Source organism: Lynx canadensis, chromosome C2 (genome assembly GCF_007474595.2).
Source record: "Lynx canadensis isolate LIC74 chromosome C2, mLynCan4.pri.v2, whole genome shotgun sequence".
NCBI lineage: Eukaryota > Metazoa > Chordata > Mammalia > Carnivora > Felidae > Lynx > Lynx canadensis.
The window spans coordinates 112,217,258-112,505,615 of record NC_044311.2 but is presented as its reverse complement, the minus strand read 5'-3'; the positions used below and the strand labels follow the sequence as shown (position 1 = coordinate 112,505,615).

Below are 288,358 nucleotides of genomic sequence, written 5' to 3'. Positions count from 1 at the left end.
ATAAATAAAAAAATAAAAAAATAAACCAGAAAAAGAAAGCATTTATTTGAATACAATGAGATGAATAGCACATTAGAAAAAGCCCGAGTTTTTGGAGTCAAACAGAGATGAGGTCAAACCCAGACTCTGCTACTAGTTAACTGTGCGACTGTAGGTGGGTGACTTGACCTCTCTGTTTTTCACTTTCATAAGAAGGAATAAAACACCTGCTTGGCAAGATTGTTGTGAAGAATTTTTACCCATCAATTTCATCAACGTTTCAAGCATTTATAAATCCTACTATCATATAAAACAAATATTGAAATAAATAAAACTCTCTTGCATCTAGTTATGCTATAGTTCATCAACATCTCAAAAGTGTGGCACCAGAATTAAACAAAAATATGATAAAATGTTAGGCGATAAGCTACTCAAGTCCTTGATTGCCTTTATTACCGTGCAGCACTGGCCAGCTAGCCTCTTCTGGGAGGTGCTAGGTAAGTGTGTGTTGGATGGCTAGACCCTGTGAACATGAGTCAGTAAATAGTAAGAGCAGGACTGGTTATCTTCAGTGATCTGGTTACTAGAATTGCTTATTGAAAACTGAACAGCAGCCATGAGGATTCAGAAAATGCTCATCTCTAGTATCCTTCACTGTGGCAAAAAGAAGGTCTTGGTTGGAACCCAGTGGGACAAATGAAATTGCCAATGCCAACTCCTATCAGTGGATCTGGAAGCTAATCAAAGATGGGCTGATCACTCAGAAGCCTGTAACTGCCCATTCCCATGCTCAGTGCTGAAGAAACACCTTGCCCTGCTGTAAAGGCAAGTATAATGGGCACGAGTATGCAAAGGGCACTCTCAAATGCCTGAGAATGCAGCCTGGGTGAGAATTCAGAGCTGGCTGCTTAGAAGATATGGTGAATATAAGACTCCCCACCACAGGTATCACAGCCTGTACCTGAAAGAGAAGGGGAATGTGTTTAAAAACAAGCTTTCTTTTTTTTTTTTTTTCTTTTTCTTTTTAATGTTTATTTATTTATTTGGAGAAAGAGATAGAGAGTGAGCAGAGGAGGGGCATAGAGAGAAGGTGACAGAATCCCAAGCAGGTTCCACTCTGTCAGTGCAGAGCCCAATGCGTGACTTGAAGCCATGAACTGTGAGATCATGACCCAAGTCAAAATGAAGAGTCAGACGCTTAACCGACGAAGCCATCCAGGTGCCCCAAAACAAGCTGATTCTTAAGGGACACATCCACAAGCTGAAGGCTGACCAGGCTGAGGCTCATAGGAAGCACCTAAGTGCTGTGAGGAACAGCTCCAGGTAAAGAGATCAAGACTGAAACCAAGAACTGAAGCTCCCCCTGTTTTGTCTGTACATGTGGCCTCAGCAATTCTGTAGCTCCATCATTATCCAATAAAATAAGCCATTATCTGTCTGAGGGGTCAAAAGTGAACTGCATTTGTTTTTCTGCCAACTCTTTAATTCAACCAATTAAAAAATCTAAGTCTTTCAATAAGCTCTCCCTCTTTCTGTTTATGGATTATTAAATTACTGAACTAAAACATAGGATTTCACATTCATCTTTAGTTACAGTTTATCATATTAACTTTAGCCAATTTGATTTTACCTGTTGAGTTCTGTTGGCCCCTAATCTGTCATTATGCATGCTAAGTGATTAAAGTGTCAAACTCTATTCACCAAAAATGTTGACTTAAGAAAAATAAAAGGAAAAGAAGATAGGATGGAGTATAATGCCTTGTAATATGTCACCAGAGCCTTATGCTAAGCGGTTCCCAATCCAATAAACAGCATCTCTGATTTTCAGATGCTGATGGGGGTAATTATATCATCATCTAGTGCAAATTCTTGTATCCTTCCACCAAGACATAAATGCCTTTGGTTGTATTTTGGCATTTCTCTCCATTATTCTTTAAATATTACCAATAGTGCTTTTCTTAAGTTACTTCCAGAAATCATTATTTCACCCAAAGAGTAAAATTCACTTAGACTTGGACATGTGCCCTGATTTAAATTATTTAGGTACTCTTTTATTCCCTCCTACACTATTTAGACTTCCCTCCTACTTCTTATGTCCCTACTATGCTGCTTGTATTTCTCTATTAACATTTGAGATTTGTTGGTGTTAGCTTTAAATATATATATATATACATGTATATGTATATATATTCCTAACCCTCAACACACACGAAAATTTATATTTCCTGATACTTTTTTACATTTTCACTCCCGTCATGTATTTGTCTTCCATCTTTTTGTATCTGGCCTTTAAACATTTGACCATTTACTTACTGTTTCATAGTGAATGAATAGCTATTGGCAACCTGCGATGTCCTGGTCTTTCCTAGATGATGGCCAAGTCATGACCCAAGCGACTACTTTCAAGGAGCTCATACATTAATAGAGAAGACATACAAGTAAGCAAGCAGTTGCAAAGACGTGGAAAGAATTACTATAACCAAGGTGCGCAAAGCGGGGGGTGCTAAACCCAAACTGTAAAAGCCAGAAAACATGTTTTGGAGGATATGACAGCCATGCTAAGTCTGGAAGTAGAGGCTGCAGGATATGTGCGCAGGCACAAGGATTTCTGTAGATACCATCCCTTTCTTTCTCACCGGACTCATGTGTGAATCTTAGCGTCAAGGCTTACTATTGAGCTATTTCAAGAAATCACCTCACTCATTTACTCTTTCACCCATGAACACTTCTTAAAGACCCACTCAGTGTCTGGGATTGTTAAATATTGTCTTTTCTTTCAAAGACCTATGACGGAATTCCCTGCTTTCTCCCTCCCATGTGATTTTTGGGAACTTTTGAAATCTGCTTTTCCAAAGTGCAAAGTATTCATTCGGCTCTGTCCATTGTTCCTTTCTTGACAAGCAACAACTTTAAACTTTTAGGTTCCTTTTTACTTTCAAATTGTTCAGTCACTATAATTCACTGAGTGCTTTCTATGGGCCACGGCACTTTATTATATGCTCTGGGAGATACAAAGATGACTGAAATGTAGGCTCTCTCCTCATGAGACTGAAAACGAATAGGGACAACATGTGCACAAAGGACACAATAAATGCTCCACTAAAGATATTTTATTTCTAAGATAAAAATTTCTTGATTAGCCTTGCTTCTTTCTTAATCATCAGGAAGATGATAAGGTGAACTAACAGGACAGAAAGTGTGAATTAGGTTTAAAAGAACTTTAAGAGGAGTTATCTAATTAAAAAAAAAGTGTCTTTGTATTTCCAGCACATTCCAGGGGAAAGGGCACATAGACCAGTCTGATCACTTTCTATAATTCAAAAGTCAATTCATTAGGTTACCCAAATTTAATGATGGTATAATCAAATTATATTTAAAAATACATATAGGAACTACAGTGTTACCCATGGACTTTCACTTCTACATTATATATTGTAATTTTGGAATACTTTATAATGATCATACACTACATTTATAATTAGAAAACAAATGATATGTTCATAAATATGTATGTGGAGCTTCCATTAGGGAAAAGCATTGTGTTAATTCTCTAGAAAGGTTTTATTAGGTTACTTTTAAAAATGAAAATATAGAGAGAGATTATAGAAGCTTGAGAAAATATGAAAAATAGAAAAAAGAAAAAAATCACCTGTAAAGCTCCCATATTCACACAACTGTTACTGATGTTGATGTTGTATTTCTTTCCTCCCTTTTTTTCTATATATTGGCAAGTTTGTTTTTAAGTGATCAGATGGTAATGTTTTTTAATAATGTTTAACCCACAAGAGCAGGAACATTTTGTTCATACATACCAGTTCTGTGTTTTGGAATGGTAGCATTATGGAATGTTTACATGAAAAGATGTTATAGATAACCTAGAAATTATCCAACTCTCATATTATGTCCGTGTAAATAAGATCTTTATCTTCCAAATTTACTGTTTTGGAAATGGGGTCATATTAAAGTAATAGCCCAGATTTTATTGTCACTTTTCCCCATCTGTTCACACAGGACCCTAATCTCCTGAAGTTTCCCCAAATTCTTTTGGGATTTCTGGCAATATGTTACACATACTATGAGCACCACCAGTTGACCATGTGGTTAGCTGTCATTTTCTTTCCTCTTCCCCAGCTCTAACCTTTGCAGGCCAGATGTTGCTGAGCGCCCTGGCACTGCTACATTCCCAGGCTGCTGCCATGGAGGGTCTGGAAGCCCTGACAGGCCAGAGCAGTGCAGGGGTGTGGAGAAGCAGCGTGGAAGGCCCCCTTCCCCTCTCCTAGTAGAGGGCTCCTCAGCAGTGCCATAAGTGTTCCATGTCTTGGCACCTTAGCTATTCAAAATGTGGCAGACTTTGCTACTCAGTAGCATTTGGCAGGCTTTTTAGAAATGCAGAATCTCAGGGTGTCTGGGTGGCTCAGACAGTTGAGCATCCAACTCTCATTTTCTGCTCAGGTCATGATCCCAGAGTCGTGGGATTGAGCTCCATGTCGGGCTCCTAAGATTCTCTCTCCCTCTGCTTTCTCCCCTCCTTGTGTATACTCTCTCCCTGAAAGACAGACAGACAGACAGAAAGAAAGAAAGAAAGAGAGAGAGAGAGAGAGAGAGAAAGAAAGAAAGAAAAGTAGAAAGAAAGAAAAAGGAAGGAAGGGAAGGAAGAAGGAAGGAAAGGAAGGAAGGAAGGAATGGAGAAAAGAAATGCAGAATCTCAGGCTCCAAAATCAGAATGCGCATTTTAACAAGAATCCCAGGTGATTCATATTCAAATAACAGTTTGAGAAGCACCTAAAGTACTTCTCTGGGATTAAAGGCATGAATTCAAGTGGCGACAAAGGCAATGTTGGGTCAGGGAACAAAAGTGACAAATGATAGGACTTTTTATAATGATTCCTTCCCTTTAATGACCTTATCTTTGTGATTGGGCCAAACTTGGAATGCTTGGGTCCTTCTCTTAGGAAGACCTCTCCCTTGGGAGATGCTCTCACTCCTTACTGCCTCATAGAGTTTTGATGACCTGTCACGTCTATTTCAGTTCAACTAAACATGGCTTAGGCTCAAACTAAGAATCCAGCAGACCATGAGAAATTTTACAGGGCTGCACATATAAAATATATTTTTATTTAGTAAATGTTGACTTAGTACCTATTATTTACAAAATACTTCATTATGGGCTGTGGGAATACCAAAATAAGTAAAACAGTCTCTGCCCTCCAAGGAGGCAAATAAAGAAGGTGTGTGATGAGACAGGTAGGGACTTTTGAGGACAGTTTGAGGAAGGAGCCAAAAGGTTGCTAAACGAAGCAGTCTTCTGAAGTTTGGAGAAACCACTGTATATCTTGTCCCTACAGCCTCTGTGTGCCTGTTCTCCAGGTGGACGCCCTGCTTCCATTTCCATTTCTCTACATTTTACCCACCCTCCAAGGCCAATTTCAAATGTCAATTTATGAATAAAATCTGCCCCAATCCTCTCAGCTAAATGTGCTTTTGACACTTTAGAACTCCCATCATATCCTGCCATTAGATCAGTTGTGTGTGTTGAGACCTTACGGGGTGGGGGATATGTCATCTATTAGGCAAGGAATGTATTTTAGTCAGTCTTCCTAGATTCCCCACAGGACCTAGCATGATGCGCCATAAATAGTTTTTGAAGAAAGAAGAAAATGAAATGTAATGCAGCTACTCTGTTAATGTTTCCCTGTTCAGGAAATGTATTAACTTTCACATATTCAGAGTGAATGTGAGGGAGAAAACTGAATGCTGCTGGGTTAGGAGGATTAGGGTTCCTGCCCCCCACCCCCATTTTTCTTAGGTCAGACTGGTGTTTTCATGCAAAAACAACATCCTCATTGGTAGATTAGTAGCTGTTAATCTCAGCTGGATGGAATTTCATCTAGTTTTCAGCTGGATGGAAGTGGGCTGGCTATATGTCTGTTGGTATTTAAGAAGTCTCCTACCTTAATGGGTAGCCCTTTTTATGCCTGGTTTTCTCTAAAGCTGAGATGGGATCCCAGGCTCAAAAACTCCTCTCTGAGGCCTGTAGGGTTGCTGTTAATTATCTAGCATCTTATGAGCTGAATGTCAGTGATGCTTATTTAACTATGGTTAGTATGAGTTTTTGAGGCTCTGGGAGGGAGGTTTTAGCTCTGGTTGGGGTGATGACATATCCTCTATATCTTTAGTAATGGTAGCTATTGCATGTTTGTGGGTTGATACTAGATGAGACAGTAACTTAGAGACTAGGGTTTTGCCGCACTGAGGCCCAATGATTCAGAGCTGCTATTACAAACTATGGGAGGTGATAGGGAGAATCACAGTGCTTTCTTGTGGCTTCCCAATGCTATATGAGCATCAACTATGTGGAAAAACGAAATAAGCACTTTTTCACCCATATAGTCTTAGAGAGTTAATGTAGATATATTAGGATTGATGAACTAGATTGACATTTAAAATGTCAATTTATGCTGGACTTCTGCCAGCATTTCTACATGTTTAACTGGAAATAAATGCCAGCACGTCAGGTTCACAAATCTGACCCCTAAAAAGGCCATAATGGCCAAATTAGGCACCAGCACGTTAGAATCTGGGTGGCTTCTCCTTGAGGTAGCCTGGGTTCAGAAAGACAGCCTGGGCCTTCTGAAAATCAAAGGACAAACTACGGAAAGAACAAAGAAGGCCTCCTTTGAACCACACGGAAATAATGAAGTGAGCTTGTGTAGGATTTTTCAGTCTTGAAATTCAGTTTCTCTCACCACCATTCTGCCCCCATTCTCACCCCTGTTCCAGTCCTATTACTACGATGAAGAGACGGAAGCACCTCTTTATCTCCCCTTCTTTGAAGACCAAATTGAGGTGAAGAAAGAACATGCAAAGCAGTTCATAACCTATCTAAGAGAGCATCGGAGTAAAATCTGCCTTCCGGTGATTAAGGTGACTGTGTGACTTTGTTACTTTGTTAGGATCAACTCCGCGGGTCCAGAGAGCTAAATGATTAGTTGCTACCTAACTTGTAAGGTTACTCATGTTCTTAGATGGGATCATAGCAACGGACTTTGAGGGCAAGCATGTGTCTTATTTGTAATCTCTTCATATTTTGTGAGTAAATCTTAGCCACCAAAAGCTTGTTTGGTTTTTCTTTCTTTTTTTTTTTCTTTCGGTTTTTATTTATTTAAGTAATCTCTACAGCCAACGTGGGGCTCAAACTCATGACCCTGAGAACAAGAGTCTCATGTTCTTCCCACTGAGCCAGGCAGGGGCCCCTTGTTCGTTTGTTCGTTTGTTTGTTTGTTTGTTTGTTTGTTTGTTTGTTTGTTTTAATGGACCAACAGCATCAGCAGCACATAGGAACTTAATAAAACTGAAAATTTATGGACCCAAACGGGACAAACTGATTCAGATTCTCTAGGGGTGGGGCCCAAGGAATGGTATCTTAACAAGCTTTCCAGGTGATTCTAATGCTCTGCATAGTTTGAGAAGCACTCCTCTAATGACTTCTTCCTAAATGTGTTAGTATCTTATGTTAGATCTTTAGTCTAATTCAGATGCACGCTCAGGTATCTAATATGGCTATATTCAATGTAGTAAAACAAATTCTTTTTCACTGGAACATACACTCCAAAAGGATCATCTAAACCTTAACTGGGGGTATTATGTGTAGAAACAGTCCTACTAATCTGACAGGTTCTTTTAACTCCAGCTTTATAAAGAGAACTAAATGTCTAGTAGTAATAGAACTGAACCACCATCATGGAATCCCAAAGCCCATGTAAATGTACTGGTAGTAGTCAAGCTTTGTAATAAATTAAAATTACATGGGGGGCTTTTAAAAATCTCGATACCCAGTTACACCCCATACAAATTAAGCCAGAATTTCTGCATTTGAGAGCCAGACATGAGTATTTAAGATTTGCTGCTGATTCCATTGTGCCACAAAGTTTGGAAACTACTAGCCTATGTAAACCTAGTCATAATGGAATCCAGGGTGTAGAGTGTAATAAAGTTTCTGAGGTGGAAAAGTGACTTCCTTGTTCCTCTTCAACAGAGGCCTGACATTGATAACTGGGGAACTGGCATTCAAGCTATAGAGTCTGCTCTGCAGTTGGAAAACACATTAAACAAGCTCCTACAAGACCTGATGAACTTGGCTTCTCAAAATAGTGAAACTGATGTAAGTAGTTAACTCTGAAAGCAAGGTTATCTTTCACTTCTGTGAAGACTTCTAAGAAATGGGTCCAAAAAAAATAGATCGTCCCATATGTGCTTATTTTCCTCAAGCACATACATGAACTCATTTCTGGGAGTAGGTTGGTGTGGGAAGAGTAGGTGTACCGGCAAGGAGGAGTGCAACTGAACACAAGATGGAGAAGACTTTCTGGGAATGATACACTCTAGATAATGTTGCTGGCTTGTAAATGTCTTAGACCAAAAGTGCTTACGTTTTAATGGATAACAGAATCACCTGGAGGATTTACTAAAACAAACTGCTGGGCCCTATTCCTCCCCCCCCCCCCCAGAGTTTTTAATTCAATTTGTTTTATGTAGTATCCAAGAATTTGCATTTCTAACAAGTTTCCAGGTGATGTTGCTGGTCAGGGGCTACACTTTGAGAACCTATCCTTGAATGTCCCTGAAAAACTGAATATTAATGATGACCCCTTATCCTATAGACTTTTCTGAAGTCTTCTTGGTTGATGGTGAACACTCTACCTTGTAGTGGTAACTTTGTTGCCAACTCCCTAGCTTCTCAGAGTCAGTGGGAAAAAAAAAAAGTCCTAATACAAAAGTTATCAACCTTAGAAGATACTGGACTCACTGACAAGTTCTGAAAAGCTACAAATGACTGGGTGTTATGCTAGACCACTTAAATCTAAAACTTTAGGAATGGGGCCTGGGTGCCTACTCAAAACCTCCATGTGATTCAGATAAACAGGGTAGAAAACCATTGCAGTAGGAGCTCATTACTTAAATTAATCTGTACTTCTGAGGAGATGCTCTAACTCATATTCATTAAAAGTGGATATTTGTACTCACCTAGTGGTCTTGAATGTCTTCAACCAGTGCTCTTTAGATTTCAATATGCATATGAATAGCCTAGTTCCTTCTTAAAATCTGATTTCCTAGGTCTGGGTGAGGCTTGAGATTCTGCATTTCTGGCAAACTCCCAGGACTGTTGGTCCACGCACTATAAGTTGGGTAGCAAGATCTTAGATCATCTCCCATTGCAGACAAAGGTCTTCAATTAGTCCTTCCCGGTTTTATTTTTGTAGCTCCTAAACTTCCTGAAAAAGTTCCTGGCTAAACAGAAAAGGAACATAAACTATCTGGAATACCAACGTAGCTATCAGAAGGAATTAGACAGGCTGACTGAGAAGGAGGTCACACCTGAAAAACCTGGTGAAGCATCAGGTAAAGAGGCTTAACATCTGAAGGCGACAGTGAATGTTCCACTGTAATAGGTTTCAAAGGCAGCTACTTAAGAATCTTGATCTCTATTTGACAGAAGACTGCTTTCCTTTTTATCTAGTATCCCATCTTCATTGTTACACATGGAAATAAATTGGTTTTGCATTATAATTATGTGTTAAATTGCTATTGGAGTACAAGAAGGGTTATTTCCATCAATGTGAGTTTGGCGAAAGCTTCCTGGAACAGTGGGTATGTTCCCACTGAAAAAAAGCCTTCCCTCATAGTTCAAACACCCAGATGCACAGTCAGGATTTGATAAATTCAACCAGTCCAAGTGGATATAATAGAAAGTAGTAATTTCCTTAGGTCTTACTATAGCTCCCCTCCCCTTTAGCTTGGATACCTATTTTAAGTCTAGAAAATAGGAGGGTTTTCTCCTAATTGAATGCAAAGCTAACAAGAGCTCTTGATCTAGAAATGGTGACTCCCACCTGAAAGTGTACAGGGGATAGGCAGCTGCAACCAAAGTGTCCTTTCACAGCTGAAGGTAGGCGTAGCGAATAGGAGGGTACACAGGCAATGAAGGCACTGAAGACTAGGGGGAATGCCCTTACCCTCTCCACTGTGGGCCAGCTGGCAGCTACCAGCATAATTGCTTAGGAGGAAATAATGAGTATGGAAGCTTGGGTCAGACCCAAGGGCCTCACGTAACTCGTATACAACCTGGGAAGAAAGGTCGCTCTATAGGATTACGTTGTGACTCCAAAACTTATTAGCTCCAAGGCCTTGAATAAAATTTTTACTTCAATCATAGACTCACTTTAGTTGTCTATGGAGTGGGGTTAATAGTATTTAGTTTATAGTTAATAAGAGGATTAAGTAAATTAATATGTAAAATATGTAGAACAGTACCTACTCAGATTATGTATTCTGTTTGTAAAATAACATACATTCTTTTTAAATTTTTTTTAAGGTTTATGTATTTTTGAGAGTGAGAGAGAGACAGAGTGTGAGTGGGGAGGGGCAGAGAGAGAGGGAGACACAGAATCCGAAGCAGGCTCCAGGCTCTGAGATGTCAGCACAGAGCCTGACACGGGGCTCATACCCACAAACTGCGAGATCATGACCTGAGCTGAAGTCAGATGCTTAACTGACTGAGCCACCCAGGCACCCCAAAATAGTGTAAATTCTTAAACTTGAGGAAAGTCAATACATGACAGAAGCAATTACAAGAAAACAGGTCACTGAAAGTGAGGTAAAATCTTGGGGGGAAAAAAAGGAATATTTTTTTGAAGCAAGAATAAGTGATAAGGGCCAGTTAGATATCTTAGGGTAAAAAGAAATCAAGTTAACAAATGGACTGAATATTCAAACACAGCTAATCAAGCAAGTGATTTAAAGGTAAGCTAAGAAATTCTCAGCCAAAGGAACAATGAAATGGTACTTGAGATGTTAAGACATGTAGTTCGAACAAAAGATCTAATTAGAGTTCTGGGAGGAAAGAGAAAGTGAGGAAAAAGATCCATTGTAGTGAAATTTTACAGCATCAAGAATAAAAAAGCTCCCCATAAAAGAGTATAAAGAATGAAAACTGACATATTAATAACAGCTTTCTCATCAATATTAGATGAAAAGAGACAATTGAAAAATGTCTTCAATGGGGCGCCTGGGTGGTGCAGTCGGTTAAGCGTCCGACTTCAGCCAGGTCACGATCTCGCGGTCCGTGAGTTCGAGCCCCGCGTCGGGCTCTGGGCTGATGGCTCGGAGCCTGGAGCCTGTTTCCGATTCTGTGTCTCTCTCTCTGCCCCTCCCCGTTCATGCTCTGTCTCTCTCTGTCTCAAAAATAAATAAACGTTGAAAAAAAAATTAAAAAAAAAAAAAAGAAAAATGTCTTCAATATGCTAATGAGGAAAAATAAGAGTTGAGTCTGACCCATTCATACATAAAAATATCGGGTACACAGAAGTTTCTAACCTAAAGAGGACCTTCACTGCGAATGATATCATTGTTTCAATGGCAAAATAGAAAGGCGTGCAGGTCCAATGTAATCTAGGTGATACTAACTAATCTTTCATAGTACTTTATGCTTTAGTAATTCCAGTGAGGAAGGGCATGTCCCTTGGCAATCATCAACCACATAATGGACTTCTTTACCTACCTTCTCACACCTCTTCTATAACTTCCTCTTTTTGAGAACCACTGCCATGATTAACTTATCACCACTGGAGAATTACTAGTTCACAAAGTATTCTTGAATAAATTCCTTCTTTTATAATTCTAACTATGTCAAATTTTATCCCTAATAATGATAGACATTCACATTAAAATCAGGAATAAGACAAGACTGCTTTAACTTCAACACTACTTTGTATATTACTAGAGGTTCTGGAGCAGGGTTTCTCAATCTCAGCACTGTTGACATTTTGAGCCAAATGACTCTGTTGTGGGGAGGGTCCTACCCATTGCAAAATGTCTAGCAGCATCCTTGGCCTTCACTTACCAGATAGCTGTGACAATCAGAACTGTTTCCAGACATTGCTAAATGTCTGAGGGGCAAAGTCTCTCTGCTTGAGAACCACTATTCCGAACAATGCAATAGAAAAACTAAAGGAAAAGAAGCTATATCTGCTTAAAAAGACTTAGTTAATGTGATATGATTATAACTAGAACTGAAAAACTATTATAACTTACAAGAAAGTTTAATAATGTTGCTGGATATAGGAAAAATATCTACAAGCCAATCTTTCCCATGATCAGTAAACAGGGAGACATTAAAAATGTATTTCTTGCTTATAATATCCACAAATACATAAAGTAGCTAGGTCTAGGAATAATCCTTAAAAAGTAACTTGAAGACTATATGAAATAAAAATGCTTCCTGAAAGAGATAAAAGCTTTGTATAATGGAAAGAGGAGAGAAAGATTAAATTTGTGACACCTTCCAAATCAATGTATAGGACTAAAGCAATTTGGATCATAATCCCAACAGTATTTTGAGGGTTCAGACAATTTTGTACTAAGAAATAAGCATCACAGAGAAAAACATGAGAACATACATAAAACTTGCTTAACATCATTGAGAAATACAAAGACCAGAAAGAGATACTAACTTACTACCTACTCATCAGAGTGGCTAAAATTAAAATAACTGTCAACACCCATGTGCTGGCAAGATGATAAAACAATTGAAACTCTCAACATTGTTGGTGAGAACAAGTGGTGCAACTGCTTTGGAAAACAGTAGGATATTTCCTTGTAAAACTAAGCATACATGTACCCCATGAATTTTTGGAGAACACAATTTATTCCAAAACAAATGATATTATTGACTAAAATTGGGCACAGCAAGTTATAGAGAAAAGATAGGAGGAAGAAGTTAACTCAAGTTAACTCGATGCTCATAATAGGAATCAATAGATATTGTCTGAATAAAGAGGGTTCTAAGGGTATTATATAAAAGGCTAATTATAAAGGCAGGCACTAGAATAAAAATATATTAAGAATTATAATTTTTAACATAATAGCCTCCATATTGAAAATTTATATAAATAAAATGTTCATATGTATATTTTATTTTGTTCCCCTTAAGTTAGCTCTTGTTTTAGCCCTAGTTCAAATGTTCACCCAGAATCTTTTTGCTGAAGTTTCCCTGATCATCTTTTGAATGAATGAATTTTGTTCTTTGGGAGATGCTTCAGTAAGACCTAATGTAGACAGTATTCCCCAAGTCCTTGAATTTGCAGAAATCGTTGCCTATAGCTTTGACACTTGAAGGACAGCTTGAATGGATTTAAAATTGTTGGTTCAAACTTCCTTTCCTTAGGTATCTGATAGGTATTGTTTCATTTCTGTTAGAATGGACTATAGCTGTGCAAACGTGGCTTTCTTTCACTTGGAAATAAGAGGTGCCTGGGGCACCTGGGTGGCTCTGTCAGTTGAGCAACCGACTTCAGCTCAGGCCATGATCTCAGGTTCATGAATTTGAGCCCTGCAGCGGGCTCTGTGCTGACAGCTCAGAAGCTGGAGCCTCTTTTGGATTCTGTGTTTCCCTATCTCTCTACCCCTTCCCCACTTATGCTCTCTCTCTCTCTCTCTCTCTCAAAAATAAATACACATTAAAATTTTTTTTTAAAGAATTAAAAAAGAAATGAGAGGCAACTGGGTGGCTCAGTTGGTTAAGCATCTGACTCTTGGTTTTGGCTCAGGTCATGATCTTGTGGCTTTGTGGGCTCTGTGCTGGCAGTATGGAGCCTGCTTGAGGTTCTCTCTCTCTCTCTTTCTCTCTCTCCCCCTTTCTCTCTCTTTTCCCCTCCTCCTACTCACCCTGCCTCTGTCTCTCTCAAAATAAATAAACTTTGAAAAATGATACAGTGGTTTTACCAGATGTCCAAAGTTTGCTACTAGTGTTAGTAAGATACATCTAATGTTTGTATGATATATGTTAGTAGGAAGTCTTGGTAGTGGTCATTGTGGGACAGTTTTCTTAGATCTTCAACGTGCCTTTTAATATACAAACACAAGTTTTATTTCAGAACATTTTATAATTTTTGTTTCACTCTCTTCTTTTGGTTTTTCTCCAACGAAACAACTCCTGTTAATCTCATTTTTAATCTTTTTGTCTAATCTTTTATAACTTTCACTTTCTCTTTTTAAAAATCTTTTTCCTCCAAAAACAATAAGATACCTAGTAACAAACCTAACTAAAGAAGTAAAAGGTCTTTACTTTTAAAACTATATAGCACTTATGGAAGAAATTGAAGAGGACACAAAGAACTGGAAAAGCATTCCATGCTCCTGGGTTGGAAGAACAAACTGTTAAATGTCTGTACTGCCCATCGCAATTCATGCAATCCTTATCAAAATAAAACCAGCATTTTTTCACAGAGCTAGAAAAAAAAATACTAAAATTTGTATAGAACCACAAAAGACCCCAAGTAGCCACAGAAATCCTGAAAAAGGAAAAATAAAATTGGAGGCATCATGATTCCAGACTTCAAGCTAGATTACAAAGCTATAGTCATCAAGACAGTAAGGTACTGGCACAAAAACAGACACATAGATCAATGGAACAGAATAGAAAACCCAGAAATAGACCCACAACTGTATGGTCAACTACTCTTTGACAAAGCGGGAAAGAATATCCAATGGAAAAAAGTCTCGTCAACAAATGGTGTTAGGAAAACTGGACGGCAACAAGCAGAAAAATTAAACTGGGCCACGTTCTTATACCATACACAAAACAAATTCAAAATGGATGAAAGACCTAAATGTGAAACAGGAAACCATCAATATCCTAGAGGAGAACATAGGCAGCAACCTCTTTGACCTCGGCCACGGCAACTTCTTACTAGATACATCTCTGGAGGCAAGAGAAACAAAAGCAAACATGAACTATTGGGACTTCATCAAGATAAAAGTCTTCTGCACAGCGAAGGAAACAATCAACCAAACTAAAATCAGCCTATGGAATGGGAAAAGATATTTGCAAATGACAAATCTGATAAAGGCTTAGTATCCAAAATCTATAAAGAACTTATCAAACTGAACACCCCAAAACCAAATAAGCCAGTTAGTAAATGGGCAGAAGACATGAATAGACATTTTTACAAAGAAGACATCCAGATGGCCAACTGACACATGAAATGATACTCAACATTGCTCATCATCAGGGAAATACAAACCAAAACCACAATAAGATACCACCTCCCACCTGTTAGAATGGCTAAAATTAACAACACAAGAAACAACAGGTGTTGGAGAGGATGCAGAAATCCCTCTCGCACTGTTGGTGGGAATGCAAACTTGTGCAGTCACTCTGGAGAACAGTATGAAGGTTCCTCAAGAAACTAAAAATATAAATACCCTATGACCTAGCAATGGCACTATCAGGAATTTACCCGAAGGTTACAAAAATACAGATTCGAAGAGGTATATGCACCCCAATGTTTATAGCAGCTTTATAAACAATAGCCAACCTATGGAGAGAGCCCAAATGCCCATCCACTGATGAATGGATAAAGAAGATGTGGTATATTTACATACAGTCGAATATTACTCAGCCACCAAAAAGAATGAAATCTTGACATTTTCAATGATGTGGATGGAGCTAGAATATATTATGCTAAGCGAAATAAGTCAATCAGAGAAAGAAATACCATATGATTTCATTCATTTGTGGAATTTAAGAAACAAAACAGATGAACATATGAGAAGGGGGAGGAAAAAGAGGGAAACAAACCACAAAAGACTCTTAATGATATCTCTATCATCAAACTGAAAACTGATGGAGATGGGTGGGAGACAGGCTAGATGGGTGATGGGTATTATGGAGGGCATTTTTTGTGATGAGCAGTGTGTGTTGTATGTTAGTGATGGATTACTGAATTCTACTCCTGAAACCAATACTGCACGGTGTGTTAAGTAACTAAAATGTAAGTAAAAAAATATTTTTGCTTATTTCTCTTTCACTTTCTTCACTTCCCCCATGTGTATATATTCTCTGTTTTGTGTTACACTTTATATAGTATCTATTTCCTCTTATGTTCCTTATAATTTGGTCTTTATTTATAAAATTATTTTGGGGGCACCTGGGTGGCTAAGTCAGTTAAGTGTCCGACTTTGGCTCAGGTCATGATTTCACCATTCGTGGGTTCTATTGCCCCCGTCGGATTCCGGGCTGACAGCCTGGAATCTGCTCTGGATTCTTTGTCTCCCTCATTCTCTGCCCCTCCCCCACTTGCACTCTGTCTCTCAAAAATAAATAAACATTAAAATTTTTTTCAAAGTGACTTTGCCTGTGTCTTCTACTTCTTTCCTAAATTTTACTAATCATTTCACATACTTCATTGACTTACCATCACCTTCTCTTTGTTGATTCTGTCTTCCCTGACTTCTTGTATTTATTTATTTTTTATCATCTTCTTTCCTGGTTGCAATTACATCATAATTTTTTCTCCCTTTATTCATGTTGGGGTGTTGTGTTGAAGTATTTCTCAGCTTTGGAGCAATATTTTTCTAATGAGTGTTTATAGTCTGCACAGAAGTTTTGTATTTATTTTTAGTTCTTTTTTGTTCTTTTGTTTTCCTAGAGTAGCTTTCTTTGCATCTAGTTCTAGCTGCACAATTACTTTGCTAATCATATTTGAATGAGTTGGATTTTCTCAGTTAGAAAGGAGGATCTTTTGAAGTAAGGGAAGGAGTAGCTTTCCCAGTTTCTCAGCTAAATAGCTCCTTCCTCTATTACTATGGTAAATGCCTCTTCTGGGACCACGCCTCACTTAAATTTCAGATCCTAACTTGGTTCAAAAAGGCTCCTATCATCAGCCGCAAACTTCTATGGTACCTTCACCACCTCTGGTGAAGAAGTCACTTTCACCAGGGAATCCTGCTTCTAACTGCAACTTTCTAACTCCCCTTTCTTTAAGAAGTGCTATTTTCTTGAATCTGCCACCTCTGTGTGAATCCTCACCCAAACACATTCTAAACTTACTGTCTACAGTTCTCCCATCACACCCGCCCTCTTTGATCACAGCAGTTGTCATCGATGAGGGGCCCCATCCTTTTGAGAGCAAATATTTACTATTGATGTCTAACATCTGGCACTTCTAAAAAACTCTTCTGCACACCTGTTCTCAGAAACACGGCGCTGTTGTGGTTTCCTGAACTAAACCTACTGACTTCAAATGATAAAGATACATAAAGGAAGAAAGTGGAAGACAGAGAATCCAGTACTAGTATATATCAAAAGCACACATACTAAAATGTCTGCTTCCCAAATGTGAGCAATAACTCCTGAGCACAAAAACCATGTCCTTTTTCTGCTAAAGATGGTTCAGGAATAGGACTGGGCTAGTAGAAGGCCCTTCTGGAACTATTAGGTACATAGATGCAAAAAGGCAAGCCTTCATCAAGACAAATTAGGTTGGAGGAAGGCAGCTGATTTTGTGACTACCGAAAAGAGAGTCACTTAGCCTAGACTGCTATTCTGGCACCTTCTCACCTACAGGAAACTGGAAAATAGATGACCCAGAAATTTCCAACTCAAACAACAATGACAAATACGAAAGAAAAAAGAAGGTGGGGAGAGAGCCGAAGAGGCATGGCATCTACATAGATGCTTTTAGAGAAAAAGAAGGGGAAATAAAACACAATTTATTCACATATGAAGAATATTTTTACGTGGGCAGTTGAAAACTATGAATTAACTTTTTAATGTTAGCTATTCTAGTGGGTATACAGTGTATCCTATTGTAGCTTATTATTACTGAAGTATAATTGACATGTGATGTTATATTAGTTTCAGATGTACCACACTGATTCAACAATTCTATATGTTACTCATGCTCACCACGATAAGAGTAGTCACTGTCTGTACCATATCACATTATCACAAAATTATTGACTATATTCCCCATGCTGCACCCCCATCTCTGTGACTTATTTATTCCACAACTGAGAATTTAAACCTCACAATCCCCTCCATCCTATGGTAGTTTTAACTTGCATTTCCCTGATGACCGTGAAAAGCAAATGCTTAAAGCTGTTAGAAACGAATATCGGAGAATAAATTTACTGTCTGCCTTGGTTCTCTGTAGAAGCAGAACTGAGCCTGATAAAGAGAAATAATACCATTGCAATCTATTTGATGGGCAAAACGCAGACACTGAAGATCCTCCAGTATCCTGTTTGTTAGCATTAAAGGTATGGCTACTGGGGTCATTGACTAGAGGTTTGCCGATGCTCACAGATATTACTGTTACTATTCTCATTGCATTTACCTTAAGCCTGAATGATACAAGAGTAATTATGACTTTGTGAATAATTTTCTTGTGCCTCTTTTTAATTGCTAGCAATGTGCTATTACTAGCAGAAAAGAAATTTTTTAAAAACACTATAGACAATTTTTTAAACATCAGAAAACAAAACTGCTAGATTTTGCACCTCTTCAGTCATACTAAATATATCAATTAAACAAGTATTTATTAAGCATCTTCTATTTTTCATGGACTTAACTTAGATCCTGGGAATACAAAATTAAATGGGCCCTAGCTATTGAGACATGCACAATCCAAAGAGAATACACTTATAATGTAAATAATGAGAATTCAGTTTGGTAAAAGCATGAATAAAAGCCTGTAGGAGGCACAGAAGAACATAGAGAAAGAGCGACCATTTGTGCTAGAATAGAAGGGACGTGGCTACAAAAGCTTCTGATCTGTACTTGGACAGATGACTCAGAGTTCAACAGAAGGAGGGAAGGAGGAACAGAGCATTTCAGGCCAAGTCAATGGAACAGGGTCAGATCACAGTGTCTGTTATGGCGTGTTAATATGCTTGGGCTTTGTTCTTCAGGGGATGGGAAAGCAATGAGGAGTTTAGAGGTAGATGTGATGTAATCAGATTTGCAATTTAAAACAATGACCTTGTAGCATAGTAGCTAATGGTGTTGTTCTTGACATTCCTGTCTGTGTCTATCACGTGACAAAACAAATAAGTAATTATGTTGGTGTTTTTGAGAACTGGGATTTCTTGTCTGGAATAAAGGAGAAATAAATGTAGGATTAATGAGGTTAAGTAAAAATCCTATAGATGCTTAATTATGAATATCAGAATGAGCTCATGATATATTTACCTTTTAAAAAAAGTCCTGTCTAATGAAAAGACCTGGAAATAAGTAGCAATGAGCACTCTGACACCCTCAGTATGGTCTCTAAATATGATTTGTCACTAGACAGAGCTAAGGCTCCTTTGAGAAATGGCTGCTTGTCCTTCTGAGTCAGGATATATACTAATAATCCTGAAACATGTTATCATATTAGAAAGCAAGGTTGTCAAAAAGAATTCAGAACCAACTTGAAGAGGCCTCCTTTCAGTAAGGATAGCCAATTTCATGAGAAAAATAACCACAATGGACTGACCCATACCAAATATGCTTAAATTTATTGGTAAAATATTAAATAATAAATACTTAATAACAATGGGTAATTGTTAAATAATTATAATATACTAATTATAATAAATAACACTAAAAAAAAGTGGTCACCTTTGGAGGATAATAGCTAATTCATACTCAAACTCTGAAAACTGGTAACAAGGATTTAATTTATTTTTCCTATATGAACTACTTTGGAATAACCTAATAGTTAATAAGGGGAATTTATCTTTGTACAAAATAATACAGTGTGCATAATACTTTTTTTGCCAAATTAAAAAAAAATAAATTAAATTAAATGGTAAAAAAAAGCCAAAAAACAAAAAACAAACAAAAAAACAACAACAACAAAACTAAACAAGGGATGCGTGAGTGGTTCAGTCATTTAAGTGTCTGACTTCAGTTGAGGTCATGATCTCACGGTTTATGGGTTGGAGCCCTGCCTCAGGCTCTGTGCTGACAGCTCAGAGCGTGGAGCCTGCTTCAGATTCTGTGTCTCCTTCTCTCTCTGCCCCTCCCTTGCTTGCATTCTGTCTCTCAGAAATAAACACTAAAAAAAAATTAAAAACAAACAAACAAACAAAAAAACCTAGGTAATGGGGTGCCTGGGTAGCTCAGTTCGTTAAGCATCCGACTCGATTTCAGCTCAACTCATGATTTCACGGTTCATGAGTTGGAGCCCTGCATTGGGCTCTGTGCTGACAGTGCGGAGCCTGCTTGGGATTCTCTCTATCCCTCTCTCTCTCTCTCAAAATAAATAAATAAATATTAAAGAAAATAACTAGGCAATGATCACCCATGGCTGCTATTAGCAGAAAAATAAAGCCAGTCAGGCATTTTGTATCTCCTGATGAAATTATACACTACTACTCATGAAGTAACTTTAAAAAGAAAAAAAAAAAAGAGTTAAACTATATCATAACCAGTCTCAAGATTTAACTACCCTCTATAGGATATGCAGGAGAGAAGAATCTATTGAACAACCCAACAGGAATGCACTCAAAAAATCCAGAATATGGGAAACTACAGGACAAATGTCCCAGGTTTGTCAACAAATAAATAACATGGAAAAAAGAAATCTTAATTGAAACAATGATCCTAATTGAAACAAATTTTTAAAATGTGAATATTTGATGATATTAAGACATTACCAATTTTTTTCAATGTGATGATTATATTATCATTATGTATAAAATAAGAATCATCGGTCTGAAATATTTATTAATGGAATGATATGAAATATTTATTAATGAAATGATAAAATTATGAAGGGGAGTAGAGAATGGGATAAAGATGAAATGAACTTGATTAGTAATAAAACTGGGTGATGGGGTCCTTGGGAATTTATTCGCTGTTCTGTGTATGTTTCAATAATAGCTTTTTAAAACATTATTGCTTTTAAAGGGTAATTTTATTTCCCTAATATCTGGATTGGGGGGAGGCCAATTTACTGTAACCTCTGAACGCTGATGTTAGCACCCTACATTTATTGACAACATCTCCATCTTTCTGTCACAGAGCTCATTGGAATAGTCATTGCAACAATGTTCAGGTCATTGTGCTTGCAGAGTTGTCAGAGTTTGGAAATTAGTCATTAGCCCTTTTCAAGTTGCTACAATTATCACTGCAAGGATTCTGGTTTCTTATTTTAAGTTAGTTAACCTACAGTGTAGTCTTGGCTTCAGTAGAACCCAGTGAGTCATCTCTTACATATGACACCAAGGGCTCATCTCAGCAAGTACTCTCCTTAATGCTCGTTACCCATTTAACCCATCCCCACCCTCACACCTCCCCTCCAGCAACCCTCAGTTTGTTCTCTGTATTTAAGAGTCTCTTGTGGTTTGCCTCCTTCTCTGTTTTTATCTTATTTTTCCTTCCCTTCCCCAATGTTCATCTGTTGAGTTTCTCAAATTCTACATATGAGTGAAATCATGATATCTGTCTTTCTCTGACTAACTTATTTTGCTTAGCATAATACACTCTAGGTCCATCCTCATTGTTGCAAATGGCAAGATTTCATTCTTTTTCAGCTCTGAGTAGTATTCCTTAAGTAAAGCACAGTGCAGATTGCCACCAGTAAATGGGCTACTGGATTATTTAACTATCAGAGTAGTTGTGTTCTGCCTAGTTTCTGTAAAAAGATAAACAGGTTTCTAAAGAAGCGCTAGAAAAACATCTCAAACACAGATTTCCCTGATATCTCCAGCTTTTACATCAAATTGTGAGAGGCTCTCACATACCATTTGTGTCAAGATGGCTTCCTGCGTAGCCCATGCGGCTCCTATCTCTGGCTCTAAACAGCTCTATCTTGTGCCTGAATACTAGTGCATAACAGATATTACCGAAGATTTGGGGATGATGAAATGGAATTACAGCAAAGCCCAAAAAGCCACCAATTTACAAAAGAGTAACAGCTATCTCAGCTGTCCTGCCACCTCTAGCAGATTCCCTTCGGGGCTAACCAGGGTATTGTGGGGCCAGGCCTGTCTGTTCCAGGATTCCTCCAACATCTGAGTATTTGGATCTCCAAGACTCACTCAGGAAGAAACTAAACATTGTCGTTTCTGTAATATACAAAGTCATAAACTCTTCGTTGTCTGAACCTGACCTAGAAGACCAAAATCTGTTCACGTATTTTCCTAAACAGATGTGCAACTGTCTCTCTAATAGGAGTTCTGCCTCCCTCCCAAGCTAGTAAGCTGAAGCTATTGCTTACCTCCCGGATAACAGGTGCTTGATCTCGTGAACTGTGAGATCATGACCTGAGCCGAGATCAAGAGTCAGCTGCTTAACCCACGGAGCCACCCAGATGCCCCTCCTTACACAGTATTTCTGTTTCAACCAGAGTAGGCACTGTGACTTGTTTTATACAATGATGTAATAAAATAAGATTGTGCCAACTATGCCCATTGAAAGAGAACCAGTAGGTATAAACAAACACGTCCACAGTAAATATACCCAGAAACTAAGTTGCTTTTTACTATTTTCTTTGTGTTATAGGATGCTTATTGACTTAAAATACTGTCAGAGAGATAAACTTCCGTGCTGTGACTGATTTTTAGTCTTTGTTATGGTAAGTTAATGTACTGCAAAACTAAAAGTATAAACATACATAGAAAAGCCACTTAAATGTGCGACTTACCAATAAGCATAAAATGTTAGAAGAAGCATGGGGGGGGGGGGCGCCTGGGTGGCTCAGTCGGTAAAGCGTCCGACTTCGGCTCAGGTCATGATCTCGCGGTTCATGAGTTCAAGTCCCGCGTCGGGCTCTGTGCTGACAGCTCAGAGCCTGGAGCCTGTTTCAGATTCTGTGTCTCCCTCTCTCTCTCTGACCCTCCCCCATTCATGCTCTGTCTCTCTCTGTCTCAAAAATAAATAAACGTTAAAAAAAATTTTAAAAAAAAAAAAGAAGAAGCATGAGGTGGTTTAAAAGCCATCTGGGGGGATAGGGTAATAATAATTACAGCCAACATCTCCTGAGTACATATGACGTACACTTGTAAATGTTTCATATTAATGCACTTAATTTGCCTTACCTCATCCAAAGTGTTTTTTACATTTAATCCAAGGAACAACTATTTCATGGAGCTACTGTTATTAGTCCCAACTACAATGAGGAACTCGAGAGGGTCAAGTAACTCACCCAAATCCATCTGGCTCCAGAGCCCCCATTCTTAACCACCATCCCCTAACTGCCTCTCAGTGGTAATCAATCTGTTATGAAGATCTTCTTGGTCTCTTGTTCTCTAGGGCTATATAGTTTTTGTTCTGTTTTGTTTTGTTTTAGAGAAACAGGGAGAAAGAGCAAGTGGGGAAGGGACAGAGGGAGAAGGAGAGAGATAATCTCTAGCAGGCTCCACACCCAGCACAGAACCCAACACAGGGCTCGATCTCACAAGCATGAGATCATGATCTGAGCCAAAATCAAGACTGAGCCACCCAGGCTCCCCCGTATGGTCTTTTATCCAGACTGTAGCCATATGTCTGCTTCTTTCTTTTTCTCTTTGCAGTTTCTCCATATTGTTGGCTCACAGTCACCTGAGTCCTCTCAACTTGATGTGTCCTTCATTGGAAAGCCAGTAAAAACTGACCAAGTTCTAATTCCAAAGTACTAGGAAAAAGATTTTGCTTAGCCTGAGAAGTCAGGAATCCCTTGCCCTTGGGGACAAACAGCTGCTAAGCTACAGAAGAAAGGCAAGGTCACATATCATAAAAATGGCTACCAGGGTTCACAGAAAGTAGTTTTCAGAGAAGTGTATGGGTTAGAAAAAAAAAAATCTTGTATTTTTAGACTGGTGTATGTGTTCACTGTATTGATATTCTTATTCTTTGCATGTACAGGTCCGTTTGGATTAAGATCATAGGAATATTTGCAGACAGTTTACTCTTCCAGAACAAAACCTGTTTGTATTACCTAACAAATGCAGAATTTGCATAGACTTGAGATAGAAATCTGCATTCGTTTTCTGTGATGCCACCACAACAAACTCCCTTCAACTGGGGTTCTTAAAACAACAGAAAGTGATTCTCTCACAAATCTGTAGGCCAAAGATCCAAATTCAAAGTGTCATCAGGGTTGGTCTTTCTGGAAGCTCTGAGGCAGAAATCATTTTATGCCTCTTCCTTAGCTTCTGGTGGCTGCCTGCAATTCTTGGCATTCCTTGGCTTGTAGATGTGTCACTCTAATCTCTACCCCCATCTTCACATTCCTTCTTCCCTGTATTTCTCTTCTTCTATCTCTTAGAATTTTCACTGGATTTAGAGTCCATCCTAATCCAGTGTGATATCATCTCAATCTTTATCCTAATTACATCTGTAAAGACACTTATTCCAAATAGGTTTATATTTTGAGGTTCTGGGTGGACATGAGTTTGGGTGTGCACTATCTGACCCACTCCAGCATCCATAATGCCTCTTTGTGGCTAAGACCCTAGGAGCCGCATTTGTCCCCTCCAAATTGACTTGTTTTACCTTTACCAAACAATATGTGGTGAGCACTGTTTTAAGTATATCACAAATAATAACTCATTTTATAGTTGGTATGTATTGGTACTGTTTTTCTTCTGAGTTATCTCTCCCATGAGTGATAGGCAGACAGCCCGGCCCTCAGCAGCTGGTCCAGTGCTCTGTGCATGGTCACCTTGATAACGACTGACATGAGATCCAGCTGCAGCTGCCTGACACTGAAAGTCCATGTGTTCTCTCTCTTAAAAGTAAAATATCATCTAGAGAGAGCTAAGTAAAAAGGAACCTGACAGATAAGATTTAAGATTCCTTATGTAAATATCTCCATGGAAAATAAACAGCAGGACAGCGCCCTAAGGAAAGAAAGAAAGGGATCATAATGAAGATGTATGAGCAGCCATGGCAGGAAACAGAACTGGCTGTCCCATGCCATAAAGTCACTGTTCCCCACATTTCAGTAACGAGGAGCTCTCTTGGAACATGTGCCCCACCAGGTTTTTCTAGATGGCCATTTTTTTTTTCTCATCTCCTCTACCCAGACCCAGAGAGCCAACTCCTAACTGAGGTGCTCAGTTGGACTGAATACTTTTTAATATTTGTTCCTTGTTTTAAAATACCATGAAGATCTATAACATAGTAATCTGGGAGCCAAATAAGAATATAGTAAATTAAACGTTATTTCCTTTTAGTGGAATTACCAATATAAGAGTTTATGTAAGACTGGAGCTACCAATTTACCTAGAAGTGATTTTTATCAGCCCTGGGGGTTCACTGCCATGTCTTTGTTGTGTTTATGTCCTTCATACAGCACAGGTGAGCTGAAATCTCTATTCCGCAGGCACTCCATAAAATAGAGTGCTTTGTGATTTGCTAGAAGGATCGACTGCCAACAGATGACAAAGGTAAATTTCTTAGAACAATGAATGGATAAAAACGACACATGTGATAGAATCAAGTACTTACACATGGTAAGAATATTGCCCACAACGGGAAGAACAGAAAACTGGAATCAATTAGAATGCCCTCTGTTGCAAAAACAAAGAAATGGAAAACTGCAACAATCCAGTGCATGCAGGACTACTAAGGAGGCCCACATCCTTCAGTAATAAAGGTTTGGGTCACCCTACCAGGTAAAGAATCATGACCAGATTAGGTGTTTGCTGAAGGCAAAGGGAACACAGAATAGGTAGTAGAAGGAGGTAGTTATAAATACCAGCCTGGCCAGTCAGAAACAGAGACTATAATGGTCATGAGTATTTATTCCTTATTATTAAAGAGCATTAATATGGAGCACTTCCTCCTTATTGTTTATCATGAATACAGCTGTATACATATCTGTGTGTATCTTTGTTTCTTCCCCTATCTTATTCCCCTATAATGTAACATAAGCTGTATTAACTTTGTATCACCATTTTCAATTGATGTATATAAATGTTAATTTGACATAATAATATTTAAGTTGCAGGATATCAGAGTAAAGACTAAACATCACTCAAGTACTATACCTCCTCTTGTGGGGAAAAGATTAGTGCATTTTTGGTTGTATGCAGGATAGTTTTACCACATTAAGCAGAATTATGACATTGTTATTGCCTTTATTTTGAGATTAAGTATAAGTTAAGGAGATGTGTATAGGTGCCAAGTTCAAAAGGGGTGGATTTGTGATGGTTACTTTTATGTGTCCACTTGACTGAGTCATGCAGTACCCATACATTCAGCTAACATTTTTTTCTGAGTGTATCTGTGAGGGTGTTTATTGATTGGATTATCATTTGAATTGGTGGACTCAGTAAGGTTGATCGCCCTCCCCTAGGTGGGTGGGCATCGTTCAATCCATTGAAGGCCTGAATAAAATAAAAAAAACATGGGGAATCGAAACTTTGCCCCATCTGCCCAACTGCATGAACCAGACATTGATCTTCAGCCCTCAAAGGGACTTATGCCACCAGTTCCGTGGAATTCAGACCTTTGGACTTGAACTGAACTACACCACCAGTTTTCCTGGGTCTCCAGTTTGCAGACAGCAGATTGTGGAACATCTCAGACTCCATAGTCAAGTGAGATTAATTCCTCATAATAAACTTTATCACATATATTGGTTCTGTTTTCCTGGAGAGCCCTGACTAATACAAAGTATCCCTTTCTCCTACTTAATACTCCGTATAGATACTTCATATAATATCTGGTCATATAAATTGGCATAGTCTGTCAACTCCAGATTGGAATAAAATCTGTTCATACATAAAATCAGTTACTTACCTTTTGGATTGGAGCAATAATAACAAAAAACATAATGGCTATTTTTTGTTTCAAATAATACCAAAGCAAGAGAAGTTATAGTTGAATAGACACATGCATACCATATTGACAGCATTTTAAATATATTCTACCTTTTTGAAAATAACTTTGGTGTCATGTATTTTTGCAATATTTCCAATTATTTTTTTTTAACGTTTATTTATTTTTGAGACAGAGAGAGACAGAGCATGAACGGGGGAGGGTCAGAGAGAGGGAGACACAGAATCTGAAACAGGCTCCAGGCTCTGAGCTGTCAGCACAGGGGCCCAATGCAGGGCTCGAACTCACGGACCACGAGATTGTGACCTGAGCCGAAGTCGGCGCTCAACCGACTGAGGCACCCAGGCGCCCCTCCAATTATTTTATTTGGCTTTAGAAAACACCTTTTTGTTGGAATTAACCAGACATTTGCTAATGGGGCATGTTTTTTGTTCCGAGATAGTATCAGTTAGTTGGTAGATAATTTATCTCACCATTTTATAAAAATCGAGCAATTTAGTTTTGAAAACTATCAGCAGATCTAATCCTGATAGAGTCTTATTAAATTTTACTCATGAACTTTTCAACTTCTAATTCTCTTATTTAAAATTTACAAAAATGGGGCACCTGGGTGGCTCAGTCGTTTGAGCAACCGACTTCGGCTCAGGTCATAATCTCACGGTTTGTGAGTTCGAGCCCCGCGTTGGGCTCTGTGCTGACAGCTCAGAGCCTGAAGCCTGCTTCGGATTCTGTGTCTCCCTCTCTCTATGCCCCTCCCCCACTTATGCTCTGTCTCTCTCTCTCTGTCAAAAGTAAATAAACATTAAAAAAAAAGTTTAAAAAAATAAAATAAAATAAAATAAACTTTACAAAAAATGATTTCAAGAAAAAAAGGCCAAATCTTACTTAACGTATCTCTACAGTACTAACTGAATTAGAAACCCAGTAGAAATTAAATATAAGATTTCATGATATTATATGACTGGTTCTTTTTTTCAAATTAGCCATGGTGCAAGAAGAAAGAATTTGCTTCCATTTTTTGCCATTAACTGCATTATCTGCCTACCCTTGATTATATTCAGGCCCTTGAGAGCAAACTGCAATTCTGGCTGAAAATAGGAAAAAGAGAAGTAGAAATTTGTAGGTTAGGACTGGCCATTCTAAAATTTCTCTGTGTTTCCCTTTTAGCAAAATATTTTCTTAAAAGATACTCATATACTTGCTTCCTCCGAGAACTTAAATTTGTTAATGATGCTGTATCTTGGGTTGGGTGAAAGCCTCCCTAAAAGGATAGAAAAGGACCACATAGAACAAAAGTCCCAGTGAAAAGCCTATCTTTGTCAATGATTTTAGCAAGGCTTGTTACCTTTCTAGGATCAGAGTTCTTACCTATAAAATAAGGAGGGGATCTGGCTCATCCATTCTGTACACCTTTCCTACCATGACACACATAGTAGATGATCATCTCATGATCTCATTTGAGGGAAAAAAAATGGCTTAGCTCACAGACATATCCAACTGAAAACTGACTATGTCCACATAAAAAAAATGGTTTTATTAAGAATGTTTATATATGGGAATGCAAGCTGGTGCAGCCACTCTGGAAAACAGTATGGAGGTTCCTCAAAAAACTAAAAATAGAACTACCCTACGACCCAGCAATTGCACTACTAGGCATTTATCCAAGGGATACAGGTGTGCTGTTTCAAAGGGACACATGCACCCCCATGTTTATAGCAGCACCATCAACAAATAGCCAAAGTATGGAAAGAACCCAAATGTCCATCGATGGATGAATGGATAAAGATGTGTGTGTATACACACACACACACACACACACACACACACACACACACACGAGTATTATTCGGCAATCAAAAATAATGAAATCTTGCCATTTGCAACTACGTGGATGGAACTGGAGGGTATTATGCTAAGTGAAATTAGTCAGTCAGGGAAAGACAAAAATCATATGACTTCACCCATATGAGGACTTTAAGAGACAAAACAGGGGCGCCTGGGTGGCGCAGTCGGTTAAGCGTCCGACTTCAGCCAGGTCACGATCTCGCGGTCCGTGAGTTCGAGCCCCGCGTCAGGCTCTGGGCTGATGGCTCAGAGCCTGGAGCCTGCTTCCGATTCTGTGTCTCCCTCTCTCTCTGCCCCTCCCCCGTTCATGCTCTGTCTCTCTCTGTCCCAAAAATAAATAAACGTTGAAAAAAAAAAAATTAAGAGACAAAACAGATGAACATAAGGAAAGGGAAACAAAAATGATATAAAAACAGGGAGGGGGACAAAACAGAAGAGACTCATAAATATGAGAACAAACTGATGGTTACTGGAAGGGTTGTGGGAGGGGGGATGGGCTAAATGGGTAAGGGGCACTAAGGAATCTACTCCTGAAATCATTGTTGCACTATATGCTAATTTGGAAGTAAATTTAAAAAAATAAAAAATAAAAGTAAAGGTAAAAATTAAAAAAAAAGAAACTAAAACTGAAAACAAGAATGTTTATATAGCAGGTATTATTATTATTTAAAAAATCAAGATTTTATATATTTTTTAAAAATGTGGAAAATCAAAAACACTTTCAGAGACTTACAGCAAAGAGCAAGCAGATTTATTTATTTATTTATTTATTTATTTATTTATTTATTTATTCATTCATTCATTCATTTATTTAATATCTGTTGTTTTGTTTTTTTTTTAACATAGCATGAGGGGCCATAATATCGTCCACTCAGAGTCAAATAAGATGTCAGAAAATGAGCTTTACTTGCATCTAGTAGAGTATCTAGTACAGTAGCCCATCCTTACCCACACTTTTGCTTTCCCCAGTTTCTGTTACCTGTGGTCAACCAGACTCCTGAGGCGGACGATGCTCCTGATGTGTGGTAAGACCAATTGGACCTTAACGCTGGGTCACCATTCCTACATCGTCATTCACCTCACTTCATCTCATCACCTAGGCATTTTATAATCTCCCGTTAATACAAGAAGAGGGGTGAGTAAAATATTTTTAGAAAGAGAGAGACCGCATTCATGTAGGTTTTATTACAGTATATTGTTACAATTGTTCTATTTTATTATTAGTTATTGTTCTTCTCTTACTGTGCCAAATTTATAAACTAAACTTAATCATAGGTATGGATGTAAAAGAAAAAAATGAGCATATATAGGATTTGGTACTACTCCCAGTTTCACACATTCACTGGGAGCCTTGGGACATATCCTTTGTGGATAAGGGGCCGGGGGGCAGCTACCCAATTATGGTTTATGTGGGCCTGTTTTGACATGACATTCCTGAAAGTATTTACGAGCTTATAGGGTAAAGTAATTGCCATTTATCTCACAAGGAAAAATAGAAATAATTCTTAAATTTTTCTTTAAAAAAATAAATTTTGATATGTTTAAGTCCTTTACTCCAAGGTAAACTAAACTGAACTGATTTCTTTATGCCAAGATATAAAAAAATCTTCTGATGTGGCTTTCTAAAAGGGTAATAGTGCAAACAGTTTGTTCTCCTTGAAGCAGTGTTTCCTGGGACAGTGGTTTAAAAAAAGCTTGTGTGCTTGGGTGATGCGAATCTGAGATTTGGAGTTGGAGACCTGGGATATAGTCCTAATTCTGCAGCTCACTGTGTGACCTTAGCTAAGCAGGACACCAGATCTCTGAAGTCTCAGCTTCATTTTATGATAATCATGAATAATCAGCTATACGTCTCAGAAATACAGTAGATACAAAAAAAGCTAGTGACTTTTTTTATAATCTATTATTTTTTTTTTCAATTTTTTTTTTTCAACGTTTATTTATTTTGGGGACAGAGAGAGACAGAGCATGAACGGGGGAGGGGCAGAGAGAGAGGGAGACACAGAATCGGAAACAGGCTCCAGGCTCTGAGCCATCAGCCCAGAGCCTGACGCGGGGCTCGAACTCCCGGACCGCGAGATCGTGACCTGGCTGAAGTCGAACGCTTAACCGACTGCGCCACCCAGGCGTCCCATATAATCTATTATTTTTTTAATTTACATACAAGTTAGCATACAGTGCAACAATGATTTTAGGAGTAGGTTCCTTAATGCCCCTTACCCATTTAGCCTATCCCCCCTCCCACAACCCCTCCAGTAACCCTCAGTTTGTTCTCCATATTTATGAGTCTCTTATGTTTTGTCCCCCTCCCTGTTTTTACATTATTTTTGCTTCCCTTCCCTTATGTTCATCTGTTTTGTCTCTTAAATTCCTCATATGAGTGAAGTCATATTTGTCTTTCCCTGACTGATTTCACTTAGCATAATACCCTCTAGTTCCATTGGAAAGATTTCATTATTTTTGATTGCCGAGTAATACTCCATTGTGTGTGTGTGTATGTGTGTGTGTGTGTGTGTGTGTGTGTGTATGCCACATCTTCTTTATCCATTCATCCATCGATGGACATTTGAGCTCTTTTTTATACTTTGGCTATTGTCAATAGTGCTGTTATAAACACTGGGGTGCATGTGCCCCTTCGGAACAACACACCTGTATCCCTCAGATAAATACCTAGTGGTGCAATTGCACCAGCAGTGCAAAAGAGATCCTCTCTCTCCACATCCTTGCCAACGTCTTTTGTTGCCTGAGTTGTTAATGTTAGTCATTCTGACAGGTGTGAGGTGGTAACTCATTGTGGTTTTGATTTGTATTTCCCTGATGATGAGTGATGTTGAGCATTTTTTCATGTGTCTGTTGGCCATCTGGATGTCTTCTTTGGAGAAGTGTCTCTTCATGTCTTTTGCCCATTTCTTCACTGGATTATTTGTTTTTAGGTGTTGAGTTTGATAAGTTATTTATAGATTTTGCATACTAACCCTTTATCTGATACGTCATTTGCAAATATCTTCTCCCATTCTGTCGGTTGCCTTTTGGTTTTGCTAATTGTTTCGTTCGCTGTGCAAAAGGTTTTTATTTTGATGAGGTCCCAGTAGTTCATTTTTGCTTTTGTTTCCCTTGCCTCCGGAGACGTGTTGAGTAAGAAGTTGCTGCGGTCAAGATCAAAGAGGTTTTTGCCTGCTTTCTCCTCGAGGATTGTGATGGCTTCCTGTCTTACATTTAGGTCTTTCATCCATTTTGAGTTTATTTTTGTGTATGGTGTAAGAAAGTGGTCCAGGTTCATTTTTCTGCATGTCGTTGTCCAGTTTTCCCAGCACCATTTGCTGAGGAGACTGTCTTATTCCATTGGATATTCTTGCCTGCTTTGTCAAACATTAGTTGGCCATACATTTGTGGGTCCTTTTCTGGGTTCTCTATTCTGTTCCATTGATCTGAGTGTCTGTTTTTTTGCCAGTACCATACTGTCTTGATGATTACAGTTTTGTAATACAGTTTCAAGTCTGGGATTGTGATGCGTCCAACGTTGGTTTTCTTTTTCAAGATTTCTTGGGCTATTTGGGATCTTTTCAGGTTCCTTACAAATTTGAGGATTGTTTGTTCTACCTCTGTGAAGAATGCTGGTGTTATTTTGATGGGGGTTGCGCTAGTGACTTTTTTTTTTTAAGAAATGTCATTTCATCACAGAAATACAATAATAACAATTCTCTTTTTTTTTAAGGTCAAGAGTCTTTTTTTTAATGTTTATTTACTTATTTTGAGAGAGGGAGAGAGGAGAGCATGACTAGGGCAAGGGGCAGAGAGAGAATCGCAAGCAACCTCCATGCCCAGTATGCAGCCTGATGCAGGGCTTGATTGTGAGATTACAAAATCATGACCTGAGCCCCTATCAAGAGTTGAATGCTTAACCAACTGAGCCAGCCAGGCACCATGGTAATAGTAATTCTTAATTCTAACAATGCATTCTTGATTTAATGAATAAAGAAGGTTCATTTTTAACGAGCATTTAAGTAAATTTTTGAACACGGAAAGTATTCATTTTCCTCTGAAATTTTTATTTTATACCTTTGTTCAGCAAACTATAATACAAAGGTAAATGCTTTTCAGCTTTGTTCAATTCACACAGGAGCTAGTAACTTCTTAATGACAAATATATTGTTATTGGATGGTAAAATGCTATTTAGACAATTCCCTATTATTTTGCACCTCGAGAGCAGATGCTTATTCTTAACATAGGTAAAACCAACCTTCAGGCCACACCTGAAATTTCTTCCTACTGATTGGAATCATGGGAAATTTCTCAGAAGGGAAAATTTAATGTTATTTAATGAGAACCTATTAAGCAGTTACTGTAGACTTGGAAAGATTCAAGATACGAATAAGACATTATTTTAGCCTTCAAATTTCTCATAATCTGAGTGCCACAACTTACCCTGGAGTCTAAAATTCTTCAGTACCTAATGCAAAAAAAAAACATTAATAACTTCTTTCCTACTCCCTATTTTTAAAACCTAATCCTGATTTAGATACATAAGATGAAGATAATAGCTAAATAACAACAAAGATGGGCATTTACAGCAACATTCTCTATCATTTATAACCTCCTTTAGGAAATGGGATGCTCATACTTGTATTTTTAGTGTTTTTTGGGGGGGGGGAGGTGGGGAATGCTTATACTTTTAAGTCTTCAGTATTGTCTTAAGTGCTCGCAGATGCTATAAACATCTTTATAATGACAAGGAAAGAGTGACACAGGAAAACAAGTAAGGAAGAAAAGTAAAAAAATGTTTACTATTTTTATTCATTTTTTTCAATACTAGAAAGCTTATAAAAATGGATTTTATTTTTAGTTTGATTAAGAGTTAGCAATACCTCATCCTTAAAATATTTACTCACAGAAAAATTTCTTAGCAGACAGGGGAGAAATAAGGAAAACTTGTTGAACTTTTCCAATATTATAAAGTGCATCATGATATTAGCTACTCAAAGATATCAAATCAAGGAAGAGGCTGGAAAGACCAGCAAGATACGTGTGAACTCCAAGTTGGCAGTGGCATTAAAACTGCACTATTTCTAGCAACATATAACAAGAACCGTGAAAGAGTCATAGCTTTTGACCCAGTGATTCCACTATTAGGAATTTATCTTTAAAAAAAAGTAAAAGCTATGTATACATACTTTTGTAAAACAGTAGCATTTATAATAGCAAAGCCCTGGAAATGCTCAGTTGTGCAGCAGCATGCAATGGGTGCCTGAACAATGACAAATGATATGAGGGAATCTATGCAACTATTAACAATACAAATACACGACTGGAGAAAAGTGAATGCAAAACTATCTTAGTACAAACAAACATAAGGTAATTATGGCACAATAAAGTCAATGCATGCATAAATATAACTGAAGAAGCTACCTACAGATATAAATAATTCTTTAATATAAAAGTATACTTTTACGTTTAACAGTGTAGGGAGATATGAGTTACTAACCATAAAACTCCTCTATTTAGGGTTTTCCACCCTGGGCTGCACCTGCCCGCTCCCCTCTGTTACCGCCAGCTCCCGAGCTGAGCTTCCCCGGCCAGTGGCTCTATGGGCTTCAGGAACTCCACAGTGGCCCGCAGGAACAGCTAAAGATGCTAATGGAAGAATCGATAAAGGTAGAGGACAAGAGGAGAAACTGTGGACGATTATATGTAGGTCTAATATCTGAAGCTGTCAATATGGTATCCAATCAAACACTGCACAGAAAAATTAAAAGAAAATAGCATGCCTCCGGGCGCCTGGGTGTCTCAGTCGGTTAAGCGTGCAACTTCAGCTCAGGTCATGATCTCACAGTCTGTGAGCTCGAGCCCCATGTCGGGCTCCGTGCTGACAACTCGGAGCCTGGAGCCCGCTTCAGATTCTGTGTCTGCCTGTCTCTCTGCCCCTCCCCTGCTCATGCTCTGTCTCTGTCTGAAAAATAAATTTAAAAAACTCAAAAAAAAAATTAAAAAAAAAAAAAGAAAATACCATGCCTCAATAATCAAAACCTTGTTCATTAAGATTGGGAAGGAATTTCACTCTGTGGACACCGTAGCATGCACATCTAAACAGTTGACTAGTCTGCCTCCCCTCCCCACCCAAATTCTTAAGTCTGTAGTTGAAACCATAGGGACATGTTGAATGTTGTGGTGCTAGAAAGGAATTGGGTAAACGATACACGGATTTATTTGTCAGAGAATTTCTTTTGTTAGGAACTGTGTATACATTACAATATTTAAAAATAAGCCACTGAAATTTGCATGCCCTCTGCACATTTCTGATTAATTTTCTATAGTTTCTTTAGTTGAAAGTATTACATCACCAGCAATCCTTCATAGCCATTGATTCTCCCATTCTCCTTTGTGTGATCACAGCATCTCATCAAGTTAATCCTATACTATTTTCAAGGACCTGTGGATGGGGTATCTAGAAAGTTCTTAATTTGATGATGACCATGTATAGCCATTTAGTACGGCAATGTAGATTACTCAATTTACCAGTGTATTTCAATAATTAAAACATTTTTATTCCTCTCTAAAAAAAACTCATCTGTTTAAAGTGTACAATACAATGGTTTTTAGTTTATTTATAGAGTACTTTATATATATATATATATATATATATAATCACTGAGCTTTTCCTATTTTTCTTTTAAGATGAGGCAAGAGATCAGTAGATCTAATTGCCTGGGACCAATAAAAAAAAAGGAGTCACACTCTAATTTGTTAAGAACAATATTTCATATCATTGCCATTCCATCCATGCAATGAACATAATTTCTGCCTAGTATCCAAATAGATGTCCAGTCCATCCCACAAGATTTTTAAAAAATTCAAATCCAGGTGCATGTGGGTGATTCAGTCTGTTAGGTGTCCAAATCTTGATCTCCATGCAGGTCATGATCTCACGGTTTGTGGGTTCAAACCCCACACTGAGTTCTGCACTGACAGCACAGAGCCTGCTTGGGATTCTGTCTCCCTCCCTCTGCCCCTTCCCCATTTACTCTCTTTCTATCTCTCAAAATAAATAAATAAACTTAAAAAAAATCAAATCCAGATGGTTGCCAGAGAGAAGTGGGTGGGCAGATTGGAAAACGGATGAAGGGGAATAGGAGATATAGGCTTCTAGTTATGGAATAAAAGGTATATCATAAAGGGGATATAGCCAGTGATATTGTAATAGCATAGTATGGTGACAGATGGTAGTTACATTTGTGAGTATAATATAGAAACTTGTTGAATGACTATGTTGTACACCTGAAACTAATATATCATTACATGTCAAATATATAATTAAAAAGAAAAAAGAACACTGCTAACCTAAAAAAAACAAAATTCAAATTCATTGCTGGCAGTAATTTACCTCTTTATTTCCCAGCTCACATAAGGTTTGTATTCTCTCCCAACCGGGCCTACCAGTTCAAATACACCATGTCTGCTATCAATTTGGGGGCCCAGTGCTTTGGTAAGAAGAAGGGAATAACATCATGTATATATATATGTTATATGTATATGTTGGGTTTATTCTCAAAAATAAATGTGCAATAATGGTAAACACACAACCTTTGGATCTAGACTTTGGATTTGAATCCCAGCTCTGCTATTTGTTAACTACTCGGAAGCTCACTTGGCTAATAGTACTCACTTTCAGGGTGGTAACCGGCATGATGGATCTAAAGCACTTAGCATTATAGGTGGAATGTTGATGAGGCTCACTCACTGCTGTAATTATTATAATTATTAATCCTATTATGTTAGCTTAGACCAATATACATGCAAGTCTTGTTTCTCAGACCACACCAATGCTGAGAAAACCAATTACGGGGATGAGTTATTCCCAAGGAATCATTTCAATGCCCCATTTTCTGAGGACCTTCCTTGCACCACCACTCAGGCTGTTTGACATTCTACAAAGGAGGGGAGCCCCACCACCTCCTCCTGCACATGCATGCGTACATGCACATCCTTGGAGCTGATCTCCATCTACAGACACTAATCTTCCCCTACCACTGACAACCTGCCCCAACAAAGTTCCATCCTCATCCCAAGCATATGGTTCTGCTTTTCATAAAACATAGCTTTTGGGAAATTCTAAAAGCTGATATTGTTCCTTGGGGGAATACCCAGGCACACAAGTCTGTGACTATAGAATAAAGTTAAACTTCTGCCTTGGCAGGAGCCCTATCAATATTTTTTTCTGGAAATTTCCACACACACACCTGCTTATGCTTGCATTTACCCGGACATTTTTGAGATGTTTCCAAAGTGCTGCCTAAGGCATTTTGGCTATAGATCCATAGTTTTCCTAGAATGGAGTCCAGGGACTGAATTGTCTGAAAAGGTCAGAGTTCTAAGAGTGGAAAGAGAGTAGGGTGCCTGGACTTGAGAGAAGCAGGTGGCAGAAAAGAATTTGCAAGTGGGAGGGGCTGCCCAGTTGTCTCATGGGGGACCTGCATGATCAAGCAATTGTGAGATTCCTAACTGTGAAGTTTGGTGTAGAATCCATTGTTCAACTTGGACAGAGAACATTTGACAGTGAGATCAAGGTCAGAGGCCCATCTCAAATTTCCACTAGGCCCCAGGATTCCTTATGGAACCCTGAAATAGAAAAGGGGTCCCACCCACTCACTCCATGAATAAAATTAGATTTTCTGTCAGACAAAAATTGGATTTTCTTCTAAACTTGATGGATGTGTGGGAGAACACATTGATTTAACTTAGAAAAAATGTTTAAAAGTTACATTTCTTTCACTTTGAATGAATGGAGTAAATCATGGTTACTTTCCTATTTCAGCTACATTTAACTTTCAAGGCTCTAGCAACTATCTTAGGCTAATTATTGAGAAGTTCTGGTAACTTCTGCTACCTTGAAAAGTTACATTCTAAAGGGATGATCTGGAAAGCAAAGACAGATTTATATACAATGGATTATCTTTTTACATTTGTATTTAAAATTTTTTTAATGTTTATTTATTTTTGAAGGAGAGAGAGAGAGACAGAGTATGAGTGGGGGGGTAGGGGCAGAGAGAGAGGGAGACACAGAATCTGATGCAGGCTCCAGGCCCCCAGCTGTCAGCACAGAGCCTAACACGGGGCTTGAACTCACGGACCAAGAGATCATGACCTGTGCTGAAGTCAGATGCTTAATGAACTGAGCCACCCAGGAGCCCCTAAATTTTTTTTATGTTTATTTATTTTGAGAGAGAGAGAGAATAAGAGAGCGAGCAGGGGAGGAACAGAGAGAAAGGGGCGGGGGGGGGGGGGACACAGAATCTGAAGCAGGCTCCAGGCTCTGAGCTGTCAGCACAGAGTCCTATGCAGGGCTCAAACCCATGAATGGTGAGATCTTGACCTGAGCCAAAGTCGGACGCTAAACTAACTGAGCCACCCAGGCAATTTGTGAATTCTGAAAAAAACTACAAGAGGCGACATAAACATAGTGCAGAAAACAAGACCTTTGGAGGCAGAAAAACAAGCTGTGAGACCATGGACAATTTGCTTACTTCCTCTCAGGCTCAGCATTTTGATCTATAAAATAATGATATTGAGAATATTTTCCATCTGGTTATGGTGAAAAAGAAAATGAATGCACACTTAAAAGCACAAGTCCTTAAATAAATGCTCATTTATCCTCTACTCTAACCACAATTGGCTTCTTTATGATTGCCTTTATTTTTAAATAAGTTTATTGACATATACAGAAAAGTACACCACAAGCATAGAGCTTGATGAATTATAACAGCAGGAACACATGCATAAAATCACCATGAGATTAAGAAATAGAACACAACTAGGGTCAGGGAAGCTTCTCCTGTCCAATCCCAGTTGTTATTTCCTCTACCTCCTCCCATAATATAACCACTACCTTACCTCGAATGCTATCATTTAGTTTCTCATTTGTTTGTCTTAGATTTTATTGTGATAAGGACACAACATGAGATATATCCTCTTAAATTTTAAGTGGACATTGTTGGCTATAGATACAATGCTGTAGTGGATTTCTGGAACCTACATATCTTGCTTAACTGACACATTTTGCCTATTGATTAAACAAACCATCACTTAGCTTGGTCTGATTTTTAATGTAATAGATATTGAACCATAGAGTATGTATCAGCATTCTTTCACTTACATTGATAAAATTCATTCATAGTTTGCATTAAATGGAAGTTTTTTCCTGTTCATTGCTACAGGGTTTTTCCATTGTTTGAATATACCACATCATATCCATTCTTATTCTGGTGAGCGTTTGTGTTGTTTCCAGGTTGAGGTCATTGTGAATAGTGTTGTGGTAATTTGTATTGACGGGCATGCATTTCTGTTGGGAGTACATAAGGGTGAAATTGTTGGGCCATAGGGTATCTATATGAACAGCATCTGAATATGTGAATATCCTGCCAGTTTTCCAAAAAGACTGTGACAATTTTCTACCTCAAAAGCAGTATGAGATTTCCCATTGTTCTACATCTCTGCACTTGGTATTGACAGCTGCTTCTTTTTTAATTTAGGCATTCTGTGTGGGACAGATTGTTATCTTGCTGTGGACACTTCCCTGACAGCTACTGAAGCTGAACACCTTTTCACACATTTGCTGACCATTTGGCTATCCTCTTTTGTGAAGTGCTTGTTTAAAAGTCTTTGTGGGCATTTTTGTATTGGGTTGTCTTTCTACCCATAAATTTGTTTAGTAGTTCTTTATATACAGTCTTTTAGCCTATTTGCAGTATTAATGGTGTCTCTGATGAAAACAAGTTTTAAAGCCTAATGTATGTCAGTCTCATCCTTTCTAGTCAATGCTTTCATCATGCTAAAGAAATTGTTTCCTACCCCAAAAACTATGCAGATATTTTCCTATGCTTTCTTTTAGAAGTGTTATTATTTTTGTGACTTTCATGTTGGTCTAAAGCTACCTGGAAACTGTTTTTCTTTTTGTGATGTGAAACAGAGATTAAGATTCACTTTTTTCCTACATACATATATCCAATTGAGTCAGCACCATATATTTGTGAAAAAATATTCTTTCTCACTGCTCTGCAGAGCCACTTTTCTTACCAATCTATTGGCCGTGTGTGTGTCTGGATTCTCTAAGTCTGTTCCAGTTGTCAACTGCCTATTCTTAACTATCCTAATATTATAGTAAGTATTATAAGTGTTCCACTTATTTTCCTTTTCTTCAGGATTATCTTACCTCTTCTTGGCCCTTGCACTGCCATATGCATTTTAGCCTGCCAATTTTTTCACAAAACGTCTTGGGCTTTCATTGGAATTGCATTAAATCTATAGGTTAGTTTAGGCAGTATTTTACATATTTAGTATGTTGAGTCTCCAAACCATGAATACTGTGTTTCTTCCATTTATTTGTATCTTCTTTATTATCAATATTGTTTTGTAGTTTTATATAGAGAGATTATAGCTTTCATTATTTTTAGCTAGATTTTACTATTATGATGCTTTTGGAAATTTTAACTTCTCAAGTTTTTATTTGTTCTCAGTATTAAGAAACATAGATTTGGTTTATACTACCCAAAGTAATCTACACATTTAAGGCAATCCCTATCAAAATACTACCAATATTTTTCACAGAGCCAGAAAAAAACAATCCTAAAATGTGTATGGAACCAGAAAAGACCCAAATAGCTGAAGTAACCTTGAGAAGCAAAGCTTGTAGGCATCATAATTCCAGACTGCAAGTTATATTACAAAGCTGTGGTGATTAAGACAGTATGGGACTGGCACAAAAATAGAGAAGTAGATCAATAGAACAGAATAGAAAACCCAGAAATGAACCCACAACTACAAAGCCAATTAATTTTTGACAAAGCAAGAAAGAATATCCAATGGAAAAAAGACAAATGGTGTTGGGAAAGCTGGATAGTAACATGCAGAAGAATGAAACTGGACTATTTTCTTACGTCATACACAAAAATAAATTCAAAATGGGTGAAGGACCTAACATGAGAGGGGAAACAAAACCTCTTTGACATCTGCTGTAACAACTTCTTACTAGACACATTTCCTGAGACAAGGGAAACAAAAGCAAAAATAAACTATTGAGACTTCATCGAAATAAAAAGCTCCTGCATAGCAAAGGAAACAATCAATGAAACTAAAAGGCAACCTTCGGAATGGGAGAAGATATTTTCAAATGACATACCTGATAAAGAATTAGTATCCAAAATATACAAAGAACTTCTAAAATTCAACACCCAAAAAACAAATTATCCAGTTTAAAAATAGGCAGAAGACATGAAGACATTTTTTCCAAAGAAGACATCCAGATGGCTAACAGACGCATGAAAAGATGCTCAACATAACTCATCATCAGGGAAATACGAATCAAAACTGCAATGAAGGGCACCTGGCTGGCTCAATTGGTGGAGCGTACAACTCTTGATCTCAGAATTAGGAGTTTGAGCCCCATGTTGGATGTAGAAATCACTCAAAAATAAAATCTTAAAAAATAAACCCTACAGTGAATTATACATCACCTCACACCTGTCAGAATGGCTAAAAATTAACAACACAGGAAACAGTAGGTGTTGGCGAGGATGCAGAGAAAGAGGAACCTTCTTACACTGTTAGTGGGAATGCGAACAGGTGCAGAACTCGAAAACAGTATGGAGCTTCCTCAAAAAGCTAAAAATAGAACTACCCTACGACCCAGCAGTTGCATTACCAGGTATTTACCCAAAGAATACAAAAATACTGATTCAAAGTGATATATGCACCCCCAATGTTTATAGCAGCATTATCAACAATGGCCAAATTGTGGAAAGAGCCCAAATGTCCATAAACTGATGAATGGATAAAGAAGAGGTGGTATATATATATCCATTATACACACACACACACACACACACATAAACACACAATATATATAATATATGTAGATATGTAATGGAATGTTAGTGATCGAAAAGAATGAAGTCTTGCCATTTGCAACAACATGGATGGAGCTAGAGGGTAGTATGCTAAGCAAAATAGGTCAGTCAGAGAAAATAAATGCCATATGATACCACTCATATGTGGAAATTAAGAAACAAAACAAATGATCATAGGGGAAAAAAAGAGACAGGAAAACCAAGAAACAGACTCTTAATTATAGAGAACAAACCAAAGGTTACCAGAGGGGAGGTGGGTGGGGGCATGGGTTAAATAGGTGCTGGGGATTAAAGAGTGTACGTTTTGTGATGAGCACCAGGTGTTGTATTTAAGTGTTGAATCACTAAATTGTACACTGAAACTAATAATACACTGTGTATTAACTAACTGGAATTTTTTTTTAAGTTTATTTATTTTTGAGAGACAGAGAGACAGAACATGAGTGGGGGAGGGGAAGAGAGAGAGGGAGACACAGAATCCGAAGCAGCCTCCAGGCTCTGAGCTGTCAGCACAGAGCCCGACGTGGGGCTCGAACTCACAAACCGCGAGATCACGACCTGAGCCGAAGCCGGACTCTTAATCGACTGAGCCACCCAGGCGCCCCTTAACTAACTGGAATTTAAATAAAAGCTAAAAACAAACCAAAAAAAGAAATAGTAATTTGGGTATATTGGCCAGTATCCAGTAATCTTACTGCACTTATTGCACTCATTAATTTTAACAGTTCTCCTGTAGATTGTGGGTTTCTTTACATACACTACCATTTATTTATCTCTTCCATTCCAATGCTTATTACTTTTTTCTTGATATGCTGTATAAGCTAGTACCTCAAGAATAATGTTTAACAGAAGTAATGGTAGCAGGGATTCTTATTTTATTTATGAACTTAGGGAAGATGTTTCAATATTTTACCATTAAGCATGATATTTGCTATAAGTTTCTTTAGAGATAATTTTTATCACATAAAGTACATTTCCTTCTATTACTAGCTTATAAAGAATTTTTATGAATAACATCGAATTTAATATCTTGCATTGTTTGTCTCTATTAAAATGATTATATGATCTCCCTTCTCTATTTGGTTAATGTAGTGAAATCCATGAGTAGATTTTCTTTGTTGAACTAAACTTGAGTTCCTGGAATACAACTGTACCTACTCATGATGTATTGTCCTTTTATGCATCTTTTTGCTAATATTTTAATTAAGATTTTTGCAACTAGGACCATAAGCAAGATTATCCTTTATTATTTTTGTAAGTCCTACTCAGTTTTGATATTAAAGTTCTACTGATCTTATAAAGTGAATCGCGAAGAGTTACCTCTTTTTTACTCTCCAGAAGAGTTTAAATGGTCTTATTTCTTCCTTATTGGGAAGAATTTCCTACTAAAGTCCTGTGGGCCTAGAATTTTATATTTTTCAGGAAGGATTTTAATCACAGATTCAAAGATCTCACTTTTAAATTTTTTTAATGTTTATTATTTTTGAGAGAGAGGTAGAGAGACTGAGAGCAGAGAGAGAGGGAGATAGAGAATCTGAAGCAGGTTTAGGCTCTGAGCTGTCCGCACAGAGCTCAATGCAGGGCTCAAACTTGCAAACCATGAGATCATGACTCGAGCTGAAGCCAGATGTTTAACCAACTGAGCCACCCAGGCGCCCCTCAAAGATCTAATTTTTTTAAATAGACATAGGATTATTTGTACTCTCTATCTCTTATTGTTTCCATTGCAATCAGTTTTGGTTTTCTAGAAATTAATCTATTTTATTTAAGTTTTCAAATGTATTGGCTTAAAGTTGTATAAAATATCCTTTTATAATGTTTCTAATATTCATAGAATCTGTAGTGATGTCTTCTTTTTCATTGCTGATATTACCTATGCCTTCTTTGTTTTTTCTAGATCAGTCTTATCAGGACTCCATCAATGTATTAATTCTTTTCAAAGAACAACCTTTGAGTTAATTGATCACTTCTATAAATTTGCAGCTTTCTTTTTAACTTAAATTTTAGTTTTTTTATGTTAGAGAGAGAGAGCAAGCAGGAGAGAGGGACAGAGGGAGAGGGAGAGAGAGAAAGAGAGAGAGAGAATCTTAAGCACGCTGAGCACAGAACCTGATGTGGGGCTTAATCCCACGACCCTGGGATCATGACCTGAGCCAAAATAAAGAGTTGAACGCTCAATTGACTGAGCCACCCAGGTGCCCCTAATTTGCAGTTCTTTTCATAACCCCTTGAAATTAGAAATTTTGTTATCTGGGTATGTAAATAATTAATTTAGAGTCAGTTTAATATTTGCACTTAAGGCTATAAATTTCCTCTTTAAGCATGATTTTTGTTTGGTTAGCAAGTCTGGATATTCTGCATATTCACTATCAATTCACTTTAAATATTTGCTAATTTTTATTGTCTTTTTTTAGCCTTATTCATCATTTAGAACTATTCTGCTTAATTTCCAAACATTTGGAAATTTTCTACTTTATTTATATGTCTTTTAAGTCTCTTTTTTTTCTAAACTGACTTTATTGAATTATAATGTAAGTACTATTAAATTATACTTATTTATATAGTTCAGTATATCTTGACCAATGTATGCACCTGTGTAACGTCCAACAAATTCAAGAACAAATTCATGTCCCATAAAGTTTCCTCCTGCTCTTCAGTAGTCAATTTTCCCACATCCCTGACCTACGAAACCACTATTGTGCTTTCTCTATAGATTACGATTTTCCTATTGTATAACTTCATATAAATGGAATCATAGAGAATGTAATCTTCTATTGTCTGACTTATTTTGTCAACGTAGTGGTTTTGTGGCATGCATTGGTAGTTTGTTCCCATTCACTGCTGAGAAGTATTTCATTGTATGAATACTACAGTTTATGAACCCATTCACCTGTTGATGGCATTTGCATTTTTTCTGGTTTGGGGCTGTTTTGAGTAAAGCTGATGTAAGTATTGGGGCACCTGGTTGAGACTGACTTTGGCTCAGGTCATGATCTCACTGTTCTTGAGTTGAAGCCCCTCATCAAGCTCACTGCCATCAGCGTAGGGCCCACCTCAGATCCTCAGTCCCCCTCTCTCTGCCCCTCCCCACTTATGCTCTCTCAAAAATAAATAAAACATTTTTTTTAAAAAGCTGTTACAAGTATTTTTGAATATGTATGCACATATGTCCTCCTGTCTTTCCTAATGTGAAATTGCTGGGTAAAATGGTACTTGATAAGTAACTACCAAACCATGTTCTGAATGAGTTGTACCATTTTATATTCCCACTTTATGAGTTTCCGTTACTCTACATCCTCACCAACCCTTTGTATTGTCAACCGTTTTACTTTTAGTTGTTATAGGTTTGTAGTGGTATCTCATTATGCTTCTAATTTATATTTCTTCTGATGACTAATGATGGTAAGCATTTTGTATGTACTTGTTTGTCATTTCTAGATCTATATTTGTTCAAATTTTGGGCTTATATTTTATTATTTGTTTTGATACTTAGGGAAAGAGCAAGAACAAGCATGGGATGGGCAGAGAGAGAGAGAGAGAGAGAGAGAGAGAGAAATCTTAAGCAGGCTCCATGCCCAGTGTGGAGCCTGACACAGGGCTCCATGTTACAACTGTGAGATCATGACCTGAGCCAAAATCCAGAGGTGGACGCTTAACCAACTGAGCCACCCAGGTGCCCCTGTGCTTGTATTTTAAAACTGGGTTTTTGTTCTCTCTTATTATTCAGTTGCAGATATACTTTTTATATTGTCTTACTTTCTTTTTTTTTTTTTTTAATTTTTTTTTTCAACGTTTATTTATTTTTGGGACAGAGAGAGACAGAGCATGAACGGGGGAGGGGCAGAGAGAGAGGGAGACACAGAATCGGAAACAGGCTCCAGGCTCCGAGCCATCAGCCCAGAGCCTGACGCGGGGCTCGAACTCCCGGACCGCGAGATCGTGACCTGGCTGAAGTCGGACGCTTAACCGACTGCGCCACCCAGGCGCCCCACATTGTCTTACTTTCTTAATGGGGTATTTTAAAGAGCAGAAATTTTTTATTTTTATCAAGCCCAACTCATTCATTCATATATGTATACATATATGTATATACATATACATATATACATATATATATGTATATACATATATATACATATATACGTATATATATGAGTAGCACTTTTTGTTTTTTTGTGTGTGTGTGTCCCATTTTAGGGAATTTTGCCTACCAATGGTCACAAAGGATTTACGTGTTTTATGGGAGATTTGTATATTTTTTTCCTTTATATTTAGGTATATAGTCCATTCTGAGTTAATTTTTGTCTATGGAGTGAGGTAACTGTTGAGGCTTTTTTTTTTAACCCTAATTATTTTTTGCTTATTGATCTCTTGATTAATTGAACTGTCATCATAGAATGACCCCATTTCAATCTTTTGGAATTTATTGACACTTTATTTGGGGCTCACCATATAATCAATTTTGGCAAATGTTCTATGTGTATCTAGAAAGAATGTACATGCAACAGTTGCTGATTACAATGATTTATATATATGTGAATTAGGTAAATTTTGTTAATTGTGCTGTTCAGATCTATTGAAGGTCTACTGATCTTTCTCCTCATCTTCCCCCTCTCCCTCCTCCTCTTCCTCCCCCTTCCTCTTTTGGCTTGCTCCATCAGTTATTCAGAGATTTGTGTTAAAATTTTCCCACCGTGATTGCCTATTTCTTCTCTTGTGGTTTTGTATGTATGGTTTTGCTTTATATATTTCAAAAGTTTCTTGTTAAGTCATTTGAATTTAGAATACTATATTTTCCTGATGAATTAAACTTTTTATCATTTGAAATGTCCTATTCATCCCTAAGTAAATTTTTTTAACCTACATTATCTGATATTAGTGTTTCAGCCCTGTATTGTTTTGTGTCTGTATGGTTTACACATTCTGTCCTTTTACTTTAATCTTTGTGCATTCTTATATTTAAGATGTATCTCTTGCAAGCAAAACATAATATTTTTATTATCAAGTCTAATAATTATTGTCTTTTAATTAGAATATTAGCCTGTTTACATTTGACACAATTACTTATGTTTAGAAGTTCAAATTTAATGTTTGATTTTCTTGCTGTTTTTCTGCCACTCCCTCTCTTTTCCTCCCTCTTGTCTGCAGTGATTTGAATTAGGCTTTTATTTATTATATATTTCACCTGGATTGCTTGCTAATTATACATTTTCACTATTCTTTTAGCTTTTACTCTGGAAAATGCTACATGCATTCTTGACTTGTTAAAGTCTGACAAAAAGTAATATTTAAATTACTTCCCGGGGGTGCCTGGATGGCTCAGTTGGTTAAGGCTTCAACTCTTGATTTCGGCTCAGGTCATGATCTCACAGTTCATTAGATCGAGCCCCTCCTAGGGCTTAGGACAGACAGTGAGAAGCCTGCTTGGGATTCTCTCTCTACCCCTCCCTCACTCATGCTTTCTCTCTCGAAATTAATAAATAAATATTTTTAAAAAACTATAAATTACTTCGCAAGCCACACGAGGCTCATGGAACAGTTTAACACCATTTACCCTTTCCCTACATTTTGTGCTATTGTTGTCATGGATTTTACTTCTGTATAGAACTCAAACACTTCCAGATATTATTATTATTCTATACATTACACATTCGTTTAGATTTACCCATGTATTTATCTTTTCTGTTGTTCTTTATTTCTTCCAATTTCATTATGCTTTCTGTCTGGAATAATTTACCTTCTGACTAAAGAACTCCCATTAGTATTTCCTTAGTATAAATTGGTGAATAATTCTCTGTCTTTTTATTTGAAAATATCTTTATTTTGCTTTCACTTTAAAAAGACATTTTCTGTGGTTATCAAATTCTAGTATAGTTAGTTTCCTCTAGCTCTGATAGAAGATGTCATTTTATGTTTGTGGCCTACCTTCTTTTTTTGAGAATTCAAAATCTGTCTAATTGCTGCTATTTTGAAGATCAGATATCTTTTTCCTCTGGATTGTATTAATATTTTGCCTTTGTCTGTGTTCTTTTGAACACTTTTACTATGATACACCCATATTTGTTTTATCTGTACTTAATTTAAATGGTGTTTATAAGTTCCTGAATTTGTGGCTTGACATTTTGTAAAGTCCTGTCATTTTGATTTTCAAATTTTCTGTCTGCTTCATTTTCTCATCTGTTTATTCTTTTTTCTTTTTGGTAGATTTCAATGACATACATGTTAAATATTTCACCATTCCCATAGATCTTGTATGTTTCCTCTTTTTTGTGTGTGTATTTTCCATTTTCTTTTCTCTCTGTGCTTTGTAGTAGATATTTTCTCCCAGTCTGTGTTCCAATTTACTAATGCTCTCTTTTAATTATACCTAATCTGCTTCAATCAATTTATAGATTTTAGTTCAATCAATTTATAGATTCTATAAATTTATAGAATTTATATTTGAAGAATTTTAATATTTTCCTGTTTTATGCTGAAATTTTATCCAATACTTGGATTTCCAGTGAGTATGTTTCTATAATATGGTTTTCTCTTGTTTTTCTGTCACATGGTCTCATCTCCTGATAAACATAGTAATTGTTTATTTGCAGCCACACAAGACAATACATGTGATAAATTATACAGATATTTTAAGACTCTAGACAATACCTTCTTCCAGAGAGAATTTATTTTTGTTTGGCAGTTGGATAAGAGACAGATTAATTTTCATTCCATCAAAGATTTAGTTGATTTAATTCCAGCTTCATTATTTTTGAGGTAATGTCTGTCCCTTCTGGAGTTACAAGCTAGAACTGGAGTGTTTGCCTGGGCCTTTCCTCCTTGGTCCTTAAGTCCCTTTTTTTCTTACCAACACTGTAAGACTGTTGGAAACTCTGCTCAGCATCTCAGCCTCTTGCTTTCTGCTTACACATAGACAAATGTCTACAGAGCTGAATTGGGCTCACTTCTCTGTACTTTCATTCTGTCTTAGCCTAAGTTCCCTAGAAAAAAATGGGAGGTATAACTCTGAGACACCAAAGTAAAGGGAAAAGAAAGTTGGGCAGAAAAGAAGGAAGGGCAAATACAAACTAGTGCAATATCGCAGATGACCACAGCTTCACAAAGAGACGCAGCTCACTGCTTGGATGCAGCCTGTCTTGGAATAGTCTGTTGGAGAAAGGAAGAGGAATTTATTCAGGGGCTTCCTCCACTGAATGACTTCTTTCATTGGTCAAAATTTACCCCACAAGGCATTAACTTCTCTGCATTTCCAAGTTTTTCAACTGCCCTGTTCAGACCTACTGTGGAAACAAAATTCTATAGCCTGCAGCATGTTGCTTCATCCAATTCCTGAACTAGTGACAGAAATCAGATACTTGCTGGGTACAGTGGGGCCTCCTGCCATAGCTGCAGCAGCTCAGACCACATCAAGCACAAAGGTTTCCATGCTGGAGATTGGCCTCACCTGGGCAGAGGCTGAGGCAGTCTGTGGGTCTATGGATGAAGTGGTGGTGACCTTAGATCCACAGTAAGTTTGAGGACCTGGAAGACAGTTAGGCCCTAGAAGATTTGGGAAGGTTCCTCAGGTTGTCCAATGCACTTTCTCCCAGGAAGCGTGACCTACCTTGTGGCTTCAGAATTCCCCATTGCCTTCAGATTGATGGCTTTATATATTGTCCAGCATGTCATATTCTCAAGGGAAGGTTTGGTCTGTAACCAGCTACTCCATGTTACTGGAAAAGAAAAGAAAACAAAACAAAACACTATCTCTTCAAGATCTTATTATAGTGATATAAAATGTTTACCCCAAATATAGTTAAATAAATTAGTTGACACTAGACTTACAGTAAAATTAGTGGGACACCAAGATGTCAGGTCCTCACTTGTAGATATAAATCACCTCTCGCTTATAAATTGACTTCTCTGACAAGTTCAGTCAATATTTTCAATGTCAAACTGCCCTTGATTTTCTCAGATTAATCCACTGACTATATCACTCATCTAATGGAAATTCCCATCTTGACTTAAGCACTAATCATGGGTGGGGCCATAAAAGAAGGGCACAAAATTTGCCAGTTACATCATTCCCAAAGCGGAAGGTTCACAATTGGTTTAATCCTGATTACTTCAAGAATTCTCTCTCCTTCCTCTTTCCAGCTATAAACCTACCTCTGGTCTAACCTAGTCTGTGATTCAACTCCTTGTGACCTATTGTAAGAATTTCAGACTCTCCCTATGTTGTTCTGCAACATTGCTGACCTAGGTGAACCCTGAAGTTTTAGGCCAAAGATACTAGTTCTTAGTGAAACCTCCTTATGGAAGCTTACTACTCTATCAGTTCTGTATTTTTATGTAATATGAAACACAAAGCATCAATGGAAGGAACTTTATTAGGAGTTCTAAAGAAGAGACCTATCTTCCACTTGCTATCTTCTCAGAACATCTGTGATGCCTCTCTTATAAAAATCACCTTTTAGAGAATGGTAATAGGTGCATGCTGATTGATAAAGATCATGGAGATCCAGAGATGCTTCACTAGCTTTCTCCAAGATAACAATAAGTTCCCACAGAGATTGTAGAGTCGTAACCTTTCTTTACTTCCTCCCAATCTGTCATTTGTCACCACCATACGTCATCCTTGCCACTGTAATTTGAATATGTGTGGTGACTGGGAAATGTTGACTTTTCCAAAGGGAAGAAGACCTTTCATCAGTAAAGGGAATATGCATCACTGTGCTTCCCTGCTAGAACCTAATCTATAGTCCCTATCTCAACATCAAGAAATACTTTATCACAAAATATTTATCACAAAATACTTTATCAGAATCTCATTTATATGATATGTATGTCTACAAAACATATATGCATGTGTGAAGATATATATTAAAATGGTAACTGATTATATCAGGATCATGGAATTATAGGAGCAATCTACTTTCTATGCACTTATTAATATTGTCATAATTTTATATAGTGGGCATACAGTTTTATTCTAAAAAAATTAATTTAAAAAACCTGTTAGGGGCTCCCGGGTGGCTCAGTCGGTTAAGCATCTCACTATGGATCTTGGTTCACGTCACAATCTCATACTTGTGAGATCCAGCCCCACCTTGGACTCCACGCTGGGCAAGGAGCCTGCTTAGGATTCTCTCTCTCTTTCTCTCTCTCTCTCACTCTCTCTCTCTCTCTCTCCCCCTGTCCCTCTCCTGCTCAGACTCATGCTCTCTCTCTCTCTCTCAAAAAAAAAAAAAGAATAAAAGAAATTTAAAATTAAAAAATTAAATGTTTAGGGGCGCCTGGGTGGCGCAGTCGGTTAAGCGTCCGACTTCAGCCAGGTCACGATCTCACGGTCCGTGAGTTCGAGCCCCGCGTCAGGCTCTGGGCTGATGGCTCGGAGCCTGGAGCCTGTTTCCCATTCTGTGTCTCCCTCTCTCTCTGCCCCTCCCCCGTTCATGCTCTGTCTCTGTCTGTCCCAAAAATAAATAAAAACGTTGAAAAAAAAAATTTAAAAAATTAAATGTTTAAAGAAATACAAAATAAAAACTGTCAGATGGTGGGCTCTTCTAGGTACAATATTTGTGTTGGGCCCTTCTGGGTAATTAAATCAGTTAATAAACATGAAATGCACAGAACAGAACTTGGTACATAGTCTGCTCTAAATAAATGTTAGTTATTGTGTTTACTACATAGGAAATTAAATTCATCTTTTTTGCAAACTGCAAATTTTAAATATCTATATTTGGGGTCTTAAAGAGAACATACAGATCTACCAAGGAACCAAAAGATCTACTAAGGAGGTATGCCTCTTTTTTTTTTTTTTTAAAGTGAAGTATGATTGAAACAGAAAAAAAAGATCTATGATAACCATTAGGCAGAGGAATAGAAGAGACTGAAAGTCAGCAACTCTATGAGTGCCACCACTACTTAGCTAAGGTTACAATCTGCACAGACAAGAATGAAAAAATATCTAGAGAAGAAGATTCTGAGGAAAGGAAGAATGGAAGAATGGAAAGATGGCAGAAATGGAAAGGACAGGAAAAAGTTGGAAAGGATGTAAAATTAATTGGAGGAAAGAGAAAAGGAGAAGATAAAATGAAAGTGACTAATGGGAGAGTGGCATTTTCAAAGACCAATCAATGTTATTTACATTTGCCAGGTGTTCTGCTAAGTGTTTTATAAGGAATGTCTCATTTAATTATTAGAACAGTCTTCAGAAATTGGTATTTGATTGTCCCTATTTAACACATGAGAAAACTAAGGTTTTCAGGGTGTGAGTAATTTTTCCCCAGATCGTGTGTTGATAAGATTATGTCCAAAAAGCCCAGTCGTCTTGGAGCCTCATTTTGCTCTGATTTGTCCTTTTAGGGATATGACATCAGATCTTCCTGGAGTATCAAATAAAAAGCCAAAATATCTTCCCCTTGTTTGATGTCCTCTATATTGTCATTATTTCCTATCAACCTGTGAAACCAAGGAGGTTTAATAAGGTTGAGAACAACTTAATATGAAGAGAAATGCTGAGCCCTAACATTAATACCATGTCCATATTTTCTAAACTAAAAATGAAATCATTAACTTTAAGACACTATATTTGCAAATGTATTATATATAAAATTTTACTAAGGTATAAAGAGAAAAATCACAAAGCACTTTTTTTTTTAAAGCACCAAATTAAATAAATCTGTTTGGCCCCAGAATTTTAATACTGTGACTATAATACCTGGCATCTGTGTCATCCCTCATTTAATAAGAAAATGTTTCACAAAAAAAAAAAAAAAAAAAGCTAAATGGGAAAAGTAGCTACTGTGAAGTTTTTACTTTTTGTAATATTTGGCTAAAAGAGTTCTCGGTCGGTAGTCACAGAGTATGGGTCATTAGGTTCCTGCTCGGTCAACTGTGCAATCTTTGCCACAGCCCCTAACTTCTCTGAGCCTTAGTTTTCTGGTCTATAAAATGAAGCCTTAGGTAATATGTTTGCAAAGATCCTATAACTGTGTAGCATATAAAAAATAAGGCAGGGAATTCTCCCGTGATAAGAATTGGGTCATAGGAACTTTAAAATAAATATTTTAAGGTTTCTAATAACACTTTGCTAGAAAAAAAAAAAATCACATGTTAAATCATGATTGTTGACTTTTACTTGGTACCATAAATGATAAGAGACATAGTAATGGTAGGTGATTATACTGAACAAAAGAAACAAAATAGGGGTGCCTGACTGGCTCAGTTGGTAGAGCATGTGACTCTTGATCTCAGGTTCATGTGTTGAAGCCCCACACTGGGTGTAGAGCTTTCATAAAAAAAAAAAATAGCCATCCATAAATGCCAAGTTGGTGAATGCTATTCATCTTTATTATTTTGTAATATTTTGTATAATATATGCGAGAGCCAACAATTTGGTCAAAATGGGATAATCAAAAGAGACTTTCATGCATTCTTTTGATCTGCATGGTAGCAATTACTGGGGTGACATTTAAAGTATTTTGAGGAGTCAGGAGGGTGTGAAGGAAATAGAGGAAATGGTTGGTTATTCAAGAGCTCTTAGAAACCATCCTTCAGTTAAGGTCAAATAACACCAATACATTACTATGTGAAGATCCAATAACTTGCTACCTAAGATACTTTTTCCTAACTTAAAGATTTAGAAATCTGGAAAAGTGAAGAAGTTGAGAAAACAATTTTAATTAAAAATTTAAATAGCTATATTTTCAAATCAGTTAGTGAATATTCATCTTCAAGTAACAGAACACACTGCTGAAAGACGCTTAAAAAATAGGGTTTTGTTACTTTACAACCAAAAACTCTGGAGGAAAATATTTCCAGATTTGCTAGAGCAACTCCACAATTTCATCAGGTGGCAGGACTCTGTCTGCCATACCTGCTATATTGACTTGATAACCGCCACGCTTGCAAGATGGCACTCCCACGCCAGGTACCATGTGTAAATATGACAATATTTGGGGCCCCCAAATGGGCTCCCATGTGTTGCTTTTTGTTGGAGAGGAAGACCCTTTCTCAGAAAACCCTTTCTTATATTTTCCGCTGCCCAGAACTGGTGTCCCTGCCACAGGTGCATGCAAAGGGTCTAACGAAGCAGTGCCTGCTATTTCCATTTCATAAAAGCCATGCTTTGCCAACATGGAAAAGGGGGGACACAGCCAACGCACGCACTTTTACATGTTGGTCTATGTCCTTCCAAACATTTCTTCTTTGCAGAATTTTTATCTGTACTGTTTAAATCATACCATGTGTCAGGTTTGGCGGCCCACCTTTATACTTTATATTTTACCGTAAGAATTTGTCCCACGGTAATATAGTCTTTGGAAATTTTATTTTACATGATGACATAATATTCCATGCAAAGAAACATTCATTATTTACTTAATTTGTCATAAGCAGTATTTCTTTCATTTACAGAATACTTACTGGATATTACCCACTATATACCGGAGGCTTTACATAAGTGCCTCTAATCTTTACAACATTCCTGCAATGTAGCTATTACCATTCCAAATTTGCAAATGAGGACACCGCTTACCAGCAGCTTACTGATATTCCTGCTGGTAAACTGCAGAAAAGGGAACTTGAGCTCAGGCCCAAACCAGCCAACACAATGATATTTATTCAACATTGTTGGCGGGAGAGAAAAGAAATTGAAGTCCAAATGAATGGGCCAATTCATAAATATAAATTAGGTAAGTTTACTATTGAGCAAAACCAAACAAACCAAACTAAACCAAACAAAAACCTGAATTCATGCTGGCAGCCAGCAAGTGGCTACAAAGCTATAATGGATATTAGGCTCTGTTAATATGGACTTGAAGTTACAATTCGTTGTCCTACTTTTCATAAACCATCAGTAGTTATTCAGTTTGCATCAGTAGTTCCATCAAGTGAACTCTGACATCCTGTTTTTCATAATTCTTGAGCAGGCTTATTCTCATTTTGTTCTTCATGATTCTTTATCAGTACTTCCTACAGTTGCCCCTGACAGTGTAACCAGCATATACAATTAGTCACATTCCTCGGTAAGGTTGGATTAAGTTCAGTTCCTCAAAGCACCAGCAATAAGAAGCTCCTGATTTAACTCCCATATGGCAAAATAATCCCATTAGCCAAAAGAACATTCTATAAACCATATAAACTACACACATGGTATTTGCTACAAATATGCTTTTGTCCATATCCTCAAACAAGTGACCATTAGTCTTTGTGTTCTGAAGATATTAAGAAAGCCATATAGTATCTATAGGTGTCAGCAGTTAAATTGAATACATGAATAAAAACAAACAAACAAAATAATAGGGGGGAGTAAAGCAAGGAAAGAAGGAATAAAAAAAATGAATATATAGGGCAGGAGAAGGGAAAAATGGACAGAGCTATAATTACTGTCAATTCTGCTGTGATAGGATAAATGCTAGGGCAGACTGAAAAAGAGCACAGAGCAAATGTTTCTGGCCAGCTGAAAGGACTAGCAGAGACTAAGCCAAACTCAACTGCTGTCACTGAGGGTTACCTTCTCTGAGGACATACCCTCCTCCCATCCTCCTCCAGAGACTGGGCTCTTGATTACAACAAACTCCCTCCCAGTTCCAGGCGTTTTTGGGCCTAGCCTTCTTTGTTTTCGTAACCAGGACACGCCCCAAAGTGTTTTCCCAAACACCACCTCTTTTCAATGACACGTCTTCACATCTTACTTCCCCGCTCCCTCTGCCCTTCCTGCCTAATGATGTAGGTGGTTCCAGGAGAACAGTGACTGAAACAGGTTTCCTCTGGACTTGACACAGCAGAGCCAGATAGGAAACGATGCTGGCAGCTTTCCCTGTGAGGCCAAACACTTACTAAAACATGTTGACGGTATGGCAGATGGGAAATCAGTCCTTTAGAGAGCAGGGAACACTCAGAGCCTCCCTGCTTCACCCTCTGCCCCAGTTATCAGGGCTGCTCTAGGGCCAATAAACCAGAAAGTTCCCAGTCTGTCTGGCCAGACCAAGATAATTTGTGAGAGTAGGCTTCATTGTGGTTCTTTGCCCCACCCTGATACAAGCCTCTGGAAAGAGAAGGGAATTCATAAATTTGTTTCAGTTTAATCTTAGTGACTAACCAAGAAAAAAATGCTGTCCCTACCTTTTCTCCATTCTAGATTGCTAAAATTCCCACTGGTACCTTATTAATAATCCAGTGCTACAAGTCTGGGTTTTATTTGAGACCAGAGAAAAATGGTGAGTAAACAAAGGTGTGAAAAATAAATCTTATTGGGATATACTATATGTATATATTAAGATTATATTATATAATTATATATAATATGTATCATGTAACATTGTATATATATATCATATATAATCATACACTATATACTTTTATATATGAAAAATAAATCTTATTGGAATATATTATGAGTACATTTTATAATTATGTATTATATAAGATTCATAAGTAAATTTTACAAGTTTATAAAAAGAAAAAGAATAGACCGGATAAATACAGATCTGGTTTTCATTCGAAGCACAGTAACATAGGACCATTTGGCTAACTTTTCAAACATCACTCAAATTGTTCATCACTAAAATGAAGGTGATGAATCTACTTCAGAGGGATGTTAAGAATTATGAGAGAGGATGTTTATGGAGTGTAAGGCATAGAATGATAGAAATATTAGTTCCCTTTCCTCTCTCTTTAACCCATCAGCCCAAGAGAACACAGATTTTTTTTTAAGTTTTTCAATCAATCACCAAATGCACTGAAGTATTAAAACATTATGACTTTCAAAGAACTTCCAATCTAGGTGGGGATATAATCTTAAGTCACAATAAGGGAACAATAGAAGTTCACAATTTAATCAAGTAATCAATTGTGTAACATGTGGTTCCAATTACTGAACAGTAGTTGTCAAGAAAAAATGAAATGAAAATGGACTAAAGTTTTCTTTCATGTAGCCCTTCCCTCTTCTAGCATCTTCTACACATTCTGTGGAGTAACAAATAAGTCTGAGTTAAAGTTAATTATATAAAAATATTAATTTTTATTTTTCTATATAAAAATAGACTGACAGATATACTTGATGACACTTTTAGGGGCACATCAGACAAAGTTCTATTAATCCTCTGAGGATTTGCCCAAAATCTCTTCCAAAAACAGAAAAAATCCTCTTAAGAGTCCATGTTAAAATTAACCTCTCCTTCTGACCCTCTTATAATCTGCTTTACTGCCACTTTGTGCCTATCATGATGATTATAAAATAAAAACATTTTATATAGGTAAATTCTCCCATGCTTATTTGTATTCAATAAAAGAATCCATCAAAAATGGATGAAATAAGTAAGAATCCCCAAGCTCCCTTCTACTCCCTTTCACCAAAAAAGCAGACACTCTACCAAATACCAAAAATTATATATAAAAACATGCAAATCCCCCTTTGGAACTGTTCCTGGGATCAAAACTCTGTGGGGAAAAATATACATCTTTTAGACTTTTCATCTTCGTCTTTTACCTTTAAAGCAATTGATAAAAAACATTTGCATTTGTAAAAGGACTTTAATATGATTCATGCATCATCTTTCTTCTTGGCCTTCTAATACAAACCCAGGATGTTATTTACCATGTCTATAGAATCAACTCTTCCATATATCTCTGGCCAATTCTTTTGCCACACAAAGATGCTCTTGCTCTCAAGAATCAGACAAAGTAATAAGTGTGGGAGAAAGACAAAAAGTATTATCTGGACAAGAACCAAATAAACTCAGTCAAAATTAAAGAAAAGAATAAAGTAACTCGCATGTACTCTGCCTACTATGTGCCAGACACTGTTCAAAACATCTTATAATTAACTCATTTAATTCTCCTAACAGTCCTATGGAGTAAATATAAATGTCCCCATCTTAAAGCCTGAGGGCAAGGCAAACAAAAATCAAATTAATTGAGATGTTCCAGCTAAAGGATACATTTCTTCATATAAATACCTATCCACTTATTTACCTATCTGAGACTAAGAAGTAGGACGAACAAAAAATTGAAGAGGAGATGCTTTTAGAGTCCTTTTATGAAGCCTCCATTACCCTGACACCAAAACCAGAGAATGACACAACACAAAAAAGGAAGTATCAGGTTAATATCCCTAATGAACATAAATGCAACAACTCCCAAGAAAATATTAGCTAATCAAAATCAATAATACATTAAAGGGATCATACAGCCTAATCAACTGGAATTTACTCCAAGGATACAAGGATGGGTCTGCATATGCAAATCAATCAATGAGATAACACATTAACGAAATGAAGCATCATATGATCATTTCAATAGATGCAGAAAAAGCATTTGGCAAAATTCAACATCCATTTATGATAAAAACTCTCAACAAGATGGGTATAAAGGGAACATACCTCAGTCTGGTAAAGGCTAGGGCCATCTGGGTGGCTCAGTTGGTTAAGCGTCCAACTTCAGCTCAGGTCATGATCTCATGGTTCATGGGTTCAAGCCCTGCCTCAGGCTCTGTGCTGACAGCTCAGAGCCTGGAGCCTGATTTGGATTCTGTGTCTCCCTCTCTCTCTGTCCCCCCCCACCACCACCACTTGCACTCTGTCTCTCTCTCAAAATAAATAAACATTAAAAAATTAATGGGGTGCCTGGGTGGCTCAGTCGGTTAAGCGTCCGACTTTGGCTCAGGTCATGATCTCGTGGTCCGTGAGTTCAAGCCCCATGTCAGGCTCTGTGCTGACAGCTCAGACCCTGGACCCTGTTTCAGATTCTGCGTCTCCCTCTCTCTCTGACCCTCCCCCGTTCATGCTCTGTCTCTCTCTGTCTCAAAAATAAATAAACGTTAAAAAAAAAAATTAAAAAAAAATTAATTAAAATATACGATAAAGGCAATATATGACAAACCCATACCAAACATCATACTCAACAGTGAAAAGTTGAAAGCTTTTCCTGTAAGATCAGGAACAACACAGGGATGACCACTGTCTCCATTTTTATTCAACATAGCACAGGCATACCTCAGAGATATTGCAGATTTGGTTCCAGACCACCACAATAAAATCAATACCACAAAAAAGTGATTCAAATAAATTTTTTGGTTTCCCAGTGCATATGAAATTTACATTTACACCATAATCTATTAAGTGTGCAATAGCATTATGTCTAATAAAACAACAAAATACCCAAATTAAAAAATGATGTAGGGGTACCTTGGCTCACTTGGTTAAGTGTCCGACTTTGGCTCAGGTCATGATCTCACGGTTCATGAGTTCGATTCCTACTTCAGGCTCCACAGCTGGTAACATGGAACTTGCTTGGGATTCTTTCTCTCCCCCACTTTCTCTGACTCTCCCCCGCTCACACTATCTCTATCTCTCTCAAAATAAATAAATAAATTTAGAAAAATACTTTATTGCTAAAAATGCTAGCCATCATCTGAGTTTTCAGTGAGCCATAATCACTGATCACAGATCACCATAGCAAATGTAATATTAATAATGAAAAGTTTGAAATACTGTGAGAATTACCAAAATGTTACACAGAGACATGAAGTGAGCAAATACTGATGGAAAAAAATGGCTCTCATAGACCTGTTAAACATAGGGTTGCCACAAACATTCAATTTGTATAAAACAGAATATCTGCAAGATGCAATAAAGTGAAACACAATAAAAACAAGATGTGCCTATAGTTGAAATCCTAGCCACAGCAATTGGGTGAGGGAAAAAAAAAAGCATCCAAATTGGAAAGGGAGAGTAAAACTGTCTCTATTTGCAGATGACAAGAGGCTATCTCTGGAAAACTCTGAAGACTATCAAAAAGCTATTAGAACTGATCAGTGAATTCAAGTAAAATTGCAGAATATAAAATCAATCTACAGAAATCTGCATTTCTATACACTAATAATAAACTATCAGAAAGAGAAATTAAAAGGAAAACAATCTCAAGGGGCACCTGGGTGGCTCAGTTGGTTAAGCGTCCAACTTCATGATCTCGCTGTTTGTGGGTTCCAGCCTCTTGTCAGGCTCTGTCCTGACACCTCAGAGCCTGGAACCGGCTTTTGATTCTGTGTCTCCCTCTCTCTCTCTGCCCTTCCCCTGCTCGCACTTTGTCTCTGTCTTTCTCTCTCAAAAATAAATAAATATTAAAAAAAATTTTTAAAGAGGAAAACAATCTCATTTACAATTGCTATCAAAAAATAAAATAACTAGAAATAAATTTAACTGAGGAGTTGAAAGACCTGTACACTGAAGACTATAAGACACTGATAGAAGAAATCGAAGAAGGCACAAATAAATGGAAAGATATTCTGTGCTCATGAATTGGAAGAATTAACATTGTTAAAATGTCCATACTACCCCCCCAAAATCTACAGTTTCGATGCAATGCCTATTAAAATTTCAGTGGTATTTTTTGCAGAACTAGAAAAAATAATTCTAACATTTGTATGGAACCACAAAAGACTGAATAGCTACAGCACTCTTGAGTAATAAGAATAAACCTGGAGGTATCACAATCTCAGGTTTCAAAGTATACTACCAAGCCATAGTAATAAAAAATAGTATGGTGTTGGCATAAAAACAGACGCATAGATCAATGGAATAAAATAGACAACCCAGAAATAAACCCACACGTATAAGGACGATTAGTTTATGACAAAGGAGGCAAGAATATACAATGGGGAAAGGACCGTCTCTTCATTAAATGGTGTTAGGAAAACTGGAGAACCACATGCAAAAGAATGAAACTAGACCACTATTTTACACCATACACAAAAATTAACTCAAAAATGGATTAAAGATTTGAATGCAAGACTTGAAGCCATAAGATTCCTAGCAGAAAACATAGGTGGTAAATAAACTGCTTGACATTGGTCTTGGCAATATTTTTTGGATCTGACTCCACAGGCAAGGGAAACAAAAGCAAAAATAAACAAATAGAGCGACATCAAACTAAAAAGCTTCTGTACAGTGAAGGAAACTATCAACAAAATGAAAAAGCAATCTACCGAATGGGAGAAGATATTTGCAAATTGTATATCCAATAAGGGATTAATATCCAAACTGTATAAAACAACTCATACAAGTCAACAATAAAAAGTCCTTCCCCACAAAAAAAATCCCCAAATACTCTAAAAAAAAAATAGGCAGAAGATCTGAATAGTCATTTTTCTAAAGAAGACATATAGATGTAGGGGTGCCTGGTGGTTCAGTTGGTTAAGTGTCCGGTTCTTGGTTTTGGTTCAGGTCATGATCTCACGGTTTGTGAGTTCAAGCCCCATGTTGGGCTCCATGCTGCCAGTGCAGAGCCTGCTTGGGATTCTCTCTCTCCCTTTCTCTCAGCCCCTCCCCTGCTCATGCTTTCTATCTCCAAATGAATAAACAAACAAATGAAAAGAAGACATACAGATACCTAACGGGCACATTGAAAAGATATTCAATATCACTAAGTATCAGGGAAATGAAATCAAAACCACAATGAGATATCACCTCATACCTGTTAGAATGACTGTTACCAAACAGACAAGCAATAACAAGTGTTGGCAAGGATGTGGAGAAAAGGGAACCCTTATACACTGTTGGTGGGAATGTAAATTGGTGCAATCCACTATGGAAAACAATATGGAGGTTCCTCAAGAAATTAAAAAACTACCATAGCTACCCACTTTTCAGTATTCCACTTTTGGGAATTTAGTTGAAGAATGTGAAAACACTAACTCAAAAAGACACATGCACCCCTATGTTCATCACAGCATTGTTTGTAACAGCCAAGATATGGAAATATGGAAACAAACTGAGTGTCCATTCATGAATAGATAAAGAACATGTGATCTATCTATATTTGATTAAAGACATATAAACGTGTGTGTGTGTGTGTCTGTGTGTGTGTATACACACTACTCAGCCATAAAAAAAAAAAAAGGAAAATTTGCCATTTTCAGCAATGTGGATGGACCTACAGGGTATTATGCTAAATGAAATAAGTCAGATGGAGAAAGAATAATACCATATATTCACTTACATATGGAATCTAAAATACAAAACAAACAAAACTTATGGAGAACAGATTGGTAGTTATCAGAGGGGCAGGGGGTTAGGAAGTGGGTGGAACAGGTGTTGGGACTCAACTGTATGGTGATGGATGGTAATGGTAGTGATCACTTTGGGGTGTATACAGATTATAACGATGTACACCTGAAACTTACATAATGCTATATACCACTTTTACCTCAATTTAAAAAAAAAGTAGGTCCACATTCTACGTAAACCAGAGCTGGGAATAGGGCAGACTAGGCAAAATATGCAGATATCTTTGCTTTTCAGATGGAGGATGACAGACTACGCCTACAAAATTATGTGCAAATGATTTAATTAGAGTGGTGGGATTTCCACAGAATGTTGTGAGTAACCCTGGTGATGAGAAATTATCTAAAGCACTTCAGCAAATACTTTCCAGAAGGGAAACCAGAAAATCCATTGAGATGCAGGTAGAAAATACTAGAATATATTCATTCTCTTTCTATGTAGTTTTAATTTAAAATAAAATACAAAATTAAATATTCACGTTGACACTTGCCCTTGTGATTATCTACCAGTCATTTGCCATATACAGTATGAAAGAGAGCCTAAGGGATGAGTGGAGGGTAGACAATTTGACTGACATTGGCATCCTTCCTGATTGGTTTGCCACACGTGGCAGACCGTGCCTAGTTGAGTGTATTTACGTATTCTAGCTCTATTTTCAACCTAACTAACTCTCACAAAATGAATAGGTGATTAAAAAAAACATATTCTGGCAACGAACTGAAGGCGCTACTAGTGCACAAACGAACAACCAGAAAACCGCAGAGCTTCACTCCTATTCCTACCACAAGCTCTTGTCAGACATATTACAAATCAGCAGGAATATTATTGAAATATCAGTTTATTTACTTTTTAGAGTTTATTTGTGTTTATTTTTTAAAAACTTCTTAATTGTTTCACTTATATTGTTTTTTTTTTTAATTCCAGTGTAGTTAACATACAGTGTTATATGACTTATCGGTGTACATTATAGTGATACAACAATTCTTTAAAAAAATTTTTTTAATGTTTATTTATTTTGAGAGAGAGCAAGTGGGGGAGGGGCAAAGTGAGAGGGAGACAGAGAATCAGAATTCCAAGCAGCCTCTGCACTGTCAGTGCAGAGCCCGAGGGGGTGCTCAAACTTACGAACGATGAGATCATGACAGCCAAAATCAAGAGTCAGAGGCTTAACTGATTGAGCCATCCGGGTGCCCAACGAATCAACAATTCTATACATTACTCATTGCTCACCATGATAAGTGTACTCTTTAATCTCCATCACCTGTGTCATGCACCTCCTTCCATCCACCTCCCTCTGATAACATCAGTTTGTTCATTATAGTTAGAGTCTTTCTTGGTTTGTCTCTTTTTTTTCCCCTTTGTTCATTTGTTTCTTAAATTCCACATATGAATGAGATCATATGGCATTTCTCTTTCTCTGACAAACTTACTTCACTTAGAATTATACTCTTAAGCTCCATCCATGTTGTTGCAAATGGCAAGATTTCATTTTTATGGCTGAATAATATTCCATTATATATATTATATATATATTATGTATTCATCTATCCATGGACCCTTGGGCTGCTTCCATAATTTTGCTATTATAAATAATGCTGCAATAAACAATTTATACGCATTATTATGATGTATGGTTAATATAAAAAACAAAACACTACCATTGTAAAAATATTTAATTTTTATTTCATTTTATTGCAAGATTGAAAAAATAGCCACAAATTCTATTCATCCCTTTGCAATGTGACTATGGCAGCTACTCATAAGAAGAGGTAAGGTTTATTCTTCTGTGCCTTGAATCTGGACATGACCATGTGGACAAAGAGATAGTGGGAAAAATTACACAAGCAAAGGCTTCAAAAGTAGTTGTACACTGGGGCTTGTTCCCTTGCTGCTCTTAGGGACCCTCCAGCTACTGGCACATAAATAAGCCTGTGGTAGCCTGCTGGGTGATGATATGTGGCCCAGTATCCAGATGAAAGCCAACTAACCCACCAGATATGTGAGGCCACTGACTGCCAGCTGAACAGGAAAGCATAATTAAGGTTACCTGAGAGCAACAGAAGAATGAGTCCAAAATGTCAACCTACAGGATCAAGAACTAATAAATAAATAAATAAATAAATATAAATAAATATTGTTTTAAGCAACTAAGATTTGGAGTGGCTAGTTCCACAGTAAAAACTGATATAGAAATTAGTACCTAAAAGTGGGTTATTGTTGTAAAAAAAAAAAACCCAAAACACCCAAAACATGTGGCCTTGGGTCCCTAAATTGGGCAGAGACTGAAAAAAAAAAAAATTAAGAATCCAGTAGCAAAAATGAGGAAAAGTGTGAGTAAACTATTAGTGGTTGCTGAAAAAAAAAGGCGAGGAAATTGCTAGAGCTGGCCGGAAAAAAATGGCAACATGTATCATGTAGTTAAAAGCAATTGGCAAAGGGTTGCTCGTAGTAACTTAGAAGATTAAATAGATATATTTTTTCCTAATGAATTTATAGACCTTGCAAGATGACTTCCTGGCAAAATGTTGAAAGTGTTGATTGGTTTTATTTAGCTGCCTAGAAAGAAAGAAAAGAGCTAAGGGAAGAATCTGGAGGGAATTTATGGAAAATAAAACTGCTTCTCATCTCTAATCCCTTTAGCCAGTAAAAATCTTTCAAGTGAAGGCAGTCTGAGACTGAAGATCATATCAAGATGTGGCTATTAAAACTTTATTAAGATATTTCAAAGAATTAAGGCGGTATCTAGTAGACCCACTCAGCTTAAAAAAAGGAGCTGAGTCTAAGGATTATAAGAATGTTATCCCACAACAGACACATCCACAAAATTCTATCTCAAAAAAGTTGTGGGTGTGGCTTTTCTTGAACCAACTACTCTCAAGTCAGATTCATAGCAAAACCACAAACTTTTGAGAATTGTATTGATGAAAGGACCGCACACTTGGGATGAAAATTTGAGATCGCTCAGATTACAAAATAGCCTCAGGAACCCTTGCTTTTTACCAGCAGGAAGCAATCAGAGAAAGCTATTTGGCTGTAAACATGGATTTTTCCTTATAGAAAAGGAACAATGTCCCAGAAGATAGAGTCAAAAACTCAGAAGGTAGGAGCTAAGAGCCTAGGAGAACAATGGAGCAGGGGGATAAAACTAGACCTAATCAAGAAATATTTCTTGCCCCTAGAATGGGGAGACTTGGCAACAGATGTCCAGTTGGATTTCAGAATCATTATGGACCAGTGGCTGCTATGTATTTCACATCCTTCCCCTTTTTGATGTCAGTGTGTACTGTAATGATCCTGTCTCTGCTTTGTCTTTGTATATTATTGGGTATATTGGGGACAGATAATGGGTTAATTAGTCTTTTTTAGTTTATAGTAGAGGAGCCCATCTGAGGATTCTCACCTGATCTGCTTTAGATCACAAGACCGATAAAAGCATGACCATAATTAGATGAGATTTTGGGAGTCCAACATGCGGAAGGAATGATCATTATTGTGTCCAAAGGATAGACCGTGCTAGGTTGCAAGGTAGCTATAATCCTTGATTGCTTCTTTCATCAAGCTATGTCTATTTCTGCCTTGAATCTAAACTGGTCTTGTGACTTATTTCACCGTTAGTATGCACCAAAAGTGATGTCATACCAATTCCAGGCCTAGGACATCTTTGCTCTCTCTGTTCATGTCGGCCACTGCCATGATGAGAGGTATGTGGCCCAGTCACCCTTGTCCCTCCAGCCAACAGCCAAAAGAGGCAGAAGCAGAGCTGCTTGAGTTTTTAGTTGCTCAGAGACACCTGAGTGAGCTAAAAATGAGCCTGTTGAGAAAAGCATCCAATTGATCCCAGCCCAAATTTTTGACCTAAGAATTATGAAATAAACAAATGGTTGCTATTTCAAGCACACAAATTAGAGTCAGAAGAGGTTGTCATGTAGCCGTAAATAAGTGATACAGACACCCAAATGCGACACAACAATTTATTATTATCCCATCCTTTCTCCTCTTTTCTTTAATTCTCTCTCTGCCATAAATCAAGCATCCATATAGCAGTGGGTCTGTTTGGGACACTGTAGTCTGTTCCAGTAGTCTGTTTGCCTGTGTCTGCATCAGTTCAACACTATGTTATTCAATGTAGCTTGACATCTGATGACGCAAGTGTCCCTCAACACATCCTTTTCTTCTTCTGGAGAGTATTGGCTATTCTTGGCCTTTTGTTCAACTCTGTACATTTTGAATGAGTTTATCAAGAACAATAGGGAAAAAAAAAGACACTCTTATGGGATTTTTCTTTGAAATTCTATTAAGTCTATAGGTAAATTGGGAAGAATTGACATATTTTTAATATTGACCCTTCCTATCCATAAACAGCTCTTCATTATTTAAGTGTTCTTTGGTCTCTTTTAATATATGTTTATAATTTCCTACAGAAATATTAGTTATATTTCTTTAGATTTATTCATAAGTCTTTTATATTTTTGTTAATAGAAAATAATATAAGAATATAAATTAGACTTATAAATAATCTTAATCATATTTAGATAGTTTTAATAAATAAATATAAATCAGATTTTTAAAAAATTTCCTGGGGCTCCTGGGTGGCCCAGTCAGTTAAGCGGCTGACTTCAGCTCAGGTCATGATCTCATGGTCCATGAGTTCAAGCCCTGCGTCAGACTCTGTGCTGACAGCTCAGAGCCTGAAGTCTGCTTCAGATTCTGTGTCTCCCTCTCTCTCTGCCCCTCCCCTGCTCTCGTTCTCTCTCTCTCTCTCTCTCTCAAAAATAAACATTAAAAATTTTTAAAAAATTAAAAATAAAAATTTGACTGCATCAAAGTGCAAATGACTTATTAATTGTAATGATTTTTGTATATATGAATATTTTTTATTTAGACAATAATCTAGACAAGATAGCTCTCTCTCTACCCCTTATGCTTGGATGAGTTCAAAGCAACAGCTGCAAATACAAGAAGAAACAGAGAGAAGAAAAAGAAACAAAGCCAAAAATGCCCCCTTCTTCCACTAAAGATTGAAAGTTTGAAGCAGACTGAAAGGGGAAAGGAATAGCTACTTAGATAAGAGTTTGTAGTTTTAATCTTACACTTGCAGGAATGGGGGTAAAATATTATTAGATCAGACCAAACTTTTATTTCCTAAGAGCAACTGCATGATCTCTGGTACAGTGGGACATTTGTTTATCTCAAATGTCCCAATGAATGAAAACAATTTAAGCTTCATTAAAAAAATTATAACATATTTAATGGTTCTCTGAGATGGCAAGGAAACTAAGATACTCACAAACTCAACACCAATATAAAAGCGGGAAGTGGAAGACAGTATGGAGGGTCCTCAAAAAATTAAAATAGAATGACCATATGATCCAGTAGTTCCTCTACTGGGTATTTACCCAAAGAACACAAAAACACTAATTCAGAAATATATATGCACCTGTATGTTTATTGCAGCATTATTTACAATAGGAAAATTATAGAAACAACCCAAGTGTCTGTCCATTGATAGAGGAATGGATAAAGAAGAGCTGGTATAGGGGTGCCTGGGTGGCTCAGTCGGTTGGGCATCTGACTTCCGCTCAATCTTCCTTCTCACAGCTTGTGAGTCCGAGCCCCTCATCGGGCTCTGTGCTGATGGCTCAGAGCCTGGAGCCTGCTTCGGATTCTGTGTCTCCTCTCTCTGCCCCTCCCCCACTCATGCTCTGTCTCTGTCTCTGTCTCTGTCTCTCTCAAAAATAAATAAACGTTAAAAAAACTTAAAAAGAAGAGGTGGCATATATGTGTATGTATATATGTATACATATACATTGGACTATTATTCACTCATAAAAAAGAATGAAATCTTGCCATTTGCAACAACGTGGATGGATCTAGAGAGTATAATTCTAAGTGAAATAGGTCAGTCAGAGGGGCACCTGGGTGGCTCAGCCAGTTAAGCATCCAACCCTGGCTCAGGTCATGATCTCACAGTTTGTGAGTTCAAGCCCATGTCGGGTTCTATGCTGACAGCTTGGAGCCTGGAGCCTGCTTCAGATTCTGTGTCTCCCCCTCTCTCTGCTCTTCCCATGCTCATGCTGTCTCTCCCTGTTTCTCAATAATAAATAAACATTAAAAAAAATAGTTCAGAGACAAATACTGTAAGATTTCATTCATGTGGAATTTAAGAAACAAAACAAAGAAGAGACCAACCCAAAAACAGACTCTGAACTATAGAGAACAAACTGGTGGTTACCAGAGGGGAGGTGGAAGCGGGGGTGCGTAAAATAGGTGAAGGAGATTAAGAATACACTTATCATGATGAACACTGAGTAATGTATACAATTGTTGAATCACTATATTGTACGCCTGTACCTAATATGGGACTGTATGTTAACTACACATGAATTAAAATTAAAAAATAAATAAATAAAATGGGAAACCTAAGAGGTAAGCAAGAGCCAAAGCCAACATTTGCCTGAGGGCATCTCAAGTTCCCTGGTGGCTCTGAGTTTCTGATTTCCTGACCACCCAATTCTGGTGACAGAAGATAAGGCTCAGAGACCACCAAAGATGAGAGTCTAGTAGGACTACCCCTTCCATACCTAGAACCTTGGTAAGCAAAAAATGCCCCCCAGAGATGTCCTCATCTTAATTCCCTGAACCTGTATGTTGTTACATGGCAATGGGGGACTAAGATTGCAGATGGAATGAGAGTTGCCAATCAGCCAAGTGTAAATTAAGTGGATTATTTTGGAATATCCAGTGGATATAATGTAATCACAATGACCTTTTAAATATGGAATAAGGAAGATGGTCAGAGTCACAGAAAGATTTGAAGATTCTATGGTGTTAACTTTGAAGATGGAGGAAAAGACCAGAGGCCAAGGAATATATGCAGCCTCTAAATGCTGGAAAAGACAAGAAAGTGGATTCTCCCATTCAGCCTCTAGAAGCAATGCCACCCTGCTGACACTTTGATTTTAGCCCAGCGAAACTCATTTTAGACCTCTCACATCCAGAACTAATAAGACAATACATCTGTGCTGTCTTTAGCCACAAAGTCCATGATAATTTGTCACAACAGCAATAGAACAGTAATACAGACCCCCAAAGGGGTAATATACTTCCAGAACATTTTCAGTACAGGATTGTTAGGGAAGGCTATGGCTATAGAGATAATATAATAATTTCTATAATAAATGTTAAATGAATGTTAAAATGAAACACAGAAGCACACTCAACCCACTCAGGAGTTCAACAGAAGCTCTTGCTTATTGAATTGGATTTAATGAAATAAAAGGATTTCTGCCCCTGCAAAGGCAGGGCAAGGTTCATTAACAATTACATTTACTGGCAAAGGAAGAGCTGAGTCACTATGAGCCTGAAACATGAAAATGATTTAAGTCTGCATGAATTCTGCAGAATTCAAATACCATAAATAGAAATAAATGCCCTTGTCTGCAATCGGTTCCTTCCTTGTCTTTCATATGGTTTTATCTTTTGCCCCAAATGGATTTTTGTAAGTGAAGTAAATAATTCAAACTTCATGATATTCAAAACATGAATCATGAGGGTTATTTGGGAAACATTTTACATGTAGGAAATGCAACAGACCCTTAGGTTCACAGAGTAAGAACCCACTAATCCTTCTGTCTCTTGTTCTAAAGTGTTACTGCTTCCTTGTGTGAGGGGTATTCTCATCTTCTTTTAACTCGATGGGCATTTGATATTACAGCGGTGATCTTATAATTTTATATTTTCCTTTCAGAGCTAATGTCTTGTGTTTGAGAACACTTTTGCTAACGAAAATATTTTGTGGTGGTGATGTAGTGACCTCAGAAGACAAATTAGAAGGCAAAGACAAATTAGTTGGCCAAATGGTAACCAGGTTTAAAAGGACTGAATGTTGGGGAGAAAGGAGTTGAAGATAAGGGTGTAATCAGGAGAACATAACATTGGCTTTACCCAGTGATATGAAACAGCAAATTGTATTCCCTTCTAATGCCCGTACCCTTAACCTCTTCCCCTTGCTATGTACTCAGGAACTAGTACTGAGCACTGGCAGCCTTATATCCTCCCCACAGCTACTCAGGGTAGAATCTGTATATCTATATTTTCCATACAGACATCCCATCAAAACTCAGCTGTTATGATTTTCTCATTCCTCTGCTTCCACTTTTAGCTATTCTTATTAGGTAGTAGCTCATAAAGTAATACATATGTGATATTACATGTAAATGATTCTGGTATTGTTCTTTCTCCCTAGAAGCCAATAATGACTCAGACTGCTCTGTTTCTTTCCTCCAATACCCATCTATCCCCCCAGGGAGTGTCTCCTCCATCACTGCCAAGTCAGTTCCTGGAATTGGTTTTGAAAGGTGGCAATGAAGGGAGAACTGAGAGGTGAGAGGAGAAAGGAGAGAGGTTAAGTTAATCCTCAAAATAAAGAAATAAGAGAATTTTGGAAATGTAGGAGGAAGGAAAGGTGCTGGTGTAGTGTAGGTATAAGATAATCAGGGACAAGGGGGAAAAGGTAAGAAAGATGCTGGAGGTGGGAATGTGTTAAAGAAGCAACTTCAGGGGCACCGGGGTGGCTCAGTCGGTTAAGCGGCCGACTTCGGCTCAGGTCATGATCTCGCGGTCTGTGAATTCGAGCCCCGCGTCAGGCTCTGTGCTGACAGCTCAGAGCCTGGAGCCTGTTTCAGATTCTGTGTCTCCCTCTCTCTGACCCTCCCCCGTTCATGCTCTGTCTCTCTCTGTCTCAAAAATAAATAAACGTTAAAAAAAATTAAAAAAAAAAAGAAGCAACTTCAATGCATTTATAAAACCACAAAATTTAGATTGTAATCCTGTTTTTATAACTAATAGATATTTGGTCTGGGCTTGTATGAGTAAGACGTTATACATGGACTGGACCATAGGGATCAGAGGTTAAAAGGGTTGGACATGAGCTCATTCTGGTTTGCCCAGGATTTCTCCAATTTTAGCACTAAAATGTTCACATCCTGGAAACTTCTTCACTCTTTGTCAAACTGGGATATTTGGTTACTCTAAGTCATTAGTGACCAATAATGGCTTCACATGTTCTGTTTCCTGAGAGAATAGTAAACTGGTTTTTCCCGAGAGTAGTTGCTGAAGATGAAGAGACAACTATGATGACACTTACCAAGAAAAGGGTAAGGAAGAAGGAAAAAAGGGAGGGGAAAAAGAAAGCTGAAAGGAAGTGTGTGTGTGCATGTGTGTGTAAGAGAGTGTGTGTATGTGTGAGAATGTGTGTGTGCGAGAGAATGTGAAAGAGAATGTGGGTGAGAGATTGTGTGTTAAAGAGAATGTGTGTGTGTGAGAGAGAGAATGTGTTGTGAGTGTGAGAGAAAGAGAATGTAGGTGAGAGACAGTGTGTTAAAGAGAATGCGTGTGTGTGTGTGTGTGTGTGTGTAGAGAGAGAATGTGTGTGTATGAGAGAATGTGCATGTGAGAGAGAGAATGTGTGTGAGAGAGGTAGTGTGTGAGAGAGCTGGTGTATGTGAAAGAGGTGTGTGTGTGAGTGTGCATGTGAGAGAGAATGTGTGTGAGAGAAAATGTGTGTGTGTGTGTGTGTGTGTGTGTGCGCATGCGTGTGTGTTTATAAGGGAGGACCTGAAGCAATCTTGACCTAATGCAGTAGTTTGCAGCCAGGGGTGATTCCATCCTCCAGGGTTTATCTGGCAATGTCTGGAGATGGTTTTGGTTGCATCGTTGACATCTACTATGAGTAGTGGATGGAATCTAGTGAGTAGATGGTGAACATGCCGCTAAAAAACCTGCACATTGGACAACCCTCCACAAGAAAAATTCTCCAGCCTCACATGTCAATAGTGATCAGAAAAACATAGAGGAGGAGGGTTGGGGGTGCAGCTTTCCTGTCTGGTTTTCCAGTGTCTAAAATGGTAGTGCTAGTATATAAATAGAGTGCTACAAGAATATGAGCAAAAAGCAGGAAACAGGTGTCAATGTCTTTTATTCAGATGCCCAGGTTTAGGATAAAATGCTTGACTGTGAAAATAACAATGCTTTTCTCCAAGGTTTTCTGATGTTAGGAAAAGGGGGAGTATCCCACTTTGCTCAGAATCTATAAAACGTAATGTCAAATTGTAATTAAATCGGTAATTAGGAGAGGTGAAGTTGATCTTATGAGTGTTAGAACCAGCTCATTCATTCCCTCAACAAGCGTAATATTCTTTCACACCAGGATTCTTGAAGAAACTGGAGACCCAAAGATGAATATGATACAACTAGGAGACAAAAAAATGTATATAATTATTTAAGATGAGCATCATGCCATGGGAACACAAGAAGAGGGGCTTCTGCTGGAAGAAAATATCTCAGAAGAGGTAAAATTTCACCTGGGCCTTGAAAAATAAGTAGTAAGTAGGAGTAAATAATCCACCAGAGAAGGCAAGAAAAGGACAGTCCAGACCAAGGCAACGGCAAGTGCAAATCATGGGGCTTTAAAGAGTTATGTAGTAGGTCTTTGAACACTCACCTTTGCAACAAGTAGACTTGTGGAAAAAAGAAAGAAGAGACTGGCTATCTGAAGTTAAGGAAAAGACTACAATGATATCTACAACCCATTCTCTCAAGTCAAACAGCATATACATTGTCCCCACACCCATGATTATTCTCTCCTCTCAGGATCAGCCCACATGTCCCTCCCTCTTTGTTCAAAACCTCTCCTTCAAGGTCCCTCTATACACCCCTCAGGCCAAAGAGATGCTTTTGTCCCTGCACTATGCACAGTTTATACCATTTAATACTCATTTACCCCTTTGTTGTAGTGACTGCATTTCCTTAGTATAAATCTTATAATTACCCATCTATGTCATGAACTTGTAAACATTTTTTTTTTAAGTTTATTTATTTTGAGACAGAGAGCATATGAGCGGGGGGGGGGGGGGGGGGGGGAGAGAGAGGGAGAGAGAGAATCCCAAGCAGGCTCTGCGCTGTCAGCGTAGGGCCCTAAGCAGGGCTCGAACTCACATACCATGAGATCATGACCTGAGAGAGTCGGATATTCAACCAGCTGAGCCACCCAGGTGTCCCAACATTGTGAACTTTTTAAAGAGATGGACCAAATCCATATGGCTTGGTTCCCCCAAGGATTAGATTACCACAGTCCTTGGCAATCATATATACAGAATAAATGTTGGTGAAATAATATTATTAAAATAAAATACTATTGGATGTGAACAAAACTGAAAAGAAAACTTAAGTATGAAACATTTAATTTAGTGCTCTGCTAAAGGTTATTTTTCAGGGGAGAAAGAAAGCATTCTTCTAAACTTATGATTAGTAAATATTATGTATTTCATACATGGCCCATCTTGGTCACTCAATAAATATTTTTCTAATAAATAAAACATCAAATAAGATGTTCAAAATTGAGTTGATGTTACTGGTTAAATTTCTTCTAATGGGTCATGTTGCTTTTTACATCAGCATTCTATCCCTGTGCTTCGGCTTTCAATGCATAAAAGAAATAATCAATTGCCCTGATACACTCTCACATGCCCCCAAAAGTATGACTATGTTTGTACAGAGCTCCATTCTTTTGAGATAGGCAGATGGAGTTCACACTGGCTGACACAGTACCGCATTCAATGGAAGCTTTGTAGTGGGCAGAGGTGGGTGGGGTGTGAGAGTCAGTCCTCTTTGAGAAAAACGAGCCAATATATTGGACTTAACTTGGGCTTTTTGGTCCTGGCTAAGCCTTCAATAGGTTTAACCAGAATTATCAATAGACAAGAATTTTAGAATCATGAAAACTTCAAGCTAGAAGGAAGCTCACAATATCATTTTGTCTAATCCCCTGAGTCCTAGACATAATGTTGCATCATTCTTGTTTTATTTATTTACATATTTATTTACTGATGAAGCACTTAGAGTTCAAATTACTTTCCCAAAGTCACTTGCAAAAAATGAGCTTTACTAGCAGTCCCTGGGTGGCTCAGTAGGTTAAGGATCTGACTCTTGATCTCGGCTCACGTTGTGGTTTTAGGGTCATGAGTTCAGGCCCTGAGTTGGGCCCTGCATTGGACTCTGTGCTGGTCGTGAAGCCTATTTAAGAAAAAGAAACAAAAAATGAAAGAGAGCTTTACTAAAGAATATGAAAATTTCCCAACTAGCCACTCTATTTGAAGTTAAGACTGATACATTATTTACACTTTTAATACTTACCATATTAGAAAACTGAGAAAAATTTAAATATTTGCATTTATTTATTTACTCATTTAAAACAACAAAAATAAGCCCGCTGCATGTTATCATAATGTAAAACTACGAAAAATAATTATCCTTTCCAAAACAAACAAACAAAAGGCCATGATACGAGCAACATTGTTTTATATATTTGCAAATCTCTTTAATATTTAGCTTAACAGGCAGCTAGATTCTCATCTTTCCATGCATTCAATCTGTTGCTGTATATTGTTTTGGTTGAAATAAATGAAGAAACTCCAGCCTCATACAGATGAGTAATTGAGAATGAAAGAGGCATTTTAATATGCTTTTCAGTTAATTGAGGATATTATTCTCTACTACTACACCAAAACTTGATATTGTCAAACTCTGAGAGGAGAGTTCACTTTTCTAAGCGTCAGGGCTGTTGTGAGAATTACATCAGATGATGTTTTAAAGAGCTTAGGACAGGGGCGCCTGGGTGGCTCAGTTGGTTAAGTGGCCGACTTCGGCTCAGGTCATGATCTCGCGGGTCTGTGAGTTCGAGCCCCACGTCGGGCTCTGTGCTGACAGCTCAGAGCCTGGAGCCTGTTTCTGATTCTGTGTCTCCCTCTCTCTGATCTTCCCCTGTTCATGCTCTGTCTCTCCCTGTCTCAAAAATAAATAAAATGTTAAAAAAAAAAAAAAAAAGAGCTTAGGACATATGTCTGCTACATATGTATGTGTGTCTCTGGTTGTGTATATATATATATATCATATGGCTTATAAGGTAGAACTTAAATAATTAAATCATTCCCACAAAGGAATTTCTATCATCTCATATATATTTGGAGCTAACTGGAACTTACAAAAGGGAGGTGGTTTCTTGTGCATCTACAAATAACATACACACACACATACAAACATACATGTGTTTACACACACACATGCATATAAGGGGTTACTGAAATACAAGATGGGGACAAAAAGACCCCAAAATATGCATTACAACACATATGGATTCAATTGATCATTTTAGGTTCCATATTGTACCTATTCTTTATTTTTCTTTCCTGGTCCAGAATTCTTGTTCAGACTTGCTTGTTCTTTTACGAGTTATTTTATATACATATAAAAGAACCAAACTGCAAAATACAGGGAATGCTCTCTTTTCAGAACCAGCCCTTAAGTACTGGTTAAATGCCAAAACTTACATGTTCTTAGCATTAATATGGAAGTGCATGTTATATATATATATATATATATATATATGCACTTATATACATTTATAAATAAATATATGTATAAAATTTATATATTTATAAAGACACACACAGACATCCCAGTTATAAAAGGTGGTCTCTTTGCTTTGAACTGAGATACGTTGGTTAAAACACTTTGGTTGTTAAACTTTACCTGCTTTCACAATACAAAGATTATCTGGGCCTCCAGTGGGTAGGATGATCAGATAACTGGTCACAGGCCAAAACTGGATGGCTAGGGAATGACTGTTTATTGTAGCTACTGGCTCAGAGAAGAGTGCCTGGCGTGTAACTATAAGAGCAAAGGCATCTTGTTCCAGGAGCCAGCTAGTACGGAGCACGTCAGGAATTTGGAGTCAGGCCTGGCTGACCCCAAAGCCATGACCCTTTTACTCTTACTCCTCACTGTTTCTGGAAAGCGGGAGGCAGTGTGTGAGTGGTGCCTTCTTACATGTCATCCTGCCCCCATTCTTGATCTCACAAATTATAGAATCTGAAACCTATTCATTCCCCTTCACACTACAATAATGAGCACTGAATTTGCTGCTTGACCACAACTACAGAAGGGAGGTAGGGCTAAAAAGAAATCCTCCTCCAAAAGGAATTTCCATCATCTCCTATACATTTGGAACTAACTGGAGCTTAGAAAGGCAGGTGTCTTCTCGTACATCTACAAATAACCTTGACCCTGGTAAACAATTTTCTGAAAGTGATTCTTCTGGTGTCCATCCCACAGTGAGTGGTTTTGTTTGGTCAAGTGTTGGTTTCTGGGTAGTTAGTTTAGGATGGGATGAACGGTTTTATAGTTAAGGGGGTTGGGGGTGGACACCACTGCCTTCCTCTCTCCTCAGGCCCATCAGACCAGTGGGAAGGGGTGAGCTTGCTGGTTGCTGGCAGCACTTTTCAGTCTGTATGGACTGTAGAAGGGGCTTTGAGTCAATCCATGATTCCCCAGTCCTGACCTCCCCTCTGCCAAACTCTGCCCAACTAACACATTAACCCCTTTCCCAGGGGTTTTCCTTGGTTTTTTTTTCCCCTTTGATTTACCCAAGGGCTAGGCTTGCTCTTAGGGTGGGAAAGACTTTAAACAATTTGCATTTGAAAAGAGGAAGTGGAAAGAAGAAAAGAAAAACCAGGAGAGGCAAAGCCAGCTGTTTCCTATGAAGCTTTGACAGCTGCACAGCTGTTCACTGTCCTTTTGCCCCGGTGGAAACTGGTTTCCACCCTAGCCCTCTCTGCTGCTTTTGTGTCTCCCTGGCCTATCCAGATAGCTGTAACCTTGTCCCGTCATTTCTCTTAGAAGGTTAAGATTCTGAGCTGCATTATGTGAGCTCTGGGACAAGTGGGTCAGTTCTTCACTGTTACTCCGCGGCTATCGTTTTCCTACAATAACAATAACCATCTATGGCACTGTAGAAATACTACCTCCTCATTCCATCCTCACAGTTACCCAGTGAGGAAGAGTGTATTATTACCTTCACGTTACAGATGAAGAAAGTGGCACTTAGCCATGTGTCCAAGTCATCTGACTCTAAGGCCTGTTCTCTAGACCGAGGATTCCAAAGTGTCTTCCTGTCAGTTGCATGCTTGTTAAGAACAGACGTCCAGGCAGCCAACTCAGAGATCTTGACTGAGCAAATGTGGAGTGGGGCCCCAATCTATTTTTAAGACACGTCTGTGGTGAAGGCTGGATTTAAATCTTCCCGGTGCTGCTCTACATCTTTATAGACGCTGCTTGGCACAGCCCAGGCGCATTTCTTAGCTCTGATTAATCACTCCTTCCTCTGGGTTCTCAGAGCACCCTGTTCTCACTGCTAGTACAACAGGAAACAAACACACTGTGTTAAAATTAGCTGGTGCTGTGTCCGTCTCGCTGACGAGTTGGGAAGTTACTTGATTTCCAGGATCCTGTTTCTCTTTCACTTCCTCTTCCTGGATTGCTCTATCCATTGATCTTTACACAGCTTGGTTCTCCTTACTATTTGGGCCTCCACTTAAAAGTTCCCTCCTCAGAGAAACCTTTTCTGAGGACCTGCCGAATTAATTAAGAAGCCCATCACTCATTCACTGTCATGTCACCCGATTTCATGATGTAGCAAAAAGTACAGGGCTTCCCACAGTAGGTGCTCAGTTAGAACCCAATTACCCAAAGGCAGATTAAGCACATTCTTAGGGCACCAGAAAAACAGAGGTACCAAACATTTTTTTAAACAGGTTGGCATATAGTTTTTCATTTTTTTTAACTTTTATTTATTTTTGAGAGACAGAGTGAGAGTAGGGGGGAGGGGCAGAGACTGAGGGAGACACAGAATCCGAAGCAGGCTCCAGGCTCTGCGTTGTCAGCACAGAGCCCAACATGGGGCTTGAACTCATGAACTGTGAGATCGTGACTTGGGCTAAAGTCAGACACTTAACCGACTGAGCCACCTGGGTGTCCCCCACCTTTAAAAAAATTTTTTTTTTTAACCATGGAAGGCATGTGAAAATAAAATTAGGATCTTGATGGCCTCCCTTCCACTTACATTATGACCAAGTATTATTTTTATATAGAGTTATATATTGATAATGGGCTTCAAAACATTTGGGGGCTTTGAGTCTCTAAAGCTTTTAATCTGGAATCTATGTTAATATGTCTATTAACATCTTTGCTTTCTAAAAACATTTTGAAAACCAATTGGGCAGGTATTATTACCTAGTTCCATCTTGAAGTGGTAAAAATAAATAAATAAAAAGCACAATAAAGAGGAGACGGAGTCAGATTTCACAGGCTAAGGGCTGAGCAAGACTTCTCCCCCCACCCCCATTGCACACACCAATCACAGGTCCAGCTTGGTCATCTGTGCTTCTGACCTACTGGCTATAGACTGGATGTTCCAATGACCCCCTCTTTGGGTTCCATTAATTAGATAGAGCAGCTCATGGAACTCAGAGAAACATTTTACTTAGTAGATTACAAGCTTGTTCCAAAGGATATAATTCAGGAACAGACAGACAGAAGAGATATGATGAGGGAGCATGAAGCAAACTGGGAGCAAAGTGCAGGCAGGCTAACAGCAACCCCCCCACCCCACTCAAGCTGGGACATGTATAATATTTCTTGGACACTCCAGGTTACCAAGAACAGGAAAGGACAAAAAAAAAACAAATGGTTAAACTGATAAGAGTCTCCACCAGTTTACCAGAAAAAGGCAATCCCATCATGGCCAAAAATCCAGGAACTCCCTACAGTCTTAATGTTAATGCTTTACTAGAGGGAACAACCTTAGCTTGACATTAGCTAGGCCTCCAGTAAGTCTTTAGCTTGTGAAAGTCTCTTTGGAAACTCCCTCTCGCCCAACTCCATAAAACAGTCACTCCCACACTTACAGTGCAGCTCTTCCTGCCCACGGTTCCTGTCCCCATGCTTTAATAAAATCACCTTTTTGCACCAAAGACATCTCCAAGAATTCATCCTTGACCGTGGGCTCCAGAACCCACAAACTCCCCATCACCCCAAAACTTCATCAAATACATAGAGCAGAGTATGGGAGAAGAGTGTGGAGCTTCCAAGTCCAAATATACTCCCCTTCCAAATCTCCTTCACCAACCTGGAAGGTCTCTCACAACCCCATCCTTTGGGGATTTATGGAGGCTTCCTCACATAGGCACGATTGATTAAATCATTGGCCATTGGTGACTGAACTCAATTTCCAGCCCCTCCCCACTCCTCAGAGGTCTGAAAATTCCAACCCTCTAATCACGTGGTTGGTTCCCCTGGCAACCAGCCCCCTCCTCAGGTTCAGTCCTAAAGCTACCTCATTAATATAACAAAAGACACCTTTGTCTCTCTCAACACTTAGGAAATTCCAAGGGTTTTAGGACCTCAGTTCCAGAAACGGGACTTAGACCCAATATATACAAGTATTCCCACTTTTTGAATGTTTGAGTTAGGGCACTTCATTTTTGCCAAAGAGCTATGTACCTGAGTAGCTGTTTTTGCCAACAGAACACAATCTGAAGAGGACTTTCACTTTCATAAAAGTGAAAATAGCGTATAGTGTTTGTTTTGCATGGAGCCATTACAGAGGCAGCATATGCTGAACAGTGAGAGGGGCACCTCCGGTTCCTTCCCCAGGAACCACATTCAGCATCTCAGCATGAAGCCACCACAGCTCTGAATAGTGTCTGTGAACATCTGTGCTTTCTCGAAATTTATTTTGTGCACCTGCTAACATGATATGTCCTAAGGTATCTGAAAAGCCTAAGAGAGGTTATTTTTGGGGTTTGGGGACAGTCAAAAAATTTTTCCATATAAATTTCGGCTTATAAAAGCTTTCATAGGAGAGTTCTACCTTCGGATAGTAGGGGAAACCTGCATTTCTTATAAATTACAATACTACACCAGTCAGCGAGGGCCCAAATGCCAAGGCATCCACAATATAGAAAATAAGAAAATATGAGTTATGTACTTTAGTCCTATAAACTCTATAAAGGTGACTGAAACAGAGCTGCAGACTTGTGGAAACCACTGCCTTCTAACTGGAAGAGGGTCTGTTAGAAGCGGAAACACTTGGTCTTTTCATTGACTCAGACATTATAATTAAAGTTTGACTCGACTGACATTCTTCCCTAGACTTGGGGACGACACATCACCTTTTCCCGCTCTGTCCAGTTTTTAAGAAAGGTTTCTTACAAATGTGTTGTCCTTTATTGATATTCTCAATAAACATTGGCAAGGATGTGGCTTGGAATGAAACTACTTCTTTTTCAGATATAAAGACAGACATAGGTCCTGTAAAATCTACAGAGAGAAGCAGTGTGAGGAGAGAAAAGCATGTCACTGTGATCTCTGAGGAGCTGTCCCTCTCCAGAACCTAAAGTGGGCCAGAAAACTGTTTCAACTCATCCTGATTCAAAAGGAGGATGAGATGCAGGGGGCAGAAGAGAAAAGGAAGTGAGGAGCCTAAGAAGACCATAAGGGTATTAAGGGGATGTGTTCCAAAAAGGACGCTTAGCAGAAATCAGAGACGGCTCTCTCTTCCACACAAGGGAAGAACATTTATTAAATAATTTTGTGCTGCAGCCTCTATTAATTGCTTGCTAACATATTTTCCCACCTATCTCTTGATTCAGTTTTTGTAAAAGCAGATGAATCGATTTATCAATATACAGTGAGTTTAGTTCAGTGCTTATAAATTTTGGTATCGCAGAATTACAGCTATTTTAGGATTCAGAAAATTAATCTTTTGCCTATGCAGGAATTCCAGAAAGGAGTTAGTTAATGCAGGCAACCTATTCGATTACTAGACACCCTCTAGTGTTAACTGTAATTGGCTGGGTAGGTACGTAGCATGTTAATGAAATGGGTTGATCCAAAAGATAAAGTTGAGGATATGCAGAGAATAAAAATGAACCCAAAAATGTGTCTAACGGAATCTCCTACCTGAAAAGCAGGTCAGAATATCTTCATTCAAAATCCATTCTCAAAGCCAGTATTGTGATAACACCAATAGAGAGGCTGTAGTTACTTTCTGCTGGGAGCCTGGGTGGTCAAGGTTCTGTGCTGCTAGTTGCATAGGCAGGGTGCTTTCTGGGCAGTAAGAAGGAAAAATGTGACTGGCTTTAACACTGAGTATATTTTAATATATTACATGGATATAATAAATGACATACTATATGATGACTCCAGGGTCAAATAATTTAGTAGCTCATCCAGCTCATCAGGGATCCAGGCCCTTTCTGTCTTCTTGCTCCGCCTGCCTCAGATGTTAGCCTTGACCTCAAATGTGTTCTCTACGACTTCGAGATGGATGCCCCATCTCCAGCCATCACCTCTTCACACACAGATGTCTCACACCTGGAACAGGGAAAGAGAGCACTTACTTCCCTCCTGTATCTTTTGAAGAGATGAAGGCTTTTCCAAAGGCCTTTCTCTCCTATCTCATTGGCAAGAATTGGGTCCCACATGCTCATTGCCAATCTAAATAATGACAAAGGCCATGGTTACCATGCTTGGCTCAGACCAATCCTGCTTTACATCCTTGTGGCTGGGCAGAAGCCCAGCCTCCCTTAAAGTTTATGGCCCACTGGTTCCTGAAAATACTTGGGTTTCAATTGACAAGGGGAAAGAAGAAAATGGATGTACAACAGACCACCCCATAAAGAAGGCAGTATATTTGGAGACAGAGAAGGGATTGTAGCATCCTCAAAAAAAAAAAAAAAAAAAAAAAAAAAGGAACTCCTTATTATTCACAAGTTCTTTCAAATACTGACATCAATGTTTTTGCCGTTTCCACTTGGGCTTGGATATTTTTTCTGGATAGAAGTAAAATAAGTCTAATCTCTTTTGTTGTGCCAACTGCCCAAGGATGGTATTGAAATACAGTTCTCATGTAACTCCTAAGCCTTTTCCTCCCCCAGCTAAATTCCTCCAGTCTCCTCAGCCATTCCTCATGGTTTCTAAATCCTTCACTGTGTCTTCTCACTGCACATCCCTCATTTCTCCCCCAAAAGAAACTGAACTTTTAAGATCTAGCTTTGGAAAGCCCTTAGATACTCCGTGATCTCTCTTTTCTGTTCCCTCACTCTCCACCTCAAAGCTAACATTTATGGAACCCTATATGCCAGCCAGTGGGCCAAAGGGGTTACCTAGAATCTCACCAAATCATCGTCGGAACCCTATGGGACCGTTCTAATTCTAGCTTAATTTCATAAGTGACAAAATTGAGGCACAGAAAAATTAAGTAATTTGCTTACGCCACACAGTGTATAAATGGTGAGGCCAGGATTCAAAATCAGATGATCAGACTTTGGAGTCTTGTCTCATAAGCACCACACTCTACAGACTTATCTGCTCTTATCTGTATTCCCAGAACGCTCCTTGTCCGGTGCCTGACACATAGTAAACACAAATACTTGGTGAGTGAATGAGTGATTCGTGGTTCTTCTCTTGTATATAACAACACCATCTATTAATTTCTTCCTGAAAATACAATTCCCCACATTGAAAACACTACAAGTGTTTTTGACCAGAAAAACTAAATGGTATATGTGGGAAGTCAAATAATGCCTGCCAAAAGATGTATACATCCTAATCCCATAAATCTGGGAAAATGCTACTTTAAATGGCAAAAGAAATTTTACAGACATGATTAAGTTAAGGGTCTTCACATGGGGAGATTATCCAGGTGGGCCCAATGTCACAAGGTCCCTAGAAGAGGGAGGCAGAAGGGTCAGAGTCAGAACAGGAGATGGGTTGAGAGAGGCAGGGGTCACAGTCAAAGACATGTGAGGATCCTACCCTGCAAGCCTTGAAAATGGTGGAAGAGCTGTAAGCCAAGGAGCGTGAGTGGCCTCTAGAAGCTGGAAAAGGCAGGGAAACAAATTGTGCCCGCCGCCCCCCCACCCCCCGCCCCTCCTCTGGAAGGAACCCAGCCTTGCTCATGTTGATTTCAGACTTGTGATCTCCAGCTGTAAATATTTATCCCTCCTCCATCTCAAGAAGGTAACTAAGTTTTGGTGTTTGGTTGGCCCAGTGACTTTTCTGTTACAGGGTAAGAAACAAGTTAACAGATCTCTAGAACATTTCTGCTGGTGCTGCTTTTGTTTTCAAAAGACTGACAGGCAGAGATGTGGAATCCAATGTTGTCTTTTGTTCCAGTGGGGTGAAGGGTGGGCAGGCAGGCTGCTCTACGGAAAAGAAGCCTAAAACAAGTTCGGGAGATTTGCTCAAGACTGAGAAGTAAAAAAACGAGCTGTGGGTCCTTAGGATATTATTCCAAGAGAGCCGCTCCAGGTGATGGGGGTGACAGGGCGGCTCAGGGAATGCAGGTCTGGAGTAAGTGAAATAAACACTATGCAAGAGGGAAACACAAAGGAAATCAAGATGAATTACTAAAATAGAACTCCAGGAAAGCAAACATTTTTGTCTGTTTCCCCACTGGCAAACTACTCCTAGCACCTGCAACAGTTCCTGGCAGATAGCAAGCAGTGTGCATTTAATGACTGAATGTGGAGTGTGCTAATGACATGAAGGATGGAAGTTCAGGTGAGATGGAGAGAAAGAAGGACAGATCAAAGATAATTCTAAGGGTTTAAAAGTGGAAAGGTGGGAGAAAAGCCTTATCAGTAATAAAAATGAGTAAGTGAAAAGAAAAAGCTGGTCAGGGTAGAAGATTTAAAATTTGGCTTTGGATTTGTTGACTCTGCTTTTTGTGCAATACTTTGCATACAGCAGGTGCTGATAAATACATGTGGAACTGAATGCTCAGTGAGCAGCAGGACGTACAAAGACTGAGAATTAAGAAAGTAGAGCTCGCAAGAGAAGACTCCCAAGTCCCTCTATGGAAATGGTGAGTGAATCCTTGAGAGATCTCAGATACAGAATAAGCGGGGGGGGGGGGGGGGGGGGGGGGGGGGGGTGGGGGGGGTGGAGGAGCTGAACAGCAAGGGATATGCACATTTTCTGAAATCATGTACAAATGAACTTATTACTCACCTCAGTTAAAGAAAACTTAGGGACAACCTCCAGGTATTTAGTATTGGAGTTTTATTGTTTTCGAGCGTACGGATTAACATTTTGTATGACAGATTCTCAGCGGCAGGACTCTTAACTCTAAAGGGCCCAGGAAAATTCAACTGTATTCAGCTTTTTAATCTATAGCCAGTAAAAAAGTTTTATCAATTATACAAAATTTTGTGGATCCAGAGTCTAGGACTTAGTTGACTTGGTTAAAATGCATTTATTTATCACTGATAAGCACAGAGACATACAGTTAAGTCCTGCCTATTCCCATCTCTCTCTTTAAGCAAAAACAAAATTGTTTCTCTTTAGTCCCTTAGGCAGAGATTCAGAACCCCTCAATTTTATGCGATAATACTAAATGATGATAGAGATTAAAGTTATTTGTATTTGTTAATTATTTGTTATTTGTTTTTTGTATTTACCACTTTTGAAGCACTGAAGAGAGCTGCTCAGATGGTCAGGATATCACCATGTGGTTAATATACTTGTAATAGTTAACAGTCATGTGCAGATTTGGAAAAACTGCTGCCAATATGGCACCTGAGTGCAAAAAAGTAAATTTGGAAGCTTACCAGAAGATTCAGTAAAAACGAAAATTGTAAACATTGTAAAATGAAAACTGATTCTTAGTCTAACCCATTAGGGAACAGTGGTCAGTTTCAATCCTTCATTTTACTTCTACTTCAGATGTTCATGGCGGTTCCTATCTCTACAGCTCTTTATTATTGATATCAGTTCTCTTGTATTCATAATGTCCTATAGTGTAATAAACGGTTCTGATGTGGAATAGAAATGAAGAATTGAAGTGTTGCATTTGCATGCTCCTGGGGAGCTGCCGCACATGTTTCCCTTGTGATGACCCTGATGCCATTATGGTTAGTGCTTCTGCTAACTAATTACATTAAAATGGGATCTATCCCAAAGTGAGCTCAGGTGTGAAAGTGAGCAGACTCAGCCAGGAGGAATGATGACTGGGGTCCTGAAGAAATATTTCCATAATCTACAGTCTGCACATCCCTGGAGAAGACATTCTGGTTTGGGGGAACAGGAACTGGAACAATGGGAACTGGAAATGTTGGCCATACCATTGCAGCCACCATCTTGATACCCGCATACAAAAAGCCAACTAAGGTTTCCCAGGATTCCCATTCAACTGACCAGGTTCTAAGTGTTTTTGTGAAACGTCATACTCGCATAACTGTCATTAATTCTCTCACATCCTTCATCTCTTGACTAGAAAGGCACTATGTCATGGGTATGAAAAGAGAGCCTTGGAGTTTAACCTGGGTGCAAATTCTAGGTGTGACACGTACAAGTTCTGGCCCTTGGGCCAATTAGGTAATTTCACTGAGTCTTCAATTCATCATCTGGAAAATGGGGATAATGATATTCAGCTCACAGGGCTGCTGTGTGTGGTAAACAATATAACCTATAAAATCACCTAGCATCTGGCAGGAGTACAATTAATATGAGCTCACATTTGAGTATATCGAGTGGCCTCCACCTTGCCTTCTTTTCCTCCATTTCACACTTGGTGCCTCTTTGTCTATCTCCAGGTGTAATGACAGGAAGTTGGGAGAGGTTCCTAGGTGGTTCCATAGGCAGTGGTTCCTAGTGGACTCTCCAGAAGCAACTTTGTATCCCAGCAGTATCTCTCTGCTTAACAAGTCACTGTCTTATAATATCCTTTGGTGATGTGGCCATCCCCTGTAAGTCTGGGAGTAGATGAGCTTCTTTAACGCTGAGGTTAAGAATAACAGAAACCAAAATAACTGTCACTATCAAGATTTTGATGAAAATGGCACACAATCACCCCTGTATATCAAAGCTTTTGTCATTACTTCTCAGAAAAACCACTGCGCCCCGCCCCAGGCTCCCCAAGAAGTAAAGCTCAATTTGTTGTCTCTAAGAGACTGCATGCAAAAATTCCTAAATTGTAAAATGTTTTGAAAATTCTCGCTTTTTTCAGTTAAAAATAGTGAAAATCAAACATTCCGAACTGTATAATTTAGAAAAGTCCTCCATGAATGTACCCTCTAGATGCAGCTGACATTCACAGCTTGTGTGTATTCCTCCAGATACTGTGTGTACTAACATCCGCTGTATTATAACTATCATTATTTCTATTTAAAAAAATATTAAACAACATCAGAATCCTACTGGGCAATCTGTTTTGTAATATGATGTTTAAATTTAATGGTATCGTGGACATTATTCCAAGTCATTAGATAGAAGACTAGTTCATTCTTTTAGTGACAACATAAAATTCTATGGTATACGTGTACCCTACAATTCCAGTCCCTTACTAAAGGCTATTTGAGTCATTCCAGGGTCTCCATTTATAAGCAATATCTAATAGGCAATTCTTTTTTTTTTAATTTTTTTTAACATTTTATTTATTTTTGAGATAGAGACAGAGCATGAACAGGGGAGGGGCAGAGAGAGAGGGAGACAGAGAATCGGAAGCAGGCTCCAGGCTCTGAGCCATCAGCCCAGAGCCCAATGCGGGGCTCGAACTCACGGACCGTGAGATTGTGACCTGAGCTGAAGTCGGACGCTTAACCGACTGAGCCACCCAGGCGCCCCTAATAGGCAATTCTTATACACAACTTTATATAACTGTGCAAGGATATCTGTAACAAAAGTTTCTCTTGGTGGGATTTCTGTATTAGAGTATATAAATGTTTAAAATTACAAGTGTTTATGCTAAAATATCCTCCAAAAAGGGGTCACCGATTTGTACTCCCACCAATAGCACAGGAAAATGCCTGTATCTCCACCCTGTTTTAATATTCATAATTTTTACCAATAAGTGCAAATTATACCTAAGTTTAAATTCAAACAGTGAAGTCAAGACTCCCCAAAATTTACTAGAATGTAAGCTGCATAGGAACAGGAATTCGTATGTTTCCTTTACTGCTCTACACCTGCTTAGCTTAGTGCCTGGCGCATAGGAGACACATTTTGTTTAATGAATATGTTTTATTTTTCCCTTCAGAGTGCTGCTTGTCCTTGTAGTTGCCTATTTTTCTATTAAATTCTTGGGTTTTTTTCCCCCATGAGTTCTTGGTAAAATAAGAAAATTAACCATTCTCTATGTGTTGCAAATATTTTTACTCAGATTGTGTTTTTATTTCTCAATATATCTTGCCACTCAGAAGGTCTACATTTTAATGAAATCACACGCATGAACCTTTTTTTTTCATGCTTCTGATATGCCTAGTTTTTTTTTTTTCCCACTGCAAAATAAAAACACAATTCCATAGGTTTTCATCTTGTCCCTTCAATGTGGCTGTGAGGGTTTTATTTTATTTTGTTTTCACCTGATGCTTCTATTTAGTCTCTACTGATTGGGGAAAAATGTATTGCATAGAATATAGAGTGTACACAGGCAGGGAATCACCAAGGTAGAGAGTTCCAATTTGTGCCTGAACACTGATGCATTTTTATTTCAGGATTTTAATCTCTCTTCCCCCACACATGCTAACTTTGTTAGCATCTTTAAAAAAAATTACAAATGTTATTTATGTACATTGTAAAAAGTTCAAATTATCAGAAATATTTAGAATCAAAAGCAAAAACCTTCCTTTACTTTCTCTCTCTGCCTCTATAATTCCACTCTCTAGACGAAATCTCTGTCAACACTCCCTACGGATTCACAAATACATACACACATATGAGTGGTTCTTTCTCTGCTTGATATTAATAAATAACCGCATCTATGATATGCTACATATATATTCAGTATATGTTTTTGTAATGCCCCGATTTCGAATCCGAGAGACCACCAAGGAACCGATGCCGATGCAAAGGCACGAGGGTTTATTTGCAAGCTCAAGCTTGGGCCCAAGTATACCCTACACAACGGAGCAGGGACTTGGACCCCTAGGTTAAGAGGCGTAGCAGTTTTATAGGGGCCAGTGGCCAATGAGATTGTAACACACACAGAAAGTTGCATAGTCGTGTCAGTCCACATGCAGGTGGCCAATTGAATTACAATTTACCCTATAGTAACTGTTTGAACTAGCCTATCACTCTGGTCAGAATTGGTGCGCAAGTTTGGCGAGCAAAAGGCGGGGTTTACATTCTTTGGCGGTTAGGGGTTCCGCACTCCTAAATGAGCCGGTTTCCAGTAAGGGTGTGCTCAGTGGCTTGACTAGGGTGGGGGAGTGTCTTAAGCAATAAGTAGGTCATGTGGGGGTTATACATGAGACGGTGGGTGTAGCACAAAATGGAGTTAGTCTTGCTCTGCTTGTCCAGAGGTAGGGGATTTTTGTTAAATTCCTTGGGTCCCACAGTTTTCTGAATGTAGAACTTCTAAAGTCAACGTACTGTAGCCGTTATCCCGTTAGCAAACTGAATCCGTATATACATTTATAATAGCTTTGCAATGGCTGCCTTCATTATTAGGAGATACCACAGTCTAATTAGTCACTCTATTTATTCTTGGGCACTGTTTTCCTGTTTTTAAACATTATAAACAATGCTGCCGTGACCATCCCTAGTCATATTTTTGTATTTGTATGTGATCATTTCTACAGATGGAGTCCTAAAAACATGGAATTGCTGCTTTGAAGGTGATATACACTCATAGCAGATTGAAGTTTGGGAAATGTAGAGAAGACTCTGTGCCATTCACAGCGCACTGTGATGACTCCAGCTGGCACTCTGTTTCAGGAGTGCTATCAAAACTAGTTGTTGTTGTTGTTCATTTGTTTGTTTCAAGTGTGAATTTCGGAACATGAAAATAGAAAATACAAAACTATTTGTAGTTTCATGTATGCTTTGCCCAGCGATTCCCCTTTTCAGGATCCATCCAGTAAAAACATTCTCATGAAGCGAAATAGCAGTAGGTTCCGCTCTATAAACCAGCTGAGAGACAAAGGGGTTAGCTAAAGATGTTAATTAGTGGGCTGAGTGCCCCCAAGGAAAGTTACCTATAATACTTTGACAGAATTATCAGTCATGCGACTGGAGTAGAAGTTAGGAGAGCATCTCCACAGATAGGTGGGGAGGATGGGACATCTCCCTCCTGTCTTGGGAGCAGGGCCCAGCAGCTAGGACAGTGGCCCAGGCTTCTAACACTTCTAACATATAATTAAGAGCTCTGAGCAAGCTGCTTGGAGATGCAGTAGTTTTGCCGACTGAGCCCACCCACCTGCAGGAGGCGCCTTACCAGGGTTTGTTCCGGGTGCTACTCAGTAACCAGAATGGCTGCCTCTTCTGGACCAGGATAAGTAGGAGTCAACTAAGAGATCAGTGTCTTTCCCCACCCTTTCCTCTTTCCTGCTCCTCTTTCCGACTTTGCTTGGCTTGAGGCCAAACTGTCTTCTAAGGAAGACAGTTATGGAACCTTAATTAGGGTTTTGAAATTCAAAACCATAACAACCTTGTAAATTTGATAGCAATCACCAAATTGCCTTCTAAAGAGGAAGTTCTACTTCATCCTTCTTTGAATAGTTTCCTTGACACCTTGATGAAACTCGTTAAGCTCATTAACCTTAGTTGTTGCCAATCTGATTTCTCCTTATTGTCTACATTTTCATAAACATTGTTATAAAAAGACACTAAAATCTTTGCACCTGTTTATGGACTATTTGTATTTCTTCTATAAAATACAAATTTCTATGAAATTTGCTTATGACCATCATCTTAATTATGGCTTCCACCAGATATTTTATATGTTCGTGTGTTTAGAACATGACGAACCCTAGTTCCACTCTCCCACCTCCCCTCATTCTCCAGTTTGTGGAAGGAGAGTAAATGCAGTTCCTGAGACCGGGCTACTCCGAACTCTGAAACCTTGCAGGGACTAGCAGAGTAAGGAGACACTGCTGTTTATGAAGTTGCAAATGAGCTTTCTGATAGACCCGCATTCCTTTTCCAAGCACTCACTATACGGGGGAAATCAACACAATGGTTATTTACATAAACAAACATAGGGCTGAGATCCTGCTCTGAAATGGGGATGTTGCAGAAGTTATGGCACTGCTTAGGAGAACTAAACTGCCTTTTGCTGAAGTAACAGTTTTCCCATGCTGTAGGCAGTCGGCTCTAAGTTAGGATTTAGACTGCCTACTCCCTGTGGCTTACTCATTTTGAGATGCACATGTTCTTTAAATAATTGCTTACAGTAGATAAAACCCCAAGACAGCCAGGAGAGGCTGGCAGGATCTTCATTTAGAGTGGGAGGAGGCACAATTGTATGTAAAAAAAAAAAAGTTTAGTTTGGTCAAAATCGGTCTTGAGCCAGATTACTGTTTAGAACTGGACAACCTAAGTCTTGAGAAATGTTAGAAAAAAGAATTTTTCTTTTTATTATTAATGTATAAGGCGATATTGTTAAAAAATGGCCTCTTGTCACTTGAGGCGACTGTTCTGCTGAGGTGACTGTTCTGCTGAGGGCACAGCATTTTGAGTAGGTCTCCCCTATATGAAGTAGACAGTCCTACACCAATCATGCTCAAAAAGCCTGTTCTTGGGACAGGACATGAGGAACATGAGGATTTGGAAGACAGGACTTATACTGGGATTGAGGAAGATGTCCTAGTGTCTTTAACCTTACTCTCTACAGGGTACTGAATGGCACCCCAGGGTAGTGTGGGGAACCTGGCTTGAACTTGTCCCTAGGGTCACAGAGGCCATATCCTATGAAACAATGTGATTTTAATTCAGAGACTGCGTCATCCATAAAAACCTAGCAAATGGCCAGCCTTGTATGTGCACTGCCTAAAAATTCTGATTTTGGTGGCCATTCATTTGAATCACAGCTCCAATGTAGGCACTATGACATTGGGCACATTGCTTAACCTCCCAACTCTCTTCATTTCTAAAATGAGATTATTCTGGCTTACAGGATGGATGGGAGGAACATAGATGATACATAGGCAGTAACTGACTCATAGTGGGCAGTGACTGGTAGCTAATATTCTTGTTTCCTGACCTGATGGTTTTTGCGCCAAGCAACGTGCCAAGAATTCTTTAGATCATCATCTATTTGAATCCTAACAAGCCCTGAAGATAGGCTGTATTATACCACTTTTACAGGAGACAAAAAGGAAGCACACTGACGTGAAGCCACTTGCTTAAGGTAACGAGGCATGACAGTGGAAGAGGTGGAATTTGAACTAGGTTAGGGTGACCTCTGCCTTCTTGGCCGCTACTACAAAGCAGCACAAAGGCCAACTAGGAATAGCAGACGGCCTCTCCCCTGAACACATGACTTTGCAGATCCCCAAATCCTAAAAAGGGCAGAGTGGGTGAAGTGTAACACTGGTGTAATTCTGAAGATCATGAACAAGAGAAGGGTAGTATGGAACTCAGGAGAAACTAGAAGAGCAAAGCAACCTCAAGGAAAACTGACCTACACGGGCAAACTCCCTAAACATCATTCACTACTCCGGTGTCTCAGGAGCGACCTTTAAAATTACACAATTTGTGTGGCCCTCTTCCAAGGCAATCCACAGACAGGGAAAGAGCTAGGAATGTTCTGAACACACTCCCGTTTTTTGGATTGGTAAATCTAGGAAAATAACAAGTGCTGCCTCCTAGGGCTGTTGTTAAACTTAACACAAATACCAGAAGGTCCATCACAGAGGAAAGGCTTTGTTTCAGTGCGGTGACACATTGCCGCTTTGAATTATACCCAAGTCTGTGGCTCTTCTCTCTGGGGTCATTTGACGGCATGTGATTACGATGCTTAGCATGCAAAGGCTGGAGCTATTAACTGAATGTTGCTAGACAATGAATTATTTCACAAACACTGAAATATAAAATGTATTCAGAGCCATCCAAGTATGAGGACATTATTAACAATGCTTTTCTCGAGAGCGCTACTTTAACAAGAAAATGCACATCCCACCTTCGTTCTTCCCCCTAAAGTAACATCTCCGAAAGATAAAAAGCACCAACAACACATTTGTCCTTGAAAGGCAGAGCCCGGGAATTCTGGAGATCTGAACACCCCTCCCTTTCCGCTAGGGACCAAGCCGCCTGCCTCTCCTGGTGTCACAGAAGTCCCCGGTGCGCCAAGCAGATGTGTTTACTCCAGCCGCCCGCCAGCCCGGCGGGGAAGGGGAGTACCCTGGCCGCCCCTCACTTTCGTCCCGGCAGCTCTCCAAACAACACCAGGGCGGGATGGGAGTGTCTTCTTGGCTGTGGAACCTGATCCTCCTACCTTGTCCTGAAGCCACCCGCTGCTTTACCCGGGCCCTCCCGTCGTGGTGATTTTCCGTCCCTGACGCCCGGCAAGGGCGCGCGGCTGGTGTCCGCCCAGCCCGAAAGGTAGGGGCTCGGCTGCTTTCCTGCCTCCCTGCTCCGGGGGGCGCGGAGCCCCCACAGCCTCGCTCTGCAGTGCACCTTCCTCCGTGGACTCGGGGGCGGCCGTGGTCACCGCGCGTCTGGCGCCAGCAGACGAGCAGGAGGAGCGACCCCGCGGCTCTGGAGGCGCTCGGCGCAGTCGCCTGGGATCCGGACCCCAGCGCGGAGGGCAGCGCGCGGCCGGGCGCCTCGGACTCCGCTCGGCGCCGCGCCTTCCCCAGCTCCCCCGCCTGGTCCGCGGACGAGGAATCGTGCCGGCGCTGCCCCTGATCCGGGCCACCTTCCTCCGGTTTCCGCCGGCCGCGGGCTTCGGCGGCCCGATGCTGCAGGCGCCGCGGGAGAGGCAGCAGCCGGCTGGAGCGAGCGGCGGCGGGCGGCCGGAGAGCCGCAGGCCTCCCGCCGCAGAGTCCCGCACGCCTCTGCAGTCTTCGCGCCTGGGCCTCGGCGGGTAACTCTCCCGCCGGCTTCCCTGCGGGTTTGCATTGCCGGGGCGAGGGAGGTTGGGTGGGGGGCGCGGGGAGACCGAGCTCCTGACCCTGATCCGGGCGGCCTGGGGTCTGTGCGGCCCCAGGCGCTGAGCGTCAGGGGGCGGGGGGCACGCTGAACCGACAGCCCCTGCATGCGCCCTGCGGACCCGAGAGCGTTGCGTGCTCTTGGCCCCCGGGTTTAGGGGGTGGGGGCACCGGCCCGGTAGTGGAGCCATGGGGCGCTCGGACCACCAGGGCGGGAGGAGGTGTGCTGCGAGGGTAGAGGACCTGCTTTGGGACCCTCTTTCCTGTGATCTCAGGAGAGCTTGGGCACTCAAGTGTGACCAGGGTGGGGGCCCTTTGCTTGCTGTTTTTTGTTTTTGTTTTTGTTTTTGTAAAAGGGAAGGGTCTGTACTCGAACAGGAGGGACTAGAGGTCTGGAAGGTTCTGGTCTTTCAGAAAAATTTCCAAGAGACCCTCCTTCCCGCCACGGTAGAACTAGACCTAACAAAACAAGCACCGAGGCAGTCTGGGGAAAAGAGCGGCGGTGAGAAAATTGCAGTGTTTGGCCGCCGTTAGTTTTCAAGATTAAAAAAAGAAGAGGTTTGTCATTTTGAGGCCGCCTGCTCTAGAGTTTCCTGGAGATCTGAGTCTCTGTCTTGTGTGCTGTTATTTTGGCTTAAAAGAACATCTAGAAACGATTTTCAGAAGCTGAAACCCCAGACACCTTATAGGATCTTAAGCAGAAGGGGCGGGGAGGGGGGAGTGCTTGCTGTTAGAAAGGTACTATTTAAAAACTGCATGGGAGAGTGGGGATAGGAATGACATCGTGGATGCCATCAGAAGCCACATTAACCGCAGGTTCTAACTCAAAAAAGTCACATGCGTCTGAGTACTATGATGGTGGAGAGTTAAGGACACTGCAGGACACTCAGAAGCTTCTTTTCCTCTTTGGCTCTTCTCCCCATTTTCACGTGGATGTTCAGGTTTCTGATGGCTGTCTGTTTTATCTATGCTAGCATGGATATTGGACTTTCCGGTCTTCAAACTTACTCTCCTAGCCACAGAAGATGACCCTTTTAGTTTACCGCGAGATATTAAGTGTTTGGGAAGATCCGGTTGGCTGCCAGGTTAGTTTCCTTTTGAAAGCACACCGATTTGACATTTGGAAACTGGTTTGTGTTGCTTCCTTTTCTTCTCACCAAGGACGGCTTTTCACATTCAAATCTGCAAAAGAGACAGATTGTCTTGTAGTCCCCTGTGTCTGAATAAGGCCAGTTGCCTCAGAGACACTTCAGACAATGGCAACTTTGGTTTATGAGAACTTTTTCAGAAACTGATTACGTTAACCCTGATCTGGCTTCATAAGCGTCTTTAATTGTTCATGTGGAGGGGGAGAGGAGATGTTCATTTCTTGCTCAGTGGGGCTTCCCTGGAGAAATATTTTTACCATAATCCCTGAATGTCACAGTCCCAGAGTGCCTGCCTCTGGATAATGGGGCAATAAAATGAGACCATGTTGCAGTGCATTTGTTGGAGATATTCCCCAATGATTTGCCCCAAATCAATAAAAATCTTTGAGGCCCAGAAAGGGATGGACAGTATTGGCACAATACCATTGAAAGACTTACTGTTATAAACAAACAAACTCCAAAACATAAGTCTGTCTTTTGTGAAAACTTTAATTCTCAAGTTATCCAGGGGGAAGTGACAGCTGTTTTCTTCTGTTGGAGATATTTCTGTGTTCCACATCATGTGGAATATTCTAGGAGAGAGGTAAAGTAGTGGCGCATTTCCCATATTTCTCTGATACATCTCCTTTGCTACCCATGCAGATTACCAGTTGGCTTCCATGGGTTTTACGATTCCATCCAGGGTTGGGGGTCAGATATCTGTTTGATATGCATTCTAGGTAATGCTTATCAAGGAGGTGAGAAAAGCACAAAACTCATGTGGCATCCAGTAGGATCCCCCGTGTGTTCACATGTGTTTTTTTTTTTTTTTTATTAGATCTTCCCACCAACTCTATGAGACAGGAATATTTAGCCCCATTTTATAGTTAAAAAAAACTAAGATTGCTCTAGCTTAAAGGATTTAGAATGGATCACACGGAGGTCTGCTTAACCTCTGCTTTACGCCATCCCAGGAAGCCTCCATACATACATTCCTCACAAATTCTTCCATTTCTTATACATATTGTTCACCTTTGCCTTGCACACTCAAGTTATATATCCCCTGTTCTGAATATGCTTCCTTAATTACCCCCAGGCTGGGCTTCTTGAACAGGTGGTCTGAGTACTTTATCTGCCTTTCCTTCTGAGAGCTTCAGACTTTCCTCAATTAGGTATCTTCTATCTTCTCTGCATCTTTGACGGGTCACTTTGGTGTGCTGTGTCTGGCCAAATTCAGGAGGATATGTTATCTCTAATGGATTGTGCTCCAAAAATTCTTTTCATTCTGAATATATTTTCACTGAAGTTCCTACTCAGCCTTCTCTCCTGGAAGGAGTCCTCCCAGGGCTACATCCCCACTTTCACAGTTGAAAGTAACCTCTCCTATTTATCGTGATTACAATGGATAACAGTACGTATCAGAATTTCCAGGTGAACCCTTTAAGGGTTAAAAGTAAGTTAACCTGTTATCACACTGTATGTTAATTATACTTCAATAAAGATGTATTTGATTGGGAGTCAGCTTGATGTAAGGCAGACAATGGATGCATTGGATATTATGGCATGTCAGGAGGAAACTGTATTTCTGGTTCTATATTAGGATGTCAGAAGTACTGTTTCCTCAGCATGGTGAGGTAGCAGGAGTTCTTTCTGCTGATGGTGATTCGCCAGCACCAAACAAGCAGTAGGGCCTTAGGCTTGGTCGGGAACTTGGCTGCCATACAGCCAGGCTAAGAAGGGGTGAGATTCTAGGGGTGAGTTTATGAGGATAAGACAAAGTAAGGAACAGTAGGACGTGGGTCTCTTTCCCATGTCCATATTTCTTTTTCATGGAGACTTTTTGCCATCCAAGGGGGAATGGCCAGCTTCCCATTTGCTGTCACAGCCTTCTGCATCGACCAGGGAAGGGCTTTCCTTTTCTTGGGAGAGAGAGGAAGGAAAGCACCCAACCCTTAGGAAATTTGTTTTTGTTTTTGTTTTTTTATCATAAACACTGAAAAGCCAAGTGAAAAGGTGCTCTTCTTCCCCATTCTCTCTTTTTGCCCTCATACCTAAGACACAGTGTGCCTAGTAGCGTGTAATGCTGGTCTTTGAAGGATTCTTTAAATCTGGAGCTACCTTTATCTGGTTGGGAATGGAAAGATCTGTAGGAGATGAGAATAGGGCTTCCAGAGGAGAACAGGCAAGGAAGCTGGAGATTCTTGAAAGGGAAGCAGCGTTACCTCCACCTTCCACAGGTTGTGGAAGCAGGTCCGGAATTGGTATGGTTGTGGGTTATGGTCACTGTGATAGAAGGTCGAGGTGACAAGGGAGCAGAGAGTGGTTTTGCAGTGGATCTTGGGTGACTTTCTGCACAGTCATCCATAAGGTGGGACTTGAGATTTAACTAACATTTACAGAGTATCCACTACATGATAGGAGATGCTCTAGGTGCTGGTGGTGGGGGTAGGGCACCCAGTGTTGAACAAGATAGAGCCCTTGCTCTTAGAGACCTTATGTTTCTGTGGGAAATGGAGTCAATAAATAAGGTACAAATAAATGAAAAAACATGTTTCAGATACAAGCCAGTGCACCTCAGGGTTTGCTAGAGAGAAAGCTTCTTTAGAGCAATTGGAGCTTCTCTGAGGAAGTAGTTTTTGAACTGAGACCTGAATGATGAGAAGCAGCCATCAAGTGAAGAGCAGAAGGAAAAGCATTCTAGGAAGAGGGAACAGAATCTGCAAAGGCCCTGAGGCATGAATGGATTTGGGGTGTTTGGAGAACTTTTAGAAGCAGAGGAGTAAAAAGGGGGAGTTTGGAAGAGATGCAGTCAGGAAGGTGGGAGGCAGTTTATGTGAAGCCTTCAAATCTTGGAAAGGAACTTGAATTGTGTTTTAATTAGAATGGGATGCCACCAGAGATTTTTAATTAGAGATTAAGTCAGTCTTCACCCAATGGGCATGGCCTTTCCTGTTTGTGTCTCTTATTTCCTCTCCCTCCCTCCCCCCCCCCCCCACACGCACACACGACATGCACATTCACCCTCAGCCAGCTTTACTTCCCTCTCTTAATTGGCCATCACTGATTTCTCCTTCCTTGCTCCAGGCCAGGGCACAGGCATCCACCTGGAGAATCAGGATTCAAAGGACCCTGGACCCCGTTCCTTTTATACTCTGAGATAAATCCATACACTCACTTAGTTTCACCTTTATGCATAAGACTGTCCATCACTAGTTCTGATTTCTCAACCTCTCTGCAGACTGAACCTCTAATTATCTCTAAGACGTCCCTGGGTTGGCTGGTGGTGTCTGAAACTAGATACTGAAAATTAACTTAATTAAGCAAATCAATTGCAATTGATATCTTATGTAAGACAATGATTGTCACAAGAGACAAAAATTTAAGTAACCCAGAAACCCTTGCCTTTTCCCGAATATCTGCTCCTTCTCTCCCAGACTGACATCTACACAGTCTGTTATAGGAGGTTTATGTTCTCTTTAGAGTATAGTTTCAGTGGAAATGTGCAGGATTCTTGTAGTATTTGTCATGGGAATGTACTGATGTGTGAGAGATTTCATTTCTATTGGTCTCTGTAGATGATCTCAGAGTAGTAGTTAAATCATGAAGGTTTATGTCCAAGTTGATGTCTCTCAGTAGCATTGGTTTATAAGAAATGAACAGAAGGTTCCAGCATTTTATCAATTATGCTTTGACTCTAGGATAGCTCCTCATTACCAGTTTGTTACCCTCTGGGGAAGCTTGGTACACTCCCTAGAGAGAAAATTGTTTTTAAGATTCTTTAGCTAGATGCCCGATTTGTTTATTAACTCACATACTTAATGTCACTAATGTACATCACTTGAACAACTCACTTTTAGCTTTTTGTGTCTGTTTTTTTAAATCTGGTTGATGACATAAAATCCGGAATACCTTTCTGTTTGAGAGGGCAGTGATTACATCTTGTCTTGTTCACCCCTGTGTCCTCTGTACCTGGTGCAGTGTCCAGAACATTACAGATAGAACAAACATTTGCCAAGTGACTCAATCAGTGTCTATGGATTAACCCACAGTGTTAATGTATTAGCTCAGTTGTAACATCTTTATAACTATTAGGATTCATCTTTGTAACTATTAAGATTATCAACTTGTTATCTCGAAAACTTTACCCATTGGAGAAGACAGGTGAAAGATGAATTCATCGCTGTGGATTTGCATATATTAATTAAAACTCTTTTGTCTTTGAAAAGTTTGAAAACTCTTTGAAAATATTTTAGTGTACTTGCGTTGACAAGAAAGAGACCAGGATGTAAATGTCATCAGAAGGATATTTTCAAATTTGTTTCATGTACAGTAAACTTTCTAGGCCAAACGTGGGGCTTGAACTCATGACCCCGAGAGGAAGAGTCCCATGGTCAACCAACTGAGCCAGCCAGGTGCCCCAGGAAGTCTTCAGTACAGTTTCATAATTCATAATTATGTTGATTTGAGTTGGGTTTGGTTTGTGGTCATACTACTGGGGAAGTAAATGTGTGTGCCAAAGATGTGAATTACAAAGCTATTTCCCTCGGTAATAGTACATTTTTATATCCACGGTTTTAGGCACTTTAGTAGATAAAGATATGCACTCATTGCTGAAGTTCCAACACTTATTATGATCTTCCTTATATTCCTATTAGCTATCATTTAACGTAGTATGAGACACGAACAAATGCTCTGGGGGATGAAAAGTTCTCCTTGTCAGGATTGCCAGAGCTAGGAGGAATGGGAACAAGAACCTGGCTGGCGAGAACTGAGAGATGGGGTGCCAGAGAGGGGCTGACTGGGGGTTCCTGCTGAGACTCATAGTGACAAAGTTTCTCACAAAGAATAATGTCTTCAGAGGGCATCCTCTTGGTTAATAGAGATATTCTGTATTCATATTTAAAAAATTCTAAATATTTAGGGGTGCCTGGTGGTTCAGTCGAGTATCTGATTTTGGCTCAGGTTATGATCTCACAGTTCATGAGATCGAGCCTGGTGTTGGGCTCTGCACTGACAGCGTGGAGTCTGCTTTGGATTCTCTTTCTCTGTCTCTGCCCCTCTGACCCTCTCCCCGACTCATGCTCTCTCTCTCTCTCTCTCAAAATAAATATAAAAACATTAAAAAAATAAATAATAAAAATAAAAATTCTAAATATTTAGAGTCTCTGCCTTTTAGATTTTTTTTTTCTGGCCCACAAACACATGATGCTATATAAACACAGCCTTCTTGTTTTTTAGCTCTTTCTAAGGAGTCCTTTCCCCTGACCCCATCAGATTTCAGTCCTCAGAGAGGTTATCAGTCCTTCGTTTCTGACAGTTGGTGGAATTTTCTTCATAGGAAATATTCTATTGCAAATATTTAGGCTGGCACCACAGAAGGTGCCACTTTTGTTAAAAATAAAAATTTTTAAAGATAAACTAGGGGTGCCTGGGTTGCTCAGTCGGGTAAGACTCTTGGTTTTGGTTCAGACTCTTGGTTTTGGTTCAGGTCTTGATCTCACAGTTCTCGAGTTCGAGAACCACATCAGGCTCTGTCCTGATAGTGCAGAGCCTGCTTGAGAGTCTCTCTCTCTCTCTTTCTCTCTCTGCCCCTCCTCCATGCTCGCTCTCTCTCTCTCTCTCTCTCAAAAATAAACATTTAAAAAATAATAAAAGATAAATTAATAAATACCATAAACATATAATATATGAAACAAAATTAGATGCTTTTATTAAAATCTTGTGCAACCCTTTTGTATGTAAGATTCCTAGAGTTGGAGGAGGCAAAGATAAGGGAATGTGTACACTTTCTATGTTTAACATAGGGCCAAAGAAGGTAGAGATTTAAAAAAAAAAATTCCCTGACTTCTTTATGGATAATTTGTAGCTGCACTTAACAGTTGAAAATAGACCAGTTGCATTTAGATAAGAGCAATGAGATGATAATCGAGGCATTCAACTAGGGTATAAGAGGATGTTCAACTGCTTTTTAGCAACAGCAATTAAATTAATTTATAACTTTATTTAGTTGATACACTCTGAAAGTTAAGAGAACTTTCTGTTGAAAATATAAATAATCTGTGAGATAAAGGACACTTCTTTCAAATTACTTTTGGTATTTGGAGCCAATATTTTAGATAAATGTCAAAATAAGTTAGCTAATTATTCTTGTTTGATTCCAGCTATGCTGCAAATAAATTCAATATAATTGGATATTTTGATAAGCAGGACACTAAGAGAGAAGTATGCTTTCTGATCATGAAGTACCTGGATATGCTTTCCAGGCACTAACTTTTTTGGAGGACAAATCTAGGTTACCAATTAAAAACATGTTTTTGGGGTGCCTGGGTGGCTCAGTCAGTTAAGCTTGCGACTCTTGATTTCAGCTCAGGTCATGATCTCACAGTTTGTGAGATCGAGCCCTGTGTCTGCTCTGCTTCACTGATGGCCCAGGGCCTGCTCGGGCTTCTCTCTCTCCCTCTCTCTCTGTCCCTCCCCAGCTGGCACACTCTCTCTGTCTCTCTCAAAATAAATAAAACATCAAAAAAAAAAAAAAAGAAAAAAAATTTAAAAATGTTTTTACAGATTTGGTAGGGGTCTTCTGCTTTAACCGTGAAATGGTATAATTATATCCTTTTTTTAAATTGAGTTATGACAAATTTATCATCATGAAGTAAAACAAGTGTAGCCAGCCATCTTAAAAAATGCCCCAACCACTGCTTCTCAATGCAGAAAGAGTAAAACTGCATACTTTTTTCACACAAAAATCCCATCTCTGTCCCCTAAAATTCCCCTAGTTTCGTTCATTAAAAGGGGATTAAAAAAAAAAAAAACTTAAAGAGTACTTTACAGCAGCATTCAGCTTTCCTATGAAATACTCAGCATCTTAAATATTACATACATTTCTTTTTTTTTTTTTAATTTTTTAAAAAAGTTTATTTATTTTGAGAGAGAGACAGAAAGAACGAACAGGGGAGGGGCAGAGGGAGGAGAAAGAATCCCAAGCAGGCTCCGAACTGTCAGCACAGAGCCTGATGTGGGGCTTGAACTCACAAGTGGGTGAGATCATGACCTGAGCCAAAAGCAAACGTAACTGGCTGAGCCACCCAGGTGCCCCTCTTTGTTTCTTTTAGTAAGCGACAAGGGTTCAGTAGATGTGTGTCAATGAGGACTTCCCCAAAACGGCCTTTAAAGATAATCCCACAACATATTTTCTGGCTCTTCCAGTGTGTGAGATCTGAGAAGGAAAAATCTGGCATTCTGTTAGAGCCAGAGGCCATCTCTGTGTCTGAGCCATCATCTGACTGGTTACTATAACAAGGAGACTGAGCAGGGGAGGCACTTGAGGTGCCTGTGAACATCAGAACTGTGACATTTAAATTCCTTGTGCAGTTTATTGATCTGGTTGCTTTTTATCCTGTTGCCAGATAGAGTTTTCACTTTCTTTGGTTTCAATGTAGTCTTCAGACTGGGTCCTGTCCTTGCGTCTACCACATGATTCCAGGGTTTTTTGGTTTTTTTTTTTTTTTTTTTTTTGATCCTGTTGGCAGTTTCTTCCATCTTTTCACAAGCAGGACACAGGCATTACAGATATCTCCTGAACGAGTCTCATGCAACCCAAAATAGCTCTGGAAGTCCTTTTCATAGCACTTACTGCCAATGAATCGAAAACTGGAGGACTTAGCTCAGCAAATACAGCAGCCCTCTACACTTAAGTACATCTTTGGCGTGCGAAAACCAAACAGCTTTTCTGCTGGGCTTAGGCCTTCCAAAAGCAGCTGTTAAACACACAATAATGTTTCTGAAGTGCCGAGTGCACGCCAAGCCATCCCCCTTCCCCCAACTGCTCCTTCTTCCTCCTCAACTGACTTGTCTAGAAAGCCATGAAATAAGGGGTACCTGGGTGGCTCAGTCGCTTAAGCGTCCGACTGCCTTCGGCCCAGGTCATGATCTCACCATTCCAGACTTTCAGCTCTGCATTGGGCTCTGTGCTGAGAGCTTAGAGCCTGGAACCTGCTTCAGATTCTGTGTCTCCGTCTCTCTCTGCCCCTCCCCTCTTATGCTCTGTCTCTGTCTCTCTCTCTAAAAATAAACAAACATTAAGAAAGTTTAGAGGACCACAAAATGATATATTCTTATACAAAATCTTCTACCTGAGCTCTCTACCTATGACCACCAATATTCCTGCCCATGTACCTTTTATAGAACATTCTTTAAGCCTGGTTTTCATTACAGAAATTTTTTTCTGCTCAAAAATCCGGAGAGTTTCTCCAACTGGTCTTTGAAGTTTTCTGTCATCTCATGTTGCTACCTTTCCTTTTACTCTCCCATTTGAACCTGTGTTACTGCAGGCTTCCGGTGCTTTAGCTCAGGATGTTCTGTTGATACTTAATGCTTTTCTCCTTTCACTCCACACTGCCCATTCCAAACCAGATGGTAATCTGTGTTCATTTTCTACCCTTACGGCTTTTAATTTTTTTTTTTTAACATTTATTTATTTTTGAGACAGAGAGCATGAACAGGGGAGGGTCAGAGAAAGAGGGAGACACAGAATCTGAAACAGGCTCCAGGCTCTGAGCTGTCAGCACAGAGCCTGACGCAGGGCTCGAACCCACGGACCGCGAGACCATGACCTGAGCCGAAGTCGGACGCTTAACCGACTGAGCCACCCAGGCGCCCCTACCCTTACGGCTTTTAACTACATGACTCTGCATAAGTTGCCTATTACCTTGAGCATCACTTTCCTTATCTATAAACTCGACATAATGGCCACGTCACAGTTATTGCAATAAAAGAAAACACATATAAATAGTTCAGCATAGGTTCTGCCAAATACCATTTAATCTGTATTACTTGCCATTATTATTGCTACAACTATTACCATAGCTATGATTATAACTCTATTCTTCCTTGGATAGTTACAAATTAACTTTCTCCAGAGAGTCTTTCTGGTTGATTTCATGGAGCTCTAATTTTCCCTTCAGTCTGTTTCATCTTAGCACCTGGCTTCACTTTGGACTTTATTAGTATACTCATGTTGTTGCATTTCTTTATTCTTCAGTGAACAGGAACAAATGTTTGGGCACCTAGGATGTGCCAGGTGCTGTGCTATTTATTCTGTAGGGACCCAAGGGCACACGAAGGGATGAAGTATGTATGTGTGTGTGCACATTCACCCGTATGGGTTTTGGGTAGAGTTGGGACGAAAATCTATTGGTTGAATGGCACTGGGAGTCTTTCACAATAAACTAGGGTTATGAAGTAAAAACTGCTCTATTCAGATGCACATTAAAAATCTTAACATCTTTTAGCTTTTTTTAAAATGGTTTAAAATTATGATAGTTATAGTTATCTTTATTCTTCAGACAGTTTTACATATGCTTTCTTTCCTAGACTCTCCTCTATTGTCATCCAAATGCAGAGTGAAGGTGGAAAGTGAAGTCCTCCTTGAAGAGAATACCAACAGAGGGTTCCATAACTTGGAAGTTATTCTGGAGAGGGGGGAAGTTGGAAGGTGAAGAGAATATTCCAGAAAGCACAAACGGAATGATCAAAGGCGCTGAGACGTAAAACAGTCTTGAGAATGGTTAAGAACTGTGCAAAGTTTAGTGCTCTTAGCCCATAATGTTCAAAATCAAAGGCACTGAGGCATAAAACAGTGTTGAGAATGGTTAAGAACTGTGCGAAATTTAGTGTTCTTAGCCCATAATGTTCAAAATCAAGCATTTGAGGAGATGCCACAGGAGAGAATGCAGGATCAGCTCAATCAGACTGAGAGGCCTATGGCTTATGATGTTTACATCTCCCCATGAGGTTATGCCTTTGGGGATGTAGCTCTATATGGACAATTTATAACAACCCAATTCTTCACATTGCTTCTAACATTAGGCTTGTTAGCATTTGGCATGGAATACATCTTTCCCATTTGCTGCTTTCATGAGAAAATGATGAAGACATTAGTAATGGTAATGTATAATTGATGTTGGAGCTCTCATTTTTAATAACCCAACTATTTAAAACATAGAGCTATTAAATATCTTTTGAGACTTCTGAAGTGTGGGATTGTAATTGAAATTTGAGAATAGGGATGGGTTTCAATGGGGCAGAGACATCCTGGGAGAATAGTCAAGAGGGTCACTACAAATTCATAGCCTTGAAATGTTCAGTGCCCCCTTAATACATTTTACACAATAGAAGGCCAAGTGCTTCTTTCTCTTCCTAGCTTTATTTTCTATAATTACATGCTTGATAATTTATATGTAAAATTTTGATCAATACTTGCTCTTCATTTCTTTGTTTGCATTGCAGTTACGTTTTGTCTTCACTCTCCTTTCTTAGGAATCATCCAGATTTGAATATATCAGTATGTTATTCGGAGCTTATGCAACATCTAATTTAGTGTTCACCGTCTGAATTATATTTAATCCTAGAAAATCTTCTGTTTTTACTCCAAAAATATGTTTTCTACTAAGTCTGTGTGGCGTCCAGTATTTTAATCCAGTCCTTTGGTGTTAATTTCTCTTGCTTGGAGATTAAGCAACAGGACCCAGAACACTCTAACCACAAGTGTTTAAAATTCCCAGAGAGGAATTAGATGTGAAAGAAAAAAACACTTGAACTATACTTAGCCTGAAAATGGAATGTGTGGGAGAGGTCTGCAAGGAGGGTAGGAAAACAGAGAGCAAAGCAAAAAGTGTCCTAGCATGTTTCCAACACTGTAGAGGGGAGGGAGTACCCTTATTACTTATAATGTGTTCCTGCTTATCAAACAGCTTTTTAATTATCATCCATGGATTTGCCTATGGAGGTTGCCAATCTGCCAGTTCAAACATACGTATTCCTTGGCCTTCACATTTTTCTCATTATAAGTAAATTACCTTAGCATTTGCAGTTACACACCAGCTCCTAAGAGGTAAACAGCTCAGGTAAACTGGCCAGTTGAGTGTCTGAACAGCAGATGTGAGTGGCTAACTCTTGGCTTTGGCTTTTCTCAAGACAGCGCCCCTCTCTGAGGTTGTACTTAGGTTGCTAAGATCTCTATTTATTGGACAGCTCCAGCTTCTCTGATGTTTTTTTGTTTAATTAAAAAAAAATTTCTTAATGTTTATTTATTTTTGAGGCAGAGACAGAGCATGAACAGGGGAGGGGCAGTGAGAGAGGGAGACACAGAATCTGAAGCAGGCTCCAGGCTCTGAGCTGTGAAGTTGGATGCTTCACTGACTGAACCACCCAGGCGCCCCTCTCTAATGTTTTCCTAAAGTGAAGTTTTCATGGAGGGGCGCCTGGGTGGCTCAGTCGGTTAAGCCTCGACTCTTGGTTTCAGCTCAGGTCATGATCTCATAGTTCGTGCGTTTGAACCCTGCATCGGCCTTCACGTTGATAGTACCAGAACCTGCTTGGAATTCTCTCTGTCCCTCTCTCTCTGCTCCTGCCCTGCTTGTGCTTGAGCACGCACGCTCTTTCTCTCTCATAAATAAATAAATAAGTAAACATTAAAAAAAGGTAAAGTTTTAGTGGAAATGTATCAGACATACAGAGGAGTACACAACCACGTACGTGCAGTTTGCTACATTTCTTCCCAGTGAGCACACCTTGTAACCTGCGTCAAGATGAAGAACTAGAACGTTGTTCGCCCTCACGAGTGCACCATGGACTCCCCTCCTGTCACTGTTTCCCTCCTTACATGTAACCACTATTCTGACTTTTACCACCATAGAGTAATTTTTTTTTTTTTTTCTGTTTCTCTTTAACGTGAATTAACATCAGGTATTCTAAATGGCTCTAGAGCATTTAGTCCTTCTGGCTGAGGGCGTGGCCTGGGCATTTCAAGAAGAATGTTATGGGTTGAATTGTGCCCCTCAAAAAAAGACAAGTTGAAGTCCTCCTATCCCTCCTATCCAGTACCTCAGGTTGTGACCTCATTTGGAAATAGGGTCATTTCAGATGCAGTTAGTTAAGATGAAGTCATGCTGGGATAGGGTGGGCTATTAGTCCAGTAGGACTTCCGTCCTTATAAGAAGCATCCTTGTGAGGACAGAGACACGGGGGTAATACCATGTGAAGATGTTGTATTGGAGCGATGCATATATAAGCCAAGGAACACCAAGGAGTGTGAGCAATCCTCAGGAAGCTAGAAAGAAGCAAGGAAAGATTCTTCCCTTCAGCTTTCAGAGGGAGCATGGCCCTACACCTTGATCTTGGTCTTCTAGCCTCCACAACTATGAGACAATAAACCTTTCTTGTTGGAAGCCACCCTGTCGGTGGAACTTTGTTCTTGCAGCTCTGGGAAACAAATACAGAGGGTTTGCGGTGGGCCTGGTGCCCTGACCCCTCCTCTTTGCATCCCCCCCAAGGGTGCACCTGGCCGTTGCCCTGGCTACACCCTGTCCAAGCTGCTCCTGTCTGGATGGGCTTCCAGGATGCTCTGTCTCACTCCTGGTTGCTCCACACCTGTGATGTGCCCTGTAGGAAGACAGAGGTTTTGTTATTGTTATATGGCTTTTTCCTGATTTCTTCGCTAGTGTTTTCAGACCGAGCCAGTTTGGTATCCTGACATGCCTCAGACGACAGCCTTGCGTATCAGCCTTTTGGGTCTCTGCTGAGGGGTCCTACCTATCCTTCTGCATCCAGACTGGGGCCACATCCTCCATCTGGTTTCTCCAGTTCCTCTGGTCCAAATCATCTTTGATAGGAAAAAAAAACAAATCAAACATTATTCTTTAAATGCCATACTCTATTTTAGTATGGCATGCTGAAAATAAAGGTTTCATTTTGCTGTACAGAGGCATATCAAAGACCAATTCTCATCTGAGAAAATAAGCCCTCAGATCGAAATGCAGCCCAACAATTAGACTTTAGTAAGTAATCAGGAACTATGCAGAACATATTAGATAACAGAGCACTTTCTTTAGCAAAGGATTAGTTTTAGTCCGCCTTACAACTTATCTGTTTTTTATTCTGGGCTGAGTGTCTGGTGTGGGGAACCACAAGGATTGTACTGTTGTGAAATCCCCAGGGAGACACCACAGACTCAGGCCACTTCCTGTGCTCTGGGCTCTTTTGTGTCCTTGCTTTGGGACCTAGGGTTTCGCTGGTGGCTTTTGACTTAAATGCTCTTAGCACAGACTCTGTCCCTTAATGTCGTATGTCCATAGCATGTGCCCCTTACTTTCTGTCCAGAAGCCATTACTTACTGCTACTAACTATGGGGAAATCTTCAGGACATTTTTAAAAATCACAGACACGGGGAAGTTTCAAAAGTTTAAGTGATCCTACTTTTGGTTTCTGGTCTATTTGTCATTCCTTATTCTCATGCTAAGTCTCTTTCAACTGCTAGTTCCTGCTGTTTTTACTATCTATCTATCTATCTATCTATCTATCTATTTCTATTTCTGTTCTGCCCTCTGAGGGGGAATGCAAAAAAAATGTGGTTTTAGGCGAATCATGTATTCAGTAAAGTATGCATATTATGCAATAAAAATAATAAAATGTGCACCTCGAATCTGTAGTTAAGAGGTTAGAATGAGGCAGAAGGTTATGTTTGGTATGTTTAATTGTTTATGTTTAAATGTGTGACTATATGGATTTGCTGTCTTGGTTCAGATACTCCTTATGCTCTGCGACCTTGTGCCATGGGATAAATGAGTAATAAATATCTGTGTCAGATGGATGGACGGACAGATGGATTAATGAATGATGAAACTGGTCCATCTTGAACAGTGATTTTATTGAACTACTGGCAGGATAAATTTCAGTTAGGTTCACGGCTGCATCCTGTAGCCTAGAAGGATTTCCCTAAGCCCAGAAGGATTTCTTGGACTAGAGTCCGGGATCTAGAAGTGAAATCTCCTTGGCTTGTCTGTGGAACATGCTGAAACATTTGGCTAGTTGTGTGAAAATGGGGCCACAAGGTCTGACTCCATTGTGGCCTCAGTATGACAGAGTTACTTCTTTCATTGGAAACCTAGATTTTTTTTTTCTTTTTTTTTTCTATTTACTGACTTGGGGACCGCGTACACTTCTTTGGAAATCAGCCAAGAGACTGCTCTTCCCTTTCCCTCTGAAGAGAAATGCCCTTCTTCAAATTCCGTTTTGCCTTTTCTGGACTAGGTCATCTTACAGTGTGAAGAATGCAGCCAATAGTGAAGTTATCCGTATTTTGAAACATTTGCCTTTTGAGGTTTTCTCAGAATTCTTCTGTATAGAAAATGACACTAAAGGTGGAGGAAACCAATAGATGGGTCTTCACGTATTTGTGAACTTGACCTCAGTTTACACTTCAAAATAAAACTTGTTACAGTGTCCTTGAGCAAAAAGTTCCATTAATGTAAATAGATCATTGTTTTTGGTCACACTGTTTATAGGTCTGACCACTTCACGATCATTTTATTGCTTTGCTTAATTGTCTGTTTTATCAAACATTAACTCTGACACATAGTAGGCACTTGCCAATCCCTTGATTCTAAAGAAAAAATTGTTTATCTTTCTGTGTGGTTGTGCCTTGGATTATTTTCTGGCCAGAGCACAGAACAAGGCATTCCAGAGAAATATTTGTTTTGTTTATCTGCTTGCTCAAACGCTCTGATTTTTCTGTCCAGGGTGGTGTGGCCAGGAGGCGAAAGTGGTTGTAAGATACAGACTGTCTTCTGCATCTACTTTCTCTTCAGTATGTTCTGTTTGCAACAGGATTAGTATAGGTTCGACTTAACTGGAAATTTATTTTCTCATTTAAAATACTATTAACTTTCCATTTTGAGAGAGTCATAGTATTTTAATTGTTTAGTTATTTTTACCTGACTTGAATTATCAAAGATTTATGTTTTTAGAGAAAACCCCATTTAAAAGGGAAATTTCAATTTTAAAGTATTTCTAGCCATTTGTAAGATTCACTGTCTCAGTAAACTATTTTATTGAATTATCTAGATTATTATTATTTTATTGAATTATCTATTATCTAGATTGAAAAACAAAAGAGCTTTGGCTCCAAAATAACATTTATATAGGCAATTCTCTGAGAGCAACCTAAATGTCCGCTAGTAGGGAATTGATAACTTGGTGATGCATTTGGTTGATAGAATATTCTACAGAACTTAAAAAGAATGAACTAGACCTTTCTGCATCACATCGATATGGATGGACCTCAAAGTACAGTGACAAATGCAAATTTCAGAATATTATATAATTGTCATGTAAATGTTAAGCATTACTTAAAACAAGGTCACATCCTATATAATGTTTATGAATGTGTGTGCGTGCATGTGAATAAAAAGTGGAACCCACATGCACATGCATGAATAGGAGGAAAGTTCCATGTTGACCTGTTCCTGGGGAGCTCTGATGGCTCTCAGGTACAGAATAAGGACCCAGGCAGCAGAGTCCCTAGACCAAACTCTGGCTCGCCACCTTCCTGCTTTGAGACGGACAAGTTGACTTCTCTAAGCCTTTCTGTGTCCTCATGTGCAGAGTTAGAGTAACGGCGCCCATGCCAGTGCTGTGTGCGATCTGTGAGTTCCTGCGGGCGGGTAGGCACACCGCCAAGACTAGCTATTAACTGTTTTCATCATTACTCCCATCGGCGGCTTCAGTTCTTCTGTGTGAAGCGTTCCTTCTCACCTCAGAATCTTAGCAAATGCCGTTTCCTCCGCCCGGAATGTTTTTCATTTTCACCCTATTTCATCTGGTTAACTCTTGAGTGGAGTTCTCTGAGAATTTCCCCCAAATTCTTCGAAGAAGCTCCCTGTCTTTCCCTAGCTGGGTCAGTTTTTAGCCATACCAATATTGTAACTTAATAATTAGCTGTGAACTTCTTGCTAATACCTGCCTCTCTCCTGGATTGTAAACTTCTTTTTTTTCCCCCTTCACTACTTTATCTTTAGTTCCTTGAACAATGTCTGGTATAGAATAGGCATTGAGAAATTTTTTATTGATCACTTCAACACTTATTGTAGAAGGTAGAAACTTTCAGAGTTAATTTTATCAGGAAATAAATTTGACTCACTTTGCCAAAAGGATTAAACCTACTGGTATTAGGAAGAAAGTCTAGGATTATATGATTTCATAAAAAAAAAATTATTTACATAAAAAAATCACATGCATTGGTTTATTTGTAATAATATTATAAAGTACCCCAAATTAAGATTTGCATCGTGTTTGTAACTTGGCTTTAGAGAATCCTCTGATGGATAATAATATAAGCACAGATTTTTATGTGCTGTGGAGAGCAGAAGAATTTCCAACACTTAAATTTCGATTTTATGTATGTTCATTTGATTGCTTACCCTCAAGCTAATTCACTTTTTTTCTTTTAAAAATAGCAAAGGAGGAATTAACAAACAGATGATACTTCCCAAGGGACAGAATAAGCTAAGTTCATTCAGAATTAACTGAAAAGTAAATAAGCAGTTTGGAAAAAAAGGGCTTTCATAAATCAGATTTCATAAATCTGATTTTCATAAATCAGAAACAACGTTTAAGCAAACTAAAACAGCAAACCCTTTGGAAGGGGGACTTTCAGAGTCAGAAGAAGGGCAGGAAATGGGTTTCCTCTCAGTTCTTGGTTTATTTACTATGGGAGAGAAACGTGAGAACACTTTAAAGTTTGAGGAAAGTCTGTGTGTTCAGATATTAGCATATTTCTCCAGGAAAGACATCACATAGGATTTTGAACTGATTCAGGTCCAGTTTTATTAGATAAGTCAGGGAGCAGAGCTAGAAACGGGGACTTGCAAAACACTGAAGGAATTTTTATGACTCTGATGGATAGCAGAGAGGTGAAATTCAGGGCCAGGTAAATAATATAAAGCCCTACATTGAAAAAGAAGACCACAAATTGTAGCCTTGGGAGACTTACCTCCTCCCCACCTTTGGAGACACACACTTTTATAACAGGTCACTGGGAAAAATTTGTAGCCATGTTTTCTCCATTCTATTTCTCTGTTAACTGTAGAATCGTAAGTAGAAATAATAAGTAACTGCATTTTTGAATGCTGAGTGTCTGTTCAGTCTAGTCATTCATCAATCACAACACAGTTACTCGGTTTCAAGTATTTGCCAAACTTGGGGCATGAGATCATTCGTTTGTTTGTTTTATTTGAGGGAGAGAGAGAATCCCAACAAGGCTCTGTGCTGTCAGTGCGGGGCCCGACTTGGGACTTGATCTCATGAACTGTGAGATCATGCACGACCTGAGCCGAAGTCAAGAGTCAGACACTTAACCGAATGAGCCACCCAGGCACCCCTTACTTTTTTTAAATGGAAGTAAAACATCTCTTCTTTAGAATTGTGCAAAATTAGTTGCTCTCAAAAGTATGATTGCGGCAGTCACTGCAAGATACCAAGATACAAACTTTGTAAAATTTTGGATGTGTGGACTCACAAAGTCCTGCTAATTACCACTTAACCTATTTATTTATAGTCATCTGCCCCCAGATCAAGACTGGACAATACTTTTGAAGTCATATGGTTAGAAGACTCTGTGTGCTTTGGGGGACACAGGTTTAAATGACATTCTAATGCGTGTAATCAAGTTATATCCTTGACACTCAAGACCCACGGTCTTGACCCTTTGCCTCACCTGGCAGGTTGCTTCAGATGCAGATTCTCGGGCCCCACCCCAGACCTACTGAATCATCATCTATAGTTTAACAAGATGTTCATGTGATACCAGTGGACATTCAAGTTGGTTAAGCACTACTGTCCAAATGTATCCCAAGTGGTTCTTAGGACAAAATACCTTCAGTAACAAGTGACTTTGTTATTCAGTCAGTCAACCTGTATTATCTTTAGGCAGCCCAAATATTAGCAAGTTCCCTTCTACTGAGCTCAGAACTAACTTCTTGAATATTGCATTCCCTGGCTTTGGCTTAACAACTTGCACCCCCACTCCCCAGCCTTCAAACCAACTTAATGCCTTTTCTTCATGAAGGTCATTCAAACATGAGAATGGGCCATCTTGTTTCCTCCCTTGATTTAAGCTCCTCCAGGTGTAACTAAGTCCCCCATCCCTCCAGCTGTTCCTGATGTGGTACTGTTTGGGGTTTCTTTACCAACTCTTCAGAGTAGATCATTTTAAAGGGTCTTTCCAACTTTAAAATTGTGATTGCTCTTTTACTTCAGCTGCTAATAAGTACTACTGGGTAGAAGATGATAGAAACCTAGGAGCTGCACTTTATTTGCATTTAAGGAGAATGACTCTGGGGCACAAATGTATAATTATCCATAATTTCCTTAGGCTCAAAATTCCGTTTCATGGTAGAGACTTCCATTATAATAGCTACTAAAGAGCACTACTTTGCCTTTCTTCTAACTTCTAAATGCATCAGCCTACTTGACATTTCAAAAGTGAAAATTAGCATTTTTTTGTCTATAAATTTTCATTTTCAAAGAAAAAAATTCCCTGTAATCCACAACTCAGCACATCAATGGATTTCATTTTTCTCCAGTGTCTTTTGGTAATGGGTCACACACACATAGAAATAATCTTAGTGTTCTCAGCATTTAAATGTTTTCCTTCTTGGTGGAATCTAAGTATTTTTTATGTTATTATATGATTTTCGTAATAGTTAAGCACAAATATTTCCTTATTGCAGGACATTAGAGTTCATAGTGGCTTCTGAAATAAAGTATTTGCCATATTTTTTTTTGTTTTGTTTTTAATTTGTTTCCTAAGAATTGTTTTTAAATAACATATTTTCTACTAACACAAGTGCACAGCATGCAGTCTTGGTTTTGTTTTTGTATCAGGGTTGGTCTTGTGTAAGAAAAGCTGTAGCAAGAGGAGTTTGAGATTTTTTTTCAATTTTTTTTTTTGAGAAAGTAGCCCACAGCACATTCTTAAACTAGTTGTTCTTCACACAAATTTCTCCATGCTTCCTTTCCCCTCACGTTCTTCTAGACATTTTAATTCGTCTTGACCTCCTCATTCTCCCGTCTCCCTTCCCTTCCTCCTCAGAGAATTTTCGGAGCAAGCTCGTCTCTCACCTCCCTCACCTCTGCATTTAACAATAAAGCTGTGTGTATGTGTGGAGAGAAGCTGAAAAATAAGACAGATGGTTCTTTCATTACCAGGTTGTTTTGGATTAATTAAGCTGGATGTGTTATTTTTTTTTCAAGGACACTGAGCCAGATCCTGTGGATAACCAGTCATGAACTATAGTAATGTAACATAGGCTGCTGGTTTTGCTCTTGGGTTTTTTGTTTTGCTTCTTGGGAATTTCATCATCCGGTAAAGCATTTTGGGGAGGGTCCGAAGTGAGTTTACCAGATGTGTTCGTTAAGGATTTTTTGACAGCTTGAAGTTTCCCTTGGGCAGTTAAGCCTATTCTTTTTTTTTTTTTTTTTTCAACGTTTATTTATTTTTGGGACAGAGAGAGAGACAGAGCATGAACGGGGGAGGGGCAGAGAGAGAGGGAGACACAGAATCGGAAGCAGGCTCCAGGCTCTGAGCCATCAGCCCAGAGCCTGACGCGGGGCTCGAACTCACAGACTGAGAGATCGTGACCTGGCTGAAGTCAGACGCTTAACCGACTGCGCCACCCAGGCGCCCCTATTAAGCCTATTCTTAAGAAGCATGCTGTCTTTGTGTTTTATTTCAGCACGTGCAAGTGAAGAAGCAGCACAACTCTTTGTTTTGGATTATTCCTAGCAGAGAGGCTCCAACAATTTTGCAGACGGACTCCCGGGCCTCTGGAACCCGTACTACGTCCTTCACGTTCAGGAGCAGAGAGCCTTTGCGAAACAGATTCCTAGTAGTGGAGGTAAGCCAAGGCAACACTACCACTGTCTCAGACTTCTTAGATGTGAGTGTGAACATTTGAAGTGTTCGTATACAATGTTGCCACCTCTAGCAGGTGACTCTATTTTTTAATTATTTTTTAAAAAATATTTATTTTTTGGGGCGGGCACAGGCAGGGGAGGGGCAGAGAGAGGGGGACAGAGGATCTGAAGCTGGCTCTGTGCTGACAGGCTGACAGCAGTGAGTCTGATGTGGGACTCGAACCCACGAATCGTGACATCATGACCTGAGCCAAAGTCAGACGCTTAACTGACTGAGCCACCCTGGCGCCCCACCCTCTCCTTCTTTATATACAGCTGTCTGTTAATTTATCTCTTATTAGTTCAACATGTGGCCAGAGGGCCCATGAGACTATTAAAGTAACCAGTGACTGGTCAGCACATCCCAAAGTTAAGCTATGGAAGTAATAATAATAATGCTAAATATATATAATTATTATCTTAAAGTTTATTTAAGTAATCTCTACACCCGATGTGGAGTTCAGACTCACGTCCCCAAGCTCAGTAGTCTCATGCTCTTCTGACTGAGCCAGCCAGGCACTTCTTAAATATTATTTTTATTCTCAGTGTGAATTTGTCTTGTTTGGGACAGTCCTAAATCAGTATGGAAGTTAAAGAGTAATAAAATGCTGAAGTTAAAACTAGAACATTATATGCAGCACATGTATTATAGAAACTGCTGTTAAGCTGTGTAACCATGGGCAAGATGCTTGCCCTCTCTGGGCCTTGTTTTCTCAATAGAATGAACTCCAGTTCCCTCTCTGTCCTTAAATGCTACAATTAATAATAATTTTATTAAAGTATCTTAATATAATTTTTATGCATATTCTCCTTACCGTTCCTGAACCCATGTACAAATTTAAGACTCACTTCATAAATTTATTCTGAGAAAGCTTGGGAGCTCAAATGTCCATCAGGAATTATCTCCATGTTTCTGTATAGCCCCATGCATCTGTATAGTATTTCCGATTTGTTAAGGTTCATCAGAAAGCAGTTATTCCACTAGTAAATTTGTTAAGTTACTGTTTTGTTTGAAAATAGTTTTGTGAAGGACACCCACTGACTGAGCACATAACGCTTTAGTGGTCCTGGCAAATTTGGTCATTTGCAATGCTTTTGGGATTTGGTCCTTGGGACTCTCTTGAGCTCTTTGTTCACACCGAGATTATTCATGAGTGGCTTCAAAGCCCTTCCCCAGTGTCCTGGGCCACTGGGCTTGCAAAACTATTGAGTACCACAAACTTAGCCTGGACATAAGGCTGCATCTTCAGGTTTCTTACTTCCAGATATATCTTAATTTAATGGAATCCGAGCTGTAATCATCTTGGGTATTTGTAGAACTGTCTTTCCCACCAATCTTTACATCTCTTGGCATCACCTGGAAATATTTTTGAGTCTTTATAGCATAATGGATTCTGGTGTGTGCCTGCGTTCACATTCAGCTCTGCCCCTTGCTGCCTGGGTATTCTTGAGGTCGTTAGAATTTCTCTGTGCTTTCGGGTCATCATTTGTGTGATAGGGATGACAATAGTACCTTTCTCAAAGGGTAGTTTTGAGGATTAAAATAATTGCATCTGTAGAATATTTTAAACAGTTCTATTATGTAAATGTTCAGAATATAAGCTATTTTTAAAATTGCCATCTGCTGCAGTGTTTCATTTCTGCCCCCATCCTCTAGGGCTGACAGATACTCAGCTCTTCATCCTTACCTTGTTAGACATTGCTGATTGGCCCTGGTACTGTATTTCCTTCTGAATCCAGAACACAATGCTTGAATCCTTCTCAACAGTATAACAGCGTCAGAGACAGCTATTTGTCAATTCAAATTATTTGCAGAGTTATTGATTTTATTTCTTGCTTCAAGACATAAATTTGATATGCTGGTTCCAAGTCTGCATTGTTTGTTTTTGCTAACACTCAAGAGCAGTTTTATTATGACAAGCATAAAAAGGTATAGCTTCTGTAGCCAGAAATAGGGTCTCATTCAAGCATGAGTTTTGCTAATGAATTACTACTATCTTGAATGCCTTTCGTTTTTTATTCAGAAGGAGATGAATAAGTCTTCCTATCTGCTTTGAAATATTGAAATGAATGTGCAGAAACAGCTAGCATAGTAATGAAGCTTAATCTTTTGAGGCTATTATTAGTACAATGTTACTAGTTCTTTAGGGTCTTTGCCAGGTTGTCACAAAGTTCATTTTTTTAGTAAGGGCTTGGTATATGGGTACCTGATATTTCATTAGTTTTAAATGGAGCATTAGAACAAGGTTGGGAGAGTCTTTCCCATGTGCCAGACTTTTACCTGAGTGCTTTATATTTACTACTTACAGTAGCTCTATTAGGTGGTATTATTCCCATTTTACAGCTGAGGACACTGAGATGTAAAGAGGTTAAGCAACTTCTCAGGCTCCTATGGTTAGCCAGATATGTAGAGCTGAGACTCAAACCCAAGAGGTCTGATTGCCACGCAGGCAACCTTAATGCCTAATTAGGCTGCTGCCTGCAAAGAATAAACTGCATGAAGAGGAAGATGAGAAGGTGGAAGGACCAAATTATAAAAGTCTTAAATGCCAGGCTAAGTGATTTTATGTTTATTTGGCAGACAATGGGAAGCCACTGAAAGTTTTCCTGTAGGGCGGGGTGACAGAGTGAGAGCTGGGCTGTAAGGATTTTACATGAGGTACAGCAGGTGGGCTGGTTTAAAGAGAAGGGAGATTAGAGACCATTGCTAGAAGCTGAGAAGTAATGAGCACGTGGGTTTTGGAAGCAGCATTAAGATAAGCGCTTGGGAACGCCCATAAATGGTGTGCCAAAGGGGAAGAGGCCAAGACACGTAAGCAGAGAGGTGAGACCCAGGCCAGTGAGTGCCACCTGAAGGAGGTGGTTCCGAAGTTGAACACCATGGAGGCCGGAGAGGATTGGAACAAAACAAAGACTAGTGGGCCATTACCGTGCACCCCCCATGAGACTGGAATTGTGCCGGGGAAAAGTCCACATTAAAATGTTCTGCGCTACCAACTCTGCTCCTTGTGAGTGAGGTCCCCTTGGGCAAGTTTTTCGATTGTTCTAAATCCTGGCTGTCTCTTTTGGGGTTCAAGTTGTGAATAACAGTAAGTGGAGATGCTGTTGTAAAGGTTGGGGTGGTGATTCAGCTGACCGTTTTAGGCAATGCAGAATGAAATGTGTGTCCTGTAGATATAATGAGAGGAGTCATGTATATTTCCTGTCAGAAATGCCAGTAGTATCGTAGTGATCGTGGTAGTAAGTGGAAGGCTAAGACTGGAAACAGTATGGGACTGAAAATGTGTAGGGAATTTACAAGGCAACCGCAAATATTCCCTAGAATGTGAGGGACATTTTTCTCAAAGCCACTTGCTTTCAGAGAGAATCTGACTAGTTTTCTCAGAGGAAGTTCTGTTGGTTGGAAAATTTAAAAGATCATGTCTAAAAGACTTAAAGGAAATAGTAGGGAACTTAGAATGAGCTTCCAGTTCCTCTCAGAAACCCTTTTTGTGAATCCCTGACCTTCTCAGTGGGGTATAATTTCTCTTTGCTCTGACCTTTTCCATTAGTACTTCTCAAACACAGATCACCTGAGGGTCTTGCAGATTTGATTCAGTGGATCAAGGGTGTGGGGCTGCGATTCTCTATTTCTGCCAAGTTCCCAGGTGATGCCAACACTACAGGTCCCTGGACCCCACTCTGAATAGCAGGACTCTAAAATACTTTTTAGGTTTCACAACAGGTAAGCAACTTATTTTGAAATCATGTAACGGTTCTCTCATCAGACTGAGCTCTATTTCCCATATCCTGCAGCACACACCCATAATGAGTGCTCGATATTTATAATCAATTCTGCTGTTAGTGGTTTGTATTATTCAGTGGTATCAATAACTTTAATTGTTATGGGTGGATGTTTTTTTTTTTTTTTTTTCTTTTAACTGAGAAATTGAAGCAGATCTGTTCAGGAATAGGCACCAGAATACAATATAAAAATTTTATATAAAGCTAAGCATGCATTTACTGTATGACCCATGAGAACATATGCTCACCCAAAGGCATGTACTTGAATGGTTGTACTTGAGTGTTAGCTTTACTAACAATAACAACAACAACACCTTATAAAGAACCAAACGTCTATTACCTGGTGAATTGATAAATAATTGTCATATAGCCATATGATGTGTTACTACTTACCTATAAAAAGGAATGAATTCCTGGCACAAGAAACAATGTGGACAATTCTTTCAAAAGCATTATACGAATTGAAATAAGCTAGAAATAATATACTTATTTATGATTCTATTTGAATGAACTTTTAGAAAAAGCAAAAGTATAGTGATAAACCAATCAGGGGTCAGGAAATGGGGGAAAGTGAGTTGGCCGTAAAGAGGAACCTGGGAACCTGCAGGGGAGGGGTGGGGTGATGGAAACATTGGTATGATTTTGGTGGTTGTTACTTGGCTGCATACGTATGTCAAAACTCATCACATTGTACACCTAAAAGTGAATTTTATTATAGAAAAAATTTTATCTCATAAAGTTAAACAATTAGCCACAATCGTTAACCTGTTAAGATCTAATATTCCTTGAAGGTATCTTATCAGTGGGATATTAATATAAGGAAATAGAGAAAATTTCCACTCTGGGAGAAGAAATGGGTCTCTGGGAGAAATGATGAATAAACAGTAGGAACATAAGTTCCCTTAAAAGCTTCTTTGTGTGTTTTTAATGTAGCTGAGTCTGAAGGGAGAGATCTTGAAAACAGGAACTTCAGTTCATTTATTTTTAGCATCCAGTATAGTATGCCATTTGCTGAATGATTTTAGTGTGCCCACTGTGCTATTAAAAAACAAAATTCTGCTGAAAAGTCATTTCTGTGCTTTTTTATATTCTTTGCAGTGAGCACACTCAATTATCAGGGGAGCATTCAGTCATCTGCTTTGGCAGTGATGGCTTAGCTTTAATTAGGTAAAAAGATGTGTCTACATATGGTAAGGATGCAATCTGGCAAAAGCATTGGCTTTCTTGAAAGACCGAAAGGAAAGAGCGTGTGTGTGTGTTTACGTGTGTAGAGCTAGCTGCCTGTTGTGTTATTACCCAAAGAATTGGGGGGAAAGGAGAGAAAGTTAATTATGCATGTTCTCCTTTTGCCATACAGAAAGAAAAAAACTATGAATTTGGAAATCAGCCAGAATGTATACAGGTGATCCAATTTGTTAAAACTAGACAGTTACTTGGGGGGGGGGAGAGGGGGTGCATAAACAAAATCATAATTTTCTATTTACTCAATAATGTCAGATTTTCCCCCCTTAATTTGTATCAAATAGTAGTAGCTCAACATTTCAGATTTAAACTTAGCTTTTTCAGGTATAGTATGGCATATTAATTTTGGATATGCTACTCTTTATTCTTTAATTATGGCTTATTGAGAATTTTCAGGTCCTTCTAACAGAAATCCCATCAATCAGACTACTGAGTCTTTAAGATTTATCTTTTTAAATTATGAAATGAACATTTTTTCATATAATGTTTCTAAGTAAGTGCATTGTAATAAATGCATCTATTTAATGTGTATCATTCCCTAATTTTACTTTCAAAAAGGTAGTAAGTGAATATAAAGTTCATCATGTTATAGTTAAAAAACAAAAAAAACAAAAAACAGTGGTTATAGTTCCCCATAATGTGCAGTTTAAAAGCTTTCCATAATGTACCGTTGAGCTCAGATCTGGGTTTGAATTCTGGCCACTGCTCTGGTAATTGAGCATCTCTAGCATGGGGATGATAATATACTTTCTTTCTTTCATCATGTATGAAAAGGGCTGAGTCTACTGCTGGGCATTTAGGAAATACTTAATAAACTGTGCTATTATTTACATGATCAACACCAAAGGTTCGTATTTTTTGTATGTTCATGAGGCTGCTGGACACGTTTGGATCATCCAATTAGTAAAAAGAGCCATACTTAAAGGGGTAGTAAATGAGTTAAAGAGGACTGAACCCTTTACATGGGTCACTTTAGGGTCCTCTTTGTATCCGCTAAGGCTTGGGCTATATTGAGATGGCTAGGTCTAGGAGGCTTAAGGGGACCTATGGGGCCAGAACAAAAACTCCAGAATTAACGCATAGCTAGAGCTGGAGCTAATGCTCACATGGCCATGTGATTACAGAGAACGGTCCTAAACCGAGCAATAAATACAAAGAGGAAGGCAGGCAGGATGTATGAACTGTTGGCCAAGTTCAGTCTTGGGTGTGTCAGTGTGAGCTAAGGACCTGTGGAGACCTAAATGGAGAAGGAACTCTCTGAGGGCTGAATGGACACAGGCTGCCAGCTGGGCCACCTAGTAAAGCTGTGGAGGTGAGCCAGGAACAGGGGCACCTGGCTAAGGGGAAGGCTGTGGCTGAGATCCTGCCCGTGCCAAGCTCTGTGCCCACAGGGCTACGGGGAGTCAGAGGGGATATCCTTTTCTCATATGTCCAAAGACGTAGGTTGTTGAGTCTTTGGACATACTAGAAAAGGATATCCCCTCTGTGTTGAGCAGCAGTGTGTGGAGTATGAGGCAAGACCAAGCCTTGACAGGGCATCCGTCAGTCACTGACGTAGCGGAGAGCATAAGGGAATACAGTGGATGAGGACATGGTTTCAGATCCAAGTTACTAAAAAACTGGAAGTTTGGCTGCAGAGCTGCTGGGGTGGCTGAGAGAGAGAAGAATGCAGACTTTGAAAAACAAAACTCGTTTCAATGCACATTCTCCCGGCAACAGAACCCAGGCCTGGTGAAGGAGATGGCCAAGGTCAGTGTGGGATCAGCCGGAGCCTGACCAAACTGTTGAGCTGCTGCTCTGGGGCTCCTCAGGCTCCCTTGCCTTGAGCCCGGGTCGGTCCTAGAGCTTGGGGGTGGGTGCTGAGCCTATGGACAGAGAGGCATTAGGAAGAGTGTGTAGCCAGGTGTAGAGGAAATGTCACAGAGAGGTGAGGCAGCCTGGGTCTGTGTGCTCAGCATCTGGAAATGTGGACATGAAGGATGTTTCTTCCTTTGTGTTGTTTGATATTGAGATACCCACAGTATTTGTGTGCTTGGTGAATGACTGCGGAATTATTATTGAACGTGCTTCATTCTAGCTGGCTGTTGGTCAAACAAACTCCTTTTGGTTTGATAAAGCATTAGGAGAGTCTAAAACTAAAAATCTGACCATTTTCAAGTGTCCTCCCATAGCGTTTGTTTGTCTGTCTTTATAAGTAATGCTATCAAGCTTGCTCTGGGGCTCAGGAAGGTGCCTGAAAACAAGCACCCTCCTGTTTGCTTCTCATACACACTGAAGTTGGAGAATCACTGCTCTAGGACACTCAACAGAACCATGGAGGGGGAATAATTAACGTGTTGACTGAAATCCAGTAGAATGAGTTGGCAAGAACAAGGATGGGAGTAACAGGGTTTTGTTTCAGCCCAGTGTGTGACCATAACCTTTCTCTTGATTTCAACAATCCCTAGAATTTGTACTGCCCATGGAGCTGGTAGGATAGACAAATTAGAGAAATGTGTTGTAATGTTTAGTCTGGTATCAAAAAGATGGGCTTGTGCCCATTTATGGAAGCTCACATCAGGAGAGAGGCGGCATAATGCATGGGCTCTGGTCGGGTAGATAAGGGTTGGAGTTCTATTTTTGTTACTTATCATCTCAGGGAAGTTACTGCCTCTCTCAGAGCTTTAGTTTTCTTCATAAAATGGCAGTTGCAAGTTGGCCACTTCCTTCACAGGGTGGGTGTGAGCATTACATGAGCTGATGCACCAAAAGCATTTATCACCAGCTTTGGCACATGATGAGCACATGCTGAACACTTCTATCTTAATGATTCTAATGAACCGTTATTCATTGGGCATTTGCCATGTGCTAAGCACTTCTGGAAAACAAAACAAAACAACCCCGCCCCCCAAACAAAGCATCTAGTCACAGGATGTATAACTACATTCAACAGCTATCCACGTAACATCTTCTGTGTGACAGGTATTGTTAGAAATGCTGGAAATAAAATGATGGACAAGACAGACTATCCTGCTCTTATGGAGCTCGTAGTCTAGTCAGGATAACTCTTGTCACATCTGTTAGAGTCTCTGTATTTCTGTAAACCCATTATTGTTTTCCTCTGTGGTTCTCTGGAGTACACGTACTAGAGCAATGGTTCTCAAACTTCAGTATGCATAAGAATTATATTGGAGGGTGCTCGTTTTAATGCACATTTCTGAGATCCAGAGATTCAGAGTAAGTAGGAGCTCAGGAATGAGTATGTTAACAAGCCCCCATCTGGGGCTGACCCTTGGATCTGCCACATCACTTTGGGGCACGCTGCCCTAGAGCCATTTCCCTTTCATGGATATCTGAATTTACCTGTGGGGAGCTCTAGCCGCCAACGGAGCACTGTCAGGAAGTTATAGATTACAATTCTCTTTTGGGTTCTCCTCATGCTTTTTGTCTTGAGAGACAGGATGACCCCAGGAATGGAACTGGGAGGAAGAAATGGTCAGACCTTAAGTCTATTTCTGTCGCTTAAACTGTGTGACCTAGGACAACCAACTTCAGAAACTTTGTTTCCTCATTCATGAGGGGGATCATACCTGTGCACCCTTTGTCAAGCTTGGTTTGAGCCTTAAGTGAAGGAAGGGACATATTGCATATCATTTAATGCAATAAAATGATAGACAAGACAGACTATCCACGCAGATAAGATACACTTATTGTTAAAGAGAAGGGAGGGGCGCCTGGGTGGCTCAGTTGGTTAAGCATCCAACTCTTGATTTCACCTCAGGTCATGATCTCATGGTTTTGTGAGTTCGAGCCCCACATTGGGCTCTGTGCTGACAGTGTGGAGCCTGCCTGGGATTCTCTCCTCTCTCTCTACCCCTCCCCACTCATGCTGTGTCTCTCTCTCTCTGTTTCAAGATAAATAAATATTTAAAAAATTTTTTTAAAAAGGGGAAACTGTTGCCAAGATGGTGCCCACTTTTGACATATGTAGATTATTCATGTAGATTATTCATATATTGGTTTATGATAATTTAAGAAGAGATAAACATTTGATATCTGCCAATAGTTCCTGTTCTTCCTTGATGTCCTCTACCTACACTTGAGATAAATAATTACTTCATGACTTAAATTTTGTAAATAATGTTATAGGGACCCTGGTCTTGGGAACAGATGCAGCCAAGAAGCTGAGTCTGTCATGTTTAATGTCAAGATCTTGAGACTTGTTTGTTTTGGTAGTTTAAGCTATCCTGAGGGGTTGCGGTTTTCTTTTTTTCCTTCTTTGCTTTAAAGCAGGCATATTTATATATTAAATGCTATATATTAAATATGTTTATATGTTCTGATTGGTTTTTTGTCAATATCTTTTGCTCAAAGCAAAATGGTCATTCCATTTATAGCATTACAATTGGGGAATTTGTTTATTCATGGAAGCTTTTTTTTCTACAAGTATGCAGAGGAACTATAAATGTTTATCACAAGGATATCCTGGCTGGCTCAGTCTACTTTGCAACTTGAATATGCTTTGAATTGCCCATGAAATACAGAGTTTTTCTCAGCTAGTGTATGCAATGGCTCTTCAAGAGTAGTTTAATTTTACGTTTTAAAGGAAAACATGTTCCCTTACACTTCTGGGTTTCCAGCTAAAACACATATTAGTGAATGAAAAACAACAAAATCTTGCTTATTGATATCTCCATGCTTTGCAAAATAATATATAAATTTCCCAAAGAATGCATTTTGGGGGAACAGATAAGCAAATTGAATTGTAAATCTGAGTTTCTTCTCTAGACCTTCCTATACTGTTTTATCTTACATGTAAATAGGCTTTTAAAAAGTTGCTGATACTGGTAAGTGGCATCCATGTTGGGTGCTTGCATAAATGATGTTATTTTAGGTGGAGCCTTAAATAATTGAGCAGTTAAGCAGATTGGTGACTATATTGGCCCATGGTAAAATACCTTCCAGGATAGTCTCAAGCCTAACATTAGTAGTTTCTAAAACTGTTTCAGTTCAAGTTTAACTGGTGGATTCTAGAACTCCCAGAGTTGCCAAACACACCTGATGTCTGACACCGTCAGCATGTACAACAAAAAAGGGTTAATTACAGTGTATATTTAAGGGAGTCACAGGATATGTAAATATAGTAAAACCTTGGTTTGTGAGCATAATTTGTTCCTGAAACATGCTTGTAATCCAAAGCACTTGCATATCAAAGAGAATTTCAAGAACCATTGGCTCAGTTGTGATCATGTGACATTTGCCATCACGTACTACTCGTATTGCAAGACATGCCTCGTTTATCAAGTTAAAATTTATCAGAAATGTTTGCTTGTCTTGAACAACACTGACAGAACAGGTTGTTCTGCCATCTAAGGTTTTACTGCAATTCCATTGTGTTCTTTGGAGTCTTGATTTGTCCTATATCCATGTTTGGGTAATAGCTGCATGGGTGAAAGAAAAAAGCATTTTGCTGAGGTCCCATCAATCAAAGGGATGAGACAAGCCAAGTCCACATCAGTTTCCTGTCGGCACTGATAGGTCTGTATCTTGTCTTCATGAAGCATTGCTCATGGCCTTCGGTGAATGTTTAATATGATTACCTCTCACCTTTACGACGAGTTGCCTTTTAGCACCCAGCTGGACCCCAGTTTGACCTTTCTCAATTCTCCCAGTACAGGGGGAAGAAGGAAGGCTGATAATGTTGAACAAGTATAAGGGCCAAGTAGAGACTTTTACTGATAATCCCAAACCTTAGCACTCTCCATCACTTGGATTTTACCCAGTATTCCTCAAGAAACATAGAGCCATACCCTGCTCCTTTTTTTTAACCTACTAATGATCCTGCAATTTATTTCTTTCTACCAAGGAGAATTTAAGATGATTTTTAAAATAACCCACAGTTACATCAAGAGAGCATACATTTCAGGTGGGTGAGGAAGACCGAACAAAGCAGAAAGAGAGGTGCAGGCCTGAGGGGATGGGAGCAGCAGATCTATATGCGCTTTATAAACTGCTTTACTCCCTTTGCCATGTGAGGATGTGGGACTTTGTGCCAAAGCCACATGCAACTGCATCTTTCTGTCAGGCCAGTAAGAAGACAGTGTAGGTTGGGGCACCTGGGTGGCTCAGTCGGTTGAGCGTCCGACGTCGGCTCAGGTTATGATCTCACGGTTCCCGGGTTCGAGCCCCGCGTCGGGCTCTGTGCTGACAGCTCGGAGCCTGGAGCCTGTTTCGGATTCTGTGTCTCCTTCTCTCTCTGCCCCTCCCCCACGTGCGCTCTGTCTCCCTCTGTCTCAAAAATAAATAAACACTAAGAAAAATTAAAAACAAACAAAGAAGACGGCGTAGGCTGCATCAGGATAGGCCAGGTCTCACATTGGCTTTCTCAAAACCCATGCATATTACTACTTAGAAAAAGAGCACAGCTGCCAGTTTTAGAAAATGAACCACCGTTAAATACACAACCACATTCACATATTTTGTGTCCTAGGTTGTGCCGGGCACGCTTCATTTTGGGTAATCTACCTAATAGCTCAAAGAGGTAGTTTCTGTGCTCTCACCTGTAAACAGATGAGGATGCTCAGGTTGGAAGTGGTAAACTGATTTACCTAAGGTCCCCCAAGACAGGAATTATGTGGAATTGGGCGGTAATTCATGTGTTCTGATTGCCAACCAGTTTGACTCTTCATGGCGATCATGTGTGCTAGGAAGTATGTGTAAAGTGTGTTATTTAACTCCTCTATTTGCTTTCTCCTTACATAGGCATTTCTCACTAACTTATAATAATGGCATGTGGGGGTGGCGGCTGCCTGAATAGAAGTGAGAAGCAGCAGCTGACACCAAGGGAGGAGAAACCAGCGATTTCCTCTGGATAAGGACGGCGTAGCGAACAGTCCCATACCCTCATTAGCTCCAGAGGAGCCCAGCATAATTATGACATTTGTTAAGATGACCCCACATTATCGAGGAAAGCTTAAATTGTATTATATTCTGTTTATGAAGGCAAAGGAGTGCTTTATTTTAAGAGTTCCATTTGGACTTATTTTACTGTTCAAAGGGAGACAGCATGATCTTATCTGGAAATGCATCTACCCAGACTCACCATGTCTGCACTGCATTGCCCCGATGAAGGTGGATGGATGTGAACAAGAGGTACATGCAATTGTCGAAATGAACCAGAAACTTGACAGGCAAAAAGCTAGCATATTTGTTTAAAGTCCCAAGCATTGAAATCTACTGTAAGCACCATATAATATATTAAATTTGTCTTTTGCATTTAATTGCATGTGGAAACGAGAACATACTCATTTCTATGAAGTAAAAGTGAGAACAAAATATGTTCAGGTTTCTTAAAAATCTATATTCTATGAAGGGTTTTTAAAATTTATATTCTAGCGAAGATTTTGTCCAGGTTTTTGTCGATCTACAAATGTACAATGGACCACACTGTTGATATAGTGCAAAAATAAGCAAGAAATTAGCTGAAATGTACCTCTGCTAGGATACTGAAAAATCAAATGGATGCATCTAAAAGTATATAAAAGTTGAAGATGTGGAAAATATTCTTAGTAGCCTTTTTTCCCCAGTTTTTAAAAATTGCAAAAAGGACGTGTAAAAATTACAATACATGGCATTTAAAAATCATTCTGAGAGGCGCCTGGGTGGCTCAGTTGGTTAAGCGTCTGTCTTTGGCTCAGGTCATGACCTCATGAGCCCTGGATCAGGTTCTGTGCTGACAGCCCGGAGCCTGGAGCCTTCTTCGGAGTCTGTGTCTCCCTCTCTCTTGCCCTCCCCCACTCTCACTCTGTCTCTCTCAAAAATAAATAAAAACGTTAAAAAAAATCATTTTGAGCACTGAGGAATGCAATGTTTGTTTACATCTTAAGGCATATATTCACTTTCTGTTGAGAGAGTGAAAATAGGTATTTTTTACTGTTTCTGAAAACAAGTTTTGGGTCTGAAATACATGTGTAAAATTTTGTTTTGAATGCATGTTTTTCTTATCTAACATGAGAAAGTAGGATGGCAGCTGCTAGCTTTGAAACCATGGTACTGTTGATAGGTTTACGCATCATGTTGTATTGACTAAACAGGCTGAGGAGAAACAGAAAAAAAACACTCTTTTCCTACAAATTTAGTGAATATTTCCAAAAATAGTAGGCCTACATCATTTTCTTTTCTTCCCTGTCTATATGTTTATTCACTAATGCTTATTTTGAGCTCTTGTGTGAACCCATCTACATAACAAACGATAACGCTTTTTCTTTGGACTTCATTTCTTGTGTTTCAGGTGGGCCAGCCATGAGAGGGTACCTTGTGGCCATATTCCTGAGTGCTGTCTTTCTCTATTATGTGCTGCATTGTATATTATGGGGAACAAATGCCTATTGGTAAGTTTCATTTTTGCTCTTTAAAAATAATTCCCGGGGCACCGAGGTGGCTCAGTTGGTTGAGTGTCTGACTCTTGATTTTTGGCTCAGGTCATCACCCTGGGGTCGTTGGATCAAGCCCCATGTTGGGCTCTGCACTGAGCATCGAGACTGCTTAAGATTCTCTCTCTCTTCCTGTGCCCTTCTCCCCCACTCATGTGCACGCGTGCACTCTCTCTCAAATAAAAAAATAAATAAAAATGATTCCTAAACTAGTCTTTGACACAGTCACACAAATGATGTTAGAAGGACCTATAAAAAAAAAAAACAAAAAAACAAAACAACTCTTTAACATTTTGATCCTTTTTTAGCTTTCCATGCTAAACTGGGGTTTTACCATTCTAGTGTCTTGTACATCGTAGCTTTAACAGTTTTCAAACTGATAAAACAGCACCTTATTTTTATTGACATCAGTGAAGCAGTGGTGTTGCCCATCTCTGGAATATAATATTCTTTATATAATATTTCATCTCCTTGAATTGATGGAGTAATTCTTGGACTCGGTGGTTCTTGACTGTTGAGCCTAAAATGCTTGGATAAGATAGTGATGATTAAAATAGAGACACTGCATATGGTTTTCTTTGTTTAAAAATATTCGGTGCATGATGACACACATTATGAAACCACTTTGACTTGAAATGTCTCATAAAACTTTGAAGAAGCACAGATAGTTTTATGGCAGAGAAAACTTATGAAATAAGCTTTTCATCCTTTTCCCTAATTGTCCTTTGGCTAGGAATAAAGTTTTGATGACCTTTAAATCCTGAATGGATGGTAGTATATGATATCAAAATAAGTCACATGATAATTTTCTATTTTAGACGAAATACCAGTACTCTTTGCCAGTTTTTCAGTAGGAAATTCTAGATCATGTTTCTGGTTGTGTCCCCCACCCCCATCTAGATAAAAAAAGTTCATGCTTCTGAATTTACTTCACCACTTGTTGATTGAAAAATTATTGTAATGCTCTTCATGGAAGGAAGTTAGGCAGATGGTCACTAGAAAAATCCAATGCCAGGTGGGGGTGGGGGGTGGCCCAAAGTTTCTGGGTCTTGGACTTAAATACTGAGCTAGAGGACTTAGAAGTCTGATTATACACCACATGAAGGTTATACACGGTGTTCTCTCCTTCCGTCTTTGCCACATCCTGTCTCTGTACCACTCTTAGTAACGGAAGGTAAGAACAGAAGAGAAAGCAAGGAGTATACTTTGTAAACAAATCCTATTGTGTCACAGGGGAAATGATAAAGAGGACAATGCAGAGTGTTGAATTCTGCAGTCTTTTGTCATCCGGGTTTGAGAGTGTTTATGACCCTCCTAAGCTACCTCCTAAGCTAACCCGTGATACTAGTCACAGAAAATACCGGGGGAAATTACCTCAGGTGGGTTTTGTGCTGTGAACTTACTTCCTTAAAAATTATTTAAGACCGGTAACTTTTTAATTTTTATTTATTTATTTTTATTATTTTTTTAATGTTTATTTATTTTTGAGACAAAGACAGAGCATGAATGGGGGAGGGTCAGAGAGAGAGGGATATATAAATATATAACAAGGGATTTAGGGATTCCTAAACATATAAATCAAGGGATTCTTGCCATGTATGGTAGTCACAAAAGATGTTTCTCTAATAAGGACTTTACTAGTTTCATAGTTTAGAAATCTAGCAGTTCTTGGGCATCTGGGTGGCTCAGTCATTTGAGTGTCTGACTTCGGCTCCGGTCATGATCTCATGGTTCATGAGTTTGAGCCCCTCATCAGGCTCTCTGGGCTGACAGCTCAGAGCCTGGAGCCTGCTTTGGATTCTGTGTCTCCCTCTCTCGCAGCCCCTCCCCGGCTCAGACTGTGTGTGTGTGTGTGTGTGTGTGTGTGTGTGTCTCAAAAACAAAAACATAAACCTAGAAGTCCTAACTATGTGGATTTCTAAAAAATTGAGACTACTTCTTTTAGTTTGTGTCCTGTGATTATAGAAGAACATGGATTAGTTTTTTAGATGAATTCTTCACATAATTGATCATTAATAAAGTCTTCTGTTAGGCCGTTATGAACCTGGCTAGCTCTGGATCCTGCCACTCTGTCCCCCTCATTTATTTTTGTTGTCATGCTCTGTCTTGTTTCACAATACCCTTTTAAACTGTGGAGACAAGCACTCCATTCAGGAGACCCAGAAGGTCCTAACCTGTGCCAAGAATAGAGGAGAGTGAGATAGGACTCTGAATGGTGTGATTTGTGGAGTCTAGATCACAAGGCTGCCTCTGTAGAGCTTCAGGTCTGTGTTTCCATGGTAGGTGTGCCCAGTTGTGGCACGGGGGACCTAGAGAGTCATGTGCACTGGAGTGTGGTGGGTTTGGCAGGCTTTGGGGAGACTTCCAAGAAGTCAGCCTACTTGTGGCTTCCACAGTGTGGTGACCCCTAGCCCTTCTCGAAGGGCCCTTTGTTCACTGCTGGTTGAATCCCTTCTGGGTCGCTTGTCACCTCAGCCTTTTTCACCCTCTCGCCTTGTATCCGTGCATCCTCAAATATGTGAAAGGTCCTGGAGAAAGTACGGTCATCCCTCAAGGGTTTCTGTGAGGATTTTTAATTCCATGCCAGAGAAGTCTTTCAGCGGTTGTCTCCAAGTGGATTCCCAGGGCATTTGCTTTCCTTTGGGCAGGCTTCCTGGTTCTGGTTTCTGAGTGACCCTGTTTTTTGTCTCCTAGGGTGCCACCTGTGGAAATGAAGAGGAGAAATAAGATCCAGCCTTGTTTATCGAAGCCAGCTTTTGCCTCTCTCCTGAGGTAAAAAGATAAAAGAAATTGTGACCTACAACATGTTTAAAATGTGTTTGTAATCACTTTTCACGCTTGTTTACTTTTTTTCGTATGAAAAGTATGAAAGTGGACTTTAGCAGCGTAGACACTCTATATTTAAGGAAGAGCTTGAATATCCCGTCTCTTTTTGTGCTTTTGGTCAGAGCTCTGCATATATTTTCAGAAAAGGCATTGAAGAACTCAATCAGACCAGTTACTCTTTTTACATAGGTGAGATTAGAGAGCTCTGTTTGTAATTGATCATAAAAAGTGAACTGTTCTTCAGGGCTTTATTTCTCCCCTTGTTGTTCCCATGTTGTTTTTTACCCTTATTATTTTGTAGCTTTTTTTCCCCCTTGTCTCTAGGTTAAACTTCATGATGAGAAATTTTTCGTCACCATGACTTTCAGTGAACTACTTGGAATGTAAATGTAAATCTTTATATAGTTGTCAGGACTTGCAGAATATCCACAAATATTCTTTTCCTCTTTCACCTCAACTGTGACAGATTGCTGGTCCAAACGCTTCTAGAGAAATAGAAATAAATGACAGTCTGGTCATGTTTAATTGTGTAAAACAGGTCCAAGCTTTTCAATATGTTCTCCATTAAGGATCAAAAGTTTATATATTTGTAAATTTTCTTTTCATTGCGTAGTATACCGCACGTTTCCATGACTGGTTCTTAACCTTTTAAAATCAACTCTCTAGGAAACTGGAGATACATAAAATATTTCTGCATATGTTTACAGGTATATCATAGCTACTATAAGCACTTTATAAGATGGTAAATCTTTCTAGTTAGGACCACTGGAAAACTAGAAGAGTGGTTTTAAACTTTTTTAACCATGACCCCATAGTAAGAAATCAATTTTACCTTGGAACCCAGTATACACTGGGTATAAATACATTTTAGTTTGGAAACTGGCATACATAAATAAAGCTGGACCCCTGAGAATGCTGACACTCTCAAAACTAAGTCTGGGATACAGATCATATGTCATGCAGGAAGGGCCCACCCTCACGTGTTTCCTTAGTCTGAATATGGTGTGAGTTCTTAGCCCAGCTCTGAAGACCTTAAGCTCGTGTGACTTGCCCAAGGTGTAATGGCTCCTGAGTGGCTACTATGGATGCAAATGAAGCTAGAATGAAACTGAAGCTATTTCACCCCTATTCTGTGCTTTATTTCCATTTTGTCATACAGCCACTGCAACCCCAGGGCACTCTGATCTGCACCTGCAGTTTTTAGACTAACAAAAGGCAAAGCTGATATGACAGGAAAAATGGGGCCAAGTGTGGGGGATTGGGGTAAGGGTGAGTTTGACTTGTTCCTTCTCTTGCATTAAAAGCACTTTGATTTTCTTTTTTTCTACTTCATACTGGTTCCATAAAGAAGTAATACGGAGTTGAAATTCATTCAACCATTTATTAACCATGGGGAACCTGCCTACTCTGTGCTGGTTGCTAAAAGTGAGGGGAAAAAACAGAGGCACATCCTATCCTCATCGAATGGTCTCTCTTGTCTGAGAGAGGACCTGAGTGGGGGCAGTGGGGCATAGCTCAGGACAGAGCAGGCAATAAGAAAGAACATGTCCATAGTTGTTGTTCTTGAGTAAGTCTTAATGCCGGCAAGAATCCTAGGTGCATCTAACTGTTCTTTATTTTCATTTTGATTTTTACTTTTTTTTTCATAGCTGACAAAACTTCACACATATGGTACTTTTTAATTTGGGAGTGGCTTAGCATCCGTGCTTTATTTCCCCTTATTACCTCCTTTGTCTCTTCCTGTATATGGCTAACATTTCCTCACTTGGTATTGATTTGTTTTTAAATTTTGATCCCCCTCCCTAGCCTCTAGAGTTGTGACAAAACTTTGGTTCCACAGCCTGGGTAGCGTTTCCATCTTGGTTTTGTAGTTCCATTGCACATTCCATTCTCTATTCTATTTAAATTCCATTTAAGGTGACTTTTCAATAATTTTACGTTTTAAAGTTTGTTTATTTTGAGAAAGAGCAAGAGAGCAAATGGGGGAGGGGCAGAGAGAGAATCTCAAGCAGGCTCCGTGCTGTCAGTGCAGAGCCCAACTCGGGGGCTCAGTCTCATGGACTGCGAGTTCATGACCTGAGCTGAAATCACGAGTCTGATGCTTAACCAACTGAGCCACCCAGGCCCCCCAAATAATGTTAATATTAAAACATAAGACCATAAATAAGCATTGAAGTGAATAAAAAAATACTTTAAAAATAGTTACACAGTCGCATATAGTCCATATATCAACGTGAGTATTATACTTCAGTTGTCTTCAGTTGTGATTTTAGAAGGCTGCATATATTGTAGGCATTTGGGGGAAATGATTCTTTTCCTTTTCTTGCAGGTTTCATCAGTTTCACCCTTTTCTGTGTGCAGCTGATTTTAAAAAGATTGCTTCCTTGTATGGTGGCGATAAGTTTGATTTGCCCTATGGGATAAGAACATCAGGTCAGTAATATTATTCTTACCCAGCCCTATTAATGGGAGTGTGTTTTGATGTGAACCACATGTTTATATAATTTTAAGGACTTTTCATCTTACTGCTTCATGAGGATTCTTAAAGGAAATGATTCGGCAATTTGTTGAAGGAAATTAAATTTTAATTCAGAAATCCCTACTCCTTTTTGAGGCAGTGTGGAATTCTAAAATAAAACGGGAAGTTTGTTGTTGTTTTTTGAGAAACTGCTCTTTACTTTTGTCTAGCTATGGTATTATTCATGAGTTCTGATGCTGTATTTTATTCTAGTATAGAATTAGCAGGATAAACCTGTGGGTTAACTTCCTTCCTGTCTCCCTTTTTGCCTTTTTACCTCTGAGTTTTATTTTATTCCATCAATGTAAGTTCTAACTCCTTGATCAGCCTTTTAACCAGTAGGTATTTTGCTAAATTGAGAGAGAAATTACTCTATCTGCTAATGACAAAACCGTTTTCTCTCCACTTATTGACAACTGATTGGCCTTAAGCAGCTTTATGTTGTAGATTTTTGAGAGACCCTAAAAGCCCAGTAGGTGACAAGCCTAGTTTTCTGAGTCAGATTTTATTTATTCAGTGGATCCTGTTATGTGTGTGTGTGTGTTGTGTGTGTGTGTGTGTGTGTGTGTGTGTATGTGTGTGTGTATAGGTTTAAAAAAAATATTGCAGAGAATTTGATAATACATTTAAATTTGCTGAATATTGGTTTCTATACTAATATCAGTTTCAAAGGCTATATTCTACACTAATATCATCTGATGTTGGTATTTTTTTAAAAAATGTCTTATTACTTATTTTTGGGAGAGAGAGACAGACACAGCATGATCAGGGGAGGGGCAGAGAGAGAGAGGGAGACACTGAATCTGAAGCAGGCTCCAGGCTCTTAGCTGTTAGCACAGAGCCCGACGTGGGGCTCAAACTCACGAACCATGAGATCATGACCTGAGCTGAAGTCAGACACTTAACGGACTGAGCCACCCAGGCACCCCAGATGTTGGTATTTTTGGGGTTACTTTTTCAGAATTGTTGTCAGATAAGGCATTTTTTTTTTTTACCCCCCTGGAGTTTTCAGGAAGTGTCCTTAGAGCAGTTTTGAGCGTACCTATTGAGTAGTGCCTGCTAACTGCAGTTGTATTGTTAATTTCCACCAAGGAATAAACCCACATGGATTTACAACTTTGAAATGGGTTGGGGGAGGGATGGGGGGGGAATACCTAGGGTTGCTTACTAGGTATCTAAGAAGCCATAATTCCTTTTATTTATAATATGTCATTTGTTTTCTAGCGGAATATTTTCGACTTGCTCTTTCAAAACTGCAGAGTTGTGATCTCTTTGATGAATCTGACAAGTGAGTTTATTTCCTCGCTTTTGTTTGACTTTTAGTTTTAGCTAAGGTGGTTCAAAATATGCACCCCAATGTAAAATGTCTTCACTCAAGAAAATTCCATAGTAGTTGTGCATGACTAAAATGTCTAGTAGTTGTTTCCATGATACTTCAAATAAACACAAAATTAATTTAGAAACTGCAAAACTGGTTGCCTCAAAAGTTTGCAGAGTCTTATGATGAGCAATCCTAGTCCCAGGTCAAGACATTTTAACCCACATTCACCTCTCCTAAGTTGTTGTTACTAGAGAATTAATTCGTAGCCCCTGTTAATCAGCTCACAGCCCCTCCATAGGCTGTCTCCTGTACCTTCCTATGTATCTTCTGATTGCTCACGAGGATCTGTTTTGTTTCACTTGAATATTGGATTTCAGAAGCAGCTCTCTTCCTCCTATTCAGAATTATACTGGAGGAAAGAGAACAGTTGGTTGAGATAATACTTCTTCTGACTACAAAAGGTAACTTAATGTGTAGAAAATTCTGGTGTCAAGTTAACCATCTAGGAATGAAATTGCTAAAGATAGACTCTTTAGCTGATACACTTATTTTTACAAAGGTAGACTTTCTGTACAGATTCTTCATCTACCCTTTAGGATTTGGCCAGTGGTCCATTGGGGGGATGGAATAGGCACTCCATTAAAAAGCAAAATGACAGAATTTTCCCTCTTGCCCAAGAGGACAGAAGTGCTATTTAGCAAATACATAAATGAGAGTAGTGGACAGAGATGTGAAAATGGGGATAGAATTTACAGAACAGAGCTGGAGGAGCAATGCAAGATTTTGTCTGAAATTCTCTCCTTTTTTCTCTGAGAGCCCACATGATCGAAGTGTGGATTATGTAATGTTGGCTCATTTCAGCTGTACTTACTTATTACAATTTAAAACTATGCCATCAACTTAATTTGTTTTTGATTGCATATGAACAGCAACCATGTATGTACTTTTCTAGCCTAAATTTTATGTAGCTCATGGGTTGAATTTTGTGCAGATCTTTGGCATATGTGCATTATGTCCTGCTCTCTAGTTTTTACCACTACCCTGCAAAGTATGCTTGATAGTCTTTTTTTTTTTTAATGGAGAAACTAAAACTAGGCAAACATACATAGTTTGTTACAGTGGGTAAAAGCTACAGCCAGGATGTGAACCTAGAGAGCTCCATCCAGTGCCCGGATGTGTGACTTAAGAGTAATAGTGACTGTATCTTAAATATTTGGAGCAAGTGTCTACAAGGTCCTAGTCCCTGTAAATGTGAGCTACTGCCAGGATTCTTGGGTGTGTATGACTAGAAGTTTCACTCTTTCCTGGTCTTTATCTCAGAACTAGACTGTACCATCTATAGGTGCTTTCAGAAGCCCTTCCCACACAGCAATTCATCATCTACATGTGCCTCAGCCAGGCTTGTCTCTCTCTTCTTGCTGACGTGGTCTTGCTGTTTCCTTTCCTCCTTTGTCACTGAGCATGGACCCCACTCCCAACATCAACCCATGTCAGGCTCTTAGCATCACCCGTGTTGGAAGAGAGGTGGGTGTGGGTGGTGAGGAGGGCTGGAAGATCTTGCTGATGGCACAGGAATCCTTTAGTCTGAGTTTGTCAAGAGAAGTAGAATAGAATGTGCAGTCAGAGAATTTTCAGGCACAGAGGGAATGGAAAATCCCCTTGTGGGATCTCTTCGGAGTGCACACCAAGAAGCAGTCACATGATCAGCCTTGCTGAATTGCTTGTTTGTGCAAACCTGTTTTCCTAGGGACTTGACAAAGAGTATTTTGAAAGTAGATGAGAATATACTTGGGACAGTATTTCCTATTTCATATTAACTTTTGGGATGGGTTCACATGTAATAAACTATACCTGTATTTTAAGCAAGTCATTATACATTTATCTGAATGGCACTGTATAACACAAAGACAATCGCTGGCCAGTCTATGCCTGAGCAGTGGATTTTATTTTATTTATTTATTTTAAAAATATTTATTTATTTTGAGAGCGACCACACATGTATGCATGCACACAGGGGAGGGGTAGAGAGAGGAGAGGGGGAGAATCCCAAGCAGTCTCCGTGCGGTCAGCGCAGAGCCTGACATGGGACTGGAACTCATGAACCGTGAGATCATGACCTGACCTGAAATCAAGAGTTGGATGCTCAACCAGCTGAGCCACCCAGGCACCCCTGAGCAGTGTATTTTAAAGGCAGAATATACTCCAGAAAGGCAGAATGTACTAACCAGCCTTCTTGTTGCCTCAGAGTAAACTGTTCCCTAAGTGACCTTAAACATCTCCCATTTCTCCTCTCAGCCTGGGGAAAAATGCTCTAGGACAAACAGGTCTGAGAACAGTCTCTTTCTCAGGCAGAGAGAATGAACTGTGGATTCAGGAGCGGGGTTGGGGGTGAGGGGGGCGCCCCATGGACCAGGAGGAAGCCTTGTTGGCATGAGCTGCTCACTTGGTCAGTGGGTCTGTAGGGTCGGGCTTGGGATGAGCAGAGAGAGGGGAGCTCCACTCTTTCCATCCCCTTCCTCCTTGGGCTGCTCTCCACTGATTTTATTCTTCCTTTATCCTCTTGGTTTCTTCCAGAAGGTTCAGACATTTGGTCATTGTTTCAAATCCGAATCTTTACAGTCCTACCAGATGTAAGTCCTAGTTTTGTTCAGTTACATTATTCAGTTCACGTGATGCCCTGCATTGGGACAGATTACACTGTGAATGGGAAAGTTCTAAATACCAGATGCATTTACAAGAGAGGAGTCTTCCTCTTTCCCACAGGGACTTCACATAAACGAAGTCTGCAGGTTAGCATGTTATTACCCATTTGATTTTATTTATCTTTTTGTTTTTAACAAGAAGTATACTCTTTGGCTTTTCCCTTTATATTGTTTAGTTTCTCTCCTGAGCAATGACCCACCAGGTTGGGGTAGGGTAACCACCGAGGCACCCATACGTTGCCTAAAGAATCGTGATTACCTAAGCTTACCTGTCTGTGCTGTGTTGTGCGGCTTGAGGGCCAGACTCAAAAGCAAAGTGGTGAATTGTAGAGAATCGTCAGAGGCAGGAAGGTGGAGATCTAGTCCAACCCCCTCATTTGAATGGTGAGAGAGCTGAGATCCAGAGAGGTTATGTGGAGGTCTGCAAATTTCTGTTTTCAGTACCTCCTTTCACATTTTAACAGAGTAAAAGACAGGAAAGACCGCACAACTCAATGTCTTAAACTGAGCATCATCTGAAGAGCTAAGGGGAAGAGAATTCTGGAATTGTGAATTCTTTTGGATATATTGTTAAGGATTTCCAGGGCTATAAATCTTGTGCATTATTGAATATAGCTTATGCCTTTATTCTTAACCTCAAGCCATTTTTAACCAGATGATCTTTAATACTTTGGCAGGGTTAAACCAAATCCTCTCCAAGTTACATGTGTCAGTTCACTGAAAACACATATATGTTAAATAGGTTTCTTTTGTTCTCTTAAACAAAGATACATGATCTCCATAGACTCTTCTCTTCAAGGAGAGCTTGAAAAACAGGGTTTTGGGGGAGGGGAAGTAGAGGGAGGAAAGGGGCGGGCAGTAAGGAAGTGGGCAGGCATGGGACTGCTAAGTAGATGAGTCAGTACTTGTGAAAAACGGCACAGTTTTGTGTCCTTGGGCAAGTTCCTGCATTTCTGAACCTTAGTTTCTTGTAAAAGAGGGTAATGGAGCTACATATGCACCTTATGCCACGGTCAGTTTTAATAGTTAATAGTTAAGTCTGTGAAACCGTTGCACAGTCATTAAGTCAACGTAAGCATCGGTACTGTTTTTGCAACTTCCTGTGAATCTAGAATTATCTGGAAATAGAAAGCTTACATTGAAAACATGACCACCGAGCTTCTATATGAATGTTCATAAGAGCATTAGTCATAGTAGCCCCAAAGTGGAAACACCCAAATGTCCAACTGCCGAATGAATAAATTAAAGGTATATCCGTATAAAGGAAATTATTTGGTCATTAAAAGGAATGGGGTACTGATTCATGCCACAACATGGACGAACTTTGAAAACACCATGCTCAGCAAAAGAAGCCAGTCATGAAATAGCAAGTACAAGTATAGTTACATACGATACAACGCATGTACCACATACAGTTACTGCATGATTCCAGTTACAGGGAGTGGGCAGAATAGACAGCGCTATGGAGACAAAGTAGATTTGTGGCGGTCAGGGGTGGGGGAGGGGAAATGGAGAGCCAGTGCTACTGGCTGTGGGTCTGAATTGGGTGATGGTGATTGTTGCACAGCTTTGTGAAAATGCTAAAAGCTAGTGAATTTTAGGTAAAAGGATGAATTTTACGACACGTGAATGATATTCCCATTAAAAAAATAAAATGTTGGGGCGCCTGGGTGGCGCAGTCGGTTAAGCGTCCGACTTCAGCCAGGTCACGATCTCGCGGTCCGTGAGTTCGAGCCCCGCGTCAGGCTCTGGGCTGATGGCTCGGAGCCTGGAGCCTGTTTCCGATTCTGTGTCTCCCTCTCTCTCTGCCCCTCCCCCGTTCATGCTCTGTCTCTCTCTGTCCCAAAAATAAAAATAAAAATAATAATAATAAACGCTGAAGAAAAAAAATGTTTTTGAAAAGAATTGGGGGTGGCAGTGACCTCTCGTTTCCTCTCTAGCCTCTGTGGCACTGTGTTCGGAAGGGACTGTGAAGCCGTGCCTAGAACCAATGGTTTCTCTTTGTCATCTTTTCTGTATGCTGCTGCTGCTGAGTTCTTGGGACCCTGGTTGCTCCCTTTATTCCCCAAAGCACAGCTCACATGAGGGGGCCATGGTTTACACACTTCACTAACGATTGAGGATATTTAAGGAAGTCGTATCACAGAAAAGCAATACTTAAAATGTGCGTGTGTTACAAGGCCCTGACCCTTTCTGGCTGGCTGTGCATGTATCTCTTTAGCACCAGTCTGCCCCCCAGCCCCGGGGCATGCTGCCTTCTCCTTAGTGGGAACACATTCTCCCTCAGCCAGAGCGGCAGAAACCCTGAATCACAAAATCTCAGCTCCCACTTAAATGCGTGAACCAGGGGCCCCTGGGTGGCTCCGTCGGTTGAGCGTCCAACTTCCGCCCAGGTCATGAACTCACCGTGTGTGAGTTCGAGCCCCGCGTCAGGCTCTGTGCTGACAGCTCGGAGCCTGGAGCCTGTTTCAGATTCTGTGTCTCCCTCTCTCTCTGCCCCTCCCCTGCTCATGCTCTGTCTCTCTGTCTCAAAAATAAAAACATTAAAAAAAAATTTTAAATGTGTGAACCAGCTCTCCACCTCCCCCTGTCACCATTGCATTCTGGGAGGCCGCCAGATTCTGTGAAGAGTGTGTGAGGCCAGCACAGGCGGTTACAGAGTAACTCTACATAAATACCTTACTGAGCCGAAGCACCGGTGCTAAATCGGTTGCCTGCTCATTGGACACGGGTTTGTGACAGCTGCCTAGTTGCTCACCCAAGCGGGATCCATTATGTTACATCAGCAAAACGGGGCCAGATTGGCAACCAGCTGGGGCGGGAGCATGGCTTCAGACAACTTAAAAAGAGGAAAAAGATGGAGACTTCAGTTATTTAAGGAAAAGAGCCCAGGCTCTAGAAAGGTTCTCAATGTCTGCATCACTACTCTGGGCATCCTGCTGTTTTGCAAGGTTTCTTTACATGGTAGCATTTTCAGCCTGGAGGAGAACTTGAGGCTGGGGGTTGGGGGGGGGGGGGTTGGTTGGAGGAGTTGTGATTCTGTGTCAACAGAGTGAGTCACAGGTGGTGAAAAGGCAGGAGCAGCCACAGTCTGTTTCATAACAGCCATTGTTGTCACATGTTGAGTGGAGATACAGAAAGCGGGTACACGTGCCAGAGGACATGGTCTCCTGCAACGTAGAGTAACAACATTTGAGACCTCGGTGATTCCCTTCACAAAAGGGCAGACTAAGTTCCTAGAGGTTAGGTCTCTAGGCCAAGGTCCTGAAGATGCTGAATGGGGGAGCCAGAACCAGCAGTCAGGTCTCTAGCCACAGCACATTGCTCAGTGTTTCAGGGTCTTCAGAGTGCAAGTAACAGTAGCCTAAGAGTGATTTAAACAAAGCAGACCTTTATTGTCTCCCATATCGCCTAGATACATGGGTTCATGTCTGCAGGCTTGTGGTTCCATCTTGCAGGCTGCGTGTGGCTGCACAGACTGGATGGCACAGCTCCAGGGAGTGTCCGTTCACACATACAGTTACTTGACTGGTGCACCTTGTAGGTGGACAGGGTACGACTTGCACATCTGTATGGAGCCGCTCTGGTTGTGTGACTGAATTAGCGGTTCAGTGATGTCAGGGCAGCTTCTCTGTGGCTCTCTGTGTCTCTCCCTGTTGTAAGATGACTGCCACTGCTCTAACCGTATATATCAGCATCTAAGAGGAAAGGAAGGGGTAGATCAAAAGAAAGCCTTCTTTTCAAACTGCGCTCTTGCCGGGGGTGGGGGGGCGAGATCTTTTCTGGAGCATCTAATAGACTCTCTAATGTCTTTCTGCCCAAGGGTGGGTCACGGGGCCACCTCCAGACCGACCGTTGTCAGGCTTTACGGAAGCAGGGCTCTACCGGCAGGTACACAGGGTAGCGGGTGTGGGAGAATGACCAGTGAGATCTGCAGAGATTGTTAGGCTGAAGATGAGGTGGTCTATTTTAATGTGTATGATACTGCTGAAGGGAAGAGGATGTCAGAAAGCATTCAGAAGACAGGCCACAGGCCACTTGAAATGGGCAATTCACGTCTACTTTCTCTGTATTGATGGTGTTGATGTTTACCTCTGTAGAGCGTAGGAACTCTCCTGGGTTTTGCCTGACTTGATGAGAAGCATGCCTTTCACCCGGGGGAAGAGTAATATCTCACCGTAACTGTTTCAGCAGGCTTCCAGATTTTCCATTAACAGGTTTGGGCACTCTGGAGTGATTTTGTTTTCTGGGTGAGCAGTTTGGGGCATGTGCATTTCCCCACCTGTTCCTGGGGTGGGGGAAAGAAGAACGGATAGCTGCTTTTCCAGACACAGAGTAAGGAAACAGTCACCATCCTTCATGTAACAGCCAAACTGATTCCTAAAGCGCACAGCCTATGAGCCAGGAAGTTTTAGATCGGAGGATACAGGAATATGAACAGTACTATTCTTGCCGTTTAGGGACTCAGAATTGCCTGTAGTTATTTGTGCGTGAAAGTTGTGTTAAATAAATATGGTAAAGTTATATGTACCCAAGGGACCCTGGAAATTACCGTTTTACACCTCAGGGAAGGGGATCCAGGAGCCCAGACCAGGTGGAGGGAAGCCAAGGAGATGATGGATCAACTTTTTGGTAATATATGGTGACTGCTGGGGAGAGAGGGATGAGGTGTGTGGTTCAGACCGTGTACCTGTACCATGATGTGTTTCCCACAGTCACGGGGGCGTCGTGAATACTAGCTGTAGATAAGCTGCTATTGCTACAGAGTGGTCCTAGGGATGCCCCTAAAAGAGTTTCTAGTGTTATACATGATCCTCAGAAAAATATGTGGGTCTTTGCAATATCCCTTACAAGGAGGAAACGTGAAATTTCACTGACAAGATTTCCTTTCAGAGGCTTGGGCAAACTTTTTTTTCATGACAAAGGGCCTTCCCTCCTCCCAGCTGCCCCCTCCAAAGCTAACAGAGAAGAACATAGAAAGTGAAATTTCTCAAAATGTGGCGACCATCGAACTGTGACCCGTCTTTAGAATTACAGTTCTCTTGAGTGAGGCAGTGTCTCTAAGATTTCTTTCCATTTTTCCCAAGCCCTTAAACCTCCTGGGACGATGGACAGGAAGAGGCTACAGAATTGTGTACGAGCCATGGCCTTCTCTCTGTAGCTAATCCTGGGGCTTCTGTAGTAGGAGCTCTGCACCTAGCCCTCTCCTCCCTTTTCTCTTGACTGGAAGGCTTGATGGGATCTGTGAGGGGGGATCCAGGACCTGGAGCCTACGTGGGGACCAGGAATGTGACACATTAGTATGGCAGATGGTTGCTTCTCTTATCACAATGCTCTTTTGGCCACACAAGGATCTAGGGCTTGATGACCAATTGCAGTCCAGTCTGATAAACGTACCACTGAGCGGAAACTTCTGTGAACACTAAGGTTGAGCCTGTTGGCTTATTGCTGAGCAGTGATTATGGAACTGGTTGTGTCTGGGATGGAGTTGAGCTACCTCTTTACAGGTCAACTTCGGGGATCAGACTTGTGGGTCGGTGGTCCTTCGATGAGGCTCCAGGGTAGGAACTCCGGAGACACGGCGGTGGTATGCACTCCTGTCTAGCCTGGTATGTTTGATGATGTTAGAGTCAGTCAGCCTGGTGTCAGGCTGGAAATCCCAGGCCAGGCTGAATGCTGTAGCTGCAGGGGCACGTGGGAATAGGGAGGTGGGAGAGGGCTAATCTGGGTGCCATAGTTACCGATAGCTCTCCTCCTTCCTCATATAGGTTACATCGGAACAGAGCTGTTATTTGGGTCCTGTCCGTTCCTAGGCACCCCCTCCCCTATGCCCAGCCTTGCTTAGCAGGTAGATGGAGCCAGCTCCACAGCTTCAGCCTCTGATTTGTATTAAACTGACCCCGAGGTTATGGAAAGAAAAGTCAAACAAGCTGTGCATGTGAGAAGTACCCTTGTCACATAGAGTATTCATAAGATGGATCCGGTGAGGTTGATGACAATACACCCAGAGAGGAAAGGGTTTCGAATGTTTGCCAGTCTTCCCATCTTCTCCGTGCCACCTGGTGGCAGAGCACCGTGGATAAAGTTGCCTTCCTGGAAGTGGGATTAATGTCAAACTTGCAATATAAAAGCATCTAGACACATGTTTCTTTCCTAAGACAAGCATTTAAAAAATGTGCTCTGGAGCACACTGCGATCTGTCCATGATAGGAGTTTCGGGGTTATATCCTCAGTGCTTGTTGGACATGTTTCCCCCTGCCCCCCCCCCCCGCCCCGCCCCCGTCCCTGGTATCTGTGAAACTGGATTTTCTTGTTTTTGTAGCAAAGCAGACACTGATTTAGACGTGACCCTTGAATTTGGGAGCTAAAAGTCCCAAATTAAAATGTGTAAAAGTGTTTTCGAGTATTAAAAACTTACCAAATAGGTGAGCTAAACAAATTCTAAGGTAAGAGGGTCAATTCATATGTATACGAGGGTGTACATTGTCTCTTCTTGGCAGGGCCATTGTTTGGCTCTTTTTAATTATTCCTGTATTCCTGCATTCTCTATGTTTATTATTTTTTTTAAGTTTATTTAAGTAATCTCTACACCCAGTATGGGGCTTGAACTCCTGACCTTGATATCGAGAGCCACATGCTCTTCTGAGCCAGCCAGGTGCCCCTCTTAAGTTTAAATATTCTACAGTATTTGTGCAATTTTGCTACTCATTAATTTCCTAAGAGCCTTGTGGTCTAGAGTTCATCTGTTTTGCTTTATTTCATGGTTCTTAGAGAAACAGTTTTTTTTCTTTATACTTTCATGTCTTGAGGGTCCTGAAAGGACAGTTGCAACAGGCTTCCCCTCTGTAGTCTTGTCCCCTGAAGGAGAAGGACATGATCCAAGTTGTCATTTCTCTAAGCTTGGTTGGGAGGTGGTGAGAGCCTGGAGATGGGTTCGGGGTTGCTGAGAGCGAATGGCACACAATCCAAAGTCCTAGGCTAGTCCCAGCCAGCAACAGGAAGTCCCGCTTCATCATCTACTTTAAAGCTCTCTGCCAGGAACACAGTGAACTTTGAGTTTATATTGGTTAAGCTCCAAGGAGCAGTACACGTTTGGGGAATTGAAGTGCTCATGGGCGGGTCCAAGGAAGCTACCCCTTACCCACCAGATTGCCAACTGTCTCCACACTGATGAGACGCAGCAGTGACCCAGAGCTAGGAACTCAGGGGAGTGGGCAATGCTGGTGAAAAAAAAGGACGGCTGTGTAACATAAGCACACTTGTGTCAACATTAACATGCAGCATCACAGGCCAAGTGGTGTTTTTGTTGTCCGAGGGTCTGAATGCAAATCCCGATTCTGCCTCTTGGAAATATGACTTTGAGATGTAACCAACACTTCTCTGAAGTCCTTTCTTCATTTGTAAAATGGGAGTATCGGGCTTACCTGTCTGAGCAGGTGGTTATGAGATTCAAGCAAGGGACCGTGCATGGACTCATAAGCAGCTTTAGTTTCTAGCGATCATATACTTCCTATGAAATGTTATTTATTGAATCCTGTATCTTTCTAATATATCCCTAGACCTGTAAGTCACAATTGGTTCTTTTTCTACTTGGGCAACAAATGAAATTTGGTTCTGGAAAGTATGGAACGAGTGCTTGGAATCACCCACTTATACGAAAGATGTCTCAACCTCTCACTTGTCTGTTTGCCCAGCAGTGTGCCATGTAAAAAGTGCGTGGTGGTTGGTAATGGAGGAGTTTTGAAGAATAAGACATTAGGAGAAAAAATTGACTCCTATGATGTAATAATAAGGTAAATATATTTCCTGTTTGCTAACCTGGAATTGTTTAAAAAAAAAAAAACATGGTTTCCTATTTTAGTATGACTGTGTTTTAAAAGGAAGAAGAGTTGCTTAGATAAGTTTATTATGTAACTGGTCTCTCAGTTGTTGGCTAGAGTAGGCCTAGATTTCAGGTCGTTGACTCAACAAATATTTATGAAGTTTCCTTAATATGCCAGGCACAGTTTTCACCACAGGGGATACAACAGTGAATGAGAGCAATGTTCTTGCTCCCTGTGGAACTTATATTCTAATGAAGGGAAGAAAACAATAATTAAATAAATAAGGGAGCGCGGTAATACATGCCATACAAACAATTAAAACATACATGACAGGCAATGATTGAATGGCTGCTTTAGAATGGATGACCATGTTGAGGAGAAGACCTCTAAGATGGACCCAAGTGAGTCTGTAGTACCAACTGTATCAGAGCAATCCAGGCAAATAGAACGTTTAGTGCAGGTCCCGGGGGAGGATATGATCCTGGGTTTGAGAGGAGCCCCAAGAAAATCAGCAAGGTAGGAGGGCAGCAGGCCTGGGGAGAGTGGTATAACCAGAGGCTGAAGGAGCAGGCTGTGTAGGACTGTGTAAACTGAGACTAGAACTTGGATTTTACTTTAAGGACAACAGGAAACTTTTGCAGATTTTTAAAAATGTTTATTTATTTTTGAGAGAGACAGAGTGTGAGTGGGGAAGGGGCAGAGAGAGAGAGGGAGACAGAGAATCCGAAGCAGGCTCCAGGCTCTGAGCTGTCAGCACAGAGCCCGAGTGGGGCTTGGACTCATGAACTGCGAGATCATGACCTGAGCTGAAGTCAGACGCTTAACCGACTGAGCCACCCAGGTGCCCCCTAAAGATTTTAAAGCAAGACAGCAATTCCATCTGATTATGCCTTTAAAATACCCTGGCTGTGACGTGGACAATGGAATATGAGGGACAAGGGTAGAAATGAAGAGGCTAGTTAGGTGGCTATATTCAGGCAGATAATGGTGGCTTGGAACAGGATTGCCATGACAGAGAAAGGAGGTAAGTATAGACTGAGACATATTTTAGAGGTAGAGTTATCAGGATTTGTTGATGTGTTAGATGTGAAGAGAGATGGGAATAAAGGAACCAGATACCTCCTTCTAGGTTTTCAGCTGAAGGGATTGAGTTGGGGGAAGACTAGAGTGGGAACATATTTAGATCTGGAGAGGGAAGATTTCTGTTTGACCATGTTAGGTTTGAGATGCTTGTAAGATTTGCAGTGGTAAGTCAAGTAGGCCGTTGGTTAAACGGTTAAAGCCTCATTGGTAAACAGCTTGTAAGCTGTATTTAAACCACGGATTGGGCAAGATTCCCCAGGGAAAAACAGAGAGAGAAGAGGTTCCCAGGACAGAGTCTTGAGGTACCCTACACTTAGACGTTGAGTAAAGAAAAAAAAAAAAAAAACGAGTTGGAAGAGGATCTACCAGTAAGTTAGGAAGTGTTTTAAAACAGAGGAGGTCAGCTATGTCCAGTGTTGGTGAGAGGTCATGCAAGATAAGGACAGCGAGTTCACCATTGGACATGCAACTCGACGCTTACTCATACTCCTGACAAAAGCAGACTTGGAGATATGATATGGGGAGTGGCCCTACCCAGGTGGTTTAGGAGAGAGTGACAGGCAAGAAAGTGAAGAAACAAGCATAGGCAATTCTCTTGAGAAGTTTTGCTGTGGTGTTGAGTTACGAGATGGTAGCTGGAGATGGTTATGGACTCAAAGGAGGCTCTTTTGTTCCTGTTTAAAGATAGGAGATTCTAGAACATATTGGTAAACTGACAGAAATGAACAAAGAGATTGCTGTGGTAGAGAGAGGGGATGGCTGCAGAGTTCAAGTGTGGTTGGTCCTCTATAATGAAAGGAAAACTGGAATTGTGGTTATGACTACCAAGAGTCCCACCGATGGAGGGGTGGGAGAATGAGGACATTTCCGTCTCTTACTTTCTCATTGAAAGATTAAAGTAAGGTCATCATCTGGGTGATGTGTTGTGTGCCTTGGGAATGACTATGAATAGTCTTTTGAAGAGTGGGAAGGTTTCACGCTGGGGCAGTGCATTAGGCTGACCTGGCAGTGCTTGGGGGTTTTGCTGGGTTACAAGCTGCCAAGAGTTTGTGCATTGTGAGGTCACTTTATTTTCTGTTCACTCTCCATTTTGAGGAAGCTGTGAAAGTTTGTCCACACAACAATTTTAAAACAATTTTTTAACCTATAATTGTCTAAACATTTGATCATCCAGAACCACAGCAAACCCTTGTGGGAGAATGCCACGGGCACAGCATTTATGAAAGTCATTTAAATGTTATTAAGACCGTCTCATATTACATTGAGTCCAGGGCAAAGGGCAAAACAGTATTTATCCTCTAGGGGACACTGTTTTGGAAACAAAGCATCCCTTTTAATAGCATGCCTTCCTAGTGTATGCATAAATAGCGCATGTCTAACTTTGGCATTGAGCAGGCACAAGCCCAACAGTAGATCCTCTGTGGTTCTTTAGTTCCCTCTAGCAGTGACATTTATTTGCTTGTGCTTGTGCTTGGGTAGAATACAGAAATTTTATATTATTACTTTATTATGGAGTGCAACAATTTTGATGGGTCCTCACGTCACCTTCAGTGTGATCCTTACCTGTCAGCCCGTGTGCTCCATGACTGTAACGTGGGGCAATTAACTTTGGACTTCAGGGCCCTCACCCAAGGTCTCTCTTAACTCAGTTTTCTGTGGTTCTCTGTTCTCATTTGGTTTTATTTAGTCTTTGGTTTTTCTGGAGGTCGGACTGAATTAGTTGTGGCCCCACAATTAATTTTCAACATTTCTGCCTTTGATCCAGCCAGCTGTCTCATGAAAGGGAATGATTTCCTTGGCTGTTATGCCTTAAAAATCAAGCAGTCGCCTTGTAGCTTTTAGCACCAGACCCATGGTTTCTGGTTTGTCCTGCTCTGTAAGCTCTGAAACTGGGATGGAATTGGCTCCTACTGAACTTGGTCTACATTATTTTGTGTGTTTTACTACCCACAGAATGAATAATGGTCCTGTTTTAGGACATGAAGAGGAAGTTGGGAGAAGGACAACCTTCCGACTTTTTTATCCAGAATCTGTTTTTTCAGATCCCAATCACAATGATCCTAATACTACGGCGATTCTCACTGCTTTTAAGCCGCTTGATTTAAAGTGGCTGTGGGAATTGTTGACAGGTGGCAAAATAGTAAGTTGGCAAATTGATCTGCCTTCTGATTACCTTCAGTTTTTTTTTTTCCCATTAAAAAAGAAAAAGACAACCACAATGTTCTATTTTCTGGGTTCTTATTTTATTTCAGAACACTAATGGTTTTTGGAAGAAACCAGCCTTGAACTTAATCTACAGACCTTATCAAATCAGAATATTAGATCCTTTCATTATCAGAATGGCAGCTTATGAACTGCTTCACTTCCCAAAAGTGTTTCCCAAAAATCAGGTACGTATTTTTCCTGGCACAGTTTCAAACTAAAGATCTAGCTGGGGTAGGGTGGAGGGTTCCGACGGTTTTCAGAAAGGATGAGAGCCAGGACTCACAAGGTGGCTTCTGAAGGCCACGTCTGAGGTAGTGAACTTAGATATCTGGCTATTATCTTTATGTTCTTTGGACTGCAAGGAAAGAGTGTTAAGGGGAATGTTGTTTTGTTTTGTTTTTTTCCTGCCCTTGCAGAGCCCTTCCGGGGTCTCCTTCTGTATGCCTGAATGGCTCATTTCTCATAACCTTGTCTTCAATATTCTGCAGTGAGGAGAGTCTGATGGGGTCGGGGGCTGATGGGCCAGCCGTGCTCAGAGTAGCAGGAAGGGATTCAGAACAAGTGCGTGGCTTTTCAGGCTAAAAAGAACTGTCTGAAGCACTCCGATAAAAATAGCACCGGTAAACCAGAGGAAAGGCAAAGGAAGGATAAGGTAGTTCAGAAATATTTCTGCGGTCACAGAGGAGACACTGGTCCTGAAATTGGAGGAAAGGTGGTTGAAACTCCAAACTCTTTAATTAAGTAAAGGGAGTCTCACCGATTGTGACTCTTGTAGTTCTTCAGTTATGTTCCCTAGAAAACAATACTCTCCAGACCCATACAGTGGCAGAGACCAGTTTTCATCAGAAGCTTGAGCAAGTGTGTAACATAATATCTCAGCTGAAATGAGGTTTTTCTTTTTGGTAATTAGGGGAAATCCAAAGAAATAAACACGCATCATGTTATCTTTTCTTTAGTATGCTAAAAAAAAAAAATTCTCAAGTTTAGAATTGTTAGATTCTCATGCTTAAAATGAAACCACTTACAAAGGAATATATATCAAATATATCTACTTATATTCTAATATATATGTTATAATATATAAAGGAAATCATCCTTCTCTTCCCTCTGTAACTCACTATCCCTTTTTTTTTTTGCCTTTTATATCTTTCTAGACTATTTTCTATGCATTTACACTTTTTGTTCAATTATTTTCTGCCATTTCCCCCCTCCATTTAATGAACTATTTCCTTATTTATAGACATTTCCATTTGCATCCAGCTTTCTTCCTCTATATACTATGGAGGAACGCATGTGATTCTAGGTATTTTCAGGCCATGTGTGTGATTTCTGTAGGATAGACTCCTACAAGTGGTATTCCCAAGTCAAAAAGCATAAAGATTTTAAATTTAAGCCTTATTTCTTGGTAATTTTTGAAGGGACAGCTTCTTAATAATTTCTTAATTTTGAGGGGAAAAGACTGCTTCTGAATGTACGTTTTGTGACTTCTTAGCTCTAATTTTCCTAAGTGAAGTAAGATCAGATACAACTTTTGTTTTCTGTTTTAGGTAGTGTCTCCAAAAGCATAGGATGACCCTTATCTTAATTAGGTCTCCAAAACTAGTTGTAACTAGATTAAAGTTCCAGTAGAACATGGTGTGCCAGAAGCCAAATGAGGATGTAACGCTATTTCAGAGAGGTTATGTGGGATGCTGTCCAGAGGTTGAGCACAAATGATAAACATTGGTTCTGGAAACATGGAAGTCCTATTGGTAATACAGACAAGAATAAAAGAGGGAGAAAGCCTGCTTGACTTAGGTTAAACAGAACATGGGACATGAGCAAGTGGAGGTGAATCTTTAATAGAGTTTTGCTAGAAAAGAGAGCAGAGAAATGGTTGAAAGACATCGGATCAAGGAAGGTTTTGTGGTTTTTCAAAGACAGATGGCCATGATTATATGCTGAAGGGAATGATTCAACAGAAGAAAATAATGAGAAAGTGGGTAATGGTAGAAACAGGCTTGTTGAGAGAGACGAGATTGGATGAAAGAGTGCACTACTGGCGAGGTTGGCCATAGGTGGAAACAGACATCATGCGCACCTAAGAGGAGTGAGCGCTGAAAATACAGGTGAAGATGAAGGTAGATTGGGAATTGGGAAGATGGTGTAGTTCTTCTCTGTTTCTGTTAGTAAAACAAGGATTCAGTTACCAGTTTAAAGTAGAAAGGAGCCTGGGGCTGTTGGATTTAAAGGTATAAAAGTGTCACCTTGGAGAGTAGGAGTGGAAATTTACTCGGGAAATACTGAACGGCCACTTGAGGCTTTGGCCATAAATGTAAAGTGTGCCCAGGCACATATGTTGTTTTCTCTTAGCTTGTTCTGCTGCTTGGGTGTGGGTGGAGCCGGGGTTAAGATTCTGTCGGGTGATCATCTATTTCTGTGGGTGACAGGTACGGAAAATGGAAGGTCTCCATAAGGGAATGGTGATAATCACGGCTGAAGGTACTCTAAGATATGAAGAAAGGAAGTAGAGGACATGAAGGGGAGGGACAGAAGGGGGAGAAAGTGATGGGATCAATGAGGTTGGAGGCTTTTAACCTCCAAAAACCCCCCAAAACCCAGGCTTTTAACCCAGTCACTAATTTCCTTTTCTAACAGATGGTGAAGAGTTGTGGTGGTCACAGTAGGGCAGTGGGTAAAGAAAAGCGTATTTCAAAGGCAGGCTTTCAGACAGGCTTGCCTCTGTGAGTTTATTTGCTATTATTGTGCTTCTTGGATTTCTTCTCCTCCTCAAAATCATAATATGTAATTTCCATGGAATCTGTAATACTTAATCGAAAGAAAATCTCTTTAGATTGCTGTGTTAAAAAGTTTAAGATGTATTTTGTTTTTGCCTTTGAAGGCCATCCTGGTGAGAATTAAAACTTTGAAGATCTTACTGTCAAACATGTGACTGCATTTTCAGGATATAGGTGTATATGATGGGGACGCTTGGTTTTTGTTTTTAAATTGATAATGATCCAGTTGAGACTGTGACATTACTACGTATATATCTGGAATTTTTATTTTCTAATCAGAGTCTTAACTATTTGTCATTGAAGTTACTTAGTCTTTCCCTACAGCTAAATTACTAGGATTATAAAATAGATTTAGTTTAAGGCTTCTGTGAATTCTTTCACCATGATCATCCATTAGCAAATTAACCTGTCCTTACATTTCATAAGTGGGTTCAAAATTCACAGGCTATGCTTTTTCCACAGGAAGCCAAATTCAGCATGTTTTATAAAATACGGCGGCAGTGGCATCCTTTTCCTTGAGCCTCATGGTGTTTCTTCATTTGATAGTTGTCCTCTGGGCTAATATTGCAGTTAAGTTTTATTTGAAAGGTTTTCTAAGATTCCAGTCACACTTTCTATGCTTTTTCAGAGTTAGGATATTAACTGGGGGTTGGGTCTTAGACATGATGAGGGTTTAACCTAAGTATTTCTCACCTGATTACATGTTCAGAAGTCCTGGTTTCATAGGATGAGGTCACCTAAATATGCTTTGGAAACAAGTATCTTGTTTGGGTTCTAAAAAAACTTTAATTTCCTTTTCCAGAAACCCAAGCACCCAACAACAGGAATTATTGCCATCACATTGGCTTTTCACATATGTCATGAAGTTCACCTTGCTGGATTTAAATATAACTTTTCTGACCTCAAGAGTCCTTTGCACTATTACGGGAATGCCACCATGTCTTTGATGAGTAAGGTAATACATACCTACTTGGGTGTAATCTTTGATCCTTAGAGTTGGAAAGCCCACATTTTCTCCTCTGTCATTTTTAGTGAGGGAACAGGCTTTGAGAGTTTGAGAGCTGCTTAACCCTACCAAGAGCTCCCAAGTGCTGAAACTGGGACTTGGATCCAGGGTTGTTAGTACCACCCTTGTTCCAATTTGTGGGCCCCGGACCCTTGGGAATATGACACAGTTATTCTCAAGTATCATCAAACCCATATAGGCACCCAGCCTTATCTTAGATGATGTTTGCACTATTTATATACACATACGGGCAACTTGCTATTTGTAGTATCTCAAATTCACTTAGCATTGCCATGGAACAGAGACACTCATCCACGTAAGAGGATCGAGCACTGAAAACAAGGGTAAAGATGCAGGTGCATTTGGAGTTGGGAAGATGATCTAGCTGTTGTGCTTTTTTGTGTGTGTGTGTGTGTGTGTGTGTGTGGTTTTTTTTTTTTTTTTTTTTTTTTTTTTTAGTTATGTAGACGAGGTCTGTAGCATTTTAGCTCCCTGAAAGAATATTCATGGTCAAAAAGGTTGCAAACCTTTATAGATCATGCTTTTCTTGAATTAGAGATCAGTGATGGTAGATAGTACCTTTAAGACTTTTTATTATTATTTTGGAGAGAGAAAGAGAGAAAATCCTAAGCCAGTTTCATGCTCAGCATGTGGCCTGACACGGGGCCCAACCCACGACCATGGGATTGTGACCTAAACTGAAATCAAGAGTCAGATACTCAACCAACGGAGCCATCCAGACACCCCAAGATCTGTAAGCCTTTTTAACAGAATGGGAAGGAGTTGTCTAAGTGAGGTTAGTGGCATATCACTAGTATTAGGATTAAAATGTTATCTGTACATTTTTAATATGGAAGTATGAATGGGTCACTGTAATGGATATGGATCTATCCTATGTAATCAGTGCCCTTACATCATCATCCCCAAATACTACAGAAGCTGGAGAACTGGTATTACCTCACCTCCCACCCCTTGTGAGACAAATGCTTAAGTAGTTCAAGAGTTAGGTGCCTGGGGCAGACTTTAGGATGCATTTCTCCTTAGTCCTAAATAACATCGTAACAACTTTGTGAGGAAAATTAGGATATCCATCAAGAGTATGGAACTCTTTTTATCTCTAGGCTGATGTCTCTTAGGAGTTTCAGGTGCTTTTATTAAAATGATCAACCCACTTTGACTTAAAATTTTGGTCTCTAGTCTTATCTCCCTTTTAGGAGGACAGGAAATGATACGGGGAGGGGGGCCCTTTACGTGATGGTTTAAGTGGAAAAGAGTGGGCTGTAGGGAAGGCTGTAGCAAAAGAATGAGCAAAGAATAAGGTAACTGAAAAGTCTACCTGTATACTTGCTACTTGAGTTTTTCATTCAGAAACTTTAGATACTGTGCATTCCACTGCTGCTGTTAATATTTTTTGACTGGGGTGGTGACTTTATTATACTTTCCCTCTTTAGAATGCATATCACAATGTGACAGCGGAGCAGCTCTTTTTGAAGGACATTATAGAAAAAAACTTTGTAATCAACTTGACTGAAGATTGACCCTACAGACTCAGAAGACGATGCTAACAGTATTAGTTTTATTTTTATACTGCAATTTTTAGTTTATTTTTAAATATGTTGGATGCACTTGTCAAGAAATTGTGTACATAAAAGTCTGTTGTCGCCTGGTGAGTCATAACCACCAGCTTAATTTCTGTGAATATATTTAATTTATAAAAACCAGGATATGTTTAGTTATCAGAGAAATAAGTTTTGAATGCATTGTTTTTAAAACAACCTAGTTTTCTGAAGTGTTTTTAAACATCTTTTTATAGTTACTTCATGTTAGACTTTTGAAGAGATGTGACTTCTTAGTAGGGGATTTAGTTTACCACAACAAATTTTGAACACATTTTGAGAGTTGTACTCGTCTATTGTAAATTGGTGGGGAATGGAGATGTGGTTGTGCCTTGATATGGCAAAATGGAACCATTTTAGGCATGTATCTAAATGGTTGATTAGTTCCTTTTTGTTGTCCCTGAGGAGACCGATTTTAATCTTAAAAGCAGCCCTGAACACAACGGTGGGTTATGGTCAAGGAAATCTAAGACCATACTGGTTTCATTAAGCTTTTAACTAAACCAGGATTATTAATGAGTAATTTCATAGAAGGAAGGTGGTGTTTTTGTTTTTAAGGTGAAGGAAATGGGCTGAACATGAAATTCTGGTTAAGTAAATAGCCTAAGAATACAATTACTAAAGTCTGGTGACTGCATTATTTTTAAGTTTATACAAAGAAGCTCCAGGAGACCATTGTTAAACATCATTTTCTGCCTTGTTTAATATATTAAAATTTGAAAGTTTACTATTTGAATTAAATTAGGAAAAATGAAGATGACACAGTAAGTTAAACCCTTAAGAAGATTCAAGCTGTTTTTGGATTTAAATGGTATTTTCATGAAAAATCTCAACTGTCCACGATTAAATCACATCTTCAAAGGGAAGGTTTATCTGGATACCTAGGGTGCATCAGAAGAATCCCACTGGATGCAAACAAGTCAAAAACCAGTCCAGCGGAGGTGGTGAGCTAGTCTCCCTTCTCGTTTTGGGGAGGGAAGGGTATGGGGGTGAGGGAAAAAGAAGTTACAGGAGGGCTGGAATTAAAAGTTCTCACGAGGGGAAAGAGTTGAAAGAACTGCTGTCTTGAACAAGAATTACCACTGGGAGACGATGGAGACCACCCTGTCTCTCTGGAGTCTGTCAAGGGTGAACTGTTAGAGGGGACGAAGGAGTAAATACTTGAGTATAAGGGGGAGGACACTCTGAGGTGGAAAAGACGGGTATTAGTGTGACCTGTCCCTCATACCACACAGCCGTAGTTTGCAACCTAATTTAGGCTTCAAAAAAGGATGGTGCTGGCTCTAGTGACAGTAAAAAACCACCGGTAGCATTTTCAAATGTTACTGTACGGACTAAAATAATGGCAGTACAGTCTGATGCTAAAATTGAGGGATCTGGCATTTTGTGTAGTATGAGAAAAGGCTACAAACCTCAAGGAAGAAAATTCTCAGCAAGACACATATATATACAATTTATTAAAAACACAAGAACACATTAAAATGTCACTATTTATACAATCTAAATCCTAGCAACATATACAAATACTGAGTGACTACAGTACATGCCGAGGTAAGAAAAGTACATTCTGGGAGAATCACTGACAAACCATTTTTATTTTCCAATATGTATTTCAGTATTCTGTTTGGTTTCTACCTTTCCCAGTGCAAAAAAAAAAAAAAGAAACTAGTCACAAATTGGAGCAAATAAGAATTGGTGCCACAGTTGAAAGTATTTTAATAACCATCCAACTCTTAATTGATTTTGCAGTTTAGGGACTTCAAGTTCAGAACAGAAAGAACTAATAGGCAATTTTTTAAAGGTAGAGCTTAATTGATTTCTCTTAAAAGAGTGTGACAAGTTTTTGGCCCACAATGCGTCTTATCGTCTGACATGGCATTTCCATAGCCCTTTCACTCTCCAGGTGACCAGGTGGAGCCAAGGCAAGGAAGTTCCAAGCTTTCTCACTTTCCAAAGAATTATGGCCACATTCATGCTTAGATGAGTGCATTTTCTGCTGGGGCATCGGAGGGCAAGAGTATACATGACACCGTAATTCCAACTGCTGTATAAATTCTCTACACAAACCACTTCATTCAATGCAAAGTGCAAATAGTGAAACATGAATTTAAATAACTGAACTAGACCCCGCATATACAAGATCTATTTAGTGTTACAGCTTTTAATACAATACAAATCAGCATTCACAATATCTTGAACAGTACTGGTTCCGAAGACCATGTGTCAGAAGTCAGTGTGATTTTAGGAAACCTGGAAGGGCCACACGTGCTGTACCACTGTCTGACGATTGTGCTAACAGGAAAAAAATTCATCCAAAAAAACAGTGACTTACGTGTCTTTTTCTAAATGTTTCAAGCAAAGAATAAAAATTCAAGGGAATTTTGAAAAAACAAAAAAAAGGTTACTTTCACATTTTCAGTTGTTACTTGATTGTCTCCAAAGCTGTATAGATAGGTATCAGACATAGAAATGGGGTTACAAAACCCAAAAGCAAAACTCTAATGTGAAAACAAACGAACTCAAAGTACAATATCAGAACTCTTTGAGTCAGGCTCAGCTCTTCATTTGGAAAGTAAAATATATTTATAAAAGCAGTAAAAACTTTTGTAAAAATCACTGGTAGTTCAAGCACAGCACAGTGGCAAAAAAAAAACATGCATCATTTAAGAAAACATTTGCCTCTCAAAAGTTCTGTGGGAAAATCCCATACACAACATTAAATAAAAAGAACAAGCATCTTTGGGAAGATGAAACAGTTTCTCTTAAAGCTTCTAGAACAGGCCTATGGGTGAATAAAAAATAAATTGGTTTACTCTTCCCCCCCCCCCCCCCGAAAGGGGATAACTGCAGTAATACATGTGCTTTACACATTTGTGTCTTAATAAAAAGTTCAACATCTGTGCTTTTTGTTTCAAAATATTTGAAACAATATGAAACAATATGAACTGGTTTTTTTCAATGAATGAAATTATGCAAAGTTGTCTGGAAAAGCAAAAGCAAATGACACCAACAGAAATCATAAGACTAGAGGGCAGAGAGGCTGCAGCGTAGTTGGATTTTTGAAGCAATGCTTTAGAATACTCCTCTACCTCAGGAAGCAAGCAGAATGAACACGGTCCTCAACTCTAGCAAATTCTGGAAACAATCTGGTGGCACGAGCCAAAAGAAAGGTCTAGATCCTGATGGGAAATTACATGTCAAGATTAAGTCTACACACTGGTATATAGAAGCCTAGATGCCAAATTAGGTTTCAACCTGAGGGCCAGCTTCTCTTGCCAAAGACTTTGAAAGGTTCTTACACTAGAGGCTGGTAAATTACAGATGCTTTTCATTTCACCCATCTAAAACTACTCCTGGGCAAATGGTGACAAAGAAATTGCCTGGAAATTTCACAAACAAGCTGTAATATTTGCTGGCTCGGATGCGAGAGCTTGTGTTCTCTAGGTATGCTGGAAAGGACTGTTCACACCTTCCCCCATACAGATGAGGGCACAGTCACACACAGCTGAGGAATCCATGTGGGCTTTATATTTCTTTCAGTATTTTACTGTGGATCATTAAAAATACCCCAAATACCTTTGGATTCAAAGAAAAATCCCTGTATATTAAATCAAAGAGGGCAAATCCTTTCTGAGAAAGGATTTTTGCCTTTTAGTGTGGTAAATAAATATAAGGGGGTCACGTTTACGGTGTTCACTTAGATGCTCTTAAGTTTTCACAACTCGCCCTTTGCAGATAAATTTGGAGGGAGGGAGAGAATCTGTTACAGCTGTGTAAAATTAGAGGATTCATGAGGTTGATGAAACAAGCATCACTCGCTAAAATAACTCAAACATTTTAAAACACAAGAATAGGGCTGGCCCCAGACAGAGCAAGCAGGGCTGAAACCAGCTCACGTACCATGAAATGTTAAAGCTCTTGAGGTGTCAGAAGGTGAAGAATCAATCACCTTGCCCATTACAAGTCAGTTTCCCACCTATAGATCCTCCAAAGGAAAGAGGAGTGTACGACTACCATCAAAACAATGATTATATCACTAATTTTTGGAAAAAAAAACACAAAAAACCGTAAGGTATATAGAAATAGAACAGAAAGAAATCCTGATAGTACCCACCTTTCACAAAGCAAAATTTCAAGCCATTAGACATTTCAAGAACAGTACCGTGCGTTATTGCCAGTCCGGCTTACACAGCCATCTCTTGAGTTCATCAATGTACCTGCAGCATTGGTAATAAATACTCTCAGTGATTCTTAAATTTCTTTGAAGTGCATAGTAGGGAGCTTTTTCTGTATTAAAAATAGTGTTTTACAGTAGTAACAAAGAGGATGTTTGAAATTTAACAGGCAAGCAGTAACTGCCACAATAACACTTTTAAAGCAAGATGGCAAGATTAGTAGTTCCCTGTACCTCGGTCATCACATTTTCCCAACCACATCTGTGACAGATACGTAATACATTCTATATATTACTACCACTAACACACAAAAAAGGCCATGTGCTTTAAAACGATGCTTTATGAAAAGCAGCATCACCTTCAGAGAATCTCTTTAAAAACATCACATTCACCATCCCTCCCGGCTCCTGATCCCTCCTGGGTGCTCTGTGGCACCTGGTACACCAGTTCGTCTGGGGCACTTGGACCTGGCTTCCCACCTTTTGGGGTGTCATACTGGGCGCGGGCGGAGGAGCAGCTGTCAGTCCTGGAGAGGAGAGTGTTATATGCTCCTACTACTGGGGGAGCTTGGTTCCCTGCAGCTTTGAAAGTAGACGTTGAGGTCAGCCCAACTGAAGCCGTGGGGTGTCCAGACATATCCATGATGATGGGGGTTGCATATTCGGGCCCAGTAATTGGCAGTGGTTCAGCGTAGGCGTGGTAAACTTCTTGCACCGGGGAGTTGTAAGGATCTAAGTCAGCATAACTCGCTTCTTTTCCTTCTTCTGGTTTAAAGGTAGATCTCTGATGAAGGGTGCCAACAATTCCTCCCACCAGTGGCTGTGCATACTCTGGGGTATCACAGAACAAACCAGAGAAAAGTCACCTCATTCATACAGGGATCGTTCAATTTAGGGGGGCAGCAGTAGTCTTACACCAAAAACAAACACTTCTTTAGGGCACTTTCTTCATTATCAACACGGGCCTATGGATTTCTCTACAAGAACTTCAAAAATTAAAATTAAACATGTTATGTTTCAAAAGAAGTTAACATGCCACAGAGCTTCAATCATGAAATTTTACCAAACTGTTTGTATATGCTCTTCAGGTTTATAGACAGTATTTCACTGGTGGAAAAAAAAAAAAAAACCCACTCCATTATTAGAGTAATATTTTCAAATATGACACTGTTTAAAATACGGGGCGCCTGGGTGGCTCAGGTGGTTAAGCATCTGACTTTGGCTCAGGTCATGATCTCAGGTTTATGAGTTCCAGCCCCAGATCGGGCTCTCTGCTGTCAGTGTGTGTACAGCCTGCTTCAGATCCTGTCTCCCTCTATTTGCCCCTCCCCTGCTGGCTTGCTCTCTCTCTCTCAAAAATAAATATAAAAAAGAAAAATAAATAAATATGTTAACAGAATAAATACTGTAAGGCTCTCTATGTCCTTCCTGCTCTTAATACTCAAATAAAACTCCAGGTAAACAGGTCACATGCCCAGAGCTTGTAGAAACGGATGCTCACAGCTAAGGCACAGAAATGATTCTCTCAAGGTCACCTTTTTAAAAAGCAGTTCTAGGGGCTCCTGGCTGACTCAGCGGGTTAGGCGTCCAACTTTGGCTGAGGTCATGATCTTGCGGGGTTTGTGAGTTCGAGCCCCGTTGGCCTCTGGGCGGAGAGCTTAGAGCCTGGAGCCTGCTTTAGATCCTGTCTCTCTTTCTGCCCCTCCCTGCCTCATGCTCTGTCTTCCTCTCTTTCTCAAAAATAAATATTAAAAAAAAAAACATTAAAAAGTAGTTCTACCTCAAGAAAAGCGCTCATCTCTTACATATGAGAAAGATAAAAGATACTATAAATCCCAAAGCACTTTCCAGCTAAGCAGAGCAGCGTCTTCCCTGACTCTGTGGCGAAGGCTGCAAGCAGTTACCTGCAGAGTCCGTCTGCAGCACTGTGGTGACTTCTCTTGGACTCAAGTGATTAACTTCGCTGCTACTGTAGCGAACTGGGGTTTCTTCATGTTCCACTGATTTGGCAGGGAGAAACTGCTTCATTCCTTTCCACCAACCTTCATTGTGATTGTAAGCAATAAAGACCATTAAATAAAAACCTACCTCTGAAAGGATGATACTGTTTACGGAAGAAATCCTGTTGCATTTTTGTAGCACATCTACACAAACTAGCCTCTACGTTCAATCTTTTTGTTGTTGTGGTCGTGGTAAAATACGTATTACATAAAATTTACCATCTTAACCATTTTTAAGTGTGGGTCAGTTGGTTTTAAATACATTCACACTCTTGTGCAACTATCACCACCATCTATCTCTATCATAACTTTAAATCTTGTAAAAACTACAACCGTATCTCCATGAAACAGTAACTCCCCATTCCCATTCTCCATCCCCCCTGGTCCCTGGCAACCACCATTCTATTTTCTGTCTCTATGATTTTGACTCCTTTAAGTACTTCATCTAAGTGGAATCACACAGTATTTGTCTTTTTGTATCTGGCTTATTTCACGTAGCATTATGCCCTCAAGAGCCACCCATCTTCTAGCATATTGCAGAAAATCATTTTTAAGGAGAAATAATATTCCACTGCTTGTATACACATTTCACTTTTCCACTCATCAGCTGATGGGACACTTGGGTTGCTTCCATGTTTTAACTGTTGTGAATAACTCTGCTATAAAAACAGATGTACAATCAGGTCTTTGAGACCCTGCCTCTAATTCTTTAATTCCGGCATACCTGGAAGTGGAGCTGCTGGGTCATATTGTTAATTACTTTTCATTTTATGAGGAATTGCCATAGTGTTTTCCACAGCGCCCGAACCATTTTATAATTCCAACCACAGTGCACCAGTTTCAGTTTTTTGACAGGAGACATCCTAATGGGTATGAGATGTAATCTCATAGTTTTCATTTGGTTTTCCCTAAAGATTAGCAATGTTGAGCATCTTTTCATGTGCTTATTGGCCATCTACATATATTCTTTGGAGAGATGTCTATTCAAGTCATTTGCCTATTTTTGAATTTTGTTGTTGGTGTTGAGTTTTAGAAGTTCTCTATTCTGGATATTAATCCTTTAGCAGATACATGGTTTGCAAATATTTTCTCCCATTCTGCATGTTGCCTTTTTACTCTACGGATAGTATATTTTGATGCACAAAATTTTTAAATTTCCACGAAGTCCAATCTATTTCTTCTTTTGTTATTTGTGCATTGGTGACATGGCTAAGAAGTCATACCAAGTCCATTGTCATCAAGTTTTTGTCCTGTGTTTTTTTCTATCAATTTTATTGTTTAAGATATTACGTCTTGGTGTTTCATTTAATTTTTACAAATGGTGTTCAGCAGGAGCCCAACTTCATTCTTTCATATGTGAACATTCAATGTTCCCAGCACCATTTGTCATTACCCTAGTGGTCTTGGCATCCTTGCCAAAAATCACTTGTCCAGATTTGTGAGAGTTTATCTCTGGGCTCTCCACTCCACTGTTGTGTATGTGTGTGTTTATGCCAATATCACACTGTTTTGAAATCAGAACGTGTGAATCTCAGTTTTATTCTTTTTCAAGACTGTCTTGGCTATTCAGAGTCCCTTGAAATTCCATTGGAATTTCTGAATGGATTTTTCTATTTGTACAAAAAATGTCATAGGGATTTTGACAGGGATCGCTAATGAATCTATAGATGGCTTTGGGTAGTATTGACATGTTAACAGTATTAAATTTTCAATCCATGAACACTGGGTATGTTTCCATTTATTTATGTCTTCTCAAATTTCTTTAGAAATGTTTTATCATTTGCATTACACAAGTCTTTCACTTCCTTGGTTAAATTAACTCCCAAGTATTTTATTCTTTTTGATGTTATTTTGTAAATGAAACTGTTTTTAGAATTTCCTTTTCAGATTATTGTTTATATATAGAAATGCAACTGATTTCAGTATATCCTTTAGTATATTTAGTATAGTATATCCTGCTACTCTACTCAGTTATTGGTGTTAATAGCTTTGTGTGCATGAGTGCATGCGTGTGTGTGTGTGTGTGTGTGTGTGTGTGTGTGTGTCATCTTTGGTAGGATTTTTCTTTTTTGAGAGATTTTTGGTTATTGACTCAATCTCTTCTATTTCTTTGTGAGTCTTGGTAGATTTTGTATTTCTGGAAATTTGTCCATTTCATCTAGGTTATGCAATTTTTTGGCATACAATTGTTCATAGTATTCTTATAATCCTTTTTATTTCTGTAGAATTGGAAGTGATGTCTCTACCTGCATTTCAGATTTTAGTAGTTTGACTCTTTTTTTCTTATTCCATCTAACTAAGTTTGTCAAGTGTGTTGATCTTTTTGAAGAACTAACATTTAGTTTCACTGATTTTCTCTTTTCCATTCTCTATTTTGTTTCTCTAATCTTTATTATTCCTTCCTTCTGGTAGCTTTTGGTTTAGTTTGTTCTTGTTCAAAGAAATTCCTTAAATTATTTTTTTTTGATAGAATATCTAATGCAAAGCAGAACATGGTAGAAATATCTATTCAAAGCATATACAGAAGCAAATCATTGCTATTAAATTGCAGCCAGATATAATGTGCCTGTTGTAGGGTGGTTTTTTGGTAAGTTTTTCTGAAAAAATACTTCCCAAGATCTGCCTTGGGATGTTAGCAACACAGGATCTGCCCCTACCACTGCTCTTTTCTACCTTAGTCACAGCAGTGAACTCTTTTGGCTTCTAACAGTTGTTCCCATAGTGAGACTGGAAAGGGGGGAGAGCCTTAGGGGACCTCTGATGTCACCTCCAGCAATCTGCCACACACAGAAGGAATTAAGAAAATGGCAGCTCATTATGGCAGACCTCACGATTCTGAAACTGCGAGACTCCGCCTGGGAAATACCCACAGCAGAGGGACAAACACACACCATGTTACCAAAACCAGTCTTTCATACAGTGTTCACACAGGCCCCAAAGAAAGCTGGTCTCCTCAAAAAAACAGACACATGGGGCAAATCAGGTTGTCCAGAAAAAAGGAAGAGAGTGCATGCTACGGGAAATTCTTACTTTTCATTCTGTTACTTATTGACTACAAGAGATTGCACAGAAAAGTAAAAATGATCAGAACGTTAGAGGAACACCATTTTTCTAACAAGTGCTGGGGAGTTTATGTGGGCCTGAAAAGAACTTTCCTCTTTTACTACTGCCACCTAGGGAGGTGGGAGTTCCTTGATGGAAGGAGATGCAAAGTCATAGTTACCTGCCCGATCCCAGTAAGGTAAGTCATAGGTGCCTTCAGTTTTTTTCTTTCTGGAAAAATACAGAGACAACATGTTAGCAAATAGAGTGAAGTCACTAGTAAGACAGCTCTGAATCTGCAGGATAAACACTAAAGTTAATAATTAGAAGTATACATTTCCATTCACTAATCTACCTGGGGGAATCCTCTATTTCATTTGCCTTTCAAAGTCGCCACTGCTGGCTCATAAATTGGACTCTCAATAAATTTTAAACAACTATCTCCTGAGATAGTTATTTTGTTACCCAAGGTATTTCCCACTCAAGGGGTGAATGAAATGGAAAAGCTGAGTCCGCAGGTGATAAGAGTCAAACTAAAGACTTCGGGATGATGTGGGTTGTTATGGGAAAATTACGTTAGGTGTATTTTGGTTTCCAATACAAACTTTATAAATCAATTGATTCACAAAGTTCATAGAAAGAAACATCCCCACATTTGCTTCTGCATTGTTGTTTTTTCCAACTATCTGTTTTCCTTCCGTGGTCCTTTGTTCCCAAGAAGTTTATAGTGTCCTATATAAGCATCCCAGTTTATGTCAGTGCTATCTTAAACAGTGATAAGTGCCAGAGGGAGAAGAGGATGCTCCATGCCTGGGGGGCAAAAGCCACACGTGCAAGGAAGATTCTCCCTAGTCCACCCTTCAGAATTCAGACATATTTTCCCCAGGAGAAATCTCCCTCCTCCCCATTAAGAATTACTATCTACAGGGGTGCCTGGGTGGCTCAGTTGGTTGAGCGTCCGACTTTGGCTCAGGTCACGATCTCGCGGTCCGTGAGTTCAAGCCCCGCATCCGGCTCTGTGCTGACAGCTCAGAGCCTGGAGCCTGCTTTGGATTCTTGTCTCCCTCTCCCTCTGCCCCTTCCCTGCTCATGCTCTGTCTCGCTCTCTCAAAAATGAATAAATGTAAAAAAAAAAAAAAAAAAAAATTACTATCTACAAAGAGCCTTAAAAGGAAGTGTTCTGATTCAAGAACGTAAATCTAATTGAAATGAACACCCTGCAAGCTAAAGAAAATGCAGAAATTATTCTAGTGTATAATGAGGACAAGACAGTTATGTGATTTGCTCAAGACACAAATGTGGCTTTCTCAAAGAGCCCAAGCTGTGTGCTTTTCTTACTTGAAAACATTCTTCTCCAGGATAAGACTTTATTTGTATTAGAGATGTTAAAATCTTTCTCACTTTAAAGTCTGGCTATTATTTAAAACATGTCATTTTTTAAAAATATAATGTAAAATTTGTGGAAGAGGTGGTAGGCACTAAAGCTGTTAATTAAAAACTGAAGTGCAAAGTAAACAATAAAGGGCTGGCTTAATAATTAGTTTTCTTCTTGAAAATCCTGTAATCATCCTAAGACTAAAAAGTAAAAGGAAACCAATAATCTTTTCTAAATGGAAGTCAGATACCTTATATAGCTAAGACAACAAATTAAGTCTGATTACTAGGCAAAGGTTGTGCTAGAAAAGATTTTATAATAATCTAAAGTGGCAAAGCCTCAGGTTATTTATTACATGTTAAGTGCTTAGAACAGGGGTGCTTACCATGAGTTAAGGGTTCAGTAGGTTGCAGCTGAGTTTATTATTATTCTCCTCCTGGCTATTTTCCACATCCCCTTCATGCATCTCTTACTCCTCATGAAGTCAGTCATTAGCAATTTCAACCACATTCTTAGAAATAACTTCAGTTCTGTAGTTCAGACCTTTGGTCCTGAACAAGCATCTGTCTCTTGAGAATCTGAATATCCATAGGGTCCTTATGTGCCTGCTGATCTCAGGACTTGACTGCCGCCTCCCCGAAAACCTGACTCCCAATCCTTACCCTCTGTGCTTTAACCCTTGGGGACAGGAATTGACTGCCTGATAATATGTCCAGGGGCAGAGGTGGTTCAGAGTGTGGGCTCTGTGCTGTCAGGGCCCAAACTCCGCTCTGCTGCATATGCACCGGGTGACCTCGGACAAGTTATTCATGCTCTGTCTCACTTTCTTCTTCTGTAAAATGGGATTTATAACAGTACCTGCTTCATTGGTCGTTTTGAGGATTAAGGAGTTAAAACACGTAAAAAAATTTAAAATAATGCCTAAAACCAGCTTTAATTTTCTATAAAAGCTAGCTGTTGCTGCTGTTCTCACTGTTACTGTTGCTTCTGTCCAGTTCCCTAAGAGCACTGTGAACTTTCTTCCCTGGACTTCCCTAAAGCCCTTGCTCTTCCTTTCCCTGATTCCCTCATAATAACTTGTTGGGTCTCTGCTCAGACAGCCTTCTTAAAACCATGAGTCCAGGACCACCTGCTTCTTCAACTTCCTCCCATGGCATATGCTGTGTGGTCAGTACTATCGCTGACCATTTCTGCATCGTTATTTTCTCCATCCTGTAAACTCTGGGGCTCACCACTCGACTCCCAGCGGTCAATACTTAGCACACGGCAAGAGCTCAAATATTTGCTTAACGAACAATGAAGTCATTCTCTTGCTCCACCAAACCTGTCCCTCCTGTCCTCTCCACTCATGACATCCCTACTGGTCCAAGCGCACAAGCCTGAAACCTCGGATCATCCCGAGTCCCTCCTCCTTCCGTAGCAGCCAGTCGCGCATCATCTGATAATCTCACCTATGTGCTTCACCCTCCTCGATGACATCCTCATCCACAGACTGAGACCTGAATTTGTCTCCCCGAAGCTCCCGTCCCCAATCCAGGCCCAGGCCGCACCTCCACAGTTCCTCCTCGGTGCTCTCCCGTGCCAAGCCTGCACGTGAGGACTGGCTATCCCGCCTGGACTCCACAACTCTGTGCCTTCACTCAAGCACACAGTCTGGGCTGTTCCCTACCTTCCTCCATCTGGGCACATCCAGCGGTCTCTTTAAGGCAAAACAAACTTGAGGCTCACTCTTCCCCGCAGAGAAGACTTCAGATAGTTCTCACGGTTCTCACACCTGTGTCTCCAGCCCTTCATAATAAGTCCTCAAGGCATGTGCCAGTTCTTTATTCTGTGAGTGCCCTGGGCAGGACTAGGAGCCCTGCCTAACACCCGGGACACAGGAACGGTGTCTCTTTCTTTCAGGAGATATTACTAAGCACCTACTGTGTGTCAGGCTGTTCTTACTCATGTGTATATTCCAGCATGTAAAGCAGATTTTGCTATAATAAAGATGCGCAGTAAATGACTGTGCAATTGAACATACTCTTGTTTTATGAAAAGGAGAAACAATGTATTTTTACTTTAATAACTACCTTAACTTTCCTTCTCAAAAAGGTGACTGGTAGTTTATCTTCTAGATTTAGTGTATACATCACATTTGGAAACAACCCTCCGAGGCCCCATCAGGGGAGCTAGCTACGTACTGACCTGCTCCTCCAATGCCAGGCACACACCACCGTGAGGATAAGGGTGCTGAGCACCATGACGAGCACCGGCACCAGGACCGCAGCCAAGGCGACATCTGCAAACACATCAAAGGCAGACTTGGGAAGGGAAAGCGGGCAGGTTCCCCAGGTCATCCCTCAAAGCTTTTGTGTCTCAAAAGCTACCGTTCACAATATTTATGAAATGAGGCCGGGCAAGTGTTGGTAATGGCAGAAGCCTTCACAGACACACAGAAGCCTTCACAGACACTTCTCTCACACTATTTGCTTCACCTTTGTACACGCTTAAAATTTTTCATTGTGACTTTTTAAATCACCAAGACAAACTGAAAGGCAAATAAAAAACTCAGAAAATATCTTTCTGAATATGTGGTAAAGGATTACTATCATTTATATATTACAGAACATCCAAGTCAAAAACAAACAATAGAAAAATCAGAGATGATTGAGCAATACAATGAAAAAACACAAGTGGCCATTCAACATGTTAGCATTACTAGTAATCACAGAAACAGAAGTTAAAGCAAGAATGAGATGCCATTTCTGTTTATCGAATTGGCAAATATTTATAACAATTGCTAGGAAAAGTTATTAGGAAACAGTTATTTTTATAGGACTTTACATTGATACTTTCTGTATCATTTTGGGGCAATACGTATAAAAATCAATTACTTAGCAATTCCATGTCTAGAATTTATTCTTAGAAAAAAAATTAAGACAACATTCAAAGATGCATTTTTAAGATGGTCTGTTTCTGTATCTGCAAAAGAATGAAAAACTGGAAATAATCCAAATGCTCAACAATGAAAGGGAATAAATACATCACGGTGTCCTCATAGTAAAATATTATCCAGCAATTGGAAATGATATTGTAACATGATGGGGAAAATATTTATAGACAGGGGAAAGCAACAATGTAGTGTTAAGTATAAAAAAAGCCAATGTGCATGAACAGGGCAGAAAGTGACAATGCTTGAGCCTGCAGGGACCAGGAGATCATTTAATCCCCTTATCTCCCTCCACAGATAAGGAAGTCTGGGCCCAGATACAGAAAATGGTCCACCTCAGGTCATTTGAGCCATCAGTTTCTTCCCTGATCTGGCAACCCTGTCCTGGCAACTGCTGATGCCTGCTGGGGGCTAAGCACCAGACACTGTGTTGGGCCTGACCCACAGCATCTATTGTACCCTTATAAATATAGCCAAAAGAGAAAAAGAGGCTGCTGATACAGGAGGAGAGGATAACGCATAACCTGAGGCCTCTGAGGGCTGGGTGGATAGGAACACGGGCAGAGGTGGATCAGCCCTGGGCAGGACTAGGAACTCCGCTCTTCAACGCAGCGGAAAGAGGGTACAGGTGAGTTTGCAGGCTCCACAGATCGGGAGTGTCCTTCTAATTGCTTCTACTTTCTTCATAAAGTTGAAGAGGTAACTGAGAGTAACTAAAGAATCTCTGGGTCAAGGGTTTGAAAAATATGGAAAAGCGACTGTTGAGAACAGAAAGAGCTAACCAGAGAAACAAAATGACCACGGGCGGGTGCTGAGGGCCCCCCGGAGGGAGGATTCAGGAAGACACAGGGGCACAAATCTGACCATGATATGATTTTCTCCAGCATCACTCTCAGCCTGGATGTAAAAATGGAAAAGAAGTGCATAAAACAGGCATCATCACTCAGGCTAGAAAGCACTAAGAATTCAGAAAAATAAATGTGCTTTATCCCTAAAAATGTATAACTGGAGAGAGAACCATCAGGTTCAGGTGGATACAGGTCGATTTAATCAGAGGTTTAAAAAATCTGCTTCGGTTCACAAAATAATAAAACATCTACACAGTACCATCCCACAGAAAAGGAGACAAGGAATCTTTAACTGGAAAGACCTCTACATTCTTTTATTCTTTTGAAGAATCCTAGCTCTGGAAGAAAATGCTTTAAGGATACTTTTAGTCTTGAGATTTTAAGATTCTATAATCAGATTTTAAGACAAGCAATACTTTAAATGGCTGTTCTTCCATCCAGGCATGTGGCCTGGAATTCTGCCCAAACAGATTTCTTCTGCAGACTGGTAAGAAGCTTTGTGGGACACTGAGATCTCATCTCTAAGAAGTCTTGCTTCTCTTCAGCAGCATGAGAAAGAAAATGGTCTGTTTAGAAAATACCTTAGAAGAAGTGAAAGAAAGTGACATGTGGAAAGCTGGGAGAAAGTTACCTGCATCGGGCAAATTTTCAGAGAATGAATAAAGTTCTGTGTGGCACAAGTTAGTTGGAATGAATTACTTCCTCGTCTCTGCATGGTCCTGAAAATGCTTTATCTGCCAACACCGAAATTAATTCCTCTGACACTGATGGTTTTTTCTGAGTCCAACTGAAATTTTGTTTTTCAACAACTAGTAAAATCTAAGTACTATGTTTCATACGTGTTAATACCTTATTTATCATTCATAAAACCTGAAAGTAAATCCTACTACATTTATATTTATAACCGGAAAAAACTGACGGTAAACATTCTTAAAACAGAGACCAAAGTTTTTTAATGAACATGTTAACTCACAGTACTTTTTAAAAAGTGTTAGTTTTCACCAAAACTTATTTTTCACCCCCCCTTCCCTTTTTGCCACCAAATTTTCTCTCCAACAAATTAATATATAACGAAAATTATATATATTTTCTTAATATATATAAGAAAAAACGTTTGTTTCCTGCAATGGTTTTATTTTTTTTTTATTTTTTTTTAATGTTTATTTATTTTTGAGACAGAGAGAGACAGAGCATGAATGGGGGAGGGTCAGAGAGAGGGAGACACAGAATCTGAAACGGGCTCCAGGCTCTGAGCTGTCAGCACAGAACCCGACGCGGGGCTCGAACTCACGGACCGCGAGATCATGACCTGAGCCGAGGTCGGCCGCTTAACCGACTGAGCCACCCAGGTGCCCCGTTATTTTTATAAATAGAGACTACTTGTGTTTGGCTGTGGTGGGGAAAAAAATCACAAGAGAAGACCCAGAATATAGCAGCCATCTCTAAATATTTAAAGAACAATTCTACATGGCACTGGAGAAGAGAAATCAGAGCGATGCAACCAGTCTCTTCTCTAAGGTAAGGAGTAAACATTTTTGGCTCTTCTTAAAAAACAGTTAAGAGGAAAAGAAGCTGAGGGTTTAAAAACCGGACGTGTTTCTGAAAATTGAAATTACAAGCAAAATAAAACGCGACCATGTAACGGGTGCTAATGTGGGGGCCTGGTACCTTTGGTTACATTCGGAGTCACGGTGGTGTTTCGGATATCAGGAGTGGCAGTTGTTTGCTCCGTCTGTGCAGGAAACTCATTGCTACTACGAGGCTGTAGTGGCTGAGTAAATTTGGGGGCTCGACCTTGAAAAAAGTTTCAAATACTCTTTATTCTTTTGTCTACAACAGCTTGATTAAAACAAAGTTCTTTTACAATGCTTTTAATATGTTTTTGGAAAATTATACCACAATCCAGGGACCACCGCATTCTCACACATGAAGCAGGCATACCTTTGGCTATTTTTGGAGGGGTTGTGGTGTTTCTGAGGTCATTGCTGTTTCGAGGAGGTGGAGTTTGAGTGAGTTTTGGAGGACGACCTTGAAAAACGGTTTAGAAAAGTTGAGACATTTTGCTTATGAGAGTCATAGTTAAAAACAGTCATTTAAATGTCTCCAACGTTCCCTAGAGTAGTTATTTCTGCTCAGCGATTTTAAATCTCGGAGAGCAATATGTCAGAAGGATAAATATACTATGCATTAAATGTACAAACTTACTAGGATTTCTCACTTTTTGAGATAATTATATTCTCTTAAAATAATTTCCTTAGCGAGGAGAAAACGGAGGAGGTGAATAATGTTTAAAGCTACAGAATGATCATCACAGTCTGACACACTACTCATTCAAGTCACTTAAGAAACATTTGAGGGCCCACTGCGTGGGGCCATCCTGGTAGGTTTTGGAGGTACGATAGGAAACAAAGTATTAAAATATTATGTAATTGCAGGGAAGTTATTTCCGCTTCTAATTTATTCAGAGGAAAAGGCACTTGGACTAAGCTTACTGTTATATCATCAGTGTTTGTGATACAGTATATTATGCTACATGAGTCCTGATTAAAAATTAAGATTGAGACTATGCCTGAAAAAAATCGCATTATATTATCTCATCGATGATATTCTCTCTTCTTCCACCTGTAACCTTTGAAACCATTCTGATAACTAAGTTTTTAATAGAATAATTATTTCTTTGTAAAATTTCTTTAAGAAGATATTATAATTAAAAGCTAAACACTCACATTGTCGTTTCTTATTTTCTCTGAGAACAGCAAAGCCATTTTAAATGAATCCAGTAAAAATAACATATCTTAAAACATACTATCACTTTACCTTTAGGAATAAACTGACATCCAAGAAGTTCCATTTTCATGGCAATTTTCTGCTGCCATTGGGTAGGATTCACTCTAATAAAACGTGCAATAATTGGTGGCAAAAAGTTATTACGCACATCCTGGTGATAATCTTTGTTTCCTTGAAATATCTTTAAAAAACAACAAAAAAATGGTTCTTTACATCAGCAGAGGTCAGGGCTAAATTGTTCCACTGAAACATGTTTTTATTTTTTTTTTTGCTCTGGGCCTTAAATGAGATCTGTAAGGTATAACAGTAAGAATTAATTTCTCACAAGATAAATGAATCATAATTTGGACAAACTATTAAGAAACTGCACATTCTTCATCAAAAACTTATAAAAACATTGAATACGAAAATGATTTTAAGATGATTCAAACATAACAAAAATGTTAACTTGGCAATTTGGGAAGAGGGCTTTAATTTCAATGAGTTTAATTCCATTAATAAATCAGTAATTCTAGTGTAATTACCAACTATTTAAATATATTAAGTTTCTTTTCAAAGTAAAGCATAAGTGAACATACAATATCTTAGAGGAAATGCTTTACTGTGTACTTTTCATAATTTTTCTTTCAGAAGAGAGAAAGTGAACGCACACTAAGGAATACAGAAGTTATATACCTCCACCTACTGGATAAACTACATAAAGACACTTCCCACATTAACCATTTTCATCTTGTGTTGCTATCTGAACCAGAAAAGTGATTCTGAAACACTGCTCCCTGCCGAATATAATGATCTTAGGTAAACAGCAACAAATGTATTATAGGTATCATATGAATAGTCTTTAGATAAAAATACTATTTCAACGGACTATCCCATTCCCTCAACCATTTCAAGGAAATAATGCTAGTATGGAACACTGCAAGAGCTCTTATTTACAAAGCATTTTCATTTAATTAACTCAAATGTTCTTCATGACAGCCCGATGTAACAGGCAGAACTCAGAAAGCTGAAGCTCACAGAATGTAAATGGACTGCATAACCAGTCAATGATACGAGCAGTGACTTGAGTCTGACTTAATTACAGGGCTCCACTAAGCAAAAAGTCCTTGCTCCTTCAGGCTAAATCACCTGGTTAGTTTCTAAAGACTATTACTAAATCGGTATCTGCCTAAAATCAAAGTACTTTCTATCTTATCAGTTCATGTTGCAGCAGATAAATAAATGTTTAGCTCTTTCATCAAGTCATGTCTGGATATTATGGCTGTTTTATTTTGGCTGGTTCACATAGCATTAGACTAAACTTCTAAGACGTGTTAATAGCCTTCATTTTCTACAAGGGCTGAAGTTGTAACAGTCTCCACCACAGATCGTTTCTTTACATGCAACTGAAGATTTAAGGGGAAACTCTCGACAGATCCTAGAAGGGTCTCTCTCTCTGCAGTTCTCTTCTTTATTTCCTCAGAAATAAAATAAAAGCAATTATTTGTTGTCTACTGTACTAGTGGAACAGGAACAATAGTTTAGACATAAAAACTAACCCTGAGATCTTACTCCACACTAGAGTTTCATTTTTATAGAAAACCTTAAAGGATAAAGATTTTATATAAACTAAGTAAGAAAGACTTGCTCTGATCTTTGACCATTTATTATAAGACCCTGTGTGTAAACAGGTCTGTAAGGTGTCATGAGGATAAAAATGGAAATGGAAGTCAAAGTTCCCACTCTCAAGGAACTTAAATTTTACTGGATATTACCACACACAAATATGGCAGCTATTCAAAAGCAACATGTTATCAAGTTGTATATACATTCCCATTTTTTTTTTTTTTGCTGGTTAAACATTTATTTTGAAAATTCATTTGGTGATTAGATGATAAACAGAAAATGAGCCAGTATCTTCTACTTTTTATCATTTCTTTAAGCTCTGAAAAACCACAATAAGACACAATGTCATACATATGGACAGAGTAATACAAACCAATGCTTAAAGAAGAGCTGGGGATGTTATTATTCTCTGAGTAGGTGTGATTCACCAGGAATTGGTCAAGGGCTTCAAGTTAGTACTATGAGCACCTCCTATGTGCAGAGATTCACTTCAGAGCCGTGAATCTGAGCTTCTAACACCAGATTTCCGGAAGAGCCACCCACACAGAGGCCAATCAGGATTTCTATGCCAGTGGCCTGTGTGTCTCCTGGTTTATTTCAGGGGCCAGGAGCACTCCTAGCCTGAGGCTTGGTTCTTCCCCTGAGAAGTCATTTGCTCTGATGCAGATGCCATGCCAAGGGATAGTGACTCGTTCAACCCTCACCACTGGGTTGGCAGCATTTCAGAGCTGAAGCTTTCATCAGGGGGCTCTGGGCTTTGAAAGGAAGGACAACATTCTATTGTTCTTTAGGTACATTCCCATCTACTGAAAAGAAAACCAAAAGCTGTCTCAGTCTGTATGTGCTCATCATGCATGTGTGCATGCTTATTTAGAAAGGGTGTGAAAACAGAATATACCAATTACTCTGGAGTTGGAGGTAGATGAGGGAGCAGATGGGCTAATGTAAGTGAGCCAAGAGATTGGTATTTTATATAATTCAATGTAAAGACTTCTACTTCTATCCAGGACACTAATAGAGACTAAATTTATTCTTTGACCTGAACATCTGAAAAAAATAGATACAATATATAAAACAATGGTTTTTAAACGTGGGACAAAAGGCAGTACAGGGCAATATTCCCTGAGAGAAGAGAAACACACGAGGTGAACCCTTCTATTGCCCCAATACTGTCTGGAGAGAGCCTTCGTGTCTCAGTGAATTGAGAACACAAAGCTCAGAGATGGAGACGCCAAGCCAGCTAGAATTCACAAGACAGGGTATAGGAGAGAAAAGAACTGCAGAGAAAGAGAGACTTCTAGGATCTGTAGGGAGTTTCTCCTTAACTCTTCAGTTCCATGTAAGGAAACTATCTATGGATGGGAAAAGAACCACTGAAAAGGAGTCCTTTTCAGGGTTGGGAACAGCACATGTTACCAACAGTGTGAAGAAAACTCATTTATACATGGGACTTTGGGTTGAGTACTTGGAACACTATTGTCTCTGCAGTAGAAAAAAAATCTGAACTAAAAGCTGCTCAGGTCCTGCCTAACAAAAGCTAAAACGTAAACCTCAAAAAGACCAAACAATTCCCAAGTAACCTAACTGCATACCAGAATAAAGCTAAAAATATTTGAGTAATAAAAAACACTAGCACCAAACAATGTAAAAGTTCACAATGTCTGGCAACCAATCAAAAATTACCAGGCATGTAAATATTTTACATAATACCCATCAACACAAAAAGACCCACACGGGAGCACCTAGGTGGCACAGTTAAGGGTCCAACTTTTGATTTTGATCTCACAGTTTGTGGGATCATGTCCACGTCAGACTCTGCGCTGACAGCGTGAAGCCTGCTTGGGGTTCTCCCTCCCTATCCCTTGCATCCTCCCTGCTTGCTCCCGCTCTCCCCTCTCTCTCAAAATAAACTTAAAAAAGAAAAAGACCCACATGTGACACATTAGTAGACAGAATTAGCAGATAAGGGCATTAAAAGAGTTATTATATACTCCATATGTTTTAGAGGTGGAAAAAAGCATGAGAATGTTCAGGAGAGACTTGAAAAAAATTTTTAAAAGCCCAAAACTGAAAATTTTGAGGTAAAAATACAACACAGAAAATAAAAATACACTGGACAGGATTAACAGATTAGATGTTACAGAACAGATTAGTGAACTTGAAGGTAAAACAATAGAATTTTCCAAACTAGAACAAGGAGATTAAAAAAAAAAAAATGTGTAGAGCACCAGTGAATTGTGAGACACCTGCAAGAGTCATAATATTCATGTAGTTAGAATTAGAGAAGCAACATATTTGAGAAAAAATGGCCCACAATTTTCCAAATTTGATGCAAATTATAACCAACAGATCCAAGAAGCTCGAAAAAGCCCAAGCAGAAGAAACACGAAGACAACTACACAAAGGGACATCATAATCAAACTGCTTAAAACAGATGATAAAAAGAAAATCTTAAAAGCAGCTAAGGAATAAAAAGCCACATTACTTATTGAGGAACAAAGGAATTCTCACTGGAAACGCATACCAGAAAACAATGGAGGGAAAAACTACATCAACCTAGGTTTCTATACTTAATGAAATTATCTTTCAAAAATGAAGCAAAAAAGAAAGTCTTTTTCAGAAATATAATTCAATAGTGCTAGATGTTTTTATAATAGGAGCATGGATAATTCTTATAATTTCAAAAAATTAACTATATTCCACAAGTATAACAAATATTCTACAAATAAGTACAGATGTGCTCAGAGTAAAAAGTAGCCAAGTTTGGGGTTAAGCAGAAGAAGATAAGTATAAAGACAATACGGTTATATACTCAATGGGTAGAGCCTCACCAAAGATGAAGGTCATGTGATATCAAACAGAAAAGAGGGAAGACGACCTTGAATAACAACGAAAGAGTTTAGATCCATATGACAGATTATAGGAAGCCCCTGGAGTTTTCTGACTAGAGAGGTAAGTGGTAACTGAAGATATATTAGCAAATCATACATGATAGAGAACTGACAGCATCATATAGTTGAAATTAAACTCAGGGAAGTTTCACTAAAAAAAATTGTGCTTACAATTTCAATTCTAGGTGATAAGAAATCCTCCCTCCTTGAGCACAAGGATTCGCCCAGTTATAAGATCTTTGTGATGGATCACGAGCCAGAGGTACTTCTGCCTACTCCCCATCCCTTATCATCTGCTCTGGACCATTTCTGCATTATCACAGTCTACTAACTAAAACAACAATTTCATAATTACCACAGAAGTTAAGAAAATTCTTCAGGTAGGAAAAAAAAAAAATAGAAGTTTCCTAAGACAAAATTTGGGGAGGTAATCTTGAAATGAACTTTCAAATCTATATCCTACACTATAATGTACTTTTGCCTTTAGCTTTTGTCTTTTGTCCCCCCTGGCCTACAGAAAAGAAATCTGGGAACAAAATTAGGCTCTCCATCATTCTTTGGATTAATAAGAAAATCTTAAGAAATTACAAGTTCATTTTTAGGATTTCTTTTTTTTTTTTGTAAGTTACCACTACTTACTCAAAGTCATTCATGTAGGCTCTACGCCCAAATTCACTCATTCATGTAGATTCTACGCCCAACGTGGGGTTTGAATTCATGATCCTGAGATCAAGAGTCACATGCTCTACCACTGAGCCAGCCAGGCAGTCCTCCTTTTTAGAACTTCTTCATAAAGTATCTAAACAATTGAGTTAAAAATGTAGTGAAAAACATCAGGAAAGTACTTACCCTTAAAATAATTAAAAAGGACCTGGAACCACTAAGAATTTCCTAACCACAGTTAGAAGAGTAAAGAAAGCTAAAAACCAACACAAGGTAAAATAACCAGAAGAAAGCAAAGGCCAAGTGATAACCAACGTTAACATCACACAGGAGAGCTTCCTTGATTTTTGGTAAAGGCCCATTTTTAAAATAAAACCATGATAATCATTTTACCTTATCCTGCTCCACACCAGGCTCTCTGTACACCGTCCATCTCTGTCCATCATCGCTGTATAGAATTCTGTAGGCTGACACATAGTAATTGTGTTCCACCATGGTGGAGCCAGTGGTTACGATGCCTAAGGAACGCAGAGTGGCTTTCATTAGTGTGCACGGTCTGATCCTTGAAGTTTGTTCAGCATTGAAGCCCAAATACCTAACGTGCACTGACCAGACATTTCTGCCAGTAGCACATTACCGTCTCTAAGGGCCAGGTTTCATTATAATAGTAAATAAATCTTTGGCTCTGTTCCCTTGTAGAGACACATGAATTATGGGTGTACATAAGGAAAGGACTATTCTGTTTTGACAGCTTGTGTTCACATCACTGTAAAATATATCTTATCTACCAAGTAACAACGACCCCCTGGGAAGGAACAGATTAAAACGATTATTTTTTTTCAGAACCAAATCGACATAAATCTTTAACAAAAATTACTTAACCCAATTCTAATCAATTATTCTAACCATCTGATGAACTGCTCCAAATAAATTTGTATTCAGCACATGAAGAGTATTATTTATAGCACTTAAAATGAACTTCTTGAACATAAATTTCTTTTAACGACTATAAGAGATGTCAAGATCACTTAACTGAAACAGTACCTTAAAAGAATCTTATTACAATGAAAAAGCAAAGTTAATAAAAATCAAATACCAACCCCTCTCCTCTGCCATGTTTCATAAAACCACCTACAGTAATATTTAACACCATACAATTACATTTGCAGTGACATAATTTTCTATGAAAATCTTCGATGTTATCAGGTTTCTGAATAAAATCAGAACCAGGAATCATTCTAGAAAAGTATGTCTCCCAACCTGTTATCTTCTTTTCTTTATTCAGATCTATTTGTAACCACTGATACTCATCAGCGGCAAAAGCAGCCCAAGGAGGTCCGGGTTGCTTCAGCCTGGCTTTCTCGGGTTTCCAGCTGTTCTCCCGCCCTGTGTGGTCAGTCCACTCCAGCACAGACGATGCTGTTATCTGCGCATCGGCAATCACCCCGGATTCCATCCCCAGTGTGCCGTAACAGCCTGAAACGACAGAGACAGTAATGTGGTTTCCAGAAATAAACTCAAAAATAAACTCAAAACACTGTATAAATGTGCTCATTGGAAACTTTCTATTGTACATGTAATTAATATATACTATGCTAATAACACACTGTAATACAGAAATTTCAAAAGTAGGCGATGTTCTTGGTTCTATGTCTTTGTGTCTTGTCAGGAAATGGACAGACATATTTATTCACAAGCAATAGCCATTAGTTTAGCAGCAATGCATTATCCTCTTCCTGGGACACTGTCTTCAGACCAGTGGATGACGCACTCCCTACTGCCTTCAGGTGTTTGCTCAGGTGTCACTTTCTCCACGAGGCCTTCCCTGACTCCACTTAAAACTCCAGACCAGTCCCTCCTGCACTGCCTATCCTCTTTTCTTGACTTACTTTTCTACATTTTCTATAATATTATAAAGAGTTATTTATAATTTATTTATAATTTATTATTTATTTATAATTTATCCACTGTTTCCTGTCAATCTCTCAATACCAGTATTTAAGCACCAGGAAAGGAGGATTTTGTCTATTCTGCTCACTTTTGTTTCACTAGCACCAGAACAGTGCCTGAAAAATCAAAGATGCTCATAAATATATTCTGTTGAATTAATTACTTGTTCAGACATAGTGAAAAAATCACCTTTCCCAAGGAACTTCCCAATAATATAAAACCTTCAGTTATTCCATCCATTGTATTAGTGTGACATATGAAAAAGTGCAAAAAAACAGCAATTGGCATACTGCAGGACAGTGTTTAAAAAATATTAACAATTACACAATTATAGTAGGTTACAAAGTCCATGAAAGGCTTACCACTTGTCTTAAATGTAAAAAGACTTGTAGATAAGTGTCCCCTGAAAGAGAGAAAGGTTTTTCTTGGTGACACTCATATATTGACTTCCCCATATTTGTCTTAGTAAAACTTTTTCTTTTGTTTTTATTTTACTATACAAAGAACTAAGGATAGTCTATGGCCATTAAACAACTGATACTGTTCTCAGCCCTCCCCCCCACCAAAAAAAAGTCTGATTTCAAAACAACTTCTGAAATCAGAATAACAACTTCTGAACTCAGCATAAACAACTTTCTCTACAAGTATCTAGTGCCTGTATCACACATGAAATGTGCAAGTATGCCCATGTAACCTTTAATATGTACTTATTTTATTTATCTTTCATGGAAATAAACGGATTCCTCAAACTTTTATGTGTCATTTGCTTTTGTTGCAAGTACATTGTAACTCTCAGAGAATGAGGCTCAAGTTTCCTGGGGTAAACAGAAAAAAAGCTGGCTACAAATAAGAGAGCTTGCACTTGTTACAGGAATAAGCACAGCTCAGAACAAGTTTAAGCTGCAACCCAGCACCGCATCTGGATTTCAAAGTAACAGGCAAGTTAAGTGCAGTGGGAAGAATGGAGGGGGAGGGGAACACGTGACTACTTTACCAAGGACTCTAAAGAACCTGGGGGGATAAAATCATCAGTGTATGCTCCTGCCTTCAGCACTACATTCAAACCATTATTCCAAATGGATGTGACCCACCCTTATTTTTTTCTTAAGGTATGAAAGGAAGAGAACTGATGAAAAAAATTCTTTCTAAAGGTAGAAGAGGGGAAAGGAATGAAAGAGTCTGCGTAAAATCATCTAGAAGAAACCAAGAGATGGAAAGGTAGCTAAGTCTATACCAGGGATGGGCAAATGATATTTCATACAGGGCCTATTTTGTATGGCCAGGGAGCCAAAAATGGTTTCTGTATGGTTAAAAAGCTTTAAATGAACCGAAAAAGAGTAAGTGACCAGGGACATGCGGCACATAAAGCCCAATATATGTGCGAGCTGGTCCTTTGCAGAAGAAGTCTGCTGGCTCCTGTATTATACCATCATGGACACAGATTATGCTCTCATCTTCTGAATGAAAACTGCCCTAGGACCTCTGAAGAGAAACTGGCCTGCTTTCAATTAGGCTTAGTATTACCTACAGGACTAAGCCCATCTAAGAGGCAAGATTTACAAAAACAGATCCCAAGTATTACATTTCTATTTAATGTTTCAACTTTTCTTGCTTGTGATGCCTATTCGGTTTCATAAAACTGATCACTGTAGTGACCATAAAAATACATTCTTAAAATATTCTCTTTGGATTAGAGGAGGATTCGTAACACTACTACTTCTGATTTATGTCAAAATTTAATTTATACTCAAAAGTAGTTCAGTTATCTCAATCCATCCTAGGTCACACAGGCTGTAAGAAACAGAGCACTTATGCCTCCTGATCTTTAAAATGAAATAAAAATTTGGCCACAGACTTTTAGACCCTTACTCTCGACACTGTTTAAGCACTCAGGAAAGAACAAATCATCCTCCTAAATGACTACCTTTCTGATTGAGAACATGCCAAGGTAGTGAGACCTGGCCTATATTCTTCAGGATATTCAGACAATCAGCACACAAAGATGGGAGTGCTCACCCCACCGTTGTGATTCCATGAACACCATTAACAGCGATGTTGCTCAGGTCTAACTAGTCACTATCCCACCCCTGCCCAACCCTCTTATCGTCAATAACACATATACTTACACCACAGATGTGACGTTGTTAGCCAAAGAACTCTCATAATACGGGATACCTTTACTAATTACAACACTGATTTGGCCACCCAAAATGTTTGACACTACTCCTGCGTGCACACCAGCCATGCACAATGGTGAGGACTTGAAGAAAGGAGAAATAAAAGATTAGTATTTAATTTTCTTTGGGTAATTTATAAACAAGACACTCCTTTCCTCAAGAAAGGAGTTGACCCGGGCAGTATTCTCAGTAAATATAGGATTAGTGATGTGATAACAAAGAACAGACTTGTAGCACAAGAATGAAACATTACATAATACAAAAAAAATAATAATAATAATCCCTTGAAAATAAATTAAGATTAAAGATATTCAATCGGTACACATCAACCTACTCTGGAGTTTAAAAAAAATAAAGTTAAATCACAACGTTAACATAAGTCTATGTTACTGCGACTTACATCTCTGTATCCATGAGGGATTGTTCCAGAGATCTCAGCAAAAGGAAGCAAACAACCAGCTGGGCAGTACTTACTGTGAAATGAAAACAAGTTCAAGGGTATATACAGTGTACTTTCTGGGGGAAAAGAACAAAAACCACATATTCATTTTTCAGCTCATTTAAAAAGTATAATCTCACTGCCCTAAGAGAAGCACCACTTCTAAAAAGCCCCTTTTTTTTAGTTCATAATGAATGGTAGACATTTTTGCTATATGATCTATTCATATTTAATATGAATTTAATAGCTACAAGCTATTCTATTTTGTGAATGAACCACAATTTATTTTACCAACCTTCTACGGATCAAATTTAAGTTGACTTAAAAATGTTTGGCATTTATTCATTTATTTACTCATTCACCCACCCATCTACCCACTCAACACATTTATCCGAATGTCTATTTTGTTGTCTGTTAAGTGCTGGGCTGTGCTAGGTACTGGATTTACAAACATCAGCCAAATAAATATACCCCCGTTTTCACTATGTCTATGCTCCAGAAGTCGGGGGAAGGACGTTAAACTGATACCTAAATGAGTAATTAATTAGATTATGATTTTGCTACGAAGAAAAGGTGCTCCCTAAAATAAGTAGGAGAAAGCAAAGTTAATAGAAGTAAAAAGTAATACAAACATGCAGTACATTTACTATGTGCCGAGCAGCCTTCTGAGTACCTCAGGTAACCCACACAAGAACCCTAATGGTAGATATCATTATTTTCCTCATTTTACAGATGAAGAAACTGAGAAACAGTGTGCCCAGGTCCCGCAACTGGGAACTGCCAGATGGGCTCCCGGGTCTAAGTTTTTATACCAGGCTCTGCACTGCCTCAGTCAGGAAACAGGGCTCTGAGGAAGTGAAGCCTCATCAAAGGGAGGGCAATGCACCCTCATGGACAGGAACAGCAGGCCATGAAGCAAGGGGGCCTGTGTGTGTGTGTCATCAATGGAGGACGACCAGTGCAGGTAGAGTACAGTGAGCACTGTAAAACTAAAAGGGTAACATTAGTTTGAGAGAAGCTGGAGAGGTAGGCAGGGGCCAGATCATGCAGAAGCCTTGGGAGCTATGGTGAAGAGTCTGGAATATATTTCTAAGTAAAAATGGGAAGTCAATTAAGGATTTTGACAGCTTATACACACAATCTGATTCATATTTCCAAGAAGGATTATTCTGGCTCCTGAGAAGAAAGAGACTGTAAGGAACTACGAGTGGAAGCTGAGACATCGTTAGGCTGGTAGTGCCATAGGCCAGGCAAGAAAGAACGGCAGTTTGCATTTGGGTGGTGATGACGGAGCTGAGAGGAGAGGCTACAAGACCCTCAGGCAGGGCTGGGTGCCACACACTGATGACAGAGCCACCTCTGCTGATCGGGATCCTCCCTGAGTGCTGAATAGAGTACCCATCCCTCACAGAACTATTCTGGAAGACAAAATAAAGGTTGTTCTTTGGGGAGTGGCAGCAAGCTGGGGGGAGGTTAGTGACATAGCTCTTACAAGATGGGAATAAATTTGCCAGGCAGAGAGTAAAGCGATTCTAGGCAAAAGTTCAGACAGCTCAGAGCAGTGTAAAGAATCCAGAGCCGTTTCAATATAAGTACGTAAGATGACATTGGAAAATTGGCCCAAGAGCTACTTGTGAAGGATCCCGAAACCAGGCTAAGGAATTTGGATGACATCTGCCCTAAGAAGGAACTCATGAAGATTTTAAAGTAGGGGAATGATCAGACATGTATTTTAGGATGTAATTTGGCAGCAACGTGAGTGGTGGAACAGAAGCCAGCAAAGGTTAGTCCCAGCCGAGACAAGAGACAAAGAAAGCAGCGAAACAGTAGTAGAAATGCTGCCTGGGCAAGAACACTGAAGAATTCAGTCCCAGCCGAAATCATTCTCTTCTCCTTTTTGAGAAAAGATAAGTAACGCCTCTAGCTTCATTAGCAGTTTTGCCAGGCTTTGAAAAGCAACTAGTTCTACTTTTAAAGTACATTAAATTATACTTTCATTGTAGAGAAGATCCAAATGCTACAATTAAAGCAAAATTTAAACATGGCTACTCAATGGCTTTAAATAAGCTCTAATTTGCTGACATCTTAGAGCAATGATTATGTGTCATGTGTGTGACATACACATTAATGTGCATTATCTTTAGTGTATAAAGAATAATGATGAAGTAGATGAAGAATAACAGTGAAGGGAAAAAAGGTTACAAATATAGTCATACCTGAACTCAGGTTCCAAAAAACTGGATGCAGTGTCTAAACAAGTAATTAGATCTAGAAAAACAAAAATAAAAAACAGATTCAATAATACATACTTTTACTGAACACCAACTGTTTCCAAATCCCAAATCATATTGTTTTAAATTTTAAATCTCAACAGCTGTCAAGGTAGTACTAATAACTTTCTACAAATTTTTGTTGATCATGATTTCCTTGATTTTAAAGTATCTTGATTTCTAGGGCTCTGTCTCTCCAATACTGTTTCCTACCACGTCACCTCATTGAATCCTGTATCATATATATAGAAGTTACACAGATGAGTGTAATTTACAGACATAAAATGACTTCTACAAAATATAGCTCCTGAAAAAATAAAAACTTTTTCATTATTGTATAGCTTAAAAAACAATCCTTTGCTAGTTACACACAAGGAAAACAGTGACAAAAGAGAGGTGAATTAATTTTGTTGCTCTAAGTAACTAAAATCTAGTCCATGGCCAGGACCAGGAGCACCAGCATCTTCCGGGAACTTAACAGCAATTCAAACTCTTGAATACCTTCCAGACTTACAGAATCTCTGGACGTGGATACTCAAAAATCTGCTTTAACAAATCCTCCAGGGAATTCTTAAGCACACTAAAGCTGAAGAAGCCCTAACCTAAATAAGACGGAACTTCAAAAATTTAACATTTCTATCTAGAAACCAAATCTGAGCAAGAGGTAACTTGTTTCGTTAAGACTTGGCTCACAGACTGGGTAAAACATGGCTTTAGGTTCAAAGATGTCAATGGCTTCCTTCTGCTCTTAGCACAGAGGGCAGAGCTGTCAACATGGCCCACAGGTCTTGAGGTGCCTGGTCCCGCCTAAGTCTTGTTTTGTACCTGTGCACAGGTTTCTTGCCACATCCGCCCTCTTTGGTTCCTTGGGCACATACTGCTCTCTTGACCGAGAATGATTTTCTACTGTCCTTTAGCCTTGCTGGCTTAACTGCTGCATCCTCACAGAAGCTGTTCCTCACTTTCACAAATCAAACACCTTTAGCACATGGTAGGCACCTAAGGCTTTTTGTTTGTTTTAATGAATAGGTGACTATTACATGTTGTCAAAGTACCACGTGTTATGTAAGAACAATCCGTTGACGTAATCACGGAGCTATAAGCAACATCATTTTACTATGCCTAGTCTACGGACAGAAAAGGCTTTTAGTCCTCATCTTTGTATCTATTGTCAGCAATCACAGCATATGGCCTAACAGGAAGCTTTCAATCAACATTAATGAATAAAGGGATGAATAAAAGTCTGTGACTGTTGGCATGTTTGGCTAAGTCCATTCTTGGATAGCCTGTATAGAGGAAAACCTAGGCCTTAAGGCAATCACAAAAGTAAGTGATTTACATATAAATTCTTGGCCAAACAACTGAGCTGAGGGTGACAATACACTGATGAGAGAACACCCCACATGCATCCTAGCATGCTGACGGATACAAATGTTTGTTAAATTAATGGGCACCACAGCAAGCATAGCATCACTGATTATTCTAGATTACAATTCTGAAGAAATTATCACCTAAACGAAATCTGAAAGACCTAGAGCTAGTAACTGTTATGCCAATAGAAAAGTGATTATTTTGAAAGTGATTACATGGATTCATATCTACACACCATAGACACTTGAATGATAATTAAATCTGTGTTTTAGGAGTTTAAGAGAATACATGCCTGGATAGGGGTTCACTAAGACCTGGCTGAATGACTGGGAAAAGCAGACACACTGAATTGCCTGTACCCTGATTATTCCTAATTACTCCACACTGCATCAACGAGAACTGATTTTCTGCTTTTCTGCTCTACCAAAAGAGTTTCTAGCTTCTAAGATTAGAGGTTCAACTTCTAAAATTAACAGCCTGGGATGCAAAGGTACCTGTGTGGTCCAACATGGCATTCAAGCCACAGGAAGACTGCCAGCTGGCCTCATTACCTTCAGGCCACATGCCAGAATGCTGGTCAACTATGGATATACTTGATCAGAACAGGGTTTTATTATAAGTCCATGCAGAACTGAAATTCCAGATTATGCCATGCATATGTATGCAGCTCACTTGACCTTGCTTTCAAATTCCATGGAGGCTCAAAAGAGGTCCCTAGGAGGAAAATAGGAATTCAACATGGACAGCTATGAGGAGAGCCAAGAAGACTAAAGACAGAGAAAGGAAATCATGATTACAAATACTGAGCTTTACAACTCCACAAAGGCAAAGAAAGAAAACATGGAGCAGGCAATTAAGAAGCTTTAAAACGTGTCTTTCCTGAAAGCTTTTCCCAAGTAAACAATCTTCCAGAAAACCACTATTACTACAAACCTTCTAGCTAATAAGAACACAGCTGAGGCAAGATAAATAGAACTCAAAAGAAACCATCTGCCTAAGAGACTTCTGATAGCAATGTATAAGAAATTATATAAATGGAACAGAAGAATCCAGAAATAAGTTCTAAATTTAAAGTCAGCTGATTTTGACAAGGATGCCAAAACAACTCAGTGGGGAGGAAGAAAGGTCTTTTCAACAAACGGTGCTGTGAAAAGAGGATATCCACATGCATAAGAATGAAACTGGACCCCTACCTCAGATCCCATACAAAAATTAAAGGGGATCTAAATTTAAGAGCTAGCACTATAAAACTCTTAGAAGAAACTAGAGGTATAAATCTTGATCTTGGATTAAGTGATGTTTTCTTAGATATGATACCAAAAGCATTATAGTCACACAAAAATACGTTAATTGAATTCTATCAAAATTAAAAACTTCTATACTTCAAAGAATGCTATCATGGAAGAGAAAGATAATCCACACAACGGGGGAAAATATATGAAAATCATATAATCTGATAAGGACCTAGTATCCAGAATACATAAAGAATTATTTCAACTTGATTTTAAAAAAGACAATCAACCCAATTTAAAAATGAGCAAAGGATCCGAACAGACATTACTCCGAAAAACACATTACGAATGGCCAATAAGCACATGAAGATATTCAACATCATTAACCATCAGGAAAATGCAAATCAAAGTCACAATGAGATACCGCTTTATACCCACTGGGATGTCTAGAATCAGAAGGACAAATAGGACTTGGAGAAATTGGAACCGTCATGCACTTCCTGAGGGATTTTTAAATGGTGTAGCTGCTTTAGAAAAGAGTTTAGCAGTTTCTTAAAAAGAGATTCCATATGACCCAGCAATTCCACTATTAGTATATACACAAGAAAACTGAAAATATGTCCATACAAACACTTCACAAATGGTCATCAACTAATGAATGGGGAAACAAAATGGGATATATCTACACAATGAAATATTATTCAGCCATCAAAGGGAATAAAGTACTCATATATGCTACAACATGAACTCAAATACACTAAGATACAAGTCAAAAAAGACCATACTGTCTGACTCCATTTATATGAAATGTCCAAAATAGGTAAATCTATAGAGAAAAAAATCAGATTCGTGGTTACTGAGGACTGGAGAGGGAGAGGGTTACTGGGAGATCACCACTACTGACTATGGGGTTTCTTTTGGGGTGATAAAAATGTTCTAAAATGGACTATAGTGGTGGCTACACAACTCTGAATATACTGAAAATCAGTCAAGTGTAGTGAGTAGGTGAATCATATGGCATAATAAAATGATAATAAAAAAATTTTAAAGTGAAGAAAAAGATGCTATTATAAAAGCAGTAACAGTTTTCCTTTATATAGAGCACATCTGCATTGAGGGATGAAATAAAGCGTAGTAAAACAGGACTGGCAGTTCACTTATTTATTCATTTGTTCACTCAACAAATACTTAGGTAAGTATGTATGATGACCAGGTGTTGTTCTAGGTACTAGAAATAAAGCAAAGAACACTCAGACAAAAATCTCTGCATATAGGGAATGTATGTACCTTGTGTGGGGTGATAAGAGAAAATAGACACAAGTATGAAATGGACATACTATTATTAGGTGATAAGTGCATTAGAAAAATAAAGAAAGGAAGGCAGTTACGAAAAGTTAAGGGGTTCCGATTTTAAGTAGCATGGTCAGGAAAGACCTTACTGAGAAGGTGGCAGGAGGTGAGGGAGTGAGGCATGAGGTACGTGGGTAACGGAGAATAGGCAGAGGAATCACAAAGGCCCTGAGGAGGGAGCACGCTCAGCATGGTGGCTGCCAGAGTGAACACTGGGAAGAAAAGTAAGCGATGAAGTCAGACGAGGAAAGAGAAGCCAAATCCTATAGGGTCTTGGAGGTAAGGACGTTGAACAAAGAGAGAGGAGACTTTCATTCTCATGCTCACCACTGGGCTGAGAGTAGGTTGAAGGGGAGGTGGGGAAGAAACAAAGGTCAGCAAAAAAATCTCCTGCCATAATTGAGGTAACTTGAATTGGAGTGGCAGGAGTGGAGGTGTTGAGATGTAGTCCAATGCTGATATTTGTTCAAATATATTCTGAGAAGTGGCCAAAGGATATAAAGTTTGAGAGAGTCAAAGACAACTCTAAGGTTTCTTGCCTGAGCAAAGTGAAAGCTGAACTTACTATATGTAAAGTGCTTAGGCAGTGATTTTAATAATGATAAAGTACTCATCGCGAACTCAACTGTCATGCTAGATCCACTTTCAAAGTGCGAGACAGTATATAATTTGCTCCGTTCTTAACTAGGAGCGTCTGCATGGGATTAAAAAAAATCCAATATTAAATACATACAAGAGAGTATTTATAATATACATATTATTAACAAAACACTAAACAGAAGTTATAGGTTCTGGGCCATAGACAGTGGCAGCAGTGGTGTGCAGAATACCCTCAGCGGTTCTGCGGAAGCTGACTGGCATTCTATTCTCTTTTCCTTATGCAGCCCAAGGGAGACCTGGCATCTGCAGTGTAGCCACTACACTAGTCTGAGCAGTACAGTCCAACCCAGAGTGAGTGTCATCATGATTCCTAGAAACAGAATTCCCCTAATATCTGCCACCTTCCTTAACCCTGGAAGGCTCTCTAGAAGACAAAGGCCTCAGGTAGGGTTTTGAAGGCAGAATCATGTAATTGTGAGGAAGAACAGGAGAAAATGCAAGAACAAAGGCAAGCCAACAGTCAACAACAGGATGACAGATTTCAGTTTTCTTAATGAAAACACCAACATCAGACTTTCTAAGATAGCTCCCAACTTAGCAATATTACTGTCAGCCATAACTGATAACCTATGCACAAGTTCGCTTTTAATTTAAGTACAATTAAACATTTTTCCAGTACATAAAAACTACACAGGCTGGGGTACCTTATAATTGCCCCATGAAATATTTATTTAAACATGAATCTAATGTTAACCCATACATAACACCATAGAAATATGAAATATTTTAGAAGTTCAAAAATCAATTAAAAAATAGCATACTGGTTACTATCTTAGGAATATTTTCCATTCACGGCACTGGCCATTTCTGTGAATGCAAAATTATGAAACAGATTTAGATTTTCCCCCAATTAATACTCGGTTTTGTGTTGCTGAATGAATTGAAAACACTCTCAGCAGTGTTAGCACTGTGACTAACAACAGAACACCAACTATATTAACTGCAGGGTATAATTTTTGTCCAGTGAAGGAAAGGTAGCTTGAGTACCTATATTCATTCTAACTCAAGAAAGCATAATGTATCATAACTAAGTTACTCTATTTGACAGAAAGAAGAAAATATATGAAGACGACGACGTATATTCCTCTCCTTTATTTGCTCTAATGTTCTTTAACAAATTTCCCAGAGCCTGAAGGAACACGAAGTCATGCTTTCTAATTCACACTTTGTCAGCTATCTTGCACTGTAGGTGTGTAGGTACTTTGTTCAAGTGCTACAGGATGCAGGACAAGACTCTTCTTGTTGCTAAGTTCTCCCGCCAATATTACTATGTGACCTTGGGCCTAAGTCTTTGTTTCTGTGATAGGAACCTGGCATTAATCTGTACCATCTGCGATTTAGTGAAGGAAAACTTACATATATAATAGAACAGAATTTACTGTGATTCAGAATCAAATAACATTTACTCAGTGGCAGATATTAAATGAGGTATTTTACATCTTCTTTTATGTACTAAGAGTAGAGATGAAATCTTATGTTTCTCTTAGAAATATTACACTGCCATCTATGGAAGCTGAGTCTACAGTAGGAGCTTAGGTGAAAATAGTCAATGCTTCCTTAGGGACGAAGCAGGCATGACTGAGTTAAGTAATTAACAACTTAGGCTATAAGGTGTACCTACATGTGGTGAATCAAACCCTCTTCATACCTAAATTCCTATACATGTATATTAAAAAACAAATACAAGAATATTAAAAATATATAAATATAAAATATACGGCATTAAGATATAAAATATTACATTATTAATATACACAAGATATTAAGATTAAAAGATTATAAAACATTAAAATTCTGTGAACTACACGGTATCTAGGGCACTAATAAATACCATCAGTAAGAGCAGCAGTGAAAAATTATGTCATTGGGTAATGGAAGACACCACACAAACACGTACTTACTCCTCCCTTCAAAGCATTACTAACTCACTAAAAAAATGAAACACATACAAAACACTAAAATCATTAAGGCTCTTCAGGTTATCTGTCAACTTGGAATAAATTCTATCCCATAAATGGAATCACCTCTTTGGGTTAACAATCTCCTAGATTGTTTTTAAATGCTCTTTCTCTGCAAAATTGTTAAATTTACTGGTCAGCACCTTTCTTCTACAAATTGACACCAAAATACAGATATTTTTCTGCATGCATATACATTGCGTAATGTACACAAACACAACACATATACATTTGTGTGTAAATAAGGATACATCTAAAATACGCATATAAACTGAGACTCCATTAATAAAATCTTACTTAATAGTTTAAAAGTTTTAAAATGTTTGCCAGATATGACAATAACAAAAATTAGGGACATATCAGAAACACCAAAAACAGAAAACTAGCTTAGTACTCAAAATACAAAAGTTTGTATAAAAATTACTGTACAATTAAGGTAGCAAACAATCTTAAGCAACCCATGCTCTATTTTTAAAACCAAAAGCATTCCATGAAAAAAAAACAAAAACATACAAAGCAAGACAAGAAAACACAAAACAACCCGTTACAGAAATCTGCACTCTGTTACAAAGTAGTCCTCTATTCTGCCCCATTTCATTTACAAGTTGATACAACCTAATGTAAGACAGAAAAAAATGGAAAATATTTGCAAAGAAAAAAAAGGTGGTTAAAGAAGGTAGCAATCAGAAAACTTTTAAACTATTGGTGTTAATTCTAGGAATAATCTAACATGTAGCAACAATGATCCTGTCAAATGGGAATATTTCCTAGGCCCAGCTGTTGGTAACTTGTAAGCAGACTGTTATCAGATGGTAAGGGGTCAGCAAGCAATAAATAAACAAGTGTTTATGAATTCCAACTAGAAAGTACATTAATAACTACATTGGTTCGTTTTATTTCGCATGAAATTTTAAGCTATTTACTGTTTTTCCCAACAAAAAAAGTACAAACTTTAATATGACCACCACAAAATTCTGGACTGGTGAAATCTAAAACAAACAGGTTTAACATTAGTTTTTAAGTGATGCATTCACATTCTATAGAAGGAGAATCTATCAATTCCCTGCTGAGCATGCACTCACAGACACACACGCCTGCTCCTCTCACTGATGACACATAACAAACACAGACTGCCTTAAAGGACCTGAAGTCTTCCATGCAAATGCAGATGTATTTTCTGAGCTCACTGTCCTACAACTAAAATAACTTAAAAAAAAATTATGGCCCAGAGTCATCCCAGAAATGTTGAATTTGTCCTAGACGCTGGCTAATGTTGAACAGATTCAAAAACCAGGAATTTGGATCACTCACCTATAAAATTTATTTTATTTTCAAGTCCAGAGGTAAATGCTATTTTTAATTTTACATTTTAGAATAAAAATGTCGGTATCACTTATTACGATAATGGATAAAAAGATCTGACTTACTGACTCTGGACCTCTGAGCAGCTGGTTTTGCATCTCTCAGTAGGACCAGCTGTAACTCAGGAGTTTCCCTCTATGGAACTTCTCACCAGCGGTTGCTAGCATGTCTAAGATGGCTCTAGGGTCTACATACTTCTTCAATTGCAGAAAGTCTAGTTGGAATTTGATGGAATTACACCAACTCAGAGTAGAAACACCAGTCCTCTAATAATTACTGCACGTGTTAATATTTTTGCCTTTCCTTGCTACCCAGCGGGGACACACAAAAACTTTTCACTGGTGTTTACAATCTTTCAAAAATGAGGTTTACAGGTAAGAAAGAGAAGAGATAACCGGCAATGGAAAAGATTGGAAACTACTGATCAAAAACCATTAAAAATAACAGAGTAATGAAACCTTAACTGGACACAAAAGTGAGGAGGACAAAGGTACAGTGTCCTAGATACGACCCCAGCATTGCAGCAGTCCAAGATTCACACAAGAGGGCTTCTTTATGTCCAAAGCCTCTTACTACCACTTAAACTCACGTAGGAAGAACCTTAATTCTTTGAAATGTTTCCTTGGGGAACACAGGTCTGATTCTCAAGTCTTTAAGAAGAATTAGAATCTGGCTTAACTGTAGAGTCACATTTATAACAAGAACTCTTAATTCAGTCATTTCTGACCCAGTGTCCTCCAATAGCCTCTTAACTGGACTCCCTACTATTATTCTTCCCTGTCTTCAACTCATTCACAGAGCAGGGAAGGTCATAAAAACAAACAAAAACACAAATCCAGTCATATCGCTACTACCCTGCTCTAACAGCTTCCATGTCCTCTTAGGAAAAAGCTCCAATCGTGACATTTTTTATATGGCCCTGAATAACAGAGCCTACTCACCACTCAGTCAACTCCACGTTAGCTGCGCCAGATTCTTTTCCGGCTTCTCTGAAGCTCCTTCCACAGGGCCTTTGCATTTGCTGTTCTCCTCCCTAGAATGTTCTTCTGTCTAGAACCTCCCAATTAATCCTTGGGTTCCCACTTAAAAGTGACTTCCTCAGAAAAGTTTGTCTTTTTACCAATCTTCCACTCCTCCAACCCTTCTGGCCTCTTTTTTTTTTTTTTTTTTTTAATTTATTTTTGAGAGACAGAGTGAGACAGTGCATGAGGGGCAGAGACAGAAGGAGACAGAATCCGAAGCAGGTTCCAGGCTCTGAGCGAGCTGTCAACACAGAGCCCGATGCAGGGCTCCAACACATGAACCATGAGATCATGACCTGAGCTGAAGTCGGACGCTCAACCAACTGAGCCACCCAGGCGCCCCATTTCTGGCCTCCTCTTGTCGGAATGTTTCCTTCATCATACTTATCATAACTGCAATTGAGTTACCATGTGTTTAAATTTTTTTTAGTGTTTCGTTTTGAGAGAGAGAGAGAGACAGAGACAGAGTGTGAGTGGGGGAGGGACAGAGAAAGAGGGAGACACAGGATCTGAAGCAGGCTCCAAGCTGTCAGCCCAGAGCCTGATGCAGGGCTTAAACCCACAAACAGCAAGATCATGACCTGAGCCAAAGTCGGATGCTTAACTGACTGAGTTACCAAGGTGCCCCGAATTACCACGTGTTTAATACCTTTTCCCAACCTGTATTGTAAACGCCATGGAAGTATAACTATGTCTTATTTACTGCTGTTTTCCCAGTGCCAGGCATACTGCAGGACATAAGGCACTGAAGGGAATATAATTTTGCAATGTGCTCTTGCATAAAGAAAATTCACACAAAATTATGGCTCTATCAACAACACATAGTATAACATCAACAAGTGTTTGTGAGAGCTTAACAAATGAAGCTGTTGAAGAAAAATTTTTCATGATCTTTTCAATCCCAAATAGTCTAAATTTCTAGCTAGGATGCTAAGCTGGGGACGTGCAGTGATGTTCCTTGAAAATATTCACAGAATTTAGTGTGGCAGCAAGTTTCCTGGATGGAAACAAACCGAGGCTCTCAATCAAAGCCAATCAGTGTTCAAATGAATGAGTCATTAAAACTGTGTCTGAAAGGCCACCCAAGAAGAAATGGTGAGAAATTCAACCAGGGTTCTCTTGGAGTTAGCCAGTTCACTTCTAACTTCAAATCAAACAAATGCTTCATGGAAGATGCAAGGAAATGGAGAAACAGAAGCAAAAACTCAGGAGAGAGCTGTGAAATGAGGATTTCCCACGATTATGCCTCGGGAAAGTGTTACTATAAAGAAGTTCCTGATTATGGGAGATATTTCAAAAACTTTGGAAGCTGAGATTCACCTAAAATAGTGATGTAACCATTTGAAATTCCATAAACATATGTAAGTCTACAACATAGAGAGTCTGTTATGTGAAAGCACTTTCAATTCTTAAACTTTAACACAGAGCATTTAGGTGTCTGTAGAACAAAAAGCTCCGTAATGTAAATACCCAATTAAAAAACATTTTTTTTTTATAGAGAGGGATACGTATTTTCAAGAAACCTTCAAGTCAATAAATAACAGAGAGAGAGGGGAAAATATGAGAAGAAAAACGATTTAAGCTGATATTGAGAGGAAGAAACTCAAGGAGAGTAAGGAGCAAATGAATTGAGTATTTTCTATCCTCTTACCTATCAACTCAAGACTTTCAAGAAGTATAATTGGAAGGATGGAAATGGACCATCATCTCTGTGTTTTCTAGCTCACTCTTTTGATGGTGGAGGAAATGAGTATGTGTGTGTGGGTATGGTGGTGAAAGGGGGAACATGTGTTTTGTGCCCTACTATGCCATGTGCTTACAGACGTAATTTACTTACACGTAATTTACTTACACGTAAATTACTAGATTGAGTACTCATAACCAAGCCATGGAGGCTAAAGATGTGAAATGACTGGTCAGAAATCCCCTAGTCGGCACGTGACACTGGCAGGCGTGCTCCTCCTACAACGACACACTGCCTTACTTGCTCTGTTCTGTCTTACTTCTGTCTGGTTCGTTTGGCATGATGTTTCCGGTTTTTTTCTTTTCATTATTCCATCCAAATGAGTTTTCTTTCTCACTCTCTCAGAAGAGTTTTATTAGCTTTCCCACCTTCTGCCATAGCTTAGAAATGGGGAAAAAGTAGACCTTTCTTCCCAGAGAAGAGGCCTTCTCTCTCACATTCCAAATGACACTTTTAATGAGACCTGTAGTGTTTATCTCAAACCCACCAGAGCTGAGAAAGGAACAGCTTGCACTGCCCTCAGTCATTCTCATTGCCCAACACCCTCACACCTAGGAGCTTCTCGATTTTCCCATTTACACAATATTAGGTAACAGCTTTTTTTTTTTTTTAATGTTTATCATTTTTGAGAGAGAGAGAGAGAGAGAGAGAGAGAGAGAGAGAGAGAGAGATGGGGGAGGGAGAGAGAGGGAGGGGAGAGAGAGAGGGAGGGGGAGAGAGAGGGAGGAGTAGGGAGGGAGGGAGAGAAGGAGAGAGGGAGAGGAAGAGAGAGAAGGAGAGGGAGAGGGAGAGGAAGAGAGAGAAGGAGAGGGAGAGGGAGAGGGAGAGGGAGAGGGAGAAGGAGAGGAAGAGGGAGAGAGAGAAGGAGAGGGAGAGAGAGAAGGAGAGGGAGAGAGAGAAGGAGAGGGAGAGAGAGAAGGAGAGGGAGAGAGAGAAGGAGAGGGAGAGGGAGAGAGAGGGGGAGAGAGAGGGAGAGAGAGGGAAAGAGACAGAGGATCCACAGCAGGCTCTGTGCTGATGGCAGAGAGCCTGACGCAGGACTCCTACCCACAAACTGTGAGATCACGACCTGAGCCGAAGTCAGATGCTCAACGGACCGAGCCACTCAGGAACCCTGAAGTAACAGCTTTTTAAAAACTTTTAATTATCAACTTAGTTAAATCATTGTTGAATATCAAAATAATCATCTATTTTTTAAATTTAAATGGTTGATTTGTTCGACATATCTTTGCATTGGTAGCAGTTCTTAGAACTTTCTTACCACAGTGACCCTAATAGCAGAGGAAACAAATACATGCCACAGAAGCCAAAACTCATGGGAGATTTTGTTCAAGTCTTGGATTTTACCTTAGAAATTCAAGTATACTTTGCATTCTATTCCATCTAACAGTCTTGGTTTTAATTTTTCCCCCTTTAGATTATAAACATTAACCATCCAGAAAAATATCTCAGGTTTATCTTGTAGCATCTCAGACAGCACGCCCCAGCATACTCCTGGTGGTATGAGAATCTATGCTTTTGAGAAGAATGGTAATGTAGTCTTTAATACAGTACTATGAAATGGTAAACTGTAGATAACAAAGCTTTAAATTTATATCATACATTTCAATAACTGACAGATTTTTCAAAAGTTAGGTCATTTGTGTTCTAATCCTATAAATGTGAAAAATCAGTATTTCCTCTACTATGGAAAGGGAAGTATACAGAATTAACATAAATGTTAGTATACTTTTAATTTTTAGAATTCTGAAACTAATCTAATTTTATTTGTAAAATTAATCTGTTTTTAAGTTCAGTCTTTCTACTCTATTCTAATCTCAGATAACTACTAAAAGAAATATTTCATTTTTGTTTTCAGAAATTGTAAAATATGGAAGTCATGGTATAAAGTTGAAAATTACCTTGTTTATCTATAACTGAATATGAGGCCAAAAATCCTCGTCCAGAAACATGGATTCCACTCATGAACAGCACTGTAATTTCATTGCTTTTTGACTCAATTGAATGGTTCATCTGCAACCCGAGACCACAGTATTTGCCTAGGAATAAGGAAAAAAAGAGATTTGGTATGACTCTTATAAAGTCGATAATATTTACAACATAGGTAAGAACATCAATATAATATACCAAACCGGACATTAAATAGAAAATGACTAGGATGTTTAGTGATTTAAAATCACATCACTCTGAAGAAAGAAAAAATGAAAATATGTCAAGTAATAACTAAATAATTCAAAAGAAAAAAATGGTACAGGCATCAGTGATCTTACAAAGATTCAGTTTCTTGTGAAAGACATTACTCTTTAAAATAGTAGTGAAGAGGGGCACCAGGGTAGCTCAGTTGGGTAAGCGCCCAACTTCTGACTTCAGTTCAGGTCATGATTTCATGGTCCCTGAGTTCGAGCCCCACATAGAGCTGTGTGCTGACAGCTCAGAGCCTGGAGCCTGCTTCGGATTCTGTGTCTCCTTCTCTGTCTGCCCCTCCCCAACTCACACTGTCTCTCTCTCTCTCTCAAAATAATAAAAATAATCATAAAAAAAATAGTGGGGAATTAAAATTAACTTAAAGCACTTCATGCAGGCAGGTGGCTCATAAACACATTAACAGTCAATCAGTAATATTCTTTTTTTTTTTAATTTTTTTTCTTAATGTTTTTATTTATTTTTGAGACAGAGAGAGACAGAGCATGAGCAGGGAAGGGGCAGAGAGAGAGAGGGAGACACAGAATCGGAAGCAGGCTCCAAGCTCTGAGCCATCAGCACAGAGCCCGATGCGGGGCTCGAACTCACAGACTGTGAGATCATGACCTGAGCCAAAGTCGGACGCTCAACCGACTGAGCCACCCAGGCGCCCCAATCAGTAATATTCTTAACATACTCCCCAGAGTGCCCCTAGATTCCTGGGCTTAGGGCACCCTTAAACTTTTTCAGACTCCCTAAATTTCTCTTCCAAGATTACTGAAGTTCTAGTCAATCCCTTGAGGTGATCATGCCCAGTCCTACAGCTTTAACTATGCTCTGACAATTCACATTTACACCTCTTCCCAGAGCTTTTCCCTTGAACTTCAAATATTTATATCTAAATGCCAACTTTTAGGGGTGCCTGGGTGGCTCAGACAGTTATACGTCTGACTTCATCTCAGGTAGTGATGTTGTTTCTCTCTTTCTCATGAAAATAAAAACATTAAAAAAAATTAAATGCCAACTTTTACCCTTTCATACCTAATAGACACATGAAAATAACATATCCTCAGTACAGATTAATAAAAGTTTAAGAAAAAAATTAGAGCAAGATATACACCAACTAATAAAAATGCATTTTCTTATGTGCTTGCTAACCTAAAAGATTCTGAATAAAGAATAACATTCCAAAAATATTTGGGGCTGTGGCAACATCATTCTAGAACGAGAGTAATGTGTGCTTTCACAAACACCATTTTCAAGGACTACACATGATTTTGTGAGTAACATATCCCAAGGAATCAACAAGAAAAGCCCACCAGAACTTGTAAGAAAGTTTAACAATATCACAGGATACAAAAATCAATTATATTTCCACATACTGGTCACAAATAATCTGAAATGAAATTTTAAAAACTTTGTAATAGCATCTAAAGATTAAAATACTTAAGGATCATTTTTTTTGTTAAAAATTCAAAACCAATACACTAAAAAATAGAAAACACTGATAAAATTTAAAGGAAAGCTAAACGAACTGGGAGACAGACCAAGTTCATGGACTGGAAGACTCAATGTTGTTAAGGTGTCAGTTCTCCCAACACTGATCTACTGAGTCAATCAATCTCTACCAAAACTAGAGTTTTCCTTTTCCTTTTTTTTTTTTTTGATGTGTTTTATTAAGCAAAGATTTTTTTTAAATTTTATTATTTTTTAATTTACATCCAAATTGGTTAGCATATAGTGCGACAATGATTTCAGGAGTAGATTCCTTAGTGCTTACCCATTTGGCCCATTCCCCCCACACACAACCCCTCCTGTAACCCTCTGTTTGTTCTTCATTTATGAGTCTCTTCTGTTTTGTCCCCCTCCCTGTTTTTATATTATTTTTGTTTCCCTTCCCTTATATTCATATGTTTTGTCTCTTAAAGTCCTCATATGAGTGAAGTCGTATGATATTTGTCTTTCTCTGACTTTCGTTTAGCATAATACCCTCCAGTTCCATCCACATAGTTGCAAACGGCAAGATTTCATTCTTTTTGATTGCCTATTAATACTCCATTGTATATATATACCACATCTTCTTTATCCATTCATCCATCGATGGACTCTTTGGGCTCTTTCCATACTTTGGCTATTGTTGATACTGCTGCTATAAATATGGGGGTGCCTATGTCCCTTCAAAACAGCACACCTGTATCCCGTGGATAAATGCTTAGTAGTGCAATTGCTGGGTCGTTCTATTTTTAGTTTTTTGAGGAACCTCCATATTGTTTTCCAGAGTGGCTGAACCAGCCTGCATTCCCATAGAATTTTCCTTTTTCAAAAATTAATAAGGCTAAAATGCATATGGAAATGCAAAGGACATAGACCAGGCAGAACAACGTAGTGAAAAAGTTGGAAGACTAATATAACCCGATTTTAAACTTATATAATACTACAGTAAACTATAATACTGTAGTAATCGAGACAGTGTGATACACTGTAATAGCAAATCTCTTTCTATATCTAAAACTTTATTTGTATCTATATCTACACCTATACATATATCTCTATGTATTTCAATGGAACAGAAAAGAGTTCAGAAATAAGCCCACATATGTGGTCAACTGGTTTCTGACAAAGGTGTGAAGGTAACTCAGTAGATAAAGGACAATGCTTTCAACAAGTGTATTAAACCAGGTGGATATCAAAATGCAAAAACAAATGAACTTAGAATTTCACTTCAAGTCAAAATGGATCACAGACCTAATTCGAAGAGCTGTACTTATAAAACTTACAAGAAAACACAAGAGAAATCTTTGTGACTTCGGGTTAGGCCAAGATTTCTTAGATCCAACCCCAAAAGGGAAATCCATTAAAGGAAAAAATGAGTAATTTGCACTTCATCAAAATTTAAAATGTTTCCTTTTGAAAAGATACCATTAAGAAAATTTAAAGGCAAAATACATACTGGGAGAAAATGTTTACAAAACATTAATCTGATCAAGAACTATTATCTGAAATGTGTAAATAATTCTTACAACTCAATTTAATCTTGTAAAATGGGCAAAAGATTTATAAAGCCAATCTATAAAGACGACCTACTACATGGCAAATAGGCACATAAGATGGTCAAGAGAGCTAGTCATCAGAGAAATGAATATTAAAGCTACAATGACAGACCACGGCACCCCCATTGGAATAAAAGACTGACTAATAATAATCAAAAAGACTGACAATACCAAACATCGGTGAGGATGTGGAGAAACTGGAACCTTCAAACGCTGATGGCAGAACTGTAAAATGGCAGAGCCATTTGTGGACAACAATTTGGCAGTTTCTGAAGATGTTAAATAAGCATATGTACATATATAATCCAGCAAGTACACTTCCATTATCCACCCAAGAGGAAAGCAACCATATGTCCACAGAAAGACTATGCAAATGGTCACAGCAGTATTTCTCATATTTGCCCCAAACAAAATAACTTAATTGTCCATCAACTAATAAATGGATTAAAAATGTGGTATATATCCATACAAAGAACTACAACTCACCAAGATAGGAACAAACTAATGATGCACACAAAAACATTAATGAACCTCAAAACCATTATGCTATACAAAAGCTATTTATATTTCTAGAAAAGACAAAAAAAAATTAGAGGTAGCAGATCAGTGGCTACCTGGGACTGGGGGTAACGCAGAAATGGACTACAAATGGGCACAAGGGAACTTTTGGGTGTGACAGAAATTTCTAAATCTAGACTTCAGTGATGTTGCACAGCTATATAAATTTACTAAAACTCATCAAACCATGCATTTAAAATAGGTGAATTTTATGGTATGTAAATTATAGCTCAGTAATGAAGTTTTTCAGAAGAAATACACACGATGAAACAATTTGTATTGTCAGAAACCATCAGGTGTTTCATACAAAAAAAAAAAGTACACAAAATCAGACACAGCAGAAAGAGGCTTTCAAAGACTTATTCCAAGCGGCCATATAGCAGCTGAAAAAACTTGAACTCTAATACATCAGTGGATTGCTCAAAATAACACTACTCGTCCGTCAGAGGTGAAATCAGTCCGGAGCCTGGGTCCTCCGCCTTGTCCTGTACCTTATTCTTCTGCACACTGCTCCCCACTACTGGTGCTGACACCTTCCCAGGGGCTGCAGAGAGGAACATTTAATACAGCACGATCTTCTCCCCTGTGAGGGATCTGGAGCAGTCGCTGCTCTCTCCTTCCCACCCACAGCAGTAACACCCTTTCGCTTTTTCCTTCCGCATCCCAGCAACAGCCTCACTCCTTAACTCAGTTAGTAAATGCTTCAGCTTGTCTTCTGACGTAAGCCACCTAAATATCTCGCAATACTGCTTTCACCCTTAACTGAATTATGTAAATCTATACCACCTTCATTTTGAGATTAACTGCAGAGGCGCAGCCTACTCCTTCCACTTCACTCTAAAGCCATTTTTAACTTTCCAAAAGATCACATACAAGTAGAATTGTGAAATTCAGCCGTATTTTTTAAAAAGAGTTCTTCTTTACAACTGTTTTTCCCTATCAATGAAAAAGTACTACACTTGTACTACAAAAGTACTACATTTCATTTTTTTTTTCAGAAAATGAGAACAATTTAACCCTAATGCCAGACTGACAGTTGTCAGTTAAAACGAAAACCCCAAATTCTAAAACATCTAACACTGTCTACAGCTTTTATACATAGAACTTTTCTTTCAAGACATAATTCTTCAAAGCTTTACAACTTCTGAATTATTTTTATAAAATAAGCTTATACATGTGACAATTCCGTAAAAACTTTTAGGATGAACAGAGTAGTTGTACCTAAGAATAATTTCAGGCCCACATCTGAACAGAGTAACATATCAGAGACAGAAATCATATTTTATTCTATGTATCACTGTGTTTTACATTATTTTTACCCCTCAACTTGGAAAGGTAAATTCAATTTTTCTGTTCTGCAGTCAGATTAGCCTGATAGAAACTGACAAAGAAAAGCCATTCCAACAAAGTTCCTCCCCTTGAGGCACAGAAAAGTTGCTATTATGTCTTACAGTGAACCACATCCACAACCTTATCACAACTGGTTTTAAAGTGGCCGTATGACTCTCTGGTCATTGTACAGAACTTTTACGAAAAAGGTGCCAACAAAGAAACAACAACCAAAAGAACTACTCTAAAAATAACAAGGAATATACCACATTTACAAAGTTTAAAAAAAAAAAAAAACCTGAATTTGAAAGCCAAGAACATTCACTCTCTAACTTCTTGATTTATTTAGTATTATAAAAGACCAAACTTCAATGTGCATGTGCATTAACACACACACTTGGCCTTAGGTAATAGGGTGTTCAATATCTATATCTATACCTGCATCTATCTATATAGTCTTTGCTCATCCTTTATTTCTTTAAAAACACCTACTGTGGGGGAGGAAAAAAAAAACCTTTCTATTCCTAAATATGGTATGCAATTTAAATAAAGCTAGCAATATTTTTTTAATGTTTATTTTTGAGAGAGAGCACAAGTGGAGAGGGGCAGAGAGAGAGGAGGACACAGGATCCAAAGCAGTCTCTGCTGTCAGTTTCAGTGCTGACAGCAGGGAGCCTGATGTGGGACTCCAACACACGAACCACGAGATCATGACCTGAGCCGAAGTCCAACGCTCAACCAACTGAGCCACCGAGGCGCCCAAAAGCATCGATATTTTTAACATTCAAGCAAAATGACACTCAAAAGTTCTACAAGTTATTATCTGCATATACAAAAAGATGATTAGATCTTCAAACTTCACTACTAAATAACTCAAAAATAGACTAGTAAATAGAATATTAAATACTATATTATTTTTAAATACTAAAGATCTTCAAATAATAACCTAATATTATAAGCAGTAAAGTACAAATGTTATTCCACATCTTATCTCAAATGTTAAAAATATCAGAACCTATAAAATTTGTTAGCAAGGCCAAATGTGTGCAGAGCTGGTGCCCATCACATTACATCTTTTCATTTTTTTTTAATTTATTTTTATTTTGAGAGAGAGACAGAACACATGCAAGCAGGGGAGAGGGGCAGAGGAAACGATAGAGGGAGAGGGAACGGGAGCAGGAAAGGGAGAATCTCAAGGAGGCTCCATGCTCAGTGTGGAGCCTGACTTGGGGCTTGATCCCAAGACCCTGAGATCATGACCTGAACCGAAATCAAGAGTAGGACGCTCAACTAACTGAGCCACCCGGCTGCCCCCACATTAAATCTTAAGGCCAAATGGGAACAGGTAGAGGCAAGAGAAATTGCATACCTAGGATCTCTACACCAGTCAGTTAACACTTGAAAATGTGATCAAGTTTCATCTGGGCTCATCAGCACTAACTGTTCTTTGCCACTTAAGAATCTATATATGTGTGATTTTATTACAAGGCTGATCAAGGCCCTCAGTACAAATAATAACTTTTCAGATACTCTTAGGTAAAAATGAAAAAGATCATACTTAAAGAATATTATGGGGGTGCCTGGGTGGCTCATTCAGTTAAGCGGCCGACTTCGGCTCAGGTCATGATCTCGCAGTCTGTGAGTTCGAGCCCCGTGTCGGGCTCTGTGCTGACAGCTGAGAGCCTGGAGCCTGTTTCTGTTTCTGTGTGTCTCTCTCTGCCCTCCCCCCATTCACGCTCTCTCTCTTTCAAAAATGAATAAATGTTAAAAAAAAAATTTAAGAGTATTATGATGCCATGCAGAGGTGTCTTTATAAAAATTTTATCATGTATACTAAAACATGATAATGTGGACAGAATAGTACAAGTATTTCCTGTTAGCACTGCAGCTTTACCTCCTGCTTCATCATTGGGGTTACCTTGTCCTCTGAAATGTGAATAAATTCAAAATGTGGTGGAAACTAAACTTTAAAAAAAACTACTCTTCTGCAAAACTCAAAAGGCAGTAGGTACTAAAGAACAGATAATCTCAGTTTAAAAAAAAAAAAAAAGGAAGAAAAGGACTTTGTAGGTGCTCAAGTGAGTTCAAGATATACTAGATAAACACCTGCCTTCACCTCTTATTCCCACCTAAGGAATGTGATTTACCCATCACACAAGTAATGCAAGCACTTAGCAAAATACTCTGGGAAAGAAAGAAAAAATTCATTCCTAATCTGGGCAATATACTAGTTAATTCTTTAATTTCATCTTCTTAGTTTGGCCATTCAAAGACACTCCTAAATTAACATAAATCATTTAACTGCTACCAATTATAGGTCCTGCAAATGGCTTTCAAACTCAGCCAACATCTCTAAAACTTTCTCCTGGATAAATAAGAGAAGAATTTCAAACAACACTATATGGATATATACAGAAAATTCTAAATACAAAAGTTAATCAAGTATGTTAATAACCATAAGACCTAAAAACACTGGTTTATAGTTTAGAAAAATTCATGCTCCTTGGGGCACCTGGGTGGCTCACTCAGTTAAGCATCTGACTTTTGGTTTTGGCTCAGGTCAGGATCTCACGTTTCATAAGTTCAAGCCCCACATCGACCTCTGCACTGACAGTTCAGAGCCTGCTTGGGATTCTGTCTCTCCCTTTCTCTGCTCCCCTCCCCCACCCCCCACCACTTGTGCTCTCTCTCTAAATAATTAAACTTAAAAAAAAAAAAAAATTTCATGCTCCAGGCAAATGAAAATGTTTAAAAAATCATTACCCTCAAGAAACTACAGAAACAAATTAATTTCAAAGTGAGAAGAAGAAAAGATTTAAGAATTAGAGCAGAAACCAGTGAAATTGAAAACAGGAAATTAATAGAGAAAATTAAAAAGCCAAAAGCTGGTTCTCTGAAACAAAAGTCAGTAAGGCTCTAATAAGGCTAATTAAGAAAAAGGACGCAAATCACTAATATTAGAAATAAAAGTGCAAATGCCACTAATGACACCATGGTCATGAAAAGATAATAAAAGAATAGCATGAAAAAATCTATGTCCACAAATTTGATAACCTAGATCAAATGAACTGGTTCCTTGAAACACAATTTGCCAAAACACTAGCAAGAAGAAACTGATAACCTGAATAGGCCTATATCTATTTAAGAAATTCAATCAATAATTAATAAACTTTCAAAAGACAAAGCACTAGGCACAAATGTGTTCACTGATACATGTTACCAAACATTTAAAAAAAAATTATACCAATTCTCTATAATATCTTTCAAAGGAAAGAAGCAGAGGGAATACTTTCTAACTTATTCTATGAAGCTAGCACTACCATAAAACCAAAATCAAACCCATTACATGAAAAGAAAACTACAGGTCATGGAATAGGCCATCCAGGTTATTTATCACAGGATACACATAAAAATCCTTAACAAAATATTTAAAAAATCAAATCCAACAATGTATTAAAAAGAATTATACACCATGATCAAGTGTGATTTATCTCAGGTATGCAAGGTAGGTTCAACATTTTAAAATCAATTAATGCAATCTATCACATCAGCATGCAAAAGTATCATGATCAAATCAGCAGATGCAGAAAAAGCATTTGACAAAATCCAACATCCACTAATGTTATATACTCTCAGTGAACTAGGAATAGAGGGGAACTTCCTTAGGTTAGTAAAGAATATTTACAGGGGCACCTGGGTGGCTCAGTCGGTTAAGCGTCTGACTTCAGCTCAGGTCATGACCTCGCAGTTTGTAGGTTAGAGCCCGCATCAGCTCTGTGCTGACAGCTCAGAGCCTGGAGCCTGCTTCAGGTTCTGTGTTTCCCTCTCTCTCTGTTCTTCCCCCACTCATGCTATATCTCTGTCTCTCAAAAATAAATAAACGTTAAAGAAATTTTTTTTTAAAGAATACTTACAAAAAACCTAAGCTAACATCATACTTGACAGTGAGAAACTCAAAGCTTTTCCAGTAAGATCAGAAACAAGGCAAGAATGTCCCCTCTCACCACTCCTGTCAAACATCACACTGGAAGTATTAGTTAACACAGTAAGACAAGGGGGAAAAAAGTACACAGACTGTAAAGGAAGAAATAAAATTGTGTTTGCTCACAGATGATATGATTATCTATGTAGTAAATCAAAAAGAAGTGAACAAAAAACTCTTGTAACTAATAAGCGATTATACAAGGTTGTAGAATACAAGATTAATAGACAAAAGTCAATTGCTTTCTTATGTGTCAACAATAAACAAGGGGAATTTGGAAATAAAAACGCAAAATTTACATCTTACATGAGCAGCCTCCAAAATGAAATAGTTAGGTATAAATCTAATAAAATATGTGTAAGATCTATATGAAGAAAACTACAAAACTCCAAGAGTGAAATAAATGGAGAGATGTTTCCCGTTCATGGATAGGGAGACTAAATTTTGTCAAGATGTCAGTTCTTGCCAACTTTATAAGATTCAATCTGATCCCAATCAAAATCCTAGCAAGCTGGGATAATTGGATATTTGCACGTAAAAGAATGAAATTGGACTCCTATCTCATACCACTCACAAATATTAACTCAAAATGGATTAAAGACTTAAATGTAAAACCTGAAATCATGAAATCTCTAGAAGAAAACATAGGAATAAAATTCCTTGACATGGGTCTTGGTAATGATTTTTTGAATATGACAACTAAAGCACAGCATCACAATAAAAGATAAATAAGAAGGACTATATCAAACTAAAAAGCTATACAGCAATGGCACAAAAACAGACACTCAGATCAGTGGAACGGAATAGAGAACCCAGAAATGGACCCACAAACATATGGCAAACTAATCTGTGACAAAGCAGGAAAGAATAGCCAATGGAATAAAGACAGTCTCTTCAGCAAGTGGTGCTGGGAAAACTGGACAGACATGCAGAAAAATGAACCTGGACCACTTTCTTACACCATACACAAAACTAAACTCAAAATGGATGAAACACCTAAACATAAGACAGGAAGCCATCAATATCTTCGAAGAGAAAGCAGACAAAAACCTCTTTGATCTTGGCTGCAGCAACTTCTTACTCAACACGTCTCCAGAGGCAAGGGAAACAAAAGCAAAAATGAACTATTGGGACCTCATAAAAATAAAAAGCTTCTGCACAGCAAAGGAAATAATCAGCAAAACTAAAAGGCAAGCGATGGAATGGAAGAAGATATTTGCAAATGACATTTCAGATAAAGGGTTAGTATCCAAAATCTATAAAGAACTTATCAAACTCGACACCCAAAAACCAAATAATGCAGTGAAGAAATGGGCAAAAGACATGAAATAGACAATTCTTCAATGAAGACATCCAGAGTGCCAACTGACCCATGAAAAAATGCTCAACATCATTCATCATCAGGGAAATACAGATCAAAACCACCATGTGATACCACCTTACATCTGTCAGAATGGCTAACATTAACAATTCAGACAACAGATGTTGGAAAGGATGTGGAGAAAGAGGATCTCTTTTGCACTGCTGGTGGGGATGCAAACTGGTGCAGCCACTCTGGAAAACAGTATGGAGGTTCCTTAAAAAACTAAAAATAGAACTACCCTACGACCCAACAATTGCACTACTAGGTATTTATCCAAGGGATACAGGTATGCTATTTCAAAGGGGCACATGCACCCCAATGTTTATAGCAGCACTATTAACAATAGCCAAATTATGGAAAGAGCCCAAACGTCCGTCAATGGATGAACGGATAAAGAAGATACGGTGTATGTGTGTGTGTGTGTATACATACACACACACACACACACACACACACACACACACACAGTGGAGTATTACTCAGCAATCAAAAAGAATGAAACCTTGCCATTTGCAACTATGTGGATGGAACTAGAGGGTATTATGCTAAGCGAAATTAGTCAGGGAAAGACAAATATCATATGACCTCACTCATATGAAGACTTTAAGACACAGAACAGATGAACATAAGGGAAGGGAAGCAAAAATAATATAAAAACATGGAGGAGTACAAAACATAAGAGACTCATGAATATGGAGAACAAACAGAGGGTTATGGAAGGGGTAGTGGGAGGGGGGATGGGCTAAATGGGTAAAGGGCAGTAAGGAATCTACTTGCACTATACGCTAACAAATCTGGATGTAAATTCAAAAAATAAAATAAAGCTATACAGCAAAAGAAACCATCAATAAAGTACAAACACAACCTATGGAAGGGAAATAAAAATATTTGCAAACCGTGTATTTGTGAGGGGTTAGTATCGAAAATATATAAAGAACTTATACAACTCAAAGCAAAAAACAAAATAAATAAAATAACCCAATAAAAAAATGGGCAAAGGACCTAAACAGACATTTCTCCAATGAAGATACATGAAAGGCCAACAAGTACATGAAAAGATGCCAACATCACTAGTCATTAGGGAATTACAAATGAAAACCACAATAAAATATCATCTCGTCTGTTAGAATGGCCATCATCAAAAAGGTAAGAGATACCAAATGCTGGTGTGGATGTGGAGAAAAGAGAGAACCCTGTGCACTGTGGGACTGTAAATGAGTAGTCACTACAGAAAACAGAACAGAGGACTCTCAAAAAAATAAAAAATACAACGACCATAAGATCTGGCAATTCTACTTTTGGTAATATATCCAAAGCAAGCAAAAACTGACTGAAAAAGATATCTGTACTCCGACATTCACAACAGCATTATTTACAATACCCAAGATATGGAAACCACTTAAGTGTCCATGGATGGATGGATGGATACATATACATACAACAAAATATTATACAACAAATATCATTCAGCCATAAAACATGAGGGCACCTTACCATTTGCAATAACACTGATAGACCTTAAAGGCATTATGCTAAGTGAATTAAGTCAGAGAAAGACAAATACTTTATGATCTCACTTATATGTGTAATCTAAAAAAACTTACCAAATGCACAGAAAATAATATCAGGTTTATGGGCACCAGAGACAGGGGGTGAGTGGGGGTAGGGGGTATATGAGATGATGGATGTTAGTTGAACCTACTGTGGTCTTGCCTTTTGGGAGAAAGAAGGGATGTAACTCAAGGGGAAGACATGCAAGATGTAAGTGGGTCATCTGTGTGGAGACGGTTTGGATGCATAGGAAACTTGAGTCTCAGTATGATACAAGGAAGCCTCAGCGGAGAAAGTGGCTAAGGACTCCCAAGTATGCTCCAAAGGAAATGGACTTAAGGGCCTCAGGAAAATGTGGTGGGGCAAGAACCAATTCTAAGTGCATAAGCAGTAGTAAATGTAACTATTTCCTCTACCATGGAAACTCAGGTTTCCAATTTTTCCATACTTTAGATAATGGCACATAGAGTTGTTAAGTATAACTTATTTCCATATTTAAAACAATTACTGGGGCACCTCGGTGGCTCACTCAGTTAAGCATCCGACTCAATTTCAGCGCAGGTTCGTGAGATCAAGCCCCACACCAGGCTCTGTGCTGACAGTGTGGGGCCTGCTTGGGATTCTCTCTCCCCCTGCCCCCTTCTCTCTCTCTGTCAAAATAAATAAACTTAAAAAAATTTCCTCTGCTATGTGACATTCCTATGCTTCTAGAGTATTCTCTTAACCGGATTCCTGCCTTTAAAAATTTTTTTTTAACTATCTGTATATTACATATATGGTAAGAGGGAGATTTTCCTGGGTTTGCCTGACCTAATCAGGCCCTTTAAAAGCAAAGTGTTTCCTCTGGTTAGTCTATTAACTGGAAATTAGAGAGAAATGCCTAATGGCCTAAAAGAAAAAGAACATCTATGTGCTGAACACTGCAGGTGGTCTTTGGAACTGAAAACAGTCCCTGGGCAATAGGGAGCAAGAAAATGGGACCCCAGTTTTACGATTACAAGTGAATTCTGCCAACAAGCAAAGAGCTTGAAGAGAACCTCCAGCTTCAGAAAGGAACCACATCCCTAGATGATTACCTTGATTTCAACCAGGCAAGACCCTGAACAGGGAAGCCAGTCATGCCAAACCCAGACTTCTGATCTACAGAAACTGAGATAATCAATTATGCTATTTTAAGCTGCTAGGTTTGTGGTAACATTACAAAACAACACAAAACGAATCCAATCAGAAATCTACTTTGGTGTACAAGCATACTTCATTTTATTGCACTTTGCCTTATTGTGCTTTGCAGATTGTGCCTTTTTTCTTACAGGCTGAAGGTATGTGACAATCCTGCATCTAGCAAGTCTGTCGGCACCATTTTTCCAACAAACATTTGCTCACTTTGTGTCTCTGTGTCACATTTTAGTAATTCTTACAATAGTTCAGGCTTTTTCATTATCGTTAGAGCTGTTATGGTAATCTGTGACCTGTGATTTGATGTTACTGTCATGACTGTTTTGGGGTGCCATGAAACCCGTAGGACTGGCAGACTTAATGTGTGTGTTCTGACTGCTCCTCCAACCAGTCATTCCCATCTCTCTCCCTCTTCTTAGGCCTCCCTTTACCGTGAGACCCAACACTATTGAAATTAGTCCAATTAATAACCCTTCAGTGGCCTCTAAACATTCAGGTGAAAAAGTCGCACGTCTCTCACTTTAAATCAAAAGCTAGAAATCATTGAGCTTAGTAAGAAATGCATGTTAAGAGCTGAAACAGCCTGAAAACTAGGCCTCTTGTGCCAAATAGCCAAACTGAAAGCAAAGGAAAAATTCTTGAATGAAATTAAAAGTGTTCCTCCAGTGAACACATGAATAAGAAAATGGAACAGTCCTACTGCTGATGTGAAGAAAGTTTTAGTCTTCTAAAGAAAAGATCAAGCCAGACACAGCATCCCCTTAAGCAGAGCCTAACCCAGAGCAAGGCCCTAAATCTGTTAAGGCTGAGAGAGGTGAGAATGCTGCAGAAGAAAAGCTGGAAGCTAGCAGCAATGGATTTGTAAGATTTAAGAAACCAATCTCTAGGACATAAAAGTGAAAGGTGAAGCAGCAAATGCTGAAAAAGCTGCAGCAAATCATCCAGAAGATCTAGCTAAGATAATTCATGAAGGTGGCTACACTGAACAACACATTTTCGGTGTAGACAAACAGTCCCCAATTGGAAGAAGATGCCATCTAGGACTTTCATAGCTAGAGAGAAGTCAATACCTGGCTTCAAAGCTTCAAAGAACACGCTGACTCTCCTATTAGGGGCTATGGCAGCTGGGGACTTTAAGTTGAAGCTGATGTCCATTTATCATTTCAAAAATCCTAGAACCCTTAAGAATTATGCTTAATCTATTCTGCCTGTGCTCTAGAAATGGAGCAACAAAGCTTGGATGATAGCACATCTGTATGAAACATGGTTTGCTAAGTATTTCAAGACCACTGTTAAGACCTACTGATCAGAAAAAAAGGCTGCTTTCAAAATATGACTGCTCGTTGACAATGTACCTGGTCATTCAACAGCCCTGATGGAGATATACAATGAAATTAATATTGTTTTCATGCCTAACATAATATTGCTTCTGCAGCCCATGGATGAAGAAGTGATTTTGATTTTCAAGTCTTATTATTTAAGAAATACATTTCATTAGGCTACAGGTGCCATGGAGAGCGATTCCTCTGACAGATCTGGGCAAAGTAAACTGAAAACCTCCTGGAAAAGATATAGCATTCCAGATACCATTAAGAACATTCATGATTCATGGGATATGGTTAAATTATCAACCTTAATGGGTTTGGAAGAAGTTGATTCCAACCCTCATGGATGACTGTGAAGGGTTCAAGACCTCCATGAAGGAAGTAGCTGCAGATGTGGTGGAAATAGCAAGAGAATTAGAAGTGGAACCTGAAGATGTAACTGAAATGCTGGAATCTCATGATAAAATTTGAAGGTATGAGTAGCTGCTTCTTATGGATGAGCAAAGAGAGTGGTTGCTGGAGATGGAAACCACTCCTGGTGAAGATGCCATAAAGATGGCTGAAATGACAACAAAGGATTTAGAACAGTATATAAACTTAGTTGACAAGGCAGTGGCAGGGTTTGAGAAGATGGACCCCAACTTTGAAATGAGTTCTACTGCGGGTAAAATGCTATCAAACAGCATCACATGCTATAGAGTAATCTTTTCTGAAAGGAAGAGTCAACCGATGCTGCAAAGTTCATTGCGGTCTTAAAGAAACTGCCACAGTCACCCCAGCCTTCAGCAACCACCACTCTGATCAGTCAACAGCCATCAACATTGACCCCAGATCCTCCACCAACAAAAAGATTGACTGAAAAGACTGAAAGTGCAGGTGATGGTTAGCAATTTTTAGCAATCAAGTATTTTTTTTTGAGAAAGTATTTTTTAAATTTATTTATTTTTAGAGAGAGAGAGAGAGATAAGAGAATTCTAAGCAGGCTCTGCGTTCCATGCTGACCTGACACGGAGCTTGATCTCACAACCATGTGATAATGACCTGAGCTGAAGTCAAAAGTTGGACGCTTAAGCAACCGAGCCACCTAGATGCCTCAACAATCAAGTATTTTTAAGTTATGTATATGTAAGTTATGTATAGCACATATCTTGTGCTACTGCACGCTTACTATAGTATAGTGTAAATGTAACTTTCATATGCATGGGGAAACCAAAAAATTCATTTGACTTGCTTTATTCCAATATCCGCTTTACTGCCGGGATATGAAACTGAACCCACCATACCTCTGAGGGATGCTTGTATAGTAAGGATACGTTGCCTTTGGATGATCAAATCCGAGAGAAATAAAGTGCAGAGGTTGGAATCTACCCATGACTCAGGTCCTCTTGGCCTATACAATTTGGGGTTTACACTATTTCAATAATGATTAGCTGCCAAGATTTAAAAATCTTTAAACTTCGGGGCACCTGGCTGGCTCAGCTGGTTAAGCATCCGACTTTGGCTCAGGTCATGACCTCACAGTTTGTGCATTCAAGCCCTGAATCGGGCTTGTGCTGACAGCTCAGAGTCTGGAGTGTGCTTCAGATTGTGTCTCCCTCTCTCTCTGCCCCTCCCCACTCATGCTCTGTCTCTCAAAAATAAATAATAAACATTAAAAACAATTTAAAAAATCTTTAAACTTCACATAAATTCTGAATTTCTGGCTTCTCTCAAAAAATAAAAATAAATAAAAATAAAATAAATAAAAGACACCCGGGGCCAGTCCTCCACATGACTGTACCTAAGTAACAGCTCTCCCCTTTAAAAAGAGAAAGTCATACATTGGTTTGTTACAGTCCCCACCACTCCATAAAGTCCCCAATCCCGAAGCTCAGTTAGCATTTATCAGTGCAATGCTGTTACTACACTCATCCCATCCCCTGTTGGCAATGAGTTTGCATCCTCTTGCATAGAGCTTAGAGGTCTTAAGGTTATCAGATGTCTTTCAAAGTCTGTATTAACTATACTTTTGGTAGACAGTGAACAGCAATAAACTCTGGAAGTTGTTAAATGAAAATATTCTATATTCAAAAGAGGGAAGCAATCCCTCTGATGTGAAATAGATTAGAGGTGCTATTATTACTGCCATAAAACTTAAGAAATCCGATTTACGTTCTTGACTAAATGGAAGATCATTTAACTTACCCAAGAGGTCTGTCACAGAACAACACTCTCCTTACAAACTTGCAACTTAGAAAGAGAAGGTAGAGGGTGGGAGTTACTTGTTAGAGCAAAAGCACATCAAATCTGTCCACCTCCAATAGATGGAATAGAAGGAAATGGAGTTTGCTTAGAGAATATCACTCCTAATTTACAAACTGATTTAGGCATGTGATTTTAGTGCTTATGTCCAGAAGCACTTCTAATCACAAAAACAATTCCAAATTTGGAACTTTCAAAGTAATTCATCAATGAACTGAGCCTCCGAATATCCAGGCACTGAGAGAGGTATACACTAGGAATTTAGTGATGAAATTAGACTGGCACACTGTTGCCCTTGGAAAGCTTAGTGTAGCAGAACAGGGCAAATGCACAGCTGAAGCCCCTAAAATGCATAAGAGGGCATTTTAATACCCAGAAAATGTTTAGAAAAGATGCTATCAGTAAGTAACATCCACCAGTAAGGATCACTGCCTTGTGCTTGGTGGGCCAGAGTGAGATGGAGGTGTAAAATTAGCCATCTGACAGAGTGATTTCACATACTCTTCTTCCCCCCACCTTTTTAAAATTTTTATTTAATTTCTAGTTAGTTAACATACAGTGCAATATTGGTTTCAGGAACAGAATTCAGTGACTCATCACTTACATACAACACCCAGTGCTCATTATAACAAGTACCCTTCTCAATAACTATCACCCATTTAGCCCATCCCCCACCCACCTCCCTCCATCAACCCTCTGTTCTGTTTAAATGTTTTTGAGAGAGAGAGAGAACGTGCGCGCGCTCGTGTGCATGTGTGTGTGGCGGGGGGACGGGACAGAGGATCCAGAGGAGGCCGTGCTGACAGCAGTGAGCCCAGTGAGCCCGATGCAGGGTTTGAACTCATGAACACTGAGATCATGACCTGAGATGAAGCTGGACGCACAATTGAGTCACCCAGGTGCCACTGATCTCCATCTTTGAGAGCCTCTTATGGTTTGTTTCCCTTTTTTCTCCCCCCCTTATATATTCATCTAAGTTCCATATATGAATGAAACCATATATTTATCTCTTATTTTGCTTAGCTCTAGCTCCTAGCTCCATCCATGCTGTTGCAAATGGCAAGATTTTATTCTTTTTGATGGCTGAATAATAACTCGTTGTATATACAATAGCACATCTTTTTTATCCATTCATCAGTCGATGGACCCTTTGGTTCTTTCCCCAGTGTGGCTATTGCTGATAATGCCACTATGAACACTGGGGTGCATGTACCCTTTTGAACTTGTATTTTTGTATCCTTTGGGTAAATACCTAGTAGTGCAATTGCTGGGTCATACGGTAGTTCTATTTTTAACTTTTTGAGGAACTTCCATACTGTGTTCAAGAGTGGCTGCACCAGTTTGCATTCCCACCAAAAGTACAAAAGGGTTCCCCTTTCTCCACATTCTCGCCAACATCTGTTCTTATGTTGTTAATTTTAGCCATTCTGACAGGTATGAGGTGGTATCTCATCGTGGTCGATTTGTATTTCCCTAATGATGAGTGACATTGAACATCTTTTCACCTGTTGGCCATCTGGATGTCTTCTTTAGAAAAATGTCTATTCATGTCTTCTCACCCTTAACTAGATCAGTTGTTTTTAGGGTGGTGAGTTTGATAAGTTCTTTATAGATTTTGAATACTAACCCTTTATCTTATATGTCATTTGCAAATATCATTTCCCATTCCATCAGTTGCCTTTTAGTTTTGATTGTTTCCTTCTCTATGCAGAAGCTTTTTATCTTGAGGTCCCAATAGTTCACTTTTGCTTTTGTTTCCCTTGCCTTGGGAGATGTGTCTAGTAACAAGTTACTCCAGCCTAGGTCAAACAGGTTGCTGCCTGTGCTCTCCTCTAGGATTTTGATAGTTTTCCCTGTCTCAAATTTAGGTCTTTCGTCCATTTTGAATTTTTGTATATGGTGTAAGAAAGTGGTCCAATTTTATTGTTCTGCATGTTGCAGAAGATGTCCAGTTTTCTCAGCACCATTTGTTGAAGAGACAGTCTTCTTTCCATGCGGTATTCTTTCCTACTTTATTGAAGATGAGTTGACCATATAGTTGTGGATCCATTTCTGGGTTTTCTATTCTGTTCCATTGATATAGTGTCTGTTTTTGTGTCAGTCCCATAGTGTCTTAATGACTACAGCTTGTAATACAGTTTCAAGTCCAGAATCAGGATGCCTCCAGCTTTGCTTTTCTTTTTCAGGATTGTTTTGGCGTCTTTTGTGGTTCCACATACATTTTAGGATTGTTTGTTCTAGCTCTGTGAAAAATGTCAGCAGTATTTTGATAGAATTGCATTAAATGTGTGATTGCTTTGAGTCATGTTCTTCTTTTGAATGACTGTCTTCCCATAATGATTTCGATTATATGGTGACTAACAATAAGTTGCTTTTGGCTGGACTTAGCATTACCTTTAACTGTTTCAACAAAGACTTACATGGAGAAGATAATCATGGGAAGGTACAGATCTAATTTCCTTTTAAACAATATTGAGTATATTTTTTTAGCATATATTTAAAAGAACAAATATTTACCATTTTTAAAAGCAATAGCAGTAACACCAATAATGGATTTGCCTTTACTTCTAAAAGACAGTGGTGACTACCTTAAAAGTATATTTTTCAGATGGGGCACCTGGGTGGTTCAGTCTGTTAAGTATCTGACTCTTGATTTCAGCTTAGGTCATGATCTCATGGTTTGTGAGTTCGAGCCCTGCATTGGGCTCCACTGACCAGCAAAGAGCTGGCTTGGGATCCTCTCTCTCTGCCCCTCCCCATTCATGCTCATTCTCTCTCTCTCTCTCTCTGTAAATAAATTAATTTTTTTTTTTTTTTTTTTTTTTTTTTTTTTTTTTTTTCAACGTTTATTTATTTTTGGGACAGAGAGAGACAGAGCATGAACGGGGGAGGGGCAGAGAGAGAGGGAGACACAGAATCGGAAACAGGCTCCAGGCTCTGAGCCATCAGCCCAGAGCCCGACGCGGGGCTCGAACTCACGGACCGCGAGATCGTGACCTGGCTGAAGTCGGACGCTTAACCGACTGCGCCACCCAGGCGCCCCGGTAAATAAATTAATTTTAAAAAATAATAAAATAAAAGTGTATTTTTCAGGGCACCTGGGTGGCTCAGTCGGTTAAGTGTCCTGACTCTTGATTTTGGCTCAGGTCATGATCTCGCACTCATGAGATCAAGCCCCATGTTGGGCTCCATGCTGAGTGTGGAGCCTGCTTGAGATTTTGTCTCTCTCTCTCTCCCTCTCCCCCTTCTCTCATGCCCTCTCTAAAAAAAGATATAAAATAAGAGGGTATTTTTGTATATCAAAAAAATCACTGTGGATTTTGATTTCAGGAGAAGATGGTAATTTCAGTGTTATTTTTTCATGAATAAATGACAGACCCAGTATTTGTACATTTAAAAATAAAGTCCAGGGGCTCCTGGGTGGCTCAGCCAGTTAAGTGTCTGACTCTTGATCTTGGCTCAGGTTATGATCTCACGGTTCAAGTTCAAGCCCTGCACTGACAGTGTGGAGCCTGCCTGGGATTCTCTCCACCCCCCCCCCCCTGCACTCTCTCTCAAAATAAACAAAGTTTAAAAAAAGTTTTTTAAATAAGATAAAAATAAAGTCCACATGGGAAAATGTACCTTGACACTTTTACTCCTACTTCCCATGCCATGTACAAAAATCAATTATGGATGGATTGAAGATAATATGTGTAGAAAGGAAAACAATAAAGCTTTTTTTAGAGGAAAATGTTGGGAACTTCATGAGCTATGAGGGGCAAGGATTTTAAAAGAGAACACAAAAAATGGTAACCATAAACTTAAAAAATTAATAACTGAACATTAAAATGGTTAAAATTAAAGTCTACCAAAAGATACCAATAGGGAGATAAAAAGAAAGGCCATAGAAAAAGGGAATATATATGTGTATATGTACACACATATGTGTACATACACACACACACATATATATACATACACACACACATTTTAAAGTTTACTTATTTTTGAGAGAGAGAGAGAGAGAGAGAGAGAGAACGAACATGAGTGGGGGAGGAGCAGAGAGAGGGAGAGAGAGAATCCCAAGTTGTCTCTGCACTGTCAGCACAGAGCCCCACATGGGTTTGATCTTATGAACTGTGAGATCACGACCTGAGCTGAAATCCAGAGTGAGATGCTTAGTCAACTGAGCCACCGAAGCACCCCAGAAGAATATATATTTTGTACATACGGGGTGCCTCAGTGGCTCAGTCAGTTGGGTGTCTGACTCTTGGTTTTGGCTTGGGTCATGGTTTTATAGTTTGTTGGTTTGGGCTTCATGTTGGACTCTGAGCTGGCAGTGAAGAGCCTGCCTGGGATTCTCTGTCTCCCTTTCTCTCTCTCCCTCAAAAGTAAATGGATATGGGATGCCTGGGTGGCTCAGTCAGTTGAGCAACCGACTTCGGCTCAGGTCATGATCTCACATTTGTGAGTTCGAGCCCTGTGTCAGGCTCTGTGCTGACAGCTCAGAGCCTGGAGCCTGCTTCGGATTCTGTGCCTCCCTCTCTCTTTGCCCCTCCCCTGCTCATGATCTCTCTGTCTCTCTCTCAAAAATAAATAAAACATTAAAACATTAAAAAAAAAAGTAAATGGATAAACATTAAAAAAAAATTAATACACATACCCCAAAGAACTCATGCCAGTATATAGAAAGAACTACTACAAATAAGAAAATGATCACCCAACAGAAAAAAAAATGCATGAAATATTTCAACACTTTTCAGAAAAGGTAGTCAAATGGCTAATAAACACATGAAAAGAGAATAACATGATTAGCCATCAGGGACATGCAAAGCAAAGCTACAATGTGGTATCAGCACACACACACACAAGAATGGTTAAAATGGCAAAAGGAGAGACAAGTAACTGGAATTCTCATACACAACTGGGGTGTCTAAACCACCACAACCACAAATGCATTCGGCAATATCTACTAAAGCTGAACACATGCATATCCAGTGAACCAGCAACTCCTCTTCTAGATGTCGAACTGGACACTCACATTCACCAAAAGATGGGTAAGAAAATGCTCATAGCAAACAATCCGTGATAGACAAGAACTGGTTATATGGTCGATATAACTTAATCTCCTAATTGTTAGAAATTTAGATTGCTTCCAATTTCTATATAGTGAAAAATGCTGGAATAGACATCTTTAGTTTTTGAAATATTTCCTTAAGATGTATTCCTTATATGTATTACATATTCCTTAATGTAATTCCTAATTACATTCCTTAATATGTAATACATATTCCTTAATATATATTTCAAGACTGCTAGCCAAGTGAGCTATAACTACTAAGAAATTGCAACATTAGGGGCGCCTGGGTGGCGCAGTCGGTTAAGCGTCCGACTTCAGCCAGGTCACGATCTCACGGTCCGTGAGTTCGAGCCCCGCGTCAGGCTCTGGGCTGATGGCTCAGAGCCTGGAGCCTGTTTCCAATTCTGTGTCTCCCTCTCTCTCTGCCCCTCCCCCGTTCATGCTCTGTCTCTCTCTGTCCCAAAAATAAATAAACTTTGAAAAAAAAAAAAAAAAAGAAAAAGAAATTGCAACATTAAAAAAAGTACCAATTTCACTATATCCATGTGAACATAAAATTTTTATATATTTTTTACTAATTAAAAATTCAAGGAGGGAATATATTGAGTTTTAAAAATTTGCATTTCTTTAAGTACAGGTGCCTCTAATAATAACCTCTTAAAGAATGGCAGGAGCACATAACTTTTTATAACTATCTATGATGGTAACCAAAGGGCCTCGATGGAAAATTTTATAGCATTCATGTGGACCAAAATATTTAGAAAGGAATACCAATCTTCCCCATCAAATTTTTCTTAGTAGGTTTTCCTTCTCTCTTAGGAAACTTACACTTTGAGGGTAAGACTTATCTTCTGGAAAGCAATCAAATCTCTGGACAGAAGAGAAAATCATTAATCTGTTTCTATTTTATTAATAAAAGCTCCTATAAATGTAGTGACTCAATGCTTTGGCTTTTATTAAGTTGATAGTTTCTTTCTTGATAGCTGGCAGAATTTCTCATACTAAGTATAATTAATATAAAAATGATGAGTCACAACAACGTACAGACTTCAGTAAAAACCAGATGTGTCGTCAAAGCATCACAGGTGAGACATACATAGCATACCATGAAATTTCTTTCAAAGCTTTTATAGAAAAATAAAACTGTCACCACTTAGGAGATGTCAAAGGCTTTTTATAGTATTTCCTGTAAAGGCCCACAAATAGGAATTCTTGGGTAGGACTGCACAGTAGCTTAAGTTTTATCCAGTTGAATCCTGCCAAAAAATGAGACAGTTGTCAATTCTTCATTGACATGCCTCAAACATTAGAGGAAACATTTTGAAGTGATAACATCATTTATACAGACAAAGTGTATTTTTTTTTCTCTTCTAGGTCACTAAGCTAGCTTGACCATTCCAGGGCACAAAGATTCACTACAGTATTTTGAATTGTGTATGGCTTCTGTACTTTGCAATGCTACAAACAACCTCATATGATACACCTCGGCATTAGGGACAAATCCAGATTAAATTTAAATTTCCACTGAGCCTTCTCATGAAAACTATCCACAGGAATCCATGTATTTTCATGATGAACAGATATGAGATGCCTTTTGCCTTCCTGACGACTTGTTTTCATAGGCTAGGACTTTATCTCACATAAAACTGTGTGGCTCTTACATGTATCATTCAAGATACCTACACTCGTTAAGATTACCCACCATTTCTTCAATTCCTGCTTACGGAAAACTGCTCTAAATGGAAAATGTTAGCAATGATGACTGTAATACTTTTACTGCTTTCAAATGAAAGAGTACTTATCACTTTATTTTGACATAAAATAATTATTTTTTACAAAGACAACTTTAAAAGAAGGAGGAAGAAACTCAAAGGGTCACAGACCAGTAAAGCATAGCAACAGATTTCAGGGAGTCTAAGAATAACCTAAGTGGTTGAAGTCAAGGAAAGACCCACTAGGGAAGACAAAGATGATCAAGGTATCCCATGCACACCCAGAAAATACTGGGAAAAACAATCCACTGGTAAATGAGAATACTGACTTCAGGGAAGGAACTTAAGAGCACAGAAATCCTCAGTAGTGCAATTTTGGAAAGGAAACACTTCAGGGGAGAAGTAGGTTAAAAGCAATAGAGAAGAATTCTTTGGAACATACATTGTAAAGGAGAGAAAAAGCAAAGCAAGAGGGAAAAATTTAGAATCCTGCAAGATGAAAGAAAGAAAGAAAGAAAGAAAGAAAGAGAAAGAAAGAGAGAAAGAAAGAAAGAAAGAAAGAAAGAAAGAAAGAAAGAAAGAAAGAAAAGAACACAACTCCTCCTCCACCTCAACCTCTTTAAAAAAAGAAAGTACCTACTACACTAGCAGAAGAGGGCTATCATGAACCTATCACAAACTATAAAGTAAACAAAGCACTGCAAACTACCACCCTTGTCCACACAAATACCTAGCTACAGCCTTTATCTACTTAAAAAAATATATAGTATACAAACAAAATACGAGAATCCCAACAATTCAGTTTATGGAAACCTCCTCCCACTAAAAAAACAATGGTAAAGCAGAAGGAAACTGAACACTCCAAACTTAATGTTATGTCCTCAAACAATTGGAGATAGGATAAAACCACTTGAAACAGAAAATCAAAAACTAAAAACAGAGATGGACAAAATCTGAAAGAACTAAGAGCTGGTCTCACAAAACAAAGAAATGACAAAATTACATAAAAAGTAAAGACCATATTTATGTACAAAGTGCACAAGGAATAATGGATTCTAATGAAAACATGATAATGAATATTGAAAAAAAGAATAAAAATAGAATGAAAAGGAAATAAAAAACGAAAAGGACTGGTGAGAATGTGGCTGAAAGGGCAAGGAAGATCTAATTTTCTTATACTTAAAATCAAAAAAAGATCCACAAGACAATGGAACAGAATATTAAAAGTATCATCCCACAAAACTTTCCCGAAGTGAAATATCTGTATCTATATATTGAAAGAGGTCACTGGATATCAATGAAAACCAGCCCACAATGATCACCTTCAACACATATCCTTGTAACACTATTAAGACTTTAAAGGTAAATAAACTTCTGAAAAATCAATACAAAAAGTCAGGCGATAATGGAAGAGTATTTATTTTTTTAATTTTTTTAAATGTTTACTTATTTATTTTTGATAGAGAGCAGGCTCTGTGCTGTCCATAGGGAGCCCAACGCAGGGCTCAATCCCAGATCATGACTTGAGCCAAAATCAAGAGTTGGACACTTGTCTGAGCTACTGAGGCACTCCAGAAGAGTATTTAAAAATAAAACAATAAACTCAAAGAAAGAACATGTGAATCAAGGACATATTTACATAAAATCAAATTGACCCTCAAGTCTTCATGTAATACAAATTTAAAAATAAGCAGTTTTTTTAAATGTTTATTTTTGAGAGAGAGAGAGAGAGAGACAGAGCACGAGCAGGGGAGGGGCAGAGAGAGACGGAGACACAGAATCCGAAGCAGGCTCCAGACTCTGAGCTGTCAGCACAGAGCGTGACATGGAGCTTGAACCCACGAATCATGAGACCATGACCTGAGCCAAAGCTGGAGGCTTAACTGAACTACCCAGATGCCCCTAAAAAGCAATTTTAAACATGCAAGAAATTCTGCACCCATAAGTTCTGCTTCAAGAATCAATCTAGTCTAAGATGAATTTTACCCATTCACAGTATGACTGGGAGAACTTGCGCAAAAGGCTGAAAATGAACATTTGTTATTTTTATTTTTTTTATTTATTTAAAAAATTTTTTTTAATGTTTATTTATTTCTGAGACAGAGACAGAGCATGAACAGGGGAGGGGCAGAGAGAGAGGGAGACACAGAATCCAAAGCAGGCTCCAGGCTCTGAGCTGTCAGCACAGAGCCCGACACGGGGCTCGAGCTCACAGACTGTGAGATCATGACCTGAGCCGAAGCCGGACGCTCAACCGACTGAGCCACCCAGGTGCCCCCATTTGTTATTTTTAAATACAGAACTAGAGAGGCGCCTGGGTCGCTCAGTTAGGTAAATATCTGAATTGAGGTCAGGTCATGATCTTGAAGTTCATGACTTTGAGCCCCACATTGGGCTCCATATTGACAGTGTGGAGCCTGCTTGCGATTCTGTCTCTCTCCCTCTCAACCTCTCCCTGCCCCTCCCCAACTTGCACTCTCTCTCAAAATAAATAAATAAACCTTAAAAAATTAAAACAAAACAGATCCAGAAAAGTTAGAGAGGGGTTGAAGAATAAAAGGTTATATGATATAGGCTGCATGTTATGAATTTATGTTCTAACAGAGTAAAAGTAGGGAAAAGAAGAGAGGAAAAGAGGAGGTAGAATAGTTCATTGAATGTTATGTAGCAGGTAGCACAGACAATTGGTAGGAGTTAAAGAACACCATCAAAAAAAGACAAATCATCGGCGCCTGGGTGGCTCAGCCGGTTAAGCATCCGACTTCAGCTCAGATCATGATCTTACAGTCTGTGAGCTCGAGCCCCACGTCGGGCTCTGTGCTGACAGCTCAGAGCCTGGAGCCTGCTTCAGATTGTGTCTCCCTCTCTCTGACCCGCCCCCATTCATGCTCTGTCTCTCTCTGTCTCAAAAATAAACATTAAAAAAATTGTTTTAGGGGCGCCTGGGTGGCACAGTCGGTTAGGCGTCCGACTTCAGCCGGGTCGCGATCTCGCGGTCTGTGGGTTCGAGCCCCGCGTCGGGCTCTGGGCTGGTGGCTCAGAGCCTGGAGCCTGTTTCCGATTCTGTGTCTCCCTCTCTCTCTGCCCCTCCCCCGTTCATGCTCTGTCTCTCTCTGTCCCAAAAATAAATAAACGTTGAAAAAAAAAAATTTGTTTTAAAAAAAGATAGTATAAATTGAAAGATAACACTTAGAACAAAATTATAAAACTTATTAAACTCCAAAAGCAGTTTTAAAATAAAAAGGAAAGAAAACAATGTAAAGAAATACGAACAAGGTGTGCCTGGGTGACTCAGTCAGTTGAAGTGTCTGACTCTTAATTTCAGCTCAGGTCATGATCCCAGGGTCATGGGATCAAGCCCCATGTCAGGCTCTGAGCTAGGCATGGAGCCTGCCTAAGACTCATTCATATTCTCTCTCTCTCTCTCTCTCTCTCTCTCTCTCTCTCTCTCTCTCTCTCCCCCCTCCTCTGTTTCGCTCCCCCACTTTCACTCTCTCTCTCTCAAACCAAAAAAAAAAAAAAAAAAACCAAAAGAAAGAAATAAGCACAACAAATACATATAATTATAGCTTAAAATACGATAAACTTGAGATAAAACATTCCAATTTTATAAATAAGTGCAAATGGGCTTAACTATCAAAAAAATTTTTTTTAATTTACTTCACAAAATAAACCGTGAAAAATGTGCTACATACAAGAAACACATACAAAACAAAATGATATAGAAAGGCTAAAAATAGCAAAGCAGGTATACCAGGCAAATGAAAACAGAAAGAGACAAGGAGGATATGCAGATATTGAGAGACAAAGAATTCAAACTAAAAGTATTATTAGACATGACAAAGGAAACGTCTAATGCTGGAGGTCACAATTTAAAATAAAGATATTATAATCAAGAATATTTATGCAACACTGCAACTCCCATAAAAGCAAAATCCCAAGGAAAAACAGGAAAAAAGAGACATACCAATCAAGTAGGTAAAAATAAAGATATGTGTAGAAAATCTAAACAGAAGGGCGCGTGGGTGGCTTAGTCGGTTAAGTGTCCGACTTCAGCTCAGGTCATGATTTCACAGTTTGTGAGTTTGAGCCCCGAGTCAGGCTCTGAGATGACAGCTCAGAGCCTGCAGCCTCCTTCAGATTCTGTCTCTCTCTCTCTCTCTGCCCCTCTCCTGCTTGTGCTATGTCTCTCTCTCTCTCAAAAATAAACATTAAAAAAAGTTAAAAAAAAAAAAAAGAAAATCTAAACAATAAATAAGACAAATCTTCTGAATGTATATCAAACTTTGCATCTTGATATTAGCGAATAAACCTTCTCAAGCATACACGGGACATTCATAATAAAGGTTATATATTAGGTTATGCAGAAAATATTAGCAAGCTCCATGAAATAGTGATACCCCTTCCAACCACACTCAGAAATATTTATGACCACAATGCAGTAAAAATAAAAATTATTAACAGCAGCAAAGAAAGGTACTTCCAACAGGAAATAAATCTACTTATGTATTATTTACCCAATAGTAAACAGTTAGTGGGTAAAAGGGAAATACAAAACAAATTACAGAATTCCAAAAAAGTATTGATAACACTATAAATCAATCTGTGGCATATCAAATTAAACCCCACAGCTTTAGACATACTTATCAATAAAAATGAAAGAATGTAAATCAATTAAAATTCTTTTCTAAAAGCTCAGAAACAAATGGCAAAATAAGCTCAAAACGAGTATAATGAAGAAAATAAAATAACAGAACTAGAAACAAAGATTAATAAGGGAGAGAAAAAAAGAACAGATCTAAATACAGTTAATAAATCAAATTCCATTTTTTGAAGAAACAAAATAGGCAAACCACTGGCTGACATGGGGGAAAAAAAGAGTACAAATAAAGAAAACAAACAAAAAATGTCATGAAGAAAATAACCATTGACAAAACCACTGAAATAACCATTAGAAAAAAAAGCCATAGGATTCTATTTTGCAGACATCACTGCAAATGAATTTGAAGACCCAGGTGAACTGGGTAATTTACCAGGCAAACAACTTACTAAAACTGAATTACTTAAAGATAAAATCCGAAACAGATCATACTTAGAAAAAATAGAGAAGGGGCACCTAGGTGACTCAGTTAAGCATCTGACTCTAGGTTTTGGCTCAGGTCATAATCTCGCAGTTTGTGAGTTTGAGTCCTGCATCAGACTCTGCACTGTCAGTGTGGAGATTAATAACTTGGGATTCTTTCTCTCTCTGCTCCTCCCTCTACTTGCATGCTCTCTCTTAAAATAAGTAAATAAACTTAAAAAAAAAAAAAAGGAAAAAAGAAAGAAAATAATAAAGAACGACCCTACCAAAAAAAAAAAAAAAAAAAAAAAAGAAAAAAAAGCACCAGGCCTTGCTCCCACAGGTAAGAGGCCAAAAAATAGAGAAGACATGAAGGATTAGACCAGAGATGGGGAAGAGGCGAGAGGATGAACATCACACTTAAAGATACTGGGTTCCAATTATACTTCTAAAAGACATTTTATACATTTGTACCAATCAATGTTTCCAAATTAACTCAGAAAGAATTCAAGATTTCTTTATGATGTTAGCTCACCCAAAGAGTCTTAGATTTTTTCTGCCTTTCCTAAAACAAAGGGACTGTTCTCTAAAAGCCAAAGGTTCTTACCTTAACGACAGAGTAGATTCTCCTGGGAAGCTTTAAAAATACAGGGGCGTGGGTCCCACCCAATCAATTCTGATTCAACTGGTCCAGGATGGGGACCAGGTATACAGTATTATTTAAAGTCTTTCCAGGTGACTCTAATATGCAGGCATAATTGAAAACCACTGATCTTAGCTAAGAATAACAACTATAGTAGCTAATATTTACTAAGCATATATTATGTGTTAGGTACTCTTCTTAGCACTTTACATGTTACTAATTCATTCTCTAGTTTACAAATGAAAAAACAGGTCAGGTAACTCACCCAAAGTCACACATATGCTAACAGCAGAGAGAGGGTTTAAAACCAGGCAGTTTGGATCCAAAACCCATGCTTTAATCACCATGATATACTGCCTCCTAAGTGTGAATTATGCGTGAATTCTACCTGTATTCTTTAGTTGCAAATAAAGTGATCAGGAAAAAAACAAAACAAAAAAATGAGATAATTAATGTCCTCCTTCTTGGAAGCAGTACATCCTGCTTGCAAAAGTACATCCTGTTGCAAAAGTACCAACAAGCTTATTTGGAGAGTAAATAAACAGACAAGAATCTTCTCTTCCCAAAAGGTTCAAATTGAGATTTCCACACATGGTCCACACAAATAATTTCTTACATATCATCCTATACAACCTAGTTATTCAATGTCAAGTATCAAACATTGCTTTAGCTTTAAAACTCAGGGCAGTGATGTACATTTACAAGAAAAATTCCTACCTATTTCAGTTCTGCTAACTCCAATGCCATTATAAATTCTCAAGTAATTAAAATGACAAGAATCAGAATCTTCAATGTCAAAGTCACCAAATTTGATGCGCACTCTCTCTCCCATCTTTACACGGATCTCCCATTCACAAACGGTGCTGTTGGGATAGGTCTGTGGGTAGTTTATGGACATGAGGGTCCCACTTTCAGGGCCTAGTACAGTATGTCCACATCCATCACCTTTAAAAAAAAAAAGAGTTAAAAGAACGATAAATTATTATTACATCTTTAACTTATACTATAAATAATCAGGATTCTTTTGTGAAAATTTAAAAATATGTATGGCAGATATTTTATGCCACCAATACTTTCCTTACACAAGATAAAAGGGATGATAGAGTTCTTAATATATCTACTCACAGGAGCCAAGAGAGAAGCCAGGTAAGGTCAAAATGATCAATGATTATCCTTATTCAAAGAACTTTCCAATCTGAATAAACAGATTTATTAGCTTAACAATAGATTTATACACATATCACAATTCCAATCTTTAAAAGAGTATTAATTCATAGTAACTGTTCAAAGACAACATAAACTATAAAAATAAAAGTATGTGATCAGCTTCATCCATTTATTTATAAATATAAACCTTTCTAAAATCTGTGAGAAGACTAAAGGTTATGCAGATTACTGATCACAGTATTACAAGGCATTCATCCTTGAAGGCATTAAAGCAATATTTAATGAAATTTAATTTTACATTCTACTGAAATTGGACTTTGGAGTACTCCCCCTCCTAAAACCTCACTTTTTCCTACCAAATGAGGAGGAAAAAATGGCATTTGTACATCATGAAACATTAGGAAAAATAACCTTCCTATCTTGGTAGCAGCAGGATTTGCTCCAGCAATTCGTTCTGCAACTGGATATGGGGACTCAGGTAACTTAACATAGTACTATTATTTGCACCCTTCCCTTTCTCATAAACAGTGGTATTTGGGCACCTAGCAGAGGCATGCAGTGGTAAGAAGTTTCAGGTGCTGCTCCAATTGTACCAGTCAGCATTCCTTAATGATGGGATTCAATGATGAATCTCTTTTAAATCTCTATAAAAGGCCGGGGCGCCTGGGTGGCGCAGTCGGTTAAGCGTCTGACTTCAGCCAGGTCACGATCTCGCGGTCCGTGAGTTCAAGCCCCGCATCAGGCTCTGGGCTGATGGCTCAGAGCCTGGAGCCTGTTTCCGATTCTGTGTCTCCCTCTCTCTCTGCCCCTCCCCCGTTCATGCTCTGTCTCTCTATCCCAAAAATAAATAAAAACGTTGAAAAAAAATTTTTTAAAATAAATCTCCAAAAGGAAGATGGGTACACTGTACTAAAACGATAGTATTTTTTCGTTCAAAAATAGCCACCTATAATCACCTTTGGAATAATTCAGTACTTACACAAAAAAACTATACTAAAAGTGACAGTGCTGAGTTTTATTTATTTATTTTTTAAATGTTTATTTTTGAGAGAGACAGAGAATGATCAGGGGAGGGGGAGAGAGCGAGAGAGAGATAGAGAGAGAGAGAGAGAGAGAGAGGGAGAGAGAGTGAGAGAGAGAGAGAGAGAGAGAGAGAGAGAGACAGAATCTGAAGCAGGCCCCAGGCTCTGACCTGTCAGCACAGAGCCTGACGCGGGGCTTGAACTCACGAACTGTGAGATCATGACTGGAGCTGAAGTCAGATGCTTAGCCAACTGAGCCACCCAGGCGCCCCAGTGCTGAGTTTTAAAGTCAATATAGATATAGATGGCTGTAACAGAATTTTCTATTATGTTGATTTATTATTTTTAAGAACAATGCAGTGCTGATATCATTTGCTAGAACAAATAAAAGCTTTAAAGGCCTGTAAGAAGTTAATACAGTATCCAGCAAGTAGTTGCAAAATAAATGTTTATTAATTGGATGTATAAGGAAATTGTACATGAACCAATGAAAAAGTAATTTCAAACCAGTCTCAAAACTAAATTTTTTGAAAAGTTTTTTTTTTTTTTTTTTTTAAGTTTATTTGAGGAAGACAGAGAGAGTGTGAGCAGGGGTGGGGCAGAGGGAGAGAGGGAATCCCAAGCAGGCTCCGTAGGGTCAGAGCAGAGCCAGATGTGGGGCTCGAATTCACAAAACTGAGATCATGACCTGAGCCAATATCAAGAGTTGGGACACTTAACCGACTGAGCTACCCAGGCACCCCTCAAAACTAACTTTAATAAAAGAACACTCTGTATAAGCTTATGATGACAATACTTTATATCCTTTCCTGATCAAGCAATTCTCAAATCCGTCCTATTGTTAGCCTACTTTTAAATGTTTAATTTTGAGAGACAGAGAAAGAGAGTGCATACACAGAGGAGGCATTTGACAAAGGATCCAAAGTGGGCTCCATGCTAACAGCAGAGTCCGACACGGAACTCAAACCCATGAACCTTGAGATTATGACCTGAGCCAAGGTCTGGATACTTAACTGACTGAGCCACCCAGGAGCCCCTAGCCTATTTTAAAGGCCAATACTAGCAATCTGGCTTCCTAAACGAATATCTCACATAAAGCTCAGCTTTTGAGCAATGTTAAAACTTCAGCTCTCTCTACACCTGCTTTCATTCTACACACAAAAACTAGGCATAGCCACTCAATGATATATAAAGGCACCATGAAATAAACATGTGAGTTTTTGTGATATATTCACTGATGTTTTGCAAATATAAAATGTAAATGTTAGATAACTTAGAAGAAAAAAAACCCACAAATTTTCCCTGAAACCATCAAGAAAATACCTTGAATATCTCTGAGTATCATCCAAATTAGAAACACAGGGATATAAAAACTGTCTCTGTAAAAATAAATGAATTGTAATATAAATAACTTTTGAATAATCATTAACATTTTTCCTTAGAGAAAAAAAAACTATCCCCTAAGACAAAGTTTCTAACGTTATGAAACTAGTTTGAAATGTTTTCTTAATACTGAAAAGATGAAAATGTGCTTTCTGGAATGCTTAAATCTTTGAAAAGCAGCGGCTGAACAAATGAAATAACTCAAAATATAAATGTATTTTCTTTAGTGAATAGAACTAAAGCAGCTTTTTAAGTGTCTGGAAGTGTTGATGGATTTCAGGAAGCCAAGAATTTCCTATTAACAGCTGAATTCATGACTTAGTAATGGCAGATTGTCCCAACTAACGAATTCCCCATAGGCTATTATTTAACTTAAGGTTGCCATTTTAAGATGAATTTTACAAAAGTACAAGCAGTGTTAGTAATTTTTATGTCTTTATGCTCATATTTATGTTTGATTCTCAATAGGTAATACACAAAATGTTTCTTGCCCTTTCCTCTATAGAGCACAATTTCTACAAGTCAACAAAATAAATATAATTGATGAAAAACAGGACTTTTACATGCATGCTGATGAAGAAAACAATTAAAATGGAGAGGTCTTTTTTCAGTATCTTGTGTAGGGGGAGGGCATGAACAGTCTACAAGTAACGTGCCAAGAATGTTCTAAAATATGTGATGGAGTTCAGAGCTTCCTCCTCCAGCAAAAAGATGATATGCACCAGAAACCAAAGTGAAGAGAGTCTCAAATCTACTACTACAGTGAACGAGTTTGAATGTTTCATATGCCCAAGACTTTGATAAATTTACCTGACAAAATAAATAGCTTAGCTGGTCTGGACAAACACTTACTGCTATGAAGTATATGTTTAGAATATTCCAGTTTGAAAGGGGAAGCTGGGCTTATACATTATCACTAGGCCAGCAGTTCTCAAATGTTTTTCTCAGTTATTCCCAAATAAGAAATACATTTTACATTGTATGCCTACACCCATGCATGTACAATCCTGACCTACTCTGGTCCCCACCAGCACTCAGAAAACCACTGTACTAGGCATCCAAAGGTCATAATGTTGAATTCTCAAAGAAAGACCCTGTCCTCACTTTTACCCCCAACTTAGAAAATGTGCTTGCCGTTTATTTTCACAGTTCTTAAAAGCAAATCCTATTCTGCACAATACTTAAAATAACAAAGTATTTAAAAGTAAAACTAAAATCTGGAAAATATTCTTTATCAACTAATCACCTAATACACTCAGAGCAGTGGTGCTCAAATGGGCAGTGAGGGGGAGGCTCCCACGGGAGCAATTTTACCTCCCATTTGGCAATGTCTGGAGATATTTTTGGTTGCCACAACTGAGGGGGTGGGATCCTACTGGCATCTGGGGGTAGAAGTCAAGAATGCTGCTAAAGATCCTACAATGTGCACAGGACAGCCCCCAGAATAAAGGGTTGATGTTACATGTCAGGAGTACTGGGGTTGAGAAGACTGACTTGGAGCAAAGGCTAGGACAACTCAGACAGAAGATCTGAGTGAGTTCTTGGCTGGGTTTCCTTTGGCCCAAAGGATAATGCTGTTCTGTCCACTAAGGGTACAACCTAGGGCATACTTTCCCTGCTGTGGTCAGTAGTTGCACTAAAGAGTTTTACAGTCCCACTTCCCAATTTTTATAAGTCAATGGAGGTTAAAGGAGAGAAAACGTCCTTTTTATTAGCCTACATCCCTGGAATAACTTTTTTTCTGGGTCAGGAACTCTTAAAATTAGGGTTTAAAAAAGGGTGCGAATAGGGTCAGGAGTAAGTCTCCTAATTTTCTGCTTAGCTTTGTATGTTGGAAAGAATAATGATCTGTGACCAAGCTACACTGCCTCTTGTTATTCATTTTCACGAGGCAGAATTGACAAAGACAGCATAACTACTATGGGGAAAAAAAACTTTCACATGGTTTTCCTAGGACCAATCCATACACTATCACCCATTAACTCCAACATCACCAAATCTTTCTCCTTCTCAACTCCATCACCACCACCATTGCTGCCAGCTTCTCCTCCTCCCCCTCCTCCTCTAGATGGTCTCCACGAAAGTATAACTGACCATCCAGGATAGAAGCCTGTCAATGTAATTTTTGAATTTCAATTTTATTTCAGTGAAGAAGAGACACTGGAATTTGATCTCACTGCTCCTTTGTTTGGCTGCAGATTTATCTAGGGAATTACTCATAGAACATGTGTTCACTTCCTCTGAAGAGTCTAAGGTCAGATGTGTTAAGCCAGATACAAGTTTTGGTATTGTTCCAGGAAAATAACTGAGTATTTTTTTAAACTACGTATCCCTAGAGAAAACAGAAAGAACATTAAACATATTTAAATAATAACGTATTAATACAATAAAGAAGATATGCTTATTTTAGGCTTCTCTAAACTTCAAATCAAATGTGGTTTTTTTGCATACATGCTCATGATACTGATTACATGTGACCTTGCAGCCACTCCCATATTTTAGTCACACTAATACAGAATATAAATCATACTAATGACTGAATCGTATTAACACAAACACTGCATGACTTCTAAAAATACTTTCTTCAACACCAAACACAAATGCAGGATGCTTGCACAAATAATGCCACAAATGTGGAGCAATGTAACTTTCATGATGACCATCATGAACTGGGAAAGGTTCAGACTTTTCCAGCAAGCTTTCAAGGATTTTTTTTCTTTTTTAATCATTATGAACAGGTGAGTCTGACTACACTTGCTCTAAGTAAGTGTGTCATTTCTGTCACATCTTCTAATGCATCTGTGAGATCTTATAAGCTGGAAAAAGAGGCATTTAGAGTAGAAAAGCATTCAAAGGAGTAACTTGCAAGAGTTAACTAAAACATCCTATTTCATTTGGATATGATGAAGATTTTTAGTGTAATATTTAGCATTGTGAATTTTTGGACTGAAGTACTCTATGAGTCCTATTACTATAAGATTTTTAAAATTGCATCACTACATATCTCAAATAAATAATTCAAGGTACTACTTTAATTCCACTCATTTTTTAAAAATACTACATAAGATGGATATGCTCAGAGAGCCTAAAGAAGGTCACTGTGACAATTTTTAGAAAAAGAAATAGCTCCCAGCTTCATTCTTTTTTAAGCCCAAACTATTCTCTGCATGTGTGATAATTTACAAAATTGAATTACATGAAGGAACGTGAGAAGTAAAAATCCTCTTTAACCCCCACTAAGCACACATCCTACTTAGAACATAATGGTTAGGCAAATGAGCTCTGGAGTCCTGGCATGATTTTAAATGCCCTATCCAGCACTCACTGTGACTTTCAGAAGGTTATTTATTGCTGCTAAATCTCAGCTCCCTAAAATGGGGATACAAACAATTCAAACACAAAGGGCACAAATTAAATGAGACATTGTATGAAAACACCTAGTACTGAGGGCCTAACCTATAATAATGCGCTCAATAAACACTCTTTTGTTTGAGGGTACCATTCCAGTCATAAAAGAGCGGAAAGGCTTTTGCCCGTCATACGTAGATACAGGGCATTTGGCTACAATCTAGCTAAAGTAACAGAACAACTGTCCATTACTTTAGGAAATGTACAGCAGCTTTAAAGTTTCAAGTGTAGTGTTCTTGTGAAAAGTATAAACCCAAGAGAAAGTAACTCTCACTGAACTTCTCAGGGATGACCTCTACTTCTCTTCAGTAACTCTCCAAATCACAAGCCGGGCTTTGTTTTTGCCATTATTAGAGATACTTTCACCCACCTGTGAAAACTCAAACACTTTAAAGTCTCAGCTAGTCAGTCTTCTTATACCCACATACTTTCCGTGAACTTGACTTCTCTCTTTTCTCCCCGTCTATTAATCTTGTCCTGGCCTCATGTCTTTCCCTACAGAGCCTAGGCTTCATGTCCAGTATGTTAACTACCTCTTCCTGGTACTCTCAATTCCTAGCCATTGTGTCCTTCTTGAGTATCTACCTGTCAAACCCTCAACCCTGGTTCACATAACCTCTCTCTGCCAAAGAGCTGAGCACTACTGTGAAAACACGCCACACACACACACACACACACACACACACACACACACACACACACTCCAGGGGGATAGGTGTCATTAGAGTAACGGGTTCCAATCTCAGAAGGGCACTCACAGCCACTCAGTATTCTCTTATTCAGTGGTTCTCAAAATGTAATCAACATTAAAATCACCTCAGGGCTAATTAAATTAAAGGTTCTCAGGTTCCCCCCCATCTCCATAGATTCTAATAAGTATGTCAGAAAAATTATCTTAAACTTAGACATTGGTTAAAAAAAAATGGTCAACAGCATATCTTCTAAATGTCACAGAAGCTAAAAGCTGCCCAAGGAATATAGAGCAAAATATTTATTTGGATTTGCTATATTTATCACTGCTTAAAGGTCCCAGTTTTCATTACATGTCAATGTATATAGTTTCTTATCTGGTAGAGATGCAAATCATTTCTGTGCAGCTGAAAAGATAATCCCAAAAGTTAGTTTATGACCCTATTGGCCCATTACCCAGATTTAGCAATTTAGCAATCACATCTAATCTGGCAATCACATCTTGTAACACCTGGTTTCTCAAATACTCTTAGGACAGGTTTTAACACCTTACTGATTCCCTCATTAATGAATGAACTGAATAAAATCTTTGACACGTGTTCATTTTATATTTGCATGGCATGATTTTGCCTCTTTTGCAAATTCTAACCTGTAAAACAGCTTGTCAGTGGGAGCTAGGTTTTGCAATTTAACAAATCATAAGACACTAACAATAACGGCAACAACAACAAAACCCACAAAAAACTCTTTCCACCCAGTGTACCCTGACCTCTACCATCTTCTTGCTCACTTTTCCTTTCTTTTACAAAGAAGTTTCTTCTAGTCTCCATAGTTGATGTCTTACTTCTTTGCTTCCTGTTCTAAGTTCCAATGCACTGCAATTCAGCTTCCAAAAAGAAAAGTTTAAGTCCTAATTTCTGGTACCAATGAGTATAACCTTATTTGGAAACAGGGTCTTAACAGATGTCATCAAGTTAAAATGAGGTCATACTGGTTAAGGTGGACCCTCATTCAATGACAGGTGTCCTTAGATAAAGAGAAAAATGTGGACATGGTTACAGACACAGGAAGAATACTACATTACAGAGGCAGAGACTGGAATGATGCAAAGGAACTCTGAAGATTAAAACTCCAGAAGCTAGGGAGGCAAGGAAAGACCCTCCCCCAGAATCTTCAACAGAGTATATAGCTGTGCTGACACCCCAATTTCAGAATTCTAGCCTCCAGAACACTAAGACAATAAAGTTCTGTTGCTTTAAGCTATCTAAATTTGTGGTAATTTGTTACGGCAGCCTTAGGAAATGCAGGCCTACTCACCAATGAAACTATTCACTAATGCAGCCAGTTTCCAAGCTGCCAAAAGTTAACATGATGAGGGAGCAAAAGGCAAGCTGAGGGCAAAAGCACAAGCACATACCCACAACCCCTTCCACCTCCCAGGTGTGACCTTCCCCAGACACTCCTGGCTGCCCAAGAACAAAGAAAGGGGAGAAACAACGGTTATCTGATAGCACAGTGATGTAGGAGTCTCCCATCAGTTTGCAACTGTCTTAATGATTTACAAGAAAAAAGCAATCTCCAGAAACCTACAGACTCTACCTCCTGGGGACCTAATGTCATCCTCCCCTCCACAGCATAGAAAATCTTATATAATCAGTCACTCTTCACACAACCCCAGCGCAGCTCTTTCTGCTCACGGGTACTGTCCCGTGCTGTAATAAAAACACCTTTTTGCACTGAAAACGTCCCAAGAATTCTCCCTTGGCCGTTGGCTCCGAACCCCACTCCAAACCACGTCAAATGGATACTTTTCCATCCTTATCATGTGTGACCTTTCCATATTATCTGGCATCGCTGGCCCTTCCTTCCCTCCCATCTTCCTTCCTTTGTACCTTCCCTCCCTCCTTAAAATTCTCCTTCCCTGGCTCAGTTTTTTGAACCAACTGCAACTTCTCTAGCATGTTCCTGGGCTTCTTACTGCCAACCACTGATGCTGTTCAGTTCCTCCCCCATTCTGGGTATTCTACCAGGGCTATCTCCCTACTTCCCTCAGTTACCACGAAGTCTCCAACCCTTCTCCTAATCCTCAAACCTGTCATCTACTTATATATTAAGCACCTCTGCTCATATTATTCACTCACTGAATAAAAATTTACGGACTTCCCAAACAGATTTGATCCCAGCCCTCAAACATTCTAGAAAGTGAGGTGAATTATGTATTTAAACACATAAGAGCATTAAGTAGATGCCATGGTCGATATGCCTAATATTTAAATCCAGGTGTCTGACTCCAAAGTCTCTTCTCTATACTTTCAAAGTCCACCAAAGCACAAAACGGTGAAGACAGACCAAGAAAGCGCTCAGGCTGTTCACAGTAAACACAAGCCAAAACCAAAAAGAAAAAAATCTGACAGTTTAAATGATACTTTCAGTAGAGCAGAGACTAGACTGCAAGGAAATCAGCATTTAACTAATATTTGTTGTGCACCAGCTACTCAGAAAATGTACAGCACAGACAGAGTCAATCGGTTAGTAAGTTTGTCACTGAAAAAACCAGATACAAGGTACCGGGCAAGCAAACAGCAAAGAGGAAAGATGTATACAAGCCAGCGGGTTTTTGAGCGTGTTTCCAGGTACAGAGTAAGAAGCCCATTCAAGTTTAAATTCTACTTAAACACAACTTACATTCCCTGATAAAGCAGTGCTCGAGTAAGTGGAAGAGATGGTTTCGGGAAGAAGGAAAGGTGAGGCAGGTATGCTGTGTAGGAGTTGAGCTCTACAAAGTGGAGGGGCCACTGTGCTCCTGCTGAGCAGTAAGCCCCATGGGAGATTTGATCAGTAGTCCTCACTGGTGGTAGGACTAGTCACAGTGGGACACATGACTTTCTCCAGTGACCCTGGGCTATCCAGAACCAGAGAAAGGCAGTGGGGACTGGCATGTAAGCCAGGTTGGGGATCTGTCAAGGACAAGAGGAAGGGCATGACAGAATGAAAGACCTGGGAGGCCACATTGAGGAAGTGAACCTAGAGATGGACAAATGTACTGGATGAAGGCAGAGGAACCTAAGTTTGATGTCTTGCTAATACCTCAGTCTGCCCCTCAGTGCAAAGTCCTCCAGAATTTTGTTCCCACTGACCTTTCCAGCCTTCATTTCTCATTACTTTCCTCTGACACCAGATTACTGAAACTATTATTCTCCAGGAATTGCAGCTGCCAAAGAAAAAGGAGGCAGGCAACTGTGAGAACCAAAATTAGTGCGACTCTTTGGTAATGTTGGAGATGGCCAGCAGTCAGCACTGAAATCAGAGTTTGAAAGACCCGGCAAAGGAGGGACCCAACTTGCTGACACTGATTTAGGCTGTTACTGACAAGACGGGCACAACTGTTTTCTAAGTAGCCATGGCTCTGGCTCTAGCTGAAGGACTTCTCTCACCGAGGGAGCAAAGAGGTCTAGCTCCCAGAAAGAGGTTGGCTGGGACATGCTAGGCCCTGAGCAAGTACGCAGTAAGGTCCAAGAGAGGGCTCTAGTACCATGAGACTGAGAAGCCCGGGCTCTGACAGCTAACTGTGGGGATTAGACAAGAAAAGTAACATGAAGGGCACGCAGATGCCCAGACACTAACGTTGAATAATGTACATGGGGCAACAGATTCACTCCAGAAATGGGTTCCCAATTCATATTTTTGAATGACAATTTAGTAGATATAAGAAGACAATGAGAAGACAATAAGAAGAAAACTTAAAAATCTCTGTCAGAACAAATATTTAATACACAGTGTGAATAATGGGTGGCTCAGTTAATTGTCTGACTTCGGCTCAAGTCATTATCTCACAGTTTGTGAGTTCGAGCCCCACACTGGGCACTGTGCTGACAGCTCAGAGCCTGGAGCCTGCTTCAGATTCTGTGACTCCCTTTCTTTCTGCACCTCCATCCCCCTCTCAAAAAAAAAATTTTTTTTTAAGTTTTTTTAAATACCCAGTGTGAATAATCAATGCAAAGAAATAAGTGAGAAGTACTATCTGGAAGGAGTGTGTGGGCAATGGTTAAAGAATTCTTCTCGGGGATAATACAATACCCAAGAAGGGTTGTGAAGGAACATCAGGAGCTTACCAAGGATGCAAGGAAAGAAAAAAGCTTTCTTTTTAAATAGACAAAATAGCATATGTAAAGAGATCACTATAGGGAACAAGGCAAAAAAAGCATGAAATTATACCTCAGAGCATTAAGTCTTACACATGAAATATATATATAAAACGGGTGGGGATGCTGGTATAAGATTAAGTTAGAGAAGAAGGTAGACACCAGACTGTAAAAACAATTACATGTGTAACACGCAAAGGAATTTGGAATGTATCTTACAGGTGATCAAGAGGCTGCCGGCCACACTATGGAAGTATTAACATAGTTCCAGGAAGGCAAGTACCCCAGGGCCCAGAACCATTGCCAGCAGTAACCAACCAGCAAATATCTGCCCAATTATTAGGCAGGGGTGCAAGGTAGGGGGCTCAAAAGGAGGAAGTAGTAAGCCAGGACCAGGTACTTAGAGTCTGGCTACTCAATGCAACAGGACAAGCTTTTATACCCCCATGCTTTCCTGACTCCTTGGTGTTCTGATGCTGTGATCTTTACTTCTCAAATGTCTGTCATCCCTGTGGACTACAAACATACCAGTGCTTTAAAGCTCACTCAGTTATCAGCAAGGCTTCTCCTATTCCCCTAGGCATTGTGAGCTCTTCCTCCCTTCAAACCCACAGCACTATGCAACCTCCCCTGGTTATTTTTAGATATAATCCAACTGAATTATTTCCCCAATGAGACTGTAGGTTCTCCGAAGACAATTATAATATTTTACTCTTCTCTAAATGTCTCAAGACTGTACTGACATATGTGCAAACATCTCTGGGAGCTCATCATAGCTGGTACTACTTCCTGCTATAAGTTCTTAATGAGAGGAGTACCAGCATCTTTTCTTTGACCAACCAAGCAATTCAGTTTTGACTGCAAACTTACATGCACCCTACTCAACAAAAGCCATGCAAGAAACTTGGCCTACTCTCAGAAAGCTTAGTTGAGGGAGGCTGCACCTTGGAGGGAGTCTTCCCCATAATTTCAAGTGACTAATCAACATCTTTCTTCCAACTACATATCCTTCAGAGTGCACGTTGATCTAACAGGCAATGTTTTAGCAGTCTTCTAAGAGCACCCCATTATCCCATCTGCTTCAGTGAACTCTGGCATTCATTAAATACTAGTTTATTTGAATATCTCTATTTTCTGTCCTTGTGGATTATGTTGATTTCCATGTAATAATCTGGAAATTAGCATTATGTTTCTTTTTTTTTTTTTAATTCAATGTTTGTTTATTTTTGAGAAAGAGACAGATCACCAGCAGGGGAGGGGCAGAGAGAGGAAAACAGAATCCAAACCAGGCTCCTGGCTCTGTGCTGATAGCTCAGAGCTCAAACCCAAGGACCACGAGATTATGACTTGAGCCGAAGTTCACGCTTAACTGACTGAGCCACCCAGGTGACCTGCATTATATGTTTCTAAGCTAATATTTTCAACTGAAATACCTTCTTACAAAAGATCTCACAATGAATGAAGAATTTAATCAAATGCGCTAAAGAAAATGCTGTAATAGCAATTCTGAACAATAGAGTAATTACTTCATAAATAATGAATTTTTACATTTTGAAGTTTTTGCTATATTTTTAAGTATGCTTGCATGTGTTAAATTAGCCTACACAATACACAATTTGAACACAATATGTCTACAGAACATAACAACATGATTAAAATTATAACCATGTAAGATTATGTAGGTGTGTGAATATAGAATAGAAAGAAACATAAAAATCGTAAGTTGATAGATTAGGGAGTAAAACTATGGATAATTATCAATTAAGTTTTTGGCTTAGAATCACCATTATCTGTACAATATTTAAAAAATACAGTGATAAGGCCATAAGGTTTTTATAAAGTAAACTGAATCCATGAGCCATACAAGAAAAACTGCCTGTCTTACTTCATATTTCAACAACCACATTTCACTATCTCTATGAAGCTTTTCCTAATCCTAACAATTTTAGGTCATCATTCTACATCCTTCCAGCTAATCAAGAAGTTGAAACAGAAACTTTATTTGCATGCATTCAATTAACGCCCAATATTACCACCTGAGCTTTCACATCCCACGTCATTTTGTAAAGTATAATCCTAAACTTAAAACCTACCTCTATGTAAATGGAGCCTTTCCGCATACTATAATCTTATGATTTTTTTATGGAAATTAATTCATTTGTCACGTTAATTCTAGCACTGGTACTTTCACCTACACCAATTTCATGGATATTAAGGTGTTGTTCTTATGTTGGTCTTCTAGAATGAACCTTAGATGTTCAGATAGAATTATTAACCATCTTCATAGGCAAATAATGTTTCTTCTTTGCTTATAACATTGGGAAATCTACCTAAAAATCATTGACCTGTAATTTTACAATGAATTTTTAATTTACAAGTTTTAAAAATACGGATTTTAAACCTGATCATTAGCACTTTGGAATTTGTGCTGTATTTCTAATTTTCACTGTGCGAAATTAATCGGAAACAGCAGAAAAAAGATGCTTTGATTTTGCCTCTCAACGAAACTACATATAAGAGGCCAAATGTTTTATCAGACCAAGAAAAGACAATGGAAAATTCTAAATTAACCTAATGTCAATATTAGAATTACAAATGTTCACTGCTGAGGCAGAAGTGTTCTTCATTTCTGACAATTCACAAATATTGTTCAAAAATTATTTACCTGCGTCACAGCCAAATAAAGGCATTACTTGACAGAAAACAACTTTTTCCCCCCCGCACATTAGTTCTGACATCATTGCAGAACTGAATGATTAAGAAAGAACCTGACTTGTTTCACAGATTTATTAGCAAACAAAAATCAATACCTTCACAAATATTTCACGGTAATAGGTATAAACAAGTCAGTCTTAATAAATTTTAAAAATTAACTTCCTGGGGAGCACCTCGGTTGGTTAAGCGTCCAACTTTGGCTCAGGTCATGATCACACGGTTTGTGAGTCCGAGCCCTGAGTTGGGCTCTATGCTGACAGCTCAGTGCCTGGAGCTGGCTTCAGATTCTGTGTCTCCCTTTCTCTCTGACCCTCCCCTGCTCGAACTCTGTGTGTGTGTCTCTCTCTGCCTCTCTCTCTCAAAAACAAACATTAAAAATTTTTTTTTTTAATTAATGTCCTGATATTTTACCACATTCAAATAAACATCTAACCCAAGAAGGGAGGCAAGTCCTCAAGGACACAAATGAGGAAGCTGAGATCCTGAGATGAGGGGACACAAATTGATAGTCATAAAGTAAATCAGGGACACAGAATCATTCATAGACTCTCAACTTCCTATTAAATATACTTATTACACTAAATATGCAATCAAATACGCAAATAAATTTAACCAATTTAAGTTTTTTAGAAAGACGTGTTACAGTAAAATAGGCTTTCAACAACAAAAAACCCATCATAGTACAATCAGATGTGAATAAATACAATCTATGTATAAGTATATTAATGAAATAAGACTGGTTAAAAGACATCTCTGCTGTGAAGGGCTGACGGATTTTCAGACCACTGATAAATTTTATTCTGAGCCAAATGGAAAGAAAAATCACTGCCAGCAGAATATATGCTGAGTATTACATGACATTACAGCTCACCCTTGAAAAACGCAGAGGTTAAACACGCTGACCTCCCCGTGCATAGTCAAAAATCCACCTATAACTTTTGACTCCCCAAAACTTTACTAGTAGCTTACTGTTGACCAGAAGCCCTACCAGCCTTCCATATAACATAAACAGATGATTGACACATATTCTATATGCTACTGGTGTTATATGCTATATTTTTATAACAATACATAACTTTTTCTTAATTTTTAAATATTTTTGGGCTATTAAGTTCCTGAGTTTTTTCAAATGTTTGTGAATCTCCAAAAAATTTTCTAACATACTTATTAAAAAAAAAAAAATCGGCGCACAGTTTGACCTGTGTAGCTCAAGGGTCGACTGTAACTGGAATGAGAGTAATACCTTCTGCTACTTCAAATGATATCTGGAAGATTTAAAAAAAAATTTGAAGCACAGTTCTACCTCAACATATACATTAAATGCATTTCTATCTAGACTGGCCAAAGGGGGAAAAAAAACTGAAATATCATAAAACATTTTTTTCACAGCTTATATTTTGACTATATGTTAATTGCAGAAAATATGGAAAAGCATAAAGAAATACCCAAAAGACAACTACTATTTTATTTCTTTTCAGTCTTCTTCCAAAGACTTATAGAGTAAAAACTCCAGTTTGTCACTTAACACTACAAAATATAGACATTCCCATTATTAAAAATTCTAATGGAGTTTTAAAACACTTTCTTCATTTTTAAATTAGATTTCTTTTCACGTTATGTGAGGGAATACCAGTTGGATCCCAAAGCTTGTCTGTTAGATTAGTTAAGACTGGTTTAAAAGCAATTCTACCACCGACTGCATCAGGGTCCTTTGGATAAAAAATATAATTTTTAAAAATTAGGGGTATTGAAATCTCACACAATTCCTGTTTCCAGTGATGTATACCTAACTGGTTCTTATTTATCAACTTAATACACTCAAAATTAATAATGATAATCACTTATAGCTATATTATACTTTTCCCTTTGCAAAATTCCTATGTACTATCATTTCATTTTTTTTAGGCTATGGAATAGGTTATTCTCTTATCACAGATGTAGAAAACTGGTACAAAGAAATTAAGTGACCTCACAAAATTTACCCTATCAACTTAGCAGAACTAGAAATCGGGTCTTTTAAATTAACACCATCCTTTCTATTTGTGCTAATCTACACTGCTTATATAAGACATCGCTGTGAAAGAGAACCATGTGTTTGTTAAAACGCTGTGCAAAAAACCTAAGTTGAATGGGGGCACCTGGATGGCTCAGTCGGTTAAGCATCAGACTCTTGACCTCAGCTCACTCAAGTCACGATCTCAGGATTCGTGAATTCTAGCCCCGTGTCTTGGCCCTGCACTGGGAGCGCAGATCTTGCTCGGGATTCTCTTTCTCCTTCTCTCTCTGCCCCTCCCCTGCTTGCTGGCTCTCTCTCTCTCTCAAATAAATAAACTTAAGAAAATACAAACCCTGAAATTAAACCTTGAAAGAAAATAAGTTAATGTTGAGTGTTAATTAGGCCAGTTTCGAGAAATTCCAAAAACTAAGGCAAGTGTCTCATTTGGTGAGGAGACACAGAACTGAATCTATACTGCTCAAAGATGATTTTTAAAAACATGATATGAACACTTCAGATCTAGAAATAAGCAAAACTGAGCATTCTGCGTATACAGTTACATTCCTTTCTGTATCAAGGTACCTTTTATTTGTGTCTCAGTTCCCTTATGTTTGAAATGGGATAACCATCCCTATCTCAGATGGTTGTGGTGAGGATTAAATGACTTAATACACATACACCACTGAGTACTATGCCTGCCACAAAGTAAGTCCCAACTAGTTGTAGCACTATGCAAGCCTTCTCATTTTTTCTCTCTCCTACTAGAAGGAAAATACATGCACAGGCTCTAAAACTTCAATAGGGGGGTGGGAAGGAGGAGATATCACACTTTATTTTATTAAATGCTGATTCAAGAATTTATTTAAGATGAACTAACTAAAAACCTGAATGCTAAGCATCTAAATTTTAAGTTACACGGCGTAGAAACGTGCCTAGAACTAAAAGAGGTCACTTTACCAAATACATTTTTCTTCATAGTGAGATTCTATTTCCACATGCCTGTCAAAGTTTCGGCATTTTCATAACGACAGGCTGTGGCCATGATTCCACACTTTACTGAGAACCATATGAGAACAACATTTAAGCTGGACTTAAACATGGAGATCAACTTAAAAAAAAAAAAATCTTCCCAGCAATAAATAACAATCCAATCCATATTCTTCTCACTGCAATAAAAAAGGAAATACAATGGGAAAATGTGTTCAATAACTGATGCCAAACTGATTGAAAAATTGCAGTTCACTGCCTGAAAATAGTACTAAAGGGTGGAGGAGGAATCAGCCCTGCATTCTCTTTCCATTATGATGATTATTCAATAAACAGTTTTGTTCAATTCTGAAACAGGTATTTCAAGGACGGTAGACGGAAAAAAGTTCTGTCACTTTCTGGAAGGGCTTACCCTTTTAACTCGGAATGCTCATAGCACGTTGCCTTGGGTCAGAATGAGTGTCTGAACCAGACAATCTAGACCACCAGCAGGAATAATAGGAAGGGATCGTAAAGGACTTGTACTGAATCCAAAACTCAAAGCTAACCAGAATCAGTATCCTTCGCTTTTGAACCTGAGCACTTTCACGAAAGATAATTAGCGCCACTTGCCTTTAACTGGTTTAAGATGCTATTTAATTATCTTGTCTTCCTACTCTGTCCATCATTTTAGCTTAACTTTAGGGGTCACATCTCCAAAACTTTTTTCCTCCCAAATATTTTTGCAAAAAAATCCAATACCGAAAAGGAGGCCTTCACAGCAGAGTCTCTCTTCTCTCTTTTCAGCAGCACCAAAGGCCTGGTCAAAAAGTAAAGACGCGCCAACTTGGGGGACAAGGGGCAGAGCCCACCTTTGCAACTCATCCCGGAGAGGGCCCGGTCTGGTCACGCACCCAAGCGCACTGCACCTCCCCCGCGCGTCTAGAGACCCGACATCCCGGAGGTTCCCCTGCGACCCCGCCGCCCCTGGGGCTCCGCGCGCCGCGCGCTCCCCGGGAACCACTCACCTTGCTGGGCTCCGGCGTCCTCGAGCAACAGGAGCAGGATAAGTAAGAGCAGGAGGAACAGAGGCATGGGGAAGGAAGAGGAGGAGTAGTTGGGGCGGGGAGGGCGAGGGCGGGAGAAGGGGAGCGCGGCCCGGGCGGGGGCGGCGGCCGCGGCCCGGACTCGGAGACGGGGAGGGCTGCGCCCGGCTCTCACCGCCGCCCGGCTCCCCATCTCGGCGGCCGGCTGTCCGCCTGCATAGTGCGGGAGCCCCGGGAGAGGAGGCGGCGGCTGCGGCGGGAGAGCGAGAGGCACCGCGCGCTACGCCCCGCGCCGGGACCGTCTCTGCCCCTTGCTCCGCTTTCGCCTCCTCTTCTCTAGTTCCTTCCCTCCGCTCCCTACCCGGAGACCCCAGACCAGAGCGCTGGGGAAGAGAGGGAAGGAAGCGGGGTACTCGAGCCGCGGAGGGCCGCTGCGGCAGAGCCGGAGGACGCGCCTCCCGCGCCGCGTCCCTCAACCCAACCCCGACTCGCGGCACACGCCCGGGGCTCCGGCTAGCTAGCTGGCAGGCGGGCCGCCCGCTCCCTCGCGCTCCCTCTGGCGCGCACTGACCACGCCTCCTCGCCCGCCAAGGCCAATCTGCAGTTGGCTCCGGTCCGTCTCCCTCCGAGCCACCCAATCAACACGCTCTCTCCTCAGTCGGCCCGTTAGGTCCCCGGCCCACTCCTTGAGCTCAACCGCCCCTCTTCTCTCTCCTCCAATCCCCTGCAGCCTTAGGAAAGCGTCCCACCCCGCTTCCCCCAATCGGGGTTCCGCCCCCAAGCTCGGGCCCCCGGCAGCCCTGCCCGGCCCGGGCGCCTGTTATTGTTGGGACGGCAGCCCAAGCTGATCTCGCTGGGGCGGCTGCTCGCACTGGTCAATGACTTCCGGGACTTCCCCCATCCCGCTCTCCTGGCTCCTCAAGCCCAGCTTGTTCATTGCTCCTCCCCTGCCGCGCATCAGGCCACTGGAAGGGGTGGGAAACCAGGATCCTGGATGGTTTTAGCTGAGAGCTGAGTCTAAGAAAGCAGAGCGTGTTTTTGTTTTGTTTTGCTTTGTTTTGTTTTTTTAATTACAGCCAGTTGTTGCAACAACTCAGACTTAAAAGGTGCAGTGTTGGATATTAAAAAAAAATATGTATTTCTTGTTTCCTATGCCTTTTACTATATTTACTATATTGGGGGCGGGACAAAAAAAAAAGCATATAACAAGATCCATGCCCCCAAAGCAGTTTAAACCTAACATCCTAACATTCATTCAGCCATTCTACCAAGAGTCGTTGACCACCTGCTATCTACTTGCAAACCCTATGCAAAGACTTGTGGGATTTGCAGCCATAATACAGAAATCTTCTAGGATCTAGTGTTGGTACAGAGATGGAAACACATCATGAAAGTCAGAATGCAACAAATGACAATTAGCGTCACAAGCAATTTGATGGAGACTGTAAGTAAATGCAGTGACAAAAAGAACTGGTCTTTTGGAAAGATGAATCCACAGGACTAGGCAGTTGATTGCTTTTAGGAGAAAGGTGCCATCCTGGATGTCATTAACATGGGCTCCTAAGAGGAGGATGGTGTCATTAACAAATACAGAAAACTGGAAAGGTGGATCAGGTTGTGTAGGCAGGTGAGTTGATTTTGGACATAGTGAATTTGAGATAGTCAGCAGCTAGTATTTGAAGTTATATAACAGGCAGGGGGACATTTGGGTCTAAAACTCAGGTTGAGGAGTGCCTACGAGTCATAGGTAAAAGTCACAAGTGGATGTGATATTCAAAATCTTGGAAGCGACTGATATCTTCAAGTGAAAAGCTAAGAGTTGGAAAGGACTCTAGAGATCATCTTGTTCAATTCCCCTATAGATCCCTCATGCGTTAAACCCTTCTACCAAATTTATTCAATAAGCATTTATTGGATGTCTGTTGAACCCTAAGATGCTTTAGGACTAATGTAGACAGTGGACATAAAAAGTTCAATCAGAGGAGCCTGCATTCTGTGGGGGAGGTGAACAAATTCATTGCTGTCAGCACCATTTTGGAATTACAGACTAGTGCCACAATACCACAGTGGAAGGAGTTCAAGGACCCCTTTATGGTGAGTATGAAACTCCTGCTGCATCTTGAACAAAAAGACAAACTGGGGAAGGTGATCTGAAGCCAAAGGCAAAGTAGGCTGACTCACAGACATCATGATGAATCATGTTAAGGGAGCTGAGTGGGGTTAACTATTGCTGATTTAATAGGAGGAACTGAAGACCAATCCGGAAAAGTTGACAGGGGAAAGATCTAAAACAGGCTAAGGAGTCAGGATTTTATTTTTATAACACTGATAAACAGCTAAAGGGTTCTAAGAAAGAGTTACATTATCCAATTTTTATTTTAGAAAGCTCCACCAGATAGGAAGGTGAGGAATAGATTGGAGTGAGAGCAAGACTAGAAGCCAGGAAGAGCCTATCTGGAGACTAGTCTGGTGATTTGTACAGTTACAGGGAGTGACAGTGAATTTGATCTGCAGTGTCAGTGGGCTTGGAGAGGGGAGACTGACATGACAGATATTTATGAATGTAGGGACTGATTACATGTGGGGTTAAGGAAGAGTCAAGGAAGATGCTCAGGTTTCTAGGTAGAGAGCATTGCCTTTCACACAGCAAGGGAATATGATAAGGGGAAGTGTTTTGGTTGGATGTAAAGGTAGGAGACAAGATCATGAGTTCAGTATTGGACATACCAAACATGATGTGCTAATGTGGCAAGCAGTCAGCCACGTACTAAGACTTCTAGTAATTGTTCTCTGAGAAAACTCTCGTTTGTTGGACAACCCCTTTCAGAGGGCACTGAATGGTGACTTTAAGGCCACAGAGATGGTGACAGAGCAAGGTATTGTGAGTCTCAGGCTGGCATTCTCCTGATGACATAGAACTGCCCAGAGGCAGAGGATTCACCTGTAAATTGTCAGCATTGTAGAAGCCTTGCCAGAACAGGCAAAACCTGGGCTATTGCCCTCTCTACTCCTTGTTGATACAGCATGAAAAGATGCCAACGATAAATGCCTAAAGTAAGAAGTAGGAGCACTTACATTTTTTCATCCCTGTTTTACTGACTGTCTGGTATTTTAAAGGGCTATTAATAGTGGAGAATAGAGTGGCGAAGAGATTCTGAATAAGGTCAGTAGGAGGAAAGAGATGAAGGAGAAAGGGGCAAACTGGAGTTATATTTAAGGAGGTGAAATCAAAAAGCTCTTGGTGACTGATACTATAAGACAATTCCATATTTCTATGCTTCAGCTTCTTGGGTTTTGCTTTGGAACTATAGAGTATGGAACTCTGGCTAGAGAACATCTCTGGAGATCGCACTGCTGTAGTGCAGGGGGATTACAGGTATAGCACGGATGTGGAAGATGGTTGATGCTATTTCTGTCCCTATTTCTCCCACTTCTGAGCATTGTCACTCTACTGAGTTGCAAAAACAATGAAAGAATATTGCTCTGTAATGACAAAAATCTCCTTGTGGGACCTCACGCCAATGTAACATAACAGGGATTCATTTCTAGAACGATGACTGGATATAGTGCAATTATAGTTTGTATTATCTTTCTCACTCCCTTCATGCTGCTTTAGCCAACTTTGTCATCTTCCTCACCTCTGGGACTTGGTGTGATTGAGGGTTAACATCTGCCGAGGCAGTAGGAGGAAACTTGTCCAGGACTACTTTACCCACATGGCTCAGATAGCTGGGTCAGGTCAGAAATGGGGATTCTTTTTTTTTTTTTTTAATGTTTATTTATTTTTGAGAGACTAGGGGGGAGGGGCAGAGAGAGAGGGAGACACAGAATCTGGAGCAGGCTCCAGGCTCTGAGCTGTCAGCACTGAGCCTGACGCGGGGCTCCAACTCACAAACAGTGAGATCATAACCTGAGCCGAACAAAGTCCAATGCTTAACCGACTGAACCACCAGATGCCCCCAGAAAGGGCGATTCTAACCAGGACCCAAAGTGAACAGATCTAGAGGAGGCCGTCATCATAATATAACCTCTGTTATGGGGCCCCCTGAAGCTCAAAAGTGCTTCCACAAGGCAAGCCCAGGTCCCATGCCCTTCCTACAGAGTCTCAAATAGATATGGGTTTTAGAGCCTCCCTTGTGACAAGTCCAACAGGGAAAACACAAACTGAGCAATGTCTTCATTGCACACCAGTTCACTGACACGTGCTAGGACTTGTAGCAGCCATGGTCAACTCCGTGCATTGACTAGTAAATGAATTAATGCTTTGGATGAAGGCTCTGGGTAAGACTAGGGCCACACAGAATAGTTACATATCAAATACCAGGAAATTAAAATGTGTATTGTTTGGATGTAGTTATGTTTGATTTCTGCATGTTAAGAAGTTTAAAAATATATAGAGATTCTTAACCTAAATTTTAATTCACCAGACCTTGTTCCCCCGTTTGTCTTCTCTCTTTTGCTCTTTTTTATCTTTCTTTCCTTCTTCTCTTAATCATTAATGAGTGGAAGAATAGAGAAAATTGAATTGATCTGCAGAGTAAGTGAAAATATGGAAAGAATGGTTACAGTCTGCTATTTCTGCCTCCAAATGAATCCCAGCTCAGCTACTGCTAAGGAAACTTGAATAGAGGGCAAGAACCTGGAGGCTGGTGCCTTTTTGCTTCTGTTCATACAGAAACATCTGGGTTTTAATGGTATGACACAGTAAGAATCATTGGCACCATCATTGCTATTAAATGTCTGTTAAGCATTAATAAAACAGAAGAGACATTTAATATGGCATTTATGCTGGAAAACTTGGGATGATGGTATGTAATGAATCACTGGTGGGCTTTATCAGTGAGTGTGTATTTTTGGCAGGATATCAGAAAGAGGGAACAAACAAGAATTTACTTTTGTGATCTTCCAGTGGGATAGTAGAGAAAGATGAATGTGGCAGTTCTGGGGAAATATTTTAAACTTCAAAGACCAGAGTCCTCAGATCTGGTTACTCTTCTCACAGGAGCATTTTCTTTGTCCTGTTGACTGTTTGGACAAATGTTTGCAACCAACATTGTTGCTAAACGTCTGAATTCTGCTGAGACTTTCTTCCTTTTTGTCAACAAAAGTGGTTTGGATACATTTTTTTTTCTTGTAACTTCTTTCAGTTAGTCATTTCATCCAAATCTAGCTCTCAGGTTTGCTATTCATATTTTCTTAACATTTGTAAACTATTTAGGTAGTATAGCAAATTTAAGACAGAAGTGTTAGGGACATGATTTATTATAGAAAATATTTAATTTCTCCTAGTGGATAATGGTTAAATTTTTTTTCTTGGCATATTTCAGCAACATGACTGACTTTCCTTGTTTTCCATTTGCCTTTTTCTCCTGTACGACCACCTCTTTTTTTTCTCCTTCTACTCCTCACCCCCACCCACCAACACCCATTTGGTTTTTCTAGGAACATAAAAATTTAACTCATTCATTCTCTTGTGGATCAAAACAAGAAGGTTTCAGCTTGGTGTTTTATCTCTGATGGAAGCTGCCAAAGATTTTAGTAAGAATGCTCTCCATAACATCAACATCATGCCTGGAAACAAAAGAATAAATTATTCGTGAATGGTTAACAGAAAACTGAGAAATGAATAGGGAACAGAGCAGAGTAACTGAGATAATGTGATTTAGGTATATAGTAGATGCATGCTTCCTCTTCTCTACGCCTGTGTTCTTTCCTGTGGGACCTTTGCTGGCAATACAGTCGCAAATTAAATACACAGAGCTGAGATGTTGTTTGGCTTCTGAGAAATTGAGTTGTTTCATGAGATCATGGAAACAGCTCTGGACCAGACTCTTGTGTCCAACTTCCGCTTGAAAGTGCTGTATGATCTCCAGCAAGGCTCCTAACCTCTCTAGGCCTCAGTTGCCTTATTTATGGCTCTGAGAATAGGTTTAAAGTTTAACGGTTCTTCCAAATTCTCATTACACACTGCTTGCTTTCATCTCCGAGACAAATTCTAAGTCCTCATTTCCTAAATAGCTACCCAATGCAGGAGGGAGAGGAAACACAAGCTGATATCTGCAGAATTCTTCTCTAGGAGAGCATTGCCTGTGCTGACCAGGTGTGCACCTTAAAGGGTGTGCTTAGTTTGGAAGATGACCCTCATGCCCCTAACCCCCAGCCCAGCAATGCCTTTATGAACTAAGGCTAGATGAAGAGCCCCAGTTCCATTCGGTGAAAGAAGCAAATAGGACCTTGGAGCAGGGAGGGTAACCTTATCAGGAAGGAGATGGGGGAAGCAGAGGACATGAAGCTGACCATGATGTGGCTGGAAGCTGGAGCTCAGAAGTGAAAAATAGTAAAAATTCCCCAGTGCAGAGAACGCAAAGATGCTTTCAAAGATAGAGATATCCAATAAAGGTGTTTAGTTGTTTGCTTTATGTGCTGTTGTAACACACACTCCCCAGCCTTTCTCCCAAACTCTCTTAAATTTACTACAGTTTAAGTCTTGATTGGATGAAACTCTGGGAAATAGGTCTTAGAAGTACAGAGGTGACAGTCAGGTTGGTGTGCAACTTATTGATTCTTCATGGAAAAGGGCAGTGTCCTCAGGAGGTGAAATGAAAGCAAAGATAAAACGATGAGAAATAGCAGGAGATTCCTAGAACCAGAGGTTTTGAGAAGCTTAAACCTCTGCACTGCTCACCATCCTCTTGACAAAGAGGTTCCATCCCTAAGTAAGTCAGGATATTTGAACAATTTGTGGTTTGCTCTTAAGTTTTTATTTAAATTCCAGGGGCGCCTGGGTGGCTCAGTCAGTTGAGCGACCGACTTCGGCTCAGGTCACGATCTCATGGTTTGTGAGTTCGAGCCCCGCGTCAGGCTCTGTGCTGACAGCTCAGAGCCTGGAGCCTGCTTCTGATTCTCTCTCTCTCTCTCTCTCTCTCTCTCTCTCTCTCTCTCTTCCCCTCCCCCACTCATGCTCTGTCTCTGTCTCAGAAATAAATAAACATTAAAAAAAAATTTATAGTGCTCGCTTCGGCAGCACATATACTAAAAAAATTTATAAAAAAAAATTTAAAAAAAGTTAAAAAATAAAATAAAATAAATAAATTCCAGTTAGTTGACATAAAGTAAAATTTTAGTTTCAGGTGTACACTATAGTGATTCAGTGCTTCCATACGTCACCCGTCACCCGGTGCTCATCACAAGTGCACCCCTTAAATCCCATCGTCTATTTAATCCAACTCCCCTCCCAGCCACCTCCCTTGAACAATGTTGTTTAAATATAAAAGGATGAGGTGACCATAGCAAGCTAGAGAATTTTAAATCATCCAGACAGCTCATATTTATTACACTAGGACAAGCAAATAATAGTATAATAATTCTACTTTTTATTTTCTAAGAACCAAGAGAATAGAAATAGAAATTGGAATTTTTTAAAAATACGCAGGTCACTTCTTTCAATTATTTCTTCGAATCCTTTAATTAAATTTTAATTTAGATCCTTCAAATTTAATAAGTCAATAAAATAGGGACTAATATTTTAAATAATAGCAAGGCTTTGGAAATGCAGTGTTTAAAAGGAATACCTAAGGTTTTTGAAACAAAGAAGTATATCATCTTCCTTATATCACACTCACAGACTAGCTGTTAGCCTGCCTTTTAACACAATAGGATACAAATGAGATGCAGAATATATATTTTCATTTAAGCAGATCTTTTTATTTTGGGCATTCTATTAACCATGATTTTAAAATGGCAGGTTGTGGTCTAAAAGGAGATAAAATGTTGTTCAGATTAACCTTAATTTCCATGAGATTCTGCATTAACAATCAGGTTTTAATTCCAATGTAAGTAATACTTTGCATTACTGATTTGTACTATCATTTGTTCATAGTTAACATATTGCACAAAAGTGAAAATGTCAGAGATTTTTCTAAAGGATTCATTGCAGACCAAGAGGACTCCTGGGAGGGAAACAAAGGAGAATGTAATTTCTCTGGCCTAGCTAATTTTTTTAAAAAAATCTTGAAGGACTGTATATGCCTTGTACTCATAGAGTTTTGAACAAATGAGACTATTTTCTTACCACATATCTGGCATTATTTACTGGTTATCCCTTTAAATCAATGCTTAGTTCCCATTTGTAGATCTGAAGAATGTGCATTCATTTTTGGTGCATGTAATCAACATATTTAATACTACTGACTTCACTGAAGTGGAGGGGGAGGGCAGGCCTTGGTAAAAGACCTAAATTATTGAGTCACAAATATATGTGGTAACAAAATTTCATGGATTTCTTATTTACTTAAGACTCATTTGGAAGACCCTGAGATTGTAACAGCTCCATCTAATGACAAAGTTTAACTATTTGTTTAGCTGTTTGATTTGAAACAATAAAAGTGGTTTTATTTCCCCCAAATCAATAACCAGACAGAAGGTAATTCAGGATTCACCTTAGTCTTTTTGTCATTTGCTATTATTCTCATACTTCCAAATGTTGAGAAAGTACCTCATTATCACAACTGAAATATATCCACTCTAGATACCATTAGACAGTCCCATATGCTTAGAGTTAATCAAATCACCTAAAAAATAATGTCCCCACCAGAAAGCCATGCTGAATCAGCACCCGGATTTTATTTTAATAATAACTGCAACAATGTGTATAATTAAATTGAAATTCTTTCCAAACTCATACAGTCATTCATGCATACTTATGGCAGCCATCCATTTAAAGAAATTATAGTTATGCATGGCCCAGAATGAATTTTTAAACACCATCTGTGCCCTAATGGAAAACAAAATGAAACAAATGAGCCATGTTTGAAGATATGTTAAAATATTACACTCAAATCCCATCTGTAATCACACATTCTCTTTTGAAAGTTGTTTCTCAACATTTATGTCTATATATTTGGCATGTAGAGAATTTGTTTCTCTTTACCTATTTTTTCCTGGTCCTGCAATCATTTTCATAACTGTGTGTCTTATTCCATTCTATCATATGAAATACCCCTCACCTTTATTTTCCCAAACTAAATGAAAACAAGAGGTAGTTAACATTCATGAAAAGTAAAGTGAGTAGCCTTTAAATATTTTTCTTTTTTTTTTAACATTTTATTTATTTTTGAGACAGGGAGAGACAGAGCATGAACAGGGGAGGGTCAGAGAGAGGGAGACACAGAATCTGAAATAGGCTCCAGGCTCTGAGCTGTCAGCACAGAGCCCGACACGGGGCTCGAACTCACGGACCGCGAGATAATGACCTGAGCCGAAGTCGGCCGCTTAACCAACTGAGCCACCCAGGTGCCCCTAAATATTTTTCTTTAAAAGCAGCTTTTATGGACTTGATGTAACTAATAAATGATAAGAAACCTGTGTAAGACAGGACAATATGAAAACTGTGTTTAGGAGAAGAGAATCTGAAATATTTTGAGAATGTAAAAATGTGCTTTAAAAAAATGCAACGAAACTCAGAATTCTACACCCTACCCAAAGACCATTAATTTTTCCCCATTAGGTTTCCAAATTGATTTAAAAGCAGGATGCGTAAAAATTATGCCATAATTTTATGGGCTGTGGAATAAAATGAGCTACTCTGCTGAGATGGTGAGCACCAACACACTCAACCTGATGGTGCTTTCCAATTTCTGAGAGCCCCTTTCGGAAATCCAGGGCCTCCTTTCAGTAATGGTAAGAAAAATACTGAGAACCACTGGGTTAGAAGATTTAATTCTGACAACTAGGCTGTGTGAGTTCATTAGGGTCTTTGGCTTTTTCAGAGTTACATTTAAAAATCCTTATGTGTCTATTTCTGCCAAGCTTGCATGCATCCTAAGCTGTATATCTTCCATATTCCTTCTCCTTTGCTGTAAGAGTCTAAATGAAACACTTTGAACCATTAATGGAATGTAGTTGACCCAGTGCCCTCTCTGTCACAATGTTGATTCACAGCCACAAAGAGCAATGGGCAGCAAGCCCAGATGCAGACAGTGTCTAAATCTCAGCAACAGGTCAGATGTGGTGCTTGCTTAACGCGCCCCTCTGTCTTGATCAAGCAGGTTGCCTGTCACAGTGGGTACAATTTCTCATTGTAGGAATTAGTTGTACACAATTTCCTGTCACCAGGATTCCTCAGAAAGCTGTTTGTGACCAGGATGAGGTACTCTGCTGTCACAGCTGAAGAATCGTGTCCTCAGAGCTGGCCACCTCCCATGCTCAGGGAGTGTGATCAGAAGAGGAAGGGAAGGGGATACACGTTTAGTGAGCCTCTACCTCTGCTTGGCATTTTACACATGTCATATTATTGATGTCTTGTGGCATTTCAGTGAGGTAAGTATAATTATTAACATATGGGCACACTGATTCAGTGATGAGGCGAGGCCTCAGCTGGAGTGAGACTCCAGGCCTGCCTAATAAGAGTGCTCATGTTTTTTCCACTTGACCACACTGCCTCCATAGTTATTCTGGGAATTTTCCTTCTATCACTCAGTGACCTAGATTCCTTCCAAAGCCTTCTACCAGCAGGCAACAAAGTACCTAATAAAAGCACATTATTTTGTTGGTCACAAAATTGTTATTTGATACAAATGGCTATTTTGGAAACTGCTACTAAAAGGTCACTTTATCTCTTGCGTTTTCTGAAAGTTCATCAAAAAATTCAAATCCTGAATATTTTGAAATATGTGCAAGCTTAGATTCTAGAGTTGTACAGGGTTGAGTTCAGTGTTCAGAGAATGCCTTATCTTTGCCTAATGTAGTCCCGTGAAGCCTTGGAGAATCTGAGAGATTGATTTCCAGTTAAAAATGGTGGATTGACCACGAACATTTATTCTTTCCTCCCACTCTGAAAATGATGTTAAAATGACATTAGAAGAGTTAAGAAGGTATGTATCAATAAGGACAAGGCTAGAGTTCTCTAGATCAAGGAAACATCAGGCAGGGGACTGGAATTTAAGAGCCAGAGCTACATGGATTGGAAGAATAAATATTGTTAAAATGTCAATACTACCCAAAGCAATGTACACATTCAATGCAATCCCAATCAAAATTGCACCGGCATTCTTCTCAAAGCTAGAACAAACAATCCTAAGATTTGTATGGAACCACAAAAGACCCCAAATAGCCAAAGTAATATTGAAGAAGAAAACCAAAGTGGGAAGCACCACAATCCCAGACTTTAGCTTCTACTAAAAAGCTGTAATAATCAAGAGAGTATGGTATTGGCACAAACACAGACACATAGACTGATGGAATAGAATAGAGAACCCAGAATTGGACCCAGAAATGTATGACCAACTAATCTTTGACAAAGCAGAAAAGAGCATCCAATGGAAAAAAAGTCTCTTTAGCAAATGGTGCTGGGAGAACTGGACAGCAACATGCAGAAGAATGAAACTAGCCCGCTTTCTTACACCATACACAAAAATAAACTCAAAATGGATGAAAGACCTAAATGTGAGACAGGAAATCATCTAAACCCTAGAGGAGAAAGCAGGAAAAAAACCTCTTTGACCTCAGCCGCAGCAATTTCTTGCTTGACACATCTCCAAAGGCAATGGAATTTAAAGCAAAAATGAACTATTGGGATCTTACCAAGATAAAAATCTTCTGCACTGCAAAAGAAACAATCAACAAAACCAAAAGGCAACTGGTGGAATGGGAAAAGATATTTGCAAATGACATATCAGATAAGGGGTTAGTATCCAAAATCTATAAAGAACTTACCAAACTCAACACCTGAAGACAAATAATCCAGTGAAGAGATGGGCAGAAGACATGAATAGACACTTTTCCAAAGAAAGACATCCAGATGGCCAACAGACACATGAAAAGATGCTCAACATCACTCATCATCAGGGAAATAAAAATCAAAGCCACACTGAGATACCACCTCACACCGGTCAGTGTGGCTAAAATGAACAAATCAGGAAACTACAGATGCTGGCGAGGATATGGAGAAACTGGAACCCTCACACACTGTTGGTGGGAATGCAAACTGGTGCAGCTGCTCTGGAAAACAATGTGGTTCCTCAAAAAATTAAAAATAGAACTATCCTATGACCTAGCAATAGCACTACTAGGAATTTATCCAAAGGCTACAGGAGTGCTGATGCATAGGAGCACATGTACCCCAATGTTTATAGCAGCACTTTCGACGATAGCCAAATTATGGAAAGAACCTAAATGTTCATCAACTGACGAATGGATAAAGAAGATGTGGTTTGTATATACAATGGAATACTACTTGGCAATGAGAAAGAATGAAATCATGCCATTTGCAGCAATGTGGTTGGAACTGGAAGGTATTATGCTGAATGAAATAAGTCAGTCAGAGAAGGACAGATATCTTATGTTTTCACTCATATGTGGATCATGAGAAACTTAACAGAAGACCACGGGGGAAGGGAAGGGAGAAAAAATAGTTACAAACAGAGAGGGAGGGAGGCAAGCCATAAGAGACTCTTAAATACATAAAACAAACTGAGGGTGGAAGGTAGTGGGGGCAAAGGGAAAATGGGTGATGGGCATTGAGGAGGCACTTGTTGGGACGGGCAGTGGGTGTTATATGTAAATGATGAACCATGGGAATCTACCCCAAAAACCAAGAGCACACTTTACACACTGTATGTTAGCCAACTTGACAATAAGTTATATTAAAAAAAAAAAAAAAAGAACCAGAGCTAAAAATGGAGTTGGGGGCTGCATAAGTACATGCCTACATACTGAAGTCAAGGGCTCTAGTGGTTTTTCACCGCCTGTATATCACAGTTCCAAAGACTGGGTCACAGTGGTATCTAATAATTAAATGAAATGTTCTGAGATTTCACTGAGGTTCTGGAACATTCTGCCATGCCATTACTATCTATGCTGCTTCAATTTTGTCTTGGGCCTGCTGTGGGTCACAGTATGGCAGGCTTGGTCAATGGTTACTTTCATCCCATATTCCTGGCCCTGTGTGCATTCTAACAGCTACTTAACCAACTGAACAAGAGCATGTATTGTCCTGGTGCCCAGCTAACCTGAGAAATGGTAAGCTAATTTCTACTGAGCCAGTTTGGCAACATAAAAAACATGAAATTTTTTAACGAAGAATGCAAGAATTTTGTAACAAAATTAACTAGGTCCTCTTTTCGTTTCAACCATCCATAGATCTTAGAATAACCTTTCAATACCGTAACTCTAAAAGAGATAATTACTGTGTCAAAAGTCATATTTGTGTCTCTACTTTGTCCCACCTCCCTTCCTCCTTCATGCTTTATGCATGGTTTGCTACCTACAATTGCATGAAGTCCACTCATACTTTTCCACAGTGTGAGCAAATGGCATGCTATAAACTGTGAAGAGTTAGCTGGAAATCACAAATATCTCTTTACACAGTTGGATTCTCTTAGCATATGCTTAAGGTTTTAGAGAATCTGCTCCAGGAGCTGGATTTCTTTTTTAAATCTTGTGAAGGGCTCCATAGGCCATTGCTTTAAGATCATGGGGATCTTAAGATCCAAGCTTACCTTAACTGTGAAGGTCATCCTATATACACGCTTATGCCGAATTTTTTGCTGCTAGAGAGCATGGACTATTTTACATGATTTTAGTGTCTCTTTCCAATAGATAGCACCATAGTAAGTTTACAGTAAAGGTTTGATGAATGAATAATGTATAGATGAAAGAACTGTGACTCTTTTGGACTCAGAAAAATTCTCTTATTGTTTAGATTCCAGGTATCACCCTTTGATTTCCAGGTCTTACCACTAGCTTCTGTCCTAAGGCTCATGTCACAGGACAAAAAGAAAAAATAAACGTTTATTTACTTAAGTCTTCATATTTAGGTTTCTGTTATTTAGAGCAGAATGTAGTTCTAGCTGACATAACTGATGTATGGTAGGAGGGAGGTGCCACAATCCTGATGAAACAAAATATAATATAAATGCACTGAACATTTTCTAAGAGGAATTGGTAATGAAAAAGACTTTGTTACAAATTGGTATAAAAGTCCCTTTCGTCAATGCTGAGTTATATGAGCCTGCTATTCCCTAATCTGATTAAATAAATATTAAGTAATTTCTAATGTGTCTAAGATATTGTCCATAATACTATAGCAAGATATAAACATGAGTTAGGAATGGCTCCATAATAAGCACTAATAGGGTCTATTAGTGCCTGTTAGAGATGACTGGATAAGCACCACAAATATATATGATACAAAGTGCAGTCCAGCGTGTACTGTGAAATAGATGTAGATGTAATAGAAACATTGCATTTTGTTGAAGGGATCTGGAAAGCTTCATAGAGAAGTCCTTTGAGATGGACAGGATCTCATCAGGTTGAGAGGTTAGGACACTATAAAAGAAGAAAACGGTACAGACAAAGGCATGAAGGTAGGAACCTGCAAAGTATGATCTAAAGAGTTATTACCTACCGTATAAGCTATGCTAATTTTTGTCAGCTCCTGAAAACTGTCAAAATATCATTTAGATCACTGAGATCCCTCATTTACATTTTAATTTAGCCACCTTTGACACTCTTGTCAGAGAAAAATTTTATTTCTCCATTTCGTTCCGGCAATGAAAGTGGGACTTGAAGATACTACAATCTGAGGGTATTAATGCAAATGAATTCCTTATTTGTACCCACTGTCTGTGAGAGAGCTTGGAATATACTAATACATCTTTATTTTCCATGATGACTTGAAAGATGCCTATTTTAATGATATCAGGATTATAATAAATGCAATCACCTTGAGTATCCTTGCCCACTGTGTAATGTGTGATGCTCTTTAATTGCACTCCTTGTCAAGCAAGAGGAAATTATACAAAGGAAGTGATACAGCCTGTGAACAGATAAGAGTGTGCGCTTTGTAAATTGCTCTGGAGTGTGGGAGAATCCCTAATGAATCTTTGATCATCACTTTATCTCCCTTATTTTTAACATGCAGTCTATGGCATTCTTTCTTGAAGGTAGGATGGAGAGATTACCCTTCTTTAAGGTTGCCAAATAATTAATACTATGGAATTGTTTGCGTAGAACCTGAACAAATCATTCAAATGGTTGAAGAAAAGAAATTTAATTAATAAAAAGTGTATACATCAAAAATTAGGTCTTTGTTTTCCTTATTGTGGCTGAAGGGGTTTTCTTGCCAAGTTTCCCTGTGTTTTCTGCCTTTCCTCCAGCTCTTACTTTTCCTGGAGCATTGGCAATCAGATCTTTTGAACACTGTGTTATCCTGTGATGTCTATGACTGTGTCTTTGACTCCCTATGTTACCCCGAAAACTAATATCCATGTACCTACAGTCTTTGTTGGATGATTAGTGGAGATGTTTTTTCTTTGTTACTATTTTTTTTCCCTCCTTCCAGATACCAAGGTCTTCCCCTGCTTGTGACTTTTCGCTTTAGAGAGAACGGCATTTTGTCTTTGTGTCCTTTCGTTAGAGTATCTATATCATAGATTGTTCAATCAGGGACACTTTAAGATATATCATAGGGTCATCCTTTTTTTTTTTTTTTTAATTTTTTTTCAACGTTTATTTATTTTTGGGACAGAGAGAGACAGAGCATGAACGGGGGAGGGGCAGAGAGAGAGGGAGACACAGAATCGGAAGCAGGCTCCAGGCTCCGAGCCATCAGCCCAGAGCCTGACGCGGGGCTCGAACTCACGGAGTGTGAGATCGTGACCTGGCTGAAGTCGGATGCTTAACCGACTGCGCCACCCAGGCACCCCCATAGGGTCATCCTAATACAAGGATGATACTGATAATGAGCCTGGAATAACAGGTATAAACTTGGACTGTGATGGGCACCCTGGGGTGTCTGATCACCTGCCCTGCTCTTTTTCTCTTTCTCTAAGCTGATAGGCAACAGGCTCACACCTTTAAGGGTAGAAGCTATGTTTGGAATATTTACATTCAGTAAGTAAGTAGCCATTGTCTAGTGTCCCTGAATGAACCATCTCCTTCATGTCACTTCTCCCAGTACCCTCCGGACCTCCCTACTTTCTGGCATCTAAACTGCTAACCCTCGGAGTGGTTGGAGGCCTCGATCCTGTACCAGGTCTAAGGTTGGTATCTGCTATGATAACAACTGTGCCATATGAATTGCTAAATACTTATAATAATACCCCAACCTTTTCCCTATCTGTCTACAATGTCGCTTTTTCTCTTACCTTGTCATTCTATCAGAGTCCAGTCCCAATCCTGCAAACATTCCCAAGCTTCAGTTTTCTGTTTCATCCCTATATACCTGTGTGTTACATTCAGTTTTCTAGACATTATGCATATACATGTCATAAATAGTAAGATATTTCTTCTGGCTCAAGGAGAGAAAGGTATTTGATTTTGTTATCAGCTTCATAGAACCTCATTGTGATTATAATTGCCTTAAACAAACAGCTTTGAAAGGAAAGCTCTTTCTTCATAATCACAGCATTACAGAAAGATTGTTTCTGTCTGTGAGCCACCTCCTCTGACTGGAATGTGGAGAAGGCAACTGGTCTCCATGAGTCAGATTAGAAAACTAAAGAAGAGTGTCAAAGAGCATTATGACTGAAAAAGGGTAGGGGTGCCTGAGTGGCTCAGTCGGTTGGGCGACCGACTTCGGCTCGGGTCATGATCTCGCGGTTTGTGAGCCCGAGCCCCGCATCGGGCTCTGTGCTGATAGCTCAGAGCCTGGAGCCTGCTTCGGATTCTGTGTCTCCCTCTCTCTCTGCCCCTCCCCTGCTCACGCTCTGTCCCTCTCTGTCTCTCAATAACAAAAACGTTAAAAAAATTAAAAAAAAAATAAATAAAAAAAGGTAGAAAATGATTGTGTCTTTTTCTTAAAAAATTTACAAGCCAAGTATTTCAGATTACCAGGTCAAGTGAAGACCTTTCAAGAAGCATTAGAAAAAAATAAATTAAAATGTTGTGATTGGTGAAAAACATTCTCCCTTTTTTGCGAGGACCAAGTATGAAACCAGGATGAAGTTCTCCCTCTCATATAGCAATTGTGAATTGAAGGGACTGGCTTTGGATCAAGAACCAAAGTATTTTCATGACTTAATATGAACGTGAGATCTGAAATATTTCAAATGTGAAGATGTCTTTGATAAGAACTTTGGGGAGTTGGTGTCTTTTATGTCATGCCCAGAACCGGGATAGGGAAAGCCATAGGGGAGCATAGAAAGTCTAGGGAAGTAGTGAGGCTGCAGAAAAAGCATATGACCTAGAGTCAAATGAAAATCTGGGTTCAAATCGAACTCTGCCCCTTGCTAACTAACCTCTCTCATGAACTGTGATCTCACAAACCATGAGATCATGACCTGAGACAAAATCAAGAGCCAGATGCTTAATTGACTGAGCCACCCATGCGCCCCAAGGAGATCATTTTTAAGGAAGAGGCTAAGGCAAAGACAAAGAAGAGTCAGTGTGACCTGAACACTAGATGGGTGTCTGAGGAGTGTGTGGAGAGTTGGAAGGAGAGCATAAAAAGCATAAAAGAAGGAAGGAGAAAGAACGAAGCTGGCACTCCTGGAGGAGTTGATTCCATATGAAGTTAAGACCAAAGACAGTCCAGACATGTACACAATCCCCTTGCTTCTCTGGAGATCGAAGGGAGGACTGTGGCAATTTCTGGCCCCAGAATAATAAAAAGAAGAACTACCGTTAAAATGACTGCACCCTATGGATCAGTGTTTAGATGAGAAGTTCATAGCCCTGAGGTCCATAAACTCCTAGAGGAGCTGTAAGTGTACTTCAGGACGCCCTGTGAGCCCCCTGAAATTGTGTGGAAAATTTGGCATATATTTGTGTTTTCTGAGAACAGACTCCATTGCTTTCTTTGGATGGAACAGAAGTGGCGGTGGACGTCAAGTCCCCAAAGTTCATTCTGTGGCTCCCCCCATTGTGGAGCAGCACTCGAGTGTTTGGGAATTAGTATCTTCTCTGGGGAGGTGTGCTTGATCTAAGGATAATCCACGCCCCTTTGCAATAACTGAAATTAGAAAGAACAGAAAGATAAACCTGATGTAGCCCTCGCTCAGCTTCTTCTCTGACTCTTGAGAGAAAACCTGCTCTTGCTCTAAATGCACATGTCTGAAGAAGCACATGGCCCAGCCCGGAACCCAGCCTACAACCATGGCAGGATGATTCTGACACTGTGGATGGAAGAACAGAGAGATGAAGAAAACTAGAGTCCTCCTAACATTCTTTGAGCCACTGGTTCAACAATGTCCTGAAGCCTGACCTACATCTGAACTTTCTCCTGTAACTAACAAAGGTTACTATTTAAACCAGCTTGAACAAGGTTTTCTGTTACTTTTAACCAATTGTATCTGAATGGATACAGTGACCACCAAAGTGTGAGAGCCAGTGGTTTATACTACATTAACAGGAGAAGAATCATAGGGAATGCTTAAATGAACTGTTTAATGTTTAAAGCCATTTCAGTATAACTGGACACCATAATGTCTTTGTGCACTTTACCTCATCTAAAGTGGTTAAATAATATGTGCTTTTCACTCCAATACAATTGTAGGTGTGCCCTTGAACTCTTGAAGGTGGTAAGAGGATGTAGGAACACTATCATACAAAAAGAGGTGGTATTAGGAAACTTAGGGAGTGTGTGTGTGGGGGGGAGGTCTTTAATTATGCAGTGAAAACTTTTACAGAATCACAATAGTTCAGAAAAACTCAGGTACACAAGAAGTGTAATTGGGAGAGTGTATAATACAACTGCCTCAAGGCATTACTGGGGAGGGAGGTGTCTGCCTTTAGGTCTTATCAACCCCTTCCGAGCCTTTCGCTCCAGAGGAAACTCTTTTGCTTTGGTACTTGGCCTGAGTGATTAAGTGCGCTTACCTATTGGCAAATGAAGGCTCTGTAGGCACCACCCCAGTTTGTTCTCCACCCCTGCCTTTACAGTCTGCAGACACAGCTAAGTCTTAATCCAAACTTTTGTGGTAGACTAGCCACCCTGCATCTTTCTGATACGTACCTTCTTCTCTAGACTGCAAAACCCTGGTTAGGCACATTATCTTGCTTTCTCTATAGAGCATTTTAATCTAAAACCCTACATTCTGCTCAGAGCCCACAGGAACTTTCAAATGCTCTCTCTATCACTTTAGGTCATAGACAACTTGGGAGGATGAGGATGGAAACTTAAGGCCCTCTCTTGGCTAGATCGGCTGTGCTGCTCTCTCTCTCTCTCTCTCTCTCTCTCTCTCTCTGGCCTTTCCCATGACTATATGAGGCTGTTACTTCCATCATTCCAGGCAGAAATCTAGGCAAATGTCCACTCTACTCTTGGAACTCAAACTTAAAATGAAATCTGAGAGGGAATTCTGTGGGTGTGTCCTACCTGCTATCCCTCTTGGTATTTTTTTTTTTTTTTTTTTGTCAATCACTTGGGTTAATGAATAGAAATCAGTCTACAGATAACACCATGCTGGGAAAAATGGATGAGCATAAAATAAAAGCTGCAAATACTTCTCTAATGTTTACTGTATCCTTTCTTCTATGTGCTTTACATATTTTAACTCATTTAATTCTTATTTCATAGATGAGGAACTTGGGACATGGGGTCATCAAGTCACTTGCCCATGGCCACACAGTAAGGAAAGAATAAAGGTTTGAACCCAAATAGACTAGCTCTAAACTACATGCTATTAACCATTATAAATATATATATATATATTTATATATATATATAAAGTTTATATATTATATATATATTTAAAGTTTATATATATTATATATATATTTAAAGTTTATATATATTATATATATAAGTTTATATATATATAAAGTTATATATATATATATATAAAGTTTATTTATTTATTTTGAAAGAGAGAGCACATGCAAGCACATGCAAGCAGGGATGGGGCAGAGAGAGGGGGAGAGAGTGAATCCCATGCAGGCTCCACACTGTCAGTGCAGAGCCCAGTGCGGGGCTTGATCTCATGAACCCTGAGATCATGACCTGCGCCAAGATCAAGAGTTGATTGCTTAACCAGCTGAGCCACCCAAGTGCCCCTTAACCATTATGTTTGGATGTCTTCAGCATGGTATAAAAGTTAAGCCAATAGAATGGATGCTTTAGATTTGCTAAAACAAAGGGCAGAGTCGAATAGGTAGGGAAATACAGATTTTAAAATAGTCGATATGATAAAAGACACGGTTTATAGTTGGTTATCATCTAGATTTGAACAGGCATAGCTGCTTTTTAAAAGGTTAGCACAATTCCAGACTTGTGGCAAACAAAAACATGATTCAGCAAAGAGGAGGTAAATGTTCCACTGTATTCTGACTAGTCTAACCAATAGATTATGCTGAACTATTTCATCTAAGTCTAGTGTCAGAGTTTACAAATAACACTATCAGACTCAAGATGCCTAGGATACAAGCCAAAAATGATGTTCCATCCAGTGACCACTTTATAAGAAACGGGACATAAACTTGTCAAACAGGCCATGCAATAGCAATTTTCGGATATTCCAAGAATCATCACAAGGAAGAGGTATGATCTGTGAGGTCATGGAGACAATATTTCAGCTCAAGACCTAGAAGAAACCATCTAAATGTTCAAAGTCTTCCACAATGGTCAGGGCTTCCTCATCATGCAGTGGGCTCCCAGGCAACAGAAGTTGGAGGAAATATCTGGATGATCATTTGTTGAACATCTCATTTGGTGGGAAATAATATTAATTGAATACCATTCCCACAAAGTTGTTTTAGGAATCTGGATTTGCAAAGGTAGTTTTAGCCAAGGAAACATTTCCTGCACAATTGTTAATTAAAAAGAACATCAAATTAGTATGGGCCTCCCAAAATTCATATTAGCACATTAACAATGGGCAACACTGCCATTAAGTTGGAAAGATGGAAGCTTAAGGTGAAATTTCTAAACTATCTATCATACGTTTTGCAAAATGTTGAAAGCCCAAATTCAAGTGGATGTTTGCCTGCCCCTTTTATGTTTTTAAGTGCTCTGTCTTTGGGAAGATGCTGCAATAAATAGAAGTGTGAAAGTTAAGTGGTTACATGGCCTGCCAAGGTGCCCTGTACAGCAACTGCCCATGTGACGAGTGATGAAGGGAGAAAAGGTTAATGTAATTAGAGAAATGAATTCTCGGTAACCCCAAAGAACATGCCTTGTGAGTCATCCATGTTCACATTTCTTTGAACTTTGTCTATCCTCAGGAGATGAAGCAATTACGTAGACATAATGTCTTACCCTTTCAGTACAATGCATCCCACATTCCTCCACCCATTCATCATCATCAGTGGTATTTGTGTGCAACGCTGTCATGCAGAGCTGGTTGCCAACAATTATTAAGAAGAAACCAAAGCTTATGCATTCGGGAGACCAAGCAAAACCAATTTTCACAGTGTGTACTACAAAGACTTACTCCATTAAGGGGAAAAATCACTAAGGAGCTCCTCAGAGCTGCTCTTGCATCAAGGGCTATCTCCAGAGAACTAGGAAGTAAATGAAGTGATCAGCTATCACTCATGATTTCTCTTCTCTGAGACAGAATTCACAATGACTATGACAGCTGTACAGCAGGTTGTCCCTCTCTGCTATCCTCTTTACCTAGATTCTCACTCACTTCTCATGAAACACTTTTCTCTGGACTTTCCTCCGTACCTGCTTCTTTTTCTTCAAAACCACCACCAACACCACCACCACCACCACAACAAAAAATACTCTAATATTTTATTACCAGAGTCATTTCATATCTCAAGCATCCTGTCTGAAAACAGCGTTAGTACTATCTTACCCAACTTTTTAGAAAAAGAAAACGTTCTAAGTGTATTTTTCTCATCTCCTCTTCCTCCCCTTCTCTCCCTCTCCCTCCATTCTCCCTTCCCTTCCCCTCCCTTCTTTCTCTTCTCTCCTCCTCCTTCTTCTCCCCTACTTCAGGAACTCATGTTTCCCTAAAAAAATTAAGTTTTCTTCAATCCCAATCAGTCTTCTCACAATACTAATAAAATAGCACTTCTATAGTGCCTGCTATGTACCAGGCAGTGTTCAAAGCACATTACATATATTGGCTCATTTATCTTTTCAACAACTCTAGGATAGGTATGCAGTATTGTTATATCCTTTTCAGAAAGAAAACTGCAGCATGGAGAGGTTATGTAATTTGTCAATGGTCATGTAGCTGATGAGATCTGAACACAGGTACTGTGGTTCCGAAGTTCATGCTTGAACAGTGATGTATACCACTCCTTTAACACTAAGGTTTTTCAGAGCAATGACTTCCTTGGAGACTGAAGAAGGGAACTAAACATACTGAGTCTCGAGTTTATGCCAGGCACTCAATATATGTTATCTAGTTAGATCTCTGCAGTGAGTTAGGCATTATTATCTCTGCTTTCCAGACAAAGTTAAAACAACAACAACAAGAAACTTAACTCTTTTACCCTCTCCTTCTATTTCTGCCTCTCTCTCTCCCTCTCCCTCTGCCTCTTCCCCTTCCTTTCCTTCTCCTACTTTCATCTCTTTATTTTAATTTACACTAAAGAACCTATTCTCTTATCTGGGAGACTTAGGGAACCTACAATCTCTCCTGGTTATGAGTCATATTGCTGACTCTGATCTGCATCATACATTTTTCACCTTTTCTTTGTTATCCCAAATCCTGGAATGACATATTAGGAGGAAACGATTAAAGGAAAACTATATGAATCACATTATAAAAATTATTAGGTTGAACCATATGAAACTAATGTTTTTTGTTAGTCAGATAGTGCAATTTAATGAGGATCAACATCACATAAGTTTTAAAATCCCCATTTTTATTTCCATAATTTGGAAAATATAAATTACAGAAAGTAGGCTAATTTTTATTTATTTTTTAAAATTTTTTTTAACGTTTATTTATTTTTGAGACAGAGAGAGACAGCATGAACGGGGGAGGGTCAGAGAGAGGGAGACACAGAATCCGAAACAGGCTCCAGGCTCCGAGCTGTCAGCACAGAGCCCGATGTGGGGCTCGAACTCACAGACTGTGAGATCGTGACCTGAGCCGAAGTCGGCCGCTCAACCAACTGAGCCACCCAGGCGCCCCGAAAGTAGGCTAATTTTTAAGGAAAACATAATCCTATTTTACAAGAAAAATTATCACTATATTTTATATAATTTTATTTCCATTGTAAAATTATTATAAGTATAGACTAAGTAGTCCTGGTATCTAGCATCTGCCATGCTGATAAATCTCAAAGGAAATTAAAAAAAAATACATTGCCTCCATGAGAATAAAAATGTAGCATGTGGGGGCACCTGGGTGGTTCAGTCTGTTAAGCATTTGACTCTTGATCTCAGCTCAGGTTGTGAGCTCAGAGTCATGAGCCCCATGTTGGGCTCTGCACTGGTTGTGAAGCCTTCATCATCATCATCACCATCATCATCATCATCATAATTAATACAGCATATGAAAATTTGCAGGCTGTAGGTGAAGCAGTGCTGAGAGAAAAGTTACAGCACTAAATACTTCGAAAAGGAGAAAAGCTACAAATTATTAATCTAACATCCCATTTTAAGAAACTAGAATAAGAACATCACAATAACTCCAAAGCAAGCAGAGAAAGGAAATAATGAAGATCAGAACAGAGGGATGCCTGAGTAGCTCAGTTGGTTAAGTGTCATGTCAGACTTGAACTCAGATCATGATCTCACAGTTGGTGGGTTTGAGCCCCATATCAGGTTCTGTGCTGACAGCTCAGAGCCTGGAGCATGCTTTGGATTCTGTGTCCCTCTCTCTCTGCCCTTCCCCCACTTGCACTCTGTCTCTCTCTGTCTCTGAACAATAAGTACATGTTAAAAAATTAAAAAAAAAAAAAAAAAGATCAGGGGCACCTGAGTGGCTCAGTTGGTTAAGTGTTGACTTCAGCTCAGGTCATGGTCTCACGGCTAGTGAGTTCAAGCCCACATTGGGCTCTGAGCCGACGCTCAGAGCCTGGAGCCTGCTTTAGATTCTGTCTCTGTCTCTGTTTCTGTCTCTGCCCTTCCCCCACTCATGCTCTCTCTCTCTCTCTCTCTCTCTCTCTCTCTTTCTCTCTCTCAAGTATAAATAAACATTAAAAAAATTTTTTTTAAGTTCAGAACAGAAATCAATGAACTTGAAAACAGAAAAAAACAATAGTGAAAATCAATGAAACAAAGAACTATTTCTTTGAAAGATCAATAAACCTCTAATAAGACTAACAACATTAAAAGAGAGAGAGAGAGAGAGAAAACAAATTGCCTATATCAGGAATGAAACAGGAGATATCACTACAGACCCTGCAGACACCAAAATGACAATAGGGGAATACTATAAACAACTCTATACACATAAATTTGACAGCTTAGTTGAAATGGGCCAATTCATCAAAAAGCACAATCTAATACAACTCATTCAGTATGGAATAATTTGAATAGTCCTATAAACTATTAGAGAAATTGCATTCATAATTTAAACTCCCCCTTCCCTTTAAAACCAACCAACCAACCAACCAACCAACCAAACAATCAACAAACAAACAAAAAACCTCCAGGCCAGATGATTTCACAGGTGACTTCTTCCAAACATTAAGAGAACAATTAACAATTCCATATAATCTTTTCTAGCAAAGAGAAGAGGTAACACTTTCCAATTTATTTTATGTGGTCAGTACTAACTGATATTAAAACTCGGCAAAGATGTTACAAGATTTAAACAACAACAAAAACTACTGACCAATATCCTTCACGAACATATACAGAAAAATACTCAACAAAATATTAGCAAATTGAATCCTGTAACATGCAAAAAGGGTAATACCCAACAACCAACTGGGATTAATTACACAACAAACAAGTGTGATTAATTATAAGAATGCAATGTTGGTTCAATGGTTAAAAAGCAATCAATACATTCCATTCATAAAAGACTAAAATGGAAAAGCATATGGTAATATCAATTAATGCAAAAGAATCCATTTGGTAAACATAATATCTCTTTATTATAAAAGCTCATCAAACTCAGAACAAAAGGGAACTTCCTTAACCTAATAAAAGGTATCTATAAAAATGTCTTAACACTTAATGGTGAAAGACTAAATTCTTTCAAAGACAAGAATATTTACTCTCAAATCTTCTGTTCAAGATTGTACTAAAAGTTCTAGCCAGTGCAATAAGACAAGCAAAAGAAATAAAAATCACCAGACTTCTAGAAGATGTAATTATCTATGTAGAATATCCCAGGGAAATTATAACAAAAGCTCTGAGAATAAATAGAGTTTAGCAAGGTTACGTGTTACAAAGACAATCTACAAATATCAACCATATTTCTACATATAAGCAATGAACCATTGGAAGTAACATTAAAAAGCAACACCACATATGACAACTATTAAAAAAAAAGAACTACTTAGGTACAAATCTAACAAGATGTGCAAGGTCTATATACTGAAAACTACAAAATAATGATGAAAGAAAATTAAGAAAAATTTTAAAGAAACCAAAATAAATGAGAATATAGACTGTGTCTATAGATTGGAAAACTATTTTAATAGAGTTAAGATGTTTATTCTCTGCAACCTGACCTATAAATTTAGCACAATTCCAATGAAAATTCCAAAAGGATTTTTGTAGAACTCAAAAAGCTGATTTTAAAATTTATGTGGAAATGTAAGGAACTAGAATATATCAAACAATTTCAAAACAATAAAATGGAAGGCTCATATACCCTAATTTTAAGACTTACTATAAAGTTATAGTAATTAAGTTAGTGTGATATTAACAAAGGGATAGACATATGGATCACCAGAATAGAATAGACAGTCTAGAAAGAGACCCACACAAATACAGCTGATTGATTTTTAATAAAGGTGCAAAAGTAATTCAATGGGATAAGCATAACTTTTTTAACGGTTGGTGTTGGAACAATGGCACAGCCATAGACAAAGAATTGAACTTTGGCCTTAATTTATACAAAAATTAACTCCAAAGGGATCATATATGTAAGCGTAAAACAACAACAACAAAAACTATAGAAATTTCAGATGAAAACAGAAACTACGACCTTGGATTAAGACAAGAATTCTTGGATAAGACACTAAAATCCCTGAAAGAAAACATTGGTCAATTGAACTTCACAAAATTAAAAACTTTTGCTCTGTGAAACACAGTGTTAAGAGAATGAAGAGACAAATAACAATCTGGGACAAAGTATTTGCAAATCATATGTCCAACATCTAGAATATATACAGAATTCTCAAAACCCAATAATAAAAAAGCAAACAACCTGATTTAAAAATGGGTAAAAGATTTGAACAGACATATCAACAAAAAAGACATATGGTTGGTGAACCAAGCACATGAAAAATGTACATTATTAGCCATTAGGGAAATCCAAATTAAATCCATAGTGAGGTACAACTACACACCTACTAGAAAGAATAAAATTTTAAAAAGATAACAACATCAAAACCAATGGACAATATCAAGCTCTGTCAAACATGCACAACAACTAGAACTTTCCTACATGTTGGTGGGAATACAAAATGGAAGACGGTTTTGGAGTTCCTTATAAAGTTAAATGTATGTTTACGATATGATTTAGGAAACTTATTCCTAAATAAGGAACTTATATTCATACAAAAACACAGTGAAACGAAAGCTTATATTCACACTAAGAAAGCCCTGCACATCAATGTTTATAGCAGTTTTATTCTTAATAGCCCCCAGTTGGGGACAACCCTGATGTTTTTAAGTGGATGAATAAACTATGGTACATCCATTGAATGGAATATGGCTTAATAATAAAAAGGAATGAACTGTAGGGATATGAAACAGATCAGTGATTTTTGTTATACATAGCTCTTCTGTCCACTGTCCAGAATCTAAAATTTCTGCACAGTTATTGCTACTTTTAGTTAAGCAAAGGAGAGAACACAGAGAGATTTTTCCTCCTTTCATATCTAAGATGGCATATTGCTGGGGTTCTTCTCAATGTGAAAGAGTAAATTCATTATCATCACCTTTCTCTTTAATTCAGAAAATGTCTGGAAATTAAAGTTTCTAACATCAACAGATACTTATTGAAATAGTCTATTCATTGATACTTGGAAAGAAAGCTTAGATTTTAATAGTGATGCTTTAGCTGATTTTAATAATGATAAAAATCAAAGGTGTCAGATCTTTCTGATTTTTCAAAAATAAAATAGAACTAACCGAAACTAGAAAAGAGATGTGATATCTTTTGTCAATTTAAGTCTTGTTACTCTTGTGGGGAGGGTGTGGGGAGAAAGCATGGAGGAATTATGAAATTTTATGTTGTGATTCTCAAACTTGACTGTGTATCGTAATCACATGAGAGCTTTCTTGTAACACAGATTGCTGGGCCCCACATCTCCAGCACATTCTCTTTGGACAGACAGAACAGCAAAATGAACAATTCTGGTATACAAGTGCCTTGCTGTTTCAGCCACTGCACCACCATTTTGGGGTAATTCTGCCAACTCAAGAGACCAGCGCAGAGATCCAGAAGGGAACAGGAATGGCAAGAAGCTGGGTGCATTGTACTTCAAGGTCATTGCTTACTTTTCTTCAGGGCCTTGGACTGGTTTTTATTAAACAAATGGATTTCTGTCAAGTTTCAATTTTTGCTTATTCCCATAGTAGAAGAATCATAAACGACCCAGTCTCTACTTTGCTGTCCAGAGAATGCTCTCTTTTTGGCATTAGGGAGTGGAGCCACATGCCCTTCTTTAATCTTATTACAGATTCAGTGGTGCAACTGAATTTATGCCACAGTATTTCTGGAGAACACTCAACCACTGTGATAGATATTCTTCTTGGCTACATTTCAGCTGCATGAGAATTGCTTTAACTGCTCTTCCTGACTTGACCGATCTCTTCCCCTTTACTGTATTTAGCATTAACTTTGAATTAGAATGTATGCAGTTGAAAAATTTTCAGCCACAGTATAAATTTATAGATGAGGTTCCATAGCAGTTCAGTTTCCTTTAAAGAAGGCATGGCATATTATCAATATTTAACTCTGTGCTTATCCATTCTAAGTATTTTACTTGCAATTATCAAGTTGTTATACTGGTTGTCATTTGTATTAGGTACTTTTTTTTTTTTATCAAATAAAACACATCTGAGTGGAAAGTTTCCTTTTCTTACCTCGAACTTCATTTTCCCTACAGGGTAACAGCAAAAGGACAGATGAGACAAGATCACCATTTACAGATGTGTATTTTATGAGATGGAGATTTTAAATGTCCTATGAAAAAGATATGAAAATAAACTTAGAAGGGACTACAAAAATTATTTGATTGAACTATTTTGTTTCACAGATTGGAAAAAAAAAAAAAGTCTGAGATTCAGAGAGGTTAGGTAACTTTCTCAAGGTCACACAACCAAGCTACTTACTGAGCCAGTACCAGAAATGGGTCTCTTTAGTGGTAGGGAAAGTCAATATTGAAAGAAGTGAATTCTGGATGTCTGGTTGGCTCAGTCGGTCAAGCATTCAGCTCTTGGTTTCCGCTCAGGTCATGAGCTCCCAGTTAGTGAGTTTGAACCCCCCATCAGGCTCTGCACTCATAGCTTGGAGCCTGCTCGGGATTCTCTCTCTCCCTCTCTCTCTGACCGTCCCCCACTCATGTGTGTGCACACATGTGCATTCTCTCTCTCTCTCTCTCTCTCAAAATAAATAAAATAAAATAATAAGTGAACTGAATCCCAGCATTTCAAAGGATTAACAAATCATTATAATTCATTTAGGTCTATTTGATGAGGCTTTTAAAAATCTCCTAATTCAAAAATCTCGTATCATATTCTGATAAAAAAATAATGCACTACAGGGTTTAGATACTGATGTCCTTCCAAACAGTTCATTAAAATGTTCGATTTGGGGCACCTGGGTGGCTCAGTTGGTTGTGTCTGACTCCTGATCTCGGCTCAGGTCATGATCTCACAGTTTGCGAGTTCGAGCCCTGCCTTGGGCAGAGCCTGCCTGGGATTCTCTCTCCCCCGCTCTCTGCTCCTTCTCCACTCGTGTGTGCATGCTCTTCTCTAAATAAATAAATAAATAAAATGAAAAATGTTTGATTTAAACCAAATGAAAGTGATCATTAATGATGTATTCCTGCTGACTTCCAAGGAGCTATAAATAAGTGTAGAAGGAGAGACTTGGAGAAGGAATGAGGATGGTAAAGTGAAGCCACAGGAGAGATAAATGGCCCAGTGGGAATATATGTGGAATAAACTTTTTCTTTAATGACTTTTTCAACATTCAACTCTCTCAATTTCTCAACATCTACATTTATTGTTCAGACTTCTATTTCCCTTCACTCTATATGTTTTCACTGTAGCTTAAGACACAGCTGGGTAAATATTAGTACTGGTGGCAATAATACATTTTTATGGTAAATCAGTCTTCTAATTGAATATAATTAACAATAATGAATGTGACTTTCGAAACATTTTAAAACCGATTCTTACTTTTTGAGCTGAATTTTAAAGAATAAGTGGGTTGCTAAAACAAGAAAAATTTTGGATGAAATTTGGCTTTACATGACCAGTTTCCACCTTAATAAATTCTGTGGCCATGCTAATATATGAACTCAGGGCAAAAGCAACCAATCAGTTGTACCAAATTCATTAAATTAACTAACCAACCTGCCAGTTTAGTCAGATAAAGCACAATCAAATCAAATGGCCAGAGTACCAAGTATCGATGTTTTAGTGACCCAAAGCTTTATGTGTAGGCTTGAACACATCACTGAGAGGGGAATCTCTAGAAGAATGCCAGAAAATGCCGGAAAATGCCATCTCTTCTACTCTCACCTAGTCTTTTGGCTTTGCCTCCTTGTCTCTGTGCCTTGGAAGCATGTGGATGAAGGGATCCTTCCCTTTCTGGGACTAAGGGAAGCCTCAAGCTCATTATTTTTAGCTTGCACCAAATTGTGAATCAGATCAGACTATGAAAAATATTGATGGCAGCTGTCTCTTCTAGAAAAATAATTATATCAAAGTCTGTATGCTGCCTTTATATTTGATTCTTAGCCTATAGAGAACTTATTGATAACAACAAAATCTAACATGTATTTCATGTTTACTATATATAATTGCTGTTTAATGTATATAAGTTATTTAATACTTTACACCACCTAATAAGGTAGTTCCACATATTGCAATATTGTCATTTTCCAGATGAAGAACTAAAGGCAGAGCAAGGTTAAGCTAACTGTTTAAGGTATGCAGCTTGTAATCGGTAGAGCTGGAATTTAAACCCAAATTCTTAATCATTCCACTCTTCTTTCTTTTAATTACAGCTCAGGCTAGAATTATTTAAAAAGAAGACAATTTATGTGAATCAAAACAAATTACTCATGGAAATTAAAAACCCGTGAAAACTGAGAAATTTAGCAGATGCATTGAGATATTAGTCCATCTGGTTGCTTGGTAACAATTACTGTTATTACAGCTTCCATAAACAAAAACTCGAGAGTCTCGTATTTGAGAAATGCAGGGATATAAAACATTTTGTGAGATAGTATAGCACATTCTTTATCTCAAACTAAGGATGACTAGAACAACAATCTTGAAAGTCATTCAAACTTCTGGGTTCTTTTATCAACAAGTATTTACTTGTTAGTATTACAAACAGTTTAAAGAATTTTAAGATATAACTCTTGTCTTCATTCAGCCTACTGTTAGGACAACTGTTCATTCACATTGCAAAGTAGATAACCATATGTATCAAGATAGGGTAATTAGAGTTAGTTAAGTATCACAGTGAATACTACCCTTGTAATCCCTTTGCTAGATGTATTCAAGTAGGGGTAGAACAATGTGGATCATTTATGAGAAGTTTCATGAAGGAGGTGAGCTTGAGCTAGAACCTGAATGCTGGATGAAGAGAGTGGTGAGGTGGGCTTACTAGGTGGGAAGTAGGATCAGCCTGGTATGTTCAGGAGATAGTGAGGAGACAGTTGTGGCTGAAACAGGAGTGTGGAGAAGAGTTGGGTAGGTAGGATTATGTGCACTCTTAAATTGAGGAGTTTAGATTAGATTTTAAAGCAGCATAGGATACGAGAGACTATAAGGTGATGTTAAAGTGTTTTAGGATGATAACAAGATACGGAGAATAGATTGGAAAGGGACAATCTCAAGTTAGGAGAATAAAGTCAAGAGGCTGGAGCACAAATCCTGACATGGAACAGAAGATATGAAATACGATAGGATGTGCCTGACCCCTGCGGAGATGTCTGTCAAACCAACTGATATCAGGGCTGTTCCCTGGGGGTGGTAAGCTAAGACAGAGCCGAAACAAACCGTATCAGAAGATGTAAGAGTTCCAGAGCTCAAAATTCAAGAAGCCAAATCTATTTTCAGTCACAGGGTTCAACATGAGGCTGAAAACTAGAGACAAAGCTAAAAGGAGCTGGGTGAAAGCAAGATCTGACCAGGGGGTGAGGACATGGGACAGGGGCAAAGTGAGAATTTTCAGAGAAGGGCTAGAACTTCCCTGCAGAAAGGACTAGGTTGGCTACAGCTCTTCTGTCCCATAGCCTACCAATCAGTCATTCTAAGCAGAGGGTGGACAGAAAACCATCACTCTGGCTTATAAAACACCAGGAAGCCTGCTGCAGTTGCCAGCAGTCTTGTTGGACATTGACAGGTCATAGTTTTGAGGCCCTTGCAAAACCTAGATTTGTTTTAGGGACTTTCTCGGCACTTTGCTTTTCTTTAAAATGACAGAATATTTTGGATGACCACAAATGTTGCACGATCTGAGTTTTGAACCTCAGAAAGATTGTAGGATGGGAATGAATTCAAGAAAATTGCAAAGCTGAATCCAGATTTTTAAAAATAGATAAAACCTAAAATTAAAATCATATAATTTTAGAGCATAAAGGGACCTTAGAAATTATTTATAGTTTCCCATGTACTGTCTAAGCTAGATTCTCAAAAATAATATTCACTATTGTCTTAAAGTGTTCTTTGAAATGTTTATTTATTTTTGAGGGGGGCGGGGATGGGCAGAGAGAGAAGGAGACAAAGGATCCAAAGTGGATTCTGTGCTGACAGCAGCAGAGAGCCTGATGTGGGGCTTGAACTCACCAACTGCAAGCTCATGACCTGAGCTGAAGTCTGATGCTTAACTGACTGAGCCACCCAGGTGCCCTTTAAAAGTGTTTTTCTATCCCCAAGATTTTTTCTGTATGTCTTATAGCATTTAAATTCCCCATTTTTATAATGGATTGGACTCAGAGAAGTGTTAAAGTTTACGAGAATCAACTACCATGCACCTTATTAACAAACCTACCGCTACGATCACATTCATTAAGGAGACATGTAGATATAGATGACAGTATGAAAAATAATCAAGATCTACGACCGCAAAAGACAAAAAGTTGTTCTAAAGATGTATTTGAGAATTCCAATGGGAAAATCTCAGCCTTGTTAATACTACCCTTCTAAAGTTGTACGGCACGCATAAGCACACGTCAGATATTTAAACATTAAAACCTCATTCGTTGCTGCCAGGGAGAAGAGCTGACGGTGCTACAAGAAGTCGTAAAGAACCAGTGATGAATGCACCAGTTGGGAGACATTTTGAGGAGGCATAGTAAAAGACAATTTTTCTTTAAATCTGAACGTTGACCATGCCCAGAGAAGGACTAGGGATAGTCTATTAAATTTTCAGTCTAGCATGAGCAAATAAGCAACAATAAACATTAAGGCAATGAAAGAGAGAGAGATCCATGAAGGACTGGGGTACATTTCATTAGCTACACCTGGCTCAGCTTGGCAGCAACTCTCTAGAGAGGAAGTGACACTGACACCAGGACCAGAGAAACCTATTAAATATTATTTTTAGTTTGTATATATGTATTTATGCTTATTAATAATAGAATGATCATCTTATCCTATTATTGTTTTAATTGAGAGAAGTAGGATTATGAGCTGAAGACATTGGATTAATTTGTAACAGACTTCACTGCAGCAAGTTGAGTCCCTTCTGGCTCGTTTACTTCACTGTTTTTCCTCCTTAATTTGAGCACGAGGAATATTTTAAAACCACAGTACAGAATCGATCACAGAGATCTAACCTGAAATAAAATTGTATTTCTTCTCTAACATAAAAAAAGAGACTAAAACAACATCAACACATCCTAACCAACCTGTTTTCCCTGGAGAATAAATTTCCTGTTCACAAAATAGCTGCACATCCCATCTTGTTCCTATTAAAGTTTAAGTCATATAATGAACTGTGAAAAGAATGTTACATGCCAGTGTACCCTGTCCTCATACTACACAGCTTTGGAGCACACTGCAGTAAATGTCATTTTGTCATTCCTTGCTTAAAATACGATGCTTGTGGTTCCTTTTGGAGGTGGCCAACTATAACTTCAATGTTGTTCAGTCATTCTTTGTTTCTTCTTTCAGATCCTGTTGGGTAACTTCACATGTGCATCACTTTTCAATATAAGCCCTCATATAGTATAGATTTATAGTAGCATTCTCTGTCTTTTTTGCAATAAAATATGGAAGTAAATTTATGACGCATCTGCTCAGCGTGCAAAGCAGAGTGACACTTTTAAATTGTGCTGACATCACTGAACAACTAATCAGTAAGGTGCAACGCTGATGTAGGAAATGTTCTAAAAAAAAAAAAATCCTGATCTGGATGTCTTGCTGAATTAGCTAACCTAGGGAAATGGCTCCAAGCAAGACAGATGAGTAATAAGCATGCCCAAGATGACAGAAGTATGTGAATCATTTCTGCAGAAGTGGAGCCCGTCCCTACAGTCTTACATTGAAAGTTGATTGTACACGGGATGAATGAAAACTTTTGTGCTTTGCTGGTTCAGAGTTAGAGCTGCGGATTACAATGGATGGTTTGCCACTACAAGGTTTTCTCATTAGAGATTCTCATTTAGTAACTGAGAACAAACTGAGGGTTGATGGGGGGTGGGAGGGTGGGGAGGGTAGGTGATGGGTATTGAAGAGGGCATCTTTTGGGATGAACACTGGGTGTTGTATGGAAACCAACTTGACAATAAATTTCATATATTAAAAAATAAATAAAAAAATAAAAAAAAACATAAAAAAAATAAAGAAATCCTCATTTATTTAACAATTTAGCTACCCACTCAGGCTTGTGTTGGACTCCTGGGGCCTGAGTCACAATGCAATGATTAGTCAAGATGAACTCTAATCAGAAATGTCCATGGACCATTTGGGTTTGCAGGAATGAGAAAAAATGACCCAGGCTAAAAATTAGTGTTGAATAAGGGATATGCAAAGGAAGGTGTCTTCTGGTGAATGAGAGGCACACGGGGGATATTTGGCCTTCTTCACTCTGCAATTTATTAAAATTGGAAAAAAGGGAAATTATTAGTTATCTCTAATATAAGTCAAACCTCTATGAGAAAAATATATTAAGCCTGAAAATAAATTATTCCCCACTGCCAATAAATGCTTATACTGGTCCAATAGCTAATCCTTGAACTTGGGTTTACCTGTTTTACTATAATGACTGAAATAAGAAAAAATAGTGCCTGAAATACAAACATCACTAACTTAAGCACATAAAAAAAAGAGCAAAGGGAAATTTGAATCATTTTTGTATAGTCAGAATTAATGGCACATTGTCCAATGATTATTTTTTTCTAAAATCTTTTTGATTACATATATAAATGTTCTGGAAATCCCACATTGCAATGACCATCTTTCTTTACTAACTGTCTAGGAATGCAAAAGTTTGGAGTTTGTGGAAATTCTGTTTTTGATTTAGTGCCATATGGAGATTGCTCAGAATAAAATATGATTCTATGCTTTTTAAAAAATAAAAAATTGATAAATTCTTTGAAAAAACAATCAGTGATGAGCAGCTAAATCTAAAAGAGAAGAGTGAGGCATCTCTTAATGAATCTATAGAGCATCATATAAATAACTTACCTTGCAGTGGAAATAGCTTAGTAGAATAGTCCCACATGCAGCCAATGTTTTCATTATTAGAATTCCCAAATGAGACAAAATGAAAGCTAGAAAGGAATGGCCTCCTGGGAGAAATCCAGGTGTGCCAGATAGTGTTTTACTAATTTAAAAAGTTTTAATAATACACATCACTTATGGAGTGTGTTCTATGTGCCAGGTACTGTGCTAAGTATTTCACATGCTATGTACCCAGCTTTGTGCTAAATGCTTGTCATTTAGTAATTACTGTGACACCATGAGATAGGTGCAGTTGTTACTGTGTCCCTTTTGCAGGTGAAGAAATTAAGGCCATGAATGTTTAAGTGGCTTGCCTAAGGCCACATAGCACTAATTTGCATCTACATTTGCCTAGCTCCCAGCATATGTTAAACATGCAACATTGTAGAAATTGGAGCAGTAAATGCCCTTATTAAAAGCAAACAAATCTTTTAAGTAGAATTATTTAAGCTGAGCAAGGTTTGATTCCAGTTCAGGGCTGCTGCCTCACTGCTCAACATCACTATTCCTGGGAATCATATCCAGCACAGAGGACAGCTACTTAATAATAAGAATTAGGAAGTTATTTCTTGTTCTCTCACGTCCTCCTCCTTTTTCTCCTCCTCACACTCAATTCATCATCCTCATCATTGTACATTCTTAGCTTTACGAATAATTTAGTTCAGGGGCACCTGGGGGTGGCTTAGTGGGTTGAGTTTCAACTTTGGCTCAGGTCATGATCTCATGGTTCATGATTTCAAGCCCCATATCAGGCTCTCTGCTGTCAGCACTGAGCCCACTTCAGATCCTCTGTCCCCCTTTCTCCCTGTCCCTCCTCTACTAGAGCTGTCTCTTAAAAATAAATAAATGTTTAAAAGAAAGAAAAAAAAAGAATTGTTTAGTTCAAAAATATTCTGAAGTTTCAATTCTCCTTTCAACATTCCTACTTAGTGCTTGAATACCTCCCCTAAGGGAAAATCTCTCCCTACTCATGCTGCCAATTCTATTTTCGGACTGCTCTGACAATGAGGAAGTTCATCTTCTATTAAAGCCAAGGATTTCTTTCTGTAAGTTTCATCCAGTATTCCCAGTATAACCCCATGGCCTCACAGAATAAGTCATGCTCAAAATGCATTTGCTGAGTAAACCACGTATATTTCCTATAGAATAAGGTGTTCGTCAAGGAAATAAAGTAAAAGTTTCATGATTTTATAGTAGCGGTAAATGGGAAGAGCACAGGTGAGGAGGGGAGGAGAGGGGGCCAGAGAAGAGCAAAGGAGAAATAATTTAAAAAGTTTTGATATAGACTATTTTGAAATGAATGCAGTGTTATTCTTTTATGAAGATCCAGCAAGCAAGTGGCTAAAAATAGAAGCCCACAACATTTCTCAGATGTATCAAGAAGTCTAACATCTTTTGCAAATGATACCCCCATGCACTTGTTTAAAGACAACTAACTCAAGAGGTAGCTGCTTTTCCATACCAGATTCTTGTTAATGTTAGCTTGCTTAGCAAACCTTTTTTCATGCATGTCACACATAGAACCCTGGCCGATTTCAGGACTGAATGTTACCAAATTTTGAGTTAATGGGATCTGATGATTTACAAAAAAGTTTAAAAATATTTTCATGCTGTTTTTATTCTTTCACAGGTATACTAATTGTCCACACAATCCAATTTCACTTCTATTGCTTCAGTTTTTAATTTTTTTAATGTTTATTTTTTATTGAGAGAGAGGGGGAGAGAGAGAGAGAGAGAGAGAGAGAGAGAGAGAGAGAGAGAGAGGGGCAGAGAGAGAGGGAGACATAGAATCTGAAGCAGGCTCCAGCCTCCGAGCTGTCAGTGCAGAACCCGACATGGAGCTTGAACTCACGAACCATGAGATCATGACCTGAGCTGAAGTTGGACACCAACCAACTGAGCCACCCAGGTGCCCCAATAGTCTCAGTTTTTAAAATGTGGTACTAATGATGGTCACGTTATAGTAACTATCTAACACAGAGTTAGGTACATATCAAATATTCAGTAAATGTTGTATGTAATTTGGTTGACTTAAATCAGGTAATAGATTAATTTTTATATGGATTAGTTGACCTTACAGAGTTGATAACAATGTTTCAAAGTCTAGACTATGTTTTAATTTTAGCTGAACACCAAAAAAAAAAAAAAAAACTTAAAGGGAACAAAGATATAAGATTAGAATAGTTCAGACCCAATACCATAAAACTCCTGGAAGAACACATAGGGAAAAACGTTCTCAACATTGGTCTTGGCAATGATTTCCTGGTTGTGAGATCAAAAACACGAACAACAAAAGCAAAAGACAACACCTAGAAGTATATCAAGTTTAAAAGCTTCTGCACAGGAAAAGAAATAATTAACAAAATGAAAAGGCAACCCAAAGAATGGGAGGAAATGTTTGCAAACCATATAGTGGATAAAAGAGTAATATCCAAAATGTAAAGAGTTCATATAAATCAATAACAAAAAAAAACCCCAAACATTTAAGAAATGGACAGAGGATATGAAGAGAAAAGACACTCAACGCCACTAACTTTTATGGAAATGAAAGCCAAAACCATAATCATATTGCACCAGTTAGAATGGCTATCAGCAAGAAGAGATAACAAGTGTTGGAAAGAACGTGGAAAAAGAGAATCTTTGTACACTGTTGGCGGGAATGTAAATTGGTTCAGTCATTATGGAAAACAATATGGTAGTTTCTCAAAAAATTAAAAATAGAACTTATCATATAACCCAGAATTTCTATTTCTGGGTATATACCCAAAGGGAATGAAAAGGGGATTTTGAAGAGATATATGTACTCCTGTGTTTATTATAGCATTATTCACAATAGCCAAGATATGGAAAGATGAAAACAACCTAACCACCTGTCACTGGATGAATGGATAAAGAAGAGGTATACACACAGTGGAATATTATTCAGCCATGAGAAAGAAGGACATCTTGCCATTTGCGACAGCATGGATGGACCTTGAGAGCATAATGTTAAGTGAGGCAAGTTGGACAGAGAAAAACAAATACTAAAGGATATCACTTACAGGTAGTATCTAAAAAAGCCAGATTGGTATCATCAGTAAAATGGTCATTACCAGGGGCTGAGGGGTTGGGTGATAGGTGAGACATTGTATAAAGGTATAAACTTGCAACGAGTAGTAAACAAGTTCTAGAGATCCAATGCACAATAGAGTGAATATAAACAATATTGTATTATAATCATCAAACTGGCTAAGAAACTAGGTCTTAATTATCCTAACCACCAAAAGGAAATGACAATTATGTGATATGATGGAAGTGCTAATTACATTATGATGACAATCATATTACAATATATAGATGTATCAAACAAACATGTTGTGTATCTTACTTTATGCAATATTATGTGCCAAATATCTTTCAAAAAAAAGATGAGAAGAGTTAAGTGAGTACCACCAATTCAATAAGAAGCAAGTTGCATAAAACTGTAGTATGGAAATAGCACTAACTTTTGAAACCTTGAAACAAATGAAAGAAGTTAAACTATTCCTATAAAGAATCAAACACATAGAAAAGAGCTTAACTTCTCAGAACCTCCAGTTTCTTCCTCTACAAAATCATCATGAGAATAGTCTGATCCAACAAATAGTGGGTGAATTTAGTTATCAAAAGTTACTAAACAGGGATGCCGGGGTGGTTCAGTGGGTTGAGTGTCCGACTCTTGATTTTGGCTCAGGTCATGATTTCACGATTTGTGAGAGAGAGCCCTCCGTCTCTGTGCTGACAGTGTGGAGTCTGCCTGGGATTCTTTTTCTCCCTCTCTCTCTCTCTGCCCTTCCTCCATTTGGGTTCTCTTTCTCTTTCTTTCTCAAAATAAATAAACACTTAAAAAATGTTAAATAAAAAATAAAATTATAATATATAATATTATATAACATAAACAAATTAATAAACATTAAAAAAATCTGGAAATATAATTTTAAAAAGTTACCAAAGAGTATGTGTACCATTATTGTTACTTTGTAGAATTAAATTAAGTGCATAGTAAAAGTTCCGGAAAGGCCCACAGTGGATGCCTTTGGTCAGATAGGTGCTTGGATTATCCCTACTTTAAACAAATATTTATTGTGTTTATATAGTGTGGCTCCTTGGACATTAATATTTTAACTCACTATTTTTTTTCTTTTGAGATACAATTTTTAAATTGTGGTAAAATATACATAATATAAAGTTAATCATTTTAAGCATTTTTTTAACATTTATTTATTTTTGAGACAGAGAGACACAGAGAGAGACAGAGCATGAATGGGGGAGGGTCAGAGAGAGAAGGAGACACAGAATCTGAAACAGGCTCCAGGCTCTGAGCTGTCAGCACAGAGCCTGACATGGGGCTTGAACTCACGGACCATGAGATCATTACCTGAGCCAAAGTCGGAGGCTCAATGGACTGAGCCACCCAGGTGCCCCTCATTTTAATCATTTTTAAGTACACAGCTTTATGACATTAGGTATTTTCACTTTTAGTATAAAGCTAGTCCATTTTATTTTATTTTTAAAATTAAAATCAATTAATTTTTTTTAAATTTTTTTATTTTAGAGAGAGAGAGAGAGAGTGTGCCAGGGAGAGGGAGAGTTAGAGAGAGAATCCTAAACAGGCTCTATGCTCAGCATGTAGCCAAACGCAGAGCTTCTGACTCTGGGATTATGACCTGAGCAAAATCAAGACTCAGATGCTCAACTGGCTGAGCCACCTAGGCACCCCCAAAATTAAAAAAAAAATTAATTGAAGTATAGTTGGCATCAACTGTCCATTATTAAAAACGGGTCAAAGCAAGAATAATTTTCTGAAAGTCAATTAGAAATTAAAAAGCAAAAAAGTGAGAACTTCACCAACTCCCCACTCCTGGCAAATTCTGAAAAGCAGACCCAAATGAGTAAAGGAGGGCAAATTTGCCCAAATTTATAGTGCAAACAATGCCAAACACTGATGTCCACTTTTATTTATTTAAAAAAAATTTTTTTAATGTTTATTTGCTTTTGAGAGAGAGACAGAGTATGAGCGAGGAGGGGCAGAGAGAGAGGGAGACACAAGAATCAGAAGCAGGCTCCAGGCTCCGAGCTGTCAGCACAGAGTCCAATGCGGGGCGTGAACTCATAAACTGCCAGATCATGACCTGAGCTAAAGTCAGATGCTTGACCGACTGAGCCACCCAGGTCCCCCTACCCTGATGTCCACTTTTAAAAATAGTCATTACCGGGGCACCTGGGTGCCTCAGTCGGTAATGCATCCAACTTCAGCTCAGGGCGTGATCTCGAGGTCCGTGAGTTTGAGCCCTGCGTCGGGCTCTGTGCTGACAGCTCAGAGCCTGGAGCCTGTTTCAGATTCTGTGTCTCCCTCTCTCTCTCTGACCCTCCCCCATTCATGCTCTGTCTGTCTATGTCTCAAAAATAAATAAACGTTAAAAAAAATAAAAAAAATAGTCATTACCAAGATTAAATTATAATGCCGACCAACTTGCTTTTACTTAAATTGGACAAAACCATTTGTAGCCAAATTATGTAGGGTCCTTGTCCAAAGCTGCCTAATGTTTGTATCTTTGTAAGACTTTTTTAATCTAAAAGTTTAGAAATCATAAGAGCTCTTGGTTAGACTCTGGAAAAGATGGCCATCCTAATTTCAGGGAATGTAGGGTTGATAACAGACCCTTCGTGTTAGAGGCAATAGATTGTGGAAATACACAGAAGTGTTTCATATCGTCCACATGAATGCTGGGAAGACTCTTTCCCTGATTCAAACTGTGGCATGCAGAATCTTCTCTCTCCACAGGTGAAAAGGATGGTGGCTGGCTAAATGATAGATATGGTGCCATATAAACCCAGTCCTTTGATAACCTTTGGCTTGAGGCCTATCTTCCCAAAGACCTCGCGTATCCAATGACATCAAATGTGGGTGTTTCACACGCAGCCATATTAGCGTGCTAGTTAATTTATTTTGTTAGAAGTTTACATTTATTTGAAATTTCCAATTCAATCGTTTACGTTGACAAGATTAACAGTGACGGTGCAGTAATAGTAACAGTAGTCCTAGTGACAGGCACAGAGGGCTTGTCTGTTAATGCAGTAGATGTAACAGAGGCATTTGATAAGCCCTTAGGTGCTATTGGGAGTAGTCAGAGCACATCAAGGGAAAAAAAAGATAAAAGGCAGGACATATTAGAGAGATCAACTGATATCAGGACCCCATAATGAAAATAGAGAACGTGAAGTTGTGGTAAAGAGAGTAGTGTATAGAGTGTCAAAAGTCCTGAGTTTGAGGCTAGGTTGTTGCTAACTAATGTTGTGACCTTGGATATGTCATTTAACTTCCTTGATCCCTAGTTTTTTTCTTCCTTCCTTTCTTCCTTCCTTTTTAAAATTTTATTTTATTTTAGATATATAGAGAGAAACAATGCAAACAGGGGAGAAGTGCAGAAGGAGAGAGAAAATCTTAAGTAGGCTCCACCTCAGTGCACAGCCTGACACAGGGCTTGATCCCACAACCCTGCGATCATGACCTACGCAGAATCAAAAGTCAGACGCTCAATCGACGAAGACACCCAGATGCCTCCCAAGTTTTCTTATGTCTTAAGTATGATTAACAATAACTGATGTTTTCCCTACTGATGCTAGGACTAAATCTAGTAAGGCTCTCCAGAAAATAAATGCAACTCCTACTGAGACAGGAAAAGAAATGGATATTGGAGTGCAAAAGAGAGGGAATTTCTTCACTTTCAGAGTTAGGTGATGGAGGTGGAGAGGGAATGGGCCTTATGTACTAGATGCCCCTCTGGAGCTAGACACTGTGGGGCACTATTGATGAGCAGCAAGGGACATGCCCGTGGGGGTTACTTAAAAGAGCTTCAGGAACTAACTTGCTGAAACATTGAGAGTCTCAACCTATAGTAGCATTAACCTGATAATACTCAACAGCTTTCTTCTACCCCAAACCTGGAGAATGTATTTCTAAATCACCTGTCTTCCAACAGCAATAGTCAAAAACAGTTAAACTCCTCAGTTATCTGATCATTTTTTCTGCTTTCTCTCCTTTAGGTGATAGTGACCAAGTTGCTTGACTCCCTAAATTGCAGAAGGATCCATCTATTGGAATTATCACAGGAAGGGAGACCCTGAGGAGAGAAAAGGGATATTCTTACATCAAGTGGGATGGGAGCTCAGAATCATTTTATTTGAACATTAAAATGAGTGGTTTCCATTTTGTATTCTAATGTAATTATGAGCGTGTGTGTTGTGTGTGTATGCATGTGTGTTGCACGGGTGTATGTACACATACAATTGACCTTTGGAAACTCTGCAGTATTATGAAAATTCTTTGCACAGTTCTTTGACTAGATTACTTGAACAGTAAAAAACTTGAAACTTGGGAGTAATATATAGAGGATATAAATGTGACATTGGAGGGTGAGCTATGAGGAGCACCTGAAATAGAGGGATTTCATTTATTTAAGAAAGAATATTTGGTAGAAGGAAGCTATTATGGACAAAACTGTGGCCCCTTCCCACTCTCCCCGAATTCATATGTTGAAGCCTGAACTCCTGGTGTGACTGTGTTTGGAGATAGGGACTTCAAAGAGGTAAGTAAGGTTCAATGAGATCACAGCGGTAGGCCTCTAATCTGATAGCACTGGTGTCCATATGAGAAGAGGAAGAGACGTCAGGGCTTTCATTCTGTGCATGCAGAATAAAGGCCATAAGAGGATACAGTAAAAAGGCAGCCATCTACAAGCCAGAAAGAGAGCTTTCATCAGAAACCCACCCTAACTGGCACCTTGATGTTACTAGAACTGTGAGAAAATAAATTTCTGTTGTTTAGGCCACTCAGTCATGGCATTTTGTTATGGCAGCCCAAGCAGACTAAAACAGAGGACTTCCTGTTTGGGTGGCAGCAAGACCACTTTGTGACAGTTATGGCCAAATGGGAAACGGCACACCTGACAGTCCTTGATTAAGTATCACTGGAGCAGTGGATCGAGTTGTGGAAACAGAGTGTGGTAATTCACGGATATGATAAATTATGAAGGCAATAATAGCAGCAGCAAAAGTATCATTAAAGTAGAGAGGCTGTCCAGCATAGTGTATGGTGTCTGTTGCCACAATGTCTGCGTTCAGAGTCTGCCTCCAACACTTGCTAACTGTATGACCTTGGGCAAGTTACTTAAACTGTAAAATGGCATAACTATAATACACCTACTATACAATATACCTATAATATACCTACTGTGAAAGTTCATTGTAAGGGTTAACATGTAAAGTGCTTAAATTAATGCCTGAGAATTAGCTGCATGAATTATTATTAATAGGAATAAAAATATTACAATGGAGTGCACACATCAGTTTTCCTTTTTCCTTTCAGAGCCTGACCATTACAGTAATAACCACTAACTACCCTAGAAAGCACTTAGCCCTAAGTCGTATAATTCTCACTTTCAGATACCATGAAGACATTCCCTTTTGTTTTAAAATGAAAACCATTAAGATATATATAAACCCATTGTCCTCTTCCTAAGGATATGAAATAGCAGGTTTGATTCCTAGGTGGCCAACAAAAGAACTCTAGTGAAGAAGGATATAATGACTTTTATATTCCCTGTGAACTGAAATCATCTTTGGGCTTAAATCCTAGAAGATGCCTCATCCCCAATGTTGCTATTCCTTTTGTCTCAGTGACATAAAACCTTGTGTCTCAGTGACAGAAAACTTTGTGTCATAAAACGAAATAATAATTTGGATACATCAATGTCAAGGAAAAGAACATGCTCTGATGCCCCCAAATTGGGGTGGACTTAGCCAGGTGTCATGGAGCTCATACCAAAGGGGTGATTCATGCCTTCTCTCTGGGACTCATTCAATTCAGTCTCACTAGAATCCTTGGCGCTTATAATTCCTGAAAACACTAATCTAATGGGTATATGTACTAGGAAGTGGTGGAATTTGTACAATATGTACATGGTAGGTTTCCAGAAAAAGTCACAGCTAAAGTGTTATAATTCTATTAGGAAAGCAGATATATGAATGGCATGATGGAAGAATACGTTTGCTTCTCTTCATGTTAGAACTTGAGTTATTAACCTTAGTTAGCTTGGTTAGCTCATCTGTTAAAGCATGTCCTCCTTTGAGATGAATTTCCTAGTAAAACTGTTCATGTTGGTCATTACAAACTGAAGGTGGCTTTTATCTCATCCTAATACACTTGTAAAGAAACCCCTCTCTGACAGCTTTCGGTTGCCAGGCTAATGGAACTGCCTGAGTGTATGATTACAAATGGCCTGTGGTTAGCCCTGTTGCCTTTGGCATGTAAATCCTCCGACTAAAAACCATCTTACTTTTTTTAAGTCTTAATCAGTAGTTTTGGCAAAGACTCCATTCATGATTCTATCCTAAAACATCTCTCTTGTACCTGGCACTTTTGAAGGTGTTCAGTGAATAATAATAGCAATAATAGCTTATCATTATAAATATAATATAATATAATATAATATAATGATTTATAATTATTATGAGTTATTTTATTTTAATGTAAAATATTTTATTTTATTTTATTTTATTTATTTTATTTATTTATTTTTTATTTTTTTATGAAATTTATTGACAAATTGGTTTCCATACAACACCCAGTGCTCATCCCAAAAGGTGCCCTCCTCAATACCCATCACCCACCCTCCCCTCCCTCCCACCCCCCATCAACCCTCAGTTTGTTCTCAGTTTTTAACAGTCTCTTATGCTTTGGCTCTCTCCCACTCTAACCTCTTTTTTTTTTTTTTTTCCTTCCCCTCCCCCATGGGTTCCTGTTAAGTTTCTCAGGATCCACATAAGAGTGAAACCATATGGTATCTGTCTTTCTCTGTATGGCTTATTTCACTTAGCATTACACTCTCCAGTTCCATCCACGTTGCTACAAAGGGCCATATTTCATTTTTTCTCATTGCCACATAGTACTCCATTGTGTATATATACCACAATTTCTTTATCCATTCATCAGTTGATGGACATTTAGGCTCTTTCCATAATTTGGCTATTGTTGAGAGTGCTGCTATGAACATTGGGGTACAAGTGCCCCTATGCATCAGTACTCCTGTATCCCTTGGATAAATTCCTAGCAGTGCTATTGCTGGGTCATAGGGTAGGTCTATTTTTAATTTTCTGAGGAACCTCCACACTGCTTTCCAGAGCGGCTGCACCAATTTGCATTCCCACCAACAGTGCAAGAGGGTTCCCGTTTCTCCACATCCTCTCCAGCATCTATAGTCTCCTGATTTGTTCATTTTGGCCACTCTGACTGGCGTGAGGTGATACCTGAGTGTGGTTTTGATTTGTATTTCCCTGATAAGGAGCGACGCTGAACATCTTTTCATGTGCCTGTTGGCCATCTGGATGTCTTCTTTAGAGAAGTGTCTATTCATGTTTTCTGCCCATTTCTTCACTGGGTTATTTGTTTTTCGGGTGTGGAGTTTGGTGAGCTCTTTATAGATTTTAGATACTAGCCCTTTGTCCGATATGTCATTTGCAAATATCTTTTCCCATTCCGTTGGTTGCCTTTTAGTTTTGTTGGTTGTTTCCTTTGCTGTGCAGAAGCTTTTTATCTTCATAAGGTCCCAGTAATTCACTTTTGCTTTTAATTCCCTTGCCTTTGGGGATGTGTCGAGTAAGAGATTGCTACGGCTGAGGTCAGAGAGATCTTTTCCTGCTTTCTCCTCTAAGGTTTTGATGGTTTCCTGTCTCACATTTAGGTCCTTTATCCATTTTGAGTTTATTTTTGTAAATGGTGTGAGAAAGTGGTCTAGTTTCAACCTTCTGCATGTTGCTGTCCAGTTCTCCCAGCACCATTTGTTAAAGAGGCTGTCTTTTTTCCATTGGATGTTCTTTCCTGCTTTGTCAAAGATGAGTTGGCCATACGTTTGTGGGTCTAGTTCTGGGGTTTCTATTCTATTCCATTGGTCTGTGTGTCTGTTTTTGTGCCAATACCATGCTGTCTTGATGATGACAGCTTTGTAGTAGAGGCTAAAGTCTGGGATTGTGATGCCTCCTGCTTTGGTCTTCTTCTTCAATATTACTTTGGCTATTCGGGGCCTTTTGTGGTTCCATATGAATTTTAGGATTGCTTGTTCTAATTTCGAGAAGAATGCTGGTGCAATTTTGATTGGGATTGCATTGAATGTGTAGATAGCTTTGGGTAGTATTGACATTTTGACAATATTTATTTTTCCAATCCATGAGCAGGGAATGTCTTTCCATTTCTTTAAGTCTTCTTCAATTACCTTCATAAGCTTTCTATAGTTTTCAGCATACAGATCCTTTACATCTTTGGTTAGATTTATTCCTAGGTATTTTATGCTTCTTGGTGCAATTGTGAATGGGATCATTTTCTTTATTTGTCTTTCTGTTGCTTCATTGTTAGTGTATAAGA

General features: G+C 39.1%; 3 protein-coding genes and 2 long non-coding RNA genes across 19 annotated transcripts; 3 read left to right on the top strand and 2 right to left on the bottom strand.

Annotated features, from left to right (window-relative positions):
* Positions 1-48,149: 48,149 nt before the first annotated feature.
* LOC115522908 lies at positions 48,150-106,532 on the bottom strand. Its single transcript, XM_030328473.1, is given in 12 exon segments — positions 48,150-48,460; positions 48,918-49,026; positions 91,472-92,188; positions 92,249-92,448; positions 95,305-95,397; positions 100,310-100,582; positions 100,584-100,756; positions 100,759-101,010; positions 102,776-102,875; positions 105,593-105,694; positions 105,845-105,914; positions 106,508-106,532. Coding segments are annotated over 12 exon segments (2,193 nt in total). The 3' UTR covers positions 48,150-48,381.
* On the top strand, positions 82,395-88,060 carry LOC115523288. Its single transcript, XR_003971693.1, has 3 exons — positions 82,395-82,818; positions 83,005-83,122; positions 87,837-88,060. It is a non-coding gene; the product is annotated as an uncharacterized LOC115523288 (long non-coding RNA).
* On the top strand, positions 91,496-167,412 carry ST3GAL6 (ST3 beta-galactoside alpha-2,3-sialyltransferase 6). 14 transcript variants are annotated; one of them, XM_030329158.1, is made up of 11 exons: positions 91,496-91,578; positions 112,825-112,986; positions 126,339-126,438; positions 129,175-129,252; positions 131,636-131,739; positions 133,049-133,112; positions 143,542-143,640; positions 146,707-146,893; positions 147,006-147,143; positions 150,538-150,690; positions 152,193-154,678. In XM_030329158.1, the coding sequence occupies exons 3-11, from the start codon at positions 126,350-126,352 to the stop codon at positions 152,277-152,279; spliced, it is 999 nt and encodes a 332-aa protein (XP_030185018.1). In that variant the 5' UTR covers positions 91,496-91,578; positions 112,825-112,986; positions 126,339-126,349; the 3' UTR covers positions 152,280-154,678. The 14 variants fall into 14 exon arrangements, 13 of the variants coding, with proteins under 13 accessions (XP_030185018.1, XP_030185017.1, XP_030185019.1 ...); XM_030329157.1 differs by lacking the exon at positions 91,496-91,578 and adding an exon at positions 91,977-92,062; XM_030329159.1 differs by lacking the exon at positions 91,496-91,578 and adding an exon at positions 93,043-93,211.
* On the bottom strand, positions 153,979-242,439 carry DCBLD2 (discoidin, CUB and LCCL domain containing 2). The gene is made up of 16 exons (XM_030329151.1): positions 241,962-242,439; positions 224,162-224,389; positions 194,111-194,248; positions 181,457-181,508; positions 179,202-179,274; positions 178,751-178,884; positions 176,987-177,027; positions 175,935-176,150; positions 175,068-175,192; positions 169,546-169,696; positions 168,670-168,756; positions 168,397-168,522; positions 165,136-165,229; positions 161,755-161,804; positions 158,436-158,573; positions 153,979-157,362 (listed from the first exon to the last, which is right to left on the bottom strand). Exons 1-16 carry the CDS (start codon positions 242,170-242,172, stop codon positions 156,893-156,895), a joined length of 2,334 nt encoding a protein of 777 aa, XP_030185011.1. The 5' UTR covers positions 242,173-242,439; the 3' UTR covers positions 153,979-156,892.
* LOC115523287 lies at positions 168,030-177,374 on the top strand. 2 transcript variants are annotated; one of them, XR_003971691.1, is made up of 4 exons: positions 168,030-168,246; positions 170,146-170,313; positions 174,197-174,391; positions 175,960-177,374. It is a non-coding gene; the product is annotated as an uncharacterized LOC115523287 (long non-coding RNA). The 2 variants fall into 2 exon arrangements; XR_003971692.1 differs by lacking the exon at positions 170,146-170,313.
* Positions 242,440-288,358: the final 45,919 nt, after the last annotated feature.

What these genes read in the sequence shown, in the direction of transcription:
- ST3GAL6 (XM_030329152.1), top strand. Translation starts at nt 115,986, where the DNA reads ATGAGACTGGAATTGTGCCGGGGAAAAGTCCACATTAAAATGTTCTGC. An exon ending in TGGGGAACAAATGCCTATTG is followed by an intron (nt 126,439 to 129,174) that starts GTAAGTTTCATT and finishes TTTGTCTCCTAG; the next exon opens with GGTGCCACCTGTGGAAATGA. An exon ending in TGTTGACAGGTGGCAAAATA is followed by an intron (nt 146,894 to 147,005) that starts GTAAGTTGGCAA and finishes ATTTTATTTCAG; the next exon opens with AACACTAATGGTTTTTGGAA.
- DCBLD2 (XM_030329151.1), bottom strand. Translation starts at nt 242,172, where the DNA reads ATGGGGAGCCGGGCGGCGGTGAGAGCCGGGCGCAGCCCTCCCCGTCTC. An exon ending in TTCAGTTATAGATAAACAAG is followed by an intron (nt 181,509 to 194,110) that starts GTAATTTTCAAC and finishes TTGTTTTTCTAG; the next exon opens with ATCTAATTACTTGTTTAGAC. An exon ending in CTGGTGTGGAGCAGGATAAG is followed by an intron (nt 169,697 to 175,067) that starts GTAAAATGATTA and finishes TGTTTTTTAAAG; the next exon opens with ATATTTCAAGGAAACAAAGA.